Below are 228,418 nucleotides of genomic sequence, written 5' to 3'. Positions count from 1 at the left end.
GTTTATTTTTTAAATAAAATAAAAAATGAAAACATAATCGTTGAGACGGGGATGGGATAACTTTGTCCCCCCCCCCCCCCCGGTTAGTGTGGATGGGGACAAAGATGTGGATGGGGATTTTTCGTGGGGACGGGGATGGGGAGAGGCTTCTCATCCCCGCCCCACCTCGTTGCCATTCCTAATCAAACTAATGAAACTGTCCAACCCGATTTCTAGTATTTTCAATTGGCTTTGGTTTAACAATTTTCCAACCCAATTGGGTTTGATCAATTTCACTTTGGCCATTTATAAATTGACTAAAATTGAACTACACAACTATAGATATATATTAATATTTTATATTTTAAATATATTTTTTTAATACGAGAAAGTGGAAAATTCTAATATTTCTTAGGCTAAAATATTTTTATCATAAATTTAATTTTTAAATTTATATTTTTTAATAATGTCAATATAATTAATTTAAAATTTAAACTTAATTTTTAAATTTAATTTTTTAAGTTTAAACCTTTTGAACCAACCAATCAAACTAAAAATTGACCAAACTGATATAACTTGAGTGACAACTCCCCAACCTGACCAAGTCAATTTGGTTGGCCCAACAACCTACAACTGAACTGAACCAACCTGCCCGTGAACAATAGTTTAATTTCCAATAATTATTAAAAATTTATAGCAAAAATACACAATAAATTAAATTCAAAAAGCTAAATAACTGTAGTTTAAACTCCAATAATTATTGAAAATTTTCTTTTAAATAAAAAAACAAAATAGATTTGTACATAATTATTGAAAATATATTTATGACAAAAAACAATAAATAATTACTAAAATACAATAAATATTAATTTTAGTATATATAAATATAGATTAAGTTTTTAAAATTATTATTAATGAACAATAATTTTTTGAAATTTATTTTCTTGAATTATTAATTGGTATAAATGAAATTAGTTATTTAAAATATTATTCCTTTATTGAAATAATATCATTATTTAAATTTTAAAATATTAATTACTTATTGAATTTAATAATCCATAAAATTATAGTACTATTAATACATAATTTTGTTATTTTAACTATTTAAAATCTAGTTATGTTAAATATTTCATTATTTAAAATATTTAGTTATTTAACTAAATATTGAAAATCTTAATCTATTTATTGCAATTAAACGTTATTCAATAACTATTTAAAATATATTACAAACTGATTTAAAATATTAATTTTAATATTTTTTTATTTAAGATATTTAGTTATTGAAATATTTAAATATGATTTCATTTTTAATGTTAGATTTTTATTATTTGTACATAATTTTGTAATGAATTTTGCATAAATATATAATTAATAATAATATGAATATTATTAAATCGATTATAATTATTTTTTGTCTTTTTAATAAATATTTTAAATTTATTATATAATTTTGTTAGAATATTTAAATAATTTTTAATTCAAACTTTCTTTAGATAGATATAGATAAAAAGTGGGGGAGAAATTTTAGGAGAAATTTTAGGATATTAGATTATTTAGGTTATTGAAATGTGTGGAAGATAGAGATTTTAGGAAGATTTTTTTACGGAATGTAGAATTTCTAATTGGTAGTTTCAAAAATGACATTGATTAAAAAATTCAAAACTTCAAAAAAAAAGAAATTTTCTAGACTTCCTTGTTTTAATATATATATATATATATATATTTTCAGTTGTAGGTGACAAACAACTTGGGAACATTACTTCCATGAGATCACAATGGGGTGGTGGTGCGTAGGTCTCATAGCTTCTGAGTTATCCTGAGGTTGAAAGTTGGAGCCTCTCTCACCCCATTTGCATTTTTGCAGGTACCAAATTGTTTGGTTGTAACCAATAAGGTCTCTTAGTGGATTTGTGGAACATTGGGATCATGGGCCGAGCCTGGCTATGCTTTGCATATGGAATGTTGCGCCGGGTTTTATATATAAATTTACCATTTTATTTTTTATTTTATTTGATAATTATATCACTTTGAGAATTATATCTAATTTGAATTCCTTATTAAATCAAGTTTGTTAAAAAGTATTTATGAATCTTTTATTTGGAATAGAAAATTGAATTATAAAGATTAATATAAGTTACATATTGTATGTGTTTGGAATCGTAGATTTGTTTGCAAAACCGAGAAAAGTAATAATGAACTCGTTTATTGACACTTAGGTACCACTAGGCGCCATTAGGCACCATATTAGCAAAACAATGAATAAATGCCTATCTGTTGGGGGAAGCGCTAAAATGAATCTTTCCCCAACGATAGGCGTGCACATAAATCAAGGCTATCTTTTGCAAGTCTTTATGCATATGGATCCACATAATGAGGAAAATGCTGAAGTGACACCTATGTGACAACGTTTTTTCAATAAACTCCCATGGTTCCAAACACCGCCATTATTAAGAATGGATACTTTTCTTATAAATAGCCATGTGTCTAAGATCAACTTGAAGTGGATATTATTTTTTTATTTTTTTTTTTTGTGTAGGTGGCCATTTGTCTAAATTAACACTTTTTTGAGAACTTTTTTAGAGTGGAAAGACATGTTTAAGGAAGTAAGTTTTCATTTGAAAGTGGAAAGTACCCAATTATTAGATATTGATTTTTGAAAGAATAAAATGCCATGTGTCTAAAGACTAAGCTCTCTTGATATGAGGGCTTTCTTGTAAAATAGATGATTTTCCCTGCATTATGAAGTTTGTTTTCTAACATTTGTATTAAATGTTTAGTAATTGTTATTAGTTTTTATTCAAAATGTCTTCCTTTTGTTTTTTTTTAATTTAAATTATTTTAAGCTAAATTAATTAATTAATTAATTTTATAAGTTTGCAATCTATTTTAGAAATATTAAACAATTTTTTGTTACTTAATCATTTAAGTTAATTATTTACTCTACTTTCTACTTTCTAATCATATTATTAATCTCTTTGGGTATATTTTTGTCAAGAACTTGTCTCTTGTTTGACCAAAAAACAAATAATAGGGTTGGAAGATGTTGTAGATAAAATAATGACACTAAAAACTACTTATAAAATAGTTATAGGAAGAAATTTGTCTTGGCTTAAAAAAATGTGGAAAAGTACGAAGAGGCCCAACATAGATTTCTGATTTCCACTGCAGAGCTATAAACATTCAAAATGTCAACAACCCACATTCCAGGCACCAACGCTCGCCCGTAAATTGAATCAATTCCGAACTGGCACCTACCCTAATAATACTTTAGACCTATAAATTCTGACCCTAAACTGAACCATCATTCTCCCAAAATGTCTTCATGTTGATTTGCCAAATGGCATCTCACTGTAGGGGACTGGACTTAGGTCAGGCATAGCACCTATGATTAGGGGTTGCCCTTACATACACATTGGTCTAAAATATATAAGCCCGACCCCAGCCCTACATGCTCCCTTGACGGTCTAGGTTTCTAACCTTATAGTTTTAAGTCTTAATTAATTCTTAAATGTCCAGCCATATTTGCATGTGACCACCATTTGATTGATCTGCGGCTGAAGAGGTTGGCCATTGGATACTGGGCTACCCTATTTCAGCTTCATGGTATATCAGTTTCACCCATGCATTATCTTCAATGATGATCAAACCGTGTGGAAAATCTTGATTAATTATCCACAATTAATTGATGATCCAACTAATAGAGAACTTTTCTCATCAAGCCCATAATAATTCCATTTATCATATCATATTAATTATATGTATAATAATTTATTGAATCATTGCATGATCCAACATCATCCCCTACCTTAAAAAGGAAGTCAAGAACAAAAAACCATGAAAAAATAAGCATATGAATGGCTTGAGAGAAAATAAGAGAGAAGTTGATGGAAAATTTTTAATGAAAAAACAAAACACAACCTAAAAGAAAATTAATGTATATTCGTTTCAAGAATAATCGATAGGTTTAGAACTAGAGGGAAAGGGAAACAAATAATAATCCTTAACCTTCAATGGACTCCTGGGGTATTTCTTCATTAGCACGATCTTGGAGATCAGAAGCAAGCTGGGACACGATTGCCACTTTGCCAAATAATACATGATGTTGGAGTTCGAATCTGCTCCTCACATAGTGTGCCTCACATTGACTTCACAACACATTTCAGCCATGCATTGGAAACATCCTCCTATGAATAAATATTTTCAAGTATGGAGATGTTCCAGATGCATGACTAAACATATTGTGAGGTAGGTGTGAGGTGTGCTCTTTGAGGAGCAGATCCGAACTCATGACGTGGAAATTTGCATATTGCATCATCTTCATTTCAAGTTGCCCCTCTCTTCTACAAAACTGATGGCCAAAGCAATTCTGATTCCAATCAGTTTTAAAAACATTGTGGGGGATGGGCTACCCACGTACCCCCGTTGCATATGCTAAATAATGAGATATAGAGTATAACTTCGTGCCTAATTCCAAGTTTGACCACTGTTGTCTGGGTTAGCCGTTCAAGCGTCTGGTCTGAAACTTTGAATGGATCAATCCCAAGCCCCCTTAGGTTTGACCTAGTTTGGTAAGCCTGGAAACACTTGTAAAATGTTACCAAACTTAATTTTGAAATAAAAGCTTAAATAAAAAAATCAAAGTCTTGATATCTTCTCATAAAAAAAAGTCAAGTTTGACATTTTGGCATAACAATTGAAAAAATGTTTTCAATTTGTCTTTTGAAAGTTCAAAAGCAAAAACAAATGCTCCCTTCATTTTTTTTTTCTTTTTCCCCAAAATATGAGTCATTTTGTTGGTTAGCACCAAATCCAACATTTACCTTGCAAGTCGCAAAAACTTTTGATCAAGGAAACCTTTCATGAGCTATATGCCTAAACTCATTGTTTTAAAAATTGGATTGGAAGGTCAAACCATTTAACTCAGGAATCGGCTGTGTACCCAAGTTCATTTTTACATTGGACCTTTTTTTTGAAAAAAAAAAACATTGAATTGGTCAGAGAACTATTGACTCGAACAATCAAACCGCTAAACTGTTCGACTTGGATAGCGGTTTGTGGTTTAATAAAAAGTTATTTAATTATTTTTAAGATTATTAACAGAGAAGAAAAAAGAGATTGAGAAATGAGAGAGGGACTAAGACACGACCTCAGGTCTGAGGTCACTAAGATCTAAGAGAGGAACTATGGAGAGATTAGAGAGAAAGAGAGATATGAGATCTAAGATCTGAGAAAGAGAAAAATGAGATCTCAATGGTTTGAATCACCTCCCAAATTTGCATAAATACATAACCCATGGGAAAAAAACTAAAGAAACCTTTCAGATTTGAAGAAATCTGGTTGTTACATAAAAAATATGGGGACTTGATTAAGGAAAGTTGGGAGAAAAGCTTAGATTAGATTTGGATCTCGAGGAAGTGCTCAATTCTGACAAGAGACCTTAGGGAGTGGATTAAAGAGGAATTTAGGAAGGTACATGATCAAATTGAGAGCCTTAAACTTCAACTGAGAGGACCAAGTTAGTAATGTCTTAGTATAGCACTTTCAAGATTTTTTTTTTCCTCAAATCCTTCAAAAATAGATTCAGTCATGGATTTCTTGGAAGGGAAATTATCTAAGGAAGATAATGAAGAATTCCAAAAAGATGTCACAAAAGAGGAAATAAAGGAAGCATTGTTCCAGATGGCCTCGAAAAAAGCTCTAGGGCTAGATGGCTTTCCTAACTTTTTCTTTCAAAAGTTTTGGGAGGTAGTAAGGGAAGGGGTTACAAGAGGTTAAAAAGTTTTTCTCAAATGGAATCCATAGTAGAGGCCTCAACTCCACCTTTATAACCTTGATCCCAAAAGTGAAGAACCCTAAGAGGGCTACCCAGTTTAGGCCTATTAGCTTGTGCAGTATAGTTTACAAAATTATTTTAAAAATCATGGAAAATAGGCTCAAACCTCTACTTTACAAAGTCATATCTCCTTAAATCAGAGTGCCTTCATTTCTGAAAGATCCATTACTGGCAATATCATCATAACCCATGATGTTATGCATTACATAAACAAAACTAAGGCAAAAAATGGATTCATGGCTGTAAAAATGGACATGAGCAAAGCCTAAACAAGGTAAAATGGGGGACTTCCTTCAAAGAACTTTGCAAAAGTAGGGGTTTGGAGACAAATGGGTCAATTGGGTTATGTTATGTGTTAAATCTATATCTTACCAAATCTTGGTAAATGGTACTCCCTGAAAATAAGTTTGGCCTCAAAGGGGTCGGGACATAAGTGAATTTTGAAAAGTTTGAAATCTTTGGAAATCTATGTTAGTGAAGGAAATAAGATGTTGGAGGCTTTGGAAATCTATGGAAACGCATCGGCACAACAAGTGAACTTTGAAAAGTTTGAAATCTTTTTTAGTAAGAAAATGCACCCTATACGTCAAAAGATTTTGGCTAACTCTCTTAGATTCAAAAAGGTATATAGCCCCTCCTTATATTTGGGAACCTACCCTAATATAGGGAGGAAAAAAAATCCATTTGTTCAATTACCTCGCTAAGAGAGTTGAAAATAAGGCCAAGAGTTGGAGAGGGACCTTATTGTCTCAAGCAGGAAATGATGTTCTCATAAAAGCAGTTCTCACTGCTATGCCAAACCATTGCATGTCTTGTTTCTTGATACCCAACAAAGTCTATGAGGAGATTGTAAAGTGTAAAAGAAAGTTGTGGTGGGGGGACTATGATGGAAGAAATAAAATAAGATGGATACATTGGACCCAAATTTGTAGGTCAAAGCTTAGTGGGGGGATGGGATTCAAGGATCCCCACCTCTTCAATGCTGCCTTATTGGAAAAATTAGCTTAGAAGCTAAGTGTGGATACAAGCAATTTATGGGATCACCTTCTAAAAGCAAAATATTTCCCTAGATGCCATTTTCTTGAAGCATTATGGAGGGTAGAAAATTGCTATAAAAAGGAATTATGTGGAAAGTCAATACAGGGGAAAGGGTTGATGTTTGGAAGGACCCTTTGATTCTAGGCCTCGAAGGTTTTAAACCAATGGGTCCTAGGCCAATACAAAGTAATCTACGAGTGAGGGAGTTTATAAACCAAGAAGAAAGATGGTGGGATGTAGAGAAGATTGGGAGGTTTTTTACTCCAATAGAAGAGGAAAAAATTCTAAGTATTGATCTAGTAACAAACCTGTGGGTGTATGAACTGATATAGGTTCATGATCCATCGTAGTAAGGTTAGCCTACTCTGTAGCTAGTCAAAGTTTGGGTTCTAGTGATCTAGAAAGGGATGAATATGTAAGGGATAAAGATTTGTGGAACTATTTTGTGAAAAATCCTTATGGAACCTAAAATCCTGAATTTTCTTTGGAAATGCTGCTATAATGGCATCCCAATTAGGAAGAACTTAGCCAATAGGAAAATTCTTGACTCAACAATTTGCCTGAGATATAATCAAGAGGAAAAATCCATTGTCCATGTACTGCTCTTGTGTGACAAAGCTAGATGTATCTGGCTTGGAGTAGGTTGTAGAGTCAAACATTCAAAAGATTCTATCCCCTCAAACTTTGGGAGTTGGTTCTCCCAAATCATAAAGGACCTTGTTAATTTAAACAATAGCCTAATGGTTCAAATAGCTATAACTTTGTGGGAGATTTGGAAGGTTAGGAATACTTTTATTTTTGAAAATGAGAATACTAACCATGTTGTTGTGATTTCCTTAATTTACAGAACCATAGTGGAGACATCTCTGATAAGAAATTAGGAAGCTCTTTGCTTCCTAGAAAAAAAGTCCAGGAAAAGTTATTTTTGGTTGCCACCAAACTCAGGTTTCATCAAATTCAGATAGTGGCTTTAGTTCAAATGGAGTAACTTCTTTTGGTTTTGTGATCAAAGACGAGCAAGGTGGTTGTTGGGGAGTTGTTGCAGGTTCCTATACTGCTAATTCAGCATTGATTGCCAAAGCAAAAGCCATGCTCCAAAGGATGCCACTCCCCACCAAGATGTTTTGTTCCTTTGAAAAGACATTAAAGCCCTTAGCACTAGGAAATCTCTTTTTTTTTTTTTTTTTTTTTTTTTTTTTTTCTGTTGGACTGCCCATGAAGCTAATGTGTTGGCTCATGCAATAACCAAGATGGGTCTAGTTTACAATTTTTGTTGGAAAGATGCTTTCCCAAGATGGATGGCAGGTCCTATGTTAAAAGACATTGTTGCTTTTTATGCTACTCCTAGTAGTTCTAGGTTGTTGAACTGTGGGTGATGTGTTTTTGTGTTTCTTCTTCTCTGCTTTTTTTTTTTTTTTTCTTTTTTGTCTCTTCTTTGTATTATTGTCTCTATTGTTTTGTTTGTTTTTCTGTTTAATGAAGTCCTCTTTTATCCAAAAAAAAAAAAAAAAAAAAACTCAGATTTGAAATCAAAGAAAGAGGATGCCATCGGCATTGCCATTGCCATCACCATCATCATTAGAAGTGAACATCACCTTCTTTTTCTTCTTCTTCCTTTCTTTTTTCCTTCCCTCCTTCCTTTCTTCTTTTTCCTTTCTTTCTTATTTTCTCAGCCAACAACCACCTAGCTCTAGCTCTCTCTTTTCTCATAAAAGAAGAGATATAAAACCCTAATATAATAAATTTCTAATCTAAAGGTTAAACTACCCAAACCGTTACCGTTGATCCAAAAATCGTACGAGCATGTATCGCTTACCATGTGATACGGACCGATATGCACGAACTTGTTTATTACAAAGTAAAGACAAACACACTACTCGAACCTAGGTCTCCCAACATGGTACACGCCTTTATCCCAAGGCAACTCATAAACCATTAAGGCAACTTAATACTTGTGTAAATATTTGAAATAAAATAACTTTTATTACATATAACACCTACAAAGTACATGTAATTCAAATAAATAATATTATTTTGTTCAACAATTTTAACTAAAAACTATAAAGAACAATATTCAAAATTGATATTTTATAAACCAATGGAATAAATAATCTATCAAATCTACATTAAAATCAAAAGATGATTTTAATCTCAAAAAAATTATGTAAATAATATATTAATAATAAAATAATTATTTTAATACTTAAAATTAATATATATATATATATATATTAAATTATTAATTAGTTAATATTTTAATGTATATTACATTAAGTAACAACATATTAAATATCTATCAACCCTACTAATCAACATTTATACCAAAAATGGTTTTTAATTTTAGAAAAAAAAAACTATAGAAACAAAACTATCAATAATGTAATAATTATATTAGTAATTAAAAACTATATTAGAAATTTTAATAGATTTGATATATTTTAAATTGAAATTATATATTTTTTAAATTATTAATTGATATTTTAGTTTACATTTGAGAATTTAATATTTAATTGACTTTTTTGTTAATGTAAAAAATTAAAAATAGTAAAATATAAAATAATTGATATAATAATTAAAATATAATATGTGCATATGTTATGTGTCTTGAACTCTTATTAATGCAAAATAATAAAATTATGTGATATTTATGTATCCTATTTGTGACTATTTGATTTTAAATTTAATGTTATTAATATATTTATGGATCTTGTATGTATTTATTTCCCCAACGTATCTAAGCATTTTCAATTTTTTCGTCTGTATCAATGTGTTTCCAAAGCATATCTTATCCATATTCAAATTGTCCGATATGATACTCGACACCGATATTTTGATCATTGATTGTACCTGCACCTAGGTCTAATATTTTTTTTTGTACTTAATTAATAGTAACAGAATCTAAAAATCTAAAAATAAATTAAACAGCTACAAACCATTTGGCACAATTGACACTCCCCTATGAATATGATGAAAGCACCGGGGAAATCTATTTACTTTATGGATAAATGATAATATACAAAAGGGAATAAGAACACTTTATAACGGAAGACAAACTAAGTATACAAATATTCGACTTCCAAATAGGTGAAATCCTTTGCTGTTTCAAGATTGCACCTTCTGGTCTCCAAGTTCAGCCGACGACGGAGATCTATCAACCGTTTGCAAGGTGCATTTGAGTTCACTTTACCGACCCAGAAGTCTCTTCTTCCAGCCAGCATTGGTAGAATGGGGGCGGGCCAATCTTTCAAGAGAGTGCTCTGCTGCAATAAGTTCTCAGGACAAAGGCAGTATCGCATCAGACCACTAAACCTGGGAATAAGAAAAAAGAATTTTGATGATAAGACAGTAATTAGCATTATGAAGCAACTGCAATTATGATGACAAAACGACGCTGGACAACTGTTCAAGGTTTTGGAAGAGGTGAAGTGAACATGGACATTAACCCCCACTATTTCCGCATGAAATGACCACTCCCAGACACAAGTCATTCAACCATGCATTTTCACACTAGTTGGCCTGAGATTTTACCATAATAGAAAAAGAACATCTTTCTCGGAAAGAGTAAGCTTCACAGGCACAATGATTTTTTGCCAAGCCACGTACACCTAATTGATTGGATCAGTAAAAACTGGATATGAAGTCCACTTAAGGAAGCACTGCCTGGACGCTCAATAACTATAACTAACATAATCTATTGACATGCTCAAGGATTAACTAGCAAAAAACAGTTGGGAACTTAATAAGTTGCAAAGCAATTTCTCAAAATATTTGCACTAGGTAAAACACAATATCATCACAAATCCATGAAAATTATCTTTTATGAAACAAAGTTGATCTCCATTGGCAATTGTGCACGAGTTCAGAAATGCCCAATTAACTACATTCTAAAGATCCCGACCTCCAAATTTGCAATTTCCATAACAAATCATTCCTTTTGCAATAAAATTTGATTTTAGCTTCAAAAAAGAATCAATTTTGCTTTAACTCATTCTTCAAATAGCGATTCTTTGGAGCAGAATCTTAATTGAGCATAGCCTAAATTTCCAGGGGAAACCTTCTAGATATATTCACATACAAAAATTAACACTGGAATATCAAGATGCCATGGCATCTAATTAGATAAAACCCAAATGTAGAAGATATAAGTAATTACCCTCAAAAACAGGAGAAGATGGAATAGACTAGTCATCCACTTCATAGAGTGCTCTCTTTAACTGTTTCCTTCTTGTCCACCATCATTTCTTGGAACTGCATGCGCTTGGACACCCTGATATCAACTATGTTGAGTGGCATTGGTTCAAGGAAACCATGTACCTCAACTAGGCGAAAGAATTCCTGCTTGGTGAGACTTTTCTTCTGAATGAGTTCATCAACCACAGCATCCATGAGTTTTTGATTTCGATGTAGGATCTGAAACATACACATGACACATCTCATATGGCTGTACTCACAAAAAAAGATCTAAAAATGGTGTTTCACAAATGCTTCCTCAACTTAATTAAGGTTACCTCTTTAGCACGTTGATAACACATGTTAAGAATGCGCAAGGCCTCTAAATCAATATCCTAAAGAACAAAAGTCAATTGTCATGCTGATAATCATTTCCACCTCACATAATAACAGAGGAAAACAAAACAAAAGAATGGCATGGTGGAGGATACGTTAAGTTTATCTGCAACCCAAAAGTCAGGCAACCCATAATTTCTCTCAGAAAGGCCACCAAGGACAAAGGCTCGTGCAGCTGATCTAGCATTATCTGCTGTTTTTGCCCAAATTGTGCTCAACTGAAAATTTTTCAACAGATTAGAAATCTTCCTTTCAAATGATAGCACTAGGACTAAAGAAAACAATAACAAGCAAATAATATATAAAACAAACATAGAAAGCAGCTACTATCTAGAATGAAACACATAAGTTGGGCACTAATTCATCTAAAACCAGGCAGATCAAACACTAGAAAAAAAGAAAGGAAAAAGGAACCCGTGCACTGCAAACGGCTCATCTCTTCCAACAGTTACATTTGCCAAGGTTTTTTAAAGGCTTATAGAATTTCATGTACACTATAAAATGAAAGAACATGGATTTTGTAAATATATATCCCTTTAGAAGTTACTGGTCATCTATTTTACATGCTGCAGAAAGTAGAAAAAAGACCAAGGTTTGTAAATGAAGCATCCATCCACCTTCATCCTCAATGCACCTTACAAGTAAAGCACAAAATTGTTGTGCCAGTTCATGAAGATCTAGATAGGTGGTGTGGTTCATAAACATCAGATCCACATGTTTAGCTGGGATTTCCAGCTCCACTCAACTAATTCTACAAACCAAAGCTACCATATTTTTGCAGTAAGGCACCTCCATTACATACTTCTGTAGAACTGGAAACTGATCCCTTGTATTAATAAACTTGTTCGTAAGTGTTGCCATGAGAAAACTTCCAAGAACAAAATCCATTTACAGCACTAGTTTGGGAGTAAGGAACAGGACTGCCACCTTAGAATCATTCCACAGAGCATCATCTAGTTAAGCAGTGAACTCAAACACAAACGCATGATCACTTAAACATTCACCTCAATCTGCAAAACATCTTCAGAAAAGCCTCTTTGCTCATATTTAGCATCATTATTATAGACCAATAATAAATGGTTGTCTTACCTGATCCTCACCATACCAAATCTCATCAGCTGCACGTGGTGCTAGTTGAACAGTAATATGATCTAGGAGAGATTGCCGACTGCATGGGAAATCAGGGAAGAGAAATGAACAAACGAGATTGTTAAGATGCTTTCCCATAAGCTGCCTAGATAAATCCACTAGAAGTGCGAACAAAATTCACTCAAGGGAATCCCACCAATCTTAACCACTAAATCTGTTCAAGAGCAGTTTGCTTGTCATTCACTTTTTAATTACAGCTATATTATTAGTATAATTATATTAATATAAGGTATACACAAAGCCCCCCTGTACAATGAGATTCTGTTCACTAGACTTCATGACTAGGAAAAATCTCCAAAAATGACAGAAAAGTTGTATTACAGAAATATTAATATTTGAAAGCAATAACTGGTATGTGAAACAATTTCATACCTAAGCATTCCCTCCTTGAATTTCACATGGTCCATTTTCACTCGCACATAGCCAAGTTCTCTACCAGCTCTAGGTGAGATTGTGAGCTATCCAAACCATATAATGAAATTTCCATTAGAATGATAGCATGAAACAAAATTCTTAAAAGTTATTTTGGCATGAACATTATAAAAGTAAGGGGAAAAATGCAAGAATGCTAAAGCAAAAGCCTGGAAAGTTAAACATGTCAAATCTCACCTTGAAATAATCAATTATTCAATGAATGTGAAAAAAAAATGCCTAGCTTAGCCAAGACATTCCACTTTCACTAATTAGCCTACCATAAACAATTTGCAGATGGGAGCCCAATGACAGGAACCATTTAGCCGCTTCAAGTGCTAATTAACGACCTATTTGTTAATTAACATAATGACACCGAGCCCATATTGCAGCCAATGCAACTAAATCGGCTGCTTTATTTTCGGGTACCAACTATTAAGAATTGTTTTCCCCTACTTGCTGCATCAAAAACTAAATCACAAGCTTCTGATAAAAAACGAGCAGTTCTAGTAAGATTTCTAATATGAATACCTTTATGCTTTGCAGAGATGTAAGGTGCAATTTTAGGATTCCATTTCCTAGTACCATGACCAAAATGCATTCTTGCTTCCATCATCTCTTCCAAATTTATGTTCCAATATCTTCTTGTCATTTTTCCCAAATTCATATCATCATACTTTTCTATATTTTTGTAAAATTAGTTTCATTTTGAAATTTGTAAGAACTTCACAATGAATTGCTTGGGTTATAAGTTCCACTACTACAGTTATAAAGTAACATCCAAAGAATTTATCAAGTTTCAGTAAAATGAATGAAATTTACAATATGGTCATGACTTGCGCCCTCATGCTACTTTGGGTAGCTTCCCATCATTTCATTTTATTAATTACATTGCTTGCTGTTTCTCCTTCTAGATAGAACCCCTGTACATTTGAGCCCTGTTTATCTCATGTCTTGCTAATGTATCCACTATTCCATTTGCTGATCTCTGAATCCATGTGGACATGGTTCTCAGCTCCCTTGCTAACCATCTCAGTTATCTTAATATATGTTGGTAGCACCAGCTTCCATTCCTGTTGTGCTTAAACCATCCGACCATTGAATCTCCTTGCACTATGAGATTTCTATAATTAAGAGCTCTTCTGTTGGTTTCCAATGGTTTTGGTAGGCTGGTGCAGCATCATATGATTACTAGTGACATGAAAATGGAAGAACAAGTGGATTATAAAAAAATGGAAGAACGAATTTCCTATGTTCACTTAATTTCATGTGGTGAGAATACAATGACATGTCTGTTTTTGGATAGAAATATTTTTTTGAAGAAAGGTAATGTATTGTATTGAAAAAAAGAAAATATACACCGCCCAAACCTATACAGCAAAAAACTGTGCAAAAACTAGCTCCACCAGTACAAAAGTATTGCTCAATCATTACAAAATAACAAAATGGTATTCATAAAAGAGCTGTATGGTATATCTTTAAAAATTTTGTTCACTACAACCCAAGAGTGTATTCTACCTCATAATTCCTTTACAATTGTCCCTTCTGTTTTTTTTCCCAATCTTGAAAGATTCTGCCATTTCTTTCCGTTCACAGTCCAAAAGATTGCAGGAATCACTTTCCAAACTAATTTTCCTCTTCCGCTCAGACCCTTCAACTGCCAACTAGTTAAAAACCACAGATTTTGTTTAACAAAAGTGTCTTCCAAAAATGTCCAATACTTTAGACCACAGCCTTCTAGAAAAATAACAATGCAAAAATAAGTGATGAACAAATTCCAAATTCCACTTCCTCATTACAGAAAACGCAGTTAGTGCTATCAATTAGAACACCCCTTTCAGTAAATTATCTCTAGTCAGACATTTGTTCAGAGAGGCTGTCCACGTAAGAAAAGCAACCTTCCTTGGAGCAGCTGTATAGCAAACACTTTCCCAAAGGAAACTACTTTCCCCCCTCCCCACTGGCTTACTATAAAAAGATCTAACTGAAAAATTGCCATCCCTGCACCATCTCCATTCTCTTTTGTCAACTTCCCCTGATCTGCTTGGGATAAAACTGTTAAGTTTATATAACAGATCAGCCATTTGCTCCACCTCACAGTCATTTAAGCTCCTCTTAAAGGAGACCACACTGCTGTACCATTTTGAAACATCAACAACTCTGCCACCAAAGCTTTCTTGTTTACAGTTAAGTCAAATAACCCAAGGTAGATCTCTTTCAGCCTAATTTCTTCATACCAGAGGTCATCCGAAAACCTTACCCTCATACCATCCCCAATTTTATATCTATATATCTAATTCCTTTAAAAAAAAATCTGATTTGGCACTTTTAATACCTTTCCACAGGGAACACCCATATGTAAGGGTAACATCACATGAAACCCAGCTATCTCCCTTTTGATCATATTGTCATGAATAACTTCCCTTCACAGGCTATCCGCCTCCTCATTATATGTCAAATGCCACTTCCCAAACAGAGCCTTATTAAAGAACTTCAAGTTCCTTATTCCCAACCCACCACTTTCTTTGGGTTGACAAACTTTTTCCAGCCAACTAAGTGAACAAATCTCCTATGTTCCAAATATGGGGGCCAGATTGCCAGAAAAGGGAAAACAAATCTCCTATTTTCCAGATATCCTGGAACCCTGTTGTTTTAACAGAATACTGAATTTGTGGGGTGTGGCAGTTGGTACTTATTCTAGAACCCTCAATTTTTCACCAGTCCCCTGAATACAAACATGGCCTAAAGGGATAACTTTCCAATGCAAAGGACCAAATACACTGAAAAGGAATTAGTAGTTGCTAGGATTATACTGGTTGTAGAAGGAAATTGATCAAAAGTAAAACTGCCATGGCAAATTATCCAGATAATTGTGATGGTAAAATCATGTCAAATACACCTAAACAATGACATGCATATAAAATATACAGTAGAAAACTCTAATCTCCTTTATTTGTTGATGTGCCTTTGAAACACCAATTAAACCAAAGAGGTTTACCAAAGCATAATGATTGCTTTTAAAAGGTTGTCAAGATCCTGATCAATAATCCAAAACCTAAAAAAGACCATATGTCTTCTCCAAAGGATATAATGCATAGATGCAGATGGTTGGATGCTGATGCTAACACTGATGCAACCCATGGAAAGGCACGAGATGCGACATTTCCTTTAAAACTAGTTATAGAATTATAAGTACAAAAGAAATTACACGGAAGCCCAAAATAAAGTAGCCCGAAGAACCCCTTGTTTTGCAAGTGAATCAGCCACTGAATTTGCTGATCTGCCTACTCACTGAACTCTGATTGTCTTATTCCTTGTTAGCCATTTAACCTTTTTGAGAAGATCTCTAAAACCCCAGATCACGGTGTTCGGATCCTTTAGCTAACCCACTATCACCTAGGAATCCCCTTCAATAATCAGATGCTCTATGCCTAGCTGATTTGCAAGCTGGATTCCTTGTACAGCAGCAATTAATTCGGCCCTTAAAGAGTCTCCCACACCCGCAGGACCTGAGTACAAAGATATAGTGCTATTGTCTTTGTTTCTCAGCACTCCTATGCCTGAAGGTCCTGGATTTCCTCGGCTATTTCCATCAAAGTTCAGCTTAATAAACTCCTCCCCTAGTGGCATTCATTCAACCACATGTCTGTCCTTCCTGGTAGAAGTATTAGCCACTTCTAACCAACTTCTCCATAGGTCATCAAAAGAGTGCACCGAAGAGCTTTAGAGTTTTCAGTCATTGAATTGCCATTGTCAGAATACATTCTTTAACTTCTGAGAAGCTCTTTTCTTTTTCACAAAAAATTCTGGTGTTCCTTTTTTTTATCAGCAAAAGGTGATTTTATTAAGAAAATGATATGAGAATTAGTACAGAAGTTGAGTAGCCTCGGCTACCCCATTATCCTTTAAAATTCCACCTAAGATTTTCCTTTATATCCTTACAACTAAGTAGGGGTGGCCACGAGCCAAGCTCTTCACGAGCTACTTGAGCTCGGCTCGGTTTCAACCGAGCTTCTAACCAAGCTCAAGCCTAATGGAGCTTGGCTCGTGAGGCTCGCGAGCTGAGCTCAATATATATATATATATATATATATAAATAAAATTATAGAAAATAATATATAATAAAAATATTATAATTCTGAATTTTTTAAATATCAAATAAAAAAATATTTTTATATATAATTTTTTATTTTTATAAAACCTTTTTTTTCTCAAATCAAGCTCGAGCTCGAGCCTTGTGCAACCTTGGAGAGTCGAGCTCGAGCCTCGTGCTATTCGGCTCAACTCAACTCGAATCCACCCCTACAACTGAGCCCAAAAACAATGTTCCCTATTAGCCCTCGAGCTCGAACCTTGTACAACCTTGGAGAGCCGAGCTCAAGCCTTGTACTATTCAGCTCAGCTCAAATCCACCCCTACAACTGAGTCCAAAAACAATGTTCCCTATTAGCCCCTTGCTTCGCTAGCTGGACCGCAAACCCATTTGCTGCTCTTGGAGTCCACTGAAATAATAATTGCATGTCCTTGGTAATGTGATTAAGTTTCTTAATCTCATTTCTGAACACCCATGGAGTCCTTCCATTCTGCTTTAGCTAGCTTATAATTACAGGTGTTCCTTTCTTCCCAAATTGTCCACAACAAAGCTGCTCTTATGCACTTCCACATAATTCTCCCTCTCTTTATGTGCCATTCAAAGATAGACGAACTAAACAACAAGCTAGTATCATATGGTAGGTTCCACCTACACACAAAACAACATAAAACTCCAATTCCATAAAGTATTTTTTATTGGAAACAATAACTTCATTAATATAACTTAAGAATAACTTTCCATATTTAAGTACAACTGTCAACTCCTAAGTAAGTGCTGAGCCCCCAGTAATCTTTCTTACAAAACTGCCCAGGACATTCTCTCCCTCAGGGTCCCTTGTTTAGCCAATGTGTTAGCTAAACCATTAGCTGATCTCCTTGTCCATTTGAAGCATGCACCGATCTCCCTTGTTATGTTGAGGATTTCCCTTATGGGCTGTCTTTAAATTCAAGCTCCCAACTTACTAGATTGCAGCCACTCAATCAACAATTTAGAGTCTCCCTCTATCTCGATTTGGTGTAACCCCAATTGTTTTGCATATCTATACACCTTGAAGCAAGGCCATCACCTCCTCTCTCAATGAGTCCCCCACTCATATTGGTCCATAAAGTGGTAGCAAAGGAGCAAGAGATCAGTAAGTGGTGACAGTCCTCATTCTGAGATTTACAAAGAACACACTAATTAGGGGAAAGTCACTTTGGTCTTCTCTTTTGCAGGTTTTCAAAGGTATTATTCTTACCATAATAAACTTCCTAACAAAAAACAACAATCTTTGGGGGAATGGGACTAGTCCAGAATTCTTTAACTAGGAAGTTCTGGGGTGCAGAAGTCGAGCAAAGGGAGTTGAAGAAAGAGGAGCAAGTGAAAAAGCCTTTCGGGTTAGGGGTCCAAATTCTTGTGTCAGGCTTGAGGGGATCTAAACAAATAGACTCAAGTGAAGACAACAGTTCTGAAACACAAGCACTTTCATCATCACATAACCCTCTACGGAAACCAAGATCCCAGTTTACAAAATCTAGAACATGATATTGATATATCATATCCAATAACCATGGTGGTGTTTGATAAATCTGAAATCTGAAAAGTTAAAAAGATATTAAAAGTGTCTGAAATCTGAAAAGAGACAGTTGTTTTTTGACTTTTTAGAGGCTCTAAATAAAGAATGTTGTTTGTATGGGATCAAACCTTCAGCATCTAAAACTCACTAATTTTACTATTTTACCCATAAATTAGACTATTTGGTAATTTTGAGTTCAACATGTACTATTTCATAAAAATAATTTATTAAATTCAAAATAATATCAAAAAATATGAATAAATTATAAAAATAAAAATGATTTATTAAAATAAGAAAAAAATGAAAATATATATAAATTTATAAATTAAAAATAAATTATGAAAAGTGAAAATAGTAATAAAATCCATAAAGCAATAAAAAAATATTTAATAATTAGAAAAATAATGTCTCAAGGAAGAAGAAGATGAAAAACAGTGGACGGAAGTTGCAACGGTGAGAGTTGCAATAGAGGAGTCACTTGCTTAAGACACTTGCCGCCGCTGGTTCGCTGGAGTCACTTGCGGAGGAGGAGTCACCGCCGCTAGTTCGTTGGAGGAGTCACTTGTTGCCATTGTCAAGAGTTGCAGCAGTGATCAAAAATGAAAATGAAGAAGAAGAAGAAGAAGAAATATGAGGTGGTCTCAAAATTTGTCTATTTCTTTGGATAGGAGACACACCTTTAAAGGATCTGTTCCCTTTGCTATTTTCTGTTTCTTTGTACAAAAAAGAGGTGGTCTCAAAATTTGTCTCACCTTTGGGAACACCCTTAGATCCTACTTGGGATTTTGGGTTCCGTAGAGGACTTAGGGATGATGAAATTGAATCTCTTTCTGTCTTGCTTGGTTGTCTTAATCAGGTTTGTTTGGATCCCTCCAAGCTAGATAAGAGGGTATGGACTCCTAGACCCAATGGAACCTTCACTTGTGCTTCTTTCTTCAAGTTCATCTCTCAACTTTCTACTCACCAACCCTTTCCGTCAAAAGAAATTTGGTGCAGGCAAGTCCCCCCAAAAATTATGGCGTTTTGTTGGGAAGTATTCTATGGGAAAGTAAACACCCTAGATAACCTACAAAAGAGAAGACATTTCCTCTGTATTTCTCCTAATTGGTGTATCCTCTGTAGAGTTCACGGTGAGGATTGTTACCACCTATTAATATCTTGTCCCTTCTCTACAGACCTTTGGGCTTGGATACTTTCATTGTTTGGGAGTAGTTGGAGTCTACCAGCAGAAGTTCGCATCCTCTTCAACCATTCTACCTTTTATTGGCCTACAAAAATAGGGAGAATTATGTGGAGATGTGCTCGTGCTGCCTTGATTTGGACTCTTTGGGAAGAAAGGAATGCTAGAATTTTTCAAGAAAATGAAAGTAGTAGTCAGGAATTGAAAGACTATGTGCTGAATAGGGCAATACTTTGGCTGAAGACCTTGGAAATCTTTCATCAATTCTCCTTTAATGACCTTTGGAGAAATTGGTCAACAGTAGTGAGGTGTTCATCCTTAAAGGACAAATCAATTACAAGCTGGTCTCCTCCATCTGAAGGCTCACTGAAGTTGAACTTTGATGGAAGTAGCATGGGTAATCCAAGATTATCTAGAATGGGGGGTGCTTTGAGAAATGAGAAGGGAGAGATTTTGTTGCTCTACTCAGGTCCCTTAGGAATTGGGGACTCCATCAAGGCAGAACTATTAGCTGCTGTACAAGGGGTGCAATTTGCAAACCAGCTAGGGGTACAACACCTAACTATCAAGGGGGATTCAAAGTGGAGGTGGGTTGGTTGAAAAATCCTGAAGAGGCTATGTGGCGTTACAAGAATGAAATGAAGAAATTTAGTTGGTTGACAAGGAATATGTTGGTCACAGTACAGTGGGTGGGGAGATCAGCAAATACTTTGTTAGATGTGTTAGCCAAGCAAGGGGTAAATAGGAAAGAATTGTTTTGGGCTCAGTTGTGATTCTTGCTTTTATTTCATAGTTTACTTGTAAGATTCAAGGAGGGGCTGCAGCTCGCACCTCTCCCTGGGATGTTGTATGAACTCACTCTAAATCTGCTTCTGAATTAATAAATTTATTATCATTCATCAAAAAAAAAGGAGAAAGAAGAGAGAGAGAGAGAGAAAGAGAGGGCTGGAACTCGCCGCTGCTAGTTCGCTAGAGGAGTCACTTGCTGCCGCTGCGTCAAGTGGAGAAGATGAACGGTGAGAGGGAGAAACGCAAACATGTTTTTAAGGGTATTTTGGACTTTCAGCCGGGTTTGAAATGCATCTGAACGCATTCAGCACCTGGCCCCGGTCTTACTATTTCAGATCTGAAAATAATTTTCAGACCCAAATTCAGATACACTTCCAAATACCTCTGACGTCTGAAAAGCAAAATTTTCAGACTTCAGAGGTCTGAAAAGTGTCATCAAATGCCACCTAATATAATGCCTTCACTTTTATGTTTTAAGCTACTTATAGTTCCCGATACTTGTAAGTTGTATCCCTGCAATTTCAATTAACTTCCAACATTTACAAGTTTCTTATTTTTACTGACAAAATAAGGGGACTTATCATAGGAAGTGTAATACATAAAAAGCACAACACTTATTTGGGCAAATCCCATGTGAGAAGACAACGAAACCATTTATTATGCTAATAAATAATAATAATTAAAAGATGAGGGTGTTTTTGTCTTTTCAAACATGTATTATGTGTCTTCTGATTAGGGATGTTTTCCTTCTAAAAAAACTGGGGGAGTTAAAAGAATAGCATTTGACATTATGGATATGGACAAAACCGAATCAAATGGGAAAACAGGATTCCTGTAGCCGACCCGATAGAGATAGGACAAGGCTTAGATGGTGATGACAATGGTTTGAAATAACATATTTAAACTCTAGTACTGTACATGCAGTATCCGGTGTAAGTGTTGGTACTGCATTGTACCAACATGGTGCACTAGGTGCATTCATGCATCAGCTATCATAGCTTTCATGTAGAAATGGGAAAGATAAATATATGAAGTAACAAAGTTGAGTAGAGGAAATTACAAACTCAATATTCTTAAGATCAGGAAAGTTCACAGCTACTACAGCCATGGCTGCTTCATTAAGAGCTAGTTGCTTCCACATCTCTGGGCTTCTATCTTTTCTATCAAGCAATCCTCTTTCTTCTATTTGTGCAGCTTGTAGCAAATCATCAGTTGTAATCTGCAAGTTTAAGAAAGGCTTTAGCACAATATCAAAAGAATGAAGTACAGTGATAAAATTGAGTTGCTTATAAGCTGGTGATTACATGTGTCAGACTTAGGCTTTTCTTGGCTCTGGATGTGAATACCATGTGGCAGACAAACTGATCCAAAACCAAATCCAACATGTATGCCATGCAGTTGATTCATAAAATGGAATCCTAGATGTAGTTTTAACTTTTTTGAAAACCATGTGGCAGATAAACTGGTCCATACCCAAATCCAACAGGCATTAAATTGATCCCATAAAATGGAATCCTAAATGTAGCTTTAACTTTATTGATACAGGATCATGTTTTAGGAACCTGCCCTTGATCAATAGGTCCAATGCAAGGTCCAAGATCACCAATCAAGTTGGAAGAGACTTGAGCAATATGCTAACAAGATGAGGCCTGGCTACCTGAGTGCTACAAATACTTGTGGAGGATGAATGTGTAATGACCAGAAAAAGCAAGCTACACCACATAAGTAGATCCTGGTCCAGGACATCCCAATTGGCTAAGCTCTACTCAGCCATCCAATTGATTAGACATCTCATAACCATTGCAATCCAGTAAGATATTGGGTTGATTAATGTTTAATTAGGGATTTAGCCAACTGTCATTTATCTAAATTAGAGTTTTTCTTTTTCCTACCTTAACAAATTACTTTGAGTTATAGCTTGGGCTTTATTTTAATAACTACTCCGAGATTTATAATTTTGTTGCAAATAGCATCCCTTTTATGCTTAAAGATTAGGCTTATCTTGACTTGCCTATCTAAAGATGTTGTGAAATATAGAGGGAGAAAATAAGAAGATTTTCTTTATTGATGATAAAAACATATTGAGCATACACCTTAAATAAGAAAAGATAGGAAAGACAAACCCCTAGAATTTCTCTCAAACAGGGATTGACTAAATCTTTCCCTTAATCCTAGGATATGACTTTCCAAAATTTATTCAAATCTAATCTTTCCTAAATTTATTCAAATCTCTTAATCATATCTTTCTTAATTTGCCGCAAATCCTATCTTTCTTAATTTGCCAACACTCCCCCTCAAGTTGGTGCAAAGATATCTATCATGCCCAACTTGCTAACTTGAAGTTCAAATGGCTGTCTCAACAAGCCCTTAGTCAAAACATCTACAACTTGCTGCGTGGTTGGTACAAACGGAGTGCAGATTATTCCTTCTTCAAGTTTCTCCTTTATAAAGTGTCCGTCAATCTCAACATGTTTAGTCTTGTCATGTAGAACCAAATTATGAGCAATGCTGATAGCTGCCTTGTTATCACAATACAGTTTCATAGGAAAGCTCACTGGTATCTTAAGATCTGCTAGCACCCTCTTTAGCCAAAGAACCTCACACACTCCTTGAGCCATTGATCTGAATTCAGTGGGGAGTACTCTTACAATCTTCCTACCGGCAGCTTTCCATGGGAGCACGGTCCCGATGAGATCGTGGTCTTTAGGGAGCAACTGGTCGCCGGACTCCATCTTCCTCTTCACCCTCTGATTGTTGAGGTGTTGGTGCACTTTAACATTACCTTGGACCAGCTTCACCCGAATTCCATACGGAATGTGGTTGGGACCATTTCCCTCTGCTTCGACCGCTCCTTCCCCATTGACCTAGATATCCTCAGTACCATCTTGGCAATAAAGAAGAGCGCTTCGGGCGCTCTCCCTGAGCACAGGCGGGCTTATTATCTGTCCCCTGCCCGGGTTTTAAATTAATGCATAAGCTCCCGAGTAAAGTCCCAACCTAGAACCGGGACTACTTCGTAGTTTGGAGAAGCACGGGGTGGCCCTTCCCTACTGACTGGAGGGTGGCCGTTCAAGACCCCGGTGTTATCCTCGATGGGAAGACTAAGAAGTCACTTCAGTCGTGGGCTCAGCTTGGGTTGAATTACAAGGACTTCACAGCCGAGAAGAAGCTTATCTAGGCAGGCTTGAGCCCGGGTAGGTCTTGTCCTTACTTCGGCTTTTTTGTTCGCATACTTGTTTCAGGGTTACTAACGCTGAGCTTCGTTGTAGGTCCCATGGAGGCGGAAAGGATAGACGATCAGAGGCTCTTCCGCCAGATGAAGAGGAGGAAGTGCGTAAACAAGAAGGCGCGTGTCGAGTCCCCGCAGGCCTCTACCGAGGTTCAGCCTCCACAGGCCCCGGCTCCAGAGCCCGAGCTCCTCGGCGCTCTACCTGTCATCGACTTGGAGGGAGACGTGGCACCTCAAGGGCCCAAGATGGCAGCAGAGCCCACCACCGAGCCTGTGGAGACTGTTGCCAGGGATGCCACTGAAGCTACCGCTGAGGCTCGCCTTGCAGAGGCTACAGCCAGAGCTTGTTCTGTGGGTGTTGCCGCTGAAGCTTCCAAGGAGTCCACCCATGCGGCAGAGATGTCAGTATCCAGCTCGGAGAGTCAGGAGGGTCAAAGCATTCTGAACCCCCATTGCAGTCTTCAGAAGAGTAAGGAGGCTACGTACCCGGAGGAGGTCGCAGAATGGGTTGATCTCACTCCTGGTCAGCTCAGTGCCCGAGCTGCTTCTCATACCATGGTGGTGAGTTCCCTGTGAAAGATTCTCTTTCTTTCTTTCTCTTCTCTCTCTTTTTTTTTATGACTGGTCTCCTTTTTGTAGGTGAACTCAGCCGTGCGTGCCTTGACCTTTCAATCTGATTGACATCTGAAACGGGCTTTGGAAGCTGAGAAGTCATCCCGCACAGCCCCAACTTCAAGATGTTCTTCGTACGGGGAGTGCATAAATTGACTCGCCATGCTCACAGCGAAGGCAATATCAGGACGTGTATGTGACAAGTAAAACAATCTTCCTACCAGCCTTTGGTATCTTCCTGTATCTACTGGAACCCCATCTTTAACTTCTCCAAGTTTAGTATTAACTTCTATCAGAGTGTTTGAAGGTTTGCATCCACTCAATCCAGTTTCTTTCAAGAGATCTAAAATATATTTTCGTTGCGAAACCACAATGCCCTTCTTTGATTTTGCCACTTCCATTCCAAGAAAGTACCTTATCTGGCCTAAGTCTTTAATCTCAAATTCCTTGGCTAAGCTCTGCTTTAGTCTGCTCATCTCTTCAATATCATCTCCAGTCAAGATTATGTCATCAACAAAGACAATCAGAACCGAAACCTTGTCTTTGGTGGATCTTTTTGTGAAAAGAGTATGATCAGATTGTCCTTGACTATATCCTTGACTTTTAACGAACATTGTGAATCTTTCAAACCAGGCTCTGGGAGACTGTTTAAGTCCATATAAAGATTTTTTTAGTTTGCATACCTTAGTTCCAAACTTCTCAGTGAAACCAGGTGGAGGATCCATATATACTTTTCTTCCAAGTCTCCATTCAAAAAAGCGTTCTTCACATCCAGTTGATTCAGTGGCCAGTCAAAATTAGCTGCGACAGATAAGAGTACTCGAACTGTATTTAGCTTCGCCACTGGAGAAAAAGTCTCAAAGTAGTCTACTCCATATGTCTGAGTAAAGCCTTTAGCTACTAGGCGAGCCTTGTATCTCTCCAAGGATCCATCTGAGTTGTACTTCAGAGTGAACACCCATTTACAACCAACAACTGTCTTTCCATCTGGCAGGTCCACTTTCTCCCAAGTAGCATTCTTTTCCAAAGCTCTCATCTCCTCAAAAACAACTTCTTTCCACTCAAAAACATTTAGAGCCTCTTGGATACTATTAGGAATGGGTACACTAGACACTTGTGAAATAAAGGCACAATATGAAGGTGAAATATTTTTGTAAGATACAAAATTTGACAGAAGATGTTTTGTACAAGACCTAACACCCTTCCTAAGGGCAATGGGTAGATCAAGCTGACTAGAAGAATTAGAATTACCTGGAGGAATATTTTCAGGGATTTTTGGAGAATTATCATGAATTTCATGATCCAACCTCAAATCAGATTCTTGTTGATGCTGCCAAATAGTGCCTCTCCTTTTTTGTGCTAGATATTCCCTTGAATATACAAGGCCTTTATACTGTTTCGCACGCATCTCTGTTGTTTCAGCATTTTCATTTTGAGATGGCATCACCTAAGGTTGTTCATTTTCAATATTTAATTCATTTGTTTCCACTAATTTTGTATTTTCTGTCTCGCTTTCTTTCGGTGATTGGTTGTAAGGAACATCATTATGGACAAATTCAAACATTAAATCAGAACCATCTAAAAAATCATCTTCACTAGTGTTGCTCTCCTCCTGAAGATAGGAGTTGCTGTAGTATGAAGTTCCTTCAAAGAATGACATCCATAGTCACAAACATCATTTTCAAAACTGGATCAAAGCATTTGTAACCTCTCTGATTTGTGGGATAGCCTACAAAAATACATTTATGTGCTATTGGATCAAGTTTTGAACATTTAGGGTCATGGTTATGAACAAAGGCCACACTTCCAAAAATTTTTAAGGGAATGTTTGTCACTAGCCGAGAGTTTGGAAAAAAGTGAATGAAAACCTGTATGGGTGTTTTAAAATCCAAAATTCGTGTAGGCAGTCTGTTAATCAAATAAGTGGTTGTTAAAACGGCTTCTCCCAAAAGATACTTAGGAACCTTAGTTTGAAAACTTAGGGCTCTAACAACTTCAAGGAGATGTTTGTTTTTCCTTTCAGCCACCCCATTTTGTTAAGGTGTATTATTACACGAACTTTGGTGTACAATTCCTTTCTCAGCAAAAAAACTCCCTAACACATTGTTAAAAAATTCCTTTCCATTATCACTTCGAAAAATTTTAATCTGTCTGAAATTGTGTTTGAACCATGTTATAGAAATTTTTGAACACAATTTCAACATCAGATTTCTCTTTTAAAAGGAAAACCCAAGTGACCCTAGTATGATCATCAATAAAAGTAATGAACCAACGTTTTCCAGAAAGATTTGTTACTCTAAAAGGGCCCCAAACATCACTGTGAATCATGGTAAATTGTTTTGATTTTTTATATGGTTGAGACTGAAAAACAGCACGATGATGTTTTGCTAATTCACACTTGAAAACTGAATTATTTTTATTCATGAATAACTTGGGAAATAGATGCTTTAAATATTGAAAGCTAGAATGTCCTAATCGATAATGCCATAACAAAACTTCACTGTCACTAGAAACAGAGATAGAGCTGAAACAAGTCTGTTGGTCTTGCCTTCCAAAGGTAGATCCTTTATTAAAGAGGTAGAGACCACCGTCCTGTTTAGCACCCCCAATCATCTTCCCCGAGGTTAAATCCTGAAATTCACAACAAGAAGGCCAAAAATTAACTCGACAATTATGATCAAGGATTAGTTTCTGACTGATAAGAGATTGTAGGATAGGTTAGGAATATGCAGAACATCTTTGAGGTTTAGAGAAAGAGAAATAGATACAGTTCCTTTCCCAGCAACAATAGCAAAGGAATCATCTGCAATCTTAACCTTTTGATTCCTTGCACAGGGTGTATATGAAGAAAAGAATTGCAAAGTGTCGGCCATATGATCAGTGGCACCTGAATCTAGTATCCAGGAGCCATTAGATTTGGTACAAGCAATGGCTGCAGTGAAAAAATTACCTGACTGAGCTAGAGGACAAGATGGGTTAGAATTTCTTAACGATTGAGATTGAAACATTTTATATAAGTGCTCTATTTGTTCCTTTGTGAAAGGAAGAGACTCTGAGGATGATTGCTGCCCTGGATCTGAGTTGCTTACTTGAAGTGCGCGGACATCTCCCCCTGACTTGTTGTCACTGCCTAATTTTTTCTTCCAACCCGCCAGTTTCCCGTGCAGCTTCCAACAGGTTTCCCGAGTATGCCATGGATTTCTACAATGATCACACCAAGGCCTCTGCTTTCCTCCTCATTTATCTCCGTCTAAGTCTGCACCTCGGGCCACAAGAGCGGATCCTTCATTCTCTGTTTTTGTTTCACTAACATTCTTCAACATCACTTGCCGCCGTGCTTTTTCTCTACGCACTTCTGAAAAAACCTCTCTTATAGTAGGCAAGGGCTTTCGTCCTAAGATATGTCCTTGAACCTCATCGAGTTCTTTGTTCAAACCAGCCAAGAAGACAAAAACCCGGCCTCTTTCTATCTTCTTTTTGTATTAAGCACTGTCACTGGGACTTTCCCATTCTTCTTCAAATAAATCCAACTCCTACCAAACAACCATCATCTCATTATAATAGGTTGTTACTTCATGTTCACCTTGCTGCATCTTCCACATTCGGGTATTCAGTTCGAACAGTTGTGAATGATTGTCCAATCTAAATAGGTTTCCCTAATAGCTTCCCACACATCGCGAGCCGTCGGCAGAAACATGAATGGTTTTCCAACCACCAGATCCATAGAGTTGATCAACCAAGCAGTAACCATAGAATTTTCAGAACGCCACCGCCTGTACTTTGGATCATCAGTGGCTGGTGGTTTCACTTCGCCTATCAAATAGTCGAGTTTCCCTTTGCCATCAATCACCAACCGCACGGACTGAGACCACTCAAGATAATTTTTTCCATGATGGGAATTCTCAGAAAGAGAAATAGCCGATGGCTGAATACCTCCTTCCAAAGACGTCAACCACTAGTAGCATCCGAAGATGCTGAACTTGAGCCAATCATAGTGGCCTTAAAATTCATAATCGAACCCTAAAGCTCTGATACTATGTTGCGAAATATAGAGGGAGAAAAGAAGAAGATTTTTTTTATTGATGATAAAAACATATTAAGCATACACCTTAAATAAGAAAAGATAGGAAACCCCTAGAATTTCTCTCAATCAGGGATTGACTAAATCTTTCCCTTAATCTAAGGATATGACTTTCCTAAATTTATTCAAATCTCTTAATCATATCTTTCTTAATTTGCCGCAAATCATATCTTTCTTAATTCTCCGCAAATCCTGTCTTTCTTAATTTGACGACAAAAGACATAATTGGATGCAAATGCAATGGTAATGCATGAAACCAAATCCACATACATTTTGCTTCCAAGAAGCAACATCAAAAGAATGGATTCGCTGCTGAATCTTCAACAGCAAAAAAAATGCTTTTGACAAATTAGTGATTGAGCCAAGGTGACACCTCTGTAGCAATTTGATCATTGTAAATACACCCTCTACTAATCACTTTTATTGACCAAAATGCCCTAGAGTCCAGAAGTGCTGCCTTATTCAGTCATAGCACTTCAGCACCACGATATGCCACTAAAGCTTCAATAGCACATCCAAAATTCAACACCAATATCAATAAATAGTCATAAGAAAACTGTATAGACTATTGACACTAAAATGTTCAGTAAAATCATTCCAGAATCATGTCTTCTCACTCTAGCTGATTCTCCAGCACAAACATCCCATGGAAAGAATTCAACAATGGAATTACAATCAATGTTTTAAAACAATGAGGCATGACATGACGCAATCTACTACCTGGAGGCGTGAAGTGTGGTTCAGAACATAGGAGGCATAAGCCTCCTTAAGAGGAGGGGGGTGAGAAGGAAAAAAGAGGGGTAGGGGTGGGGAGGAAGAGGAAGAGGAAGGAGGATCTCATCTTTTATTTATTTCCCCTTCTCTTTCCTTCCTTTTCCTTTCTTTTTCATTTTTTCTTCTCTTTCTTTCTTTTTCTTTCCCTTCCCTTCCCTTCCCTTTTCCTTTCCTTTTTTTTTTTCTTTTGTTGTCTTTTTTTTTTTGTGTTTTTGTATGAGACATGCATGAGGTGCATCAGGTGTACACCTCTAGCATACGCATACGCTGCATACTTCATGCAAAAGGCATATGAGGCATACGCTAGAGAGGCATCAATGCCTTTGGCATAAGCCTCAGGGCGTTTAGGGGGCACCTTGCCTGGAGGTGTGCCTCCAAGTATAACACCTTTTAAAACACTAATTACAATTTGATACATCTAATAATATCTATTACCTAGGTTCACTTCCGTTGAGTTAACAATATGACATGAAAAAAGAAACACAATATTATATCAGGCAATCTCAGCTTATTTTTTAGACTAATTACTTAGAAAATCCATTCCACAGAGAAAAAAAAATCTGTGAATTAAATTTAATCTATATATATATATATATATATATATATATATATATGATCAAATCCCCCTCCCTACTATAGTTAGGCTAAGGGGCTGTTTGGTAACAGCCATAAATGCTAAATTGAAAAGCTTATTGCTTTGTCATTTAGCATATAAGTTTTTAAGAGGTTGGGCTCCTTAATGGTCGAAGCTGAAGTTGGGTAGATCACTATACCCTTGAAATTTCCATTATTTAATTATTTTAACAACTAAAAAAACAAAGCAATAAGTTTTTCAGTTCAGTAATTTCATCCGTTGTCAAACGGCCCCTAAATTAAGGTTCACATTAATGGATCAAGGGATAGGCAATGGCCATCTAAGTAATTTTCATAACACTGACAAAAACTTCAGATAAGGTGAGGGGCAAACAAGAGAAAGAACAATGAGCACACACACATATTTTTGAAGCTAGCAAAAGCTAAATCATGAAACAAGAAGGATTATTGTCTTTTCCAGCAATCTCATTTTCTGCATGTTGGTAAATTGGCCAAAACAAAGACAAGTGAGATGAGAAAATTGGAGGCGAATACTCTAATATACTTGATAACATCAACAACTGAAGGACCTTCTGATGTAGGATGGGAAGGGGAAGTCCTGCAGTTCTGTGCATAGGGGTTGGTCAAAAGGGTTTTAGATCCAAAATATGTGGAGAAAATTGATTTTCAGATCTGGACTGCAGTGAGTGAAAAGGGAATGACAATTTTTCAATTTTGAGGGAGCCAAAGCTTAGATGGATAAAGATATTCAATATTTTCAATGAAGACTGACTGACTGACCATTAGATTCCATAGTAAACCAAAACCAGATGCATTATTTGAGCCCAAGCTATGCAAGTCCTACCTCAGGCCTTCCATCACGCATCATATTAATGGCAGCAATCTCAACTATGTTGGCTAGCTCAGCACCAACCATTCCCTCTGTTATACTAGCCACAGCCATGTAATCCACATCCTCAGCCATTGGCTTCTTACGAGCATGGACCTAATACCAGAAGATTAAAAAAAATCACTGAAAGTATCTCAACATGAATTGACTTGCTAAAAAAATACATGAGAAGACTCTAAAGAAAATGTAAAGAATGACATTGCGGACACCAAACATGTAAATATGCAAAATAATGTATACTAGACATGAACTACTTACCTGCAGAATCTCAATGCGACCAATAAGGCCAGGTTTAGGGATATAAATTTTTCGATCAAACCGTCCAGGCCTCACGAGTGCCGGATCAAGAATATCTGGTCTATTTGTAGCAGCAATGGTAATTACATTCCCTCTACCTTCAAACCCATCCAAGCATACAAGGAGCTAGAATTCAATTAAGAAAACAAGAAATATCAGTATCTAATTTTAAGTAAAAAAAGAAGAAAAAAGCAACAATAGTGATCCATGATTCATAAATATCAAGCATCTCCCTGCCAACCTGATTGAGAGTAGCATCGCGTTCTTGACCACCAGAGCCCTTAATTAGACCACGCTCCCTTCCAACAGCATCCAGCTCGTCAATGAAAACAACAGATGGTGCCTATAAAAATCCACATGCTAATTATTATTTATTAAAGAATGTGCTTTTCCAACAAATCCAAGACTAATCTGGTATACCTATAACAAATCCAAGACTACTAGTACTACTACTAACAATAGTAACAATAATAACAAGGTAGGGTTTTTTTATATTTATGTGCAATAGATGCTGACATTGGATATCATGGTGGAATTAACAGAAAGAATTACCATATGACAACATAAATTATGTTCTTATACAAAAGGTAGGTCACCAAATTGCACAAGTAAAGAAAGAAAAAATAGTTAAAACGGAGCAGTTCCAGAGAGTACTTACATTCTCCTTCGCTTCTTGGTATAGTGCTCGGACACGAGAAGCACCAACGCCAACATATATTTCCACAAACTGTGATGCAGAAATTGAAAAGAAGTTAACGCCTGCCTCACCAGCCACAGCTTTTGCTAGTAATGTCTTCCCCACTCCAGGGGGACCACAAAGAAGTATGCCACCTAAGAAAGCAACAGATCATATTATTATAAAGCTGGTGTTTCAACTCAAGATAAATCGCCTACAAGGAATCACTGTGATATATTGTAACAAAACCTAATGCCAACAACAAATATGAACAAAGCAAATACCAGCTTTAATATGATATCTGACACAAAAAGAAACTCGATTTCTCTTGTCTTGTTGCAGCCATATTTATATGAACTAATTGAAGTGTACTGCAACACAGGCTTGTCACAATAACAAAAATTAAAAAATAAAAATAAAAAATAAAAGCAGAAGAATAGCATTATACCAAAAATTATAATCTAAATAAAAAAAAAAAAGGATTGAAACCCCAAGGGTCCATAATATTGGGTTTCTAATAAATAACCAAAATTTTCAAATATATAAAGATGGCTTTTTTTCAAATATTTGCGGGGCATGAACTTGTAAGTTGTAACAATGACCCAAAATTGCGATGAACTAGAAGAATGTTATTATGAAATAACCAAAAAATTAGAATCCAAATCAAACAACAGATGAAAAACCTCAAGGGTCCATGTTCAATAACTAACCATACACATAAAAATATTATACAAAGATGGGTGGCTACCAAATCTTGCATTTTTCGAAGTTAGATGTATTCCAAGAAAACTGAACTCCATGGTAGGTAGTTCAGCTAGGTCTGTGGTGGAAAGGGGGGAATTTCCAACATAAGGCAATCCAGGCTCCTCCTGTTCGAATTAAAGTCTCTTTCACCATGTAAGTTTCTAGGTTCTAGCTAGAGACACATTGATTGTAAGAGGAATGGGCATCCACTCAACAGCATGTATTTTCGCAACGAGGGCTTGGAACAGCAGATTATTAGGTTATTCATAGTTCATTCATGTTGGCTGAGTTGGCATTCTTTTGCGGGGTCGTAAACTTCAAGTGGTGCAGTCTGAGGACAGTGATGGAACTTAAGTGTTGGGTGGAATTTAAAGGGCCTAAATGAAAGAGACAGAACAGTGTATAGCATACAAACATTGGTGATCATATGGATAGTTTGAAGGGGGAGGAATCTCAGGATCTTTGAGAACAAAGCATCATCATTAGATCAAGTCATCCAGAAGGCATTATCTTTTTTTCATGACTGGCAGTACATAAAGCTTTAGAAACGTAGCTTATCACTTATATTTTCGTCATGTCACAGTGTCACACTACAGGTAATCTATTGGAGACAATTGACCAGGCTCATCCTCTAATGAACTCAGAGGTTAGGTAAATTAGAAGGCTTATTTGAATTTTGAAGGTGACATAAATAAAAAGCTCCATGTCAGCATGTTATCAAAATCCATCCCAACATCCAGTGGACTTGTTTCATTTATATTTAAGAGGTTTTCCAAGAAATTAAAAGGGTTGTAACAGGTATAAAATATTTGAAACATCTTCCTAGTTTTACTAACTATACTTGGCAGTGGAGATCCTTCCAAGAACTACTTAAAATAATTCAGATCCTAAAAGAATTTCATACTTGATATTGTATCATGCTATTATGTGATGTCATTTTAGTGTTATTATGAACTGGACCTATTACACGAAACAAAGCATACCATTTTTTTAAAGTTTTTTATAAGACTAGGGATAGTTTGTATAGTTGAAAGGACCAAGCTCCATATACAAAGAGCTAAATGGTCCATTGCCCAGGACTCGTGTACAAAATATATAATCATTCACCAGGATAAGATGCAAAACTGATGTTGTGCCAATATCACAAAAATCGCAAAGCAGTAAGTTCCATGGATTCATAACCTACTTGCTAAACCCCTTAATGGACCATGCATTTATGTGCCATGTTACCCAGTTACCCAGGATGTAAGTGAACTGATTTTATCCTCGAGCTTGAATACATAAAGTATCAATTTCAATAGAAAAAAAAAAAAAAAAAAAACAATCAAAAACACTTCAAAGGAAACAATTATATGAGGGTAAAGGAAATTTGACCTGGTATTTTTACTCCTCTCCTACGGTACATTTCTCCATGTGTGAAAAACTTAACAATCTCCTCAAGCTCAAGACGTATTTTACCAAGTCCTGCAACATCTGAAAACTTCACGTCAAGACCTCTCTCCATATACTGAGGAAGTCTTTTACTATTCGCTCTACGAACACGAGCACCAGACTTCATGAACTGCATTGCCATTTTAAGATAAGCATTCTGCTCACTTCCCCCTTCCTCACCATCATCACCTTCACCCTCAATTCCTTCCATTTCCCTTTCTAGCTCCCTCATTTTCTTCCTCTCCTCTGCCTCTGCTTTCTCAATCTTCAACCTGTCTTCGTAATCCTTCTTCTGCCTCCTATAGCTCAAAACAACAGTCCTGTAAAAGATGAAGAAGAAAACAAACCCAAGGGCAGTTGCTACATTCTGATCCCGAGCCATGTTGGCCCATACAATTGCCATACGTTGGTAATTCCTCCTTGCTTTACGCAGAGACTCTTCATGCTTTATCTTTCTCAATGCCCTATTCATTTTCTTTTCTTCCATCTTCTTCTCGGCCTTGATGGCCTTCTCCATCATTTTACGTTCTTCCCTCACCCTGTCCAGTTCAGCTTTCTTTCTCATCTGTAGCTCCTTCCGGGCCCTCTCAAGCTCCAGCGCCCGCCTTGACTGTGGCTTTGGTTTCACAAAAGAAGACATGAAAAGTGGTATTTTCAACAAAATACCTAAATAAGGTACTGGAATTTCCGGCTTTTTAATGGGAGGAGTATACGCATTGACGCAAACTGAATCCAATTGTAATTTACCCCATGATTCCCAAAACTTTCCATCTCTTTCCACCGACGGTAGGACAGTCCTCAAAACCCTAGAATCCTCTAAAACGACAAGAACAGCATCAGGCCGTTGCTTTAAACTTACTGTGGGGAGCTTGATAATGTGTTTAAGCTTTCCCTCTTCCTTCAAATTCAGTATGTCCGTATAAGGAATTCGGCTGGTGACAACCGGCAGCCCTTGAGACCACGATTTTAGTTCTTCGGGTGACAAAGCTTCCATCTTCTTCGCCGAGCGCTTTTTCTCTGAGACCTTCGGCGCGGCATGAGCTTGAGGCAGCGAAGAAGAGATAACTGTGAGAGTTACAGAAAATTCAAGTAACCTGAATCCATTTCTCTTCGTTTTTTCTTCACCGCAATCCTCCGAGTTCTTCGAATGACAAGAAATTGATGAAGGCACATAGAATGATGGCTTAATGCGACGAATTAGAGTTCGATTTCTTAAAGGAAGAAGAGGTGAGAACCTCAAAGAACCGACGGTAGAGTAGCGCTCCATGGCATTGAACACAAAATTTCAACAAGATGGATAGATCACTTGCAATTTCGACATCAGCAGTCGGGTTACTCAATCTATTTGCAGAAAAACCTCTGCATTCCAATGAAATCCCTCGCGGAAAGTAACAGGTTGAAACTAAGGACCGAAAGCTTCTGCCTCTCTTTCCTATTTGAGGAAACGAGAAAATGGAATTACAATAAATGGATATGGCGGACGGAGCTTGCTTTTGGATGTGCAGCGCTCGCGCGTCGCGCCTCGCTTGCGGCGAGCGGGTAGAGTAAACTCATCAGTCATCACCGAAGATTTAATCCTATTGATTTATTACGGCGCGTGCCTATCATCCGTCATACTGATTAACGATTGTAGCAACCCACGTGTCCATTTTCCAATAGAATTTCTACGTTGGTTCTGTCATGGACGCGTGGCGATAATTTGGAGGCCGGATGTGCTCACAACAAAAAGAACTGTTCTAATATGATATCTGTCTCGCAGATATGATGGGTCCGATGCGATGTACGCACAGTTTTTGTCATGAGCAGCAAATCCCCGCTCAAAATCTAGACGGCTTTACTTCATGGACGCGTAATACACATACACTAGATCGGAACCTTTTTGTAGGAAGTGAGTCGTGTCTCAATCGAGCCCGGATCTCGAACCCTTTCCACGTTATCGCAGTTATACATGAGAATATCTCATTTTCTGCATAGTATTAAGGGGGAGATGTTCCCAATTAATTCACAGGGATGGTATATTATCGATAGCCGTGAGTCGTCTCAATCAGTCGTAAGCGAAAAAAAAATCCAATCCAACGGTAGAAGTGGTGCCGTGTGTATGCACGGATGGGATGAAATCCCAATCAAAGAAGCTAGATGAACCAAATAGGGAGGGGGATGGACTTCAACGCGTTTCCCTCTCCTCTCGCCGCCCTCTTTTTATTTTATATTTCCGGCTCCATTGCAGCGATATTCGATAGAAGGAAGGTCGGTAGGTTTGAGTTAAACCTAATAGATCGAAACTTGATCTTCTTCTTCATCCGGTACATGAATTGTTCCTCTCTTGTACTGTGAATGTTTCCTTTTTTTTTATTTATCTATCTACTGAAAAATCTTTACCGCTAATTCTCACGAACGTAATCTACGATTGGTTCGATCTGGGGTTAGATTTATATGGATCTGTCTGGGTATGTTATAATCTTGAATCTTTGATTCAATTTACACCTTCTGTGTTTCGTCTTTTAATACACCTTCCTCAGGTTCTAGGGTTAGGGTTCCGTCGTTTAATACACCTTCCCCCTGTTTTGAAGATTTCATGTCTCAATAACATGATCAGCATCTAAGATTTCATGACTCAATATCTGATCTCGGAATAGAGCATAAACTGAAGTTGTTTTCTCTTTATCTATGAACGTTGTTTGATTTTCTCCACCTAATTAGTTTATTTTCTTTCTCTTTTTATCTTTTTTTATCAGATTGTCGGGTTGAGATTACCGGTGCTTTTCTATTCCCCTAAGTGGTTTCGCCATGGCAGCACTAAACGAACTACTTCCACCTGTTAAATCATTGACCACCTCGTATTACGACCACTCAAATGACCCATGGTTCAAGCAACGCTTTAGTTCTTCTGAGGCAGAACAGTCTACCACTGCCAAAGCCAATCCAGTACCTCCATACTTGAAACGTGCTGGTTTTGTGCCCCGAAAGCCCGAGGATTTTGGAGATGGCGGTGCGTTTCCTGAGATTCATGTCGCCCAGTACCCTCTTGGCATGGGAAGGAAAGATCAGAAGCCAGGCTCAAAAATCCTTCCACTTACTGTGGACTCCCATGGAAACGTTGCCTTTGATGCAATTGTTAAGCAGAACGAGAATGCTTCGAAAATTGTATACTCGCTGCATAAAGATCTCGTCCCTAAAATTCTGACAGATGAAGTGAAAGAATCTGAAGAATTGGAAAAAGAGATAGATGAAACAACAGAGCGCACAAAAGCAGCTCTTGAAAAAATTGTCAATGTCCGATTGAGTGCGGCACAACCGAAGAATGTGCCAACGCAATCATCTGACTCAAAGTTCATTAAGTATAAACCATCACAACAGTCAGCAGCGTTCAATTCAGGTGCAAAAGAGAGAATAATTAGAATGGTAGAGATGCCAGTTGATCCACTTGAGCCGCCAAAGTTCAAGCACAAAAGAGTTCCAAAAGCCATGGGTTCCCCACCCGTGCCAGTTATGCATTCCCCACCTCGTCCCGTAACAGTGAAAGATCAGCAAGATTGGAAAATCCCACCTTGCATTTCTAATTGGAAGAACCCCAAAGGTTATACAATCCCACTTGATAAACGTCTTGCAGCAGATGGACGAGGCCTTCAAGAAGTCCAGATTAATGACAATTTTGCCAAACTTTCTGAGGCATTATATGTAGCGGAACAGAAAGCTAGAGAAGCTGTTGCAATGAGATCAAAGGTCCAAAAGGAGATGCTATTGAAGGAGAAGGAAAGAAAGGAGCAGGAGCTGCGAGCATTGGCTCAGAAAGCCCGAGCTGAGAGGACTGGGGGTGCACCACCCCCGGCAGCTATTCCCATCCCTACCGATAGGACAATGATGGATAGTGGTGATGTGAGGGGGGATTATGAAAGAGGGAGGGAAAAAGAGGAGCCTGTGAGGGAGACAAAGGAAGAGAGGGAGGAGCGCCTGCAGCGAGAAAAGATTCGTGAGGAGCGACGCAGGGAGAGGGAGCGAGAGAGAAGATTGGAGGCCAAAGATGCTGCAATGGGTAAGAAGAGTAAGATCACACGTGATAGAGACCGTGATATTAGTGAAAAAGTGGCGCTTGGTATGGCTAGTACAGGAGCAGGACGCGGGGAAGTCATGTATGACCAGAGGCTGTTCAACCAGGAGAAAGGAATGGACTCTGGATTCGCAACTGATGACCAATACAACTTATATGATAAGGGCCTGTTTACTGCACAGTCCACCCTGTCTAGCTTGTACAGGCCTAAGAAGGATGCGGATGCTGATATGTATGGAGGTGCAGGTGAGCAACTTGAAAAGATCATGAAGACTGATCGCTTCAAACCTGACAGGGCATTTACTGGTGTCCCTGAGAGTGCAGCTCCCAGAAGTGGCGCAGTGGAGTTTGAGAAGCAGGCAGAAGAAGCTGATCCATTTGGATTGGAACAGTTCTTGACGGAGGTCAAGAAGGGTAAGAAGGCCATGGAAAAAGTTGGGAGCGGAGGGACCATGAGTGCAAGTGCTGGATCTTCAATGCGTGATGGTTATGACAGAGGTTCTAGTAGAACCCGCATTGGATTTGAGAAAGGGCGTTAGGAGAGATTTTTATCTGGTTATGATTGAACCTTTGTGCGTGTGCATAAGAATCTAAATTTGTTTCTCCTTTCTTTTACATGAAACCTGTGGACTAGGACTCTTGAAGTAGAAGGTTTCTTTTCATGTAACATGTTGTCTAGCAATATATTTTGCTATAACAATTGAAGCCTTCAGGCATTGGATATTGATCTTTTATTCTTTTTAGATTGGCATTCATGATGGGTAGTGTTTCGTTATGATTTTCCGAACCAGTTGCTCTCAGGAACTGCGGATCCTAGCCATCATGGGCATTCTTTAATGACAAGGACACTCCTGAATTCCATGTTCTATTTGGTTTTTGACCAAGAATTCCATGTTCTATTTTGAGATTTATATGTGGATTAGGGAAAGTTGGTTTTTATGGGATTCATAAAAAAAAAAAAAAGAGATTGTTTTTCTGGGTAAGTGATACCCATCTCTTGGGTAAATAATTTATCCACCTAGAGGAAAGTTGCAACACTTGAATGGGACAAAAAATGCCTCTTTTGATAATGGATTTTTATGGATAAAATGGTCATTGTCTTATTTACCAGAGAAATAAAAGAACATGGGTAAATGCAAGGTTCAAGATATTGACACGCCCAATACATCGATAGGGATGTATCAAGCGAATCGATACACATTTTGGAGCCTTTTTTTTTGCAACTAGATCAGGGGGGGCTGGTTTAGGTCTCCTCTACCCCTTGGACCAATCAGACCTCCGATACACCCACTGTAGGGGCGTATCGAAAGGGTCTCGGAAGCTCTTGGGTTTTTATGGGATAGTAAAAGGATTAGTAATGCACCCCAATTAGTGATCCGTATGAGGCTTTGCACACAGGATTTTTGTGGTAAGCATAATCCACGAAATTATGGTACTTGATTCATCAGTCATGTGCAATTTGTGGATCACTGATGTAGCTCCATGATATTACTATTTCATTGTTCTTTTTTGTTTTGTTTGAAAGGGCTAAACTTAGTGATCTTAGTCCAACAAAAGCATTGCTCTTTTCTTCTTTTTCAGACAGAAAAAAATGCTAGTCAACCAATAGTTACAATGCTAAATGCGGGATTGATCCAAGGTCTGGGTTTAAAACCACCAAAAATAATAAAAACAATAATGTTTTGAGATAAAGAATAAGCTTTGCTAATCCAGCCAATTAGAAGCTTACTCGATGAGGGATGCTTTGGATTGGAAACATGTTCAATCCTTCAGTCAACATTATCCCTGTACCCCATCTTTTATTGTTATTTTCCTGACTGATATTGCAAAATTTGAAACCCTTTAAGTTGAAGAATTGTCAAACAAAGGCTTATCCTGGATATGTGGCATGGTTTTTAAATCTTTCCTATGACCAAAGGGTGTTTGGCCCCCAATCAGTTTCTGAATTGAGATATTCCTGGTTTGTTCAGATTTACTGTAAAACACCTGAGTTGGAGCCCTTTCCCCCTGGGTTATACAATAAATCATGAAGTAATAGAAAGTCAATTACTATCAATACTTTTAAGACCCCTCTTATTGATCCACTCCACTCACTCTCGTGCCATTGCTCCCCTCTCCTCCACTTTTCTCTTTTCTCAGCTCTCAGGCTCAAATTTTTGTGAATTCGAATGCTTTAAAGCTCTAATCATAGTGTTTCACTATTTTGTCAATCATGGTTAAAGATCTGTATGCTTAGAACACGCATCTTGTGGACCCTTTGGTTTGGAGATCAGGCCATCAGGGTACCTTGTCGCCATCTAACGTCAATTGCACAGGGGTTTCACTGATGGTCTGGTCACTGGCTAGGGCTAGGGCTCGGATGAGAGAGCATGGGAGGAGAGTTGGAATGAGACTTCTAAATTGTGCTTTCAAAGCTTCATTTTGATTTTTTTGGGAAAATTCTTGATCAGTACCCTGTACTTTGGCTCGAGTGATAATTTGGTCCCCGAACTTTAAAATGCGACAATTCAGTACCTAAACTTTTAAAGTGTGACAATCCAGTACCTGTTGCTAATCAATTGTTAAATGATATTTGAAAAGTCAAAAATGCCCTAAGAATGCCATCTAATTCTCTTTATCAACCATTCAAACAATGACAATAAAATAAATAGCCCCAAATTCTAGATTCTTCTAAGCAGTCATGGACTTTTTTGAATAGAAGAGGTTAGGATTTAGGACTATTCAGTTTTTTATCAATGTTTGGATGGTTGATAAAGAGAATTAGATGGCATTCGAATGACATTTTTGACTTTTTAAATGTCACTTAATGGCTGATTAACGGACTAGTTAACGGCAGGTACTAAATTGTCACATTTTAAAAATGTGGATATTAAATTGTTGTATTTTAAAGTTTGGGAACCAAATTGTCACTCAAAAGCCAAATTACAGGAATTTTCCCTCTTTTTTTTGTCTATTAGTGTGGTTGAACCGGCAATACATGAAGCCCCGTTAATTGCCAAGACCTATGAGACGACGTATTCACCTCTCATTGGAGGTACATGCTTCCTGTGAACTGAAAACCGAAGGATCCACAGGGTGCACGTTTGGACAATGGTGCATGAAACCATGCTTCTACTACCACTTTTAACAAGAGCCATGGTATTTTCTTTTCCTTTTTTTTTTTTAGCTGATTTTAAGAGAACATCAAACATGTGGTAAAGGCCAAAAGGTGTTATACCTGAATGACTTTAACCCATAAAAAATCCATTTGAAATTTTGAATTTGAACAAATGGCATTTGACTGGTTATTAATTCTCAGTTTTTCAGGTATGTTGCCTGTCCAGTATAGTAATCAGACTCAAATTATTATTAGCAACAAGTCTCCTTTCATCGAAAAAACTTTTGCTCCTTTATTGGAAACGGTCCCATTCCGTCTATGGTAGAAAGCCGCTTAGGGGCCAATTACCTGAAAAACCTCTGGAATTGAAATGAATATACTCCTTTATTGCAACTGGAAGCAAAGTGAAATGGTAGCAGGTAGCATAGGCCATGGAATTTCATTGTGCTTGATCATGTCCTATCATGGGAGATAGTGCTAGCATTGCTCCACACAATTACATCTAGAATGAAAAGGTTTTCAGTTTTCAAGAAATTATAGTACAAATGGGCTCATCTCAGGAATTCCAGAAATAACCTGATTTTCAGTTTTCTCAATCAGATATGATCACATTCCTATTAGGATCATTGTGGCCTCAAATGCTATTGAAAACGAGTACAAAACTATATCATCTCAACTCACTACTTTTATGAGAATCAACGAAGGTTTGGCCATAAGCCACTGAACCAGTCACCTACGATTGATTGTTGTAAACCCAGTTGGTGCATAAACCCGGGGTCCGGGGAGATGGATCTAAATTCAGTCTGTACAAAATGGCAATATGCACAGCTACTGCTTAGTAGTAGTCCACCATAAATTTGAGCGGTTCAATCAAAATTCCTTCAGCCATTGAAGTTTTCATAATTCAAATCTGACAGCAGCTCACTTTGAATTAAACACCGTTTGTATCTTGAGAAAGCAAATGCATTGCTTGAATATTTACTGTCTATGCAACAACTCATCCTGATACATTCTAATCCTTTTCCAAAGATGAAAAAGTGAAAAAAGGGGAAAGCACATTTCCCTAAAGACGTGTTTTGTATAAGATACGTATATGAGTGTAAACTTGACTAGGCAGGGCCTATTACTTTGACAGCCAGATAACATCAAGAACAACAGAGATTGCGAGCAAGAAGGAGCTAAGGAAAGCGAAGGCAATTGAGACAGCTATGTGGTTGCAAAATATATGCAGGGGCTTACAGATTCCCGGCAGAGGTGCATGCCGGATTCCAGTACGGTTCAGGTTGGTCACCCCAGATGCAGCTGATCCTGCACTCAACATTGCATATGCAAATACCTGCAACAATAACCAGAACGAGTCATTCATATAGAACACGTTCAATTCCATCAGTTGATTTCATATGAAGCTAGTCTACAAGGTTTTGCACTCTACATATTTATATTTGTACTCCTTCCAAACTGAGCCTACAGAAAAATGTTCAATTTGTAAACATGTATCCAGTCTACTTTAGTCTCGGATGATCTGTGCCATCTTACTTAATCCACACTACTAAGTCAAAATTTGGGTTTGGGGTCTAGATCTATGACGTGTCCACATCAATTTTCAGTTAATGCGGTTTACATAGTCATCTCTTTTTAAGTTACCAAATATAAAGCATATTGTGAAACACTGAAACATTGAAATTTTTTTCATCATTAGTGAAACACAGTACTTCAAAGGAAGCACAATATGGATATAAACCAAGAAAAGTTTTGCAGCAAACCAGAGAATTAGAAAGGAAGTGCCTATCAATCTATCCATGCTCAAGAAAACATGCTAACACAAGATGACTTGCTGATGCAACCATTCCATCCTCAGACTAAGTAAACCCCTTCTTCCTCCAATATGATCGTAGCAAAGACCATTACCCAACATTGGTCCCAGTTATCTGGGGTCTTGGGAGGGTTAGACTGGATGCATTTTTTTTGCACAGGGTGATCACTCTCAGAATCGAACCTGCATTCTCAGACTAGCAAGGCAACCTTTAAATATTGAATATTTTCTCAGTCGCTTCCACATTCTCTAAGTCTATATAAAGAATGCAATAAATCAAGTAATCATGATCATCCAGTTTAGTTTACCATTGATCCAAGATGAATCCTAAGAACAGCCACTCAAGTTCTATCCCCACCAACCTGCATGTCTAGCTCATGTACATGTTATGGCCATAGATTTTGAGAGGACTCTAAGTGAATAAAACCCTTCTCTGGAAGATCGCTCTTTCCTAAAATAAACTCTTAATTACTTAAAACAAAGGTAATGAATCGCCATCCACTTAAAAGGAAATGAATTAAAAACTGCAAAGAGACTGAATGTACCCTAAAACAAAATTTTCTTCGTTTCAAAGTTTCAAGACAAATAGCCACCTATAAAAAGATTTTGCGTTTCAAATTTTTGAAGCTAACTACCATAGAAATGAAGAATGTGTGTCTACCATTTTGGTTCAGTAAGGGAAACAAACTTCATTTTTGCTTTCCTACTTCATACTTTATTTTCTTTTATGCCCCTTCACAACGAAGTTATTTTCGAAGCTGGCCAATCTATCTGAATTTGCAGAGAATCAACAATTCTGCCCACTCACACAAGGGTACACTCAACTGCAACTGTTGTTACCCACTTAGCCTGAATCTCTGCAACTCTGCAAGCTTCAAAGGTATCAACTAATGTTTTCTTGTAGATGCAGAGATTCTGAAAACACGACATTAGACAAATTGAACCAGACCAGGCAAAAATGGACTCTGCTCTTCTGAAGTCTTCCCAGAAGCCCACTGAGTACAACCGGCGGGAGAGATTCAAAGCAAAGGCTGTTTATGACTGATAATTTTCTTCTATTTGAACACAAGATACCTACTTCCGTTGTACCTCAAAGATGAAAATGTTAAAAATCTTAAAAATTGCAGAACAGCAGAACATGAACTAAAAAGGGACCGGCTTTACCTGGTCGCCGGCAAAAATAAGCCAGGCGTGGCTCCGAGAAGGAATTACTGGCGATTTCTTCAGCAATTTCATCACATTGATAATCAGTTGGAGCAGGGAATGGGCAGCCACAGCTGCAGATATCCCAACCAGGTACCTGCCAGTAAACCGAAAGATGTAATAATAGAGTTAATAGTGAACTTAGAGTCTTAATCAATTCGACATTAGATTGCACGACCCAAAGCGCAATTCCTCAACAAATTCTGCGGATTCATTTGGTCAAAACAACGAAGAAAAAGAAATTCATTCACGGGTAGTCATATTTCTGTTCATCCGAAAAAGGAAAAGAAAGAAAAGGCTTCTGTTCATCCGAATTCCAAGGGCCAAGAGAGACCCTTTCCCGTACTCTATTGTCATCCGGAAGATTTTGTCGGTGTTAAAATATTCGGCCGAAAGCAGAAACGAAGTACCAAGACCACGAACAAAAAAGCAACGAATGAAAACACAGAACTTTGAAAATTCGAATTTTTTTCTACAAAAGAAAAGGAAAAATCGAATTCCAGCCTCCAGGTCCTTTTTTTTCTGGTCGACCCCGTAAATAAATCAGAGGCACTGGACAGTTCAGTCAAATAGAAAAATAAAAAAAATAGAAAAAAAGGGCAACTCCCTGAACAAGGAAGTCCAGTGCTTAGTTAAGACTTAAGAGCAGAATTCAGGTACGGGTGTTTCGGAGAAGGCTTACTCGAAGGAATCGGAGAAGGACCACTTGGAGTAGACGGGGAAGCTGAAGCCGTAGATGGAGATGGTGGATGACTGCTGGGCGGAGGCCATGAAAGACAAGGAGAATATAGACGTTATTAGGCAGGCTAGGCGGAGGCTGGCGTGTGCCAGGTCCGTTTTAGGGCGAGCATTCTGGTTTGGTCTGTCCGTCACGAGTGGCCCGCTCATGGTGAAGCTATCAGCCGCAACCTTGGATTCCGGCATTTGAATCCCTACCTCCGACAGATTCTTCCGACCGTTGGACATTTTCCGTTCCTTCACCTCCACTCTGACTCTTGATTCTGCTGTCAATTTTCTCCGGACCTTGGACCTTTGTGCGGTAATGCGCGGGCTTTTAAAAGAGGTAGGTCCGAAGGAAGGCAGGCAGGCATCGATGACCGTACCATTACACGTGGCGATTAGTGTGGGACCCGCAGCTGTTCCCGTGACTGAATAGTGAACATACCGAGGAAATGATGCCTGTCTCAAGTCTCAATTCAAGGCATTCAAATTTGAGACCGGATCTGCTCCTCACAGGCGCCTCATACATACATCCAATCATACATCTCCTGTACTTATTTATTATTATTACGAGAGATATTTTCAATGCACTGTGGATGTGACTGTGAGGCGCTCATTCGTGAGGAGCAGATCCCGTCACTTCAAATTTCAATTGATTATTGATCTGATGTCCCATTGAACCAAACGGTTCCGTTCAATTTGCTTTGGCCCATGAGCCCATGATCGAAGGCGATTTTGATTTTGATGCTTTTTCCTCTTCAAGATCATTTATGTTGAGGCCCGAATTAACTGATCCGAACGGGGCCCATCCATAAAAAAGTGCAAACCCGGTCTTAATGAACTTCACTTGATTGAAGAAACGGCCAAATGGGCTCCCCTCCCCCTCCTGCTCTGTTCCAGCTTCCGACCAACAGTCTGAATAAACTTCACTTCACTGTAAATCTGTAATGGTGATTCTTAAGACTGACGCTGGGCTGATGTGGGACGACCTCCATTGACAGCCACCTGATTGGAATAAATAGTGGTGCCCACACCCTTCACTGGTCTTAAATTACTTTGAAGGTGATCAATCAAATCCACTGATCTTACTCCTTTGACAGTCGAGAGCCACCTGATTGGATTGCTGAAAGGTATTTATTTGGCAATGGCCATCAATGACCTTACTGCCCATGTGAATTGTGAAGACGCCTAGACGGAGACACTTCCGTTACGGTCGGGGTTGGGGTCGGGGTCGGGGTCGGAGTACATGGAAAACTTAAGCTGTTGGAATTTTCAAGTAGAAAACGTTACAACTTAACAGGTGGTGTCTGTGTCTCTATTGTTTTACCAGTCAGTCTTTATTCATGTAGTCCCAACTCTGAATGAAGGAATCGACCAGACGTGGACATTGAACCAGTCCCACCCACCACACCAGGGGTGGGACCACAAAATGGGCAGAACAGAAGCGGACCGTCGAAGTTCACCTTCGTTCTTCCATTTAGGGAATGCTTGTACTGCCGCATGGCAACCTCTGGCTCTTCTCAGGACTCAGGAGTAGAGATGGTAGATTGGTAGAAAAAGGGAATCTAAATCAAATTTATCATTTTTTTATCAATACATCGTATCACTAAATTAAAATAAAATAAAATAATGGGTAAAATGCAAAAACCTCCACTGAAGTTTATGACAATCATAAAAATCTCTCCTTAGTTTAATTTTAATAAACTTTTAATTTTTTAAAAAATTAAGAAAAACCTTTCTTCAGCCACTAATTCAGACGGAAAATGTATAAAATTACAAAATTACCCTTAATTAATTGTTGGGGCATCATTGAAAATATTAAGGTTGCAACTTGAGTTGGGTTGGGTCGGGTTGATGTTTGGGTTAGGGTTAGGGTTGAAATTCATGAACCCGACATTACTTTGGGTTGGGTTAGGGTTGACCCCTTAGCCAATCCGAACCCAACTCTATAGTACAGGTAATATATAAATATATGTTATATGTATTATATAATATACATTGATTTGTTTAGATGCATGATATTTGTATAGCCCCCACCACATAGTATCATGTATTTCTTTTGAGATAATCATTTCACTTAATACTAATCAGAAAGACTAAAACCTTAATAACATTATTTTATGTTTTTTTTTATTTTATTTTTCATCTCCTCTATATTGTTTGCCGCACAAGAAAGATCTATCGTAAGTCATAACTTAATAAACTATAGTCATTTCTAACACTTGCTTTTCCGAATTTTGTATCAAAAGAATAAAAAAAATCAAAAAACAAATATTAATGAAATATAGGATTAATATATGTGGTGAAAGTTGAGTTAAGATCTAAAATTGATAAATTTTATGAGGTTTTAAGAGATGGGAAGAAGGTTGCGTTGGGTTGGGGTTGAAGGAATTTAGTTAGGGTTAGGGTTAGGGTTGAGTTGGTCGGGTTGAAGCTCGGGGGGTGTTTAACGCGTCTTTCCATACGGTCTTTCGATTGTTTACAAGTCGAGCAGACCGAAATTCGGTCTATTCAGTTTGGCGTGTGGAAGATCTAACTGCCAAAAGACAGAACACCAAAAAGACGAAAAAAAACCCTTTTTTGGTTGATTTCATGAAACTCCAAATAGAGCTTTTCGTGTCTTTTGCGTTTTATGCTCGCATGGGAAGGAAGACACGGAAAAACATGCATATGCCAAATGGTCTTTGAATTGCCCAGATCTTATATCAAAAGCTCAATGTGCCTTTTGACTGTCAAAGCTACAAAAAGATCATCTCAAAAAAACTTACCAAACGGGCCTTGGTTGAGTTAGGGTTAGGATTGGGCTAGGGTTGGCCTCAACCCGACCTAACCCAGCCCGACGTGTAGCCCTAGAAAATATATTAAAATTCTAATAATGCTCTCATTCGATTAACATCACTCTTGACATTTAATGAGTCTTTTTTGAGAACAAAAGAATAAAGCTTAAACCCTAACACCACTAAACACTTACATACAACCATCATTCAAAATATTCCATTCACCTAAGAATATTTCCCATTTTCTGGAAACCATTCTTCATCAACCACTGATCTTTACTGGCAACTGTTTTTCACCAGTAGTTGTTCTTCATTGTCTGCAATATCTATTTCCCCCCTCAATCAATTTCTAACCAGAGCTTTTTTTTCGTTTCTCTTGCTATGAGGATTTGCATTTCACAAATAGATGTGAGTATTCTCACCAATACCGCATGGAAAAATAAAGGCTCTCAATGACAAGAATCAATTCCTCTTCTGTGTTATAATTTGTTAACGTTTTCTTTTGAAGATGCTACCAACATCATATTAGTGGTTTGTAAGTTGAGTAACTAGCAGCCAACTGATAAGAAATTGGGGACCAAACAGAGTTATGCTTCATTGAATCCAAAAGCACAAATTCTTAAAGCCCACAAAAACCAAATCAGAGATTCAATAAATGGCATTTGGTATGACCCAAAATGAGATAAGAAGATGCATTCAAAAGTGTCCATAAGTACATAAAACCCAAAAGCAAAATAGGGGGAAAAGTTGAACAGTGAAACAATATTTCTGATATGCAATCAAACCCTTCATCATTTGGCATTTCCACTAGAAAACCAATATCTTAAATCCAAGATGTGATTAAAAAATTAGGTGGCTTTTAAGTTGATTAACACACTTCTCAGCCAACCTTCTGGTGAAGAACAATCACCTGCAACAGTCACCTTCTAATCTATAGCTAAAGTTCAAAGTGTGTCTGTGTTTTCCCATGCATAAACTAGAAATTTTTCCTCACTTTTCCACCAGACAATCTCCAGTGGTCAAATGTTGTTTCCCTTTCTGATTGGAATAAGTTTCAGACCTGAAAGAGTCAACCGTGGTTGGTACTTTTTCTTGAATTGATGAAGTCTTAAGAACTGGAGATTGAAAAAGGAGAAAATGATAAATATTCTTTCAGAGTTCCTCTCTTCTTGGGTTGATGTTGTTTTAAACAAGGTTCCTAGTTAATGAAATTCAAAATGGGAGATTATAAGAGAAAGCGATCAACAAGAGGGTAGAAATGGGTATTTGAAAATAACTGATGTTTGGTCTAACGTTTTATGTCTGCAATGGTGACTAAAAGGGGTTTATTTTGATTTTCTCAAAAGTTCAATGGATGTGTTTATTAAAATGAAACTAGAACGGAGGTTTTTATGACTGTCAAAAACTTCATGGAAAATGTTTGTACTTTACCCAAGAAAATGTTAAAGAAAATGTTTGACCTCTTTATTATGAGACACGTGGCAGAAACGACAGCTCGGCAAAAGGGGTCAAGTCTAGGCGGCAACAAGGGCACACTCCGCCGAACTAACCCACTTTGTAACAACTCGGGGTAGACTTCGCCCAACCGCCTTGTAACAGCTCGGGATAGACTTCGCCGAACTACCATCTTGTAACAGCTCGGGGTAGACTTCGCCGAACTGACCGTCTTGTAACAGCTCGGGGTAAACTTCGACGAACTGCCACCTTGTAACAGCTCGGGGTAAACTTCGCCGAACTAACCCACCTTGTTACAGTTCAGGATACCTCCGAGCTCAAGACCACCTCGCTCAACACTTCGCATCATCTTCTAGGCACCAAAGCCAAACAAGTCGTACCATGCCTGGCACCAGGGAATTCCGTGCCCGAGGGCGCCACGCCTGACTGACTTGGGATCTGACGTTTTGGCAGCAGCACTCTAAACGGCCACCTGCCACCGCCACTGACGCCGCCATCTCCAGTTAGACGGTTAGGCAGTGACGGTTCTGTCTCAGCAGAAGGGACAATAGCCGAGTTGACAAGCGCCAGAGTAATCATACCCGATCTGACAAGGGCCTCGGGACGAGTACGCGAAGCGACTATAAGGGCCCCCTGCCCCCCGATAAGAGAGGTATGCAAAAACTTTGCGCTATCTGGTATTACCTTGCTTTTGAAAAATTCTAACTTGAGCTTCGGAGCCTCTACACCGGGTTCCCCCCGGAGCTTTCCCATCTCTCCCGTTTCAGGATCCCTACTACCTCGTTCGAAAGCAAGGCAGCGGACAGCTAAGACCAGCCGGATCGCGCTCCATCAATTGGCGCCGTCTGTGGTAAACGCTTCAAAAAGCCTCCCTCCAAACTTCGATACCCCCCCTTTCTTCTTTAAAAATCCCAATACTCATGGCCTCCTCCAGCAACACCGGACGCGGCACGGAAACAAACGCCACCGGGGAGCAACTTCAGGTCCCCGTAGTGTGCGTTGGATAGTTCACCATCCCCCTTTCGGCGGATGGGATCCCCATCCTGAACACGCCACAAGCAGTGGCACCCGTAAACCCTCCTACCACAAACGTCCCCTTTCATCTCCCCATTGAGACAACTTTCACTGAACCAACCGCCGTCCCCCTGGCAGCTAGCCAAGACCGGTTGGAGGACCTGGTGCAGTGCATGCGGGCAATGCAAGCCCAAATGCAACGGTTCCAGCAACACCAGCTTCACCAGCACCAAGTGTTGCACAGCATCTCCCAGTATCACTACCAACAGCAGTTCCCCCAACTGCCACTGAACCAACCACTACTTCCACCTCGCCACCCCGCTCCGAGGCCGGTCAAGGCCTCCCCGCAGGATGGGCGCCCCCGCTAGGCGAAGGCCTCCCGGCCCCAAAACCACCCCAACAGCCAGGCCTCGTCCCCAGGCCGAAGAGAGAGAAATGTCGTCCCCGCCTCGCAACCCGCGGGTGGGTCGGGAACCTCGCCCGCGAGGTCGGCACCCCAGCGCTCCAAGCCCGAGCTCCCGCTCACCGAAAATCGATTCAGCGCCCTGGCGGCGGACTACCAGCACTCCGGGCGCATCGAGGTCGGTAACACGGAGGCCAGCAGTGCCAGCACAAGGCCCGCTCAACGGCGAAGGCGCCGGCGAAGCTGCCAGATCGCCACCCGCGCCTTGTCGGAAGTCAGAGGCAAAGCCACGAGCTCGGACGAGGTATGAGCTACCCCGACTCTCTCCATTCCTTCCCCCCTCGCATCGGAACTCCTGGCGGTCCCCTTACCCAGAGACTTCAAACTCCCACCTCTGGACAAGTACGACGGGTCCTTCGACCCCAACGACCACGTCGACGCCTTTCAGTCGCAAATGCACCTCGCCAGGGCTAGCGAATCGTGCATGTGCGTGGCCTTTACCACCACCCTCAGGGGGGTAGCCCGCACTTGGTACAGGAACCTGGCCCCCGGGTCGATAAAGTGCTGGGCCCAGTTCGTGCAAGTCTTCACCACGCACTTCGTCACCAACCGACGGTGCCCTAGAACAGAGGAAAGCATCTTCGGAGTGGTCCAAAGAGAAGGAGAGTCTATTCGGGGCTACATCAAGCGGTTCAACGAGGCATGCTTGCAAATACCACGGTTGGACCCCGCAGTGCAACTCGCAGCGGCCAAAAGAGGGGTGACGCACAAAGAGTTCAAATGGCACATGGTGGCCAACCAGCCCGCGACCGTGGCCGAATTCCTCAAACTCGCGGATAAGTTCATGAGGACTGAGGAAGAGATCAACCAACGAACCGAAGGCGGGAACGAGAAAAGAAAGAGAGAAGGCGAGCTCTCCAACCCGGTGAGTAGAAAAAACCCGACCCGGGAGCCGAAGCCGAACCAGTCCTTCTAGGCCCCCTTAGCAGTTCGGACGGACTACACGCCATTGAACACGAGGCAGACAGAGATCTTAATGACGATCAAAGACGTTCCGTACGTTAAGTGGCCACCTCGCCTGAAGGGAAATCCGAACAATAGAAACAAGAATTTGTATTGTAGTTTCCATAGAGACCATGGTCATAGCACCGAACAGTGTAATAACCTCCGCGACGAGATAGAGGGACTCATCCGTCACGGATACTTGAGAAATTTTGTACAGCACAACAATAACAATAAAGCATGTCGGCAAGGGGAGCAAGAAAAGGATGCACCCGAGTCTAGCAACGGACCAGCCGAACCGTTGCAGAAGCAGCCTCCGGAAGAGAAGCCAGTTTGGGGAACCATCCACGTAATAGTGGGAGGATCCGTAGTAGCGGGGTGTACCTCGGCAGCAGCCCGGACATCAGTTCGCGAAGTGGCCCTCGAAGAAAGGAACCCCCCAAAGAGGCCAAAGACCGAAGAGCCAATCTTTTTCACGGAGGACGACGCGCGAGGAGTCCACTACCCCCATGATGACGCGCTTGTCATTAAGCTAAGGATTAGCGATTTCGAGGTCAGGCGCGTGCTCGTAGATTCGGGTAGCTCAGCGGACATCCTCTTCAAATCGGCATTTGACCAGCTGCAGTTAAAGAGGAGCGAGCTGAAGCCCGCGAACACTCCCCTGGTAGGTTTCAGCGGAGAGGAAGTTAGGCCCCTCGGGAAAATAACTGTCCCTGTGGAAGTCGGCACATGGCCTTGTGCGGTCAGACTCAACCATGATTTCCTGGTAGTCACGACCCCCTCCCCATACAATGCCATAATAGAGCGGCCGATCACGCATGTCCTACGGGCGGCGGTCTCCACCTACTATTTGGCCATGAAGTTCCCTACGGACTTCGGTATAAGGGTAGCGCGTGGCGACCAACTCGAGTCCCGCAAGTGCTACGTTGCCGCCCTAAAGGGAAAAACCAAGACGGCCGACGACCTCGAGCTGGGGCGGCCGGTGGAGCAAGGTGAGGAGCGAGCTTCGCCCACGGAGGAAACAGTCGCATTCCAGGCTTCAGCTACGGACCCAGCTCGCACACTAAGAATCGGAGCTTCCATCGAAGATTCCCTACGAGCCGAACTGGTAAGTTTTTTACTCCAAAATTTAGATATTTTTGCCTGGTCTACGGCCGACATGCCCGGCATTAGCCCCGGACTGATAACTCACAAGCTTAATACTGACCCTGTAGTAAGACCCGTTAGACAGAAGAAACGCAACTTAGCCCCAGAACGCTGGAGAGCGGTCGACGAGGTGGTTGAGAAGCTCCTCGCAGCAATCTTCATAAGGGAAGTCCACTACCCGAGCTGGGTGGCCAACCCGGTGTTGGTAAAAAAGGCAAACGGCAAGTGGCGCATCTGCGTCGACTATACCGATCTGAACCGAGCTTGCCCGAAAGACTGCTTCCCCCTCCCCAGAATTGACCGCCTAGTGGACGCGACCTCGGGAAACGAGTTGCTAAGCTTCCTGGACGCCTACTCGGGCTACAACCAAGTTAGGATGGACCCATCCGACGAGGAAAAAACCAGCTTCATTATCGAGCTCAGCCTGTATTGCTACAAAGTCATGCCCTTCGGACTAAAAAACGCCAGGGCAACTTTCCAAAGACTTGTAAATAAGCTGTTTCGGCCCCTGATTGGTACGAAGATAGAGTGCTATGTAGACGACATGGTCGTCAAAACTCAGTTTTCACAAGAGTTAATACAAGACTTAGATTCTGTTTTCCAAATCCAGCGACACTTTAGCATGAAGTTGAATCCCAACAAGTGTGTCTTCGGCGCCACCTCGGGCAAGTTCCTAGGCTACATTGTCAATCGGCGCGGTATTGAGGCCAACCCGGACAAAGTAAAAGCCGTTCTAGATATGAAACCACCTCGGAAAGTAAAAGAGGTCCAGAGGCTAAACGGCCGCATAGCCGCTCTAAGTCGCTTCTTATCCAAGTCAGCAGACCACTGCCTACCCTTCTTCATGGCAGTCAAAGGCAAATGGTTCGAATGGACCCAGGACTGCCAGTTCGCGTTCGACGAACTAAAAGGTTACCTCGCTAGTATACCAACCTTAGCCTGGCCTAAGGTGGGCGAGGTCTTACAACTGTACCTCTTGGCGAGCGACGAGGCGGTCAGTTCGGTACTAATAAAGGAAACAGACCGAGTCCAACGACCCATATATTATGTTAGTAAGATTTTGCAGGGAGCAGAGGCAAGGTACCCGGAGATAGAAAAACTAGCATACGCCCTAGTAATAGCAGCTCGGAAACTCCGCCCGTACTTCCAGGCTCATACAGTTATCGTCCTAACTGACAAACCTCTCAGACAAGTTTTACTCAAACCCGAAGTCTCCAGTCGACTGACGAAATGGGCCATCAAACTCAGCGAGTACGATCTCCAATACAAACCGAGAACCGCGATCAAGGCCCAAGCTTTGGCAGATTTTATCGCCGAGTGCACTTTCAGCCACGAAGCCCCACAGGTCGAGCCCGAGGTCCCCATTTGCGGCGAACCCGGAGCTCCTGAGCCCATAGAGTTCGAACCCCATGAAGTAGCATCCAGTGTGGCATCTCTCCTGATCAGGCGAAGAGCGAATTGGGATGAGGAGCCCTGGATCCTTCACGTGGATGGTTCCTCGAACCGGCAGGGCAGCGGAGCTGGAAGTCTTGTGCGGCCCGAGCGGCACAAAAGTAGAGTACGCGCTACGCTTTGAGTTCGCGGCATCCAACAACGAGGCAAAGTACGAAGCGCTAATCGCCGGGCTGGACCTAGCACGAAAGTTGAAGGCAAAACACTTGGTCATCTACAGCGATTCTCAGCTCGTGGTAAACCAAGTTACCGGCGAGTACGAAGCACGCGATCTCTCCATGATCGCATATTTGGCCAAAGTAAAAGAAGCCCTGCTCAACTTCCGATCACACATCATCAGGCAAATCCCGAGGTCCGAAAACACTGAGGCCGACGCCCTGTCCCGGTTAGCCAGCACGAGTCACAACAATATGAGAACCGTGTACATAGAGGACTTACCTCGGCCTAGTATTCTCGGGGGGACAGAGGAGGTCGCTCCCATCTTAGAAGCAGAGCAGAGCTGGATCGATCCACTCGCGAGCTTCCTGATAGACGGAACCCTCCCTGTAGAACGCAATGCCGCCAAAAGGGTGCAGCGCCAGGCGGCCAAATATGTCATAATAGACGAACGGTTATACCGACGGTCGTACACGCTCCCCTATTTGCGGTGCCTGCGACCTACCAAAGCTGAGTTTGTACTCTGCGACACTCATGAAGGCCTGTGCGGCGGACACTTGGGGAGCAGAGCACTCGCCCAAAAGGCACTTTGACAAGGATACTACTGGCCAACGATGAAGGCAGAAGCTGTCGAGCTCGTCAGAAAATGTGACAAGTGTCAGAAGCACGCTAACATCCACCATCAACCTGCCTCCGACCTCAAATACCTCGCCAGCCCGTGGCCCTTTGCACAATAGGGCATCGACCTCCTCGGGCCATTCCCACCAGCAGCAGGCGGGCGAAAATTCTTAGTTGTTGTGGTAGATTATTTTACGAAGTGGATAGAAGCCGAACCTCTGGCAACTGTTACGGCCCGAAACATACAGAACTTCTTTTGGAAGAACATAGTATGTCGCTTCGGATTACCTCGGATTCTAATTTCCGACAACGGCAAACAGTTTGAGGATATCAAGTTCCAAGAGTGGTGCCAGGACATGGGGATTCGGCAAAATTTCACGTCAGTCGCGCACCCACAGGCAAACGGTCAGACGGAAGTAATGAACAGAGCCATCCTGCGCGGACTGAAAGCACGTCTGGATCGAGCTAAGGGATTGTGGGCCGAAGAGCTACCAAGTGTCTTATGGGCTCACCGAACAACCGAAAAAGCAGCCACGGGAAAAACCCCCTTCAACCTCACCTACGGCACTGAAGCGATGATCCCGACGGAAATTGAAATACCAACGTTGCGATTAGAAACATACGACGATCGGACGAACGGAGACGAGTTACGCACCAACCTCGATCTACTGGACGAGGTAAGGGACCTCGCGCACATCCGAACAGCGGCATACCAGCAGCAGGTAGCCCGCTACTACAATAGCAGAGTAAAGCGACGAAGCTTCCGAGTCGGCGACCTGGTCCTCCGAAAAATTATGGTGCCCGAACCCGACGTCGGCAAGCTTGGACCTAATTGGGAAGGTCCCTATAAAGTAAAAACAGCGCTCGGGGGCGCATATGAACTCGAAACCTTGGAAGGCAAACGAGTACCCCGAACGTGGAACATCGTGAACTTGAGGCGATACTACCTATAAACCACCTAGCGAAGTGGACGAAGTCAGGCCGTGCCACAAGGCAAGCCGAGGAACTTCAGCACATTATCAGCTCGGCAAAAATCAGTTCGCGGCATAAAAGACCACGGAAATCTAAAAACACGGCAAAGAAACAGCTCGGGGAAGATGAGCAAGGGGAAAAAGACACTCCATTGCAAGAAACAGTACATTGGCAAAAAAAAAAAATTTACATGCCCGGAGCTACTTCTTCGCCATCGGAAGGCACTTCAACAACACCCGAAGGCCCTGCCTCTCTTTCAGAGTCCGGCTCGCCATCGGCAGCATTGTCCATCTCCTGAGTTATGCGCAAAGTGGTTATGGCACTTACATCAAGGTCAGGGTATGTATTCCGGATCATCCACCGGCTCAACTTGAACCCCCTCCTGTAAGAGTCCACCATCAGATCGTCAAAACGCGGGGAGGAAATATAGTCTTCAACTGCCTTCTTTTTGGCATCTTCAATGCCTTGGGAGAAAATCTGTGTTCTCTCCCTAATGTCCTCCTGAAGATACTTGACTTGATGCTGCAAATCCAACTTCAAGTCCACCATGTGCTTGACAACTACCCCCATGGCCTCGGCGTCACGCTGAGACCGCGCCTGTCTGGCTATCGCGACGCGAGCAGCCTTTTCAGCAGCGTAAGCAGCCGCCTCAGCAGCCCGGGTATTTGCCTCTGCAGCACGGAAGGCTTCTTCAGCCGCATGAGCAGCAGCCTCAGCAGCTCGCGCCTGTCGCGAGCTCCTCTCCACTTGGGCAGCCAAGGCATGAATTGAAGAATTCACCTACCAAAAGAAACAAGTGAGCAAATAACAGCAGAAGCAACAGAATAAAAAAGGAAGACGGAATCTCACTTACCACCATGGCATGTGTTACGGCGCGGCAAGCGACCTGATTCAAGGGAAGATCGGTCCACGCCGCGACCTACTCGGGGAAAGTAGCATCCCTACTCTTTTGAAGAGCGTAGTTCGGCATCAACACGCTCCTAAACTCCCCTTGAGCTCCCGAGCCTGAGGGCCCATTCCGCGTATGAGCAGACCCGGAGTGAGGAGCACTTGAGTACGCAGGAGCGCCCGTATGAGTGGTTTCAGCGAAAGGCGCCCCGACAGTCTCGTGCACCGGTGGAGTCACTTCGGGCTCCCTGGGCAGATCCTCTATCGTATGGTCTGGGGCTTGGGGCTCCTCATCCAGGGGCAGCTCGGTACGAGTTCGCTTGGCGACCCGCTTCCTCCTCTTCATACCTTGGAACAAACGCCCGCCGCGAGTTCTCTCCGCATCCATCACACCTGCAGAACGAGTTCGACATCAGAAAAAATGAAGGAACAGAGCAAGCAAGAAACCGCATAGCCAAAAACCTACCCGAACTCAGGCCGGCTGCAAAAAGCTTAGCCTCCATTAAGTAGTGGTGGCACTTTAAGCCTTGTCGTGCCCACTGCCGGATACCCTTCACCGTCTCTTTATCAAAAGTTACGCCCGAGTCGGGAGCGGCCTCACCCCACCCGGTCTGAAAGGGCCATCCTTGTGCACTTCGCACGCTGAAATAGTCCCGCTTCAACGCCGGGACCTTGTTAGGGAGATCGTGCAGAAGCTTAAAACCCTGGCGAGGAGTATGGTAATACGCCCGTCTCCCCCCAGGAAGAGGACCCGACTGTCTCTTGAGCATCAAGATAGAGGAGAATATCTCTAACTCCAAGGGGAAATTCTGCTCGCAAAAAAGGGATATCGTCCCCACCAGGTTCCGAATAGAGTTCGGATGAAGCTGGCCAATGGTGACACCAAAGTGGTTTATGACTTCGACGAGGAGGGGATGGAAAGGAAGTCGCAACCCTGTGGCGAGCTGCTCTCGAAAAATCACGATCTCGTCGGGACCGTGTTCCCAAGGAAAGCTACCCGAAGGAATGAAATATGTGTACCCCCCAAGAACATTGTAGCACAGAAGTATGGATTGAAGCCCCTCAGGCGTCATGGTCGAAGGACCAAACCTGTCTAGCATCCGACCTCGGCGGGAGGTAGACGCCAAACTGCCCGAAGCAACTCGGCCCACTAGTTCATAGTCTTCAAGCTCCACCTCGGGGTCACTGAGGCAGTCTGGGGACACGGCTCGGTTGGTGGAACCTACGTCGGCCCTACTCGAAGAATCGTCTGAGCTATCAAAGCCAGACATTGGGGAAAAGATTAGTTCAAGAAAGTACTCACCGGAAAGTTTGAAGAACAAGCTAAAGAACCGTGAAGACTGTATAACCAGCCTTGACGCGAGCTGGAAGAGAGACGCGAGTTGGAAGGTTGGACGCAAACTCGATAGACAACCGCAGAAGTGACAAACCAACCGGGGTCCCCCACTATTTATAGCTACAATAACCAAGAATCGACCGTGCAGACTGAAGACGATCCGACGGCCCACGTTCTTACCAACCGCGCAACCCTTAAAGTCGAGACGTGATTGGCGCACGTCTTTCCGCAAAAAGCGAAACGTCAGCACGTCTTTTTGAAACCGACGTCGCTTCGACACGCGTCTCTTTGAATCTGACGCGCCGCACGTCTCCCTGACAGTCGACGGCGTACGTACAGCAGTGGCGTGCCTTTTTGAAATGACCCGCTGTCACGTCCCAGCGGCGCGAGTTGGTTTGAAATTTAAAACGCACGGTCACAACCACCAGCATTTTTGAGTAAGGCACGTTTCCAGCCTTCTCGAAAATCAAAAAAACCCTAGCAAAAGCGTCTCGTACAGTGAATGTTTGAAGGACGGGACAAATCTATAACCACCTCGTGAAAAACTCCCCGCACCATGGCAAGGCCCTCGACGCAAGGAGTGGGGGGCAATTGATAAAGGAAAATTTGGCCCGACCTCTTTATTATGAGACATGTGGCAGAAACGACAGCTCGGCAAAAGGGGTCAAGCCTAGGCGGCAACAAGGGCACACTCTGCCGAACTAACCCACTTTGTAACAGCTCGGGGTAGACTTCGCCCAACCGCCTTGTAACAGCTCGGGATAGACTTCGTCGAACTACCATCTTGTAACAGCTCGGGGTAGACTTCGCCGAACTGACCGTCTTGTAACAGCTCGGGGTAAACTTCGCCGAACTGCCACCTTGTAACAGCTCGGGGTAGACTTCGCCGAACTGACCCACCTTGTTACAGTTCAGGATACCTCCGAGCTCAAGACCACCTCGCTCAACACTTCGCATCATCTTCTAGGCACCAAAGCCAAACAAGTCGTACCATGCCTGGCACCAGGGAATTCCGTGCCCGAGGGCGCCACGCCTGACTGACTTGGGATCTGACATTTTGGCAGCAGCAATCTAAACGGCCACCTGCCACCGCCACTGACGCCGCCATCTCCAGTTAGACGGTTAGACAGTGACGGTTAGGCAGTGACGGTTCTGTCTCAGCAGAAGGGACGACAGCCGAGTTGACAAGCGCCAGAGTAATCATACCCGATCTGACAAGGGCCTCGGGACGAGTACGCGAAGCGACTATAAGGGCCCCCTGCCCCCCGATAAGAGAGGTATGCAAAAACTTTGCGCTATCTGGTATTACCTTGCTTTTGAAAGATTCTAACTTAAGCTTCGGAGCCTCTACACCGGGTTCCCCCGGAGCTTTCCCATCTCTCCCGTTTCAGGATCCCTGCTACCTCGTTCGAAAGCAAGGCAGTGGACAGCTAAGACCAGCCGGATCGCGCTCCATCAATTATAAATATATATTTATATATAATGCATATTTATTAATTTATAATATATAAAAAATATATAATATACATAAATATATAAAAATATATGTATACCAACCAATTTGATTAACCACTGATTTTCTATATTAATTAGTCGAAACCAAATCGATATCTTCAATTTTTTAAAAACACCAAATCAAAATCAAACCGATTAATTCAATTGACCGATTTTTTTATTTGGTTTCGATCAATTCGGTTTTTCAATTTTTTTCTCACCCCTAGATAGGGCCACTCGAGGGAAGGGGGAATAAACATGGGATGGGGGCCAACCATCCATTAACTAGGGTGGAGATTTGGGGCATGGGAGACCGAGGGGAGTGCCCATGGTTAATGGTGAATCTGTAAGGTACAAGAGAAAAACAATTTGTGTGCATTAGCAGCATCTTGCATCTTGTAAATACGTGGGAGTTGGGGCAGGCACCCCCTCCATTTAAGTACTTGCAATCTGCCGATCGCCATCCTGTGTAAAACTCTACGTAGACCCGAACTCATGGTGTGCAGGGCAGGGCAGGGCATTGGCATGCTCACTCGTTATCGGATACAGAAGTATGCAAACAGTAGATCCAGGTTTCCATTTAAGGGTGTATCTTACTTCCTAGATAAGGTTCAAAGTATCAACATGTATCAGTCCGTATTGGTCGATACGGCACCCCTCCAATACGCCCTTATAATGGGTGTATCAGGGGTTTGACTGGTCCAAGGGATGGAGGAGACCTAAACCGGCTCCTCTGAACCGATTGCAAAAAAAACATAAAAAAGGGTATTGATTTGCCTGATACGTCCATAACAGCATATCAATATTTTGAACCTTGTTCCTAGACATCATTCCATGTAAGTCGGTCCTAGACTCCTAGTCAAGTTTGCACATGCTGAAATCATGGTCACAACATTTTCTTGCGACCGTCCAATAACCTATCACCCAAGGTTCAAAATATTGATACGCTCGATAAGCCGATAGGGGTGTATCGGGCAAATCGATACACATTTTCAAGCCCTTTTTTTATTTTTTTCGCAACCGGTTTAGTGGGGCCAGTTTAGGTCTCCTCTACCCCCTGAATTGGTCAGACCTCCGATACACCCATTGTAGGGGCGTATCGGAGAGGATCCCGGAATGATAAGTATCGGCCCATATCGGCCGATACGTGTCAATACTTTGAACCTTTGCTATCACCAGGTGTTTTGTGTTTTGCCAAACTTTAAACAAATGAGGATATTTTTCGTATCCCTGTTCAGCTGTTCTATTATTATTTAGGGAAAATTTTCTATTACCACTTTGTACTTTGGCCTATTGCCATTTTGGCCCTTAAACCTTAAAGTGTGATAGTTCAGTACCTGAATTTTCAAAACGTGTTAATCTAGTACTTACCATTAATTAGCTATTAATCATCTATTAAATGACATTTGAAAAAGACATAAATGTCCTTCGATTATCATCTAATTTTCTTTATCAACCATTCAAATGTTGATAAAAAATTAAGTCCTAAATCCTTGCCTCTTTTATTCAAGAAAGTTGGGGTCTAAAATGCTCAATGTGACCCCAACTTTCTTGAATAGAAGAAGCAAGGATTTGGGATTGTTAATTTTTTGTCAACGTTTGGATGGTTGATAAAGAAAATTAGATGACACTCAAAGGGCATTTGTGTCTTTTTCAAATGCTACTTAATGGTTTGTTAACAGATGGTTAACAATAGGTACTGGATTGACACGTTTTGAAAGTTCAGATACTGAATTGTCGCATTTTAAAGTTCGAGGACCAAAGTGGCACTAAACCCAAAACACAAGGCACTAATTGGAAATTTTCCCTATTATTTATTCATTTATTGGGCCATTGCAAGCCTGTCATGCAATGCGGTTGCGAGTTCAGATTTAGATTTGCGTCCCACATGCACATCTCAACGTGTATAGAAAACATCTCCCATACACGGTTGGGATGTGCTGTGGGCCACGCATGGGGCACAGATGTGAATTCGATGGTTTCCGTTGATGCTGTTATAAACCTATCAATGATAAAAGGGTTTTTGCTGTTCAGTCTACCCCACAAATCTTAATTTCACTATACATTTGGGGTTAGTGTCAACTCAAAATTGATGCAAGTACAGATATTTGTGCTTAGGTGAAGGTGTTTGAAATTTTGAGTTGTAGGTGTAATGAAATTCAGAATTCTGAGGCGTGCACCCTGGTTAGTTTTGATTGGTCAATTCGACCTGCGAGAGAGAAACTTCACCTTGATTGATGACTTGATCACCAGAATGTTAGCAATGATGCTGCCCATAGGGTACAAGTCGGGCCAGGTTGGGTCAGATTGAAGTTAACCCTAACCCAACCCAATGACTTCGGGTTTGGGGTTGGATTAGATTGCATTCTGGTTAGGTTCATATTATCCCAATTTCTTCACTTCCCTTGTGCTTTTAAATAAATGTTCTTTCTTAAACTTTCATATAAACTTAAGATTAGCCAATTAAAATTATGTATGTATGTTTTTGACACGTGCACCTGCTTATGTATGTATGTATTTGATATTTATACATACATATGTGCATCTAAATGCAGTCATATGCATATGTACATATTTTCTATTGATATACAAATATGAGCACATGTTAGCTTCAGGTTGGGTCAGGTTAAACCCTAGGCCAACCCGAAGTTAGGTTCATAATTTCCAACCTTAAGCCTAACCCAACGTCAACCTTTTGGGTTGGATTGGGGCTAATCCAGCCCAATATGCACCCTTATACAAGGGTACAATCAATTACCACATAGAGATGAACATGGGCATGGCCAGGTTGATCCGGGTTTTTAAAGTACCAAGGAACGTACCGCACCTGAGCCCACATTTTGTTCCACATGATCGATTGACAATAGTGAACAGTAGCACACAATGGCCTGAAAGCCCATGTGGTTTAGTAGTGCTCAACTGCTCATAGATTCATTTCAATCTGTAAGAAAATAAATATAAAAATTCATCAAATTACAGTTATTATAATCTAGACCCAAATACATCAACTTGGAAAGAACACAGTAAACCATGATTTCTCTACACCACCCATTTGGATCATAATTGCTCCTCAGTCAAAGGGTCTACAAGTGTGTGCAAAGAGGGGAGGGGTAAGATTTAGATGATGTACAGTAATCAAATTTATCTTGACAGATGCAATTGAAAAAGTTGTGCACGTTCATCCAGCCCCTGTTCCACAGCTGCATTCTCATCTTCTTGTAGGAAAGGAATGTTCAGGAACCAACTGAATAACCTTTAAACCTACCATATAAATTAACTTCATCATCTGCACTGCAAGCCAGAACAGGAAGCACACGAACAAACAAGAAAATATGAGATGATATAAATAGGACCTTTTAGGGGGAAATCTCAGACAGAACGAATGGGAATGAAGTAAGAATTATTACCCAACCTGTATCAAGTTGGTCCATTTTTCTTGGAGGCTATCAATATATACTCACTCTCCTTGAAATAGCATAACAAGAGAAAAAGCTTGGAGTCCTAGAAGAATATGTCTGAATCAATCTGTTGAAGATTTGGGAAGATACTTCGAAGAATAGCAGAGTAATTTGATGAAGTTGCCTGCAAAACAAGAGCAATCATACAATCAGTGCTAAGGGACTACCTAAAGATCACATGAGACTTGATATTTATAGATTGTGCATAACAGTGTTAGAACCAGTTCATAATTATGTGCATAACTAAGGTCCCAACCCAATAAGTAGATGTGCGGAACCATTTCTTAACCAGACCCTATAGGGTCTATAATTGGGGCTATCGGGTCTGACCTGATAAGACCTGATTCTAATTGGCAACTATACTTTTAACCTGTAATTTGGCAATAATCCTTCTTATTTGTTAAATTGAGACATTTGGACTTCATAATATGATAGCATTAGAAGTATATCGTCCCAAAAATAAGTTTTTTCCCTTCCATGCACTATTCTATAAAATAGAAGTAATATACCGATTCTGAAGAGATTAATAAGAAATGAAATTGTTTAACAGTGGCTGGTAGGAATGGTATCTCATATTTGATGATTGTCCAACTAATTTAAGTCCCTAAGGAGAAAGAACTGAAGAAGGCTATAAATAGAAGGTATTTGAAGTAGGGCATACAGTGGCAGTGTTACAAGTGAGAAGAATAAAGTAGACCTGGGAGCTACTCCAATAAGTTTGGTTCCTTTTCCTGGATGAGCCATCCATACAGAAAGTAAAATTGAGAATGATGTGGTCAATTGAAACAGATTTGGACAACAATAGAAAACGTGGGCCTCTATTTTTTTTTTATGAATAAAACATGTGCCTCTATTGTGCAATATAACCTATATACACTAATCAAATTCAAGCAAAACTTAACGAGATTATGTCACGACTGCATGCTTCTTTTGTTGTGAGATATTAACTATCAACAAGCATCATTTTCATAGAATGACCAAAGCAAAAATAAGGATATTGAGACTCTCAAAATGGATAGAGCAGCCATAGGTGATAAAATAAGTAAAGATGATTCTGATGGTTTTGACATGCATAATAATCATAAAAATAGACACATATAGTGATTAAAAACTAAAACACCAGTGGAAGGAGACCCCAAGGGTAAGATCACTGGTGCTACATCAGATTCAATACAGGTTTAGAAACTTGAATGAACAGGAAGTGGCCCTAGATAAGTTGCAACCACAAAATTTCTATTACCCACTCCTAGGGGTGCAAGTGGATCGGATCATGGTCCAATCCGAAGTCCCATCCTATATTGTCCGATTCGGATATCCATGCTTCGGATTTTTCGGGCTGGATCAAGTCGGATTGGATAATCGGATCTGGTTAAACAGATTGGATTCAGAACAGCCCCTACCCAATCCAAAAGGATCCAATCCAATATATGTTATTTATTTATTTATAAATATGTTATTTATATTGCATTTTTGTAAATTTTTTATATTATTTATTTTTTATAAAAACAGTATATATATATATATATATATTGATGAAAATAGTTAAAAAAATACTTGTATTTTTTGTTTCTCTTTATTTAAACAGTTATGTCTTCCTTTCCTTTCAATAATTTTATTATTATTTTTTAAAACATCGGATCAGATTCGGATATCTGACATCTTGATCGGGTTCGAATTCAAATCAGTAATTATGAGATCCAATTGGATCTTCAGATCAGATCTACAGTGTTTCGGATCGGATTCAAATCAGATTCAAATATACCCTGATTCGAATCCGATCCAATCCGTTTGCATCCCTACCCACTCCAAATGGCCAGAGTAATCAAAAAGAAAATGATTGCTACTATGATGCTTTCCTTAGTTTCACATTCATGATGTATTGCACTTAACTTAGGAATAAAATGTCATAAACATATCAGAATCAGATAAATTAATAGCTAAATCAATAAAGATAAAAATAAATTGCTAGTTACTGGCAGAAAGAGCAAAAAAAGCTCAATACTTGATACTAGACCTATCACAACTCAACCAGGTTCGGTTATAGTCAAATGAATTAGAGTTTGGCTGAGATCAGGTTGAGCAACTCAGGTTGATCCTTATGGCAGGTGAGGTTGCAGTTTCCAGTTCCTAGGTTTGGCCCCAGGTTGGCCCACAACCCGACCTGCCTTGTGCTTCTACATTGAAATGGCTTTTGCAAGAAGTAAATGAAGAATGACTAAAATTGGCAGATTTGCCACCAGGAATAGGGAAAAAGGCAAAACAAAATTTCAATATGTTAGAATAACAGACATAACCAAGAGTATGTATGACCTTTCAATAGAAGATGGCAATAGACCAAAAGTAAATTGGAAATAACATATATGGGCAATTGGCATTATGTGAAGAACAACTAGAGCCTTGTTAGAGATCTTAGGAACCATACACATAGATTGCGCTCAAGATAAATGGTGGTGAGCTTTTTGCTTGAACCTGCGACAGCTACATCAATGCCTTCAAGTGATGCAATTTGGTTGTCATTGAGCCACAGATCCTCCAACCTGCAAAGTAAATCCTTGATATTACTAAGAATAAAAAGGGCCTAACCTGATCCATGTAAGACATCCATGCATACCTTGTCAGGTGTTCAATGTCATCAATGGTTGTTAACTTATTTGAAGAAACATCCAGAACACGCAGATTAGCTAAGGTGGATAGCCCTTCCATCTTTGAAATACCATTATGGCTCAAGTATAGCTCTTCTAAAGAAACGCAATCCTACAAATGGTGAAGAAAATTGAAGAAACAAAATAAATAAATGCATGTAGAGTTGTTATACAAAGTTACAAACTAATTTATTTGCTCAGCCTTTCTATCTAAATGTTTCCATCAAACAACTAACGGTCACAGTGGCAAACCTGAAATCCCAACATGGATGTCAAGCGGTTGCTCTGCAAGCTAATCTTCTTGATGCATCTTAGTCCACACAGATTTACTGTTCGGATGCGATTGCGTCCCAGCCACAGCTCTTGTAAATGTGCTAGGTTTTGCAAATTCTCTATTACCTGGAGTATAAAAGTGAATATTTAACCATTTGAATTAAAAGGGAGAGAGGGAGGGAGAGGAGGAGGGGGAGTCCTATGCATTTGGCACTCCATACTGATATTAGTTTTGCAACAGTAACATTTTTTTTTCTTTCAAAGAGACCACAATGCTAACCCGTAATCTGTTGGAACCCAGCTCAAGAATTTGTAGATCATGGAAGTGGTCGAGTTCCTCCATCTTAGTCACTTCATTCTTAGAAACATAGAGTTCCTTGAGCGTGTTCGTGATCTTTGATAGACCATTTAAGGAAGAAATCTCGTTGAAAGAAACATCAAATACAACAAGGCTCTTGAAAATACTGACATCTGGTATCTTCTTAAGCCTGTTGTCCCTGAGAACTAGCTCCTGCAAAACAATGCCAAATTCATTTTAAAATGGCCTATACACTACAAATACACGAATAGAAGGGAGAAAACTCTTTAGACATATCCACTATTGGAAAAAGCAATTCATACGAAATGCAGATCAATTAATTTTCAGGCCGAATTAGTTAAATCCAAATAAGCTTCAGAACGCCATTAACTATATTAAGGAGATGAGTACAAATAATGATAGGGGTGAGATTGAATACTTGAAGGGCCGATATGGAATCCCATCGAGAAATTGGCTCGATTCCGGCGTCATCAAATAAATTTTGCCGCAGATAGAGCTTTTTTAGCTCCCTGAGGAGGGCTATTCGAGGATCCAACGTGCATAAACGATTGGCCGTTAAATCCAACCCGACTAAACTCGGAGGAAGCTCGATTCCATCGAGGTCATGGAGCTGATAGCTGGTGAGATCGAGATAAGAACACGATGAATTTTCTTCGACCGTTCCTCCCTCGGATGCTCCGTGATTCTCTTTAGGGATTCGTGAGGATTCATCCTCCATTAATGCAGAACAAAACCCTTAGGGACTCTATTCAAATCCCTCGAAAGCAGAGAGCCCTGAGACTTAGATGTACCCCTGGAGTTGCAGGAACAATGACCGGTTGGCTGTTTTGCTCCCTCCGAGCGCGCTCTTGCGCAAGAGACGACAAAGATGCGGGGGTAACGAAGGAATGGCGCGAGGAAAGATGCTAGACATGAGACATCTCCCCTCAAGGCCCATTGGCCCAACCCAAGGCTCCGCTTGTTTGCAATGCATATTCGTTTGCACTGGTACAAACTGCATGGGAGTGCAAATGAAAAAAGTGCACATTCCGGTTCATTTTTGCTTCAAGTTTTATCACACTTGCAAACTTTTGTTCGTGGCAGATTCCCCCACCATGCACCCAATAAATTTATAACAAAAATATGTTTACTGCACCTTAAATCAAGATTTCAACTAATAACATTTTTTAGCTTCTAGGGCCTATTTCTTACCAACTCCAATTTGTTCCGCCCAAAATGGTAATGGGTTTTGTTCATATTTGTTGCTACATAGTATGCAACATTGGACAAATTACAAACACATCCTATATTTGGGAGGCAGTTTTAGTGACAATTTAGCCCCCTGAACCGGAATGATATTCTCATTCTCAACAGGGAGGCTAGTATGGCCATTCCCTCAAATGAGGAATGCCATTCTGTCAGGAATGGAATCCTAAGGGGGCGTTCGCTTTTTTGGTTTTGAGAGGAGAGAAATTGGTCGATGGGATTTTAATTTCAATTAACCAAAAAATTCATGTTTTTTTTTTAGATTTATGTGAGGATTAGGAAAAAAAAATTCTAGGATTTCCAAGTGGGTAACCACCCAGGGGAAAGTTACCAATACTTGGATGGGACAAAATTGCCCCTTTTAATAATTGATTTTTATGGCTAAAATGGTAATTGTCTTATTTATTTGAGAAATAAAAAAAAAATAGGTAAATGCACTCACCCAAATAAGTGTTTCATGATAAGAAACTTATTGAAAAGTGAATGGGCCTAAATCCCATTTCACCCAACCAAACAACTAGAATCAAAATGCGTCATTCTGATTTGAATTTCAAACCTTATTCACAAGCCAAATGGATCCCAATTTCTCTGTTGAGATCAACCTCAATAGGTGGCAAGTTGCAAAGCCCCTGAATCCATCTAGGGTCTGATTCCTATGCCTTTTTCTTTCTTTGTTCAAGGATTCCTATGCCTCAGAACCAAGGCAATGCCATGAAAGAAATGTCATAAAGAATAGAGAGATAGATCAAACAAAAGACTAGCTAATATCTTGGGTTCGACTATGATGCCAAAAAGACATGATACTGAAAAAAAAATGAAAAAAAAAATTATAACCAATCAATTGGTAGCACCATAAAAGTGTAACCAATCAGGTGGGTTTTCATTAAAATTTGTAGGGGGTTTGATTGGTCAAATCCTTTCCAGTATTATGTCTTTTTAGCATCATAGATTTTTCGTATATCATATATTACATACACTCAAGGCTAATCTATACTACTTTAAAAAGTACGAATGAACTCAAGAATATTTCTGCAATTTTCTGAGGACAATATTTACTCCTCTATATTTAAATTTAATGATAAAAAAAACGAGGGCAAATAGGGTAATCGGTTCTTGATATTAAATGAGTTGAAAAGAGGTAATTTAAAGATATTCAATGCATTCAATTCTCTCTCATTAAATCCAATATTTAAGTTATTAACTTGCATTCATGTTCATTGAATCATATATTTAAGTCATTTTTATTTCTTCTCATCATTAAGTTCTATTAATTAAATCCATACTTAATAAATTAATAATTCCAATAACATAAAAGCTTATATACTTTTAAAATCTACCTAGAAAAAAATAGTGTTTTCATCTAAGTAGTGGTAAGAAATTAAATCATTTTGGGTCAAATGGGTTAATCCATGTTTCCATGATTAAATAATAAAATTAAAAAATATAAAAAATGAAAAAAAAATGGAAATAAAAAAATGGAAACATTTTTAGCATACATATTAAACAATAATAAGTATGATAAATAAGAAATGCTTTATTAATTATGAAAATGGAATGTAAAATTTAAAACCAATTGGAAATAAAAATATTTTCCTATTATCTCTCATTAAATCATATATTTAAGATATATTTTTCTCATCATTAAATTCTTGTAATTAAATCCATAATATTAATTTTAATAGTATAAAAATAAATATTTCGAAAAGTAATTTGAAAACAAAATTATTTTCTTCCCTTCCAGTGGTGGACAAGCAATTCAACCATTTGGGGTCCAATGGATTAATAAATAATAATTAAATAATAAAAATTTAAAATAAATAACTATGAAATATAAGAAGTATTTTCATTAATGATGAAAATGGAATGCCAAATTCAAAATCTACCAAGAAATTAAATGATGTCATAGTCAAATAATAAAATTTTTAATAATAGAACATACAAAGAATCACAAAAATAAAAAAAAAAGGATAAAGAAAATTTTTGGCACATATCTAATGTTATATATTTATAAAAAATAAAATATTAGGTACATCTCTAATATTGTACATTCATTATATTGAACAAAAATAAGTTTTATACATAATAAATAATTTAATCAATGATGGAAATGTAATACAAAATTTAATGTCAACCTAGAAATGAAACAATTTTTATTTTTAGATGGTGGGTTAGTGGTTTGAGTAAAATGATACCATAGACAAACAAAAATTAAGTTTGATAAATAAAAAATATTTTATATAATATAAATGAAATTTATAATTTAAAGGAAAAATTATAGTCAAAGTCAGTTGTACATTTAAAATTAGGTTACAAGTTGGTTCGAAAACCAACAAAACTTTAACAATCAGCTCTACATTTCAAATTATAAAAACCCTGCCATGTCATTAGAGGCTTATGTGATTGTTGCCAACATGGGACTCTTATTCCATGTTGGACACAATAAAAAAAAATTATATCAAAAATAGGTTTTCAGTTTCTCTCCCATTCTCTCTGTCTTTCGATCTCTCTCACTCTCACAGTCATCTCTCAATCTCTTGTTCCATCTGTCTTTCCCACTCTCTCAGCTTCGGTCTGTAGCCAAATCAAAATCTCTCTCTCTCTCTCTCTCTCTCTCTCTCTCTTTATTGTTCTCCCTCAATCTTTTTCATTCTTCTCCCTTACTCTCCCTCTCAATCAATATCTCATTCTCCCTCAATCTCTATCATTCTCCAGTTGGTGTAAATTTTATGGCCAAGAGTTTATTGTGAATTTTTGTCAAATTGGTGTAATAATTTTTTAACCATACCAAGTTGGTCTCATGTTCTTTTATACAATCTGATTAATACCGTATAAATGTGTAGGAAAAAAATGAGAGAGGGAGAGGGAGATGGAGATAAACTGAGGGAGAACAATAAAAATTAAGGGAGAATGAGAAATCGACCAAGAAAGAGAATGAGAGAGATTGAGGGAGAACGATAGTTAGAGAGAGAGAAAGAGAGAAATTGATATAGAAAATGTAAATATAGAAACCATTTTTTTTTTCAAATCACATATCCGTTGAGTAGATAAAAATGACTAAGTGAGAGTGTGAGGGAGATTGAGAGAGAGAGAGATCTAGAGAAACTAAAATCTTTTTTTTTTTCCAATCTCCCAATGTTAAAGGCAATTTCAGTATAAGCTTTTTGTTGTGTCCAATATGGATTAAGAGTCCCATGTTGGCAATAGCTATATAACCCTCCGATGAAATAGCAAGGGTTTTTATAATCTAAAACATAGACTCGGTTGTTAGAGTTTTGTTGGATTGTGGACCAACTTGTAACCTAATTTTAAATGTACAGCTGACTCCGACTATAATTTTTCCTAATTTAAAACTATTCCAAAAGCAATGCTATTTTCTTATTTAGATGGTGAGTCAATGGTCCAACTTTTCAAAGAAACACATGATGTCATAATTGAATAATAAATGTATAAGTTTATTTTTAAACATATTGTTATTTTGATTATTTTTCAATTTCTATTTTAACTATGAAATATTTGAAATTCAAGTAATTAATATGAAAAAAAATTCTCACGTGTAACACATGTGCTTAATTACTAGTCCTCTCAAAAGTTTCAGACAAATCACTTCATATTAGGGGTGAGCAAGAAAAACCGAAAAACCAAACTGGCCGAAAAAACTGACCAAAACCAAATTGAAAAATCAGTTAACCGAACCAGTCGATTAAGTTTCGATTCGATATTCTTAAAAAACCGCTAATTTCGGTTTAATTTTGATTAACCATTTAAAAAATCAGCGTTTAACCGAACCAACCAATATATGTACAGTAATATATATATATATATATTTTTTTTTTTGAAAACCGAATAAAAGAATTAGCAGACTTTTAGCCTTTCTTTTAAAATTTGAATTGAAAGTTTTGCCATCATTAAAGTTTGGCAGAGACTTTCATCGAAAATCGAAAATTTCATTGAAAGTTCTGCCAATAATCAATTTTTTATTTTTCTTGTCTTTTCCCCATACACTTTTTTTACTCTTTTCTCTTCTCTCTCTCTCTCTCTCTCTCTCTCTCTCTCTCTCTCTCTCTCTCTCTCTCTCTTTCTTAGTTTTCTCTTCTCTTCCAAACTTCTTCTTCAACTTTTCTCGGTCTTCTTCTTTTTCTTCTCCACTCTAGATGGTCGCGCGGTCCGTGCCAACCACCAACACGACAGCACCAAGCGGCAACATCGGTGGTCACCGCCTCGCCGGCAAGCAATGGCTGTTCTGTGTATCTCTCTTTTCTTACTCTCACCTCTGCTCTCTGCGTCTCTGACAAACTCTCAGGCTCTCACATCAAGCTCTCTATCTCCAACAAGCGGCAACACCGGCACCAACCAATCCGGCATCGACAACAACCACCGACACCAACCAGTCCGGCACGGACAACAACCACCAACGGTTTTAGTTTTTTTTTTAACTGCATACAAAAAAACCGAAAAATAAACCGCAGTTAACCGGTTGCATCAGTTCGATTTCAGTTTGAATATTTAAAAAACCAATCAGATCAGTTCGGTTTGAAAAAACATCCCACGGTTCAGTAACTGAACCGTGAGCACCCCTACTTCATATATAATGCATCTTTACATTTTGAAATATATAAGGGAAAGACTGAAAAGACTATTTTACCCTTCATTTTTTCTTTAAAATTTTAAAATGTTAACAATTTAATAAACATAATTTTGTCTTATAGCTTTGGAATTGCCAAGAATTGTCATTGCTATTCCAATCTAAGAGTTCCTAATTATCTACCAAAAAAATAAAAGAGTTCCCAATTTTGGGGAATGATAATATCAAAGCTTACTCTTGCTCTCATTGATTTCTAAGTTTGGAAGAAGAATGTTTCAAGGGAGGTTAATGTTGAAAGGGTTAGGGAAGAAGAAAGGCAAATGTGTGAAAAAAAAAGAAACTAAAGGGGTTGTGTGCAATTGAGGAATACGGATCAATTTTTTGGGTTTGTGTTGAGTTGTTTTCCTTTCTCTTATTCTGGGCTTCTAGGCTTTGGTGCATCTCCTCAAGTTGCTATTTTGACCACAATAAGGACAAAATTGAAATTTAAAAAATTATATAAGCCACGTGGTATCACATGCAAACGGGTGCACAGTGCACTAATGCAGGATAAACCGATAAAGTTTACAAATGTAAATGACAAAATTGTTGATCACTCAAATGTGAAGGATTAAGTCTGATAGATAAAATGTAAAGGGCAAAGTTGTCCTTAATTGTTCATTAAATCAAAGCATGCCATCCACTATTTTTTTTCTTCTTTTTCTCTCTTGTTCTTCTTTCCCCTTTCCTTTGTTTTTATATGCAAAAACCACCGAACCAAATTGACTTTGAAGTGGTATGTTCCTTTCATTTTTAAGAAACCACTAAAAATTCTTGTAAAAGATAATAAAATATTGACTATGCCCCGTTGAAGGAGAGAGAGGCAATCTTTCATTCAAAGATGAGAAGAAAAAGAAGCAGTGACTTCCTTTTCTATTGGACGAGAGTAGAATCATTAATCATTCCAATCAAACCATACAGTGATACCACCTTACAAAACCACCATCCATCGCTGACGCTCCTAGTTTAATTGAACACAAGCCTTATTTTTACATGTTCTGCATCATCTCTGTTCCATTCCCGCTACTCTAACTGCTTTACAAAGGGGAAAGGACTACAAAAATAATCAAATTGTAAAAATATATATCATACAGTCGATCTCAAACTGAGCCAAGCTTGTAATTCAAGCTCCACTCAAGCTAAATTTGAACTCAAGTCTCTATTCTAATTCAAATCAAGTTTAGCAAGCCAACTCATATAACTAGATATTCAGCTAGGCTCGACTCAAATCCACCCCATGTAAGCCTAAAGGCACACCTCCCTCTAGACGAGGTGTCACCAAAACACCTCTGAAAAAGAAAAGAAAAAGAAAAAGAAAGAGAGAGAATAAGAAGAAAAGAGAAAAGAGAAAAGAGAAAAAGAAGGGAAGGAAAGAGAAGGGGAAAGAAAGTGGGCTAAGGGCTTCATTCACCCCCTACTCCTTTTCAATGCAGCCTAGGTTTTTGACTCCGCTCTGGCCCACTATGAACCACCACCCAGCTGATATGATAAATAAGCCCTGAATTTGAATATCAACAATAGTGTCATCAAATGGGCTAGCTCAGTAGTCAGGAGGCTCGGAGCACTCCAGTAGGTAACTCTCATTAATTGATTTTTCAATTTACAGCGATACCAGAAAGTACATTTCATTCCTATCAACACGCCGATGCATAAGCAAAGAAGAATATTTGAGACCATAGAATCAAGAAATTGGCCCCTAAAGAATAGTCATAAAAAACTTGACTCCGGATATGCCCCGACTTTCACAAGGGCAATGATACATTTCCAGCAGTTCAAAAGCGTTCGACCACCAGTGTAGATCATACCGCTGTATTGTACAGGTTGGAAGCATGATTCAATTCAAATGCCAAACATTAAATCCATGATTTTGGATACGACAGATTTTGCAGGAGAGGCAATGGCACCAACTGAACGCTGAGCATTGCCACCATGGTTCTGAACATAATAGGGACGAGGAGTGACCTGCGACCTGGATAGATCAGAACTAGTAGATGGAGGGAGCAAAGTCATGAATCCCTGGTTGTTAAGCCTTTCGTTCAGAGCCTGCCGTTGGATTGGGTCCAAGGGCTTCACTCCCACAATCAGAACTCCATTTATCTGCATTCCGTTCTTATTGAGAGCTTTCTGAGCATCAGAATGGTTCTGCCAAAATAAAGCAGAGTTAGACCAATTACCAAGCATTAAAGATAAAACTAGGTTGTTGAAATCCAAGATTTCTAATAAAATTCACAATCCAAATCATGAATCCTTAAGGACTTACAATTCCATCCTTATTAAAACAATCTTATAATTCAAATCAATTCGATTGAGATGTATTTGTCTACTTTGTTTTTTTTTTTTTTTTCAAATTCTATTTTCACAGGGCTTTTGTTTTAAAATTCCTATTAGAAAATAATATCTATCTATTTAGGGTATTTATGACCAATTTAACTATTTAAGTACTTTATTGACTTTTTCTATCATATCTTGGTTAAAGAGCCATTATATGTGTGTCAATTGATTCTTAAGTCAGCCATTATAGAGTTAAACTCTATGAGATGATGCACAACAGAACCGACAATTAGAAATTACAAGGCAGATTTCTATCACTTAATAAAGCTTCCCTGTGGGTAACCGACTTGGCCAACTGATCTGCCATAGAGTTTAACTCTCTAGGAACCCAATAAATTTTTGCGTTCAGTGCAAACAAGATATCTCTGGCCTCTTGTAAATAATGAGCCAACCTCCAGTGGCCTTCTTCCTTCTCTCCTAACCACTTAACAGTATTAGTAGAATCACCTATAATGGTTAGAAAAGACAAACCCCCTATATTTTGCTGTTCTGAGGCCTGTGAGAGCTGTGAAGTTCTCTGCTTTAGTTAAATCAGCAATCGCAATTGGACCACTGAAAACCCAGCAAATGTTTCCATCCTTCCTCCTCAAAACCATCAATCCCTGCAGCCCCAGGATTGACTAGGGCACTAACATCAAAGTTTAAGCTGCAATCAGTCTCTTCCTTTGCAGGGTACATTGCCTGGTGGAATTGGGTTCATAAGCACGAGAATGCGGGTCCAAGTCCAAGAGTGACCACTTTGTGCAAAATAATGCCAAAGGTTAGGTCCATATTCAGTCCATCCCTCCAAAGACCCAGATAGCTGGGACCAACATTGGATATCCTTGTTATGCTTCTAGTGTACATGTGGTAAACTCTGCCTAAGTTTATATATAGTAGATATGGATTTAAAACAAGGTAAAATCACTGTTTTTATATATCTTTACAAATGCAGTTATTTGCCTTGGATTCATGTCAAAACAACAATCATCCAATATTTTAGTCCATTTGTTTCCCCTTCCCCTCTCTTTCCTTTTGCATGTGCCTTGTGTGTGCGTGTATTATGATTATAAATTTAACAATAATGGATAAAACCAATATGTGCACTCACTGATGGCAAGCCATGACTTGGAAAGAAAGTAGCCCAAAAATATGGAAATAAACACATAAAGGTCTTTTAATGATCACATACCTATATCCAGTGATGAGCTCCACTTCACAAATTATTTTAATCAGGTAATCTTGAAAATCCAATAAATGGGCATTCTGCTGTTGATAAATACCCTTTTCTTGGAAATATGATTTGTTCACTACTAAGAGATTGCAACTAATAACCTGATTACATTGATCACTTTCTTAGGAGATATACTAATGACAGGAATCCATTGATCATATAACTCATATAGTTATGCATGCATAGGTGTGCTTTAGAAGCCAAGCCATTATAAGCCTAATACTATGCAATTATGAGCCCACAGTGCATATGAAATCCTTACATTGTGAGTCAATATTGTTCCAACTGAACTATTGTTATGTATGGCAGTGCCTCCATGTGCTTTCCATGAACAGAGAAGAAGAGCATTGAAAATTAAAAGTTTGCCTTCTAATGGCTACAAACAACTGAGCAAAGACAAGAAAGAGTCATTGTTTTATTTATTTATTTTTTTTGTGCAAATGTCCATGTGCCTCATTTTTATGAGCATGAACTATTGTTATGCATACCAGTGCTTCATTGTGCCTTCATCGGACATGGAAGAGGAAGGCATCGAAAATTAAAAGTTTGCCTTCTAATAGCCACTAAAAAAGTCAATTTTCTTTTCGACTTTTTGTGAAAATATCTATGAGCCTTTTCTACTGTTATGTACACCAGTGCTTCATTATGCCTTCCTTGGACATAGAAAGAGAAAGGCATTGAACATTAAAAGTTTGCCTTCTAATAGCTACTAATAGCTAAACAAAGACAAAAGAGTCAATTTTCTTTCAGTTTTTTTGTGCAAATATCTGAGCCTGATTTTTATTTGCCTTCTTTCTCATTTTCTTACAGAAAAAAAAAATGTCAACAAAACTGCAATCTACATCATCAAAAAATAAATAAATACTTGTAAATGCAAAACATGAAAATATAAAACCAAGAACAAGATTTAAGAAGGACAACAATACATGAAGTATCAAATTAACAATGAGGAATAAAAGAAGAACCTGATATAGAACATGAATCCAGTTAGCATCTCTTGGACCAGGGACATGTTTCAAAATTACACCACATTTTTCAAATTCACGCAATACTAAATTGGTATCCCCAGGAGAGAATCTGGAAAAGGGCAAAATGAACAATGATGTTATTGAAAGAAAACATAAGTTTCACTTTACAAGAAGATAAATAACCATACCAGTTTCATAAGCACAATACCTATCAGATCTACAAATTAATATCTGACATAAGAAATGATAAATTTTCTTGATTAATATAAGAATTAGGGATCATTTCTGTTTAAAATAAAACATTCATTTTTGTTTCAATAATTGGATTTATGTGAAAAAAATAATTTATGTTAGAATAACATATTAAAGTAAATATAGTATTCGAAAAAATAAACATATAAAAGTAAATACAAAGGTAATGTCTATCTCCTTACGGGTTCAGTTGCAAGAACCAACATACATAGAAAAACAGAAGAAATTGGAAAAGGAAAAAGGAAACCATAGGTCTATGAATTGGCATATCCACAGAAGCAATAACACAAGGGTAGGCCTTGGCATAACGGTTGGGTTGCTCCATTGCAAACTGGGTGACCAGGGTTCAAATCTTGGAAACAGCCTCTCTGTATGTGCGGGGTAAGGCTGTGTACATCTGTCCCTCCCTAGACCCCACATTGGAAGGAGCCTCGTGCATGGAGCCGTCCTTTTTGGAGACGCGATTAAACAAGGAGAAAAAATAATGATAATTCATGGAGAAAAGTTCATCATATACTGGTGGGTGAAATTCTCTGGATGAGATCTCAATCAATGGTTTCCACATGTGAAAGTCTGAACTCTGGAATTTGATAATAAACCGCAAGGCATTAACAAGCAGTAAATACCAATTAAAGAGAGATGTGTGGGATACATTGCTATACAACCAATCTGTATGTTACTTCACGGTACAGCTATAAATTTTCTCAAATGAAGATCCGTGAGAAGAAAAGAACATACCATCTAACCCAAACAAAACATTCAATAAGTTGGGGAACAATAGCTATCTAATAACGCATAAGCAGTCAATGCTTACTTTACAAAAGAGAAAAGGGAAAAGGCACTGGAACTGATACATGTAGAAAAGCATCTAGAGGGATTTTGTAGTTAGAGATAAAGATTAAACCAGTTACAGATCTTATAATTTGTAAAGTATAATTTGAACAGAAAGAGAAGGTAGAGATGCATTGATATTTGTAGAAGATAATTGGAAAGCCGATAATGAAAGCACCGCCCAAGATATATAGGAAGCTGAACACTAAAGAGGAAGAGAAACAACATGTTAGTTCATTCATAAACGACTTGTATGATTGCCAGAGTAAAACTCAAAAAGCGGGAAATTTTACTTTAGATGCTTACTTAAAATTCCTAATCAAAATCACTCAGATTAAGAACAGAATATATACAAAAGACGTAGCAAGGATATGCCAGGTAATGGAGATAAAATAGGTAGAACGAACCGTACCCATATACAGTAACCCATTCCTCCTCATCGAGGTTACCTGCAGGTAAGCTACTCTTCTGCAACTCCGGCCTTGCAACTTCCCTTGGTGGAGGAAACGTAATTAAAGCACCCGGTTGCATCACGCCTTCAACAGGAGAGCCTTTCCCCTTCTCATCATGCTCACTGCCGCTCTTCGTTGGAGACAACCAGCTTGAACTTGCAGGTGTCTGTTGTACTTGCTGCCCTCCAACAAGGGCAGACGAAGTGCTCGCCTCTGACTTGCTTCTCAATGGAGAAATAGAGTCACGCCGGGAATCTCGAAGAGGAGTTCTCATTTCCGACTTGGTTTCTGGAGAAATAGGGTAATCTGCGATCCCAGATTCTGGAGAGAAATCTGCACGGTCTTCCAAGGTGAATATGGGCGGTGGCGGAGGATCCGTGCCCCCAAAATTCTCCCACCATAGAGCAGAAACGGCAGCTGCCTGACCTGGGCTCGTGAATTTTCCTCTGTGAGAAGAAACCGGGGACGCTAAATCATGAAAAAAGAGCGATTGCCTTCCCGATTTGGAAGTTCTTTGTACAGTAGTGCTCATTTCCCCCACTAAACTTGTAGCAATTTAAACGGATACCGCAAAAAACGTAGGAACACAAGCTCAGGACGTTAAAACAAACTGAAACAACAATCGAGAAAACAATACATCGGAGAAACTGAAATTTTAAACAACAATGAATATTGTTGAAGGATGTATTATTTTGGCTTGACTCGAATACAGGTACAGATAGAATACAACAAAGATCACCAAGATACCTTCATTGCTTCTTGAATGAGCTACAAACGTTTAGGGTTTTGAATCTCACGAGGTTTCTGCTTTTCCCCGAAGCGGAAGACAAACCCAACAGATTAAGACTTCAAAACCCCTGATAAAATCATAAATGAATTAGTAGTTTTTTTATTTCAAACCTGATTTAAAAATTAAAATTCACCTTAACGTCGAGTTAAATTACTTAAATGCCCTTTCTCCCCTCTGACTGAAAGTCTGAAGATCGTCTTCATGGAAATGGAAGGAGCGAAAAAACAAGAAGAAGCGGGAGGCTCTTTTCAGGAGAGGAACGGAAGCATGGAGCCATAGAGAAGAATCGAAACTCGGAGCTTCACTCAAAGTCTTAAACGTTAAAAGAGTACAGAAAGCAACAGAAAACGCCCACTACTCACTTAGGCCACTTCTTCACCGAAGGTTGCTTATGTTCCCCTGGGCAGGCAGGTTTGCATTCATGTACCAAATTCCCTTCTCCTTCCCTCGAATCTTCTCAATCTCCGGTACCAATCTCTGGTTCTCCCCAAATCGCCCCACCGGTTAAATTGTCCAATACGTTTAATCCAACAACTGTAGCAATTAACAGTGGGAGTGGGAGTGAGTAGTTTCTTAAGCAATGCCAGAAAAGCAACACTGAAGAACAGATGGGAATCCTAATACATCTATTAGAGAAACGAACCTTTACTTCGAATTACAAATCCTGGATTCTGCTTCGGTGCCGAAGTATAGTAATTCAAATAAAAAAAGCAAGTTCAGTTTGTTTACCTACAACGAGTGCACCAGAATGTTTCAATTTTTCTAGAAGAGTTACCCCTATACACAAGTCAGTTCAGTTTTCTCAAACCCGTCACCCGTATGGAGAAATGCTTGCCAATTATGGGAATAATGTGTTCTCCTGGACCTCAATGATATCAATGAATGCACAGAAGGGGTTCAATGATCGGGCACTATCTTACTTTCTGCAAATGCGGAGAGCTGCTGTGGAGCCCAATGAGACTACGTTTTCTGTCATAATTAGGGTCTCCTGCGAACTGAGTTGTGCTGATACAGGGACGAGCTTGCACTGTTTAATTTTAAAGAAAGGATTCTTTAGACAACTTTTTGTTGCGAGTGGCTTGATCACCATGTATTCCAAGTGTGGTTATATTGAACAAGCCCGTCAGATATTCGATGAGATGCCCGACAAGGATGCTGTCTCGTGGAACGCTATGATTGCAGCATACTCACAGGAAGGCTTGAGCTTGGAAGCGTTAGATTTATTTTCTTTGATGCTGAAGAATGGAACTGATTGGAAATTAATGGTGAATAATTTTACACTTGCTAGCGGTTTTAAGGCATGTGCTGGTCTGGGCTACACTAAGATTGGGAAGTCTTTGCATACCAATTCCATTAAGTTGGGTTTGAATTCAGATATTTTTGTTGGTGGATCAACAATTGATATGTATTCCAAGTGTGGTAATTTAGGAATGGCCCGGCGTGTTTTTGATCAGATGAAAAGAAGAGATCTTGTGACTTGGAATACCATGATTACTGGGTATTCTCAAAATTATTGTGGTGAAGAGGCTATAGAATTATTCTATCAAATGCACCTCAAAGGCTTCCTTCCAAATGAGACAACTTTTGCTTGTGTTCTGAAGGCTTCGGCTGCAATACCAGACAGTGCTGCAGGTAGATACTTCCATGCTAAAACCCTCAGGTCTGGAAACTCATTGTATGTGTATGTGGGGACTGCACTTGTGAATATGTATTCAAAATTTTTTAACATGGAAGATGCAGAGAAGGCTTTTGGGGAAACGAAAAAGAATATTGTATCCTTTAATGCCCTCATAACAGGTTACAGTTTGGTTGGGAGATATGAGGAGGCCTTAAGAGCTTATGCTAAGTTGCGTTCAGAAAACATGAGACCAGACAGATTTACATTCACAGGTCTTTTCTCTTCATGCTCTTTATTGGCTGCATTGATTGAAGGTGCTCAAGTTCATGCACATTCAATCAAATTTGGCTTGGAGTCGAATGTCTCTGTTGGGAACTCAATGTTGAACTTCTATGCTAAGTGTGGCCTTATGGACAGTGCAGTGGAGACTTTTGAGTCAATAACTATGCCCAACACCATATCCTGGGCTGGAATTATCTCCGGTTTTGCACAAAATGGTGAGGGAGAGAAGGCAGTTGAATATTTCTGCAAAATGCACAAGCTTTCAGAGAAAATAGACGAGTTCTCCTTCTCTAGTGTTCTTAAAGCACTAGCCAACTGGGCTGCTATGGGACAGGGAAAACAGTCGCATGCCAATGTAATAAAGACAGGTTTGGAAACCACTATTTTTGTAGGAAGTGCACTTGTTGACATGTACTCCAAGTGTGGAATGGTAGAAGATTCATGGAAGGTGTTCTCAAAAATGCCTGTTAAAAATGTTGTGTCTTGGAATTCGATGATAGTGGGTTATGCACAAAATGGGTTTGATGAAAAGACCCTTCTCCTATTTCAGGAAATGCTGGATTCTGGTCTGACACCAACATGTATTACCTTTATTGGAGTTCTATTTGCTTGTAGCCATGCAGGTTTGGTTGAAGAGGGGAGAAACTATTACAACCTAATGGTTAACAGCTATGGTATTCCACCCTCATTAGAACATTGTACATGTATAGTTGACATCCTTGGACGTGCAGGATATCTCAATGAAGCAGAAACCTTTGTCATCAAATCTCCATTTCCATTAGAACCTGGGATATGGAAGTCCCTACTTGCTGCTTGTGCAATTCATAAAAGCTTTGACATTGGTATTAGAGCTGCTAACCATTGTCTGTGGTTAGAGCCTCATGATTCTGCCACATACGTCATTCTATCTAATATTTATGCATCCAGACAGATGTGGTGTGAGGTCACACAAATAAGGGAGTTGATGAAAGATATGGCCATCCATAAGGAGCCTGGGTGCAGCTGGATTGACATTAGGAATAAGATGCAAGTGTTTGTTGCAGGTGACACATCATGCTATACAGAAGAGGTTGCTGAAGTACTACAAATCTGGTTAGAACATGCAAAAGTGGGTTGTTATGATTGTGACCACAATATATATTCTCCATGATATTTGGATGCCATTGATGATAGGTTTCTTTATGATCCATGAACCATGGGGAAACTACTAGAACAATCTCTTGATGGATGGGTTCAACAGCTCTGCTTCATTGATCAATATGAAGAAATGGAAAGCTGGATATTTTCATAATACAAATAGCTGTAAGAGAGTTCTTAAATATTTCTCTTTCATTATAACATTAGTGCTGTTTTCAGGATCAATTAAGGTTTGGTAACCCTACATTGCTGCAAAACAGAAAGAATGTTGGCCTTCAAAATCAAAGAGGTATGTTTTGTGATTTCCAAGGTTACTCGGTCACTGAACCTTGTAGGGAAAACTACTGTCCAAATGATGGAGTCAAGCATACTGTCAGTGTCATAGATGTTAATAAATCAGTGGTTCTTAAGCTAAGATGGATGTTTGTAAACACATACTGATAGATTGTATATTGAATTTCTTATTCAAAATACCATACTTTTTTTTTAATTTTTGTCCATAAGGACAAATTGCGTTGTATCATTTTAATAGTAATAATCCACATAGCTACAAGTATAAACTGGTGCAAAATTAACAGTCAAACTAAAAGATAACATAGTTACTGTACACCAATTAACTTTTAAACTGGTTGAAGTTCAACATATGCGGATGGCTTTCAGACAAATTTAGATTGGTTAAATGAGACATTCAAAGGCCTCGTTTGTGTTAAAAAAAATTCCATTTACAGTTGAAGACATCAATAATTCTTACTGCTAGAAGAGAGTTAAAACTGAGGGTTTGTCCTTTTGTTACTTAACATTACCTAAAACAAGGGATTTTTCCAGCTCATATTGCTAGTAGATATGAATTACTTTTAACTACACAGATGAACAGGTGAACTTTGAAAATATTTGCTACCCTGCAACAATGCAACTCCAACCTATCAAAATTGAAAAGAAAATAGAGCCTGCACTCTTTATGTACTTTCATTTATTTCTGCACTGTGCTGTGGTGAGACAGATTTACCACTATTGCAGCCTGTTTAACCTATCCTGGTGTGCACCAGGTAATTTTACAGACCATCTGCATGCTTGGAAACTAAAAGAACTCAATTGGAAAAGAAAGCTTTGGAGTATTATTCCTGGCCTATTGCTGTGCCATGGTGCATTTGGAAGGAGAGGAATCAGAGAATTTTCCAAAACTAAACTGTTCAGTTGAAGAACAGAAGTTCCATTCACTCTTGGACTCTTGGTTAGCTGCTAAGGATCAGTTAAGAAACATTTCCCATCAATTATGCTTTGATGTTGCCAATTTGTTTTTGTAATGTGGGCGATTAAAGCTGATTGACTATACTTGTATGGTAACTTTTTGTATATGAGAATGCATGTATATTTTTCCTAATCAAAATGAATACAATGCCTTACCCTTTTCTCAAAAAAAAAAAAGTACTTTCATTTTTTTAACTATGTGAATAGTTAACTGAGGTCTCCATGTGTTAAAGTAAATGATGGAGCTACTGGGTTCTGATATGGTGTCCATACACATCCCCCGTTGATTTTTCTGCTATATATCAATTTGATATTTTTTCCCACAAATATGCATGTGCTTCTAGAAATTCAATGCAGACACTTGATATGTTATTGTTAGAGTTAGTTGTACAAGGGTAGTATAGTCATTTTATGTTTAGTTATATATGTATTGTTCAGCTGATGTGGCTCTTACTTAAGTGAGGGCACAATGGTAATTCTTGTATATCTTAGAAGAGTATAAATAAAAGAAGGGCCGACTAGAGGGATTTGAATTTTTCTCTCTAGTTCGGTTGTGACCTTTTCTCCTTCTTTTTCTTCTCCTTCTTTTCTCTATTCTTCTCATCTTTCTTCTAATCTGAACTTATACAACATTTAGTCTGAGTTTTATCATGGTATCAAAGCCACGATAGTCAATCCAGATCAGTCGTCTCCTTTTCTCTTTGTTCTACGCATTCCTTTCTAGAGTTTTGCAGAATTCTCATTGATACCTAGAGAGTTTTCCAAAAAGAAAGAAAAGGACTGGTTGTTTTCTCCTTCTGGGGGTTTCCATGCCTCCAATGAGTGCAGTTGTTGTGGTTTTGTGTGGTTGGTAGAAAACCCTCTACTCGGCAATTCGAAGAGGGCTGGTTTTGTGATGGTGACAATGCAGACTTGGTACCCTCTACTCGACAGGTACATGATCTTCGAATTAAGTTGTGGTATGTAGCAAGTTTTTTTTTATATGTTGCAGAACTGAATATCCTATTCATGAGGTGTGTTGTGAGGGTTTCTAGTGTTGACAGTAGAAGGCAACAGTAGTGTTGTTGCTAAAAGTGGTGAACAATTGCGAATATTGTTGTTAAAACAGTGGTGAATAGTTGTGAGTATTGTTGTTGACACATGGTACTAGGAACCCTAGTGGTGTTCAATCATTCGTGTGGAGTGTGGTGATTTATTAAGGCAGTGGAGTAACAATTTAGTGGTACAGCTTCCCATTGTTTTCTTGTGCAGTCATGGGAGATAGTAATGAATACAAATCAAGTGCAATGGTGCCTTTTGATTATCTGAATGTGCAGATGACATCTATAAAATTGAATGGTGAAAATTATGTTCCTTGGGCTAAGTTTGTTGAAGTTTTCCTGAAAGCCAAAAAGAAAGTGAAACATGTGAGGGAAGATAAACCCTCAATTGATTCTCCAGGATATAATGAATGGGAGCAGGAGGATGCTCAAATTATGACTTGGCTATGGAACAACATGGAGTCCAAAATTAGTGCGAACTTCATGTTTTTAGATACAACCAAGGAAGTCTGGGATCATGCAAGGAAATTATATTCTGGACAAGATAACACTACTAAGGTTTACCAACTGTACCAAGAGTGCTTCAATCTACAACAAGTGAATTAGAGTCTTGAGGACTATTATGCCGATATGAAAAATTTACGAAATGAGTTGAATGTTTATCGTCCTCTTACACTTGATGTCAAAATTCAGCAACAACAGAGAGAGCAGTTGGATGTTACCAGATTTTTAGTAGGGCTGAAGTCTGAGTATGAACCCGTAAGGGCACAGATACTAGGTGGATTTGCTCTTCCCTCTTTTGAGGAAGTATTTGCTCGTCTTTGGAGGATTTTAGTTGGACCCACAGAGACTCCTACTATGTCAAATAGGTTTGCATTTGCAGTTACGAGAGGGGGAGGTCGTGGTGGTAGGGGAGGTCAACATGGCCGTGGTAGTGGCGGTGGACCCATGTATGGTCGTGGTGGCGATCGTGTTGGAGGACGAGACTCAGGGGGAGCATATGATAGGGGATGTGGTAATACTCAGAAAAGGTGTACTCATTGTGGTATGGAATGACATAATATCAACTTTTGCTATGTTCTACATGACCCACCTTCAACCTGGGCAAATCATGTAATTGTAAATGGTGGTAGCTCAAGACAAGACTCTCAAGTTACTGATCAGATCCCCACTACATCTATAGATGCTTCCAAAAAGGAGATGGTGAGTGTTTCACAGGATGAGTATGAGCAGCTCATTCAGGGTACATCTTAACAAAACACGACTACCCTTGCACACACAGGTACAACTTGTTTGGCATTCATACCTTCCCGTTGGATTATAGATTCTGGAGCTTTCGATCACATGATTGGAATTCCATGTATGTTTTCATCCATTTCTCCATCATCCACTTCCCAATCAGTTACTCTTGCCAATGACTCTACATCAACCATATGTGGTGTTGGTAATGTTGACACAGATTCATTATCCCTCTCCTCAATTTTATATGTTCCCAAGTTTCCCTTTAACCTGATGTCTATTTGTAAATTGACTAAGTCTCTTAATTGCTCAATAACTTTTTATCCTTCCTCTTATGTGTTTCAGGATTTCAAGACAGGGATGAAAATTGGTGGAGGGCATGAAGCTGGTGGACTATATTATCGTGATGGAGGTGGTTCGACAACAACTCTTCAGTCATCTCTCCCCTCATCAGTGGCAGTGCAGACTTGGTCATCCGTTTCTTAGAGCTCTTTAGTTGCTCGTTCTGTTGTTGAGTCGTCTTTCTGATTTAAATTGTGAGTCGTGTCAGTTTGGAAAACATCATCGTGTTTCCTTTAGTCCTAGAGTTGATAGTCATACATCGAGTCCTTTTTTTTTAGTCCATTTGGACATCTGGGGTCCAAACAGAGTATTATCTTATAATGGTTACAAGTACTTTGTAATTTTTGTTGATGATTATTCAAGGATGACATGGCTTTACCTTATGAAAGAAAAGAGTGAATTACTTTCTATCTTTTAGAAAATTTATGCTGAAATTCACAATCAATTTGGTGTACATATTAAAATTCTTCATTCTGATAATGGCTGCGAGTATTTTTCCACACTCTTTCAAGAATATTTGGAACAACATGGCATTATCCATCAAACCTTGTGTACCTACACCCCTCAACAAAATGGGGTGGCTAAAAGAAAGAACCATCACCTTTTGGAAACTACTCAGTCCTTACATCAGATGAATGTCCCAAACCCTTTTGGAGTGATGTTGTACTTTCATCCTGTTTTCTTGTTAATCACATGGCCATGTCTATCCTTGAAGGTCAGTCCCCTTTCTCTGTTCAGTTTCCCACATTGTCTTATTTTCCCCTTACTCCTAGAGCTTTTGGATGTATGTGTTTCGTTCATAATCTTGGGCATAGAATGGACAAGTTAGATGCTAGATCCACTAAGTGTTTCTTTCTTGACTATTCTAAGACTCAAAAATGGTATAAGTGTTATAATCCTTGTTCTCAGTGTTCTTTTGTGTATTCTGATGTTACATTTTTTAAGCATGTTTCTTTTTTCTCCGGGTCGGATGCTTCTTTTCCTTCATTACCATCACCCCCCTTCCAGTTCTTGTTGAGGATCCCATTCCTCTTATTCCAATTGTGACCCAATCTTTGCCTCCAATGCAGCTACCTGAGAGAGGACCACATATCCGACAAGTGTATACACATCGTCAAGCACTGGTTCCTCCCCCAGCTTCGTCATTGTCGACAGATCCGGTAGTTGTTCCTACCCCAACCCCAACCCCAAGTTTTGACATTGATTTTCCTATTGCTTTGCGGAAAAGTAAACGCAGTTGCACTCTTCACCCCATTTCCAAATTATGTTTCTGTACCTCACCTTTCGGCTTCCCATCGACAGTTTGTTTCTATGTTATCCTCTGTTTTTGTTCCCAATGATGTCCAAGAAGCTCTCACTTCTCCAAGGTGGCGCCAAGCAATGGAAGAAGAACTCTCGGCCTTGACTCATACTCAAACGTGGGACCTCACCACTCTTCCGCCTAGTAAGCATGTTGTCGACTATAAGTGGGTGTACACGGTTAAATACTTACCTGATGGGAGTGTTGAATGGTTGAAAGCTCAACTAATTACCAAAGGTTATTCACAATAATATGATATTGATTACACAGACACATTTTTCTTCGATTGCCAAAATTGGGTCAGTTCGTATTCTGATTTCTCTTGCTGCTATGTTTTATTGACCCTTGTTTCAGCTTGACATCAAGAATGCATTTTTAAATGGTGATCTTTTGAGGAAGTGTACATGGAGCAACCACCAAGGTTTGTTGCTCAAGGGGAGGGTGAGAAGGTATGTAGACTTAAAAGGCTATTTATGGACTTAAACAATCTCCACATGCATGGTTTGGGAGATTTAGTAAAGTGGTGAAGAAGTTTGGAATGAAACAGTGTTGGGTTGACCATTTCCATATTCAACTATCAATCAAATGCTAGGAATATTCTCTTGGTGGTATATGTAGATGACATTGTTATCACTGGCAATGATAGACCAGGGATTGATAGGTTGAAGATTTATTTGCATGATCACTTCCAGACAAAGGATCTTGACAAATTAAGATACTTCTTAGGGATAGAGGTTGCGAGGTCTAAGAATGGTATTAATCTATGCCAGAGGAAATATGTTATTGATCTGCTAGAAGAAACATGATTGTTGGGTGCCAGACCAGCTGAAACACCTATAGAACTGAATGTTAAATTGGGTAGTGATACAGGTGAGGAGTTTGAGGATCCGGGAAGGTACAGAAGGTTGGTGGGTAAGCTTAATTACCTAACCATCACTCGATTTGATATCTCAGTTGCGGTCAATGTGCCGAGTTAGTTTATGCAGAACCCTCGAATCCCACATTAGGAGGCAGTCCTAAGGATTGTGAAGTATTTGAAGGGTGCCCCAGGTCGTGGTTTGTTATATAAGAGTGGATAAAGTCTTGAGATAGAGGGATACATGGATGCTGATTGGGCCGGGTCCATATCTGACAGAAGGTCCATTACAGGGTATTGCACTTTTCTTGGTGGGAACTTAGTGACATGGAAGATTAAGAAGCAGTGTAGAGGCTGAATATAGGGCTATGGCACACACAACATGCAAACTAGTGTGGTTAAAGCATCTCCAAGAGGAGATGGGATAATCAATTGACACTCCTATGAAGCTATATTGTGATAATCAAGCTGTAGTTCATATCTCCTCTAATCCAGTGTTTAATGAAAGGACAAAGCATATAGAAGTGGATTGCCACTTTGTACGTGAGAAGGCGCTTAGTGGAGTGATAATTACAGTATATGTGAACACAGGAAATCAATGGATAGATTTATTTATTATAGGGTTGAATCGGGGAAGAGTGGACTACATATGTAACAAGCTGGGACTATATGACATATACTCACCAGCTTGAAGGAGAGTATTAGAGCCGGCTATACAAGGGTAGTGTAGTCCTTTTATGTTTAGTTATATATGTATTGTTTAGCTGATGTGGCTCTCACTTAAGTGAGGGCACAATGATAATTCTTGTATATCTTAGAAGAGTATAAATAAAAGAAGGGCCGAATAGAGGAATTTGAATTTTTCTCTCTAGTTCGGTTTTGACCTTTTCTCCTTTTTCTTCTTCTCCTCTTTCTTCAGATTTGAACTTATACAACATTTAGTCTAACTTTTATCAATTATCTTCTAGGAAATATATCTTTAATTTGTATGACCAAAATGTTTCATATTTTACTTCATATAATTTAGAATATGCATGTGCTTCTGGAAATTCAGTGCATAGTTGCATACACATAAGATGTTGTCTTCTATCAATATTGGAAATGAAATACAAAATTTAAAATTGACCAAAAATGAAATTGTTTTCCTATTTAGTAGTAGGTTAATAAATCAACCTTTTAGGCCAAATTTGCCAACCCTTGATGTTAGAAATAAATAATAAAAATTAAAACAAAAATGATACAAATACAAAAAACACTAGTATTTTATATTAATCATATTAAAGAAAAATAACTATGATTAATATGAAATATGAAATTTAAAGCTGACCCAAAAAATGCAATTGTTTTCCTTTTAAGTGGTAGGTCAAAATTCAACCTTTAGGGTTAAATGTGTCAACACTTGATATATCATAATTGTAAGTACATGGAATTAGACATCGCATTACTTGTGATGAATAACCTGCAATGGGATTACAGGTAGCCAGTGCATAAGTAATAATGGTGTGACAAGGCATTAAGATAGCAATATCAAGTTCCTAGTGCAATTGTTTCCCATAAGTGTGTTCAATATCCTCACTAGTCTCATAACAAAAAGAATTCACAATAGTATATTAAGTTACAGCCTCCTATCACAAGCCCCCAATATATTCCACACCACACTACAAGACCATCGAAATCCCATATTGGGTATTGGTTCCTTCTTGTTGCAGCATTACAACACCTGTAGACATGCCTTGCGACTTAGCACATTGGCCTTGCCCTATGGACATGCATTGCAACTTCATTCCTCAACTACGTCTCACAACCTCATTCCTCGATTGCACCCCACACCCTCATTCCTCCACCTCGCCTTACACTTACACACTAGACCCACTTCCCTTACCACATGACCTTAACTAACACTTACATTTTCAAGGTAACTTCTCCCATGGTGCATAAAGTCAAGCTTCTAGAAAGGGGAAGTATTTGCACTTGTGCTCACATGCAAGCCCCGAGAAAGAGCAAAAACACCGGTACTAGTGCAACTACATGGGCACATGGCAAAAACTTAACACACCCATGCACCCCAAATCCAATAAACTCGTAACAACATTCCCAAAATGAGAAATTTTACCTCTTTTGCCAATGAATTCCTATGGATCTTCAATGATCCCACTTATATTATTGCTTAAAACTTTGCATAGCTTTACCAAATTGAAACCCTAGCCTCCCCTTTTGCTCTTAGTTTCCTAAAGACCTTTCTTCATCGCCACCTAATGTCTTTTAGGTAAACTACTTCAGTGCCTCCCACCCTACTATCCTACACCCACAATAATTAAATAATAGAAGTTAAAAATATAAAAAAACAAAAATTATGAAAACATACGAGAGGGGAGTCTTGGCGGTGAACCAATTAAAGAGTATGATTAAAGAATGCATAGAGGAAATTCAAAGAGGGAAGGTAGTGGAGGACAGGCTGGCTGCGTCTGAGGAGAGAAGGCAGGTGTCAACGGAAGACCCCCTAGCCCTTTCGGTCAATTTGGAGCAAACCCAAACCCGGAACCCGAGTCACTTGGGTTCTGCTTCCCAACCGGAACGGGCCAATGAAGAAAACAAAATCAGGAAGGCCAGAAGTGAACCCAAACCTCATCGGTGGGAACAAACCAACAACGACAAGATTTGTCTTGGGCCCTAGTGGCTTAGCCAATCCTCAAGAAGATCTGGTTCTCTTTCTTCACCGATTGAATAAAGATCTGGTCTACGCGCCTTCTCGTTGGAGAACACAGAGGAAAATGTTGTTTTAGCTCTTTCCCCCAAGCAACGGTGGTGGCAATCCTCTAGGAAATTAAGATCAACTCAAACACTTCTCTGTCATTCGTGTGGAAGAGGAGCCAAAGGAGGTGCAGCCGATAATTGTGGTTGACTCTTCTTCTCAGATGCTGAGCAAATATGCTACAAAAGAAGGGGATAAACTGACAACTATTCCAGATACAATTCATAAAGATAATATGCAAGGAATTGAAAACGTCTCATCCACAGGCAACAATGGCAAAGATGTAGTTGTGGCGACACAGGAAGATAAGTGTTCTAAGGCTTCTTCCTCCTCTTCTTGGGTTTCTTCAAAGTTATTGGGGTTAGGGAAATATCTGGGAGTGTCGCTAGATGGGCTGGAGGAAGAAACAACAAAATTTTTAAAGGGAATCGAGCACAGAATTCTCATGGAAAGGGGAAAGTTAGTTGTGAAAAAAGGAGGCACTGCTTCAAAAAAGAACAGGGAAATGATGAGATTAAATTGGGGTTTAAATGATAAGGCGGGAAGCTACAAAAGGGGGGTGAGAATCAGTAAAAAGTAGAAAGGGAAGGGGTCCGGTTTTTGTCTATATTTTAAAAGTGTTAATGGATTTGAAGATTTTATCTTGGAATGTTAGAGAGTTGGGATCGGGAAGAAGGAGGTTAGTAGTGTGTGAGGTTGTTAAAAAAACAAAAACTCAAATTCTTATGCTTCAAGAGACAAAGCTGGAATCGTTGGACGCAAGAATTGTTCAGAGCATTTGGGGGGAGGGTCAAGTGAGATGGAGAACTATAGCGGCAAGGGGTAGTGCCCGGGGCTTGGTCCTTTGGGATCCAACTATGTGTAGGTTAATTTCATGCAGGGTGGGTTCTTTTTCCATCTCTCTTATTATGAAATTAGTTAATGGAAGTTTTTTTCAAGTGACCAATGCGTATGGTCCTACTAAAGCAAATCTTAGAACTCATTTTTTGGAAGAACTTGAAGCAATGAGAGGTTCCTTTTCTTATCCATGTTTGTGGGGGGGGGGGATTTCAACATCACTTTGTCAGTTGTAGAGAAAAATACCAGAAGCAGGAGATCAAGAGGGATGTGTCTATTTACTGATTTTGTAAACAAATTGGAGCTCATAGACTTTCCTCTAGTGGAAATGAAGTTTTACTTGGACCAACAATCAGGATAACCCAACTCTTGTCAGGCTTGCTAGATTCCTGGTTTCTGAAAACTGGGATGAACTCTTTCCCGATTTCAAGCAAGTGATTATGTCGAGACCTGTCTCAGACCACGCTTCAATCCAGATGGTATGTGGAAGTAGGAACAAAATCAAAACACCTTTCAAGTTCGAGAATGCATTGTTTGAAGAGGCTGATTTCCTGTCGTTATTAAAATCTTTTTGGTGTGAAATGCAGGTTGAAGGGTCCAATTCTTTTGTTCTTGCTCAAAAGTTGAGGGTAGTTAAAGAAAAGTTGAAAGTTTGGGAAGTGGAAAATAATCTAAATGCAAAAACAAAGAAGAATGCTTGTCTCGTTCTTATTGCTAAAATTGATAGAGTAGAGGAAGCAGACCCAATTTCAGAAGAGTTAAAACTAAAAAGAATTCAAGCAAAGGCTATTTTTGACAAATCGGTAGTCAAAGAAGAATTAAAATAGAGATATAGAGCAAAATCAGAATGACTGAAAGCGAGGGATAGGAATACTCACTACTTTCATAAGCTGGCAAATGCACAAAAATAGACTGTCCACAATCAACAAGCTTATTTGGGATGATAAGGTGGGTGTTTTGGTTGCAAAAATAAAGGTAATTGCAACTTCTTTTTACAAAAATTTTTATAAGGAGAAATGGAAATGCAGACCCTTCCCTATAAACTTGCCTTTTAAAAGATTAAGTGAAGAGAAAAGAAAATCTTCTTGAAAAGCCTTTCTCCGAGGAAGAGATTAAGATGGCAATCAACAACCTAGACAATGAGAAATCCCCTGGGTCTGATGGTTTCTCCAACATATTTTATGTTAAGTGTTGGAATTTTGTGAAGCAAGACATACTTAATGCCTTTTAGACCTTTCATTCAATTGCTTCTCTTCAAAAGAGTCTGAATAATGTATTTATCATGCTCATTCCTAAGATTGAAGGGGCTATGCATGTTAAAGATTTTAGACCAATTACCCTTCTGAACAGCTTTTACAAGATTTTAGCCAAGGTCTTAGCTGAAAGGATGAAAGGGGTTTTGGTTAGTGTGATCTCGAAAAATCAAAGTGCCTTTGTGCTGGGTAGGCAAATGATTGATTCGGTGCTTATTGCAAATGAATTATTGGATTCAAGGAAAAGAAAGGGGACTCTAGGTTTGGTGTATAAGCTGGATATTGAAAAAACCTATGATCATGTCAATTGGAGTTGTTTAGATAGAGTTCTGGAAAAAAAAATGAATTTTGGGCAAAAGTGGAGAAACTGGATGAAAATTTGTGTTTCCTCTCCCAAATTTTCCATCTTGATCAATGGACATTCTGTAGGCTTCTTTGAGAGTTCTAGAGGGTTAAGGCAAGGAAACCCCCTATCTCTCCTTCTCTTTATTTGTATCACTGAAATTCTAACTCTCTTTAGATAGAAGGTTGTTGGTTCAGGGTTGTGGAAAAGGTTTGCAATCTCCCCAGGGGGTGAAAAAGTGAATATTCTTCAGTTTGCAGATGATACATGCTTTATTGATGCTTCCCTTGAACAACTAGAAAATCTTCTTGGGATTCTCAGTTGGTTTGAAGTTGTCATAGGTTTGAAAGTCAACCTTAATAAAAGTCAAATTATCCCAATGGGTGAAGTCCCTATCCTGCAAGAATGTGTTAATATGTTGGCTAGTCAGGTGGATCAGCTTCTGATGAAGTATCTGGGCTTTCCATTAGGGGCTAAATGCTCTTCCTTGGCCATTTGGGATCCAATAATTGAAAGATTGGAAAAGAAATTGTCTTCATGGAAGGAAAAGTACATTTTCTTTGGTGGTAGAGTGACCCTTCTAAAAAGTACATTTTCCAACCTTCCTACCTACTTTCTTTCTCTTTTCCCTATCCCAGATAGCGTGGCTAGGAAAATTGAGACTCCAAAAAAACTTTTTGTGGAGGAATTGGGAGAAAGTAAAGAAAATCCACTTTGTGAACTAGAACTAAATCAACCGCCCTAAGGAGCAAGGGGGCCTAGGTTTGAGAAGAATTAAGGTGACAAATTCGGCACTGCTTTGCAAGTGGATCTGGATATTTGCCACTGAAAGGGGAGCTTGGTGGAGAAGTCTAATTGCATCTAAATTTGGGGTTGGGATTGAATGGGTAACTAGATAACCAACCCCCCCACCCCCCCACCTAACTGGGGCTATTCTTTATGGAAAAGTATAATGAAGGTTTTCCCCTTATTTGATGGGGGAATCAACTTAAAAGTTGGCAAAGGAGATATGATCAAATTCTGGAAAGATCATTGGTATCTGAATCATTCCTTGCCTGATGAGTTTCCTCTTATCTTCCAATGTCCCTCCAACCAAAATACTATAGGTTCAAATCGTTGACCACAATCAGGATGATCAGTGGAGTTGGGTCTAGACCAAAGATGGTGTTTTCTCAGTAAAATCAATGGCCAGTAGACTCTGTAGCAGAGTGGTAGTGGGGGATTTCCTTGTTAAGTAGATTTGGAATTCAGTCTGCCCATTTAAGGTTAACTTTCTTGTCTGGGCAATGATCTTAGACAATGTCTGTCCAGAACCAATCTTGAAAGAAGAGGATTGTAGATCCCGAATAAGCCTTGTGTACTTTGCGATGCTCATCTGGAGTCTACGAATCATATCTGCATTCATTGCTCATTTGCTGCCCAGGTGTTGTATCATTTCTTGAAGTCTATGGGGATATGTTGGGTCATGCCTAAATCAATTAAGGAGTTGCTATGTAGCTTGAAGCTCAATAAATTGATTGAAAGAGGGAAATTGGTATAGATTTCTATCTTGACAACTATGAATTGGGTCATTTGGTCTGAGAGAAATAACAGATTTTTTAATTAAAGAGTGAGAAGGCCTGAGGATATTGTTTAAACAGTTGTTGGTAAAATGCTCTCTTGGATTTCAGTCACCCTAGAATTCAGACACACAAATGTAACTCATTTACTGAGAAATCAATCAATTTGGTGCTTGTAATGGGGATTTTCAAGCTTGACTAGTTGTTGGCAGGTTTTGTTTTGTACTTTTATGAGTTTGATCTAATAAATTTATTTTACCTTTTTCAAAAAAAAAAAACAAAAAAAAAAAATGAAAACATACAAAAATTTTATAGAATGCATTTGGGCACATATGTAACATTATATATTCATCAAATAAAAAAATGAACAAAAAATAAGAAAGACAAAAGTAAGTGTGATAAATAAGAATTATTTTTATTGATGATGGAAATGAAATACAAAACTTAAAATTAACCCAAAAGTGAAACTGTTTTCCAATTTGGTGGTCGGTTAACAATTCAACATTTCATTTCATGACCCTTGATATCACAATAAATAATAAAAATTTAAAAATATAAAAAACACAATAAGTACACAAAATACATAAATTTTGTAAAAAACATTTGGGCACATCTCTAATATTCTACATAAACCACATTAAAGAAAATGAATGTAATAATTAAAGTGCAACCAATAGAATTTTTTTATGCAAAGAAAGATAAAAAGAATTGTTGAATATTTTTGAAAATGTATTATTAGTATAATCATCATCACTATCTTCATCATCATCTAAAATTGTTGCACATGTACACTTACTAGTGAACTAAAAAATCCAAACCTCATTCAACAAAATCTATTGTTAAACCAAAACTCTCATTGATTAAAAATAAAATTAACCAAGTCAAAAGTAATACTTTTATTTTCAATTTCTTTATTTATTTAAAAATGAAGTGGAATTGGATTAAAATCTAATTTAGATATGAATTCAACAATATCTGAATTCGATCCAAGATCAACAAATCCCATTAGATTTCAGATTGGGTTCAGATTTCAGTTTTCATTAGTTGGATGGGATTTGGATGTTGATTGGTCCGTGAATCCAATTTGAATCTGATTCAATGTAGAAAAAATTCTAGATATATCATATATGTTTGGATTTGGATTTCATTTTCCATTAGTTGGATTGGATTCAGATGTTGGTTGGATCCGTTAACCCGATTTAATGTACACTCACTACAAGAGAATTGGGCTAACCCGGCAGTTTACAGACGGCAACCATTCTTTTCCGGCCTTTCCGGATCGTTGGACTAGCTTACTTGATTAATGACTTATATTCATTCTGTCCCGTATTGGAAATCGAAATCTAATTAAGGACCCTTCTTTAATTTCGATTTTCGTTTTTAATTAATTTAGTTGTTCAAAAAAGAATTGGATCTTTCATGAGTGATCGTCTTGAACTACCTTAAGTACACCTAAGGCGGCGGTTTTAACATCACCACCAGCTTTTAACTAAACAAAGAAAAAATAAAAAATTGAGGTGGCAGTTTTGTGAACTAGACCGACGGTTTTTGTCTTGAGCCGATCGTGAACCGATCTATAACATACAAACTGTTTTGAATAGACAATTCATTAAAACAAGTGGGGTGCATTCTCTTTCATTTTCCACTTTCGTTCCATACTTTTCCAATTCCCAAGGGTATCAATCAAACTCTATTCAATCAAGTGAGAGTTCCATACCATTTCAATCGATTGAGAGAAAGCTCCATGACTTATCTTCAACGTTATTTAATGATTGAGATAACAGACGTTTGTGTACATACATTGAAGAGAAAAGCAAGTTCGGCAACCAAAAATGAAATTATTAGGGTTTCTTGAAATTGTAGGTAATGCTCAAACCCTCTTCGTCGTTTTTCATAATCTATACGATTGTTTTTGTTTTTGATAGTTGATCGAGGGTGAAAGGGGTTTATTGGAGTGATGTACACAAGTTAATGTTTGTTTTGGATTTCTACTCTATTTGTTTTCTTTTTTTTTTTGATTATTTGTTTATTCATTCTTGAAGTTAAATATTTTAAGATGCCCTAATAAATGGCAAATGAAACAAGAAAAAGAAATTTCGTTTTTGGAAATATCATAGGAGTTGCGATTTCGTTTGTATTTGCTCTATTTCATCAACTTTGTAACAAACACGCTCAAATTCAACTGAAGTAGTCTGCAGATCAAGAAATATTTTGAAACTTTAGGTTGATTTTGGGATTTAACCTGTTACTGTTATATTGTTGAAAGAGATGTCATAAAGCATAAATTGGAAGAAAAATAGACGGAGCGTCGCCTATTATAAAAGAAACTAAAACAAAGTCCTAGGATTTTTCATGTTTAAACCTCTCAAATACTTTGAACATTACACTCCTCTCTCCTAGCCTTGATAAGGACGGGGGCTCGCTCTTGTTTGCTGAGAGGCAATCATTTTGGTTGAGTGCAGTAAGTGATAATTTTGAGGGTCCTTACGAGATTCTCTCATCCGAATGTCTGATTTGTTCTACTCACATGGTCAGATGGTCGGAGTCGGGCTTTGCTCTACAGACCCATGAGACCAATCTGCTTGGTTTATCCCCAACCTGATTCCCGTGTGACCAATAGAACAAAACATGCAAGAGATTTGGTCGATTTGATTAATCAGTTGTGACAAATTTCTACTTGATAAATAATAGGTGACGTTCATCTTCCACCTATTAGAACCAACAATAAGAATTAGTTAATAAATAAAAGGGAAAAATTCTCAATTAGTACTTTATATTTTGGGGCTAGTGTCACTTTGGTCATTGAACTTTAAAATGTGACAGTTCAGTATTCAAACTTTCAAAGCGTGTCAATCCAATACTTACAGTTAAATAACTATTAAATGCCTTTGAAAAAGACATAACCCTTCGAGTGTCATCTAATTTTCTTTATCAACCATCCAAACATTGACAAGAAGTTAACAATCCTAAATCCTTGCCTCTTTTATTCAAGAAAGTTGAGGTCTAGAATGCTCACTGAGACGTGCCCCCAATTTTCTTGAATAGAAGAAGCAAGAATTTGGGATTGTTAATTTTTTGTCAATATTTTGGATGGTTGACAAAGAAAATTAGATGACACTCGAAGGACATTTGTATATTTTTTAAATGCCACTTAACAACTGGCTAACGATAGGTACTAAGTTAACATGTTTTGAAAGTTTGGATATTGAATTGTCGCATTTTAAAGTTCGGGAACCAAAGTGACCCTAGGCTCGTACTCCTAATCGGGATTTTTCCCTAAATAAAATTAGATGACATTTGTGTCCTTTATATGTTATTTAATGGCTGGTTAAGGTAAATACTAAATTGGTACATTTTGAAAGTTTAGGAATTAGATTGAGAAGCTTTTGGACCAAAGTGACAGTAGGCCCAAAATACAGAATAATAATATGGAATTTTCCCCCAAAACATAACATATTGGTCTCGTTTGCTTTTCAGTAAATTAATTATTCAGGCAAATGCAATTACTTGAGTAAGTTTTTCCTAGGAAACACTTACCCGGACAAGTGTATTTACCTATATTTTTTTATTTCTTAAGTAAATAACGTAATGATCATTTTAACAATAAAAATTCATTATTAAAACAGACATTTTTATCCTATTAAATATTGGCAATTTTCCTCCTATAAATAGAAAAGTTATTTATTCACCTGAAAATGGATATGATACATAGAAAAATAAATTTTCCCTAATCCCCACATAAAACTGGAAAAAAATACAGATTCCATTAACCTCCTTTCTCCCTCCCCAAAACATAAAACGCCCCCTTTATATATACAGCGTTTTGAATACTCTCAACATCCAGATGCATATTGCCATGTTGGAAACATTTCAATGAATTAAAAAAAAAAATTGGGATTTTTAGAATGTATGATGGAGTTAAGATTTCTGTGATGTACTGCACAGTAAAACCCCTTTAAAAATTTACGTACGGAAGATATTCCTAATGTCCGGCTAGGTTCTGTTATCAGATCTCAGGACTCTCTATAATGACGCATATCTCCACGTGAAAGTGCGGCTGTGCGGTCTGGTGGCCACTGGCCCACTGGCCAACCGTGAAATCGTGAAACGTTTGGTAGCAATTACATCCGTACGAGTGTATAGAATGCGGGCACTGCCATCACCATACAGGCACTACCAATTCCCGTATGGCTAGCATATTTGAAATAGAATTATCCTTCAACTTACCCTCGCTGACTTGCATTGCATCTCCCTCTCTCTCTCTCTCTGACGAGATAATAAGCAATTCCCGTATGGCTAGCATAGTTGAAATAGAATTATCCTTCAACTTACCCTCGCTGACTTGCATTGCATCTCCCTCTCTCTCTCTCTCTCTCTCTCTCTCTCTCTCTGACGAGAGAATATGTTAGGTCTGTTTCGAAGGACTCCTCATCAATCACAAAAGGTTTTCAGTTTCTCTGTTTGCTTAATTTCGAACTTCGAAGTTCACTTCCTGTCATGCTGTTTTATATACATAGTGGGGGGAACCGTGTTTTATTTTCATTTTTTTTTTGTTGTTAATATACTCAGCATCAGAGAGACGACGGCGAATGGTTTTCAGTAAGTTTCAGTCCAGAAAATTTCATTCCAGGCCTCATCATCGGCTTCCTCTTTGGGTTATTTTTAGATTTAAGAAAGCTGCCAAAAAATAATGCGAAGGGGAATAAGCTTTTATCCAAGGTGCAACTACGGAAGACAGAATCAAATTGCGGCGATGAAGAACTTAAAATGGTTAGACTTGTTTCGATATCTTGATTTTTATACTTTTTCTTTGTCTGGGTTCATAATGGAAGCTTTAAGTTCGATATTAGTGGTGGGAAGTTGAACAAAGGCTCCCTTTTACAATGAAAACATTGTTTTTCTTGCCATTTACATCAAAACAAATTATAAAGGGCGGAAAAAAGTGATCGCCATAAAAAGGATGGAAATGATGGATGAATAATTTCGGGCTGTAAAAAAAAAAATTGTATAATGCTTTCTCTGCTTTGAAAGTTGAAACGTTAAGTCGTTAAATTTGGCCAATATAAGGGGTTAGTTCGCTTTCTCATGATAATGTTTAAGAAAAATTGCTTATACCCTATTTTTTTCTTCTTATTTCAAAGCTGAAAGCTACTAATTGCAGGTTTTGATAGTTAGGCAAGACTTGAAAATGGGAATGGGAAAGATTGCATCTCAATGTGCTCGTAAGGTTTATTAACTCCTGTTTTTTTCATTGGTGGAGAGTTCTGCATTGTTTCACGGTTTATATAATTTCTGCAAAATCCTTATTATTAGATCCTTTCTTTGATTGTATGTCACTTTTGAAATGGCAGATGCTGCCACTGGAATATATGCAGAAATGATGCAAAGGTAATTACTAGGTATTTCTTTAACGTGCAAATTTGCTATTCAATTGTTGGCATCTAAGTTATAAACAAATGATCACCATATTTTACACTCCTCTCCATGTTTTGTTCAAATTATTGAAAATAGTAATTGCACTTTGCCCCTCATTGTATAGAAATAAAATTTACCCATTCATTGTCACTCATAATCATACTCTAGTAATTTGATAGCTGAGATAACAAATCTAGAAACCTTCATGTTTCATAGTGACCTCTACGTGTTTCATGTCTTGCAGTCAACGTTCCCTTTTGAGACAATGGGAACAATGTGGCCAACCAAAAATTGTTCTTTCATGCAAGAATCAACAAGAAATGTAAGTAGGTGATCTTATCGAAAATACCCTGTTTTTCACTTGAATGGAATTAGGTGGTAAATATGGTTTTGTTTCTACATTAGGAACTACTTTTTTAGGTTTATCAGTGGTTTTCCCTTTTGTGCATTCAATCAGGAATAAGCTTAAGGAAGCTGCAGAGAACATAGGTCTTCCAACTTTTGTTGTTGCTGATGCAGGACGCACACAGGTGCTATTTATTTTCTTTTGTGTGAATTTGTGCCCCTACGTTTTCATCTCTTTCCTCTATATTTGGGAGAATTTTCTGCTAGAAAGTCGTAGCAGTGTGTCTAAAAGAAGACTTTCATATGGAAAGGTTTTAGATTAAAAAATGTTTAGCACTGGATAGACAATATTAGTAAGGGAAAACGTTGATAAAAGGTGGGGCATGGGCTAATATGGAGGGTGGGATCAATGGTCCCCTCTCTAATCGAAGCTTTCATGTCTCCACATGGAAGAAATAGCCTAGCTCATTATGGAAGCATCCTACTTGATCTAATTAGGGACTGTATGCATTAAATAGCCATAGATTCGATGAATCTTAAATTCAGGGTGACATTGTATGCTTCATAGACAAATAGTATAGTTCATATAAATTCAAGATCCAAGGAATATTGTTAATGTATAAGGAGAAAATATGAAATTTCTTCTGATTGTTATCATTGAAAACTGAAACACCATGTTTCCAATCTGAAATTTAAATAAAATTCATGCTTGCTGATAAAAAAAAACTGAAACACCACGGGATTTCAGTGATTTTGGAAAAAACAAAGCAGCTTGGAACATTCAAGTCTTCATCATAATCATTTTTTGGCTATATGTGGTAATTCATGCATTGGTTAATTAATCATTTAGTACTTAAGTTTTACAGTTTCACAATGCAGAGATTTATAATTAAAATACACTTTGTTAGTTTATGATTCTTGGTTGCAGGCATGCTTTCTGTTATCTTCCTTAAAGCAGCATACCATTGTTCAAGACTTTAAATAGAAATATGGTTTTGTTGTTGTTGTTGTTGTTTTTTTTTTTGTGGTGGTTGGGGGACTGGGGGTGTATAGATCCATCAATTCTTAAAGGAATACCTTCTGATTAATACATGGGCTGTAAAATTGGGTATGAATTTAATCCTAAATTAGGCTCAATAAGAGAAAAAGAAAAGCAACCTTAATATGAAGTTTAAGTTGGTATCGGAGCATCGACAATGCTGAATAACCAGTGGAATCTCTAATAGCTTATGAAAGACATGGGAATAGTTGAAGGGTTGGGTTTAAGATGGCAAGGTTCATAACTAAGGATTGCTAGCTACAAATAGGATTTTGTGTCCTAATCTGGCTATATTTTCAAGCTATAGGTTTATACATTGATTAGAATCTATGATGTGGCTAAAAGAGGCAAAAAAAAGAAATTGGTTACTCAGGCAGATTTTAGGGTAAAGAGGTTGCCTTTTTTCGTTGATAGATCAGGATTAGACTGGTTTAATTGTAGGTTGTTAGTGTCAAAAATGGTTCTGGGTATGGCAAGTGCTGCATGTGTAGGGTGAAAATGGCAAAAGATTAAGGACAAATGGATGCTACAGAAACAATAGACAGTAGGCTAAATATGAAAATGTGAGAAACTAGAACAGAGAATAACCAGAAGTAGTTTCATTACCATGAATACAATAGTAAGACAATATACTATTAAGAGAGATCATACTCAAAGAGATGATAGTAAAGAGTTTCACCTCCAGTAGTGATATTACATTTTTGCAAAAATATGCTATCCTATTCATTTTACTGAAACTATTTCTTAAGAAACTAAAGAAAGTTCTAAGAAGACAATGAAGGCTTCCTACTTAGAAAAGATTTGGCATAAAAGCAATCCTCAACTAGCATGGAGTTTCACATTCTAAAATGTCTTCTTAGTCAATTTTACACAGGAACTAAGTCAAACTACTGATATACCATCCTCTGCTTTGACCATGCCAATGGCCATTTCCCAATGTTGGTCCCAGATATCTGGGGTCTTGAGAGGGGTGAATTGGATACTGACCTAACGTTTTGACATTCTTTTTTATTTCTTTCACAAAGCGTCCACTCTCAGACTGATGTTACTCCCAAATTGTATAACCTTGTTATTCTTGACAAGGAAAATGAGGCGAGTGCATTCAGACACATTTATTCCATTGAAGAATATCATCATCATCTAAGCCTTGTTCGAATTATATTCCATCAATAATATATGTTTAAATAAAGTGATGGGACTGGGCTGCTTCTTCTTCCTCTTTTTTAACGAGATAATGTACTGCATGAAATAATAATGTACTTTGATTGGAAACTGTACTTGCTCTTCGGATAAGTTTGATATATTTTTCTTTCCAATTGGAGCAGGTTTTGGCTGGGTCAAAGACAGTTCTTGCTATTGGACCTGGTATGATACTTCTAAGTGCTACTTAATAATATATGCTACATAATCTTTTGTGTGGTGTAAGATATCTGAAATGCTGAACTGTATCTCATCTCTGGAAGAAAAATATACTTGCTTTCAAAATCTCTGTTGAAATTTTATTTATCCTGTTTTCAACCAGTTTGTTCCAATTTAGTGGTCACTCAAGTTTTAATCAAATTTGGCATGATGTCGTGAACAATGATATAGGTGAATGGTATCAGTGGAGATTGCATAGATTACATACATGTGTACAAAGAAGAGAAGGGAAAAATGAAAGGAGGAGATTATCAACTAGGAACTAGAAAGAAGTTCGCTGAGTAAAATGCCTACAAAAATGTTACAGGGATCTGGTTTTCTGAAAATAAGTGAAAACTACCCTAATTGAACATAAACTTCTTACAATATATTATTTATCTTACACACTAAAATAGTGCTAACTACTGCACCTTCATGGGGTCAAACAATTTGCTTTCAATAGGTGAGGCCAAATTAATCTCTGAGACTGTTTTATTTATTTATTTACTTTATGGGTAATCTGAAACCAAGGTTTGGTTTTAAAAGGCTAAAGGCATAGAGGTGTAATGGCCCAACAAGGTCAGGTGCAAGCCTCAAGGCGTTGCAAGGCATCATCCTCAAAATTTAAGAAGAAAAATTAATTAAAGCTTATAAACGATAGAAATAACATATAATATATCAAGTTAGAATAATAGAAGGTACAAATATCCATGAAATATAAGTTTATAAGCAATAAATTCTAGCTTCTAAGCATTAACTAAGATAATAACTAATCACCAAACAATTATAGACACTTTACATTTCATGTTTCAAAATGCAAAGTTCTCAAATTATTTGAAGACCAATTTAGGCAAAAGGAAACATATGAAGGATCATCCATATAATTGATGCTAGATTTATGGTCATCCAAGAGTTTAAGAGAGAGGAAACAACTTAATTGATTTGTTCTATGCAAAAAAAAAAAATCGATAAAAAGAAAATAAATCCATTAGGAAAAGAAACAAGAAAAATAACAAACTTGGGATGTTAGATTTAGAATAATACGAAAAAAAAAGCCCACTTGATTTATCCAAGAGAAACTAAGAACTTGATTGGCCCTTTTTTGCAGTGCACTCTCCTAAAACACTAAGAGAAACTAATAGAACTTGATTTTCCCTATTGGTTTTTCATTTTTACTCTTTTTATTTGTTCCATAATTATTAAAGTGCTTCTTCTATATATTTCGAACTACAAAAATGTATAAAATATATTATTTTTCATTAAATCACTAAATAATCATTGATACTTGAGGCTCACACCTTTTTATGCCTCAAGCTACACCTCTCGCCTTGAGTCTTGAGGCTCAAGTGTTTTTAAACAATGTTTGAAACTGATATTTTGTCCATAAATGTAATGACCTGTAGAAATCCATGCAAAATTCTGTTTTGTATCATGTAGGATGGGATAACTATAAGCAAGATATCTTGCTTATTGATAAAAAAAAGAAGAAAAAAACTATAAGCAAGATATTTTTCTCAATCCATGGGTAGAACTATAGGATGCTGAATCCATAGGATTGTACATACCATTCTATTTTTAAGGTCTTTTCTCTCATCAGAGCTTTTTTTGCCCCTTTTACCGAAAGAACATGGAAAATTTACTTCCAGTTGCAAATTTTCAGATGGTTGACATGTCATTTATCTATATTATTATTATCTGCTAAATATTAACTCATATGGTCACCTAATATAATGACTCCTTGTCTTGATTAAAAGAAAACTCTGTATGTTGATATCAAACAGGCAGAAAGTCATCTGTGGATTCGGTAACTGGGAAACTGCGTCTGCTATGACAATGTTTTCGTTAAAGATGATATTTGATAGAGTTACTGCCAAAGGTTGTACTTCTTGTAAGTTATCCTTATTGGTGTTTCTCAAGGCGGTGTTTTTGTTTCCTTTCCCTTACCATGTTCCAATAGATACAATTCAGATGCAATAAATGAATTTTACATCTGAGAGAAGTAGAAGCATAGTTTTATATATATATATATATATATATATCAGCAGAAGTAGAAACGTAGTTATCCATCCTACACATAGGTTAGTGTTCCTACAGAGCACTCCTACAGAGTGACAAAGGGAATTGATGGCGACTCCTAAAATGCATGTGCCGTGGAGGGGAACCATCTAGTCAAGATCTCCAACCCAAAATCTCCAAAGCAAGATCCATTAAAAGAAACAGATTTCTAAAGAAAAAATGAGGGATGATTGAAACCAACTAATCTGTACATCAGATCAGAAAACTTCAAAAAGGAGCTGAAAGTGTCTCCCTAAACATAGCTTTGTCGGGTGATTCATCAATGCTTTCTAAGGTGCACAAACAATCAGTAACTTGAGCAAACTCCTCGCACTTGACAAGTTTGTGAAGTTGATCTCTCCTTTGGGTCTTCTCTTTCATCTCTTTGACTGAAATAACTGGTCTCAGCCCCTACATAAGCATTGGTAGTTGTTAAACAATTGGTAAAAACTTCCAGAAATCATAACACTTCATCAGAGTAGGCTTATTGAATTAAGAAAAAAAAAAGCATAGGTAGACCTCAGTGAACACATCCGAAGCTTTCTTGGGGTCCATTTTTTGAATTATGTCTACTGCTGCTACCTGCATCAAAAATTTAATTGACCAAGTTTCACTGGTTTAGTTGATGACTACCTATCTACATGTAAAGAGCTAGCGTTTAAAGATTACCCTGGCATCGTTTAGTTCTCCTTCATTCAGGGTCTTGGGCTCCATTTCAATTGAGCAACAAAGGTGAGCCATGAATGAACCAGTAAGTTTAAGACTATAGCTGTAGAGTTGATTGGCACCAACTGTAATAATAACATTGCAATGGCCTTTCATGTATACTAATTTATGGTCGGCAAATATTTTTTTTTAACTTTCTATTGATTCATGCATCTATTTGATAGGTTTTCACTATGAAAGAAAGGGTGAAATCAGAATACAACTCAAAAGTTAAACTCTTCTTTTTTCTTCTCATTGGTATCTCGTGCCTTTAGGTGTTGTTATGTTATCCACTTCACGAGCTTTTCAACTTGATTTTTGAGTGGTCCAAACCTAACAACAGTTGGTGCGATATCTTTATTACAAAATTCCTTTAATCTGGTACCAAAGTCGGTTGGAGATCTTTATTACAAATTTTCTTTTAAGCTCAGTTGTTAGATTTTGCTCAGATGCTCTCTCTCTCTCTCTCTCTCTCTCTCTCTCTCTCTCTCTCTCTCTCTTCATGTGTTTGAGTAACCGGTAATGTCTGCCAGAATCGTTGAGACTTGAGAGCCTTCCTGGTTGATCAGGTTGGGTCGAATTTGTAAATGCATATAAAAAATATGCATTACCATTTTCATACAAGCACACGTACTTTCAGGCAAAACAGCATAATATTTATTCATCTAAACTTTCAATATGTATAAAGCTATAACGTTCATATACTAAATCTCTGGTTTTTACAAGCAAAATAAGCCATGTTGCGGCCAGAACATTCAGATCCCTTTGTACATATTGAATATTTACTAAAAAGAAGCCAATTCCATAACTCCCATAATTGATTCATTCGTTACTGAAAGTGCCCAGGTTTGTCCAATCTGCAATCCATATTTCTTCTGATTAAAGCTTCGCATCTGAAAATATATACACCTTGGATACTCCTCACCTTTTAGCATGTTGAAGAGCTTGAATTAGATCCCAAAGCTTTGCATCTTCTGGTCCAACTGCACTACATTTTCTATCCACTACAATTGTTTGAACCGTCAACCATGGTTTTCAAACCGGACTGGACAGTCGGACCAAAAAAATTGGGAACCGGTAAGCCGTTTTATCCCAGAACTGTTTTTTCACAAAAAATCATTGATTTTGTCAGAAAACTGTTGACTTGCGTGGTTGAACCATTCAAACTGTCTAACGGTTTTGATCATTTTTTAAATTTTTATTATTGTCAGAACGGGCCGTTTGTTTGGTTTGAATGGTCAGACCGTTCGACCCAGGAACCAGACCCTTGACCGATTCATTGTCCGCTTTGGTTTTAAAAACCTTGCCGGCAACCACTTATCGCCATGAATGAACTGTTAACAAGGATAATAGTGATTAGTTAATCATGCGCCATTTGTATTTGGCTGCTCCATGATATATAACATCATTCCTTCATCCCATATTAATCTCAGGTCCTGTTTGGTTTGTGGGAATAGGGGTTTGGAATTGGAATTCATTCTAATTCTAACTGTTTGGTTGGGTGGAATTAGAATGGCATTCCCTAATTTGAGGGAATGGCCATTTCCTCCCACTCCAGCTGATTCCAATTCACATTCTAATTCTTGTTTGAACCAAACAGACTATGGGAATAGACCATTTAGATTCTAATTTCAAAAGATTTTGATTCCAATTCTAAAAGATTTCGATTCCAATTCTGACCGCAAACCAAATAGACCCTCAGTATTATAACAAAAGTGGCCCATAATAATGATCTTGTATTTATCTGAATGGCGCCTTAGACTTCCATATCATCTTCCAAATTGCTGAAAATGAAACACTAATAGGCAGCTCAGATTCAAGAGTTTTATACATTGATTTTGTGGTAAATTTAGCATTTGAGCCGTGCTTCTACATGAATCTTCCAAGAGCCATTTGTATCCAGTAGATGCTTCACATGTAGCTTGCTGCCTTTATATGATAAAGGATCCATAGCTGTTGGTATGCCGTCTACAAGTGTAGGCGCCCTAGTATCTTGAAGGGCATAGATTTGCTCTCCATCCTTTGTTGCCCAACAACTACACTTTTGCAATCTAATGGCCTTCTTCTTTGCCTGACGCCACCAATTTGAGTGATTGGCCTTTGTAGCTGTGGAGTTAATGCTACAATTTGGATAGTATTTGTTCTTAATATATTCAGCCCAAAATGCTTTTGGGTAACTCATCAAACGCCAGACCTGTTTACCAAGGCTATTTTGAATTCTCTTCAATCCTAATCCTCCAAGTTGTTTTGGTTGCACAATTTATCCCATGCTACCATTTTCACCCCTCCTCTTTGCTGATTCTAGTGGAAACATACAAGCACATGTACTAAATATATAAAAATGATACCTAGATCATATTATAGTAACATCTCAATGAAAGTGTGCACCTTATCATTGTCTTCTCTCCTCACTTTCATGTATACTGGCTAATGTACCAAGTTAGGGACCATTACGGACCACAATACATCCATTATTTTGTTTGGAATCCACTACATTTGATAAATTTGTGTTTCGTTTCTATTTAATTCAGGAGATTAAATCAGGGTTACTTTGTTACCAATGTCCCACTTTGTCAAAAAAGAATTGAGAGGACCCGTTTGGTTTGCAAAAATAGGGGTGTGGAATCGGAATCGGAATGGGCTATTCCGATTCCAACTGTTTGGTTGGGTGGAAACGGAATTTCATTCCCATTCTTGCCGGAATGGCCATTGCCTACCCTTCCCTTGGGAATTGATGGCGCATGATCTGGTGTTCCTTGCTGGAGGATAGCTCGGATGTCGGTCTAGTGAGATTGCCTAGTTGAGATGTAAGAAAAGAATGTTAGTGTCTGGGGTGCTTTACCTGATGTGGGCATTCCGATGCTTAAGTTAATAATTTGGAGGTTTTGAGAGAGCTGAAAGCTAGATTGCAAGAGAATTCAGAGAGCTGAGTCGTACGTACCTTGTAAGGCTGGAGCCAAGGCCTTTATATAGGCGAGCTGCCTGGGCCTCATAATGCATGTCCGATATCCTCAGTCTATCTGGTCCAAAGTTGGTTTTGCACTTGAAGATGGACTCCGTGTAAGCTAATAAGGTTTATCTAGGTTTGTTCGAATTGGGCAGGGAGAAGATAAACTTGGTTGATGTGGTGCCATGACCTCGAGGAAATTGGAGACAAATAGCTTGCTTCTATATAAAGATTACGTTGCACCTCGATAGATCGGTGCATATAGTTGAACTACTTGAGTCTCAGTCTAGCTGGGTGACCCGAGGTGCGTGAGGTGATTGGGATCACTGAGGTGTCACCACATCGTTCTGTCACTCCATGTATCATCACATCATTAGATGGACCAAATTATTCCTCATCGGGAATGGAATCTCATTCTTGTAGACTCTGATTTCCATTCCCATTTCTGTTTGAACCAAACAGGCTATGGGAATGGACCATTCTGATTCAGGAGGATTTCATTCTGATTTTGATTCCAATTCCAACTGGGAATTATCCATTCCGATTCTGATTCCAATTTCAATTCCTACTGCGAATCAAACAGACCCTGAATTATTTTAGCCAAAAACTCATCTTGGGAGATTCATCTTCCTCAAAGATGGTTGGAAGCTCAGTGATTTTCACCTTTCTTAGTCCCATCCTTAACCATTCTATCAATTCCTGATGTTCCCACAAAATTTCCGATTTGTTTACATCATCCTTTTCTGATACCGATGAATTATGTGCATTATTGGGTTGCCCAGATTTACTAAATCATACGGTGCTTTAATCTTTTGGTTGCCACTTAAAACATCCGGTCTGGGGATATCTTCATCATCTTCAAAAATCAAAACCATTGTCGGATAAAGCTTTTGTATCCAGCAAAATGCGTGAGTTCATCACCGATAATGTCTATTTTGTGTTTGGAAGGTTTTCAAATAGAGGAAGGGTCGTCGTTGATCTCAATTGTTTCTTGTCCAAGAGGTTTGTATTCTGCGGATGGGTTGATTCATTTTGTATTTCTTCCCTTAATTCTGTCTTCTCTACTTAAATTAAAATTAACAGCAACAACAACAACTCATTTCCAATGTCTGATTCTCCTTTCAAGTTTCTCTCCAATAAAAAAAAGTATCATTATTGGAATCAATTGTATGATTCAGTGGTTCTTAAGAGAAAATGCATTGCTTAAACTAATATATTCTGATTATGAGAGACATCGGACATCAATCTTATTTAGCAAACAGGTTTTTGAACTTTCTCCTTTCTTCTCAATAAGCTAATTGTGACTAAATGACTTGGATTCTACTTTTCATGGTTGTTTCTTTACCGAGATCAATTGCACTGTAGCTCTCTGTTGGTGGTCGGAGCTTGGAGATTGGGTGCTCATCAAAGATGGAATTGGACCCACCAACGACTCTGACACTTGGGTTGCTTGGTAAAGATATTTGTTGCAGAAGAGGCCGATAGAGTGCTTTTCGGCAACACTCTTGGATAAGAAAGACGATCTCCAAGAGACACCCCTTGCAAGGCTGAGGTAGAACGCTAATTTCTGAAAGCAAATAATAATGAAAAATCAAATAAATCACAAAATTTAGAGGGTTAAAGAGAGCGAAGAGAGGGGCCGCTGAGTGAAGACAACTAAATAAATCACAAATACTCAGTTTGGGTTTGTTTTGGCATAATCTTTTCACTTTTTTGTTTTCAAAGAAGTATTTTTATTTTTGTTGATTAAAGTCATAAACAAGATCTTTGGTTATGCAAATGGTTGTTTTGTCTCTCAGGGATTTGCTCAGGAATAAAAAATGATGGATATATATAGAGCCCTTGTTTTGACAAAAGAGGCTGGATGGAATAATTATAAAGTGATCTTCTCATTACTTATCAAAAAAAAAAAAAAAACCAACATATATTTGATTCCAAATCTACTATTTTGGCTCTTAGAATAAAGATACAGGAATTCCTACAGTGTTTTCATTTTGTTGAGTATATTGAACAGATCTGTTCTGATTGTGGGCATGTTGTAATATTTAAGTATGTTAGTAGGGGACTTCACAGTGTTTTCATTGTGGGCATGTGGGAACAATTTTTTGTTGTCAGCATATTTCCAAATCTTGTATGTTGGACCATGTTTTTTTGTGTTTTTTTTTAATCAAAGAGGAACCACTAAAAACATCAAAGATACATACTATACCGCTGATACATGATGGCACTAGTCTAGAGATATAAAGCGGGGGTTACAAAAGGAAACAAAAGATCTAGTAAGCCTGGCTTTTCTTGCCATTACATGAGCTGCTGAAGCATCAGTTCTACAAGCATGGACTAATAAAATATTATCAAAAAGTGTAAGTAAATATCTGATGTGCTCTATCAGCTGTTGATTCCAACTGGTGTTTCTTTTGGTTCCTCTTAACTTCCTCTAAAACTTCCTTTGCATCAGAAAAGAGTATAGCAGTTTGAATTTTCTTTGAGATCAGCACCCTCAAACCTCGGATGATTGCCCAGAGCTCAGCTTCGCCGGGGGAGACTGCCATGCAGCATTGTCCTTCAGCAATGCATATATTGAGAATACGAGAGGATAGGAAGAGACCTGTTGAAGAGGAGTGTGTGCTAATGGTCCACGACCCATCACCAATGAACAAAAGTGTGTGAGATGGTATTAAAATTTTGGGGAATTGAGTCAGATTCTTGGTGCAGTCCAGGAGGTTAGCCTCCAAAGGGTAATAGTTATCCGCTTTAGAGCACACATCCAAGGTGTTTGAGACTTTATTTTTAAAGATGACTTCATTTCTTTCATTCCATAGACTTCTCAATAAGGCTAGAATTCTGGACAAGAAGACTTTTTGGATGGGCTTACTCTGGTCGTTATTTCTTTTGCACCACCAGTCTAAAAAGTCGGGCGAGTTAGACTTGAGGAAGAGGTCTGGATTGAACCCCACTTAACTGTGAACCCAGATAGCCTTCGAGAATGTGCACTCAAAGAAGAGATGCCGTTGGGTTTCTTCAGCAGAGTTACAGAAAGGGCACTCTAAGTCTCCCCTTCGCCTGCAAAGCCAGTTGGTGCTTTTGACTTTCACTGCACATGATAGCAGTTTCTATCCGAACAATCGGCATCTATACGGGGCTTTTAAAGCCCAAAGCCTGTTCCAACTCTTAGGTGAGAGAGTTTGGGAATTGCGGCCTAAGCCTGATGAAAAGATCCTGTAGGCCGAGCATACTGAGTGTGTAGCATTATTTGTCTGCTTCAAGAGAATTTTCTCTCTCCCATTGAATGGGCTGACTGGGATGTTGTTTATGGCTTCAACAGGGGGTGTTGTAAGGTAGTGGTTAAGAAGAGTATTGTTCCATTCCCCATTCGGTTGGAGAAAGTCTTTATCTGACATGTTTTTTTGTTGTGAGATCCGGATTACCTCCATTTGAAAAAAATACCTGGTTTCCAGCTACTATACGAAGCAACATGAGCAAGGTAGATGCAATAAAGGAAAAATAATACTTCGTGAAAGAAAGAATCTATATCAACCAATCCGATATCAATGGAAAAAGATTTTGCTCCTGGGTAACTGCATGAGATACATTATGGCTTAAGTCCCTACCAACATATCTAATCCTAACAGATGAGAACACATTCAAGCATTTAAGATATCGTCACCAAGATAAAACCAGCCAGTCCACCAGAAAAAGACGAACCTGTGGAGATGATATTGCTATCAAGAAAGTCTGATGCGAAGATTATGTTGTCATCCCCAGAGACTACCACCTCCGCAGAAGCTCTGTTCAGTGTTCACCATCAGCTCTGCTTCTAATGCAGTTTACAATAAGCATTGACCTTTTAGGCAACTCTAGTCTCCCCATTAGTGTCTATAACTGGTAGTTGGGTAGCATTGGTTTATGCACCTGTTCCTCTGAGTTGATCCTTGACTGAAAAAACTCCATGTCGTTACAAAATTGTAAAGCCACACAGCCATGCAAGCATGTGGCTAGTCAAGACACATATCAAGCACAATCGTTTTCCCTTGCACTAGGTAAGTTATGCCTCAAAGGCATCCAATCTGATTATCATACATTTTACTATCTTATTGTAATCATATATATATATATATATATATACATATATATATCCAACAAAAAATTTGAACCTCCTAGCTCCTGGACATAAAGAGTGGTGTGCAATACATAAATCTTCGGAAGTTCATACTGTAACAATAAAGTCCTGAATAGTGAATACAAGACGTCAAGACATCAGGCTAAAAACAGATCACAAGGAGGGCAGTGGAAAATACTGGTTACCTGAGAAAGAGTGATATCAATTCAAAAAACAAGGGCCTCAAGCAGTGTGCCAAATAATTTGCAATGATATGTTCCCACCTCCAGGTTGATGAAGGATTCAAGCACCAAATAGATGCTTTTAGCCACATTGTTCTGTTCAACAATAAAAAACTATGAACAGTTTGAGCAACTCGGATCTCCTACCCACACCTACCAAAGAAGACACTACGGCTGTACATTGGGAACATCTTCAGTATTTACATATTACCCTTCATGGGGAGATGTTCCCAATGTACAGCTTAGTGTCCTGTGGGTAGGATTCCTGTGGGCAGGAGATCTGGATTGCAGTTTGAGGCCCTAGAGAGCCCCCTGAAAGTGGTGAGAACTCCACATCTAGTGTGAACTCAAGAACCTTATGCAACAAATAGATATTAAAATTCAATGTGGTCAATCCTAGTTAACTATTAGTTTTGATGCATCAATGTTCAGTTAAAGTGAGAAAGCACCAGGTGAGATGGAATCTGAAAACCAATTCAGATTGAAGTGAATAAACCAAAATATAATAACCAGAAGAACATCATCATCCAAGCCTTATCCCAACTATTTTGGGGAGGGCTGCATGAATCCTGTTTCGTCATTCCATTCTGTTTATAATTCCATATTCATTATTAAATTATAGGTACTTAAATCATTTCTTACTACTTGACCCATGTTCTTTTTTGTCTATCCCTAGCCCTTCTAGCCCCTTTGTATTTACATTAGATCACTTCTTCTTACATGCATTGTTGATAGTCTTCTATTTATGCACATGACCAAACCATCTTAGTCTACCTTCTCTCATTTTATCACCTATTGGAACTATTCTTAGGTTCCATCAAATGAATTCATTTCTGACCCTATCTTTGTAGTTTTTCTACTCATTCATCTCAGCATGAGCATTTCTGCTACACATTTTTTGGACATGTTATTTCTTGACTGTGAAACACTCTACTCCACACAACATAGACGGTCTTACAACTATTTTATAGAATTCCCATTTCAATCTAAGTAGTATCCGCCTATCACATAAGACTCCGGATGCACCCCTCCATTTTGGCCATCCTGCTCTAATTCTACAGGTGATATCCTTCTCTCCCTTGTTATGAATTATCAAACCAAGGTATTGGAAGGTCACATTGAGTTATCTATTGGTATCCAACTATATGCATATTTTTTGCACTCCTATCATATTATTAAATTTACATAGCATATATTCTATTTTAATCCTACTAATTTTAAAACCTCTTATTTCTAAGGTATTTGTCCATTAACTTAATTTTGCATGTAATCCTTCATTAGTTTCATCAATTAGGATAATGTTATTAACAAACAACATTTACCATAGGACCTCCCCTTGAATATGTCTAGCTAATCCATCTATAATCAGTGCAAGTAAATAAGGGTTGAGTGTTGAACCTTGGTGAAAATCCATTGTATTTGTAAAATCTAATGTGTATCCCACACAGAGATGGCAATTTGACCCGTCCCTGTGGGGCCCTGCCCCGCCTTGGTTGGGCTGGGCTTTTTGACCACTGAGTGAGAGTAATGCAATGGAAAAGGAAAACAAGTTATGAAAGAAGAAACCATCAAGTCTTCATCCACTGATGATTTTATAATCTTAGGTTTTTCAATTATTACTCAATTTTAGTTTTTTAATGTTATTTTAACATTCCGGGTCACAAGAATATATTTAACCATCAAGAAGGATACTTTATAATCAATGACAGCGGCAAACTAGTGGCGAAGAGGCGATGGAGATGAACTTCGTACAGGCAAACAGATGGAGAAAGTTGCTAGAAGTAGAAAAGAAAAGATTCTTACTAGAAGAAACAGGAGGATTAGCGATTAAGATCAGTGAAAACAATCGCTCTGTGGTGTTTCTAAGCAGGGAGGCGATAGTGTGGTTGAAAGGCTTTATCGACAATATTCTCTTTGGACTTATAGTAATTGATTGGAAGGGTAAGCTAAGCATGCAAGGGAAGAACTTTATGGTGGAGAGGAAATCCAACAGTAGAGGAGTTTTTATTCAACTGTGTGAAACATTTGGAAAGGGAAGGAAACAGATTGTTTGCATACCAAAAGGAAAGGAAAAACAAGGCTAGGTGAGATTTGCTAAAGCTCTGGACAACCTGGAACATCAAAGGTGGCAAAAATAAAAGTCTCTCAAACCAATCATAGTCTTAGAGAACAAAACAGAGGTTAGAAGTGAAGCTTCAAAAAGCGATGAGAAAGCATAGGTAGCTGCTCTCAAAGTTCTCTGCGGTGTTTCTTTGTGTTCGACGATGATGCTTGAAGGAAAAATGGATGAATGGCAGAGAAAAAAGGTGGTGCTGCTGGGTAAGAAAGTTGAAGACTGGAATTACGTGCTGCTAGACATCAAGGCCCTGTTTTCAGCATTGAGATGGGTTCACTCCATCCATTTGAATCAAGAGCTGCCACCCTTGACCTTGCCATCGGACATGACCTGATTTCCTCTGTTAACACCCATGAAGGTTTGGCTTCCGGTTGAAAACTGGAACCCTTGCTGTAATGAGAAAGAGCTCAAAACTGAGGCTGTCCAGATTAAAATCCTCAGGCTTCCATTCAACCTCTGGGCTGAGGAAATCTTTTGTTTGCTGGAACACAGCAGCCGAAGAAGAAGAGGAGAAGAAGAAGAGAAAGTTTGAGAATGGTGGCTTTATACCTTTCAGCTGACCCTACTATCTTATATATATGTTTATCACATAGTGTTACATGAATGGACTAGAATGCCCCTGATTAGTGATGGGACACCTAGACAAATAAAACATTAAACAAGTTTAGGCCCAATAACTAATGACTTAAGACCCAACAATGACTAACATATACATTAAATCAGCCGAACCAACACTCCCCCTCAAGCTAAGCATGGATGTTAGTCATGTTTAGCTTGCCAAGTAAGTCCAAGAATTTCGTTGAAGCTAGCCCTTTTGTTAGCACATCTGCAATTTGCATCTCGAAAGGAGTATAAGGAATGCAGAGTTCCCCTGAGACTATTCTTTCTCTAACGAAGTGTTGGTCAATCTCAATATGTTTTGTCCTATCATGTTGCACTGGGTTATTTGCAATGTTGATGGCAGCCTTGTTGTCACAGTACAACCTGAGATGACACTCGATCTTTATCCTGAGCTCACTAAGAAGGGTCCTAAGCCATAGAAGTTCAGCAATACCATGAGCCATAGCTCGATATTCAGCCTCTGCACTTGATCTAGCAACCACATTCTGCTTTTTACTCCGCCATGTAACCAGATTCCCTCCAACAAACGTGCAATACCCAAAAGTTGACTTCCTGTCCCCAACAGAACCAGCCCAATCTACATCAGTATACGCTTCAATTTCAAATTTATTGTATTTTCTGAATAGAATTCCTTTTCTTGGGCAAGTCTTCAAGTACCTAAGAATCATTTCCACTGCTCTCATATGAGGGATCTTTGTAGTCAATCCCTTCCTTTTGAGTAAACCCCTTTGCCACAAGTCTGGCCTTGTACCTTTCAATGGACCCGTCCTCCCTATGCTTTACAGTGAACACCCACTTGCATCCGACAGTGCTCTTCCCTTCTGGTAGATCCACTAATTCCCAAGTCCTTGCTTTCATTAAGGCTTTCATTTCTTCATTCATAGCCTCTTTCCATCTTGGGTCAGATACTACCTCTGAGTAATAGGGAGATCCAAATCAGAAGTATGTGTGATAAGATTACCTGGAGTTGCTGAGACAAGTTGATCCGAGTCCGATTGGTTGCTGCCATGAGTTAAAGGGCCCTTTTTCCTTCTGTTGTAGGTGACTCTTATATCTTTTTGTTGCCTACTGGATTCCTCAATAACATCTGCAGCATCAAGAGTGGTAACAGGCACAATGGGAGCCTCACTAGGTTCACCCGGGATGCTACAACTAGGAGGATCAGGAGGAGAAGATGGAAGGCCCGAGGCAGAAAGAGGCACAAAAAGGAGGGGGAAGAAGAATCATCTTCCATCTCACTAGTCTCCCCCTGAAGAGGATTTTGGGAAGAATGAAAATAGGATTGAGACTCAAAAAATACCACATCTTTTGTGATGTATTTCTTCTTGGTGACGAGATCATAACAATTAACCCTTTTGTGTAGGAGAGTACCCTAGAAAGATTCATTTCGTAGCCCTAGGATCCAGCTTGGTCTTCTTTGGATCCTTTACATGTATAAAACATACACAACCAAAGACTCTAGGTGGAAGAGGAAAGTCTGGACGATTAGGACAAAGGACAGAGAAAGGAGTTTTCATACCCAACACCTTGGACGGCATCCGATTTATCAGATATGATGCGGTAAGGACTGCTTGAGACTAGTAGTGCTTGGGAACCTTGTGCTGAAATAGTAAGGCTCGAGCAGTCTCCAATAGGTGTCTATTCTTGCGCTCAACAACCCCATTCTGTTATTCTGTTGAGGGGTACTAGCACAAGATGACTGATGTAGCATGCCAACATCCTCCATGAACAGGTTCAAGGATCTTTCAAAATATTCATCAGCATTGTCTGACCGGAATTGCTTAATCTTCTTGTCAAATTGTGTTTCAATCATTTTATAAAATGTCATGGTTATCTGTGGCACTTCATCACGTCCTTTTAACAAGTAGATGCATGTGCATCGTGAGTAGTGATCAATAAAACTGATAAAGTAATGAAAGCCATCAACAGAAATAAGAGGTGAAGGGCCCCAAACATCAGAATGAACCACATCAAAAGGAGCTTGAATTTCATTACGAGAAACTGGATAAATAGTTCTACATTGTTTTGACAATTGACACACTTCACAAACTAAACTTTGACTTAAAATACACTTGAATAATTCAGGAAACAACCCTTCCAATGATGAAAAAGGTAAATGACCTAACCTAGCATGCCACAAATGTAACCTAGCTATTGACTCCACATTATTCTGACTACTAGCAGCAGATGTTTGTAAGGCTGAACTGATGTTTGCATCAAAATAGTAGAGACCTCCATACTCATGACCGCTCCCAATCGTTCTCTTCGTCAATCTGTCCTGAAAGACACAATGAGTAGGAAAAAAGGTTATGCTACAGTTCAAATTCTTGGTAAGTTTTGAAACAGATAAGAGATTGGAAGTAAGATTGGGAACATGCAGAACAAATTTGAGAGGTCCTTGACTAGACAATAAGTGATAGGAAGAAAATAAAGAGGACATATGTGCCATGTGGTCAGTTGCACCGGAATCAATAATCCAAGAAGTAGAGTCAATAGAACTAGTTGCACTAAAAGTAGAGACAATACCTGATCTGGCAAGGGAGCTGGAAGCAAGAGAATTAGTCCTTAGACGGGTTAAAGCCTGGCTAAGGACCTCTACCTCATCAGTAGTGAAGAAGCAATTATTGATGTGTTCTTTGTGCTATCACCACTGTGACTAGTAACAAGGTTCCCACTTGCTGCTTGACCCTTCTGGTGCTTCTTGTCTTTCCTCAAGGCAACTGGTTTCAGATGAGGATAAAGAACCCAACACGTCTCTTTTACATGCCTTTCACCTCCACAATGAGTGCACTTAAGATGCCTCTTGTCTGAATACTTGTTCCCCTTTTGATTTGAAGAAATCAGGGCTGAATGTTCAATAGGTTGTTCAGCTAGCTGTATTTGAGTGTCAACTTGCATCTCTTTCCTCCTGACCTCTTCATTCGTTACTAGAACATAAACACGATGTAAATCTGGCATTTCATCCCTTCCCAAAATTTGAGACCTTATTCTTTCATATATTGGGTCTAAACCAGCCAAGAACTTAAAGGCTCTACCCTCTTCAATTTGTTTATCATGCCTCTCCTTGTCTTTGGCATTCTCCCAGTCAAGAATAAGGTGGTGATCAAGCTCTTCCCACAGTCCTTCTAGGGTTGCAAAATACGTTGCAACCGTCATATCTCCTTGTCTCAAGGCAATAATGTCTTGGTTTAGCCTATAAATTCTGGCATTGTTCTTTCTTTGTCCATAAGTTTTAGACACTTCCTCCCAAATCTTAGCAGCAGTGGAAAAGTGTTGAACAGTCCTGGTTACTCTTGGAGTCATTGAAGCAAGCAGCTAGGACATAACAGTAGCATTCTCCTTACGCCAAACTGCGCACTCCACACTACCCACTTCAGGTTCCTTCTTTTGCCCATCTAAATAACCCGTGAGTTCCCGGGAAGTAATGAAGAGCATGGCAGAAACAGACCATTCTCTGAAATTGTATTCATCCAACAACACACTGGTGATCTGCAAGCTGTGCAGATTTGGATTCTCCATATTAGGAGACCTCCCACCAGATCTATTATCCCTAGAAGACACTTCCCCCGATATTGAAGACATCTCCTCCCTCTTACAATGATCACGATTGCAAACTCAGTACAAACAATACTGTTTCAGACTTACCAAGGTTGTTACAGTCCTGAGAACTCATAACAGATCTGAAACCAAGAGCAACCCACCGCTGCACTGTACTGACTTCTGCTGGGCTTTGACTTCTGTTGTCGTAGACTGTAATCACCCCTACGACCTGTACTAGGACTGCCGAAATTAGTCCTTCTACCTAGATCTATTCCACATAGATCTCTCTTAGCAGTCAAATGGCTACTACCTGCTGTAAGGAGTCTAGTAGGGCATCAGCTTTTGGGACAAACTCCCCTTGGGCCCTACAACCAAGGGAAACCCTAGATACAGATCTTGTTGTGTTCTACGGTCAACCCTAGGGTTTCTTCACAGCGACCAAGATAGAGAAGAAAAAAGAAGGAATAAATAAGAGTAGAAAAGGTGGCGGTGGCTGTAACCAGGAGATGGATTAATGCTCTGATACCATGTTTGCTGGAACACAGCAGCCGAAGAAGAAGAAGATAAGAAGAGGAGAAAGTTTGAGAATGGCGGCTCTAAACTTTTCAGTCGACCCTACTATCTTATATATATGTTTATCACATAGCGTTACATGAATGGACTATAATGCCCCTGATTAGTGATGGGACACCTAAACAAATAAAACATTAAACAAGTTTAGGCCCAATAACTAATGACTTAAGACCCAACAATGACTAACATATACATTAAATCAGCCGAACCAACATCTTTGAACAAATAGCAGTGTTGTGTGGCAGTGACCTCAGGGGAGTTAACACCACAGACCTTCAAGTAGTAAGAATTGTAGTTGGGGGAGCAAAACTAGGAAGGATTCCAAGGTCGTTTAAAGTATTCACTGGTGGTAGGTGGAGGACAATTTGGATTGCGTTGGAAGCTAAAGCGACACTGTGGTTGGGGAGGGAAAAGGAAGAAGAAGATGCTGTTGTGGAGGATAAGTATACACATGGAAAGAAAGAAGAGGCCTCCTCCCCACTCAATGGTAGCCATTTAGTCAAGGAAGCTGGACCATCAAACAAAAATTTCTTTTGACTCCAATTTCCCTTTTAAGGTAAACCTAGGAAAATTGTATGAATTTAAAAGGTTGGACCAAAAGGGTGGTGAGCTAACCTATGCGAAGGCTATTAAGAAGGATGGAGGGAAAGGAAAGGAACCAGGGGTGGACCGCCCGATTGATTCATTCATTAAGTCTAGCTCACGTGACATCTTAAAAATCACACAAGTTACTCAGGGCAGGTCAAAAGCATATGGTAGTTTGGGTCTAGCTCCGTCCCCCTCAACCCCATCTAGCTTACAAGGGGGCAAAATCCGATCAGGTGGTTTGGGTGAAAGTCCCTGCATCTCTCCAAGACAAACCCAACCCGCACTATACTAGGTCTAACACAGACTGGAGAGACGATTCTGGTGATGAGGGGTGGAACAACTTTGGCAATTTGAAGAAGCTAGTGTTCCTAAAGAGGTTTCGAGTATAGGTAGCATCGAAGAAACAGTCCAGGTCTGGCTCTATGTTGGCACCTCAATTCTCTCTACGAGGTGGAAAGTTAGTTGTACTCAAGATGATGCCAATTCAAGAGGCTTCCAAGATTCATTGGGAGTGAAAGGGGAATCAAGGGCCATGCAAGAGCCTTAGAAACAGTTGGAGGCAAATAGTTTGGTGCGACCTCAAGCTAAAAGTGGTTTTAACAAATCCTGCCAGCTACATCAGGGGTCAACTGGTAATCAAGATAGTGAGGAGCCATTTCAAGATCAGCAACAAGTACAGGAGCTCTGAAAGGTGGATGAGTAGGGGAACTAGTTAACTTCATCAACTAATTTGGTTGGGGAAATAGCTCAAGGCTTGGCACATAATGATACAAATGTGACACACTCCCAACTTGATAGTGCCGACTCTCTAGGTGTGGGAAGCACTAAGACTGAATAGGGAAATTTAGCATAAGTCCTACCGCCAGTCTTGTTAACTCCTCCTCTTCCTCTTGGTAAGCTCTACAACTCTAGTGGTTTAGTTTTGGGTACTAATTGTTGTTCCCCTGACCATGTCGACTTACCAGCTTCCATCCTTATTTCAGACTTGCCTATGTTAGATGTTGAAGGGGAAAAGGGGGAAGGAGGGAGTGGTTGAAACACTTGAAGGGGATGAGAATCACAAACCTGAGGAGTTAAAATCAAAGACTTTCAAAGGTGTTCTAATGGGTTAGTAAATAGACAAGAATTACAAATGAGGGAGGATCCCATGGTCGACTTGGTAGTTAAAATGGGGTTAAAGGTGAATAAGGGCAAGGAGACAAACCTCTAACCCAAGAGAGGTAATAAGAAAGGGGGGAAAAGAAGGAAGAAGCTGAATGAAGTTGAGAAACTATTAAATGATGTGGATGGGGATAAGGAATTTAGTGCAAGAGGGGGAAGAAGAAAGGGAGATCTGTAGTTAGTCTAAGGCCTAGGAACTTTATTAGCATTGACCATGAAGATTATTAGCTGGAATATAAGGGGTCTAGGGAGTGCCACAAAGAGGAGAGCAATAAAGGAAGTGCTAAGAAAAGAAAAATCTGACACAGTGTTGATCCAATAGTCTAAAATTCAAGAGGTTGATAATAAATGGATTATAGGAATTTGGGAAAAAAGGAACATAAGATGGAGTTTTCCCCCCTTTTTGGGAAGGGGGGGGGGCATAATCACAGTCTAGAAGGAGGAAGCAATGTAGTGTACTAAGTCTAAGGATGGTGGGCAAATTCTTTGTCTCAGTAAAGTTGAGGGATGTACATGATGGATTTGAATGGGTGCTTACAAATGTCTATGGGCCAAATTCATATAGAGAGATACAAATGTTATGGGAGGAATTGACAGATATTAGAGGGCTTTGGGAGGGGCCCTGGTGCATAGGGGGTGATTTTAACATAATTAGAGGAAGGGTCACTACTACAAGTATGAGGAAATTCAATGAATTCATAGAGGATTTTTAACTGAAAGACTTCCCTCTCGGGAATTGTAGGTTTACTTGGTCAAACCTTCAAGCTAATCCAATATGCCCTAAGCTTGATAGATTTTTCATTTCTCTAGATTGGGAAGAGCATTGGACAAATTTGTTCGAAAGAACTTGGCCTAGAGTCACCTTGAATCATTAGCCAATTTGGTTATTTTAGAAGAGATTTGATAGAGGCCCATCCCCCTTTAGGCTTGAAAACATGTGGCTTACCCACACCGATTTCAAAGCCAAAGTTAAAGAGTGGTGGGATTTTCCAATTCAGCCACCTATTTAGGAGGGCCAAAAGTTCTTAAAAAAATTGCAGTTGCTCAAAGAAAGAATAAAAGAGTGGAACAAATTGACCTTTGGGAGACCAGAGGAAAAGAAAGCTAGTTTGTTTTCTTAGATTGAGGAGATTGATAAAAAGGAGATGGAGGGGCCCCTATCAGATAATGACAAAGATTTGTGGTGGTCTATGAAGAAGGAACTAGAGGTTACTCTTCTCAGAGAGGAAATTTGTTGGAAATAGAAGTCCAGGGAGAAATGGATCGAGGAAGGTGATGGTAATACAAGATTTTTTCATGCCACTGCAAATGGTAGAAGGAGGAAAAGCCTAATTACTTCCTTAAGCTTGGGGGAGATTGAGATTACTTATCACACTAAGATAGCCAGGACCTTTGCAGATCACTTTAGGTCAATCTTTCGTAGACCACTTAACGAGAGTTGGTCAATTAAAGGTCTTGATTGGGAGACTTTGGGAATAATCAAGTAGAGATCCTAGAGAAAAGGTTTAAAAAGGAGGAAATCAAGGAAACAATTTTTTCAATGGATAGATCTCAAGCTCTGAGGCTCGACGGCTTTACAATGCCTTTCTTCTAGGATTGTTGGGAGATAATCAGAGACGATTTGATCAATCTTTAGGGAATTCCATAGGAGGGGAAAAATTAGCCCGGGAATGAACTCAACTTTTATAGCTTTGGTTCTCAAGAAAGTTGGTGCTACCCATTCCAAGGATTTTCGTCCCATCAACTTGGTTACAAGCATATATAAGATAACTACTAAGGTTCTATCCCTTAGAGTCAAGAAGGTTCTTCCCTCACTCATATCTCAGTTTCAAGGGGCTTTTATTCAAGATAGGCAAATCGTAGATCAGATCCTAATTGCCAATGAGTGTGTCAAGGCCCAGAAAAGATTGAGGAAGAAAGGAATTCTGAAATTAGATGTGGAGAAAGCTTATAATCTCATGGACTGGGAGCTTTTAATAAAAAATCATGAGAAGCTGTGGTTTTGGAGAGCTTTGGTGCAAATGGATTAAAGGGTGTTTGCAGTCTACTCATTATTCAATTTTTGTCAATGGGTTAATGGTAGATTTCTTTGAAGGAATTAGAGGCCTTAGACAATGTGATCCATTGTCTCCCTTCCTTTTTACCTTGGTAGCCTAGGTGCTTAGCAAGTTGAGCACAAGAGCTAATAACATGAAGTTGTTTAAGGGCTAGTCAATTAGAAGGGATAGAATTTAGGTAACTCACTATTGGCGTGAAAATTTTAATAAATTCTCATGCAACATAATTCACTCAATCAAGTGATTGAATTTTTATTATTCTGGATAAGGCCCATTCAGGGAATCATATGGATTGTTCCCCTTAATTACATCTCCACAAGAAAGTAAGGAACACCATTTGGTTCTGAATTAGAGAAATGAACGCATAAAACAAAAGAAAAGAACAATAGAGTACTTAAAAAAACTTTTCATTTGCATTTCTTTTAAAAAAAAAGAAAATACAATTGAGAAACTCTACAACAATACATTTCTCTCTTTCTTTTCTTTTTGATACAAAGAAGATTTCCTTCTCACTCCTTTTTTTCACAATAAGTTGTAGTCAATAAGATGAAATCCTGACTCTAAACAGCCATAATCCTTTGGATTTTGCATACAAGAAGGGAACCGTAGTCAATCAAACTAAATATTTGATTGTAGACGGTTTTTAGCCCTCTGTTCTTCATTTTCATTTGAAAGGAACCATAATCAGTCCTTGAGAATTAGACTGTAGATGGTTTAATCCCTAACTTTATCTTGAAAGAGGGACCATAATCAACCAAGTAGAAGCACTTAATGGTTCATTTCCCTCCATTTCCTTTTTCAAACGTAAAAATAAAAGAGAGAGGAAGAAAGACACATGGCAGAAGACATATAATAAGAAGTATTCATGGAGAGGACCTTCCTTTTCCTACCTATATTAGTGAGACTTCTTTTCCTTCCTTGTCTTCCCTTGATCATTTCTCTTTTCTTCTCTCTATATCTTGATTGTTCTTAAGAATCTCTTGAGATACAATTTTCTTATAGGAGTCTAGCTTCCCCTTAAGGAGCTTAAATAGGGAATGGGGTAGTTATGTAACTACCTCCTCCCCATAGGTGAAGGCCACCTGTCCCTTTTACTTAAAGAAAGGGAACTCCCATACAGGACGTTTTTTTATAGTTTTGATGATTTGGCTAGCAGACTAGCCAACCCACTTATTTGGGTTATGAATTAGTTAAATATTATTTGGATTAAAAAAATGTCTTCAACACTCGCCTACAATTTGTAGATGATATTCTAGTTTTCTGTGAGGACAATAGAACTGGAGTGGAAAACTTGAAGTTGGTAGTGAATCTCTTTGAAAGGGTCTCTAACCTAAGGATTAATTGGAATAAAAGTGTTGTAGTTGGAGTTAATGTGCATGAAGATTTGTTGGGGGAGATGGCAAGTTTTTTAGGCAATGAGAAAGATAATTGACTGGTCAAGTATTAGGGCTCACTCTTGGTGACAACTCCAGATCTTTGAATTTTTGGAACACAATGGTGGAAAGGTTTGAGAAGAGGCGTGCTGGTTGGAAGATGGATTATGTATCATTAGGAGGGAGGATAACTTTGATCAAGTCTACTTTAGCGGACCTTCCTATCTATTTTATGTCGCTTTTAGGATACCTCAGGTTATTGTGAGAAAGTTGGAAAAGATGATGAGAGATTTTTGGTGGAAACCCAGGGAAGGAAAATATCGTGAGAGACTTTTAGGATGCCTCAGGTTATTTTGTCACTTTTTTGGTTCTTTTTCTCTTGATTGAATTGTAGCTCAGCCCCAGCTAGGGTTTCAAGTATTCGGAGCTTGGGTTTTGAGGAGTCAACCCATTTTTGGCACCTTCCAATCCCTCTATAGTTGCGTGTCCGTGCGGGACGTCAGCTTGTTGCCATTGTTACTGTAGCGGAACTATTGCAGGAGGAGTTTTACTTCAGGTTCAAGTCTGAAATCCCTAAACATCCAACTTGTTTGTTGTTTTCAGCTTGGTATTTCTTGCGTTTATTTCTGTATACTTGAGGTACTACATGTAATTTGTCTTTCAGTCCACATCATTCTCCCTAGAGTGAGTACCTTCTATTAGGAAGTGTTTCATGGTTGCATTAATACTTGTGATAAGCTTCAAAGAAAAAGGCCAAGTCGGTGCTTGTCCCCCAACTAGTGACAGGGCAAAACAAATCCACAAAAAAATCCAAAAATTGGGCTTACCTGAGATCTTCGATCAACCTCTCAAATCACCATGCAGTCGACCGATACAGGGCTGCATGATAGAACAGCTCAAGGAACCTTCAGCCTGCTTTGATACCAAGTAGAAATCAATTATTGCAGTTTTCGATGAATTCCTTGTGAAGAGAAAGAAGAAGATGAAAAGTTTCAGCAGTAGAGAGAAGAGAGGAGAAGAAAAGGAGTGGGATGTCAACCAGAATTGAAATTAGTTTTGGCCGCCAACTCCTCTTTGTATTATATACTCAAATTAAAAGAATAAGAGATTACAAGAATGCCCTTAATAGGGCGGCTACTTAAGTAGTTGAATAGTCGCATGATGATGGATGAGGCTTTGAGAACTGAAACAGCAGGCTGAAGGTTCCTTGAGCAGTGGCAGACCACCATGTCAGCTAGTTACTAAAATCTCATGATGATGGATGAGGCTTTGAGAAATTCCTGGTGGTGGTGGTGGTGGTGCTTCTGTATTTCTTGGTGGAATGATTCTCAATCCCTGCTATTCATCTTAAATAGTCTCAACTCCGAAGTAATTCTAACCTAATTTTCTCTTCAATCTAAATCCTACTCTACTCCCAAAACCCTACTATTGAACAACTTCTATATCTAATTTTCCCTACATTAAGTACATTTATGTTATCATATATATTTGCTGTTGTGATGTTATCAAATTTTCTCATCTTTTCTTATGTTTATATTTCTTGCTTTGTATGGTCAGTGATGATATAATTATTGAAAACTTTGAGGCCTTTGCCTTGCATCATCTATGTAACTATTAAAAAAATCATGTTTTCTCCATTTAGAATTTTATTTTATATTTTTTATTACTTTTTTTTTTTTTTACATTTGAGACATATTACATGCATGTAAATTTGCCTTGGTAGCTGGTCTTGTGACTATTGTGGAAGAAATTTCTTCAAATTTACAAATGAAACATAGCCTACCACATAAAAAGGAAAACTATAAACTTGCCAACGCAAAAATGTGCCACTTCACTTGCAATCCTAACCTAATTTACCTAAAAAACTCTAGTTCTGGCCTATATTCCTTGGCTGTCCTAAATGAATATATTTTGTATATGTATGTAATGCGTGCATACATAAATTTTCGTAAATTTAGAGTTTATAGATGGTACAAATGTGATAATAATTGAGACAATTGTTTTTTAACCAATGCATGATGAACTTGAGTGTGAAACTGGAATTTTATAGATGGCATCAATGTAAATAACACGATGACATGGTCGTTTTTCTACTAGTATATCTTTTATTTCTGTATTCCATTGAACCATATAAAAGAGGCTGCATGTGGGCATTGACAGCTGGGGCATGGACGGATTAATGGATGACCTTAGAGAGAGAGAGAGAGAGAGAGAGATCCTATTGTTATGTAAGGTTGGATTAAATCAAATCCAATTATACGATTATTTCTAAAATTTAAGAATTGAAAGAAAAACGAAACATATATGATAAAAACTTATTAAATATGTAGAAAAATGACTTCAGCACAGTTTTAATCTACATTGACCTGATAGGTACTTGTACATTATAACCGTAATATGATATAGTTAAGTTTAATTTCAATATTAATGTACACATGATAGAAAATAAAATTAAAAATATTTTTAAGTGGGTCTTAAATAAAATAAAAAAACTTACTCAATTACTCTAGTATGGATTTTAAAATAAATGATCCTTCAAAATATAAAAAATGAAAAAGTATAAAATTATGAGGTCCTGATCGAGTCATCGAGCTATAACAAATTGCATGAACAAGATAAATCTTAAGATTAATGAATCAAATAATGAGATTTAAACAAACAACAATCATAAGATTCTTTTCCATAAAAGGATTCAATTATAATTTTTGAATAAAAAACGTCCCCTTGGATTTGTCAGATGATGATCAATTATATTTTATTTTATTTTTATTTTGAAAGTACAATTGGGGCAATACAATCAATTTAGCTAAGTCTTATTCCAACAATTTGGGGATGCTACATTAATTCTACTTTGCCATACTCTTCCACCTAATTCATATATGTTGTAAATTATATTAAAGGCCACAATGCCACATATAGGGATGGCAACGAGTGGAGCTTTTTACGAGCTGCTCGAGCTTGGCTCGGTTTTAATCAGGCTCAAGTCCAATTCATTGGCTCGATTATTAAACGAGCCAAGTTCGAGCCTACTAGAGCTCTGCTCATGAGGCTCGTGACCCGACTCGAATATCTATATATATATATATATATATTTGATATTTAATATATATACATATAAATTATAGAAAATAATATATATATATATATAATAAAAATATTATAATTATTAATTATTATAATTCTTAATTTTTTAAATATCAAATAAAAAATAGTTTTATATAATTTTTTATTTTTATAAATATTTTTTTCTCAAAATCGAGTTCGAGCTCGAGCCTTATAGAATAGCCTCAACCTAAGCTCGAACCTGGTAGTATTCGGCTCGGCTTGGCTTGAATCCACCCCTAGCCACATATTTCTTTTTCATTACTTTATCTCATGTTAATATAATTAGTTTTTCTTCCGTCCTCTAAAGAGTCTTCAACACATTCCTAAGATGCCCAGATATGCAGATATAGACATGGAGACAAGACAAAGGAGGGGATACAGCTCTGGTTTAATTTCTCAAAATATAGGACACAAATTTTGGTATTGCAGGAATCCCATTGGATACTGTGATACCATACCTTTATATTTAGTTTTCTAAGCTAAATAACACTAATCAATACCTATTTCTTGTCAATTAAATTAAAATTCTAACAACTGTTCATGGTTAATTTGCTAAGTTTTGCCATTTACATAATTTTAGAAGTAGTCGTGCAATACAAATTGCGTATACAAGTATTTGGCTATCAAGGACGCAATGAAGCAAAGAGTGTTGTGTTGTGTCTCAGAGTTTTGTCCTTGGTGATGTTGAATTCCCTGAGGATTAAAACAATGTAATTAATGGCTGTTGGGAAGGGGGGTTAATGGGGGTTCGAGAAAACATTTCTAAACCAAAAACTAGTTTCCCAATTAGGGTGGAAAGTTCTTAACAAATTTCTGTTTCTTGTTTTGCTTCTTTTTCTATATCACATGATTGCAGTATTTGAGTATTAGGATCATGTTTAATGTGACTGAAAAGCTTAAAAGTTGGGGGTTTCAACTATTCAAACACTAAGTACTACTACTACTACTACTGTATATATAAAGATATCAACTGTGAAGGATTAGATTTAATTTATGAAACTTCTTGGCAAGCTTACCTGAATGAACTTATAACCAGCCCACCTCACTTGATATGAACCCTCCTTCATAAATTACGCATTAAGAACCTGGTTATATATATACCCATGAAACCATAATCATGTCAGAATAATTGAAAAGAGAAAGAGATTTTGCTATTAAATTAATTTTCACATCTATATTCACAAAAGTAGTAACAATTTTGAAATACATATGCTTTTTATTTTATTAGAAAAAAATATACATGTATATATAAAAGGGTTCTAATCCCCATTTACATCTATATTTTCAAGCAATGTCATCCATTTTAGTTTTCATCAAACAGCCATCTACCAAATCCTAAGCGATAGTTTGACCATTCAGCGTTCAACATGAGACCCGATAATAGCAGGCAGTAAGGCACCAACAAGTGAAGGAGACAATCAGGTTTCTTTAAGGTGGAGAGAATGATGGCAAGAGAGCTCGTAGATGGAGAAAACACCAGAGAATAATATTCAGTCCATGGAAAAAAAATATTCAGTACATATATATACATATATACATATATACTAGTAACAACCTGTAGGCTGGATTATTTACCCGTGTCGAGTGACAACCCTACATGCTCCCACGGTCGAACCCCACGGACTTGGATCATGTCTCGCCATACCTGAGATGAGATGAGAGAAGCATTAGCCTCGCCACATCCTTTTGGGTAAGCAGCCCGAGACCGGATCTGCTCATCACAGGCGCTTCACACGCACATTCTACCATTGGGAACATTTCCCCTACTTATCAGTCATTATTCACGGGAGATGTTACCGATGCACTGCACGGTGATGTGCCTGTGAGGCGCCCATTTGTGAGGAGAAGATCCCGCTTCAAGCAGCCCACATTCATAAACGACACAAAGTTGTACATAATCTGTAGCCTCAAACTCACAATCTTAGAATAAAAGAAACCCATCTTCGTTATTTCAATTTTCGCAGAAAGGAAAAGCATTGAGAGTTGTGAATAAAAGCTACATAAATTAGTTAGAAAGGTTCACCAACATATGGGGAAAACAAGCATTTCCTCTTCATATTAAAAGACAAATGGAGCTTTTACGGTCTCCCACTACCGCTCTCCCGGTCGGTCACCACACACAGACAGACTCAGGCAGAGTCTTATCACCTTAAGATTCATGAAAAGTTGAGAGAGAGAGAGAGAGAGAGAGAGAGAGGCAAGATGGCATTCGTCTGGACCTGCACCTGCATCGACACCGCCTTCAGGTGCTTGTTCTTTTCTTTATCTGGTCTGTTTTTTAGAGAGAAATGAACACACAGAGAAAACTTGGGTGCAGTGCAGGTGCAAATGCAGACATATGCAACATATTGACTGCCAACGTAAGGAAGAAGGAGCATATAGACGACTGATGAAGTGATGAGAGAGATCACTATTCACTCGACAGCATTCCTGAATAAAGACGACACAAAATGACCGCCTTATCAGAGAGAGAGAGAGAGAAATTACTCGGCAACATTCAGAATAACATTGGCTTCTCCATCTACGGACAGTCGAACACAGAGAGAGATATGAGATAACGTGCGAGAAAATCATAGAGCACGATTTATATAGAAGAGAGAGAGAGAAGTTGGAACGGATGAATTTACACTTCAGAGAAAGAGGCAGAGAGAGGTGGCCAGGTCAAGGTGGGTTATGAAATGAGTGCAGAGAAAAGGAGGCAGAGAGAGAGACGTTGCTTTATCCGGTACTAAGCGTGGTTGGGTACAGTGAGTGGCAGTAGTGGTACTTGGTGGCCACGTGACAAAAGCCTAAAACACGTGGAAATTGCCAACTAGGCCAATAGACAAATGCCACGTTATAATCCTGCAATTGAAATCCCACCTGATGTGATCGTGCAACCCGCGTGGCTTGCTATGCTCCATTGCATCAATTAATCAATATCCCCATTTAATCATTTATTTACGATTTTCTATTCTTTTGTTTTTTTCATTCCAAAAAAATTCCATGTATTTACATGCAAATGCAATACTTAAGTATTATCTATCCATGTCGGGTTGTCAGTAGTGGAATATGGATAATGGAGCCTGGAGGTGGAGGGAGGGAGTCCCATCATCCATCTATCCATCCATCCATCGGCCATCGAGCTCTGTCATCAGTCTCAGACTCTCTCAGACCGTACATTTACAAAGTCGTTCCGTTCCCTGATTCCTATCCAGTTGATGGTCTACAAGACTACAAATATGTGAATTAGATCTGAGTGGGGTCAGATAAATCAGAATGACAAAGTCCAATGAATTAGATTCCAACCGAGGGTGATTTTGTCCTGGGATACACGTTTCGGCACTACATTAAGTCGTGCCCTTATCAATGTGCCCAAATCAGAGTTTTTTTTATTTTTTTCAATAATGCTGTCTCTCTCTCAAGTCTCAGACTCAAAGTCTCACTCCACCCCATACAGCATCTACCATTGCTGCGTTTGGAAATTATGCAAATAGATTAATGGAGTGTAAATCCCAGTTCACCGTAAATTTGCATTCTGGTGTGTTTGGCACTATTACGTTTATGCAATGACAAATGAAAGATCAATGCATATTTACATTGATAATAAAATATAAAGTCTGAGTTTGGAAGGAGTATAAATGTAAATATATAGTCTAAAACCTTATATTTTATATTATTTTATATGTATTTATGTTGTACATATTTGCATTTGTACTGTTTTCAAACTTTCAAACTGAGCCAAAAGTCATTTATGGATTTTTTTTTTTAATTTGTGAGATTAAAAAATCATAAAAATTTAAAATTTTTATCTGATATCCATTATCCAATCATATGGAGAAATTATAATGTGACTCTAGGGATCACCTATCATGCCCATGGATCCATTAAAAACTTTTAAAATTAATTTTTTTGTAATGTACAAGTACATATTGGATAGAGAAGCTTGGATATTGATGTCAATATCATATAATGGATCATGAAACTTGGATGTGGAATGCAAATTTCAAAATCAATGATCAAAATATTGCAAAATATCAACCCATATCGACTAATATGTATCGTATCAATGGGTCACTAATTCACAAAATACAAAGAGTTTTGGAGTTTGACTAGTTTCTAGGGATAATCAGGTCTTATACTAAACATCCTTGAACATGTTTGAAAAAAAAAGAAAAAAATACATCTATGAGCACTCTATTCAAAAGTCCAATATGCCCCATCCAGCGTATCGTATCAAACTATATCGATGTTTGAAATCTTGTTGAAAATATCAATATTACATATTGTATTGACAAGCTTGGATGTGGATATGGATATGGATATGAATATGCTTGGACACAATATAGAAGCTATTACAAAATCACAAATACATCAATAAGACTAAATGTAAGGTTGGAACAATTATAAATAATTTATAAACATATAAGAAATGCACATTTTAATAATTTATATGAAGAGATACATTATAATTTATGTAATGATTTGAACCCAAACACTATATTTATAAAGACCATAGTCTCACATTGAGCCAAGGAAAGATACATTATAATCAAACAATAGTGGGAATCTAAAAAATGTGTCATACAATAACTTTACTAATAGACTCATAGATTTAACAAGTTTGGACCACTAGTGTAATTAGATATATTTCAGTGGTCCAAGTTATCAAAACAACCTATAGAAAGTACAAAAATAGATAAAAATTGAATAGCAATTTGTTGATCTAATTAGTGATAAGAAAATTAGTGATAATTATGACCACTATATAACTTTTAGTGGTGGTCATGACTGCTTTTATATGTCCTCAATGGCATTGTGCCATTCTACTCACACAACACGGACATGCACATGCCTTCAAGTACTAATATGATGCACCCAATACCAGCTAACACATCATGTTGATATATTTTGAACCTTGGTTAAGTGTAATGGACTTCTTTGTATATACTATTAGTGTTAGAATCCATCAGATGGATGGCTAAACCATATAAGATGGCTGGCTGAAATTTTAATTTTTTTTCTTTCTCGGGAACTAATTTCCTAATAAATTGAAATCTGAAATTTTAAAACCGTTCTTGCATTGAATCAGACCAGATTTGAAACTAAAGAAAAAAGATATTATACCTGATACAGAGACCACAAATTGCAGCTCCCAAGGTTACACACCTAATATTAATCCTAAAACTAGCCTCCAATTGAGGATGATGCAAGATACAAAGAATCGATTCAACAACACTTGATTTTAGCAAATACGCTATCTAACTTGTTTGGATCCGATGGGGTAATTAAGCCTAAAATTCTTCCGAGTTTTTCCTGCAAAAGCAAAGACAAAAGCCTAGGTCATTCTATGGTTTCTTGGGAGGCAAGAGAGATAGAGAGAACAAGAAAGAGAGGTGTTCAAGTCTAATTCACCATTTTCTTCTTTTATCTCTTAATGAAGCACTCTCCTAATCTAATTAGGAGATTATCCAGATCTGAATTGGATTTGCTCTTTTAACAATTAAACATTATCCTCTTGAGAGAATGAATGATCTATACCCAATACCAAACCTAAATTTGACACAAATCACATGTCAATTTAAGTTGCCATGTGACATCTTAATTAATCTTATTAATATTGGGCATTTGCCCCATTTTCTTTAAAGGCTCACGACCCTAGGTGTTGTATGGCCACTTTAAGCCTGACATTGTATGGTGTGGAACCCCACAAAGGTCTCTCTCAATTCCATAGGGGTCTGGTCCCACCTCTATAAGAGGCTAGGCCAAATTCACTATTTAGAACAGTGAACCCTTAAGCCAATCAACATGGGCTCAGCCTAGGCCCAATATTTACATCTAAATGATTCTTGGATTTAGCCACCATGTGAAGACCTAAGGATAATAGACTTAAGTGAGATAAAGCCCATTAGGTAATCAACCATGTAATGGTCCCTTACACTTAACCTCTTGGCCCATAATGATCACAACATTGTCCGATAGGGAAGGACCTCCCCTTTGGTTACAACGTGTAGTGTCACACTCTCTACTCAGATGGATCCCGGGATTAAAACCTTTTGCAAATATTTTTCATAAAATAGTATATAACATATAAACGTATTTTGCAAAAACATATTTCAATACAGTTAAAATCCACTACCGACAGTTTAGGTTCCCATCAGAGAGAGTGTAAACCCTGATATTCACTTTGTTCGACAAAGGAGTCGATCATATCACTATGATCACCCACTTAGGTGAATTCCCAAATTGCCCCACTATGCCCAGGTGTTGATGCTTGATGGATCTCATTAATTGGCACATCAAAGATAGCCCAGTCCAATACCTAGTGCAACACCATAATCAAGTCTGAGGTTATATGTAACTTTTCAATTTTGGTCATCTATCTCCAAGGTCTAGGGCATAACTGAAAATCAGTCCAGGTTCAATGTTTCTACCAAATACACACTACTTATGCTTATAGTCTAACCCTAGCAGCTGAGACAAGCTGCTTTAACTGTTTGGCAACACACTAGTGTTAGACTTGACAGAATAAACTCCCCAGGTCTATTCAACCGCTAAGAACATTCTAAACTAATACATGTCTCATAAGTGTTTAATTTAACGGATGATTCACAGAAAACATACCAATATCAATATGAAACAATAATGTACTTTGTTCATTTACAAATAAATGTTCATGTATATCAATCCAATTGTAGCTAAGGAATATAATGTCTATAATTAAAGCATTTGTTTATTGTATGTACATGCCTTATTTATAGTTATTTGAATAACATATTTAGTGTTATTGATATACTTTTATGATTTATATGAGTTGCATTGACGCATCCAAAGCATATTGTGATATATCTCTTAAAATCGTCTTTCCGATATTCTTTATTGAACCTTGATTTTTCATATAAGAAGCCTCCCAAGTTGCAGGCAACTTGCATTAGTAACGAGTGGACTAAATGGGGAGAAGCAACCCTACTTTGACAATGACATTACTTAACCAAACAAAAGAAAAGAATATTATAACAAAGGGAAAATTGACTGTAATACCATTTACTTTTTAGGGACCAAGAAGAAGGATATGGTACGTAGTTCATGACTGAGTTTGCCCATGGAATAATATCCACATTTTCTATGTAAGGAGGATTGAGGAATTTATAGGTGGCAAAAGTTTGTTTAGAGGATAAAGCATAATTTTAAAGTCTCTCCTCGTCACTTTTGTATTTTTAATACAAATGCAAATGCAACTGTCACATTAGCAAAAACAATGGCCCAATCATCTCTGTAATGGATGAGTCTATGTGACAGAAATGGGTGGATCATGTCCGGAAGCTAAACTATTTGACCCAGTTAGTGAACCTTTATATAGACCTTTCTAACCAACTCTCGTTCTATTTGGAGGGTTCTAAATTAGAATCGCCTAGGTCTAATTTATATATAAATTAATCAAAAATCCTTAATATTATATATATATATATATATATATATATTTGAAGCCATAATGGAGAAGCCACTTGGGAAAACAGATAGGTTGTGGTTTGAATAGAATCAAGAGAAAGAGAGAGAGAGAGAGTATCCATCAAAAAAGTTAATATAAAAAGAGAGAAAATAGGTGAGAGGGGTAGGTAGATAAATTTTTGCCTTTAGCTTGGGTTAGATCAGGAGATTGTTTCTCTTGTGAGAGATTTTCCCTGGCATTTTTTTGTCTGGTTTTTGTACATATGATCTATTTTGATTTTGTAATGGACTACTTAGACCCTACTTTTTTACTATCCTTGCTAATTGATGATCTGCATCAATGGCCTAAGTTTGATGAGATCAAATCAGCCTCCTACAAAATTGTCCCTACAATCTCCTACAGCACGTTCCTACCGTGTATTGGGAATATCTCCCGATGATAATATCAGAAATGATGATCTCATCATCGAGAGATATTTTCAATACACGGTAGGGATGTGCTGTAGGACGTTGTGGGGGCTGATTTAAACTCAAGTTTGATTTGTATTCATGTTATAGTCAACTGTGGGGGCAGTGCTAAAATGATCAGGTTCTACAAGGAAAGCTCATTTAACTTTTGCAGGTCATAGGCTGAAGATTTCAGCCAGTCATTCAACTGCCCAAATTAATGAATTAACATATGGAATTATGAAGTTCAAAAAAATATTTATATTGAAATTATATATTGCAAATATTTTAAAGTATTCTTATGCATATATAGTGTTTTTTTTTCTGGTAATGCATATATAATTTTAAAGAATGTAAAACTAAGAAAAACAAGTAAATTATACTCGAAATTTATTTTTTTCCAAATACTTCAAAGCATGGTTTTCAAAATCGGACTGGACCGGAAAAGCCAGGAACCGGTTCTGTTTTTTCCTAAAACCGTTTTTTCTCCAAAACCGTTGATTTTGGTCAGCAAACTGCTGAACCGGCTGATTAACTGTTTGAATCGTTCGAACGGTTTTGACCACTTTTCAAATTTTAATTTTTTTTTATTTTTTTGTCAGAACAGACAGGCCATTACCATTCGAACCGATAACCGGACCCCTGACCGATTCAGTCACCAGTTCAGTTTTAAAAACCATGCTTTTTAAAAACCATGCTTGAAAGTAGTTTTATGCATAGAGTAGTTAATATTTAACCAAGGCAAGTGTCTTTGAATCAAAGATTGACCTAGTCATTTGGGTTTGGGCCTAGGTCTCGCCATTTGATTTGATTCAAGTATTATAGTATTGCTTTAGGCTTGTTCTTTTGTTATTTTATTTTATTTTTTTGGTATTTTGCTTTACATTTTGTTCAAATGAGGAATCAATGGGGCGGGTCCAACCAGGATTCTGTATCACCATCTCAGTTACCTCATTCAATCATTTCTTTTTGAAATGTCTTCTGTTGAAATTTGGTAAGTTCTCATTGTGTCAACATAAGAAAAAAAGAAGAAAGAAAGATAAAGAAGGAACCCTGAAACTTCATAATACATTAATACCTGAAAGGCTGAAACATCAATACAAATATTGTTGATTAGAGTTGGTCCACTCGATCCTTCTGGTTGAATATAAGATCAGAAGTGTCAATCAGGTGGTAGTTTGTCATACTCATGTCTACATCGGCTGGCAAGGCTTTCTAACATCAAATCTTAGTTTATCCAGGAATTTGCTGAACGCGAAAGCTGTTCAGGCTCTGGAATAAATCATAATGCTGATGCTCTACAGCAGTCATAAAATACATGGTCTCACAATCATTCAATCTTTTAATGTGAGTTATATATAATGTGTCATTGGTATGCAAAGATTTTAAAATTGGATTATGAGGATCAGTTCCCAGGTCAACAGTCTGACCGTCCATTCGAACAGAGGATCCATTCTGACATAAAAATAATAAACAAAAAAAATAAAAATTTGTCAAAACCATTGTCCAGGTCGATGGTTCGATCGTCCAGGTCAGTGGGTCATTGAACAAATCAACAGTTTTTGGCCAAAAAATAATTTTAGAGTGAAATGAAACTGATTACCTGATCGATTCCTAATTTTTCCAGTCCAACCATCTGCTCCGATCCGATTTTGAAAACCATGCTAGTAATTCCACAGCCCGCCACACAATTAAGGCGTTCATCTCATCCATTGCTAACTGTTCTGTACTATAGACAGCTTTATTTGAACAACCAAACCAAACTTATCGAGTGAGAAGAAGATGGGGAAAATGACACAAAACCGGGACCAATTCACAACCATCATCTTCTTCCCACACCCTCTCTCTCCCTCTCTCTCTCTCTCTCTCTCTTCTGACCAATAATTCAATATCATACGGCATTATTTGCCAGAACCCATTTTCAAAAAAAAAAAAGTCACAATCTTCACCTTATTTCCCCCCCCCCCCCCCATTCTCTCTAGTCAGCAGTATAGAACTCAAATCATCACTTAATAACCAGCTTTAAGTAGGTAAGAGAATATTTGGTTGGAATGTCTCTTAATGGAACAACAAGAACATCTAAACAACAAACAATCGTTTTCTATATTAATTAAAGGCGATATTGTCCCTAACCCCATCTTCCAACTAGTATGGTATGTATATACTGCTTCTTTCAAGACTTCACCCCCAATCTAGTGATGAAGAGCCATTTTATAACTTCACAAAGACATTATTTGAGCATACATTCCTACCATTCTTTGAAAGATAACTAGCAAACACCATCAAATCGAAAGCTAGGAAATGCCAATATATATTCTTTTAAAGCTGTATTTGGTTTGAAGGAAAAAGTAGGGAAATGAAGGAGAAGGTAAGAAAACCTATACATGATTTGTAACGGAATCATCAACAAACCCTAAAACTAAAAAATCCGTTCCCCCATTCACAACCTCAACTGTTCAATAAAAAAGGAGCGTTGTTGCTCATTATTCCCTCAGTTTTGCTTCAAATTCTTACCTCGGATGCTCGAAGATACTCACAAATCATGAATACCGAGTTCAGAAACTCCAAAAACTGAACTACCCATAAAAAAATAAGAGTTTAAAAAAAATGAATAAGTAACAAATCAGTAAGAAACCAGACCCAAATCAAATACCTTGGAGGCTTTGACTAGGGACAAACCCAAACCTGCCATCGAAGGAAACCAACTAAAATAATTCAGAAAAGAATATTGTTGCAGAATATAAAAACCATTACAACTCTGCAAAAACATGTTGAATGTCAGTAAAAACAGAGATGAAATGGCATATTTTCAATTAATTTTACCTTTGTTTTCAAATATAAAAAGGGAAGAGCTTCCCTTATTCCCCTCCACGGAGGAGGGGCTGCTCTACAGTAGCCCATCGGTTATAAATTGTTGGTGAAGGTTATTCACACCTTTTAGTAGGAGTGAGAAAAAAAACTTAAAAATTGAATGGATCGAAACCAAATCGAAAATTTGGTTAATCAAACCGGTCAGTTTGGTTTTGATTAACTAAAATAGAAAACCAGCAGTTAATTGAACCGACCGGTATACATATATTTATATATATTATATATTATATATTTTTTTATACATTATAAATTAATAAATATGTATTATATATCTATAATATATAATATATTATTTATTATTTAAAATATATTATTATATATATTTCTAGTATTTTATTATATATTTATATAATAAATATTATAAATAATAAAAAACCAACAAACCGAATCAATGGTCAACCAAACCGATCAACCAGTTAATTAATCGGCTTTGGTTCAGTTTCGGTTACTGGTTTTCCGAAAACCGATAACCCTAGTTCAATTTCAAAAATTAGCCCACGGTTCAATTAACCCAACCGTGAGCATCCCAACCTTTTAGAACGACCACTGTTCTAAAATCCTTCATGAACTCGTGCAGCTTCGTTTCTGAAATCCGATTTTTCTATGTCTTCTTCTTCATCGTCAACCACCTGCTTATGTCTTACCCATTGCCAACACAAATCAGATCTGTCTTGCAGATGAATAGGTGGTGCCAGTGTTTTGCGGCAATTCCACGTTGTGCCTGGAGAAGATTGTGTCTCCAAGGTGTTAAAAAAATAAAGATGATTTTATAAATTTAAAAAAGATAATTTGGGCATTTAGAAAATTTTAAACAATAATTTTTTTTTGAAATTAACTGACAGAATGTTAATGAAAGGGTATTTGTCTAACGGCCAAAGTTCAGGAGGTCTTTGTTGCAAAACAAAGTATAGGAATCTTTGTCACTGACCCCATAGTACAGGGGAGATCTTTGTAATTTACTCAAAAGATTATTCCCATTTTGAATCCTGTGATACATGCACATGCCTAATTTAAGCCATCACGCAATTGCCCTTAGGGATGAGCATTTGGTTTATGATTTGTTCAATAACTGAATTAACTGAAATTCTAAATGAAAAACCAAACCAAAACTAAATTGAAGAAATACCAAATATAACCCAATTTTAAAATCTGAGAACCAAAAGCAATAGCTGAAATACCCTAAAACTGGAATAACCAAACTGAAAAACCCAAACCGAAAATTTTATTTATTTATTGGGTTTCAAATGAAATATGCTCACCCCTAATTTCCCTTAATAAAGTAGTAAAGAATCTTTGATGTTTGAACTACAAGCTCTCGGGAAAAATATAGAAATCATAGTCTATTTACATCCTATTGAGATTTGAGAATAATTGTCTTTTGACGTTATGTGAAGGGATACAATGACTCTAGAAAAAGAACAGGACCAAAAAATCATTCACCTAAGACGAATCTCTTAACAAAAAAGAAAAAGAAAATCCCACCATGACTGACCCACCACCCAGAGCTCATATTTGGCCACGACTTTCAGCAAGATATTGGCTAGCTAGGAAATTTCGGCCTCACAATCTCATATGTTCTATGAACCACCACCGCAGCGGCCAAGTTGGCAATTTGACTGGTTTGCTAGCACGTGATGCAGCAGTCTGATGCAAAGAGATGAGATGCAGCTCCAGTTGTAATTCTAACTTTTAAGATTGCATCCCATCATTCTAACATGCAAATGGAGACAACCAAGCATGGCTCCCTCAGTCATACCATGGACAACATTACAGTAGGTGGGCTGCAGCCTGCAGCATAGTTGGCAAATTTGCATATAATACAGGTGTATTGACAATATTTAAATGAAAACACCCCAACTTGTATATAATATTCCAATTTATGGAACATTACTCAAATAATTCAAAAAAAGAACAAAGGATATGCAAAAAATTTATGCTTTCACAATAAAAACAAACACCCTTGGGATTTTGCTGTTTGTTATTTCAAAATTTTAGAGGGGGCCTATTTTTATGTGTTCTAATTAATAAAACAAAGTTTCTTAAAAATACTTTAAAATAGGTGCATTGTACACTAAATGATAGGGGTGTATTGTGTCAAAATTATGAAACTAGTTCACAATAAGGGACTAAAAACTTGAGAACTTCTAATTATATATTTAAAAATTTTAAATATATTTCTTTGTACTTTATACATGCTCACATTCAAAATTAGCCTATTACATTTATTTGACCAAACTTTTGTTGTATTTCTTTGTTCTTTGTTCTGGATTATAGACAAATAGTTCCAAATAGTACATTTATTTATCAAGTATAGGTTGGACTCTTGCAGGCAGAGTTCATGCCATAGAGTCTACTAGCCACTTGTTTTATGGAATTGGCATATTAAAATTTTTGGCACTGGATAGATGTTCGTGTTGAATTCTGAACCAGAGAAACACGGACCTTCTCAACCGTAGCAATAATGGAAGGACAAAATCAACGACTGGACATGAAAGCAGTGGTCATGGTGGGCATTGATGCAATGTTTCTACAATTGTTTATCGAGTGACTCGAATTCATGCTCTGATACAGTAGCTTGTTCCTCAAATTATTTCTACAATTACATCAAGAAAAAACTGCGAAAAGAATTTACGAATATATGATTGGAAAGTTACATTAGGTGAATCATGGATTTCTAGATCAGAATGCTGCTCGATTGGAGCCCCCAGAGTGGTCTCGAAGAACATGGGAATGGTTTGCTTGTTTCCTTCAAAACTTAATACTGGTTAAGCAATCCATTGAAGCGGCATGGGCCACGAAGGCTCCACCCCTTTCAGCCAATTACTTTACACACTATACAGGAAAGGAAAGGAGAGATGATTGCCCATGGTAAGATGATTAAACTTGAAATATAAAAATTAATGTTCATATTTGACACGCGCTTTTAGTATTCCTGGAAGAGGGGGCGAGGTGGGAGGCCTACCAGCAGCATTTGACCTTGTGGGATGTGGTATGGGGGCTTGATACATGCCAAGCATGCTCGAACCCTCGCCTCCGTTTGCAGTAGAGTCATCTGCACCATCATCCCCCTGTGGTCTTTCACAAAATTTCATTGCCTTGAGGACATAAAAATCATCATGTAGCTCAAAAGGAGTGCTGCAATAAGGGTTTAGATCAAAGAAAGATCATCAGAAGATGTCCAACTCTAGTTAGAAAACTGAAATATTGATGAAAAACCAGCTGGGCAACTAAAGGTTTGAGCTGACTCGGTGAAGGTGCACTAATATTCACTATGTTTACCATATAACACATTCTGAAACTTAAATCAATCAAGATAAAGTAGACGCCAACTTATTTGCATGATTGTATGGTAAATTTACCTATTGAAGTCAAAATGCACCAATTGCATGTCTTCTGATATTTCCACCTCGACAGTTGCATGTGGACGCGTCTGCAATTCAAATGTGCCAATATTAAAGAGATAAGAAAACAAAGTAAAATAGCTCATATAAATTAAAGATATTCCTTTTAGAAATCTAATAAAAAAAGTAGTGAGATGTGATGCATCATATTTGATTAGAACTACTGCACATTACATCCCTAAAATCCTCCTGGATTTGATTTGAGAACAATTAATCTATGTATTCTTTCCTACATTATTTTATCTTAGATCATCAACTTTGCAGAATTATAGGCACGTATGTGTACAGAACCAGCCACTGTAAATGGGCATCTGTATGACGATTGGATATAAAGATGAAATACATATCTTCCAGGCTCACCATCAGACAGCACCAAGAATGGTCATAACTGTTGGAGTTTGAGTTTGAGAATGGTTCTTGGGATCTGCACGACTATGCATCAACAAGATAAAAATGGGGTGGAAATTTACCTCATTCGGCAAACTTCCTTGCATTGAAAATCTAATACTGACCATGAATGGTAGAAGAATAAGAAATTGCTGGGGGGGAGAAACACAACAATAGCTTAACATGGGTAGACTTTGGATTTATTAGAATCTGAAACATGGAGTCCCTAATCTCTAATTCTCTATAAGGTTGCATCGGTAAGGGCCTCTCACATGATGCGGCGCTCTTAACCAGTGGATTCAAGATGTTTTGTGGAACAAAAATGATAATATTGGTTTCATTGATTGTAAACTTTAAAATTTTCGTTGGACAATCTTTCAATAGAGACCTTATGAGCAAAATGGCAATAGATGACTAGCCTAGAGGCGTGCTTGTATATCCCATGGATAAATAATTAAAAGTAATAAAAGATAGAGGTGTGCTTTAAGTCAGAGACATCAATCTTACACATTAAAAAGTGTTGTCATTTACTGAGATATGGCACAAGTTTTCTAAAATACAAATACCATCCATAAAGTAGCTAGATATAATTAAGTTAAAAGTAGGAATATCTATGGATTCCTATAGTTTAAGTGTATAATAAAAAAACAACCAATTACTCAAAAATGATTTTATGCATAATTGCACATAAAATAACAGAAAAATGAACATTTTTCAAATACAAAGTGATTAAATGTTGTAAAAAAGTTACATTCTTCTGACTTTTTTACTGGCTTTTCTGAACAAATTATCCATCCTCCTAATTCAATTCTTGGGATTCTTGCATATTCCATAGTTATTCATACTTGTTTCCTAAACATTATAAACTTCAGCATAGACTTCTGCCAACTGAGGGGTGGCTCAGTTGGTATGTTAGCTGGTTCGCTCCAGCATAGACGCGGATTCATTTCCCGCAACCACTAACTTTGGGGAGGGGGTTATTAGTGGTGTGTATCACCAAATACCAAAAAAAAAAAAACATTATAAACTTCAGAAATGATTGGAAAAAAAATACAAAAAACAAACCATTACTCAAAAATGATTTTATGCATAATTGCACATTAAATAACAGAAAAATGAACATTTTTCAAATACAAAGTGATTAAATGTTGTAAAAGTTACATTCTTCTCATCTATTATTGACTTTTCCGAATAAAATATTGGTCCTAATTCAAATATTGGGATTCTTGCATATTCCATAATTATTCATACCTGTTTCGTAAACATTATAAACTTCAGCATAGACTTCTGCCAACTAAGGGGTGGCTCAGTTGGTATGTTAGCTGGTTCGCTCCAGCATAGATGCGGATTCGATTCCCGCAACCACCGACTTTGGGGAGGGTGTTATTAGTGATGTGTATCACCAAATACCAAAAAAAAAAAACTTTAGAAATGATTGGAAAAAATACCATTTATGTCAACTTTTCACCTCTATATCTAAGCTCTAAAAAGGGCAGCCCAGTGCACAAGGATCCCACCAATGCGAGATCTGGGGAGGGACAGATGTATACAGCCTTACCCCTACACACACGGAGAGGCTGTTCCGAAGATTTGAACCCTGGTCACCCAGGTCACATTGAAGCAACCCAACCATTGTGCCAAGGCCCACCCTCATCTCTATATCCAATTTCTACCTATGCTTATTTTGGGCTCAGGGACCCCCTCAATCAATTAACAGTGGATCTATTTTTTATTCCTGGAAAGCTGTCTATGGTGGGCACACCCAGTGATTTAAAAGGTGTGCCTAGGTGCACAAGCGGTGTGCATTTTAAACTATGCCCCTCACCTAGGTTTGCTCACTCACCAAAGCTCCAGGAACCCCCTATTTGCTAATGTTGTTCATTCATTCATTCATTCATCCTAATAAAATATATTTTTAAAAGATAATTAAAATTAAAATCATTTTTAAGGATTAAGAATTTTAAGTCCCTAATATGGACTTGTTTGGGCTTACCTCAAGGGGCTTGTAGAATTAGGAATGAAAGATGTAACATCACATTAACTATTTGAAACAAAGCAATTGGAAAGAAATTAAGAAATTAAAAGTTTGACATGCTTGAATGTGCTTTATATGCTATTTTTTGTTTTATTTTTGCATTATTCACTTTGAACATGGTCTATATGTAATGTTTATATATTTAAATTTGAGCTAATAGAATTTTTTAAAACATTTAGTTTAAAACTAAAGTTTGATTTTTCTAGTTAAGACTATTTTTAATAGTTTCTTAATTTATTCATTTTTTTTGCATTTTTATTTATTTTTAATTTGTTCCTTGTTTCAAAAAGGTGTGTGCCTTGCGATTTTAAAACACTGGACCCATCAGTCTGCCACATGGTGACTAAGACGGGTAAGGAAGATGGACTTTGCTAACATAAACAAGGGGCACATGATCACTTGCTTTTAGTTTAGGGAAGTTTGAAACTCAGAAGTGCTGGCCTGTGTCCCAATTCCAAAGTGGGGCCCTATTGTTCTTCTAAATATTGATGGGTCCACAGTGGGAGGTGCCATTTATGACATATTTTGCAATGGAAAAATAGAAAATGTAAAGGGTGAAAAGTGAAAGTGGAATCAGGGTCTGACAACCATACTAAGAGAAACATGACCATTTTTTTTATTATTATATGGTATAGAAATAACATTGTTATTCTCAAAAACAATACCCTAACACTCCACTATATTTTATGCAGCAAGAAAAAAGGCAATAATATCTCTAAACAAGAAACATTTGAAATTCTTCAACCATAAAGTAATAATAGTAGTAAATGTTGTTTGACATCAAGGAATCACTGCATATAGTCTAGATAATGTTTGAGATATAATAGAAACTGAGGGATATAGGTGCAAAAGCCCCCTAAAAAATAATACTGAAATTAAGCACCTATAATTTATGAAGCACAGAAACAAAGCTGTATAGAAATATTGATGTAAGGCAACTACAGTTGAAGATACCAATCCTGTTAATCAAGTGATGCAGATTTAAGGGTCACTGTGCAATTACAGAAAAGTTTAGGTAGACAAACATCGAGTAAACGCATACGTAAATTTGAGAATCTAGGTTCAGAACTAGGAGGTTCTAATGGTTGGATGGATCCCTGTGTTTCAGGTTTCAAATGGCATGAAAACCAAATATTGTGACTGAAACTGAAACTGAGAGGACCAATCTTGTGACTGGAACTATTCATAAAAAAATCTTGTAACTGGAACTAGAATTTAGGGGATTTATAGGGTTCGATGAAGGATAACTAAGTTCTACACTTCTACTTAAGACCCAAAAAAACCAGTACTTGTGTTATTGGCCAAAAGACCCAAAAAATGCCTACACATGTTGAATTTTCAAACTCAATGTCATCATTATTATAGACCACAACTCAACATGGGTCATAACTCAATTGATGATTGTTGGTTGGGCTTATACTACGGCCCAAATATCATAATCCATTAGATTTCAGATCCTCTCACACATCATTCAATTGATTTTGACATGTGAATCCCAAAGTAAGTCTTTTCATTTTTTTTTACCAATAACAGTGAATTTTATTAAAGATTGAGAAATTACATAGCTAAGGAGCTAAAGAATCTTAACTCCCTAACCGTAAATCAAATACATCAACGTACACCCAAACCGTAAATCAAATACAAAATAGCCCAAAAAATAGATGCCAATGAGTTTGCACTTCTCTTTACCCATGTACAACTAACTTCAACGTCCTTAGTCATCCACTTAAATTTCCTCTTTTCATTGCTGTAGTTCCAGAGCTTGGAATTGTCCTCTTTTAACCAGTTCACTATAATTTCAGAATCACCTTCTATGATCAATTTCTTAATATGCATGTCTTTGACCCTTTGTACCCCTTCAAGAGCTCCTAGTATTTCAACCCTCAAGGAATCTCCCACCCTAATTGGACCAGAATACATAGCTAACAGATTCCCTTTTTCATCTCCCACCCCAGTAGGCATCCTGTCGTCTCCCTATTCAAGAAACACTACTACTTGGTAGGAATCATCATCATTATCATCTGAGCCTTGTCCCAAGCCCAACTATACAGGGTCAGCTACATGAGTCCTGTTTGGCATGCTGTCCTGCTCGGTCCCATATCCATTGTTAAATTATGGGCTCTTAAATAAATCACTACTCACTACTTCAACCCATGTTCTTTATTATTATTTTTTTTTTGAAAGGTAAGAACTTTCATTGAAGGAGGGAAAGAGGGAGAGATTCCCTAGCATACAAAGAGAGTTGGAAAAAATCAAAGATAAAACATATTGCATAATAATAACTTCTTTTTGTCCTGCCCCTAGCTCTTCTAGCCCCTTCCAATGTCATCAATACAATGAAGCAATGTCTAGTTTTGTCCTCTCTAATCAATGCAATGACTAGTTGGATAGGCTAGGATATCGAATAACAGCCTTTGCTTTCCAAAGAAGAGCGCAACCTTGACTTTTCAATTTGCCCTTTGTTTGATGCAACTCCATACCAACACACCACTGATTGGAAGAAAAAAGAAAGCCCCTCTGCCATTTTTTATTATTTTATGTTTTTTTTTTCTATTTTATATACCATCATCTAATCATGTTCTATCACAAATGTTTAAACAGCATAAATATAAAAAATGTAAACATATTCTATATTGTTTCAAATAATTAGACATACAAACAAACAAATAAAGTTTTAAAATGACTGTGGTTGACTAAGTTGACAAGTTGTTGATCAACTAGTCGACCTAGCCAATGCTTAGTTGTCCTAGGTAACCCCATCATGAGTATTGACTGACTAGTTAGTGATGCAGTCAATCTGGCCCTTAACTGATGACTGTTAGATGCTTTGATAACACTGACCCCTTCAACTTATAATAGATCACTTGTTATTGGAAGAGTGGGAGTAAAATTCTGAAACATTCCTTGTCACTTGGGTAGAAACTGTTATAGACATGCACGCAAGAAACTAAACTTGCCATCTGCATGGTCCCATTATCCACCTTCAATTCAGCTAGGGGTCACCAAAAATCTTCATAATTCTTTTACAAAAGCTGATTCCATTTTCTTCTTTTTTTTTCTTTTAATATCAAATAGAAATTTCATAAAAGAAAAATGGAAGAAAGAAAAGATGATAAGTCATCACTGAGACAACCAAAAAAGAATACCACCTTCCCAAGTCCCAACAAACATCAACTCCTCTCAAATAAGACCCACATCACAAATATTACAAGTAAAAGCTGAAACACTCATTTTCCCCTATCAACAAACAAAACCTATCAGAATACTTTTTTTTCTTCTTTTTTTTTTTTTTTTTTTTTTATAAAAGGCAAAATATATTTATATTGCTGATATGAGAGAGACTGAAGGAGAAACTCCCAATATAGAGCCTGTGTAAAGTATGGGATATCATAAAACTTCAATAAGTATTCTAGTTACAAAAAATGTAAATCAGTATATATATTAGTAGCCTTAGCCCAAGAGAAGATCTTTCCGACCATATATATATATATATATATATATATATATATATATATATATTTTATATATATTGTGAATAATCTCATCAGTTTTAGAGAACTTCTTATCAAAGACACTGTTCCTCTCCATCCAAAAGGTTCATAAGAAAGCAGCAGGTAACATGAACAAAATGGTCTTCCCATTGCTGGTCAAGCCCTCAATGTGCCAACACTCCAAGAAACCAAGGGTGGTCTGAGGAAGACTAATTCAACTGTAGACTGCTAAGGAGATGAGCCCAGATGCAACTGCTAACAGAGGGAAATGCAGGAAGAGATGGCCGGCTGTCTCTAGGTCAAGATTACAGAATGGACAACTGGCAGAAACAATGGAGATACCCCTCCTGATCAGCTTATCTTTGGTTAGGCATTTACAAGAGGCTGCAGGATCATGAAGGGTACCTTATGACATATTACATGCCCAAGCAGATTTATAGGGAAAGGTGGGGCCATCAAGATTGAAGTGGTGCATCATGGACTTAACCAAGAATGTTCCTTCGCTGTCCCACCTCCAAGTTCTGCCACCTTCAGAGTTGGAATTCAGATGGTAGCACTGGAGCTGGCAAAGCAATTCTGCAAGCTTCTCATTATCCCAGTAAAGGGATTTCTTCTAAATTTGGGTGCCCAAACACCACAGGGACCTGAAGCAGAGAATACTTCAGCAACTATAGCCTCCTTGTTGATGACTATACTGAAGAGGCCTGGACATAATATGCTAGAGATCTGTCTCCACGCCAAGAGTCTAGCCAAAATCTCAGCCAGGTACCATTGTCAAGCTTAAGAGCAATGCCTTGAGGAAAGTGTGACTGAGCTTTCTGAATGCTTTTCCCAATGGATCTGCTGGTGGTGTAGGCTATATGATTAGTGATCCCATCCCCATTTATAAGTCCATACTTGGCTACAATCAATCATCCCCACCAGCTATTTGTTTCAACATTGAACCTCCAAAGCCACTTGCTTAAATGGGCAATGTTAGCATCTTTGATTCTGTATAGCCCTAGGCCACCTGATTGCTTGGGAGTGCAGATTCTGACCTAATCCACAAGATGTACCCTCTCGTCATCCTTCCACCCTTTCCAGAAGAACTCCCTTTGCAACTTCTCCAGGCATTAGCAACTTTTGCCAGGACATGGAATAGTGATAGGAAGTGGCCAGGAAGACTTGATAGAGTGCTCCTGATGAGAGTTAGCTTTTCACTCCACCCTTAAATAGGTACCTTTCCATACAAGACGAGCATTTCCTGTGACATCTATCACCAGGTCCCAAGGGGAACAGGAGGAGGATTTGACTCCAAGAGGGATCCCTAAGTATGTGACTGGCAGATGAGACCTTGCAGCCAAGGACATTTGCAAGGTTTTGTGGGTCAGGAACCTAGCCAACACAGATCAAGGAACTCTTATTGAAATTAATTACAAGCTCGGGCACAATCTCAAGCCACCTTAGCACTCCCAAAAGATACTGCATGAGAAAGCTGGAGGCTTCAAAGAAGATTAAAGTGTCATACACAAATTGTAGAAGACAAGTGCCGGGCGCATTGTTGCATATCTCAAACCCCAAAACATAACCTCCTCCTAAAGCTTTGTTTGTGAGGGTAGCCAGAGCCTTAGTGACACAAATGAAATGAGTGGTTGGGGAAGGGGGGATCTGCCTATCTCAGCTCCCTCGAGCTTTTAAAAATCCAGTTGGAGTGCCATTGAGCAGAATAGAAAATTTAAGAGTTGAGACACAAAATTTAATGCAGCTTCTCCACTTGCTACCAAAGTTAATTCTTTTTTTTTATAAATGCCCTTCGTGTAAAAACCTACCAAGGCTTTTAGTAAATATACTTTAACAACAACCTATCATCTCTTGAAGAAATTCATGTTGAAACAATCATATTTTAGAAACGGTAACATTTCATTGCAAGGAAAAAGGGGGGAAGGGAATGTACAAGCAAAAAACAGACAATAGGCCCTCAGAAGTTACAACAGTAAAGTATTAGCACCATACAAAACAGCCCTGTCCACCCCAGATTTTGCAAGAGCATCAGCTATAGAGTTCAAATCCCTTGGAGTCGATCAAAACAAGCAATTCAAGGAAACAGTAATCTCCTGGATCTCGTCCAGCAAGTGGGAAAACCTCCAAGGCCCCAAAGCAATTCTGGACGCCCAACCAATCACATTCCTAGAGTCACCTTCAGCCACTAATGGCTTCGCAAAATAGACATAACTATCCAGAGGTAGCCAGAAAGGCTCTGATTTAGGCTTCAGATGCATCTACAGGCCCATCAGGTCTAAGGCCCAAACCCCCCTGCCATCAGAAGAGAGAATCAAACCACCAATGCCAGATGTCTCCAAAAGGCCATGCACAGATTTTCTGCTGCCATCAAACCTCAATATGTAATCAGTAATCGGCCTTGGAATTAGAGGGAAATTGAAGGGAGGATAGGCAGGAGAAGATCGCAAGACATCAAAAAGATTTTTACTCATGTCTCTGTAGGTGATGCCAATGAATTGCTTACAAGGGAGCAAAAAATTCTAGATAAAACTCAGCTTTTAAGGTCCTCCACATTAGTAGGTTTATTCTCAAAAATTCTTCTAGTGTTCTTCCCATATGCATACATAAGAGCATGCATGATGACCTTCCAGAAAATCTTTCCCTTAGAACCAAGCTTGCAAGAAGGACATTGGATGATGATGTCAGCAATGGAGTTAGGGGGAACCCATCTGTAACTGCCACTGTGAAGGTAATCCATAAAGAACTGCCAAAGGCTCCAAGTCCAAACTACGCTGCAATTAATGACGAGGTGACTAATCAGTTCACCATCATTCACGCACATAATGTAAACGTGAGGGGACACATAAAGCTAGCCTTTTCTCTTCTTTTGAATGATGTCCCCAGTATTTACACACCCCCAAACAGCCTCCCAGATGGAGACTTTTAGAGGAACCAAGGAGAGGCAAATTCTTCTTATCAGAAAGGATAATCTATCAAGCCAGTAGTGAGATGACAAAAGGACTTAGTGGAGAAATTACCTTGAGTGGACCAAATTTGTTAATCATGGTGGAAGGAGGAGAGGAAAACCTCATTAAGAGACAACAAGAGGGCAGGCACCACCAGGGATTGTGAATCTGTGAGGGCTCTCTTAAGTCCTAAAGTGAAAGTTCACTGAGAGTCCACCATGAAGCTCTTGACCATTTCCAAGCTTCTTCAGGAAGACTCCCTGTCCCTGCTTTTCTTCAAAATACTGACACCCTACAAACACAAAACCAACCCCCAACCTTCAATCCCTTTCTAGCTGCACTCCACATCATTACCTTTTCCAATTACCCCCTTTGCAGTTTAATAGATTCCACCCCTTCTCCCTTCCACCTTCAAATAAGAATGATCGTTTCCCCACTTGGACTATTTATTATGTTCTTTAGTTGCAGTTTTAAGGCTTTTAATTGTCTCCTCTAGTTCCATAAACACTTTTCGGACATTTAATTTCTTTCCCAATTCTATTTCTTTATCAACAAATTCTGTTGAATTCCTCTTCTTTCTATCTTAAACGCTTGATTAATTTCCATTATATCATCTCCAGCCTCCTCTCCCCACTGTTTACAAAATCAGCAGCTGTAAATTTTCCATATTTTGATTTCTGGAAGCTGTAAATTGTTTGTGGCTCTACCATCCCCACTGTTGTCCATATTTCCCAAAACCAAGTTATCCACATTCACACTGATATTGGAGGGAATAGTAGAGAGAGAAAGGGACAGAGAGAGAAAGAGTATCAAAGACATTTATCCCAAGTACAGAAACAACTTCTAACAACAAAGAGCCTTAAGTTGCAAACTTGGAAATGGATAAATTCAAGAAAGACATAATATCATCCTTTCTTGTCCCATCATCTTCAAACTCTGGGATTGGATGGAATTTGAATTTGAGAAGGGCTATTATAGATACAGACCTGAACAGCATTTTGACTCTCCTAGGTCTTCTTGAAAATATTTTCTTGCACCCGCAAAAGAAGACACTAGAATTTGGACCCCCACCCCTTCGGGCTCCTTCTCTTGTGCCTCTTTCTTTAAAGTCTTAACTCAAGCTACTCAGCCAACCAGCCCCATAGGCCTTCCTTTCCTTGTCAAAGAGATTTGGTGCAAGTCAATTCCTCCTAGGGTTGGGAGTTTTTGTTGGGAATCTTTTATAGAAAGAATTAACACTAGTCGTTTGCTTCAAAGAAACAGACCCAAGACATGTTTATCCCCTCACTGGTGCATTCTCTGTAAAGCTGATGGGGAGACTGGTTTTCACCTATTGGTTTCATGCCAGTTTGCAAAAATTATTCGGGAATGGGCATTTTCCCTTTTTGAGTGTAGCTGGACCACCCCCCCCCCCAATTGAATTTGCAAAGCCTATTTTCTTCTTCCATTTTCAGGTGGCATCTGAAAAGGGGTAGGACTATGTGGAGATGCCTAAGGGCTGTTGTATGCTGGTCATTGTGGGAAGGAAGGAACTAAAGGATTTTTCTCTGAAAAGGAGAGAAGTGCAGAAAACCTGATAGATCTGATTCATATAAGGGTGGTAAAGTGGCTGAAATCTTCAGAGTTGTTCACAGACTTTATAGTGGATAATCTGCTGAGAAAGTGGGGAGAGATTGCTAACTGTACCCAGGTCAAAACAGGTCTGATTTTGTCCTGGACTCCTCCCCCTTCTGGTTTTATAAAACTGAGCTTTGATGGTAGTAGTAGTAGAGGGAACCCTAGGCATTCAGGTATTGGGGGTGTGTTTAGGGATGAGAATGGGACTGTTTCAGCCTTGTTCTCAGGCCCATTTGGGATGGGTGATTCTCTCAGTGCCAAGATCTCTGCAGTCGTGGAAGGTGTCCAAAGAGCAAAGGAAATGAACATTAGGAGACTTGTAATTGAAGGGGATTTCGAGGTGGTAGCAGGGTGGTTAAAAGAAGACAAGACTGGGTTATGGAAATACAGCAATGAAAGGAAAAAGTTCAGGTGGTTGGTTAAGGACATGGAAATTAAGCTCAGCTGGGTGAAGAGATCTGCTAACTCGTTTGCTGATGGGTTAGCTAAGCAAGGGGTGGCTAGGGAATCTATGTTCTAGGCTCAGTTGTAACTCTAGTTTTTTCTTTATGGGGGCTCTAGACTCAGTTGGGGGAGTTAAGAAAGTTTATCTCCCCATCTTTGTAATTAATTATTCTGGTTGATTAATGAAATTGTTGTTATTGAGGAAAAAAATCAATAAAAATTGAAGTATCATCAGCATAATGAAGGCACGTGATCAACAGAACATCCTATTTCACCCAAAAGCCTGAAATGGGGCCAAGAGATTCATCCCTGCACAATATCTTGCTGAGGGCCTTTGTAACAAGAACAAAACAAAGAAGGAAGAGAGGGTATCCTTACCTGAGACCTCTAGAGCTCCTAAGAAGTCACCACAAGAACCATTTATCAAAATAGAGGAAGAGGCAGTAAAAATACAGTAATAAATCTAGAAATATAGTTTGCAGCTAAATTAGGGGTGGAACAACTAATAGTTGAAGGGGATTCCAAGGTAGTAATAAGCTGGTTGCAGAACCCAGAGTCAGTAGTTTGGTGTTTCGGGAATGAAATTAAGAAGTTTAAGATGCTGACAAGAAATATGTATGTAAGAATGCAATGGGTGGGGAGATCAGCAAATGCTATTGCAGATTGTCTAGCCAAGCAAGGGCAAGGGACAGCTAGGGAACTTTCGTATTGGGCACAATTGTAACTTGTTTTTGTTTTCTTCTTTAGTGGGAGAGATCCAGCATGCACCTCTCCAAGGGTTGCTTGTATGAGATAATCTTTTCAATCTAATAAAAGGATTTACTTATCAAAAAAAAATTCTAGTCTCCCATCAGATTCTCAAAACCATTTGACCCATGATAGCAATCAAAAAGTCCCATGACACATTGTCATAAATTTTTCTAAATTCCAACTATTTGTTTTTACCTTAGTTTTTGGCTAACAGGAGAACTTTTTAATTAACTTGTCAATATTTTAGGATACACAGTTGCCAAACTTAAAGGGGAAAAAAGGAAAAGATGCACTTAAGATGCATAAATGCTTAGTCATAGGTACATGTGGCAAATATTACTTTCTCCTGTTGCTCCAGTTCAACTCCTATAATGCCCTCCCAAGTATATGCATCACTGCTTTCTACTATAAACTGAACTATTAATCTTTGCATTATAAAGAATTGAACACAGAAAGTTTTGAAAAAGGAAGGTAAAACCGCAAAAGGTAGAAAATTAGCATCGTTTTTATCCCTCTTAAAACTGAATGGATTAACAAAACAGGCAGAAATATAAAACAGACAAGCAACTGTACCTGAACCAGAATAAAAGGCAAAGCTACACCGCCTGTAGGAGTATTTCCTGAGTTGTACAATTGCTCATTCCGTTGAATCAGGTTTTGAAGACCTATGAACTTTGAAAAGGGCACGGAAAAGTTAGAGAACAACTCTAGATTTCTTGTTTGTTACAATATTAAATAGAGTATATAAGCCAACCCAAATAAAAATAAAAAAAAGGAGCCTTACTTGATCCTCAAGTTCTTGCAAATAGGCAGCTTTCTTTTCTATCCTGGTTCTCAGTCCAACACGTTCAGCCTGCAGTAATAATATAACATAGGATATTTTTTATAATAAAGCATAGACATTCACCAAACAAAAGCTGCACATTTTACACACTATTTTTCTAAAGTTCAAAACATGACAGGTTGGTCACACCTTTAACTCTTCAATGTCATTTAGGCTAGTGCGAGGCAGACCTTTCCATTGTATCTCCTTTTTATCCTTTGATATAATATCCATTGCCATGAGAACATTCAGGGCATCATATACCCTCCTTCGTATATTTTTTTCATCATATTGTTGCTGTGAACCAAAGAGGCTCAAATAAGAGCTCAAATTTATGATAATACAAGAATCAACATACAAAGATGCAGACAACCCACATACAAATATTTGGGAATAGATTCTCTTTTTAGATGCAGATGGAACCCTCCAGCAGACATGGAGAGCTTGTTCAAAACATCTTTTCTCATGCCACCTAAAAAGGAGGATGGAGCCTTATTCTACTAATGCAAGAGATATATACAGAGAGAATGAATTTGTATGTGTTATAAATGATAAATCAAGAAGAAACAAATGAAGGGACACAGCCCTTATTATGTTGAATGTAACAGAAATATAGAGAGGAGAGAATGTGCATGATCACATTAATGTGGAGAGAAGAAAAATTCAAAAAACTGAAGAAACAAGCCCCTATTTCAGTCACAATTAGAAAGACAAAGAGTGGTGATTAATTAATTAGAACATTGGAAATAAAAATAAGAAATGATGGGGCAAGTCCCAGATCTCCCATGCAAAAATATGATGCTTTCTTTTGGTCATAGAAATAGAGGGAACAGTAGAAGAAAATGCCTCTTGTGAAACCTCCAGGAGATAAGAGAGAATATGCATGAATTTGTGTGTGTGTGTGTGTGTGATAATGATAAAGAGAGAACGTGCATGAATTTGTGAAGAAAAAGGAGGATGGAGACTAGACCTGTTCATGGGCCGGGCCGGGCTTTTAGTCCCCATTAATGAAAATATGCTAGGCCCGAGCTCGAGCCCGAGCCCGGCCCGACCTACGGGCTTATAACTTGGGTCCGAGCCCGGGCCTAATAAAAGCCCGAAGCCCAAAGCCTGAGCCCGAGCCCGAGCCCGGCCCGACCTACGGGCTTATAACTTGGGTCCGAGCCAGGGCCTAATAAAAAGCCCGAAGCCCGAGCCCGAAGCCCGACCTAATAAATTTCGCAGAGAAAGAGAGAGAGAGAGAAAACTCACCGTCGCACTTTGACAAAGATCCCTCATCAGTTGACAACTTCGCATCTAAGAGAGAGAGAGAGAGAGAGAGAGAGAGAGAGAGAGAGAACTCACCGTCGCACTTTGACAAAGATCCCTCATCAGTTCGCAACTTCGCATTAGAGAGAGAGAGAGAGAGAAAACTCACCGTCGTTGCCAGAGTTATTGCGTCGGTGAACGTTCGCCGCCTCACCATGGAATGTGGAGGATGTGGAGGTTGGAGAAGAAGGGTTCGGCTGGGAAAAGAAGAGGGAAAGAGGCAAAGAGATAATAAAAAAGATGGGGCTATTCGATTAGGGATTTTAGGTCTAGGTTTAGGTCGGGCCGGGCTATTTTGACAAAACCCGAGCCCGGCTCAAATTTATTGCGGGCCAGGCTTTTTGGCCCGAGTTTAAGCCTGTGGGCCTATAACCATGTTCAAACCCGTCCGGGGGCCGGGCCGGCCCGTCGGGCCACTCGGCCCATGAACAGGTCTAATGGAGACTAATTCTACTAATGCAAGAGAGATACAAAAGGTTTAAAATGTTGGTGACAGTGGAAATATCGGTCTTCCAAATATAGGAAACATGTTGAAAATGTTAGAAATGTCATATATTGATATCGTAAAAATTATAGACATCGTGGAAAGTGGAAACATTGTGAAATATGCAAGCATATAGAATGCTATTTTATATAATGATAAAAGATGCATGGGTAGACCCTTTTAAATAATTATCTTGTTCCAAATCACCAAAACTGCATGATACAAGGAGTAAGTAAAATTTAAACTCATAGAAACCACAAATAATTTCAATAGAACAACCAAATAATTTATTATACAATAAAAAGTTAAGATTTAACTTTATAAATTTTGAGCTAGCTCAAAGTGATAATCATGTCCATCAGGTGGGCAGTAACATTATCAGCTTTAGAGTATAATAAATATCCAGGTGGGCAGTAACTTTATAAACTCCACATAGCACGGGTAGATTTCATTGGGGGAATATGTCGATTCTAGTAATATTTCGTGTTGGCACCCATGGAAATGAAAATATTTGTAGGAATATTAGGAAATTTACAGACATTTTAAACGATGGAGATATACAGAGTAAATGTTTGCATGTGATAATGATAAAACAGGAACAAGAAAAACAAACAAATGAAGAAACACAGCCCTTGTTATGTTGAATGTAACAGAAATATAAAGAGGAGAGAGCATGCATAAGCATGTTAACGTGGAGATAAGGAAACAAAATGAAGAAGCAGGGCCCCTATTTCGGTCACAATTAAAAATATAAAGAGTAGTTAATAAATGATTAAAAAGATAAAATAAAAATAAGAAATGAAGGGGAAAGGTCCCTAATCTCCCAGACAAAAATATGGTGCTTTCTTTTGGTCATAGAAATAGAGAGAGTTAGAAGAAAATGCCTCTTGTAAAACTAGTCAAGGCTAAAATATAATGAACATACTACTTTCCCTTTCATTACTGTGGTTCACCCTAAACCCATTTTATAGCTCTCTAAATAGAAAGTTGGCCCTTTATGATGCCCTTTAACACCCTTCACCTTATTTATACAATATGGCAACAGTTGTGCAGTACACTTAAAATCAGCAAACCTCATACACTAAAAATACCTGGGCAAAGCACAAAGCAATCCCAAAAAAAGTGCTTCATCACCTAGGTGTTGCCTTCACAACTACAACATACACACACAAAAACACATATTTCTTTCAATCTCTTTTCATCAGTGTTTTTGCTATGTATTCTTCTTTTTTAATAACATATAGATATACAAAAAGAACAAGAGAAGCTCCATTCTCAAACAAAACTAGTAACTAACAACACCATTGCTGTAAGAGAAAGCCCTCACTACTCTCCTAGCATGATTATCAGCTTTAGAGTCAAATCTCCAGTAATCCAAGAGATAATAGTAGGAAGGGAATTGAAAATATCCAGGAATTGAAAATGTTCTGATCTCATTTAGATGGTGCATCAATCTCCATGGCCATGAATCCATCCTATTACCCTACCTAATTATTTTAATAGTAAACAAAAGATTAATTAAAAGAAAAAAGTAGACTTAGAGATACAACAAGTAATAAGAAATTACCTGAAAACAGGAAAATAAAAAAAAAGCTCATCTAAAATCCTTTCAAGACTTCAATACCACTGAACAAAGATAAGAACTCGAATAGGGAATCTAACTGCATTAATAGAATCACAGAAAATTGATGAAGTCGGGAATTAAACATGTTTTGCAATTCTTGAACCAACGAGAAATGCCAACCCTTCAGTTTTAACTAGATACGAGGTTCAAAATTTCGATACGTATCAGGCCGTATCAGCTGATACATATCGCACCGTGGGCTTCCCGATATGCCCCTACAGGGTGTGTTTCGGGGTCAAACCCGGTCAAGAGGGTTGACAGGCCTTAAACCGACCTCTCTGAACCAGGTTGAAAAAAAAAACTAAAAAAAGGGATGCGAGAGTTGATACAGTCCGATATGCCCCAACTGGCGTATTGAACTGTATTGATGTTTTGAACCTTGACAACATATGCATCCTCAATACGACCACAAAAGTACCAAAACAGAGAAATATTGAGATCTTTGAAGACCTTTCCAGTCCCAGATGGACCTGGATTACCAAGAAAGCTGCCATCAGGATTAAGTCTGATCTGTGTGTCCATCTTTGGAGGGACAGAAATCCTTGGTAGAGAAATGCATGAGGTTGAACAGACTACAGAGAATCTCTGTTAGACTTCTTTGAGGATCATCGCGTGAAATTGCCTTTGAATTCCTTGGTTGTCAATGGTCAAGAATCGACCAGAAAAAGAGCTTATAGATTCATTGTTGCAAAAGGCTGTCTCTGCTAAACATCCAAACAGCCAGATTTCTCTCTTTTTTTATTATAAAGGCAAACAAGGTTTCTCTCTTTGTTCCCAATTGTAAAGTGTTTCATTCCTTGAATACAATTTTCTGCTCAACCTTTAGTGGACAGCGAATTGTCTACTTGCTTCGACATTTCATTCTTCATTCTCATTGAAGATTTTGAGTTTTTTTGTCTTTTCTATTAGTATTGAAAGCAGGTGTATTTTTGTAGTTTTACCTTTATTTCTAGACTATAAATATCAGTGAAAGGGATTCAATGCCCATCCTTTCTCCCCTCCTCAAAAATGGTGTTTTCTACTCTTTTCTTCTTCCTCTTCCTTCTTCGAAACCCACATTATTTACCCTAAATCAAAGAAACTAAATCAATTTGGCATCAGAGCCAGGTTTTGTTGCATTTTCCTCTCTTGTTTTCAAGTTGAAGCCAATGAAGGCCTTGGATTAGTAACCCACATAGATCTTGCAACGAATCAGCAGCTCTTGGTGGCTCATACTGAGTGGAAAGAGACAATGGATCTTGAGATGGACGCTCTCTTAAATAATCAAACAAAAGAGACTGTTAACTTAAATACTTTACCTTACAGTTTCAAAAAAAATGTTGACTTACCTAAAGACAAAGAACATGTTGGGTGCAAATGGGTCTTCATAGTAAAATATAAAACAGATGGTTTGATTGAAGGCATAAGGCTTGGTTGGTTGCAAAACAACACAAAAAGACTTAGAATGCAGAATACCTGGAGAAAACTTGATTCTTCTTATTGGTAACTGCAACTTTTTATTAATATGAGCAAAAGAATGTATACAATCAAACAAGTGCCTTTGGATCGCAATATTAGACTAGCATAAGCCACCTAACCTTTCAGTACATATAACATATAATTAACTAAGATGCCCCCCAACCCAAAAAAATAAAAAAGGTTAGTTCCTGGTCACTCCTTGTTTGGATGGTGCATCAGCCAAAATTTTGGCAAATCTCAAAGTCCATGTGAAGGTTGGCATATTTCCCTTGCTAGCCATCTTGCCTCTCTTAAAGCATGTGGATATTTGGATATTGCCATGGACCTTCACTATTATTCTTGAACCAGTGCACAAGTACCTTGTATTTCTACAGTTGAGAGGTCTACTTAACTTCAATCCTTGCCAAACATTCACTAGCTCTGTTATTATTGAGTCTCAAAGATCAATGGCTTATTCATAAAAAAAAAGGGGAAATTCCTGATCAGTACCTTGTACTTTGGCTCAGGTGACAATTTGGTCCCCGAACTTTAAAATACGACAATTCAGTACCCAAACTTTCAAAATGTGACAACCCAGTGCCCGAACTTTCAAAATGTGACAATCCAGTACCTGCCGTTAACCAGTCCGTTAATCAGCCGTTAAGTGGCATTTGAAAAGTCAAAAATGCCCTAAGAATGCCATCTAATTCTCTATCAACCAACCAAATATTGACAATAAAATGAACAGTCCCAAATTCTAGATTCTTCTAAACAGTCACCAACTTTTTTGAATAGAAGAGGCTAGTATTTGGGACTATTCAGTTTTTTGTCAACGTTTGGATGGTTGATAAAGAGAATTAGATGGCATTCAAAGGGCATTTTTTACTTTTCAAATGTCACTTAACGGCTGATTAACAGACTGGTTAATGCCAGGTACTGGATTGTCACATTTTGAAAGCTAGGGTACTGGATTGTCACATTTTGAAAGCTCGGGTACTGGATTGTCACATTTTGACAGTTCGGGTACTGGATTGTCGCATTTTAAAGTTGGGGGACCAAATTGCCACTCGAGCCAAGGTACAGGGTACTGATTGGGAAATTTCCCAAAAAAGTCCCATGGTTGTTCCCAGAACCCCATCTATACCTGAATTCAATTCTTGGGATTCCCAATGCTGCAGCCAACAAGATTTAATTTTATGACATCAGTATTCAGTTATATCCACTCCATTACAGCTGCTCTACTTGTCATTGAAGAGTGTGCTACAAATAGAATATACCACCCTCTAATGATGTCATCAACCATGAAGTCAACAAGAGCTTTTTTTTTTTTTTTTGAGAAAAGGTAAAGTGTAATAGTATTAAAGATAAGTAAAAAGGTGAGGTTTAAATCAAGGTGCTACTTTAACTGCTATATTCTCAAAGTGTATCGACTCCAAGCGAAAAGCCCTGATTTTAGTTATATATGATATTTACCACCTAAGTTTTATACTTCTGCATACAGAGAAAATGTGCAAGCTAAATAAATCTATTTAAAGGCAGTATCCTAGAGCTTGGTTTTGATCACTTTAGGAGGGTTGTTCAGCAAATTAGTTTCCACTAGCAACAGACTGCTCAAATTTTCTTTATCAAGAGAGGTGACATGTTGCCATGTCTGACAGCCCTTATTGTGTATGTTGACAACATAGTAAAGAAAATAATCCTTCAAATATTGCTGAACTTTAAAAGATTTTAGAGTGCTAAATTTGGGAATAATGGCAACAATGAATTGTGGTATTCTTTGGGTATTTAAATTGCTCAAACATGGAATATTTGACTCGCAATGAAAAGAACATCCGTAATTTACCAAAGGATATCGGTAAGCTAGGAACTCAACCAACTGAAACTCCTATTGATCCAAAGTCCAAACCAAAATTCAGTGCTTTCAATGGGAAAATCTTATGAGACAATGGTATGCATCAAAATCGGATTGATTAATTGTTGGGACAGATTTATGATCAACCCAAGCCCAACCCTAAGATTTGGACCTAAGGCCCAAGCCCGAGGTCAAGCCGGATCTTCCCAACCCGAACCCAGCCCGCATTGTAATTTGATGCAATTGGGTTGGGCTCGGTCCCAGGCCGGGATCGGTTTGGTCAATGAGCCACCCGCTCTATAATCATACATTAACGTATACATTTATGCAATATATATATATATATATATATATATATATATATATATATATACTTTTAACAATATGAACCCATATATATTAAAACTTACTAAAAAACAAAACCATTCTTTATCCAAGTGATGACTAAGCAATTCAACTATTTGAATCAAATTGGCCAACCATTGAATTCATAGTTAGATAATAAATTTTTTAAATAGAAATAAATATAGAAAATTACAAAAATGTAGAAAAAAACACATTTATGAAATTTTTATTAATTAAATTAAAAAACAAGAATTATTTTTTATTGATGATGAAAATGAAATACATAATCTAAAACTAACCAAAATGAAATTATTTTCCGATTTAGCGGAGATCAGTAGTTCAACTTTTGGGTCAAATCTATCAACCTTTAATGTAATTAATTAAATAATAAAAATTAATAAAATATAAAAAAACAAAAATAAAAATGCATAAATTTTACGAAAAATAACAATATTAATTTTACACAAATAGAAATAAAAAACATATAGAAAAAAATTGAATACATCTATAACTCCATATTTACACAACTATTAAAAATATAAATAAAATTGTGAAACTTTCTTTTAACTAAAATACCCATTATTTGAATTTAATCCTATTTAACTGTGAGGTTTAAAATGTAGTTTGAACTACAATTTTCACCCCATTCAATTCCCTCTCTTTAAATCTTACATTATTTTGATAAATAAACAAAAAAGTATACACTAAGAAGATAAAACATTACAAAAAAAGAAGAGTCCATCCAAATAGGTAAGCCTGGCAATGATACCCAAAACTTTGTAGCCCAATATGAGGTGCTTACATAATCAAATTCAGATTTTGCAATCTGCATCTGATTAACAGTGAGAAACAAAAAATGTAAAAAAAATAAAAAATACATGAATTTTATAGAAAATTTTGGATACATTTTTTTTGAATCAAAGGTAACTTTTTATTAAAGAAGTCAAATTTTGGATACATTATTCCTATCATTATTATCCATCTAGAATTACCACGTGCAAAGCACATGCACACTTACTAGTATATATATGTATGTATGTATATATGCAAATACGTATCTATATATGTATGCATGAATGTGTATAGTCAGGTCGGGTTCGGGCTATCTAGAGGCTAGGCCCGCGCCCAACCCGAAAAATAAAAAAGCCCGAGTTCTTGTGCCTGAGCCTAGCCCAAGGACCGAAAATCCAAGCCCAGCCCGTGTAAACCTTCAGGCTGGGTTGGTTCAGGCTCAGGTTAGGCCTGCCCAAGTTGCACCCCTAGACAAGACCAAACATTTGATATGCAATCAATGTGATTAGCCAATTAATGCATGAACTACAGGTTCCACATTTTGAGGCAACTAAATATATGGAAGGAACTCTAGGACAAGGTACATCATTTGCTGGTCAGAGTAACACAAAAGTTGAAGAGTAACTAATGCAAACTGGGCTGGATCATCTACTTCAAAATATTACACATTTGTAGGAGGCGGTCTTGTGTCTTGGTGAAGTAAAAGAAAAAAAAAGTCTGTGATTGCTCAATCAAGTTTAGAGGTTGAGTATAGAATTCTGGTTCATGGAATTTTTGAGCTATTGTGGCTATATACTTCTTTTGATGAGCTTGAAATGAAGTTTCAGACTCCTCTAAGGTTGTATTGTGACGACCAAGCTGCAATCAACATCACCTACAATCCTGTCCAGCATTCACACTAAACATATTGAGGTAAATTGGTCGTAGGAGTTTTTTTGTAAATAAAGAAAAATCTTTATTAGAAAGAAAATTGGAAATGAATACAAAGGGTGATAAGGCATCACCCAAACCCATAAATCAACCTAACCACCCCTAATTAAAACATATAGCCATCAACCAAAATCCGAAACCAAGTAAAACCTCAAAACAACCCACCACCAGAACTCAAAAGATATGAAACCGAAGCACCTAACTTATCCTTTCCTCCCAACATCCAAAGTTCAGCCTAGAATACCACCCCAACAGAAATACAGAATCGCTTTCCCAAGACTAATATTAGGACCCATTCATTTCAGACCTTCCTCTCTTGAAAGACTAAACTCTTTTTTTCTCTTCAAAGCTCTTCTTGTCTTCTTTACCCTTTCTTAATTCCAACCCCAAATAGGCCTCCTCTCAATCTATCAAAAAGCTTCGAAACTGTCACAGTTCTGTAGTTATTTTGGTGCTTGAATCTTTTAACTACAGAAAGATTGGCCTTAATCCTTTTCCACTCCCCATAATTATCATTAATCCTTTCTAGCTCTAAAACCGCATTCTTCTCAAATACTTGCTCCACTGTCAAAGTGGTGCCCTTCTCCACCTCTTCGACTAAAGACCCAACATCAGGATTTTTTTTGTTCAATGACAAAGATTTCATTAAAAAAAGAAAATTATAAATACAGCATCCAAGAGAAGGGGTAAACTCTCTTAGCACTCCCTAAGGACAGTCAAAGTACAATGAAAGAATTACAAGCATGCCCACAATGAGTGAACGCTTCCTACCCCCCTGTTTAGCTAAGGCATCAGCAAAGGAGTTAGCAGTCCTTTTAACCCACTGAAGCCTTATAACATACCCCTTGACTGCCACTTGAATTTGTTTGTTTCATTTGCATATTCCCAAAGTCCATTCTTTCTTTTTCCAGCCAGCCAATAACTACCTTCAGGATTCGGAATGTCGGCCTTATCTTCCAACAATCCCCTGTCCCCAGCCATTTCTTCCACTTTCTTAAAGGCTTTTCTAGCAAACCATAGGGATTTCAACAGTTGCAAGCAGAGGGGAATTCAAAATTGGTCGTAGGTTGGATGCAAACAAATAATTTGGGCACTTGGTCCCTTAGACGGTATGCAAGGGAAATAATGAACCTCACAAGGGAGCTTGGAGCACAGTTTAATTGGACTAGGAGGTCAGCAAATGGTTTGGCTGATGCTTTAACAAAGCAAAGGGTTAATAGGGAGACTTTATTTTGGGCATGCTTGTAAATTGATTATGTTTGAGGGATCACCTTATTTTGGAAGATGACAGTTGTATCTCTCCTATTTTCAAGCTTAATGAAAGTTATCGTTTCTATAAAAAGAAACATATTGAGGTAAATAGCAAACAAATGTTTATTTGAGATAGAGTTATTTGGGGGAGGTTTCTTTACCTTTTGTCAAGTTAAAATTGCAATTAGCAAATTTTGTGACCAAAGGGGTGATCAAGTCTAAGTTAGAATTTGACCTTAGGAAGCAGGGCACAAAAAATCTCTATACTCAAGGGGGAGTGCTGAAGATTTTGAGATTTCATGTCTTTTCTATTAGTATTACAGCCAGGAGTATTTTTGTAATTATGCCTTTTATTACCAGTAATAAATACTAATGAAAGGGACTGAATGCCCATCTTTTCTCCCCTCTTCAAATGTGATGCTTTTCTTTTTTCTTTCCCTTTTATTCTTCCTCTTCCTTCTTCTAGACCCATATTATTTGTACGAAATCTGATGCGGCGTGATCCAGGCACTCCTAGCTGGCTGCTGACTAGCTCCTATCTAGCAACGGAAGGCACCTGAGAAGAAAAAGGTGAAGGATCCCCGGGGGATTTTCCCGGCGGGAATACTCCGAAGCTTAAGTTAGAGCGCTGGGGAAGAAAGTAAGAGTGTAAAGGGGCTAAGAGTGTAGGTCGCGTTGGATCACTGAGTTCTCAAGATTAGCTCGAGAACAATTAAATTTCAGATAAGATCTCAGATGTTCGAGAGAGAGAGCGCTTCCCTTCAACTAGGAAGCTCTTATATAGGCGTTCTTGTCAAATCGGGCGTAACCGCCACTGGGCTTCTGTCGCAGCCGTTACCTGCCAGGGCTGCGCAAGTGACCGCTGCAAGGTACTACCCAAGTGGATGGGTTACACGTCCCGGGAGGATAGGCACGCCACCATTTGTCGAGAGACGTTGGTATAGTTTGTCGAGTAGGCACGAACTGCACCGTCAGTCAGGAGACGTGGCGCAGTCTGACAGGTACGGTCTTGTCAGATAGAAGCTTCCTAAAAGCATCACGTCGCTTAGTCGCGAGCTACCTTGTAGCGAGCTATCCTGTCGCATAGCGAGCTATCTTGTCGCGAGCTCCCAGGGGTACTTCGAGGTTACCTTTCTCAAGTTTGTCTTTGGGGTAGTTTTTCTGCCCAAGTGTTGGAGCGAGTTGGTTACCCTAGCTCGCGAGTTGGGATAGTCTTGGAGTATTCCCTTTCGATAGCATAGGGGACCTCGAGCTCGCGTTGTAGCGAGCTATGACGTAGCGAGTTGTCCTGTAGGCTCGTTACTTAGTCGCAATAAGGTTGTGGTGTTGAGCTGTTGCTCGTGCTGAGTCAGGTCCACGTGTCATTGTCTCAAGGGATCGGGTCAAATCATCCTCCATCAATTGCTCCCCACTCCTCAGGCTAAGAGTGCTACCTTAGCATGAGGAGTTCATGAAGTGGGACAGGTGGATTTGACCGAAGTTCAAACTTGATTGACTGCTCGCATTAAATGCATGCACAGAAGTCAGGAGATTTCTGACGTTTCGAATGCCGAAAAATGCGCCGAAGCGGCTCTTGACTCTGGATGTCGTGCAGTCGTCATTACCTCAATCATGGGAGACGTGCATCCAGTCACATTTCGGTTTCAGAAGACGTGCGGTCAGCTTGACTACGAACCGTCAGATATATCTCAATCTGGACCATTGATCTAGGGGCACAATGGCTATAAATAGGAGGGCCATCCAGGACCCTAGGGTTGAGTTGGACTCTGAAACTCGGAAAACGCTGTTGTCCTGGGCAGCTGTAGGCCTTCTTTGTTCAGATTACTTGACCGAGGAGAAGCTCGTGCAGGCTGGCTTGAGTCCGGGTAGGTTGCCTTTTAGGTCGCATAGTGCCCTGTAAAAATATATCATGTGTATACATATGTTTTTTCTTTTACTGGACTAATACCTCGTGGTTTCTTTTGGCAGCCATCATGTCTAGTGTTGACACGCACCGCCTTCTCTCCAGCAACCAGAAGCGTAAGGCAAAGAGGTCGCGTCCCGACCGAACTCCCACTTCTGGGGGCACTGAGTTCGAGTCTACTGAGCCAGACTTTGTTTCTCCACCGCCTGAAGTTCCACCGGCCCCATCTGAAAGAGGCACCGGAGAGGGTGGCCTCGAGGAGGGTGAGCTCCTGAGTCAAGGGGTCATTCCTCCTAGTCCTTCCCACCCATTCCCCTACCCACAGTTCCCGGTAAGGAACTGGGAGGGGGTCAATGACTATATCGTGGCTGGGCGGAAGAGCCGAAGGGCAATCTGCCACGAGGAGGTCACTAGGTGGGGGGAGATGGAGCCCAAGGCGCTCGCCGCATTTGCCGCCTCCCACTATATGGTGGTAAGTAGTCTTTTCTTTTTCTTCTCGTTCTTTCCCTTCTTTTGTTGTCCTCTGACCTTAGTCTCTTGTTGGCAGGTGAACACCGCCATCCACGCCATGGCCCTCCAGACAAATATCAACTCCAGTGACGCTCACAATCAGAGAGTCATCGTTCAGAAGCTCCAAGGCGAGCTTGACCAAGCCCGGGGCAAGCTCCATCACACTCGCAAGGGGAGCAAGGCCCAAGAGCTGCTCATCCATGACTAGGAGGCGCAGATCGCCATGCTTTCCAAGGAGAGCGCGCGCTATAGAGAGGAATCATCGAGGGTGGCAGCGGAGAGGGAGCTTCTTCGCCAACAGGTTCGGGACTTGGAGTCTACACTTCTGGATCGAACTCGGAACTTCGACACCATGGTGGAGGCCGAGCGAGAGAAGGCAGTCTGGACTTCAAGGACTCCCAGGAGTATCACGACCTCCAAATGGAGTATGGCTCGAGCTCGTACCACTTCGGATTCAAGCTCTACCGCTGGTTGGTCCGAAAGAAGTTCTCTGGGCTCAACCTTGACGGAATCACCATGAAGAGCCTGGCTCCCGAGACGACGGACCAAGTAGAGGAGGAAGAGCCTGACTCCCCGGAGGACGAGGACAAGGTGGAGGAGGTGGACACCTAAGGCTGGCGGCTGTTTTTCTGTTCTTCTGACTGATCACTGGTGGTTCCCGGGTGCCAGAACCCGGTCTTCAAAGATCTTCTTGGGCGATTGTGCCCTTTTTTTATCTCTTGTTGAACTTTCTCGAGTTGTTTAGCTCAGTTTTTTTTTTTTGGAATGGCAATGAAATTTCTTTTTCTGCTAAGTATGGTGTGCTCCTTTTATTTTTTGCTAAAGAGATCCCGTCACTCGAGCTATTAGAGCTGCATAATCAAAATAGGATTTTTCGGTAATCGTTATCCCAAGCTATCCCTTAGCGCTTAAGGCATCTCTATGGTATACCGCGAAGTAATTACTGTGTGTGCCCGGACTGTATGTTTGTAGGTTGTACCTTACTTGGTCCAACCGATCGTACTGAGATGAGCCATGCTTTGTAGGGTTCAGACCTGAGCTGCTTACGCCTCTGATATTTCATACCTTACCTTTATCAATGAATTGGCTAAGTCTTTCATAGTGCTAAGGTCTTAGTTAGCTCAGTGTTTTAGCCCTTAGGCTGAGGGGGTGACTTGTAGTCTGCCCTTGAAGTTTGCCCATGCCATAGAGGCGACTAGGTCTTATTGCACCGAGGTCGTGTTAGCTTGGCATTTTGGCCCTTAGGCTCTGGGAGTGACTCATGGTCTACTCAGTAGTTTGCCCATGCCATAGAGGCGACTGGGTCTTATTGTGCCAAGGCTGTGTTAGCTCGACATTTTGGCCCTTAGGCTCTGAGAGTGACTCATGGTTTATTTAGTAGTTCGCCCATGCCATAGAGGCGACTGGGTCTTATTGCGTCGAGGTCGTGTTAGCTAGGCATTTTGGCCCTTAGGCTCTGGGAGTGACTCATGGTCTACTCAGTAGTTCGCCCATGCCATAGAGGTCACTGGGTCTTATTGCGTCGAGGTCGTGTTAGCTCGGCATTTTGGCCCTTACGCTTTTAGAGTGACTCGTGGTCTACTCAATAATTACAAGTAATACTGCCTTAAATTGACAATATTCCATGCCCGAGGTACTTGTTTCCCTTCAAGGGTTTCGAGCTCGTATGTTCCTTCCCCGAGCACCCGTTTCACTCGATAGGGTCCTTCCCAATTCGGTCCGAGCTTGCTAGCGTTGGGCTCAGGTACCATAACTTTACAAAGGACCAGGTCGCCGACGCAGAGGTTCCGCTTCTTGACCTTGGCGTTATAGTACCGAGCTACTCTTTGCTGGTAAGCTACGGTCCTGATATATGCGAGGTCCCTTACCTCGTCGAGTAGGTCGAGGTTGGTACGTAGCTCGTCTTCATTTGCCTTGTTGTCATATGCTTCCAGTCGTAGCGAGGGAACCTTGATCTCAACTGGGATGATTGCCTCGATGTCGTGGGTGAGGTTGAAGGGAGTCTCTCCTGTGGCGGTCTTCTCTGTGGTTTGGTAAGCCCATAGAACACTGGGTAGCTCGTCTGCCCATGGTCCTTTAGCTCGGTCCAACCGTGCCTTTAGTCCACGGAGGATAGCTCTGTTTGTAACCTCTGCTTGACCGTTTGCTTGAGGGTGTGCGACCGAAGTGAAATTTTGTCGGATCCCCATGTCTTGGCACCAGTTCTGGAATTTGATGTCTTCGAACTGCTTACTGTCATCAGAAATCAATACCCGAGGTAACCCCGAAGCGGCACACTATGTTCTTCCAAAAGAAGTTCTAGACGTTTCGGGTTGTGATCGTTACGGGGGGTTCAGCTTCCACCCACTCGGTGAAATAATCCATTACTACCACCAGGAACTTCCTCTGGCCTGTCGCTGGTGGAAACGGTCCGAGTATATCGATGCCCCATTGCGCGAAAGGCCACAGGCTGGTGAGATACTTGAGATCGGCAGCGGGCTAATGGTGGATATTGGCATGCTTCTGGCACTTATCACACTTTCTGACGAGCTCAATAGCGTTCATTGTTGACCAGTAGTATCCTTGTCGTAGTGCTTTTTGGGCGAGGGCCTTGCCCCCCAAGTGTCCGCCGCACAGGCCCTCATGAGTGTCACGGAGTACGAGCTCGGCTTCGGAAGGTTGCAAGCAGCGCAGGTAGGGGAGCGTGTAGGATCTTTGGTACAGCCATTCGTCTATCGTGACGTATTTGGCCGCCTGACGCTCTACCCTTCTGGCAGCATTGCGATCTGCAGGGAGGGTCCCGTGTAACAGGAAGCTCGCGAGCGGGTCAATCCAGCTCGGCTCTGCTTGAACGACAGAAGCGACCTCCTCTGCCCCCCCGAGAATGCTAGGCCGAGGCAGGTTCTCTATGTACACGGTTCTCATGGTGTTATCACTGGTGTTGGCTAACCGAGAGGGCGTCGACCTCAGCGTTCTCCACCTCGAGACTTGCCTGATGAAGTGTGACTAGAAGTTGAGTAGAGCCTCTCTTACTTCGGCTAAGTAGGCAATCATAGTCGGTTTGTGAGCTTCGTATCCACCTATGAATCGTTGCAGACAATGATATGCTTGGCTTTCACTTCTTTCGCAAGAGTTAGCCCGGCTATCAACGCTTCGTACTCCGCTTCATTGTTGGATGTCGCGAACTCGAAGCGTAGTGCGTACTAGGAGAGATGCCACACTGGCTGCTACCTCACGGTGCTCGGACTCAACCGGCATGGGAGCTTCGGGTTCGCCCGAACTGGGGGCCTCATGCTCAACCGGCCTAGGGACTTCGGAGCTGAAAGTGCATTCCACAACGAAGTCTGCTAAGGCTTGGGCCTTAATAGCAGTTTGTGGCTTGTATTGGAGATCATACTCGCTGAGCTCAACGGCCCACTTCGTCAGTCGACTAGAGACCTTGGGCTTGAGTAGGACTTGCCTCAGAGGTTTGATGGTGAAAACGATAACAATATGAGCTTGAAAGTATGGACGGAGCTTTCGGGCTGTAATAACCAATGCATAGGCCAATTTTTCCATCTCCAGATATCTTGTCTCTACTCCCTGCAACACTTTACTAACATAGTAGATAGGTCGTTGGACCCGATCTACTTCTTTTATTAGTACCGAGCTGACCACTTCGTCACTTGCTGAGAGGTACAGCTCTAAAACATCGCCCTCTTCGGGCCGGGTTAAGACCGGTATACTAGCGAGGTACTTTTTGAGCTCGTCCAACCCTTTGCATTTAATTGCTTTGAAGAAAGGTAGGCAGCAATCTACCGACTTGGACATGAAGCGACTCAGAGCGGCTATTCGGCCATTCAACCTCTGAACCTCCTTCACTTTTCAGGGTGGTCTCATATCTAGGATGGCCTTTATTTTGTCTGGGTTGGCTTCAATGCAGCACCGGTTAACAATGTATCCTAGGAATTTACCCGAGGTGACGCCAAAGACACACTTATTCAGGTTTAGCTTCATATTGAATCTACGTAGGATTTCAAAAACTAAATTCAAGTCTTGTATTAAATCACAGGAGAACTGGGTTTTGACGACCATGTTGTCTACATAACATTCTACCTTTTGGCCAATCAATGGCTCAAACAGTTTATTTACAAGTCTTTGAAAGCTCTCCCTTGCATTTTTTAGCCCAAAGGGCATGACCTTGTAGCAGTACAGGCCAAGCCCGGTTATGAAGACAGTCTTTTCTTCATCTATCAGGTCCATCTTGATCTAATTGTAGCCCGAATAGGCGTCTAGAAAGCTCAGCAACTCATGCCCCGAGGTCCCGTCCACCAGACAGTTGATCCGGGGAAGTGGGAAACAATCCTTTGGGCAAGCTCGGTTCAGGTCAGTGTAGTCGACGCACATGCGCCATTTACCGTTAGCCTTTTTCACCAGAACGGGGTTGGCCACCCAACTCGGGTAATGGACTTCCCTGATAAAATCGACTGCAAGGAGCTTCCTGACCTCCTCATCGATTGCCCTCCATCCCTCTGGGGCTAGGTTGTGTTTCTTCTGTCTAACGGGCCTAACTACAGGATCAGTATTAAGCTTATGAGTTATGATGCTAGGGCCTATGCTGGGCATTTATGCCGCAAACCATGCAAAAACATCTAAATTTTCAAGTAAGAAGCGTACCAGTTTAGATCGCAGAGGTTCCTCGATGGAAGCACCGATTTGAAGTGTTCGGGTTGGGTCCTCCGTCGAGGCTGGGATGGAGACGATCTCTTCTATGGGCGCACCTTGCTCCTCGCTCTGCTCCGTAGGTCGCTCCAACTCGAGGTCATCGGCCACCTTGGCTTTCCCTTTAAGGGCGGCGAAGTAGCACTTGCGAGACTCAAGCTTGTCACCTCACGCTATCCCGATTCCAAAGTCCGTGGGGAACTTCATGGCCAAGTAGTAGGTGGACACCACAGCCCGTAAGGCATAGGTAATCGGCTGACCCACTATGGCGTTATATGGGGAGGAGGTTGGGACCACTAAGAAATCGTGGTTGAGCCTCACTATTCTAGGCCAAGTGCCGACCTCCACGGGTACTGTAATCCTTCCCAGGGGCCTGACTTCCTCTCCGCTGAAGCCTACAAGGGGAGTGTTCGCAGGCTTTAGATCGCTCTCCTGGAGCTGCAGTTGGTCGAAGGCTACTTTGAAGAGGATATCCGCCGAGCTGCCTAAGTCGATGAGGACGCGCCTGACTTCAAAGTCGTTGATCTTCACCTTTATGACGAGTGCGTCATCATGGGACCTTCCAACCTTGGCCGCTTTCGGGGGTTCTGCTCTTCCCTGGCGGCTTCGCGAGCTGATGCACGAGTTGCAGCTGAGGTACAACCCGCCACAATCGAGCCTCCAACTATGACGTGGATGGTCCCCCAAACTGGTCTCTCTTCGGGGGGCTGCTTCTGTGGCTGTTCCACTTGCCTGCTGGACTCGAGAGCATCTCAATTCTTCTCCCCTTACTGACCTGCTTTATTATTATTATTATTACTTTGTACAAAATTTCTCAAATATCTGCGACGGATGAGTTCTTCTATCTCATCGCGGAGGTTTTTACAACTTTCGGTGCTATGACCGTGATCTTTATAAAAGCTACAATACAGACTTTTATTTCTAACATTAGGGTCCGCATTCAGTCGAAGTGGCCACTTCACGTATGGAGCGTCCTTGATCGCCATGAGGATCTCGACCCACTTCGTGTTGAGGGGTGTATAGTCCCTTTCTATTGCTGGAGCTCGGAAAGGCTGATTTGGCTTTGCCCCCCGAGCTTGGTCCCTCTTCTTCTTGCTATCGCCCTGAGCTGGGGGCTCTGGTTCCCTCTTCCTTTTCTCAAGGATCTGCTCGCCCTTCTGGTTGATTTCCTCCTCCGTCCCTATGAATCGGTCTACGCGCTTGAGAAACTCGGTCACGGTCTTGGGTTGATTGACAACTACGTGCCACTTGAACTCTTTGTGGGTGATACCTCGCTTGGATGCGATGAGGCGAACTGCGAGATCTAGGTCGGGTATTTGTAAACAAGTATCGTTGAATCGCTTGATGTAACTCCCAATGGACTCCCCTTCCTTTTGAACTATGCCGAGGAGGCTTTCCTGAGTTCTCGGGCACCTTTTGCTGGTGACGAAGTGGGAGGTGAAAACTTGCACAAACTGCGCCCAACTTCTTATCGAACCAGGCGCGAGGTTACGGTACCATGTGCGGGCTACCCCTTTAAGGGTGTTGAAAAAGGCCATGCACACGCAGGATTCATTGGCTCTTGCCAGGTGCATCTGAGATTGGAAGGCGTCCACATGATCATTTGGATCGAAGGATTCATCATACTTGTCCAGTGGAGGGAGCTTGAAGTCCCTTGGCATGGAGACATCAAGGAGTTCTGGAGATAGTGGGGAAGAAACTGAGAGGAGAGGGGTAGCTTTCACTTCACCTGAGCATACCTCCTCTTTTCCTTTGAGCTCGGGAGAGACTCGGGTAGCAGTTCGACGAGCTCGCCGGCGTCTTCGTTGCTGCTTTGCCGGCTTGACGTTGGTGCTTGATTCTTCAATGTCGTCGAGCTCAATGGGCTCAGACTGCTGGTGGTGGCTCTGAGCCGAAGGGCCTGCCTATAATCTGCAGCCAGGACCTCGAACGGATTCTCTGCGAGCGGGAGCTAGAACTGCGAAGGTCAGGGCGATACGGACTTGGTTGGCTAGGAGGCCCCCGACCTGCCCACAGGCTATGAGGCGGGGGTGGCTGGCCTCTCCTTCTGGCTATGGGAAGAGGCTTGTCTCTTGGCAGGATCCTGGGCCTGGGAGGCCTCTCCTCGGCGAGGTCATTCACTCCAGCGGGAGGGCTTGGTCTGCTTTGTGGTCGGATGTCGAGGGGGAAGCGACGACTAGGCCTGAGGCAAAGAAGGAAACTACTGCTAATACTGGCATTGGGAAACCTGGTGCAGCACTTGTTGTTGATAGAGTTGGAATTGTTGAAATTGTTGCATTTGAGCTTGCATGGCACGCATGCACTGCATTAAGTCCTCCAACTGGTTCAGGTTGGCCGTTGGGGGCACAACCGAGGGTTCAGCAAAGGTTGTCCCAATTGTGAAAGGGAGTGGAGCGACCGCGGGTGCCACTGTGAGAGAAATGTTCAAACTGGGAACTCCGTCCACGGAGAGGGGGACTGGTGAACTGCCCAATACAGACAGTAGGAAGTTGGGGTTGCTTCCCATAAGCGTTCTGGTTAGCACCACGTCCGGCGTTGCTGGAGGAAGCCATGAATGCTGAGTTTTCAGAAAATGAAACTGTAAGAACTTAGAGGAAGGCTTCTTAAAGCTTTTCCCACAGACGGCGCCAAATGATGCGGCACGATCCGGGAACTCCTAGTTGGCTGCTGACTAGCTCCTATCTGGCAACGGACGACACCTGAGAAGAAGAAGGTGAAGGATCCCTAGGGGATTTGCCCGACAGGAATACTCTGAAGCTTAAGTTAAAACGCTGGGGAAGAAAGTAAGTGTGTAAAGAGGCTAAGAGTGTAGGTCGCGCTGGATCACTGAGTTCTCAAATCGGGCATAACCGCCACTGGGCTTCTGTCGCAACCGTTATCTGCCAGGGTTGCGCATGTGACCTCTGCAGGGTACTAACCAATTGGATGGGTGACACATCCCAGGAGGACAGGCACGCCACCATCTGTCGAAAGACGTGGGTACAGCTTGTCGAGTGGGCACGAACTGAACTGTCAGTCAGGAGACGTGGCACAGTCTGACGGGTACGGTCTTGTCAGATAGAAGCTTCCTGAAAGCATCGCATCGCTTAGTCGCGAGCTACCTTGTAGCGAGCTATCTTGTCGCGATCTACTTCGAAGCGAGCTCCCAGGGGTACTTCGAGGTGATCTTTCTCATTGTTGTCTTTGGGGCAGTTTTTCTACCCAGGTGTTGGAGCGAGTTGGTTACCCTAGCTCGCGAGTTGGGATAGTCTTGGAGTATTCTCTTTCGGTAGCTCGGGGGACCTCGAGCTCGCGTTGTAGCAAGCTCCCCATATAGCGAGCTATGACGCAACGAGCTGTCCTGCAAGCTCATTAGTTAGTCGTAGTCAGGCTGTGGTGCTGAGCTGTTGCTCGTGCTGAGTCAGGTCCACGTGTCGTTGTCTCAAGGGGTCAAGTCAAATCATCCCCCAATAAAATCCAAGAAAATAAATCAAGTTTCTTTAATCATCAACATCACTTCTTCCACCCTAGAAACCACTGTAGGACCCCTGCCTATTAGCCGTCAAATTAGAGCTAGTTATATACCATATAACACAACCCAAGGTGATTGTGAGCATAGAATAAAAAATTTAGTAATTAAGCAATGGAATGAAAGCTAATATAGCTGAAGATTGTAAGTTTTGCACTCTGGAAATCATTGAACAGATAGTGAAGTGATGAAAGAGATTGGGAAGGTTCTTTATTGGTGGAAGCAATCAGTCCACTGATTTTTAATAGGCAGAAGCTAGAAATATGGTTAAACTGGATTACTGGAGACAGAGGAGACTGATGAGATTTTTGTAAGTGAGGTGGTATATGTATCTATGCAACATATACAACAATGGTGTATGCAACAAGTAAATAACCAGTCTTAAGAGGAGGGAGACACTCAATAGGGCGGAGGAAGATTGGATCTTTCTCTATGCAAGGAGATGAGCATTTGAATTCTTTTCTATGATATCCATGCTGGAAGAAAGGGACAAAACACAAAGTGAAGATGATTTGGATAGATTAGTTGCAAGGATTCCCATTATTCTGTTGATTGGGAGCAAGTGGAGGATCCCATCTGCATATATTAAGAAAAAGAAGATCTTGAGTAGAAGGTAAATTCCCATATACAAGAGCCAAGAGTGACAAAAGGAAAAAGGGGCTCTTCTCTAGTGCATTAGGACCTGTGAGAGTTCAGTAGGTTTTCTGTTCGTTTATTGGGAGTGTCAGGACTTGAGCAGGGTCTTTTGGTTGGTCCACCTTAGTTGGCCTGAGGTGATTCAAGCTTGGGTGTTCCTTGATCCAATATATGGTAGTGTGGTGAATGTAATAGAAAGTACAAGAAGACAACAAAAAGAGACAGGTCTAGTCCATGCAAGCTAATGAGTTTTTCAGTAGATGTATGGATATAATGTCCTTCCCTTTACCAAACTCTAGAACCATCTTACCTGGTCTGGAGATGCAAGACTGTTGTTAGGATCTGCAAATTCTGCTACAAGTTCATCTGCAACCTGAAAAATAGCTCAGGTTATGTCACAAAAAGGAGAAAACATCAATGATAGTGCAATAACTCAATGCCCATCCAAATGAAAGTTGGTAATTGAAAAAGGAATAGCAAATATGCAACCATTAACCGCTTTTCCTTACATGTATATTTTGAGATACAAGTCAAAACAAAAGACAAAACTACCCTTAATAACCAATGAAGAAAGGAAAAAGTAACCATGGCACTCACATAAATTGACTCACTCTCAACACTCCCCCCTAAGCTGGGTACAGATGTTAATCATGTGCAGTTTGAGAATATTGTCTTCAAATCCTAGTTCTACAAACTCCGTTAGTATAAAAAGTCAGCCAATAGCAGATCTTTCCACAAGCAACATATTCTCAGATGAAATGTCGGTCAACTTCAATATGCTTCATCCTATCATTCTTGGGTTATGTTTATGTTAGTAGCAGCTTGATTAGTACAACCTTAAAGGCCCATCAAATCCCTCCTAGCAGAGTTTACAAGCACTGTAACTCAGCCACACCATATGCCACAGCATGACACTTTCTTTTTGCACTAGACCTCGCTTCAATAACTACTTCTTGCTCCTCCATGCCACAAGATTTCCATCTATGAATGTGCAATAATTTGAGGTTGACCTCCTATCATTCACACAACCAGCCTGGTATACACCAGTGTAGGATTCCACCTTATAATGTTCATGTACAGCAATAAAAGAGACCTTAAGCTGACCCAGAACAGAATTACAAATGTGCTCAAAACATACATGTCCTTTGAACCTCCTTGCTTTGCTAAGCTATCTGCCAAACTGTTGGCAGATCTCCTAACCCATCCTACCCGGATTGACATGTTCTTTGATTCCATTTAAGTCTTCGAAATTCATTCTTCAACTGCCATATCACCCCTTCCCCTTTCTGCAACCATTTTATCACAGTTTTTGAGTCTCCCTCGATGATCAGTCTATTAATACCCAGCTCTTTAGCCTTCTCAACCCCATATATTGCAGATAGAAACTCTGCCCTTGCCACATCACCCTGCTCCACAGGACCGGAGTAGAGAGCAATAATGTTTCCATTTTCAAAGTTCAACTTCTTCCAACCATCTGTTGGAGGAGACCATGCCTCAAAAAACTGTTGTCTCGTAGATGAGGAGGCAGCAGTAAGTCCCCAAACCCTAAAAAAGTCTTCGACCTTAAAAGCTGAAAACAACTCCAAGCTTTTTACCCAATGTGCCACCTTCAATGTTATTGTTTCGACTAATGCTTCCTTAGATTTTTCTTTTCCCTCAAATATTCTTGCATTTCTTTCCTCCCAAACAGTCCAAAGTAGTGCTGCTCTAGTACACCTCCATAGAATTCTACCTTCAAATACATTCAACAGTCTATGAATGTGTAACTCTGGTTTGATGCATGTACTGGCTTATAAATTCATGGCATAAGAGATATTTGGTATAATCATGCATAAATATAGTAACCAACCAGCCCCTAAAACATTCCTTTATCATTGAGAAGTTCTTTTCATTGCCACTAAGTTTGCAATTAAGGTCCATAGGAGTATCAGCAGTGCCATTCCAAGATTCCCTATATCATTCAATACATCCAGAACATATTTACTATGGGAAATAAAGATTCCCTTCTTAGAATGAGCAACCCCAACGCCTAGAAAATATCTGATTCTGAGGTCACCAAGTCTTTAATTTCAAACTTAAACACTAGGAATTGCTTCAGCTTGCAAAATTCTATATTCCCGATGACCACAATGCAATCCACATATTCAATTAATGCACTCAAGATATCACCTTCTCGTTTGATGAATAGTGTATGACCAACATGGGATTGGCTATAACCAATTTTCTAAACAACATTACTGAATCTTTTAAACCAGGCCTAGTAGGCATCCATGGCACCTGAATTGGCCTCACCCTACCTTCCTTGTGGAGCTCCCATACTAAATTACTGGCTCGTTGTGAGGGGCAAATCTAGTCACCAATGGCCACCGTCTAATGATCTATCATATCCAAATAAGAGAAATGATGACACAACTCTCCATTTTTTAATTGATTAGTAGCATAACTCTCCATTCCCTAAAATCCAAGACATGGGTACAGGCTTTGTAACTCATATGTACTATTGCACCCCTTTTTATAGATGATTGAAGTGCTTTATTGCATTTTACAAAAGAATAATATGTGTACAATATGCTAAGCATACCATAATCTAGGTTGTCTGGGAAATCTGTTTGTAGTTCCATGCACTTGAAATAAAAGAATGAAATTAAATGAACATCTATAAGCTTCGTAGAAGGTGCACTTTTAGACAATGTCAACTAGATAAATCCAAGGGAAGAGATGAAGCATCCTACCAAGATAAGTAACAAAATAAACATTTCATAAGAAACCTAACTACCACTCAAACAACAAGTCACCTGTTAATTTCCCTATAAGAACATCAGAAAGACAACACAAGAAAATAAAATACGTATATGAATTCAAGAGCCAACTGACCTCATTGTAAGTGGTTCTTCCCTTGCTTTCCACTTTCTCACAGACTAGAAATAATCACGCAAAATAGAGACACAGAGTTAGAAACATACTGACCAACATTATCAACTGGAAACGAGACTCGTTATGGAGAACAGCCTTTACAGAGCAAAAACTACTAGAAGCCTATATGATTGATTTAGTTTGGGACAGGGGCATCCCAAGACTTTTTTTACCTAACATTGCATCCGGATGGAAAATAACACAAAACTGGATCAAACATACCACAAATAGAAATAGGGGATGGAAAAGAAGTCACCTTTCATACTGAACTGGCGGAGACCTCTTCCACTCTTATCACCTCCAACTGCCCTTTGACCCCTTTTCTTCTTCCTTCCACTGCTTAGAAATAGAAGATGAAAGTGACATACTTCAGCAAAGAACAAAATGAACTCATGTTGCAATATACCTTTCAGGCAGATGGAAAAGAATTTACCCAGCTTCTGAAATCCACCAATAGTGAAGATTCGTGTTACAATGCAATATTATACAAAATGAACTCAAACTCAAAGGAAGAAGAGAGAGAGAGAGAGAGAGAGAGAGAAAGAGAGAGAGAGAGAGATGCATGGATTATTCTTTCCCGTCCACAACCTTGAGGATTTTTTTTATATAAATGAAGTATAATTTGTATTAATGAAGAGGGAAAGGCACCCTCAGAAAGGCATGTACATGTATATGAGCTGTACATGATAGAGACGAAAAGTACAGTATATCTTTCACTGTAAAACAAAACTATCATCAAAAACAATCCTCCCTCTCCAATGAGAACAGAAATGATGGAACTTAAAGCATCAGAATTTAATGCTTCAAGGACTATATGCATTCTGCAATGCACTAGAATTTAATACCACCTTCATGTGCACAATGAATTTGAGGGATTTTCTGGTTAATAAGAATTGTCAAAATATTGATGGAGTTCAACCATTCCCACCTTGTATTCAAAATAAATTCCATAGTTTTCCCATAAACCACACAAAAGTCAATACCATAAGAACAAATACCACATAAATAAAACTTAGCCTCATGAATTGAATTCACACCAAGAAATTCATACAGAGAGAGGAAGAGAGCAAAAAAAAGGTATTAGAAAAACTCACATAACGGCTCCTTGAGATCCAGCGTCATCTCCATGAATATCAAGGTGATTCAATCTACTAAAAGTGCTCTCACTGGCAGGAGTCGCCATAGCCGGCTCGCTCCGGCTTGACGGGGACCCCGCACTCCCACTTGTCGAGACGGATTGTCCCGAAAATGTCGTCCCCCACGACCTTGTTACACCTCCTCTCGACATGCCCGTTGGGTTCTTCTCCCCATCTTCTTGTTGATTCCCTCCAGTTACCATCCCTACTAATTCTCAGAAAAGAACAATAATAATTACAATTATTGCAACTATAATAAAGCAAAACAGCTATTTTCGGAAACAAACAAAAAAAAAAGCGAGGAATCAACCAAAGAAATTTTTCAAATAAAAAAAAAATACAGAAGAAAAATGACCTTATAAGATCTTAAAATTGAAGAATTGGGCGGCCTGGACATGAACAGACGTAATAATCAGTGGCGAGGATTCCTATATTAGAACGAAGACTATAGATTATACTGCCATATAGATATCTCTCCTCTCCTCTCCTCCTTTTGACAGATGTTCCTTGTAATCAATACGCGTAAGAGGAGATGGAGCCGTGTTGACACAAGAAGAAGAAAGATGAAGAAGAAGAAGAAGAAAGTAGCGCCGAGCAATAGAAAAATAAATAAATAAATAAAAGCTGTTAGAATTTAGAAAGAGGCATTCAGTTTTGAGTCAATGGAGGGAGGAGGTACAGTGGAACCACCACCCACGCACCCGGGCTCAAGCTCTTGAATAGAGAGAAAAGAGGGAATGAAGCGGGCGTGGGGTGTTTGTTTCTTCTGTGACCGACGATCTTTGTCTTCTTTGTAGTGTTTAAAGTTGCTGCCGTCTGATAATCCACGACCCTCCAAATCTCAACACTTCGGCATCATCAAATATACATCTGACATCGTTAAACCCATCAACTACCGGTTACCCGTGCGAAGTACGGACTTTGTTAAACAAAAAATATAAATACATAATATTAATTGCTTTATATTTTAATTTTTTAATAATAAATAATTATTTAATTTTCCAACTCAGCCCAATTTGATCCAAGTTGGTTGGTTTTCTAGTATTTCCTATCGACTTTGGTTCAGCAATTTCCCAATTCAACTAAGTCAGGTTAGTTTCGGTTTGGTCATTTGTAAATTAACCCAATTATAGATATATATTAATATTTTTTATTTTAAATATATTTTTTAATATCAAAAAGTGGATAATTCTTATATTTCTTAGTCTAAAATATTTTATATTATAAAATTTTTATTTTTTAATTTATTTTTAATAAAATTATTGTAAATTTAATTTTTATAGCCTCTGAGTCGGTTTTAAAATAATTGATGGATATAACTCGAATTAACCGATTTTCACTAATGGTTGGTCAGTTTCGAGTGACCATCTCCCTAATCCAATTAGATCAATTTAGTTGGCCAAACAATCTGAAACTGAACCAAACCAACTAGCAAACGCTCTAGAGTGGATTGTGAGGATTTGATGATGGGATTTAGAGTGGATGCGTTAGATGAAGAATTTTGGAGGTTGGGGATTGAAGAGGATGGATGACATGTGGGTGTTGAATTGGAGGAAGGGTTAAGTAGATGGAGTAAGTAGTGTTTGATAGGAAAGGTGGTCGGGGAGAAGGTGATACACCCCGTTGTAGTTCGGACTTGGGAGCCTTTTTCCTAAATTAAGTCTGGGAATTGCAACGTCTAGTGCAAGTTGAATCCACCCCTCATGGATTGGTGTTTCTCTTCTTCTTCTCACATAAGGTGGATATTAGGACTATCCTTTCACAAGGCCCGTGGGCAGTCAATGGGTTGCAGCGTTGGTGTCCACATGTTTGAGTGGACATCTTCGTAGGAGGGTACCAGTGTTTGGTCAAGAGGGAAGAACAATCTGGGCTAATATTAAGTATGAACATCTACCAGTCTTCTGTTTTTACTGTGGTAGAGTCCAGATGTTTGAGTGGACATCTTCGTAGGAGGGTACCAGTGTTTGGTCGAGAGGGAAGAACAATCTGGGCTGATATTAAGTATGAACATCTACCAGTTTTCTGCTTTTACTGTGGTAGAGTCTAGGGTGGGCCATGATGTAAAACATTGTACACGTAAGGTTGATGAAGAGAATGATGATAAGTCTATTGATTCGGAGTTACAATGGGGACTGATGCGGCATGATCTGGCCACTCCTAGTTGGCTGTTGACTGGCTCCTATCTGGCAACGGACGGCACCTGAGAAGAAGAAGGTGAAGGATCCCTAGGGGATTTGCCCAGCAGGAATACTCCAAAACTTAAATTAGAACGTTGGGAAAGAAATTAAGAGTGTTAAGATGTTAAGAGTGTAGGTCGCGCTGGATCATTGAGTTCTCAAGATTAGTTCGAGAGCAATTAAATTTCAGATAAGATCTCAGATATTCAAGAGAGAGAGCTTCCCTTCAACTAAGGAGCTCTTATATAGGCGTTCTTGTCAAATCGGGCATAATCGCCACTGGACTTCTGTCGCAGCCGTTATCTGTTAGGGCTGCGCAGGTGATCATTGCAGGGTACTACCCAATTGGATGGGTGACACGTCCCGGGAGGACAGGCACGCCACCATCTGTCGAGAGACGTGGGTAAAATCTGTCGAGTGGGCACTGACTGCGCCGTCAGTCAGAAGACATGGCGCAGTCTAATGGGTACGGTCTTGTTAGATAGAAACTTCATGAAAGTATCGCGTCGCTTAGTCGTGAGCTACCTTGTAGCGAGCTATCCTGTCGCGTATCGAGCTACTTCATAGTGAACTCCCAGGGGTACTTCGAGGTGACTTTTCTCAAGGTTGTCTTTGGGGCAGTTTTTCTGCCCAAGTGTTGGAGTGAACTAGTTACCCTAGCTCGCGAGTTGGGATAGCCTTGGAGTATTCCCTTTCGGTAGCTCGGGGGACCTCGAGCTCGCGTTGTAGCAAACTCCCCCTATAGTGAGCTATGACGTAGCGAGATGTCCTGCAGGCTCGTTACTTAGTTGCAGTAAGGCTGTGGTGTTGAGTTGTTGCTTGTACTGAATCAGGTCCATGTGTCATGGGTCAGGTCAAATCATCCTCTATTAGGGACCATGCATGGCTACGAACAAAAACGGTGGGCAGTAACAGAAGTGAAATATTTGGTGGTGGTGTCCCCCCCAATAATTATCATGGTTCAGGAATGACCACAGAGGCTGCGACAACCGCATCTTTAGGAAGGAAAACAACAAATGAGGTGGTCGCTGATGAACTTGATGGCGGTGGCAATGGTGGTGGGAATGGAGGTTGATAGTCAGTTTTCCCGTGACTGAGGTGGACAAAACGGTTACAACTGAAAAGGGTGAAGACGACATGCATGGTTCGTTGTGGAGTGTTGTCAGTAACCAACTCGAACGGTTTAACTAGGAAGATCTAGAATTGCCGATTGGATAGGGGTGGATGAGAGAGATCGAATTGCAATCGTATCAGTAAATGGATAGTAAAGGAAAAAAGGCCATGTATGTGAAGGCCCTTAGACAATTGCAATAATCGTATATTGTAGTGAAAGGTAGAAATTAAAACCAAAAATTCAACCGGCCGGCCTGGAGAAGGAACCTCTGGTTGCAAAGGTGGTACAAGTTACATGGAGGGAAATTTCAAAACTATATATAGCGAGTCGACTGATGTGTCTATTGGAAGGTGTAGGGTCCATTAAAGTACAACAAATATCTTCTACCAATGATCAACTGATGACTGGGTTTTCAGTGGTTGTCCCTCATCAACTCCGAAATTAGCCATGAAGGCATTAATATGGAACTGTAGAGGGTTGGGGAGCCCCTCAAGTGAGGAGATTTTGCCTAAGGCTGAGTTTGGAAAGAGTATATAAATGCAAATACATACAAAATATAAAGTTTTGCACTCTATACATATTTGCATTTGTACTCCTAAAGAACTTGCAGTGCAAATGGATGACTTGTGGTTGCGGGAAGGCGATGTTTTTTCATCTTTCCACGATAGTAAATAGAAGAAGAAAAAAAGGAAGATGGGGATTGGGGGTGGATGGAGGATATAAAAGAGATGCAAGAATTATTTGTGAAATATTTCTCAGAATTGTTTTACTCTTCGCAACCTGTTATGTCTCCTACAACTAGAGAACTGCTACGGCCACTTTTTTCTATCGAAGATAATTAGGCATTGACTAGGGTCCCTACAACAGAGGAGATACGTGACGTTGCATTTTCAAATTTGTGAGTTGAAGGCTCTCGGACCTGATACCAGGTATGTCTGCATCATTTTTCCATAAATCTTGGTCGATTATTGAACAAGATGTGGTTTAATTGTTTTATTCAATCATTATCCTTTGGGGATGAGATGATAGAAGTTAATTTTACAATATAGTTTTTATTCCTAAGGTTAAATGTCCAGAAACAGTTGCTCATTTTAGGTCTATTAGCCTATGTAATGTGTTTTATAAATTTTTTCTTAAGTACTGGTTAATAGATTTAAAATGGTAATTGATAAATTAATTTATTCACGGCAAGCAGCTTTTGTACTTAAACATCAAATAATTGACAATGGTATAATTGGGCAAAAAGTTTTGCATTATATGAAAAAGAAAACAAGGCAAGCATGGTGATGGAAGTTCATGGCGTATGATAAAATGGAATGGGGATTTTTAATGAAGGTGATGGAAGTTCATGGATTTGATGAACAATGGAGAAGTCTAGTGAAGATGTGTATCTCTACAACACACAGCTTGCGGTGATTGTTAATGGAGAAGAATCTATTAGATTCACTCCTAGTTATTGTGGACTGCAACAAGGAGACCCACTGTCATCCTTCCTTTTTTGGGGCTTGCTCCAATCAAGAGGTTAACTTTTCTAAATGAGGTATTTATTTTAGCAAACCAAAAATATTTCTTCTAGACATTGCCGTTTCATTAAAGAGTTTGAGAGTGCAAAGACCAGGTAGCAAGGTGAAATATTTGAGTATGTCGATGTTTGTTGGAAGAAATCAACGTATGGTGTATGAGGAGGTGGTGGATCGAGTTCAATCAAGATTAATTAAGGCTATGTTTTGGTTCACTGTACCAGTTCATTTTAGGTAAGGATGGGTAAGAATGAATTACATCAGGTCACGTTTGGTTTGAAGGAAAATGTAAGGAAAGGAAGGGAAAGGTAAGGAAACCTGAACAAGATTTGTAAAGGTTTCCTCACCTTTCCTTTCCTTTCCCTACTTTTTCCTTCAAACAAAACATAGCCTTAGAGTGTTTGATTACAAAATTCTTGCCAAGGGCTACATTTTTTTTAGAACGAAAAATCAGCCCAATAGCACAAAAATTGACTAGCTACAGCATGAAAAATAATCATGCCCCATCTTACTCATTTCATTCTTTGAGGAAACTCTACCCAAAAAATTGTTGTCATAGATGTTTACTTTTGCGAAAGCACTTTTACAAAAACACTTTTATAAAAGTACTTTTACGAAAGCACATTTATAAAACTACTTTTACATGAAAGCACCAAGGGAAGACCCTTGGCACGAGGAGTGGGGGGCAATTGATGAAGGAAGATTTGGCCCGACCTCATAGTTATGCGACACGTGGCAGAAACGACAGCTCGGCAAAAGGGCCAAGCCTAGGCGTGAACAAGGGGACACCAGCGGACCGAACTCCCTACGAGGGGCCCGAACTCACCCTTGGCCCAAAACCAGAGTAATCCGAACTGGCCGACCTTGTAACAGCTCGGGATATACCTCGTCGAACTGGCCAACCTTGTAACAGCTCGGGGTATACCTCGTCGAGCTGGCCAACCTTGTAACAGTTCGGGATTCACCTCGCCGAACTGACTTGTCCTATAGATACCTCCGAACTCAAGACTTCGCCTCGCTCACCACTCCGCATCACCTTCTGGGCACCAAAACCAAACAAGTCGTACCATGCCCGACACTGAGGAAGTCCGTGCCCGAGGGCACCGCACCTGACTGACTTGGGATCTGACGCTTGGCGGCCGCACTCTAAACGGCCACCTGCCACCGCCACTGACACCGCCATCTCCAGTTAGAGAGACGGTTAGGCAGTGACGGTTCTGTCCCAGCAGAAAGAACGACGACCGAATTGACAAGCGCAAGGGTAATCATACCCGACCTGACAAGGGCCTCGGAACGAGTGCGCGAAGTGATTATAAGAGCCCCCTGCCCCCCAACAAAGAAGGTATGCAAACTTTGCGCTATCTGGTATTATCTTGCTTTTGAAGGATTCTAACTTGAGCTTCGGAGCCGCTACACCAGGTTCCCCCCCGGAGCTTCCTCATCTCCTCCATTTCAGGTTCCCTGCTACCCCGTTCAGAAGCAAGGCCGTTGACAGCTAAGACCGGTCGGATCGCGCTCCATCAATTGGCGTCGTCTATGGGAACGCTTCAAAAAGCCTCCCTCCAAACTTCCATAACCCCTTTTCTTCAAAAAAACCAACACTCATGGCCTCCTCCAGCAACGCCGGACGTGGCACGGAGACAAACACCACCGGGGAACAACTTCAAGTCCCCGTGGTGTGCATTGGACAGTTCACCATCCCCATTTTGGTGGATGGGATCCCCAGCTTGAACGCGCCACAAGCATCCCCTTTCCTCTCCCCATTGAGACAACCTTTACTGAACCGACTACCGTTCCCCTGGCAGCCAGCCAAAACCGGTTGGACGACCTGATGCAGTGCATGCGGGCAATGCAAGCCCAAATGCAACAGTTCCAGCAGCACCAGCTTCACCAACACCAAGTACTGCACAACATCTCCCAGTATCACTATCAACAGCAGTACCCCCAACTGCCACTGAACCAACCACTACTTCCACCTCGCCACCCCGCTCCGAGGCCGGTCAAGGCCTCCCCTCAGGATGGACGCCCCCACCAGGCGAAGGCCTCCCGGCCCTAGAACCCCCCTAACAGCCACGCCTCGTCCCCAGGCCGAAGAGAGAAAAATATCATCCCCGCCTCGCAACTCGCAGGCGGGTCGGGAACCTCGCCCGCGAGGTCGGCACCCCGGCGCTCCAAGCCCGAGTTCCCGCTCATGGAAAACCGATTCAGTGTCCTGGCAACAAACTACAAGCATTCCGGGCCCATCGAGCTCGGTAACACGGAGGCCAGCAGCGCCAGTACAAGGCCCACTCAACAACGAAGGCGCCGGCGAAGTCGCCGAACCGCCACCCGTGCCTTGTCAGAACTCAAAGGCAAAGAGACGAGCTCGGACAAGGTAGGAGCTGCCCCGATTCTCTCGGTTCCTTCCCCCCTCGCATCATAACTCCTAGCGGTCCCCTTACCCAGAAATTTCAAGCTCCCACCTCTGGACAAGTACGACGGGTCCTTCGACCCCAACGACCACGTTGACGCCTTTCAGTCCCAAATGCACCTCGCCAGGGCCAGCGAATCGTGCATGTGCGTGGCCTTTACCACCACCCTCAGGGGGGTAGCCCGCACTTGGTACAGGAACCTGGCCCCCGGGTCGATAAAGTGTTGGGCCTAGTTCGTGCAGGTCTTCACCGCACACTTTGTCACTAGCCAATAGTGCCCCAGAACAGAGGAAAGCATCTTCGGAGTAGTCCAAAGAGAAGGAGAATCCATCCGGGGCTACATCAAGCAATTCAACGAAGCATGCTTGCAGATACCGCGGTTGGACCCCACAGTACAGCTCGCGACGGCCAAAAGAGGGGTGACGCACAAAGAATTCAAATGGCACATGGTGGCTAACCAGCCCGCAACCGTGGCTGAATTCCTCAAGCTCGCGGATAAGTTCATGAGTACAGAGGAAGAAATCAACCAACGAACCGAAGGCGGGGACGAGAAAAGAAAGAGGGAAGGCGAGCTCTCCAATCCGGTCGACAGAAAAAACCCAGCTCGGGAGCCGAAGCCGAACCAGTCGTTCCGAGCTCCCCTAGCAGTTCGGACGGACTGCACGCCGTTAAACACAAGGCGGACTAAGATCTTAATGACGATCAAAGACGCCCCGTACGTGAAGTGGCCACCTCGCCTAAAGGGAAATCCGAACGAGAGAAATAAGAATTTGTATTGTAGTTTCCATAGAGACCATGGTCATAGTACCGAGCAGTGTAATAACCTCCGGGACGAGATAGAGGGGCTCATCCGTCGCGGATACTTGAGAAACTTTGTACAACACAACAATAATAACAATAAGGCAGGTCGGCAAGGGGAGCACGAAAAGGATGCCCCCGAGTCTAGCAGCAGACATGCCGAACCGTTGCAGCGGCAGCCTCCGGAAGAGAGGCCAGTTCGGGGAACCATCCATGTAATTGTGGGAGGTTCGGTGGTAGCGGGGTGTACCTCGGCAGCGGCCCGGACTTCAGTTCGCGAAGCGGCCCTCGAAGAACGGAACCCCCCAAAGAGACCAAAGACCGAAGAACCAATTTTCTTCACGGAGGACGACGCACGAGGGGTCCGCTACCCCCATGATGACGCGCTTGTCATTAAGCTAAGGTTCAACGACTTCGAGGTCAGACGCATACTCGTAGATTCGGGCAGCTCAACGAACATCCTCTTTAAATCAGCATTTGACCAGCTACAATTACAGAGGAGCGAGCTGAAGCCCACGAGCACTCCCCTGGTGGGTTTCAGCGGAGAGCAAGTCAGGCCCCTCGGAAAAATAACAGTACCTGTGGAAGTCGGCACATGACCTTGTGCGGTTAGACTCAACCATGATTTCTTGGTGGTCGCGACCCCCTCCCCATACAATGCCATAATAGAGCGGCCGATCACGCCTATCCTACGAGCGGTGGTCTCCACCTACTATTTGGCCATGAAGTTCCCTACGGACTTCGGTGTGGGGGTAGCGCGGGGCGACCAACTCGAGTCCCGCAAGTGTTATGTTGCCGCCCTAAAGGAAAAAACCAAGGCGGCCGACGACCTCGAACTGGAGCGGCCTGCGGAGCAAGGTGAGGAATGAACTTCACACACGGAGTAAACAGTCGCAATCCTGACTTCGGCTACGGACCCAGCTCGCACACTTCAAATCGGAGCTTCCGTCGAGGAACCCCTACGAACCGAACTGGTGAGTTTTTTACTTCAAAATTTAGATATTTTCGCCTGGTCCGTGGTCGACATGCCCGGAATTAGCCCCGGCCTGATAACTCACAAACTTAATACTGACCCTGTAGTCAGACCCGTTAGATAGAAAAAATGCAACTTAGCCCCAGAACGCTGGAGGGCAGTCGACGAGGAGGTCGAGAATCTCCTCGCAGCAAACTTCGTAAGGGAAGTCCATTACCCGAGCTGGGTGGCCAACCCGGTGTTGGTTAAAAAGGCAAACGGCAAGTGGCGCATGTGCGTCGACTACACCGACCTGAACCGAGCTTGTCCGAAAGATTGCTTCCTCCTCCCCATAATTGACCGCCTAGTGGACGCGACCTCAGGAAATGAGTTGCTAAGCTTCCTGAACGCCTACTCGGGCTACAACCAAATCCGGATGGACCCATCTGATGAGGAAAAAATCAGCTTCATAACCGAGTTTGGCCTATATTGCTACAAGGTCATGCCCTTCGGACTAAAAAATGCTGGGGCGACTTTCCAAAGACTTGTAAATAGGCTCTTTCGGCTCCTGATTGGCACGAAGATAGAGTGCTATGTAGACGACATGGTCGTCAAGACTCAGTTTTCACAAGAATTAATACAAGACTTAGATTCTGTCTTCCGAATCCTGCGTCAGTTTAGCATGAAATTGAACCCCAACAAATGTGTCTTCGGCGTCACCTCGAGCAAATTCCTAGGGTACATTGTTAATCGGCGGTATTGAGGCCAACCCGGACAAGATAAAAGCCATTCTAGATATGAGACCACCTCGGAAAGTAAAAGAAGTTTAGAGGCTAAACGGCCGCATAGCCGCTCTAAGCCGTTTCATGTCCAAATCGCCAGACCGCTGCCTACCTTTCTTCAAATCAATCAAAGGCAAAGGGTTCGAGTGGACCCAGGACTGCCAGCTCGCGTTTGACGAGCTAAAAGGTTACCTTGCTAGTGTGCCAACCTTAGCCCGGCCCGAGGAGGGTGAGGTCTTAGAACTGTACCTCTCGGCAAGAGACGAGGTGGTCAGTTCGGTACTAATAAAAGAAACAGACCGGGTCCAGCGACCCATCTATTATGTTAGTAAAATTTTGCAGGGAGCAGAGACAAGGTACCCGCAGATAGAAAAGCTAGCATACGCACTAGTGACAGCAGCTTGGAAACTCCGCCCATACTTCTAGGCTCACCCCGTCATCGTCATGACTGACAAACCTCTGAGATAAGTTTTACTCAAACTCGAGGTTTCCAGTCGACTGACGAAATGGGCCATGAAACTCAGCGAGTACGACCTCCAGTACAAGCCAAGAACCGCTATTAAGGCCCAAGCTTTGGCAGATTTTATCGTCGATTGCACTTTCAGCCATGAAGCCCCACAGGTCGAGCTCGAGGTCCCCAGTTCGGGCGAACTCGGAGCTCCCGAGCCAATAGTCTGAACCCCGCGAAGTAGCAGCCAGTGTGGCATCTCTCCTAGTCAGGCAAAACGCAAACTGGGATGAGGAGCCCTGGATCCTTCACGTGGATGGTTCCTCGAACCGGCAAGGCAGCGGAGCTGGAATAGTCTTATGTGGCCCGGGCGGCACAAAATTAGAATACGCACTACGCTTTGAGTTTGCGGCATCCAACAACGAGGCAGAGTACGAAGCACTGATAGCTGGGTTGGACCTAGCGCGAAAGGTAAAGGCAAAACACTTGGTCATCTGCAGCGATTCCCAGCTCGTGGTCAACCAAGTTACGGGTGAGTATGAAGCACGCGAGCTCTCCATGATCGCATATTTGGCCAAAGTAAAAGAAGCCCTACTCAACTTCCAGTCACATTTCATCAGGCAAATCCCGAGGTCAGAGAACACTGAGGTCGACGCTCTGTCCCGGTTAGCCAGCACAAGTCACAACAACATGAGAACTGTTTACATAGAGGACTTACCTCGGCCTAGTATTCTCGGGGGGACAGAGGAGGTCGCTCCCGTCTTGGAAGCAGAGCCGAGCTGGATTGACCCACTCGCGAGCTTCTTGATAGACGGAACCCTCCTTGCAGAACGCAATGCGGCCAAGAGGGTGCAGCGCCAGGCAGCCAAATACGTCATAATAGACGAACGGTTATACCAACGGTCCTACACGCTCCCCTACTTGCGTTGCCTGCGACCTGCCGAAGCCGAGTTCGTACTCTGCGACACTCATGAAGGCCTGTGCGGCAGACACTTGGGGGGCAGAGCACTCGCCCAAAAAGCACTTCGACAAGAATACTACTGGCCAACGATGAAGGCAGAAGCTGTTGAGCTCGTCAGAAAATGCGATAAGTGTCAGAAGCACGCCAATATCTACCATCAACCTGCCTCCGACCTCAAATACCTCGCCAGCCCGTGGCCCTTTGCATAATGGGGCATCGACCTCCTGGGGCCATTCCCACCAGCAACAGGTGGAAGAAAATTCCTAGTTGTTGCAGTAGATTACTTTATGAAGTGGATAGAAGCCGAACCTCTGGCAACTGTTACGGCCCGAAACATACAAAACTTATTTTGGAAGAACATAGTATGTCACTTCGGGTTACCTCGGGTACTAATCTCAAACAACGGCAAGCAGTTCGAGGATATCAAGTTCCAAGAGTGGTGTCAGAACATGGGGATTCGGAAAAACTTCACGTCAGTTGCGCACCCGCAGGCAAACGGTCAGACGGAAGTAATGAACATAGCCATCCTGCACGGACTGAAAGCACGTCTGGATCGAGCTAAGGGATTGTGGGCCGAAGAGCTACCAAGTGTCTTATTGGCTCACCGAACTACAGAAAAAACCGCCACGGGAGAAACCCCCTTCAACCTCACCTACGGCACTGAAGCAGTGATCCCGGTGGAAATCGAAGTACCAACATTGTGACTAGAAACATACGACGATCGGACGAACGGAGACGAGTTACGTATCAACCTTGACCTATTGGACGAGTTAAGGGACCTCGCGCACATCCGAACAGCGGCATACCAGCAGCAGGTAGCTCGCTACTACAACACCAGAGTAAAGCAACGAAGCTTTCGAGTCGGCGACCTGGTCCTTCGTAAGATTATGGTGCCCGAACCCGGCGTAGGCAAACTTGGACCATACTAGGAAGGGCCCTATAAAGTAAAAAGAGCACTCGGGGGGGCATACGAACTCGAAACCTTGGAAGGCAAACAAGTACCTCGAGCGTGGAACATCGTGAACTTAAGCCGATACTACCTATAAACCGCCAAGCGAAGTGGACGAAATCAGGTCCTATGTGCCACGATGCAGAGCCAAGAAGAACCTCGGCGTAAACAAGCAAAGAAGAGCATACTATCAGCTCGGCAAAAAATCAGTTCGCTGTAAAAAGCCTTCGCGGCAAAACAGGTCACGGAAGTATAATAACTCGGGCAAGAAAGTGGCATATTCAATTCAACAAAGAATCAGTTCGGGGAAAAGGAACACTTGGGCAAAAAGATTATCTGTTCCGTTGCAAGAAACAGGAGTACATTGGCCATTAGAAGGCGCTTAAAAAAATTGTTACATGCCCAGAGCTACTTCTTCGCCATCAGAAGGCACTTCAACAACACCCGAAGGCCATGCCTCTCCTTCAGAGTCCGGCACGCCATCGACAGCATTGGCCATCTCCTGAGTTATACGCGAAGTGGATATGGCACTAACGTCGAGGTCGGGGTACGTATTCCGGATCATCCACCTGCTCAGTTTGAACCCCCTCCTGTAAGAATCCACCATCAGATTGTCAAAACGCGGAGAGGCAATGTAGTCTTCAACGACCTTCTTCTTGGCATCTTCAATGCCTTGGGAAAAAACCTGTGTTCTCTCCCTGATGTCCTCCTGAAGATATTCGACTTGATGCTGCAAATCCAACTTCAAGTCCGCCATATGCTTGACAACTACCCCCATGGCCTCGGCGTCACGCTGAGACCTTGCCTGCCTGGCCATCGCGACGTGAGCAGCCTCTTCGGCAGCATAAGCGGCTGCCTCAGCAGCCCGGGTATTCGCCTCTGCAGCGCGGAAAGCTTCTTCAGCAGCATGAGCGGCAGCCACAACAGCTCGCGCCTGTCGCGAGATCCTCTCCACTTGGGCCGCTAAGGCATGAATTGAAGAATTCACCTACCAAAAGAAACAAGTGAGCAATAACAGCAAAAGCGACAGAAAATGAAAAAGGCAGACATAATCTAACTTACCACCATAGCATGTGTTACGGCGCGGCAGGCGACCTGATTCAAAGGAAGATCGGTCCACGCCGCGATCTCCTCAGGGAAAGTAGCCTCCCTACTCTTCTGAAGAGCATAGTTCGGCGTCAACACGCTCCTGAATTCCCCTTGAGCTCCCAAACCCGAGGGCCCAGCCCGCGTATGAGCGGACCCAAAGTGAGCAGGAGCACTTGAGTATGCAGGAGCGCCCGTATGAGTGGTCTCAGCGTAAGGCGCCCTGGCAGTTTCGTGCATCGGTGGAGTCACCTCGGGCTCCCTGGGCAGATCCTCCGGCGTGTGGTTTGGAACTTTGGGCTCCTCGTCCAGGGGCAGCTCGGTACGAGTTCGCTTGGCGACCCGCTTCCTCCTCTTCATACCTTGGAACAGACGTCCCCCATGAGTTCTCTCCGCATCCATCACACCTGCAGAAAACGAGTTCGACATCAAAAAAAATGAAAGAACAGAGCAAGCAAGAAACCGCATAGCTAGAAACCTACCCGAACTCAGGCTGGCCGCAATAAGCTTGGCCTCCGTTAAGTAGTGATGATACTTTAAACCTTGTCGTGCCCATTGCCGGAGGCCCTTCACCGTCTCTTTATCGAGAGTAACACCTGAATCGGGAGTGGCCTCACCCCACCCGGTCTGAAAGGGCCATCCTTGTGCACTTCGCACACCGAAGTAGTCTCGCTTCCATGTCGGGACCTTATTAGGAAGATCGTGCAGAAGCTTAAAACCCTGGCGATGAGAAAGGTAATACGCCCGTCTTCCCCCAGGAAGAGAACCCGCCTGTCTCTTGAGCATCAAGATGGAGGAGAATATCTCTAAGTCCAAGGGGAAGTTATGCTCTCAAAAAAGGGAAACTGTCCCCACCAGGTTCCGAATAGAGTTCGGATGAAGTTGGCCAATGGTGACACCGAAATGGTTTATGACTTTGACGAGAATGGGGTGGAAAGGAAGTTGCAACCCCGCAACGAGCTGCTCTAAAAAAATCACGATCTCATCAGGACCGTGTTCCCAAGGAAAGCTACCCGAAGGAATAAAATATGTATACCCCCCGAGAAGGTTGTAAGACATAAGTATGGATTGAAGCCCCTCAAGCGTCATGGTCGAGGGACCAAACCTGTCTAGCATCCGACCTCGGCGGGAGGTAGACACCAAACTGCTCGAAGCGGCTCGGCCTACTGGTTCATAGTCCTCGAGTTCCACCTTAGGATCACTGAGGCAGTCGGGGGACACAGCTCTGTTGGTAGAACCTACGTCGGCCCTACTTGAAGAGTCGTCTGAGCTATCAAAGCTAGACATTGAGGAAAAGGTGGATTCAGGAAGGTACTCACCGGAAGAAAGTTTTGAAGGCTCCGGAGACGGGAACAAGCCAAAGAACCTTGAAGGCTATGTAACCAGCCTTGACGCAGCTGGAAAAAACTTGGACGCGAGCTGAAAAGTTGGACGCGAGCTCAGTAGACATCGCAGAAGTGACAAATCGACTGGGGTCCCCCACTATTTATAGCTACAGTAACCAAGGATCAACCGTGCAGATCAAAGACGATCCGACAGCCCACATTTTTGCTGACCGCACGTCCCGTAAGGTCGATACGTGATTGGCGCACGTCTTTCCGGCAAGAGCGAAACGTCAGCGCACGCCTTTTTGAAACCGACATCGCACCGACACGCGTCTTTCCGAAACTGACCACGCCGCACGTCTCCCTGACAGCCGCCCGCGTACGTACAGCAGTGGCGCGCCTTTTTGAATGACCCACTGTCACGTCCCAGCGGCGCAAATTTTTGAAATTTAAAACGCGCGTTGTCGCAACCATCAGAATTTATGAGTAGGCACGTTTCCAGCCTTCACGGAAACCGAAGAACCCTGGCAAAAGCAACTCACGCGGTCAAGATCCAAAGGACGGGGCAAATCCACCTACTACCTCGCGAAACTCCCCGCACCAAGGGAAGACCCTTGGCGCGAGGAGTGGGGGGCAATTGATGAAGGAAGATTTGGCCCGACCTCATAGTTATGCGACACGTGGCAGAAACGACAGCTCGGCAAAAGGGCCAAGCCTAGGCGTGAACAAGGGGACACCAGCGGACCGAACTCCCTACGGGGGGCCCGAACTCACCCTTGGCCCAAAACCAGAGTAATCTGAACTGGTCGACCTTGTAACAGCTCGGGATATACCTCACCGAACTGGCCAACCTTGTAACAGCTCGGGATATACCTCGCCGAGCTGGCCAACCTTGTAATAGTTCGGGATTCACCTCGCCGAACTGACCTGCCCTATAGATACCTCCAAACTCAAGACTTCGCCTTGCTCACCACTCCGCATCACCTTCTGGGCACCAAAACCAAACAAGTCGTACCATGCTTGACACTGAGGAAGTCCATGCCCGAGGGCGCCGCACCTGACTGACTTGGGATCTGACGCTTGGCGGCCGCACTCTAAACGGCCACCTGCCACCGCCACTGACACCGCCATCTCCAGTTAGAGAGACGGTTAGGCAGTGACGGTTCTGTCCCAGCAGAAAGGACGATGGCCGAATTGACAAGCGCAAGGGTAATCATACCCGACCTGACAAGGGCCTCGGAACGAGTGCGCGAAGTGATTATAAGAGCCCCCTGCCCCCCAACAAAGAAGGTATGCAAACTTTGCGCTATCTGGTATTATCTTGCTTTTGAAGGATTCTAACTTGAGCTTCAGAGCCGCTACACCGGGTTCCCCCCCGGAACTTCCTCATCTCCTCCGTTTCAGGTTCCCTGCTACCCTGTTCAGAAGCAAGATCGTTAACAGCTAAGACCGGCCGAATCACGCTCAAGGGTTTGTAAAATCAGACCTGGCTTTAAAAAAAGGGTGTTGCCGACTAATTGGGGATGGGGGAATTTCCTGAAGTAGATGAATTTACACTCGCTAATAATTCTCTAAGAAATGAGAATTTGGGTGTGAAACTTGTAAGTGAACTGCTTACACACTCTCGAGAGTTGAATGAAATTAAATCTGTTAGATGCTCTCTTTCCTAATGGCAATCAAAAAAGGTTGGCATTTCTAAACTGACTACGCATGGGGATGAGTGGCTTTGGGTGATGCAAGAAGGTTTTCTAGAGGTGCGGGAACGGGCATTTTGGGTGAAATTTTGGAAAACTATATGTGTCACTGTCAGGCAAATGAACATGTGCAATGTGATAGCCCTTTGCCCCTCCCTTGACGTAACCCCCAATGTAATCCTTTGTCAAGGTGGGATTCAATTTCAAATCTCCACCAGAACTAGCCAGAGTCCTTACAAGCAAGTTAACCTATCTACACCATTAAATAACTATAACTAGGACCTGAATTGAGAAGCTCATTGGCTCATTGGTTCAATGGTTCAACCCTTACAGTATTAATGATATTTACATATTTTTATCAAATTATGTATTTATCAAGTTGTTGTTATTGATGATAATGATGATGAGTCAACCTTTTGCAACAGAGGAGTATTAATAATTAATGACTTTTAATTAATTAATTTCAGCTATTAATTACTAATAATAATAACTCGCTAATAATAAATTCTTATAATAATTATAGCTAATACTTAATTGATGATATTAAATAATTACTGATAATATTTCTTATTATTAATTCGGAATGATAATTAATAACAATTTTCGTAATGGTAATCAATAATTAAAAAATAATCATTTTATATTTATATTAACTCATATTAATTATTTTGAAAATAAATATTTAATGTTAAGTATTTATATTAGAATTATTATCATAAATTATAATTCATACATTTATATGAAGTAATTAATTATATTATTACTATCAGTAATTATAATTAATACTTATATTAATTAATATAATTATATATTTATATTATTATTATTATTATCAATAATTATAATTAATTATTACTAATAATAATGATTTTTGATAAAATTTAATTACTGATTATAATTACTTACTGATAATTAATTTCTTAATTATTACAATGATAATTATTACTTTGGAATGCTAATTAATAAGTATTTTAATAATATTAATTATTAATCAGGATAAAATCATTTTATATTTATATTAATTCATATTAATTATTTTATAAATATAATTAGTGTTACTTATTTACATTATTATTATTATAAGTAATTATAATTAATACTATTATTATTCTCCAATAAACATTTCATTTGGTTAAAGTTAAACTAGCGGAAGGGGCCCTGCGTTGTAAGGGCTTGCTCATAAACTATCAGGCTCGAGCTCGATTCGAATTATAGACTTGAACTCAAGCTTGGCTCGACTTGAACTCGACTACCTTTGATTGTAGGTCCCCTAGCAATTGAGATGCTAAGCTAGGGTCTCCCTCAGTTGGAGAGAGAGTGGCATTTTTGTAATTTATAAGGAGAGAGAGAGATGGCAGGAGAGAGATAGAGATAGCGGAGGGGGCCATGCATTGTAGGGGCTCGCTCATAAACTATCAGGCTCGAGCTCGATTTGAATTAGAGACTTGGAGCTTGAGCTCGATTCGAGGCAAAAGCTCAGAAGTTCGAGTGCGACTACCTTTGATTGCAAGTCTCTCAAGCAACCGATTGCCGAGTCGAGGTTTTGAGCCGAGGTCTCATTCAATTGCCAAGGTGCCAAACCTAGGTCTCCCTCAGCTGCTGAATTGTCAAGCTGAGGTTTCCCTATCCGGCAAGGTGTCTAGCTAAGGTCTCCCTTAGTTGAGAAGGGGCCGAGCTGAGGTCTCCCTTAATTGTCAAGGTGTTGAGCCAAGATCTCCCTCAGTAACCGAGGTGTCGAGCCGAGGTCTCCCTTAGTGGTTGAGGTGTCGTCTAGCTTGAACTCGACTTGAATTAGAGACTTGAGCTTGAGCTCAAAAGTTCAAGCTCGGCTTGAACTCGACTACCTTTGTTGCAAGTCCCCTAGCATCCAAGATGCTGAGCTAAGGTCTCCTTCAATTGGAGAGATAGTGGCATTTTTGTATGGAGAGAGATGGCATTCTTATAATTTGTAAGAAAAAGAGAGAGAGTTGATAGGAGAGAGAGTAGCATTCTTGTAATTTGAAAGAAAAAAAAAACCATGAGAGGGAGAGAGAGAGAGAGAGTTGGTAGGAGAGACTGGTCATCTTGTAATTTCTAAGAAAAAAGGCAAAAAATACTATTAGATTCCATTTCCCTCATCCTCAAGCCTTCTTACGTACACATTTCAGCTTAATATATTTATATAGATTTTTGTGATTAAAATGGAATTAGGCTCGAGCTCGATTTGAATTAGAAACTTGAGCTCGAGCTCGTCTTGAGTCAAAACTTAGAAATTTGAGCTCGGCTCAAGTCAAAAGCTCAGAAATTCGAGCTCGACTACCTTTGCAGGTTTCTTAAGTAGTCGAGGTGTCGAGCTGAGGTCTCCCTCAATTTTAGAAGTGCCAAATCAATGTCTCCCTTAGCTGTTGAAGTGTCGAGCTAAGGATTCCCTAGTAGGTGAGGTGTCGAGCTAAGGTCTCCCTTAGTTGACAAGGTGCCGAGTTGAGGTCTCCCTCAGTTGTTGAGGTGTTAAGCCGATTTCTCCCTCAATGACCAAGGTGCCGAGCTGAGGTCTCCCATAGTGGCCGAGGTGTCGTCTAGCTTGAGCTCGATTCAAATTAGAGACTCGAGCTTGAACTCAGAAGTTTGAGATCGACTCGGCTCGAACTTGACTACCTTTGATTGCAGGCCCCCTAATAGTCAAGATGCCGAGCTGAGGTCTCCCTTAATTGGAGAGAGAGTGTCATTCTTGTAATTTATAAGGAGAGAGAGAGGGATGGAAGGAGAGAGATGGTATTCTTGTAATTTATAAGAAAGAGAGAGAGAGAGAGAGAGTTGGTAGGAGAGAGTGTGTCATTCTTGTAATTTGAAAGAAAAAAAGCAAGAGAGAGAGAGTTGGTAAGAAATAGTGGTATTCTTGTAATTTGAAAGAAAAAAAAGCAAGAGAGAGAGAGTTGGTAAGTAATAGTGGCATTCTTGTAATTTGAAAGAAAAAAAGCAAAAGATAGAGAGTTGGTAGAGAGTGGCATTCTTGGAAATTCTATGAAAAAAAGGCAAAAAAATACTGTTAGATTCCATTTCCCTCATTCTCATGCCTTGTACACATTTCAGCTTAATATATTTATATTGATTATAAACTTTCAATTATCCATTATTGTTAAACTAAAAGAAATGTAAAAGCAATTATTATTTCAGGAATTAACTAAAATCATAATTATAACAAATTAATTATTTAATAATAATAATAATAATTTAATATTACTGACTTCAAAATCAATACACACATAATAAGAATATATTATTAGTAAATAATAGTAATAACAATATACTTATTATTATTATTATTGATTTCATAATTATTAATATCTTATTAATCTATATTAACTCAATAAAGACATGGAATAAAAAAAATATTCAAATTACTACTAAATGAATGAACTAAAAATCTATGAGGATTCTAATTGACTTGAATTTGACAAACAAAGCATTATGTTATGTACATATTTCCCTACATTTTTCCTAAAGATAAATTCTAGCCAGTTGTCTATGTGCACTATGGGGAGCTTAGATTTGAAATCCGTAATCATGATCTACCAAAAGAAGCATTGTCACCTAACTTGGAGGTGACTTCCATACTTGGGATGGTCCCATTATTCTCCTTTCTTTAATATTTCCTTTGTTGGATGGGCTTTAGAGTCCTGATTAAATTATTAGTTGATTGTAGTCATATATTTTTCATCTCTTAATTCAGAGGATGGATGCATTTGCAAATATTGTTTAGCATGGATTGTTTTTCTTAGCAACTCTTTGAATGATTTTCTTCCTTCTTTGCCTCTTTGAATGGATATAATTTAAATGTTTTTTATCCATTCGTATGTCCCTAAATATTAAGTAGTATTGGTGATATTGTTGTAAACATCCATATAATTTTACTATTTTATAAATAGATTAATGATTTCAAAATTATTGATACCTTTTTGGGGGTGGGTTGCTCAACAAGAAATTCATTTTTTATTATTAAATAATAAATTTCAAATAAAATGATACTATAGTTGCCCCTTACTTAGTACGGGGTCATTATCTAGATAAAACATGGTAAGTCTCTTAAATCAAATAAATAGACTACCCTAAATTTCTATTATAAATAATTAAAAAATGAAATAATTCAAATTAAATCAAATAATTACTTGCTGAAAATTACTGAATTAAGTAAATAATAATAACAATCAATTATTTATAGAAATAATTAATAATAATAATAATAATAATAATAATAATAATAATCAAGTACTTAATTAAGTAAATAATAAAAAGCGAAATAACAATCATCAATCATCATTAATATTTATTCAAAGCATGCCTCATAATAATTACTGAATACAGTAATTAAACCTTAAATAAGAATCAATATTTATTAAAGGTCATTAAAATTGTTAAGCCAAATCATTAATGTTTATTCTTAAATTCAAAATATTAATTAAAAAATCTATTATATAATATTTATAGTCAGTTGAAAAAAATATTTTAAGTAAATATTTAAATAATTACAAATTTAGTTAGTATTTTTACTATATAACAAAAAATTTAAAATAAATACCAAAATAATAACAACAACAACAACAACAACAACAACAACAACAATAATAATAATAATAATAATAATAATAATAATAATAATAATAATAATAATAATAATAATAATAATAATAATAATAATAATAGTTGAATTAAAGTAATAAATGGTTCAAGTTGAACAACAACAACAACAATAATAATAATGATAATAATAATAGTTGAATTAAAGTAATAAATGGTTCAAGTTGAATGTAGTGACCCGTATAATTTTACTGTTTTGACATATAAGGGTCAATTTATGTGGACCCATAGACTATATGAGTGTCCTAAAAAGTGGCAGTTTATAAACAATAATAAAAAATAGTAATAAAAATTATTAATATTTATTTATATATATAATAACTTTCCCGGGGTCATTCACTAGTTTATTAAAAAAAAAAACAAAAAACAAAAAAAACTCAACCTTCTCTACCGCCCTAAAAGAGGCAAAAGCCTTCCGAGTTCCCAAACAAAAGTCTGACAGTCATGTATACAGTATACCGCATGCCAAACTCGTTTCACTTCTCTGGGAAAGCCCATGTGTCATCCGATCGGTCGCCCCACGAACTAAGCGTGGACTGGACCACCCATCCCACGCTCCTAATCCACCTAATACCACCACTTGTTTAACTAGCGAGGTTTGCCTTATAAACAAAAAATAATCTCAAATTCCAAATTAAAAGAGAAGAATATTTGCTTTTATCTAGAGGAAGGGCCCAAGGCCCATTTTGTTGTTCGAAATAAGGTGTATTTTCTTTTCGACCCACACTATTGAATTGAAAATAAAATAAAAGAAGATAACGATCCAGAAAAACTACCTTGAACTTCAAGTTTGAAATAAACCTCGATTTGATTTTTCTTTTTCAAAAACAATAATATCTATCATGGTGTAGATGGGCTGGGCCTGGATCGGCCAAACTTATCAAGTTCAAGTGGGAGATACCTTTATCTAGTTAACATAAATTCTACATTGACATTAGCAAGATTTCTCGTAAGCACTTGAATTAGAACTCCATTTTGTTTTGTATTATCTAGTTTTGCAAGATTTCATCATTGCCCATTGTTTGCCCCTGCTGTTTGTTTGTTTGTTTAATTAATGGGCACCTTATCTAAAGGATCAGCGTTTCTATCAAAAACCAAAAATTAAAAAAAAAAAAAAGAAATGAAAAAAATGGGATAAATCCAAATAAGCACTTTTAAAATTCTTTAAAAGAAGAATGAAAGTTTTACGTGAAATAAAAGGGAAAAATGGACAATGTATTAATCTTTTTAGGCAGATTCTTCCATGTAAATGGGTTAATGAAAAGTATAAACTAGAGTGATTATATTGATCTCTAAAAGTATTGCTTTTGATTCTACAACGAAACAAACAGAGCTTCAGATATGATTGAGCTCGTAGCCCATCGCAAGACCAAAGGTCAATAAAATGACAAGTTGATACAATAGACAGACGTATTCAAATAAAATTCCTCCAAAAATAATCACTTATATCCCATCTTTCAGGTTTCCGAGAAGTATGGATAGCCCATTGCAGATTTCTGATTTTCTACTGCAAAGCTATAAATATTTAAATACTGAGCTGACGTCTGTCCTAATTGTGAACCTAAAAATTCTGACCCTGGGCTGAACTGTTTATTTAAATTGGGAATAAAAAATTATACAATAAAAAGGACAGAATGTCAGCTACTCGCCATTCAAACTGCGAATCAAAAGTTAGAAGATTTGGTAAGTTATCCATATATATAGTCATGAGCAGAGCCTACTTGCTTCACAGGTTAGTACTACATCTTCTCTATAGACTCTAATGGCTCTACTAGCCTTGTTTATTTTCTTCTTACTGTCCATTCTCTCAGTAGTACTCTTCCTTAAACCATCTCCTAATAACCTTCCCCCAGGACCCTTTTCATGGCCAATTATAGGGACCCTGTTGCCCAAGCTGAAGAAGCAACCCCATGTCGAGCTAAGCAAATTGGCAGAGAGATTTGGTCCACTAATTCTCCTCAAATTTGGGGTTGAGCCCGTTGTTGTGGCTTCGAGCCATGTGGCAGCCATGGAGGTGCTCAAGAACCAGGATCGATTGCTTTCAGGCCGCTTTGCACCACACAGCGTTCGAATTAAGGGCTATATTGAACACTCCATGGTGTGGGCTGATTGCACTGATTACTGGAAGATGGTCAGGAAGGTATGGAGGACTGAATTGTTCTCTACTAAGATGTTGGACATTCAGGCACACGCCAGAGAGGAGAAAGTATCGGAACTGATGAAATTTCTCATACGGAAGGAAGGAGAGAAGGTGAATTTTGCTGATGTGATATTCGGTTCCATTTTGAACATATTAGGTGCACTTATTTTCTCCAAAGACGTGTATGATTTTGAAGACAGGACGGATAATAACTTGGGTATGAAGGGCATGATTCGGCAGCTGATGATATTGGCAGCCATCCCAAATCTAGCCGACCTCTACCCAATTCTTGGCGGATCAGACTTTCAGGGCTTGAGGAAGGCATCGGCAACGTGTGTCAAGCGGATGAATGAGTCATGGGCCGCCATTGTTAAACAAAGGAGGAAGAATGATGACCACTCCAAGAATGATTTCTTGCAAGTTTTGCTCGATTCTGGGTTCAGTGATCCCCAGATTGACGCCATGCTTCTGGTTTGCCACTCTCTCTCTCACTGTATATATACATATTTTTCTTTTCAAGTTTTCATTTCTGTATCTTCATTAAGAATTATATGTTTCTAACACTCTCAGGCCCAAGATATTGTCAAAGGAAAAAAAGCATAAATCTACAATATTTAGCTTATAATTAAGGATTAAAGTATTGGTATCGGGTATTAAATAAAATTACTCGGATATGAATATGTTTTAAAAACACATGGATACATGAATATGCACAAAAAAATATGAAAATGTTGGGATATGCTAGGAAATGAATATAAATTTCACAAATATACTAATAATATTATATTTAAGGTCAAAATAATCATAATTAATGTATAAATACATAGAAATTGCATATTTTAATGTTATATGTGAAGAAATATATTACAATTGATATAGTGGGATACATAGAAATCATACACTTTTATTGATAATGTATTAGTCAAGAGTGCTAGAACATATTATATTTCTTTTTACAAATTAATACATGCACAAAGTTATTATTATATTATTTTCTATTGAAGTTCAAGGCACAAAACATATGCAACTACTTTATCAATTATTTCCTATTTTATTATTTTTAATTTTTAACATTAACAAAAAGTCAATTAAAATTAATTCTCAAATGTTTGGTAAACAATATTTTTATAATTTTAACTTAAAGTATGTCAAATATATTATAATTTCTAAGATATATGTCATATGCAAATTGGTAATTTTTAATCACTAAAATAATTATTCCATTAATAATATTTTTATTTATATAAATTTTATGAAATAAAATAATCATTTTTTGATATGAAAGTAGATTAGCTGATTCAAAAAATTCAATTTATATTATATTCTCAAATATTTGGTAAATAGTATTTTTATTTTTATAAATGATATTTTTATTTTTGTAAATAATAAATATGTTGCTATTTAATATAAATTAAAGTATTAATTAATAATTTATACAAATTTTAAGATACACATCATGTTCAAATTTATAAATTTTAAGTATTAAAATAATTATTCTATTATTAATATTTTTATTTGTATAAATTTAATTCTAGCATATAAGGATAACTTTTTGCCCCCAATAACAACAAAAATAACACTTTTAGAAGAATTACAATTTCGAATTAGCTTTTTGTGAAAAATATCAAATAAGAGAACTTAAATACGAGGTCTTTATATGTATGCGATACAAATTGTATTCGTATTTTTTGGACAAAATTACTCTTCTTGTTCAAAACGCTCTCCCTCTCTCTGTCTTTCTTTCTCTCGATCAAAATGAGATGACCTTGGTCACCATTCATCTCTCTCTCAGTGTTCTGGAGAAAAACAAAAACAGAGACCATATCTCTCTCTCTCTGTTCCGGAGAAAAACAAAAACAGAGACCAACTCTCTCTCTCCTTTTCTCTCTGTGTTCTGGAGAAAAACAAAAACAGAGACCTTGTTCTCTTTTGCTAACTCTTCAAAGAAAGATTTCTACTGATCAGATGGGGACGTCAGAGACTTCTCGAGAGCCCTGACCCGAACCGAATCCTAGACGAGGTCAGCGGTGCTTTCGGTATGGGTGTCGTTGGCAGATCATTCTTCCACATATTCAAAGGCGTCTACAACTCCCCCACATATTCAACAGAGGGAGAGAGAGAAAGAAAGACAGAGAAAAATAAAGGGGAGAAAGTTTCAATTTATATACCATACGGTATCCTCATTTTTCTTGAAACAGATCGAGAGAAAGAAAGACAGGGAGTGAGAGAGGGAAAGAGAGAGTGAGGGAGAGATTGTTTTGAATGAGAAGGGTAAAGAAACTTCATATGTCACTGCTCCTAAATGATATTTTTCGAAAAAAGTTGCCTTAACGTTGTAATTCTTCCAAAAGTGTTACTTTAGTTGATATTAGAAGCAAAAAGTTCCTCTTATCGGTTATAACCCCTAAATTTATTGACATTAAAACCACTTTTTGATATAAATATAAATTTATAAATTTATTTCATTAGCTTACAAAATAAAAACTTTGAATATTATTTTTTTTCGTTTTTAATTAAAGTTGTTGAACATAAATATATATTATTTATTCGGATTACATTTAAATGTTTAGATAAAATTTATTTTATTTTGTTGATTATGACAAAACGAAGGTTGGCTTAGTGGCTTAAAGTTGCATTTAAATTGTATGTATTTTGACCTAGATTCTAGAGAATCACCTTGTTATTTTTAGGTATAACTATTAAAAAATTCTTATTAATTTTATTGCTTTGTATTTTGACCCTAACAAAGGCCTCTCCTATCCTTTACAAAGATAAAATACCTCTCTTCTTCACTTGCGTTTTTTTTTTGGGGGGGAAGATTCTTCACTTGCTTTTTGATAACAGTCTCGGACCCAAGATATTGCCAAGGACAAAAAAAAAAGAACAAAAAGTTACAACAATTAGCTTATGCTGCTTTTTGGCAGGAAACGTTTGGACCTGGTTCAGACACTAGTACCTCCACGATTGAATGGGCAATGGCAGAATTTTTGCGGAACCCAGAGAAGCTGGTAAAGGTCCGCGAGGAACTCGACAGGGTAATCAGAAGAAGCAACAACGTGAAGGAGTCTGATCTGCCAAACCTACCTTATCTCCATGCCTGTGTCAAAGAGACCCTCAGGTTACACCCTCCGGTCACCTTCCTTCTTCCTCACCGAGCAACGGAAACTTGTCAAATGATGAATTACACGATTCCAAAGGGATGCCAACTGATGGTAAACACATATGCAATTGGAAGAGACTCCAAGACATGGGAGAAACCCTTGTCTTTCTTGCCAGAACGATTTCTGAACTCAGAACTTGATTACCAAGGTAACCATTTCCAGTACATACCATTTGGTGCCGGCAGAAGAATCTGTCCAGGGTTGTCATTGGCAACTCGAGTTGTTCGACTGATACTCGCTTCTCTTCTTCACACTTTTGATTGGAGCCTTCCTGATGGAATGCACCCAGATGAGCTAGACATGAACGATAAGTTTGGGCTGGCTCTCCAGAAGGACATCCCTCTGGTGGTCATTCCCAAGTTGAGGAAGTAATTAAAGGGGTCTAGTTATATTAAGCTATTAGTATTCATATAGCTTTTGTTTGTCTCCCTTTCGCAAGGAAACTTAATTACTGTATGTGTTAATTAGCACAGTCATGGCGGCATTGTGTGTGCATCTGTATAAGTAGATTGTGATGTAGCTTCAATAAATTCATGGCCTTTCTCTTGAAATTGTTGTATCCTTCATTGATAACAAAATTATGATAGAGAGGAAAAAACATAGAAAAAGGAAAGACTGCATTTTATTTTTAACTGCAAAAAAGAGATAAATCCTCAAAATAAAGAATGTTAAATGCAGTCCAACCAAAATAAATCCATAGGTTCAGAAAAAGTATATATACGATAAAGGTTGTCCATGTTATTCACTCTCTCCTTCATTAATTCTCCCTTCTCTGCATTCTCTTTTAACTTCTCTCGTGCAACCGCGTCGCACCTATAAATAATTTTTTGCCAAAACATTAGAAAGACAAATTAAAATAGCTGTCTTACAACCAATATATATAAATGTCGTTTTACTGAAACTTCTTTTAAACAATTCAGTGAGAGCGGCTCAATCAAAGCTACAACCTCCATCGATTTGATTTTTCTTTTTCAAAAACATCACAATACCTATCCTGGCGTAGATGGGCTGGGCGTGCATCGGCCAAGCCAAACTTATCAAATTCAAGCGGGTGATACCTTTTTATCTAGTAAATATAAATATAAATTCTACACTGACATTTGCAAGATATCTTGTAAGTCGTAAGTACTTGAATTTGATATCCATTTTGCATTGTATCTAGTTTTCCAAGATTTCATCATTTCCCATTGCCCCAGCTGTTTGTTTGTTTAATTAATGGACATTGAAATAAAGCTAGGCCAACTTAATCAGTTTAGAAAAATGATTACGGCACTCTATTGTTTGTTTCAGTTTTAATACCAAAAAAAAAAAAAAAAAAAGAAAAAGAAAAAAATTAAGCTAGGCCAACTTGGTCTTTGGGGGTAAAGTATGCATTGTGCAGCTCATGCCCAACCCAATGAGCACCTTATCTAAATAAACAAGCACATCACCGTTTCTATCAAAACCCAAAAAGAAAAAAAAAAGAGAAATCTAGCAATCACCTTTTAAAAATATTTTAAAAGAAGATTGGAAGTTTTACGTGAAAATGGCCAATTTATTAATATTTTGAGGCAGATTCTTCCGTGTAAATGTGAATGATATGTAAATGGGTGAAGGGAAAAGTATAAGTTAGAGTGATTATATTGATCTTATATAGGGGAGTTCTTTTTCTGGATTTTGAGAGGGGAAAAAGTTGGTGATCAATGGGATTTTGATTCTCATTGACCAAGAATCTCATGTTTTTTTTTTAGATTTATGCGAGGACCAGGAAAAGTTTATTTTCCAAAGTATTCCTAGGTTGGCAAATAACTTTCCCATATTGGGGGAAAGTTGCCAACACTTGAATATGACAAAAATGCCCCTTGTAATAATGGATTTTTATGACTAAAATGATCATTGTCTTATTTACATGGGAAATAAAAGAACATGGATAAATGCACTTACTTGGTTAAGTCTTTCCTAGGAAACACTTACTTGGGTAAGTGCATTTAACCGGGTAAATAATTTACTGAAAAGAGAACGGGCCCCTAATGTCATGAGATCAGATACTGGCCATTCAAACTAATTGAAAATCAAAAGTTGGTAGGTTTGATCATTTATCTATTGGCTTGGGAGCTCCGGGTTCACCCGAACTGGGGGTCTCGGGCTCAACCGGTCCAGGGGCTTCGAGGCTAAATGTGCACTCGACGATAAAATCTGCTAAGGCTTGGGCCTTAATGGCAATCCGTGGCTTGTACTAGAGGTCATACTCGCTGAGTTTGATGGCCCACTTCGTCAGCCGACCAGAAACCTCGGGCTTGAGCAAGACTTGTCTTAGAGGTTTGTCAGTCAAGACGACGACGGTGTGAGCCTGGAAATACGGGCGGAGTTTTCGAGCTGAAATCACCAGTGCATACGCTATTTTTTCTATCTGCGGGTACCTCATCTCTGTTCCCTACAGAATTTTACTAACATAATAGACGGGTCGCTGGACCCGATCTACTTCCTTTATTAGTACCAAACTGACCACCTTGTCGCTTGCCGAGAGGTACAGTTCTAAGACCTCGCCCTCCTCGGGTCTGGCTAAGGTTGGCACATTGGCGATGTAGTTTTTTAGCTCGTCGAACGCGAGCTGGCAATCTCGAGTCCATTTAAACCCTTTGCCTTTGATTGCCTTAAAGAAAGGCAGACAGCGGTCTGCCGATTTGGACATGAAGCGGCTCAGAGCGGCTATGCGGCCGTTTAGCCTCTGAACCTCTTTTATTTTTCAGGGTGGTCTCATATATAGGATGGCCTCAATACCGCGCCAGTTGACAATGTACCCTAGAAACTTACCCGAGGTGACACCGAAGACACACTTGTTTGGGTTCAGTCTCATTCTATATTGATGCAGAATTTGGAAGACAAAATCTAAGTCTTTTTTATTATATCCTACAAGAACTGTGTTTTGACGACCATGTCGTCTACATAACATTCTATTTCCGTGCCAATTAAGGGCTGAAAAAGCTTATTTACAAGTCTTTGGAAGGTCGCCCCAGCATTCTTTAGTTCGAAGGGCATGACCTTGTAACAGTACAGGCCGAACTTGGTTATGAAGTTGGTTTTTTCCTCATCGGACTGGTCCATCTTGATTTGGTTGTTGCCTTAGTAGGCGTCGAGGAAGCTTAGAAGCTCATGTCCCGAGGTCGCGTCCACTAGTCGGTCAATTCGGGGCATGGGGAAGTAGTCTTTTGGGCAAGCTCGGTTCAGGTCGGTGTAGTCGGCGCACATGCGCCACTTGCCGTTTGCTTTTTTCACCAGCACTGGGTTGGCTACCTAGCTCGGGTAATGAACTTCCCTTATGAAGTCTGCTGCGAGGAGCTTTTTGACATCTTCGTCGACTTCCCTCCAGCGTCCGGGGCTAAGTTGCGTTTCTTCTGTCTAATGGGTCTAACTACAGGGGCAGTATTAAGTTTGTGAGTTATAAGGTCAGGGTCAATACCAGGCATATCCGTCGTGGACCATGCAAAAATATCTAAAATTTGAAGAAACTCACCAGTTCAGTTCGTAGAGGCTCCTTGGTGGAAGCACCGATCTGTAGCGTTCGTGCAAGATCTGTAACCGAGGTCAGGATCATGACCGTTTCCTCAATGGGCGAAGCTCGTTCCTTGCCCTGCTCCGTAGGCCGCTCCAGTTCGAGGTCGTCGGCTACCTTAGTTTTTCCCTTTAGGGCGACAACATAACATTTGCGGGACTCAAGATGGTCGCCCCGCGCTACCCCCACACCGAAGTCTGTGGGGAACTTCATTGCTAGATAGTAGGTGGAGACCACTGTTCGCAGAATATGCGTAATTGGCCGCCCTATTATGGCGTTGTATGGGGATCGCGACCACCGAGAAATTGTGGTTGAGTCTTGCCGCGCAAGGCCATGTGCCGACTTCCACAGGTATTGTTATCTTCCCTAGGGGCTTGACTTCCTCTCCGTTGAAGCCCACCAGAGAAGTGTGCACGGGCTTCAACTCGCTTCTCTGCAATTGTAGTTGGTCGAACGCTGATTTGAAGAGGACGTCCGCCAAACTGTCTGAGTCCACAAGTACGTGACGGACTTCGAAGTCGCTGATCCTTAGTTTTATGACGAGCGAGTCATCGTGGGGATAGTGAACACCTCATGCGTCATCTTCTGTGAAAAAGATCAGTTCTTCCGTCTTCGGCCTCTTTGGAGGGTTTTGCTCCTCTCGGGATGCCTCGCGAACTGACGTCCATGCTACTGCCGAAGTGCAACCTGCTACCACCGAATTGCCCACTATCACGTGGATGGTTCCCCGAACTGGCATCTTTTCTGGGGGAGGTCGCTGCAAGGCTTCGGTCGGTCTGCTACTGGACTGGGGGGCATCCTTTCCGTGCTCCCCTTGCCGACCTGCTTTATTATTATTGTCATGATGTACAAAATTTTTCAAGTATCCGCGACGAATGTGTCCCTCTATCTCATCCCGGAGATTATTACATTGTTCGGTACTATGACCGTGATCTTTATGAAAACTACAGTATAGATTTTTGTTTCTCTCGTTTGGATTACTCTTTAGGCGAGGTGGCCACTTTATGTAGGGGCGTCCTTGATCATCATCAAGATCTCGGTCCGCCTTGTGTTCAACGGCGTGTAATCCATCCGAACTGCTAAGGGAGCTCGGGACGGCTAGTTTGGCTTCGCCTCTCGGGCCTGGCTTTTTCTGTCGCCTGGGTTGGAGGGCTCACCTTCTCTTTTTCTTTTTTCGACCCCGCCTTCGGTTCTTTGGTTGATTTCTTCCTCTGTTCTCATGAACTTGTCCACGAGCTTGAGGAAATCGGCCACGGTTGCTAGCTGGCTGGCCACCATGTGTCATTTGAATTCTTTGTGCGTTACCCCTCTTTTGGCCGCTGCGAGCTGTACCACAGGGTCTAACCGTGGTATCTGCAAGCATTCTTCATTGAACCGCTTGATGTAGCTCCGAATGGATTCTCCTTCCCTCTAGATTACCCTGAAGATACTTTCCTCGGTTTTGGGGTCCCGCTTGCTGGTAACAAAGTGTGCGGTGAAGATCTGCACGAACTGGGCCCAACTTCTTATTGACCCGGTAGCTAGGTTCTAGTACCAGGTGCGGGCCACCCCCCTGAAGGTGGTGGTGAAGGCCACGCACATGCATGACTCACTGGCCCTAGCGCGGTGCATTTGTGACTGGAATGCGTCGATGTGGTCATTGGGGTCAAATAACTCATCATACTTGTCCAGAGATGGAAGTTTGAAGTCTCTGGGCTTGGGGACTGCCAGAAGTTTTGATGAAAGGGGGGAAGGAACTGAGAGAATTGGGACAATTTTTACCTTGTCCGAGCTCGTCTCTCCCTTGCCTCTGAGCTCGGGTAGGACACGGGTAGCAGTTCGACAACTTCACCGGTGCCTTCTTTGAGCGGGTCTGGCGCTGGCGCAGCTGGCCTCCGTGTTGCCGAGCTCGATGGGCCCGGAATGTTGGTCTGCTGCTAGGGCACTGAACCGGTTCTCCGTGAGTGGGAACTCGGGCTTGGAGTGCCGCGGTGACTTTGTGGGCGAGGTTCCTAACCCACCTGCGAGCTGCGAGGCGGGGGTAATTTTTCTTTGCTTTCGGCCTGGGGATGAGGCCTGACTATTAGGGGGGTTTTGGGGTTGGGATGCTTCTCCTCGTGAGGTCGTCCACCTTGAGGGGAGGCCTTAACCGACTTCGAAACAGGGTGCTGGGGGGGGGGAGTAGTGACTGGTTTAGGGGTAGCTGAGGGAACTGCTGCTGATAATGGTGTTGGAAGAGGTGGTGTAGTACTTGGTGTTGCTGGAATTGTTGCATTTGGGCTTGCATTGCCCGCACACATTGCATTAGGTCGTCCAGTTGGTTCTGGCGGGTTGCCAGTGGGACAACAGTTGGTTCAGCAAAGTTTGTTTCAATAGGGAGTGGAAGAGGGGTGTTCAATGAATGAGGGTTTAGAGGCACCACTACTTGTGGCACAATCAAACTGGGGATCCCATCCACTGAAAGAGGGATGGTGAACTGCCCAATGCACACCACGGGAACTTGGAGTTGCTCTGCGATGGTGGCTATTTTTGCTCCACGTCCGACATTGTTGGTGGAAGCCATGGGTGTTGGAGTTTTTTGTAAGAGTAGGTAAGAGAGATTTAGAGGGAGGCTTTTAGAAGCGATTCCCACAGACGCCGCCAATTGATGGAGCACAATCCAGCTGGTCTTGGCTGTCAACGATTTTGCCTCTGACTGGAGCAACGGGGAGCCTGAAACGGAGAAGATGAGGAAACTCCGGGGGGAACCCGGTGAGATAACTCCGAAGCTCAAGTTAGTATTCTCTCAAAGGCAAAGTAAAGACTAGATGGCGCAAAGTTCACATACCTTGTTGTTGGGGGTAGGGGGACTTTTATAACCACTTCGCGCACTCACTTTGAGGCCTTTATCAGGTCCGGTTTGATTACCTCTGTTTCTGCCAGTTCGGGTGTCATCCTTTCTACTGGGACAGAACCGCCACTGCTCCTTGTCAGAGCCGTCTCTGTAACTAGAGATGGCGGTGGCAGGTGGCCGTTTGAAGTGCGACCGTCAAGCCTCAGATCCCAAGTCAGTCAGGTGCGCCACCCCTGGGTACGAACTTCCTCGGTGTTAGGCATGGTACGGTTTGTTCAGTTTGGTGTCCTGGAGGCGAAGTGCTGGAGTGGTGAGCGAGGTGAAGTGTTGAGTTCAGAGGTATGTCCTGTATTGCCATAATGCAGGCCAGTTCGATGAGGTGAGTCCCGAACTGCTATAAGGCAGGCCCATTCGGTGAGGTGTGTCCTGAACTGCTATAAGGCAGGCCAGTTCGGTGAAGTGTGTCCCGAACTGCTATAAGGCAGGCTAGTTCGGGTTATTGTCTTTTGAGTGGCTTGGGGCCTAAGGGAGAGTTCGGGCTCCTAGTAGGGAGTTCGGACTGCTGGTAGGGGAGTTCGGTCCGCTGGTTTCTCCCATTGATGCTCGCACCTTAGGCGTGCTTTTGTGCCGAGCTGTTGTCTTTACCACGTGTTGCATAATTATGAGGTCGGGCCAAATCTTCCTTCATCACTATTGATCATGGCTAACAACAACATTTTTATCAGTGGCTTGCTAAACTGCATTGCTCTGGTTGCCATTTTTGAAGTCAACAACTTGTTTGCGGATATCTGGATTTCTGTTATTGATTTTTTAACCCAGCTCCAAACAAAATCAGTTTTTGAGTTTTTAGTATTTTTGTCATATATATCTATAATCATGTTAGAGGCAAAGAAAGCTAATCCGGTTATAGCTGCAAACCAAACCAGAGTTACTTCCCTACTAGTCAGATTTTCCTTGGTTAGGCGGGAATTCAGAGCAGCAAACCAAACCCGGACATTGGAGAGGACACGGGACTACTAAATCAAATTAGTAGGAAAAGAACCTTCCCTCACAAACAATCTGGTTATGTAATGATTTGGCAGAAAACACCCTAGATTTATTATATGTATAGAAAGTGATTACTTTCTTAAAGACTTGTTAACTCTTTACTTTACGGACACTGAAGGGGATTTGGATTTAATATTTATCAGATTGGACTCAGATTTGATTGGACCTGGTTTGAATTTGACTCTTTTATCTTATTCATTGTTTAGGACTTTTCCTAGATTCATCAGTCACATGAAGGTTTGCCCCTTCTATATTGTGTTGGGCACTTCAGTGTATTGACTTCGATTAGGCAGAGGCAGAGGCAAAGGCGGAAGTTTTTGGTCAAACTCTCTCCTGATCTCCGATCTCCTTCGCCGTTGATATTTACTTGTATGGTCTCCGGTCTCCTTCTCAATGCTCTCACTGATATTTGTAAAGCAAAAGTAGTGTTTGAGGGTGGAGGTGGGCGGCAGATTGGCGTTGCCAGAGGTGTTCATCTTTTTTTCTCTCTCCCTATCACACAGCAATGAAGGTGAAAGTGGTTTGAAGGAGGAAGAGAATGAATAGAGTTTTTATCCTTTCTTGATATGTTTTTTTAAGAAATTATCTTATTTTAAAAATTATATTAAAAAGTTTGTTTTTATTGATATTAGGGTTTGGACTATTCATCCATTTTTTTCATTTTTATAAATGGGTAGGAGGTAAGATTAAAAAAAGGTTCAAAAAAATTATTTCAATTGATAAAGATTGTTTTTTTCCTCTCATGATACACAGAAAAGAAAATGACAGAATGACAGTTACTCGTCATTCAAACTGAGAATCAAAAGTTGTGACAGGGAGAAAAGAAAACGACAGAATGCCAGTTACTCGTCATTGATCAGTGATCTATATATAGCCATGATCAGCAAAGCCTACTTTGCTTCACGGACTAATACATCTTGTCTGGCTTCAAGCCATGTTGCAGCCATGGAGGTGCTCAAAAACCTGGAGTGAATACTTTCAGGTTGTTTTGCATCACACACCGTCCAAAAAATATTAAGATACGCATAAATATGTTAAAAAATCCAAATAAATTCTAAAAATATATTAATAAATATAGTTATAAGTTTTATATGATTGTAAATAAGTTATTTAAAAGTAAAAAAAATGTAATTTAATTATCTATATAAAATTCAAGATATCAGGACACACTTAGTAATTATTGATAAATGATGGAACTATTAATACATACATTTTAATAATTAATTCTAACATTTATTGATAAGTATATATTAAGAAAAATAGAAAAATTATTTAAAAATAAAAATGCAAGGTTCAAATCTTGCTATTGCTAAGTTTGTAGTTTTATACCAACAGAAAGATTTTAATGAGAATGAGGGTTTTTGATTAACGAAATTAATAAGAATAGAATTCTAACCAGGCGTTAAAAATTAAAATTAAAATTTAAAATTATGCATTAATTACAAAAATAAATAATTAATTAATGAGAGATAATTTGACCTACAAGAAATACTTTTTGCAAAAGGAGTAATTAATTAATTAATACTGAATTGTTCTCTACTTGAGGCACACACGAGAGAGGAGAAAGTATCGGAACTGATGAAATTTATCAGACGGAAGGAAGGATATTTTGAAGACAGGATGGATAATAACATGGGTATGAAGGGCACATGATTCGGCAACCGATGATATTGGCAGCCATCCCAAATCTAGCCGACCTCTACCCAATTCTTGGCGGATCAGACTTTCAGGGACTGAGGAAGGCATCGTCAGCGTGTGTTAAGCGGATGAATGAGTCATGGGCGGCCATTGTTAAATAGAGAAGGAAGAATAATGCACCACTCCAACAATGATTAGTTTCTTGCAAGTTTTGCTTGATTCTGGGTTCAGTGATGAGTGATCCCCTGTTTCTTATTTTGGAAGTGATCCCCTGTTTGGAGATGCCACGCTTCCGGTTTGCCTCTTTCTTGTTCGTCAGATTGAAGCAAATTCAGATTTCAGAGTCGTACGGTCAGTCGTCCCACGAGTTACGCGTGAATTGGACGACCCATCCCAAGCTTCTACTCCACCAAATCCCACGTGTTTTATCGCATACAACCAGGGAGGTTCGACGTTAATTTAAAAGAATCGTGGCCTCGTGGGAATAGGGTCTTGAATCAGAATCGGAATGGGTTATTTGGATTTGAATGAAGGTTTAAAATTTTGATGTGATAGATTCGATATGGGGCGTATGATATCGTATTTTTGAAAATTAAATTTGAGATATGCATGAAAATTAAATATTTAGTCTTTTTTTATGCCTATTGGGGTGAAAAAGATACGATCAAAAACTAAAAAAATTAAAGGGGGGAAACAAACTTCTTTTTCCCCAAATAAGTCTTCTTTCACCTCAAATGACTTAAAACTCCAAACTTCATTCTTATACTACTGGATTTGCAAAAGTTGGCAAGAAACAATTGTTAATCGTTAATTTTTTTTTAAGATTTTTCAAAATTTTTAAAAAATATTAAAAAATAGGTAATTTTTTTTTTCAATTCTTTAATAACATCTTGTGATTTTTTTTCTTGAATGTTTAAATTTATTTTGATCTACATTTCTTACATTCAAAATCACAATTTTTTTTTTGTTATTAGTAGATTTATAGAAATTTCGTGAAGATATTTAGGAAAAATATAAATTAACAAAAAATTTGAAAATATAATTTTTTTCTCTTCCTATAAAGACTAAATATATTTTAGATCTATGGATTTATCTATCATATCCATAAATTAATTGAAATTTCTTCTTTAATAATTATTTTTTATTTTTATTTTTAGAATAAATAAATAAATAAATAAATTTATTTATTTTATCATCTGATCACAATGATTGAATATATTATAATTATATTGATGATCTATCATATCCACAAAGCAATTGAAATTTCTTCTTTAATAACTATTTTTTGAATATATTATATAATGTTTATTTATTTTTTATAATTTTTGGAAGTAAATAATAAATAATTATTAATTATATTTTCACATAGAAGTTGTGCCAATGCATTTTTTATAGTTGGATACGAGAGTTGGGTTTTTTCCATCCAATAAAACATTAAAACTTAAGAATACTAATTTATAAATTATAGTTAAGCATAGGATTTTTAGTGATATTATAATTAACTACAATATATTTTTTTGTAAAACCATTAAAATATATTAATTTAATATATATAGACCTCATTTAGGTCTTATACTTAGTGTTGTTATTGTATTTTTATGATTTATTAAAATATTTAAAGTGTTTCCAAGTGTATCCTAATTTTTCTCCGATACGCATGAGTATCCAAGGTATATCCCGATACGTCTCTTAAAATTGCCTTTTCAATATACTTGACGTTTCTGATACTTTGAACTTTGATTCCAACTGTTTGGGTGGATGGAATCGAAATCCCATTTTTATTCCCGTAGGAATGGCATTCCCCCATTTGAGGGAATAGTCATTTCCTACCCTTCTCTTGGGAATGAAATTCCATTCCTGCTCGATTTCAATTCCCATTCCCATCTCTGTCTGAACCAAACAGACTATGGGAATGGACCATTCCGATTCTGATTCCAGAGGATTTCAGTTCCAATCCGATTTTGATTCCTACTACAAACCAAATGGACCCCTAATTTTCCAACATTTCATCATTTTCCATTGCCCTAGTTTGTTTGTTTAATTAAAGCTAGGCCAACTTAGTCCATGGGGGTGAAGTCTCATTTGAATATTTGCTACTACCACCAAGATCTGCACTGACGGCCGCTCCGCCCAGGCTCACACCCCGGGTTTTGCAGCGACTGCCACACCCTCCTACTCATCAGGGCCTGACAATCGTCCCGATGACCGGGTATGGGTCGCGCGCTTCAGCGCCATCCATATTCGGGGCTAATTGATTCGATAGGTGAGTTATTACACACTCCTTAGCGGATTTCGACTTCCATGACCACTGTCCTGCATCAAGCAGCCCATGTCCAACCCAATTAGCACCTTATCTAAAACGAGCACATCAGCGTTTCTATATATCAAAAACCAAGAAAAGAAAAAAATTGGAGAAATCCAATAAACACTTTATAAAAATTATTTAAAATGAGAATGGAAGTTTTACGTGAAAATGGCTAATTAATTAAGCTGAGTGAGTAAACATGTAAATATATACAGTACAAATATATACAAGATAATATAAAATGCAAAATTTTTGTACTCTACAAATTTGTATTTATACTCCTTCCAAACTGAACCTTAATGTTTTGAGGCAAATTCTTTTGTGTAAGTGTGAATATAATATTTAAATGGGTGAAGGGGAAAGTATAAGCTAGAGTGATTATATTAGTCTTATCTAATGTCATGAGATCAGATACTGGCCATTCAAATTAATTGAAAATCAAAAGTTGGTAGCTTTGATCATTTATCTATATATAGTCATGAGCAAAGGCAACTTTGCTTCACAGACTAGTATTACATCTTCTCTATAGACTCTAATGGCTCTACTAGCCTTGTTTATTTTCTTCATACTGTCCATTCTCTCAGTAGTACTCTTCCTTAAACCATCTCCTAATAACCTTCCCCCAGGACCCTTTTCATGGCCAATTATAGGGATCCTGTTGCCCAACATGAAGAAGCAACCCCATGTCGAGCTAAGCAAATTGGCAGAGAGATTTGGACCACTAATTCTCCTCAAATTTGGGGTTGAGCCCGTTGTTGTGGCTTCGAACCATGTTGCAGCCATGGAGGTGCTCAAGAACCAGGATCGATTGCTTTCAGGTCGCTTTGCACCACGCAGCGTCCGAATTAAGGGCTATATTGAATACTCCATGGTGTGGGCTGATTGCACTGATTACTGGAAGATGGTCAGGAAGATATTGAGGACTGAATTTTTCTCTACTAAGATGTTGGACGTTCACGTACACGCCAGAGAGGAGAAAGTATCGGAACTGATGAAATTTCTCAGACGGAAGGAAGGAGAGGAGGTGAATTTTGTTGATGTGATATTCGGTTGTATTTTGAACATGTTGGGTGCACTTATATACTCCAAAGACGTGTATGATTTTGAAGAAAAGACAGATATTAACTTGGGTATGAAGGGCATGATTCGGCAGCTGATGATATTGGCAGCCACCTTGAATATAGCCGACCTCTACCCAATTCTTGGCGGATCAGACTTTCAGGGCTTGAGGAAGGAATCGGCAGCTTGTGTCAAGTGGATGAGTGAGTCTTGGGCGGCCATTATTAATGAAAGAAGGAAGAATAATGACCACACCAAGAACGATTTATTGCAAGTTTTGCTCGATTCTGGGTTCAGTGATCCCCAGATTGACGCCATGTTTCTGGTTTGCCTCTCTCTCTCTCTCTCTCTCTCTCTCTCTCTCTACATAATCCCCCAATCTGTCATTCTTCTCAAGTTTCCACTTGTGTGTGCTCAGAAGAGTTAACGCTACACGCCTCTAACAGTCTCAGGCCCAAGATATTGCCAAGGAATTAAAAGAAAAGAAGAGGATTTAATTTACAACACAAATATATATTAATTAGCTATCTAGCTAGCTTATAATTAAGTAATTAACAAGAACTGATGATTCTACTTTTTTTGGCAGGAAACGTTTGGACCTGGTTCAGACACTAGTGCCTCCACGATTGAATGGGCATTGGCAGAACTGCTGCGGAACCCAGAGAAGCTGGTGAAGCTCCACGAGGAACTCGACAGGGTAATCGGAAGAAACAAGACTGTGAAGGACTCTGATCTGCCTAACCTACCTTATCTCCATGCCTGTGTCAAGGAGACCCTCAGGTTACACCCTCCGGTCCCATTCCTTATTCCTCACATAGCATTGGAAAGTTGTGAAGTGATGAATTACTCGATTCCAAAGGGATGCGAAGTGTTGGTTAACTTATATGCAATTGGAAGAGACCCCACCACATGGGATAACCCCAATTCTTTCTTGCCAGAACGCTTTCTGAATTCAGAAGTTGATTACCAAGGCAACCATTTCCAGTACATACCCTTTGGTGCTGGCAGAAGAATCTGTCCTGGCATGTCATTGGGAACCCGAGTTGTTCGACTGATACTTGCTGCTCTTGTCCACACTTTTGATTGGAGCCTTCCTGGCGGGATGCACCAAGATGAGTTAGACATGGCCGATAGCTTTGGGGTGGGTTTACAGAAAGAAACCCCTCTCGTCGTCATTCCCACCTTGAGAAAATAATTATTAAGAGGTCTAGTTACTGTATGTGATGTGATGGCTTTGCGTGTTGTAGTAATTTAATGCCCCTTCATTGAAGTGTTGTATTAGAATTAGAATGTGATGTGGTTGTTGTTGTAGTAGAACGTGATGAAGCTTCAATGATAAGTACATGGCCTTTCTCTTGAAGTTGTTGTAGTAATGCCCCTTCATTGATCACTTCTAAAAGTAGAGTAACAAAATGATTAACAACGTACAAGTGGTTGGTGAGCTACTTTTCACACAATTATTTATATCGGTGTAAATGATATTTTTAATCCTCATTTCATTCTTTCATATAAACAAAGTTTTTCAGATAATTAATTATATTATATATTTTATATATCAGTACACCTGAGAGACATGTGGACCCACACCACATATAATAATAATACTTTTATTATTATTATTATTATATAAAAATAATAAATAATAAATACTTTTAAAAATCACTTTCAAAGATAAAATTTTCTAAAAGTACGCGTGAACTGGTTTCCATTCGAAGCTTCTACAGTCCTACTCCATCTAACCCCAAGTGTTAAAATCAGGGAGATTCAACGTATAAAGAAAAAAAAATCTCAAAACTCAAATTAGACAGAAGAATATTTGCATTTGTCTTTTAGGTAGAGCTCAAGGCCCATTGTTGTTTGGACTAAGGTGTCTTTTCCTTTTCACTAACACAAAACAAAGGAAACGAACGAAAAAAACTCTTAAGTTTGAAATTAAACTCGATTTTGATTTTTCTTTTTAAAAAATAACAATACCTATCCTGTCGCATATGGGCTGGGCCTCGATCGGCCAAAGTTATCAAATTCAAGTGGCCAGGGCGATGCCTTTTATCTAGTAAATATAAATTCTATACTGACATTGTCAGCATAAAAAAAAAAAACAATAGAGAAGATCAAGATTCAGTTGCCGCAGACCCGCACCTGTTTAGCAAAGACATCTCTGAGTTAATGGCGCTTCTCTACTGTATTACTCCACATGCATGCCAAATGTTTGAAAACCGAACTATGACGGTGACGTTTCAGATACTAGTCAATAATCTGCCAACGGTTAAGCTCACCATGGAGTCGGTTGAGACCGTCAACAACCTCATATCTTGTACGGTGCAGAAGATCAAGGTCACCCTTCACTGCGAAAACCGAGAAACAGTGAAGAGACTGAAGGTGCGGGTGTTGGCTGTAATTGTCCTTAATTGAAGACGACTAATCTAACGTTTGTGTATCCCAAGAAATATATAAAAGCATGAAATCACACTAGTGTGTAGATGCAGTTTCAGTCGTCTCATAAACATCAAACATAGATGTAGAGTTACGGAAGGCGGAGGTTTCAGGTTTGAAATCGGAGAAAGAGAATGGATTACGGAAGGTCGAGGGATACTTACCTCCTACCGGAACGGTCATCGGCATCGACCAGCGGAAGTCGAAGAGAACAATCTCCGGCGGATTACAGAAGGTAGAGAGTTTCAGATCTGAAAGAGGATAAGGGGATGATGCCCTTTTGGGCGAGAGGGAACTAACGGCCGTCGTATGAGCTCCGTACGAGTCTCTTTATTTCGCGTGTAATCGAACACGTGGCGCGCGCCCACAACGCGTGGGATATATTTGAGGGGCAGCTCTGTAGGGGGCGGATGCGAACCCATCTTACACGTGCCCTTTGAGCGGTGCCCTTCACCATTATAGCTCGGGGAAACCTCTCTTTCCTCTCGCCAGAGAGGAGAACTTCATAACATTTTCGTATCATAGTCGTCTGGTGCCCGGAGTGAAAGAATGTCAAGCCGGGTGAGAAGAAGGAATCAGTTTTGTGGAGTGGGGACAGGAGGAGATTCAGTAGCGACAAGATGAAACCAATAGCCGTCTAGCTGAGATCCTTGAGCGGCTGAATCAACTCCAACCACAAGGTGGAGGACAGGAGGATCCTAGTCCATGACGAATTCCTAGTACATGACGAAGTCCCAATACTTCCCATCAAATAGGTGAATTTCTCTTTCCCTACAGTCTTCGTCGAGATGTCATCCCACTGCTATGTGGTTTGAATATGGCGAGTAATAATGTTCCCATGCCTAGTTCATCGCGAACAAAACTACAGTCGACTTCAATATATTTTGTCAGCTCGTGAAACATTGGATTTGTGGCGATATGCAAAGTTGCCTAGTTATCACAATATAAACGTGCATGTTTATCATATGCGACTTCAAGGACAAGAGAAGTTTCTTCATCCACTTCAACTCACAGCTTGTCGTAGCCATCGAACGATATTCTGCTTATATCGAGAAGCGCGAAGCGCAACACAATAGGCTGTTTTTTCATTTTCCAGGAAACTGGTGACAAACCCAGCAAGACGAAATAGTCACTCAACAATCGTCACGACAACGGGCAACTTATAAAATCAGAATCACAACGCGATCACTATTGGAACGCAACAATATACCTTGTCCAGGTGTCTAAACCGGTTCATTGCTTTTCATGCGAGGGGATGTCAGTGTTTCCGTCCACACTATAATTGCCATTTCCCAATCCCAACAGCCATCTCTCTCTGTTTTATGATTTTATCAAATTTCTGAGCTGTCTTTGTTGGGGATTAGGTTCTGAAATAGTGGCTCCCACCACTCGATCACCATCAACATAGCAAAGATCAATCTTTTTCCTTTCTTTTCTTTCAACGCTCGTTTTATATTCATACTACATCGACGTCGTATTTCAGAGGGTATGTCAAGCATATAAAGTTCAATCCAACCTGAGCTTTCTATTTTGCCCATTCTCTCTCTCTATCGCCTCTATGTTGTATGTTCTTATTGAGTTCTTGCACAAAGAAGAAACTTAATAATAAAAAAGGATGGAGTTCTTGTATAACCAACTTTCCAAGTCTTCACACAAAGAGTCCCTAAAAGTTCTAGAGGTTGATATACACCACGCCAATGCTTTGTGAGTTTTAATCGCTTTTCTTTCTCTTGTTGCTTACTCGTGTTTCTGTTTTTCTTCCCTTTTGTTTATTTCTTTTTCATCTGTATCCTCCAAGCGTATCTATTATTTCCTTTATCTATGCTTTTGAGGGCATTTCTGTGCTTCGGTAATTCATGACCGAAAAAGAAGGCAAGAGATATAGCAACATGGAGTTGGATGGGCTTTTGGTCCGTAAAATGGAGTTCGGTGATGCTTCAATGAGTCTTCTCCGATTTTATGGCTGACGGAAGCTTGTAAATTGAGTGGAGGCCTTACCACCACAACAGCGGTTGCGCGTTGCCCTAGTCTAGAGGCGATTTCTCCAAAGGGTCTCCTCGGAATGGCATGATATTGTGCCTTTACTAATCGTTCGGAGGGGTACCAGTGGTGGTGGTAGCAATGGGGGCGGGGGAAGGGGCAGCAGCAGGAGAGAGAGAGAAGTCATTGTTCATCGTCTCCCACCTTGAGACGAAAAATAGAGTAGTGGCGCAAAGAACAAGGCTTGAGTATCTTCTGAACATGACGGGCTCCAACAAAGCCTTGGCCTGGGTGAAGCAACATGTCCTGCACCACCTTCCCTGACCCCACCACGCCCCCGATCAATGTCTTTCTATTCCTTCCCTCCGCTCGCCACCTGATTGATGAACCTCAACCATTCAATTGCGAGGCCGACGACCTTGGGGACTGAATTCTCCGACGAATGTCAATGGTTGTCGTCCTATTACGATTCATCATCCAATGAGAAGGTTCCTGAGAATGTTCGTTAAAGAGAGAGAGGCCAGTTTTGGGTTGGTGAGAAGGAAAGAGGGTCGACTCTAGCACCGGTGATCGTGTGGCTATCGTTGCCTGCGACGATGATCACCGCCACCGCTGCAACTTCCAACAATGGTAGTAAACAATAAAGGTATTTTAAGAATTTTAAAATAATTATCACTTACATGATGCCATATGTGAACAGAGATAGAAATTAAGAACGAAAGAGGTTTTAGATAATTGTCAAAAAATTCAGGTATTTTAAGATAATAACTAAACAATAAGGTGGAGTAAATCAATTTCAGTTGAATAATTTAAGAGATTTACCCAAACTCAAATTAGACAGGAGAATATTTGCACTCTAGACTCTAGAGGTAGATCCCAAGGCCCATTCTTGTTTGGACTAAGGTGTCTTTTCCTTTTTAACCAAAGTTTGAAATTAAACTCGATTTTGATTTTTCATTTTCAAAAGCAACAATACCTATCCTGGCGTAGATGGGCTGGGCCTGGATCGGCCAAAGTTGTCAAATTCAAGTGGCCAGGGATCAACCTTTTATCTAGTAAATATAAATTCTACATTGACATTCTTACCATTAAAAAAATAATAATAATAATAAGAAATCCTCATTGTTTTCATTATTTCCCATTACCAGGGATCAATCTAGTTTTCCAAGATTTCATTATTTCCCATTCCCCCTGTTTTTTCTTTCTTTAATTAATGAAATAAAGGGCAACTTAGTCTAGGCGGGGGTGTTCTCTTGACCAACTCCCCCCCGCCCCCTCAAAATCCTAAAACCGAACAACCCCTAAGAAACACATTATTCCTCATTGTGCATATAACTCCTGATTTTGAACAGACTTATATGTTCTTTGGCCCAAAAGTCCGAGTCCAATGCAGTTAAAATCTTTAAATCGGATACCAAATTTTATCCAACCCTATTGGCTCAAGTTTGGGCCAGTCTTCATTGGGCTTTCGTTTGGGTTAAAGCCGAACTTCGTATTAGTATGGAAAGTTACATAGTTCTTTGACTCTTTGCCCTCGTTGAAGCCAAAGTCACGTTGAAATGGCGAACTGCAAAAGCGAAAAAAATAAAAAATAAAAACATTACCAATAATAGTGGTATTATTTATGAGACAGGTTGGGTCGAGTTCAATAATCATATTTGAAAAGACGGCAAGTATTCTACATTTTTATTTATTTTTTCTTGCAAATTTTGTTGGGCACCTAACTTTTATATTGTAAATTTAAGTTATTATTTTATTTAATTTTATATTTATATATTTGTTATTTAATTTAAGAAATTAAGAAAAGTTTTTTTACTAAATAATAACCTACTGTACGGATCATTTGAAATGTTTTTTTGTTTTTTTTTATAAAATGATGTTTTTTTTTTTTTTTTTTACTTCTTAATAGAGATAACTATCACTAATTTTTTTAGAGTGGAGGTAACTACCATTTGAATGAATTAAGACACAGAAAGAAAGTTTTAATTTGAGGAGTTTACATCAGCACCCCATAAGCATCCAAACAATCAAAACCCACCATTTGTTATCACGCACGACTTGTGGAGCTAGTGGGGCAGAAGTTAGCTCCAAACATTTGCACAAAAGCCCATAAGAACGATTCAGTTCATCATTTTAATCAAGTTCGAATGTGAAATATAAACAAGAGGGGGTATGCCGGAGTTCAAATCTACCCCCGACAACGTCCCACAACACATCCTCGCCGTGTATTGTGAAATTATCTCCGATGATGACATCATCACTTCTGGAATCATCATCAAGAGATGTTACGGCTTGAATGTGCCGTGGGACGTTGGGGGGTAATCTTGTGGGGGCAAATTTGCTCTCGCCGGATTGGGTCGGGTTCAGGCTTCAGAGGCAACTTGTTGCAACAGTGGACGTGAGGCGGTGGTTCAGTGGTAAGACAGGAGAAACAGGGGCTGGAGAGAGAGAGAGAGAGAGAGAGAGAGAGAGAGAGAGAGAGACTGCAAGTCTGCAACGCCCCTATTTTATTTTTGATTATCAAATCCTCTTTTCTTTCTTTATTTGCTGAAAATGGGCTTCTTTGAATCTGTCAAAACAATCATTCTTCAATAGTTCCTGTTCATCTCAACTTCCCCGATCTGTGCTCCAAAGCTAGAAAGGTAACAACCCTACAAGCCAGAACCTATCTTCTAACCTATCACAAAGTGGACTTTTACTCGAAGTCCCTGTTTATATTCTCTAGTACAATAAATTCACCCCAGCTCAAAATTCCGTTATTGCAGACTTCAAAACAACAAAAGGCTTCCTCGTCTACAACACAGCATCTTCGGTTTCTCAGTGATGGAAAACCATCGAAACCTACACGAAGAATGTTGGGAAGAAGAGTCAGATCGTTTTATCTGACCAAATCACTGATGAGACTCTATAGGTGAAACCTTGAAAAGATCCCAGATGAGAGAGACAGGCAATAGCTCTTGGCAGTGAGATTGCCGGAACGATCGTGGATTCCGAGATCAGATCGGATGGAGGAGAGTGATCCTTAAACAGGGTAAGGGTACTCCGGATCTTCTTCCCACGCCTACCCATAATACCAACATCTCCCCCTTTCTTAATACTGTGCAGAGGATGAGCCATGTGTGACAGCGATAAACGTGGGCAGGCGATCCGGGCTCAGGAATAAGGCTTGGAGTCCGGATCTCCTGCATTCGAAATGGTGTGGACAGCGATGCACTTCCAATAAGAAATAAATACATCACAGGTACGTTGTTTATATAGAATTAAGGGTAGAAGTCCCTTTAAGCTATAATATTTTTATTTTTGAAATTAATTAAAAGGAAATAGTGAAAGAATGAGAGGGAGTCCTTTGAGACTTGCCCCCATTAGCCCTTTGGACTCCAAACGATAACTCCATTAAACGAAGGTGCTATCCACCATTGTAGGATACCTTCCTGGGTAGAATAGACTCCTGAAGTATTGTTAGACATGTTGGACAAGGGCCAGGGTGAAATCTCCCGACGTTTGAAGGACTAGGAATAATTCCAACGTAAACCTCCCCATTTTTCTTCAATTTCCAATATCCGGAACTAAAGTTCAGGCCTACTCCGCAGGATGGGAAATGGTGGTGTTTAAACAGATTCCATATATATGATGATGATTGCATCATCCTCCCTCCAAGCAAACCGGAAGGACTGCATACCTTTTTAGGATTATCAACATCAAGGGAAAGTAAAATTAAGACTTAATCCTTCATTATCATGATATGGTGTTCATATAGAGGACCCAACATCTCAGCAACAACCTTTCGACTCCCGGATATCATTTGCAGAGCACATTCTGAAACATTTGAAATCTTACAATCACATTATTTTCTTCATTTCCCATCAGCGTTGAAGGCTATGGCAAGAGAAGTTTGACCATCTGATTCTTCTATTCAAAAGAAGAAGACCTATGATTCGTTATTGAATTCCTTTGCAGATTTGAAGAAGATTGAATCCCCATCTATATTTCCAAGGGTTCATTGTGAAGATTTAAGGAACTAAACAAGTGAATTTTCTACCCCTGACTTAAGCTCGTCTTATGCAATTGTTAATGGTGGATATCACTTGGCTTTCATGATGTTTTCGTTTAGAACCTAAAAGACTTGGGTTTCCTCTATTTTTTCACTTTAATTCTTTTTTAAATTTTAAAAATATAAATATTAGTTAACAGAAGTTTCACCGTTTGGCATTCCTCCACACATGGAGAGCGGGGTGCCTATGTCAGCACCAGACGTGTTCATTTCTGAATGGAAGTGCACCCCCACCCACACCATTTTGAGTGCAGGATATCTGGCAGGAATATGAGGAAATATTGGCTTTTATGCGAATTTAGAGCTAACGGGACAAGCTCACGTCCGTCCCATTAGCTTGCACACATTAAGGGTGGACTCGTGCAAGATGACAAGTGGCGTCTTTTGATTGCTTGGGGTGCTGATGTGAATTATTATTTGAGAATGAAAACAATCACTTTTGATATGCTCTTTATTTATAAAATAAGTTGCCATTTGTTCAACTTAAAACTAGTGAGGGGCGCCTGTGCACGGGCAAATAATACAGAATAATTGAGAGTAAAAAATGATAAAAAAGAATAGAAATGATTAAAAAACTTAATGAATTTCTTCTATTACAAATATCATGTTTATTAGAACTCTTCCCACATGATCCTATAGAAACTGTGTTCATTATTTATGATACAATTAATTTAGCAAGATTATGTTTAGAATCATCTTTCCTTTTTGTTATATCACCTAAATACCTTGTCAATTATGGGATTTACAAACATAAGCAAATATTTACATAGACTACCAAAGTGATAAAAAATATCTAATTGATGTAGAATGGATACATGTTTCTCAAGGACAAGAATTACAGGCCATCACACATCGCTTACTCTTCAAAGTTTCATCAACAAACTCTGCAATTGCCTTGACTGCCTTATCACCAGCTTCATCTTTGGTTATCCATTTGATTGTAGGTCCTTTTATCCAATTTTGAAGGGTGGATCTCCACCATCAATCACGTGCAATTTATTGATGGAGATTTCATCTTTTTGCAAACTGCAAACATCTTATCTAGTGGACAGAGCCCAATCTTTGCTACCCTCCATCAAAATCAAACAAATATTTGTGTAAGAAGTAGGGACAAAAGACTATGAAAAATGGAGAACAAAAATAAATAGAGAAAGGGAAAGAACATAGAATATGCAGTCAATTACAGCGTCGTTTCAGTAGAAAAAATTTGTAGTAGCATTGAATTAAACATCTAAAGCAACCCTCATTAAATTGTGAGAACAAACTACCAGCAACCCAAATGCATGAAACACATCTAAGATGCGGGTTTAAATTGTCATTGTCTAAAATGCTTGGATACCAAGAATAAACAAATGGATAACACATTTACAACCATCTAATACAGGATCAC

General features: G+C 39.4%; 11 protein-coding genes, 4 long non-coding RNA genes and 1 pseudogene across 31 annotated transcripts; 8 read left to right on the top strand and 8 right to left on the bottom strand.

Moving 5' to 3' along the window:
- Positions 1–9,795: 9,795 nt before the first annotated feature.
- EMB2083 (AAA-type ATPase family protein) lies at positions 9,796–35,479 on the bottom strand. The gene is made up of 12 exons (XM_088970841.1): positions 33,864–35,479; positions 31,728–31,900; positions 31,311–31,412; positions 31,031–31,195; positions 30,728–30,868; positions 21,654–21,812; positions 12,938–13,023; positions 12,506–12,584; positions 11,512–11,634; positions 11,359–11,415; positions 11,004–11,260; positions 9,796–10,159 (listed from the first exon to the last, which is right to left on the bottom strand). The coding sequence occupies exons 1-11, from the start codon at positions 35,185–35,187 to the stop codon at positions 11,045–11,047; spliced, it is 2,625 nt and encodes an 874-aa protein (XP_088826967.1). The 5' UTR covers positions 35,188–35,479; the 3' UTR covers positions 9,796–10,159; positions 11,004–11,044.
- Positions 35,480–35,926: 447 nt separating this feature from the next.
- Positions 35,927–38,711, top strand: LOC148869068 (SNW/SKI-interacting protein A pseudogene; annotated as a pseudogene). Of its 3 annotated transcripts, none has more exons than XR_016107424.1 (2): positions 35,927–36,167; positions 36,656–38,711. The product of XR_016107424.1 is annotated as an SNW/SKI-interacting protein A pseudogene, transcript variant X3 (transcript). The 3 variants fall into 3 exon arrangements; XR_016107422.1 differs by having other exon boundaries at positions 35,927–36,223; XR_016107423.1 differs by having other exon boundaries at positions 36,092–36,367.
- A 3,295-nt stretch (positions 38,712–42,006) lies between these two features.
- LOC148869067 (CASP-like protein 3A1) lies at positions 42,007–45,123 on the bottom strand. The gene is made up of 3 exons (XM_088972701.1): positions 44,764–45,123; positions 44,043–44,178; positions 42,007–42,401 (listed from the first exon to the last, which is right to left on the bottom strand). The coding sequence occupies exons 1-3, from the start codon at positions 45,045–45,047 to the stop codon at positions 42,189–42,191; spliced, it is 633 nt and encodes a 210-aa protein (XP_088828827.1). The 5' UTR covers positions 45,048–45,123; the 3' UTR covers positions 42,007–42,188.
- Positions 45,124–62,418: 17,295 nt separating this feature from the next.
- On the bottom strand, positions 62,419–67,199 carry LOC148869066 (protein phosphatase 1 regulatory inhibitor subunit PPP1R7 homolog). 3 transcript variants are annotated; one of them, XM_088971199.1, is made up of 7 exons: positions 66,625–67,199; positions 66,168–66,398; positions 65,867–66,013; positions 65,584–65,726; positions 65,395–65,509; positions 62,922–63,096; positions 62,419–62,805 (listed from the first exon to the last, which is right to left on the bottom strand). In XM_088971199.1, the coding sequence occupies exons 1-6, from the start codon at positions 66,922–66,924 to the stop codon at positions 63,016–63,018; spliced, it is 1,017 nt and encodes a 338-aa protein (XP_088827325.1). In that variant the 5' UTR covers positions 66,925–67,199; the 3' UTR covers positions 62,419–62,805; positions 62,922–63,015. The 3 variants fall into 3 exon arrangements, with proteins under 3 accessions (XP_088827325.1, XP_088827324.1, XP_088827326.1); XM_088971198.1 differs by having other exon boundaries at positions 62,927–63,096; XM_088971200.1 differs by having other exon boundaries at positions 62,419–62,800; positions 62,927–63,096.
- Positions 67,200–73,616: 6,417 nt separating this feature from the next.
- On the bottom strand, positions 73,617–78,976 carry LOC148869065 (mitotic phosphoprotein N' end (MPPN) family protein). The gene is made up of 3 exons (XM_088971690.1): positions 78,080–78,976; positions 76,582–76,693; positions 73,617–74,214 (listed from the first exon to the last, which is right to left on the bottom strand). Exons 1-3 carry the CDS (start codon positions 78,649–78,651, stop codon positions 73,912–73,914), a joined length of 987 nt encoding a protein of 328 aa, XP_088827816.1. The 5' UTR covers positions 78,652–78,976; the 3' UTR covers positions 73,617–73,911.
- A 121-nt stretch (positions 78,977–79,097) lies between these two features.
- Positions 79,098–83,333, top strand: LOC148869064 (pentatricopeptide repeat-containing protein At2g13600-like). 2 transcript variants are annotated; one of them, XM_088971687.1, is made up of 2 exons: positions 79,098–82,235; positions 82,993–83,333. In XM_088971687.1, the coding sequence occupies exon 1, from the start codon at positions 79,518–79,520 to the stop codon at positions 81,957–81,959; it is 2,442 nt and encodes an 813-aa protein (XP_088827813.1). In that variant the 5' UTR covers positions 79,098–79,517; the 3' UTR covers positions 81,960–82,235; positions 82,993–83,333. The 2 variants fall into 2 exon arrangements, with proteins under 2 accessions (XP_088827813.1, XP_088827815.1); XM_088971689.1 differs by having other exon boundaries at positions 79,104–82,235; positions 83,005–83,333.
- A 1,114-nt stretch (positions 83,334–84,447) lies between these two features.
- LOC148869063 (uncharacterized) lies at positions 84,448–84,840 on the top strand. Its single transcript, XM_088969896.1, has one exon. The coding sequence runs from the start codon at positions 84,448–84,450 to the stop codon at positions 84,838–84,840; it is 393 nt and encodes a 130-aa protein (XP_088826022.1).
- A 14,106-nt stretch (positions 84,841–98,946) lies between these two features.
- Positions 98,947–104,911, top strand: LOC148869062 (Peptidyl-tRNA hydrolase II (PTH2) family protein). The gene is made up of 8 exons (XM_088970289.1): positions 98,947–99,159; positions 99,285–99,485; positions 99,877–99,937; positions 100,067–100,103; positions 100,375–100,452; positions 100,588–100,660; positions 102,840–102,879; positions 104,694–104,911. Exons 1-8 carry the CDS (start codon positions 99,118–99,120, stop codon positions 104,741–104,743), a joined length of 582 nt encoding a protein of 193 aa, XP_088826415.1. The 5' UTR covers positions 98,947–99,117; the 3' UTR covers positions 104,744–104,911.
- Positions 104,912–105,090: 179 nt separating this feature from the next.
- LOC148869061 (uncharacterized) lies at positions 105,091–105,889 on the bottom strand. The gene is made up of 3 exons (XM_088970291.1): positions 105,637–105,889; positions 105,487–105,549; positions 105,091–105,378 (listed from the first exon to the last, which is right to left on the bottom strand). Exons 1-3 carry the CDS (start codon positions 105,787–105,789, stop codon positions 105,196–105,198), a joined length of 399 nt encoding a protein of 132 aa, XP_088826417.1. The 5' UTR covers positions 105,790–105,889; the 3' UTR covers positions 105,091–105,195.
- A 3,133-nt stretch (positions 105,890–109,022) lies between these two features.
- On the top strand, positions 109,023–110,557 carry LOC148869060 (uncharacterized). Its single transcript, XR_016107328.1, has 2 exons — positions 109,023–109,621; positions 109,985–110,557. It is a non-coding gene; the product is annotated as an uncharacterized LOC148869060 (long non-coding RNA).
- On the bottom strand, positions 109,719–130,779 carry LOC148869059 (uncharacterized). Of its 5 annotated transcripts, XR_016107327.1 has the most exons (6): positions 130,579–130,777; positions 129,667–129,736; positions 129,108–129,176; positions 125,814–125,898; positions 112,322–112,552; positions 109,719–110,186 (listed from the first exon to the last, which is right to left on the bottom strand). It is a non-coding gene; the product is annotated as an uncharacterized LOC148869059 (long non-coding RNA). The 5 variants fall into 5 exon arrangements; XR_016107324.1 differs by lacking the exon at positions 125,814–125,898 and having other exon boundaries at positions 130,579–130,779; XR_016107323.1 differs by lacking the exons at positions 109,719–110,186; positions 125,814–125,898 and adding an exon at positions 110,803–112,077.
- Positions 130,780–137,006: 6,227 nt separating this feature from the next.
- On the bottom strand, positions 137,007–138,953 carry LOC148869058 (uncharacterized). Its single transcript, XR_016107213.1, has 3 exons — positions 138,790–138,953; positions 137,570–138,651; positions 137,007–137,421 (listed from the first exon to the last, which is right to left on the bottom strand). It is a non-coding gene; the product is annotated as an uncharacterized LOC148869058 (long non-coding RNA).
- A 420-nt stretch (positions 138,954–139,373) lies between these two features.
- LOC148869057 (transcription factor-like protein DPB) lies at positions 139,374–180,893 on the bottom strand. Of its 6 annotated transcripts, none has more exons than XM_088969652.1 (11): positions 180,395–180,893; positions 179,998–180,247; positions 179,160–179,239; positions 178,865–178,908; positions 176,301–176,363; positions 154,881–155,027; positions 154,692–154,760; positions 154,481–154,579; positions 142,197–142,267; positions 141,800–141,972; positions 139,374–139,558 (listed from the first exon to the last, which is right to left on the bottom strand). In XM_088969652.1, exons 2-11 carry the CDS (start codon positions 180,240–180,242, stop codon positions 139,389–139,391), a joined length of 1,161 nt encoding a protein of 386 aa, XP_088825778.1. In that variant the 5' UTR covers positions 180,243–180,247; positions 180,395–180,893; the 3' UTR covers positions 139,374–139,388. The 6 variants fall into 6 exon arrangements, with proteins under 6 accessions (XP_088825778.1, XP_088825777.1, XP_088825780.1 ...); XM_088969651.1 differs by having other exon boundaries at positions 179,998–180,244; XM_088969654.1 differs by lacking the exon at positions 139,374–139,558 and adding an exon at positions 140,040–140,625 and having other exon boundaries at positions 179,998–180,244.
- A 21,627-nt stretch (positions 180,894–202,520) lies between these two features.
- LOC148869056 (putative (S)-N-methylcoclaurine 3'-hydroxylase isozyme 2) lies at positions 202,521–206,722 on the top strand. The gene is made up of 2 exons (XM_088969552.1): positions 202,521–203,481; positions 205,935–206,722. Exons 1-2 carry the CDS (start codon positions 202,633–202,635, stop codon positions 206,541–206,543), a joined length of 1,458 nt encoding a protein of 485 aa, XP_088825678.1. The 5' UTR covers positions 202,521–202,632; the 3' UTR covers positions 206,544–206,722.
- Positions 206,723–217,806: 11,084 nt separating this feature from the next.
- Positions 217,807–219,924, top strand: LOC148869055 (corytuberine synthase-like). Its single transcript, XM_088969551.1, has 2 exons — positions 217,807–218,889; positions 219,151–219,924. The coding sequence occupies exons 1-2, from the start codon at positions 218,041–218,043 to the stop codon at positions 219,757–219,759; spliced, it is 1,458 nt and encodes a 485-aa protein (XP_088825677.1). The 5' UTR covers positions 217,807–218,040; the 3' UTR covers positions 219,760–219,924.
- Positions 219,925–225,154: 5,230 nt separating this feature from the next.
- LOC148869054 (uncharacterized) lies at positions 225,155–227,511 on the top strand. Of its 2 annotated transcripts, none has more exons than XR_016106937.1 (4): positions 225,155–225,619; positions 225,743–226,008; positions 226,083–226,218; positions 227,283–227,511. It is a non-coding gene; the product is annotated as an uncharacterized LOC148869054 (long non-coding RNA). The 2 variants fall into 2 exon arrangements; XR_016106938.1 differs by lacking the exon at positions 227,283–227,511 and adding an exon at positions 226,935–227,170 and having other exon boundaries at positions 225,179–225,619.
- The last annotated feature ends 907 nt before the right edge of the window (positions 227,512–228,418 follow it).

Source organism: Nelumbo lutea, chromosome 2 (genome assembly GCF_056320005.1).
Source record: "Nelumbo lutea isolate HS-2025 chromosome 2, American lotus-T2T, whole genome shotgun sequence".
Lineage (NCBI taxonomy): Eukaryota > Viridiplantae > Streptophyta > Magnoliopsida > Proteales > Nelumbonaceae > Nelumbo > Nelumbo lutea.
This window is presented reverse-complemented; position numbering and strand designations above follow the sequence as displayed.

Coding starts and splice junctions, on each gene's coding strand:
- EMB2083 (XM_088970841.1), bottom strand. CDS start 35,187: ATGGAGCGCTACTCTACCGTCGGTTCTTTGAGGTTCTCACCTCTTCTT. Junction 30,869..31,030: donor GTCGCATTGAGATTCTGCAG/GTAAGTAGTTCA, acceptor TTCTGGTATTAG/GTCCATGCTCGTAAGAAGCC. Junction 11,635..12,505: donor TTTGGTATGGTGAGGATCAG/GTAAGACAACCA, acceptor AAAAATTTTCAG/TTGAGCACAATTTGGGCAAA.
- LOC148869067 (XM_088972701.1), bottom strand. CDS start 45,047: ATGTCCAACGGTCGGAAGAATCTGTCGGAGGTAGGGATTCAAATGCCG. Junction 44,179..44,763: donor TCCTTCTCCGATTCCTTCGA/GTAAGCCTTCTC, acceptor GTTTACTGGCAG/GTACCTGGTTGGGATATCTG. Junction 42,402..44,042: donor TTATTTTTGCCGGCGACCAG/GTAAAGCCGGTC, acceptor TTATTGTTGCAG/GTATTTGCATATGCAATGTT.
- LOC148869066 (XM_088971199.1), bottom strand. CDS start 66,924: ATGGAGGATGAATCCTCACGAATCCCTAAAGAGAATCACGGAGCATCC. Junction 66,399..66,624: donor ATTCCATATCGGCCCTTCAA/GTATTCAATCTC, acceptor ATTGTTTTGCAG/GAGCTAGTTCTCAGGGACAA. Junction 65,510..65,583: donor GACATTGAACACCTGACAAG/GTATGCATGGAT, acceptor TTTACTTTGCAG/GTTGGAGGATCTGTGGCTCA.
- LOC148869065 (XM_088971690.1), bottom strand. CDS start 78,651: ATGAGCACTACTGTACAAAGAACTTCCAAATCGGGAAGGCAATCGCTC. Junction 76,694..78,079: donor GAATGGGTTACTGTATATGG/GTACGGTTCGTT, acceptor GCCCTTTTCCAG/ATTCTCTCCTGGGGATACCA. Junction 74,215..76,581: donor GGATTCATGTTCTATATCAG/GTTCTTCTTTTA, acceptor TTATTTTGGCAG/AACCATTCTGATGCTCAGAA.
- LOC148869064 (XM_088971687.1), top strand. CDS start 79,518: ATGGGAATCCTAATACATCTATTAGAGAAACGAACCTTTACTTCGAAT.
- LOC148869063 (XM_088969896.1), top strand. CDS start 84,448: ATGGGAGATAGTAATGAATACAAATCAAGTGCAATGGTGCCTTTTGAT.
- LOC148869062 (XM_088970289.1), top strand. CDS start 99,118: ATGTTAGGTCTGTTTCGAAGGACTCCTCATCAATCACAAAAG. Junction 100,453..100,587: donor TGCAAGAATCAACAAGAAAT/GTAAGTAGGTGA, acceptor GCATTCAATCAG/GAATAAGCTTAAGGAAGCTG. Junction 102,880..104,693: donor AGTTCTTGCTATTGGACCTG/GTATGATACTTC, acceptor GATATCAAACAG/GCAGAAAGTCATCTGTGGAT.
- LOC148869061 (XM_088970291.1), bottom strand. CDS start 105,789: ATGAAAGGCCATTGCAATGTTATTATTACAGTTGGTGCCAATCAACTC. Junction 105,550..105,636: donor GAGAACTAAACGATGCCAGG/GTAATCTTTAAA, acceptor TTTTTGATGCAG/GTAGCAGCAGTAGACATAAT. Junction 105,379..105,486: donor CTTCGGATGTGTTCACTGAG/GTCTACCTATGC, acceptor ATGCTTATGTAG/GGGCTGAGACCAGTTATTTC.
- LOC148869057 (XM_088969652.1), bottom strand. CDS start 180,242: ATGGTAACTGGAGGGAATCAACAAGAAGATGGGGAGAAGAACCCAACG. Junction 176,364..178,864: donor GAAGAACCACTTACAATGAG/GTCAGTTGGCTC, acceptor GCTATTTTTCAG/GTTGCAGATGAACTTGTAGC. Junction 142,268..154,480: donor TGCCTTTTATTCTGGTTCAG/GTACAGTTGCTT, acceptor TTTGAATTGCAG/ACGCGTCCACATGCAACTGT.
- LOC148869056 (XM_088969552.1), top strand. CDS start 202,633: ATGGCTCTACTAGCCTTGTTTATTTTCTTCTTACTGTCCATTCTCTCA. Junction 203,482..205,934: donor AGATTGACGCCATGCTTCTG/GTTTGCCACTCT, acceptor GCTTTTTGGCAG/GAAACGTTTGGACCTGGTTC.
- LOC148869055 (XM_088969551.1), top strand. CDS start 218,041: ATGGCTCTACTAGCCTTGTTTATTTTCTTCATACTGTCCATTCTCTCA. Junction 218,890..219,150: donor AGATTGACGCCATGTTTCTG/GTTTGCCTCTCT, acceptor TTTTTTTGGCAG/GAAACGTTTGGACCTGGTTC.